The sequence below is a fragment of the Accipiter gentilis genome, chromosome 8 (genome assembly GCF_929443795.1).
Source record: "Accipiter gentilis chromosome 8, bAccGen1.1, whole genome shotgun sequence".
NCBI classification, from domain to species: domain Eukaryota; kingdom Metazoa; phylum Chordata; class Aves; order Accipitriformes; family Accipitridae; genus Astur; species Astur gentilis.
In genome coordinates this window covers 1,504,771-1,793,128 of record NC_064887.1, presented here as the reverse complement: position 1 = coordinate 1,793,128, position 288,358 = coordinate 1,504,771, and the positions used below count along the sequence as shown (strand labels likewise).

The window sequence follows — 288,358 nt, the reverse complement described above, 5'->3', positions numbered from 1 at the left end:
CATTGTCCTTGCTGTTGCTGGCTTTCCCAAAGAGGTGCATGTGTGCCACAGCTGAGATCATTGTGCAGGATTGCGGGAACTCAGTAAAATGGTGTGTTTATTAAAGACAAATTACCTATGCAGCTCACAAGTATAGGATGTATTTGACTTTGCACATATCAAATATATCACTGTTTCTGGAAAAATAAAGAATTGTTACTCTTCATCCATTTAGTCACGTAGAATCTGACCCAAAATTCCCCTTGTAAACCTTAAAGATTTCCTTGACCCACCCCTTCCAAACAATGCAATGGACTACCTGGGCCTGATCTGTGACTAATGATCCCACATCGATGGACTACGGAAAGCTCCACACTGTGGAATTAAGTGCCTCTTTCTGAGAACTGGCCGATGGCTTTGGTTGACGTGGGGTTGGGGGCTGCAATTTTGGCAAATTTATGCACTAATGGTGTAGCTGGGAGGACAAATGCATGTGTCAGCACGATCATTTGGGACTGGAAAATGAAAATGTGGGGAAATTTGGGAACAGGACCTGGGGCTTGTGCCTTGTGTGGGGGTTGGCCAAGGCTGTCCTAGGGAGGGTTGGGGGATGCCTTTGGTTCTGTGTTGGTGAGGTCGTTGCTTGTTGCCATTATAAGACCAGGGCCCTCTGGCACATGCGTGCTAATGGTGCTCAGGTCAGTGAGGCTCAAGCGTTCCAGTTATTGATTGCATTATTTTAATTTCAATTTTTTCTTTTACAAAGCAAAGGGCCTCAAGCAGCCTGTGGCAGGAGGGGGTCGCGCATGGTGGTCCCCACGCCTCACAAAGCCCTTCTGTAGGAGGTGACCTGCTCCCCCTGCTTGCTTTGTCTCTGGAGGAGGGTGGAGGTAAGCAGCTGCCCAGATCAGCGCTGCCTCTTCCCTGGCACTGCTCCTGTTCTCCTCTGCTCAAACCTGCAGTGAAGCCTGGAAGTAGAACGGTAGATGTGCACAGTGCACTATGCTTCCAAAATCCAGTGCATGGAGGTGTTGGCAGCTGAAGGCATCCATCCCCTAATTAGCGAAAGATTTAAATATTGTTGAAAAATCTTGAGGAAATCAATAGACACATTTAATGGCTTCCTGCTGAAAGATGGCTTGAGCTACAGCAACTGTTGACCAGCCTATAGCACTAATAAATGAATGAAAACTGGCACCCCATGCACCTTCTGCAGTTCTACTTGGAGATGCTGGTGGGACGTAACGGTTATTGGTCATGGGAACAAGATGTGTTTACTTGTGGCTTCCTACACATCCACTATTCTGAGCTCTCTGCGAGCATCTGGCTGTGGCGGGTGATGTGCTGCCTGCAGCAAAGCTTTGAGGAGTTTTATTTCCAGCTTCGGTGCAAGGCCAAGGCACAGGGTGCTGTGGCTGATGTGCAGGGTCTGCTTGAGCGTGCAGGACACAGCTCTCAGGGACACTGAGGAAAGTCTTTGCTCTGTGTTTTTTCACAGCAAACATCAGCCCGGGACATATAAACAAAAAGCTGCAGTCTCATTTGGGCCAGCACTGGTGAGACAGGGTAGAGGTGGGTGTCCTGGCTGAAAGGAGTGGGATGGAGCCGTGATGCTGCTTCTCCGGAGAAAACACACAGAAACATCTTAGTGTGTCTAGATTTGCAAACTTCTGTTTGCAGTAGGATGTCAAATCTGCAAAATCCAGTAACTACAGATTTCATCTGTCTTCTCTGAAATACCACTTTCCTGAATTCCAGATATTTGATTAGGTTTAATTTGATGTGATTCTTTTAATTATTCATTTGATTCTTTTGCAATTCAGACAATGATCATCAGAGAAGGAAAACAAATATTTTTTTAAGATTAATATGAACTTTTTAGGCAAAATGCGAATGAAGTCAGCCACAGTTCCTTTTTTAGCTCTTTTATTCCTCGCTCTGTGTTGTGACAGTGCTGTTCCTTCCGCTTAGCTAAGAATAGCCAAAAGTCTCCCAGGAGCAGGCTCAGACATGTGCTTCCTGGGGCTTCATAAGAAAAGACAACTTTGCAGGAGTGTGTGAAGGGGAAAACCACCTCCAGCAAGTTGTCTTTGTGTTGTCTTTACTGACCATGACTATTTTTCTTGTCTGCTACCCTTTCCACTGTACAAGATAGCTGTGGACTTTAGCTGCAGTTAGTGGATTAATTAAGGCTAAATCCAAAGATTTCTGTAGCTGATGCAGAGATCCATTGGTTATCAGTCTGGCTGATTTTTAATACAGGAGCTGATGTGAGCTGCTCCCAGAGGAGCTTTTCCTTGTGTTTCCTTCTCCTGTGCAGACTCCCTGGGAGCAGCGGAGCAGGTGGAGGCAGGTCCCTGTCCCCAGCTGAGATCCCCTTCCCCGTGGGGCTGGGTCAGGGGCTGGCTGCAGGCTCCAACACTCTATGAAGCAGTTGTTGTATTGAGGAATAGCGATAGATTCACAGCAAAGTCTGTAGCTGATGGCAGGGAAAGCAGTGACACAGAGGCACGCAGATGTTCCCATCTGTCTGTGCCAGACATGGAGGTCACATCCACACCTTGCCCTGGCCAAGAGCTGAGTCCCACTGACTCGTGACATCCCTGGTGAGGTGTCCTGACCAAGCAAAATGCCTCAGCCACCCCTGTGTACCCCACCTCCAGCAGTGTGTCGGCTTCTGACAGGAGCAGCTGAGGCACAACAGCATTTAGCTGACACGGACGGTGAGCGTGGGTGTGCGGAGAGAGGAGCTTCAGTCAGGGTCGTCTTGCTGCTGTACGTTTGCCACGACTCTGCTCAAAGCTGGTGGCAAGCCGATGGTGCTAACGTGGCAATATTTTTTTCTTAAGAGACAATACATACCTTTTATGCATACGGTAGTATATATAGCACACAATGATTTCTATCTTGCCCAATTTCTCTGAGCCCCTTTTCAGACAAGACTGTGTTCACCAGCTCTGTTGGGAAGCTGTCTCCCCACTATCAAGGTCCAGGTGATACCTCTGACTGGGAATTGCTGCGCTGCAGCTCGCAGAGGGGTTTTGAATTCAGTGAGTTGTTCAGTATTGCAATTACACAGGGCCAGATAACTCCAGACTGACTTGATCAGAAAACTGCTCTTATTTATTCTTTTATTTGTATTCAACCCTTAGCTATGCAAACAAATTTGCATTTGCTGCGATAGGATGAGGAGCGGGCTCCTTGTGAGCACTTCACCACAATCATGAGTGTTTCCACCCCACACTTTCAGATAGATTGGAAAAGCAGCAATTTCATTACAGGAAATTCAACTCATTCTTGACACAACTATTACATTGATTAGATGAAACAATTTTGCATAAGTGTGGTGGCAGCAAATGGCAACTTATGCAAGAGGGGTTAAAATAATCTAATAGTTTTTTTTTCCCACAACTCTATTTTGACTGATCTTACAAAGATGTCATCTTCATGGACAATAACCCGAGCTGCTAAGCACAGCGTGCTTACAGCCATACATGCACTTTATAGCAGATCACCAGCTATGGGATATCACCATTTGTAAATTAATTAACCCTGAGTGCACAGCCATTTGCAATGGGAAACAATATATAGCAGCAGCTGTAAAACTAGTTTTATGCCTTTGTGAGTATTTGTGAACCAAAGAGGAGAAAAGTCATTAATACTTATTTTCTGCCAGCTTCTAGAGCTTAGAATTATCTCATTAAGCGCTGAAGGAGAGATGAGCTCACAGTAAGAAACCTCAGCTCGAAACTTGTAAATGATTGCTGAAACCAAGGTGAATATTCTTAATGCTTTCTTAAGGTCTTAATATGCAGGACTTTGTTTCAAAAACATCTTTTCTCCTGAGTTGTTTTTATTATAACTTGTCCTGTCTCAGGTTTTTATTCTTTTTTAGAATATCAGGTTTTGTTTCAAGTTTTTAGATTTTAATAATTGGTTTTATACCTTTGGATATCTGTCTTCTGCTTCTGGCTACTGATGCCATCGATGCCTGCAGTCCTCCGCCTACCCGTCGTACATGCTGAGATGCATCAAAATGTACCACACATCCTGGTGTTTCTTTTGCCCTTGTGCTAAATCTAAATCATTTCATTTCATGTAGTTTTCATACCTTTGCTGGCAACAATTAAAGGGGGTTCGATGAAAAATGTCAGCAATGGTAGGAGCGTGGGAGCTGTAAATGCTGCAGCCCTTATTTGACCGTGATCTAATGGTACCTTCATCTTCTGGGCAAACAGACCTGTGCATAACGGAGATGCCACCAAGGAACACCTCTGCTTTTTGCAGATCACTGGTATCTTCTGGAGGTGAACATCACAAAAAGTTTGACGGCAAGCATTTGGCTGTATGTATCGGGGTCCCCGCAGTGGGGAGGGCAGAAGGCTGTAATCTGCAGAACCCAGCATCACCCTCTCTGGGCAGCTGTAGAAGGAATTGTGCTGCAGATTCAGCCGCTGAGCCCAGAGGTACCTTGTCATTAACCCTCAGGGGCAGCAGCAGAAGCTGTGATGACGCCAGTGGCTGTTGTCCCTAGTTCAGCTTCCTCAGAGTCGCTGTCAATATTTTGCATTGAAAATGCCTTTCTGCAGCCTGCTCTTTAACAGCTGAAGCTGTTGATGTTTGCTAGGGCATGCAATGCAGAATGTGCCAGAAGAGGTGCTTGGACTACGGCTTTCTTAGAAAAAAGCAAACAAAAGCAAGTTTAAAAACAGTTGCAAGTTTGAGATTTTGCTCAGTTATTTTTAAAGGTTCTTTCCTGAAACACCCCCTCAGCAGTGAATTCTTGTTAAATATTCACGGACCTCTCCAGCTGCCAGCCCTCTGTTCCCAGCTGCTGTGAGATCACTAGATGGAAAGAAGAAACATCGTTAGCTGCTGGTTATGTCCCCTTTTGCCGAGTGAGAGCCAGCACCCAGGAGACTTTCCAGGCTGTTTCCGGGAGGTGCCAGGAGAGACGCACCTGCCTGTCTTGCAGGAGGAATTGCAATCCTTTCCGTTCCCCAACTCAACCCAGCACAAATCCCCCAAGAATGTGATCTTCCGCGAAGAGCACAGGAGCTTTCTGCAGACACCCGCTCTCCCCCCGCTCCATAATGCATCGTTAAATCAGCAAGTACTTGACATAATTGGATCCCAGTACATAGCTGAAGTCTGTAGTGCCACTGCAGTACAAATAAACATCTTCACCACAGCTGTAAGCTGTGGGGCTTACAAGATAAAAATGCACTCATCTCCTATGAAAAAACATGGGAGAGCTTGTACATTGGCAGGTGATTTCTACTACAATGGTATCTGGAACCAGGCATCCTTTTTCACTGCTGATTTACTGCTTTTTTTCTTTAAAAAAAAAAAGAAAAATAAAACCAAAGCTGGCTGGTGTCGGTGTGACGGTGGTGCTGCTAGGAGGAAGGTTGGGACTCAGTATTGCTGAGTCGGCATTTGTCCGTTGTGGATGATGACTGGTAGCAGGTACTGGTCAATGTGGGATAAGTGCGGCTGCTGCATCCCCAGACCCTGGTGCCAGCAATTCATAGCAAGGAGCAACCTGTAGCAGTGAAGAGAGTAGCTGATCAGTCAAAGAGTGCGGAAGTAAAACATACAAATCGGGAAAGAAAGCCGCAATGTATTAATTAGCAGTTGGTCTAGAAAGCTGGTATTTCAGAAATGCTGTTTTCTCTTATTAATCTTGACACAGCTGTTTGAAGGTTATCTGGAAAGGGGATAAGTGATTTTCCTGAAAGCAGGTTTTGTGTTTCGTCATTTCTTTAAAGCATGTTATTGCAATTACCATTTACCTAATGAACTCTTCAAATTTAATTAGCATAATCGGTGCCAATTTTGTGAAGAAAGATCCATCCTGCTGTAATAAAAGTTTAGATGAAATTTGCCCGTACTCTGCAGAAGCCTGGGCAGGCAAACGGCTTCTGGGGATGCTCCCCAGCAGAACCAAGAGCTGGTTTTGTCATAGCTTTTCCCTTCACATTGCTGATGGTTTGCTGGGGCAGCAGCCAGGTCTGGGGGTGCTCAAGCCACCCCAGACACGCGGACCAGCCTAGCTATGTTGCTTCCATATGAGCAAAGCATCATATTATGTTGGCTTGGTCACTGGCACTGAAAATACGAATGAGAACAAGTTTGAAACATAAGTATCTATGTGGAGAGAGGCCTGTCCTTGAGACATCGTGATCAGACAAGAACACACATCTACCCCTGTTTGACAGTCATGGAGAGGGGATGTGATCTGGTCCTGCTCTGTGTTGGTCTATGTTGGAGTCAAGCGTGAAATGCAAATGCTCTTGCTTCTGTCTGTGTCCTGATCAGAGGAGATTTCCTCTTCAATTCAGCCACCTGGAGAATTTGCAATGATTCAAGTTTTGAACGCTTCCCTCCCCAAAAGTGGCACGTTATCTACTTATAAAAATATGTCATGGAGGTTCTGGCCAACATACAGATGGAGAAATTAAATGTATGACAAACATCCTTTACATCTGGCATATAGGATTGGATAAGTATTTCCAGCTGGATTTGAAATGAAAGATTTAAAAGCTGTCAGGTGAGGGGTTGCCTGGCAGGATCAGTCAGTGACAGCAGCAAAATCAGTTTTTCCAGTAGGAGATTGGGGTGCGGAGGCTGGCCCCCTTGCAGTCCTGCCCTGCCCCTCGTGGGTGCTCTGGGGCACCCAAAATGGATTTGCCAACGTTTTTTCCCCCAAAAGCATTGGGGTTTTTTTTCCCCAAAAGTATTCCAGAGTTTGAGGGAAGTTTTGCTAGAACAGATGCCTGACTGCAGCCACTCTGTGAGCAGTGAGGCTTCCTGTGATACTGCTTTAATGAGAAAAGCTGTTCTGCAGCCAAAACCTCACTTCAAAGCACCTGTATTTTGAATAGTTCTCTTAAATGAATTTGACTTTGTTAATTTTACTAATATAATACAACACAGAAGAGCATATGTTGCTGCAAAACAAGCTGCTTCCCAGAGGGCTGCCCGTAGGTGCTGCAGAGTGCCACGTGCTTTGGCATGTCTTACCCACATTGCAGAAGCCTTCCTTCTCCATTGAATAAATTCTTCTTGGTATTTGCTTAAACAGTCGTTGAGATGACACCCTTCTGCTAAAGAAGTCATTAATTTAGCAGAAAGCATTGAGAGCCTGGCTCTGGCATCCAGCGGGGAATGCAGGAGGAGTTGCAGAGCCAGGCCGGGAGGATGCTCATTTACACCCAGGCGCCAGTGCAGCAGTGTGTAGGAATAGTTATGCTCCTTAAATGTGGGTCAGGTCTGTCTGTCCTCTCTCTTCCCAACAAGACTGACATCTGTAGTCCCTTCTAAAGATGAATTATCATTGCTTGGGCTTTACTAGCTGTAGTTTTCATGTCTCCTGCTAATCGAGTAGTCAGCTCCTGAGCTGCTGAGCTGCTTTTCCTCTTCCCAGCCTCTTTGCATGAGTGGTTAAATTTGTGTGAAGCAAGACGGGAAAACGTGAGATTCAAGACATGGCAGCAACAAATGAAGAGGAGACTGTCTTTCTTCTGCCGTACAATGGTCTCTTCATTCCCTGAGTTCAACGTCTCCCTTTCAGGGGCTCCTCAACAAGAGATGTGCTGTGGGAAGAGGAGGCTTCCGCTGCAGCAAGCCAACCGCTTTTTATGTAGTAGTATCCCTTCCATCAGGAACCATACGTCAGGAGATGTAATGTCCTATGTGGATTGTTTTCACTATTATTGAATAAGGAGGCACAGTGTTATGTGGAATATCAGCCCAAATCTTGGGAGTCATTATATGTTCCTGTGCCCTTCATATAACCCAGGCAAACATGGTAAATACATCCTTCCAGTTCCTGGTGATGTTCCCAGCAGTGGTGGTCCAGAGTCCCTGGTTCCCTCCCCAGGCTTGGGATCTCCCTGGGGGTTGCAGAGTGGGTTTGTTTTGTTTGGTAGCATAAAAAGCCAAGTGTCAGAGTTGAACATGTGCGTAATCAGTATACCAGTGGGGGTGGCCAGGGTTTGATGTTTCGGTTAACCTCGTCAGGCCCTATTATAAAAAAATCTATATGTCTGTCTAAAAACTTCTTTCTCATTCCAGTGCCCTGATGAAACTCTTAAATTGTGTAATTACATTGCCGAGAAGTGGTTAACGTGTTAGGAGCTGTTGATGGCTCATGAGGCAGCAGTGCCCTAGGCTGGTGCTGGTGTGGGTGCTGTGGGAAGTGGTGGTGAGGGATGAGGCCCCCAACATGGACAGGGTCAGCTCTAAGATCTCACGGCTGGGCAGGAGTTTGTTAAACATCGTTAGTGCTGTCAGAGGGCTGTGCTGTGTCAGGTGTTTGGCAGACAGGCTGTGCCATGGCCACGGTGGTACCGGTCCTGGTTAATCCGGCATGAGGAGGGTGGTGGGTGTGCGGGTGACACCTTCATGGCTTTTCCAGGAATGCATTCGTATCTTCCCCTGGAAGCTATTTCAACATCAAACAGATACTTGCTCTAGAGAAATATAATTGGCCCTTGACCTGAGGTGCTTCAGCCATTGTTTTTTTTTTTAAGATTAGTCTTCTGTTGTCTCTTTGCATGCAATTAAAATAGGATAAGCCCCTTATGCTGTAGGTTATAAAATAGAGGCTTGTAGCTTCCAAAATTGTTAGTAAAACTTAATATTCCAGGAACGCGGAAGATCTGTGGATGAAAATCAATATTTTATATTCTTGCCTCAATATACATGTGTTGAGTGGTGGTGTTTGGGAGGGAATGAAGGGCAGCAGCCCGCTCCTGCCTTTCCCTCTGCTGTGTTCTCACCCCAGCAGCGGGGATCCCTCGGCAGCTTTTGGGGAGAGCCCTGCCTCCCCCGGGGCAGCAGAGCAGCAGAGCAGCAGATCACATCTGTTCATCTTTCCTTATGCAATCTGGAAATAACGGAGATAAGAACCATTTAAAAACAAAAAATGGTAACAAGTGTGGCCAGAGCTGAGCATCGAAAATGAGATTGTCTCTGTACAAAATTAAATTCCCGGTGGAAGCGATTAGCAATATTGCTAATAATTTACTGTGCTGTATTTCAATATAGCAGGTGGCTCCAGAAGTGCATTTCCTGAATAAATTAAGGCCCAAGGGCTAATTCTCCCATCCTTTGTAATGGTTTCACACCTATCTCTCCCCTGCAGTGGCCATCCCTGTCTTACTGCTGGGGAGAGCACAGACGCCAGCCCAGAAGTGCCAGGCTTCTGCGGGGACTTTGTCCCCTCTCTTTGGTGACTACAGCAGCATGTTCTTCTGGGCAGAAGAGCTCCTTCTCACAGATACGTGCAGTTTCCCCAAACTCTTCAGCATCCTGAGGTGCCACACACCTCCCGTGCTGTCTGGGAAGAGGGTGTCAGGAGGGAAAGCAGCCAGACATCACCTTAGAGTTGCAGATCTCCATCTACCTGGTCTCAGCCCCAGGAACTGCTGCTGTTTATCTTCACACAGTTTATATGTATGCGTAGAAATAAGCGTGGAGCACAGACTACCTAAAGCATTAAAAATAAAATTAATAAGATGCTTATCTTTACAAACAGACAATAGTTGCTGCTGTTTCTAGCTGGTACACTCACACCTTTACTCCCTTAGCATACTTGCTGGAGGTGACGGCCTTGCCCTTCCTTTTGAAGTATTTGCAGACTACAGACTGGGAGCTGCTTGATTCCAATGCACAGGGAATTGCGCAGCTGGACAATGAAAAGCAAAACAAGACCACAATACCATAGATGATATTTAAAAACTTTTTATTATGCTTCATGTCATAGATCTGAAGCACTGCTTGAGATCTATAAAAATGGCAATAAAAGAGGAGGGAAGAGCTGGACCATGTCTCTTGGCTCCCCAAGGATGGGGGTACTGGCACCCCATCTTTCTCATCCCTTTGACCACAGGGCTGGGAACTGGGTTTGCCTTCCCAGCAGCACATTTGTGTGCAGCTCCATAGCTGTCACTGACACCAGCTGCAGCTCACAGCTATCAGCCTTTTTCAGCCTAGAGATGCTGGAAACTGTAATCTCTGTATTTAAACACACAGTAAGAACATTTAAGGCTTTTTTCAGTATAGGTAGCATTTCATTCCACCTTTTTCACCTCCCTGTTTTGACTGATAATTATTTATTTTTGTTTATTAACATAAAAGGTAAAGGTAAGTTGCTTTTAGCCCAGCCCTTCATCTCAGGTCTCTCAGCAAAGCTGCCTGAGGTCGTGCCTGTGCTCAGGAGAATCGCACCTCCAGCCCCTGCCAGTGCCTCCAGTTTCTGTGGTAACCACACGTCTCCACCGTTTCTACTTCAATATGCTAAAAAAGTTATTAATAACAGCGGAATTTCTTTCATATGACTTTTCATTTGAACGATGCCAGGTTTAGAGTTAAATTGGCCAGGTATTTTGCTTGCCCTAAATTCAAGCTGATGTTAACGGCCGGCGAAGTTGCCAGTAATTAGGAGCAGTGCCGCTGGGACCTGCCGCGGCCGGGGGCAGTTCCCGGGCTCTGCCCACGTCTGCGGGGAGGCGATGGGAACCTTTGCTCACTGCTACTTGTAATTGTTCTGATTTCTGATATTTGTGCACCAGCAGATCGCAATGCCTGCAGGCTGGCCAGCGTGGGTTTGCTGCTCTTCATGGAAATATTTGTAGGTTTGGGGGCTCTACTGGATTTTTACAAATTGCTGTAGCTGATTGCAGAGCCTGGTGCTGGCTGTGCCGACCTTCAGGTTCTGCTCTCCACAGTCCGTTGTTTGAACTGGTGTTACAGAAAAGCAATAAAATTAGTTCATTCATCCTAATACCCCTTTATTGTGTTGGCTGGATATAGAAGAAAAGCTGAATCGTTCTTCTGTGATCTGATTTTTCTGTGATCTCGTTTTATTTCTGCTGTAAGTGGTTTATAATTGATAACGGACAGCTTTGCTTTTCCCTTCATGTGGGGCTGAAAGCTTTCATTACAGACTTTGGTATGCATTTCCTATTCAGCTCTTTTCTCTTCCACTTCTCCAATTTTAAGAAGAAAATTTGTCTCAGGAGTGAGGAACTCCTGCAGGCAGCAGGCCAGGTGAAAAGGGCCTCCATGGAAATACATCCACCATGCTTCAGTTTGGAGGTGGCTGCGCCGAGCGGCTCGGCTGAAGCATCCCAGCCAGCTCTGCATGCACGGCCACTCGCTCCATGAACGGTGCAGATATTTTATTAGTCTTTGAGGAACAAATACTGAAAAGCTTTGCTGCTCAAGCAAGATGATGTGTGTTGTTAGAGCAGGGTGTTTGGTGCACGGGCAGAGGAGGCTTGGCAGAAGGTAGATTGAGATGCCAGTGTGAGCATAACCATGAACTGATGTTATCCAACTGTGAAATATTTTAAATTAAGCTTATGAGGGGAAGGAGGTAGATATTTTTCTAGAGCAATAGTCCCTTTACGGTTCTTGAGAAACACTTATCTGCAGCAGTGACACCTTTCACATGCCGTGCGTGAGCTCTAAAGCCTTTGTGGATTTTCAGAGCGGGGACAGCACTGAGATTTCAGACCAGTGGAAGCAAACTTCATCAGGCACAGGCAGCCAGGGCCAACACTCCCTAGCCAGTGGCACGGCCAGCTGGTTCGTCTGCTGGGCTGCCAGCAGCCACCGTGCCTGGCCATGGATTTGCTTCTTTACTCTTGGCCTCAGGGATGCAAGACTGTTAAGAGATTGAACTGACCTTGAACGCGTCCTGTATGTCAGGCGGATTCAAGTTGGACTGTCTTGTCTACGGGATCCTCAGCTTCCAGCTAGAGCATCTGATTTCTGAGGTTATGCTGGTTTTGCCATCTGAGACCATGAGACAGCAGGAGGAGGTATTCAATGCATTTGTTTAGTTTAGGTCATCACTGAATTTAGAGAGATCTCAATATAATTTTTAGGAGTAAAGTAATTTTTCGGATGAATCTGTAATAGTTTATACTGCAGCCTCATATGTTCCAACTAATTTCAAGTGAAACTCACATAATTTGGTTTCTACTTAATGAAGTTATAAAATCCTATTGCAAATTAGTAAAAGAGCCATTTATTCTGTTTTGGAGCTTACTAGAAAAAAAGTCAAAGGGTTCAGCAGGGCAGACTTTAGGTTATAAAGCAGAACTCAAGGGGCATCAATGGGAAAGTAACAGAGGTACCAGGGAAGGGGGTCCGGTGGGCTGCAGGGACCGATCCTGTTCTTGACTGTTGTCTTTCCTGCAGCCCGGCCGTGGCCACTGGGGACCCGTGCTGCGGCCGCTGTACCCGCTCACCAGTTCCTTCTTCTGAAATGGAGAAAGTGGGATTTGGCCCACTGCTGACTCCAGGGGTGTACATGAGAAATGCTGAGGGCCTGGCTAGTCGGTGTGGGGTGTTTGGGTGGGTGCAGCGGGGGGGGCTGTGAAATTCAGCACAGGCAGTATTGGCGCAGGGGTGAAGAAGGGAGAAAAATGCGTTTCAGTTGTGTGTTGTGCTGGGAACCAGCAGCTCCAACAGCACTGGGACTTTGCTGTTGTGGCATAAAGTAAGGCAAACCCCACCCTGAGGTGTGTTTATAAATACAGATATAAACATTGTGCAATATACATACAAGAAAAATACAGAAATGCAGTGAGTCTGTGTGCCTTATGTGCCAAACCCAGGGAGCTCTGTGCCCTGGGGACTGCCCAGAGGGCATTCGTGTCTGAAAACTCGTGTGCATAAATAAATGGGTTGAGTGATGAATTATCGGCGATGCTGCATCTATATTCCCTAATATCAAAAGCTCCTTTAAAGCCCCAGCAGCAGAGCCACAGGTAGCTCTGTGGCACCGTGTGTTTCTTGTGCAGTTTGGGGGCCCTGACGGCCACAGGAACCTGGCATGTGTGGCTCTGGCGAACCCTCCCTTTGCACCGTTTCACCATGACTATTCACTATTTCTCTAATCACCGTTTCAGCACCTGGCAGCCAAAGGACTGGGGACGATTGCAGGTGAGCAGAGCCATGTGTGGGTGCTGCAGGGTGGCTGTCTGGGATGAGGACGGGAGAGTTGTCTTCCCTAGCAGGGAAAATCAATCTGCGAAGCCTTGGGAGCTTAACTGAAAAAGCTATTGAGCCTCTGTGTCACAGTGAGAAAACCAGTACAGAAATACAGAAAAATGCAGTGCAGGGGTTTACCTTTGCTGTCAGGTGCAAGGTCAGACCAGGTTTGGTATTTCCTCCAACTTGTTTCACGTACCCAGGCACCCCACATTGGGACGCTTCCTCACAGAGCTGCCCTTGCCAGCGGAGGTAGTTAGTTTTGAAGTGAACATAACTTATGACTTCTGTTGTCTTAGCTTTATAGCTTGAAAGGTCTACTTTAAAATGCAATAGCAGTATCCCTGGTTTTGGTTTTGGGTTTTGTTTTTTTGTTGTTTTTTTTTTTAGAAAAAGATTGTTAGCTCAAAGTTCATATACTCTACTTTTAAACAATCGTTTAAAATAAGCGGTAGACCTGACTGCTACACTTCAACCCTCCAATGCGGCAATGGCCTTTGTAAGGTGCCAGGTTTGCTCGGGAGAGAAAGCTGGGAGTATTTTCCACCTGAAATGATCCACCGGTTTCTTGGGATGACTTATATATTCAGATTAAGGGAGGGAGGCTGAAGTCTGTCTATATAAATGTCATCTAAAGCCTGCCTAATGGAATTAGCAGGAGTAAGTCAGTGGAACTCCACTGAAGTCAATTGAATTGCTCCCACTTAATTGGTGAATTTGTCATCAAATACTTAATTTGCTCTATAGAGGGATGGAAATATACTACATATTCTGTACGCTAAAAATAGTCTATGTGTTGGTCTTTCATCATTAATAAAACTCAAAAAAGGAATTGTGTGCAGCCTGAAAAACCTATAGTGAAGATAGTTAATAAGTATTAATTGGTGAAGAAGGTGCTCTGCCGCTCATGTTGTGCTGGATGCTCTGGTCCCGCTGTGGAGGAGCCTTGCGTATCCTCGGCTACCCGCCAGCATCTGTCAGAACCAAGAGCGGGTTTGGGGCCGTGTAGTCATAACCTGCCTGGTTTTGTTTGTCTCTCTGGCAGAGGGATGCTGTTGGGAGCCGCATGTGCATCCACTTGACTCTTTCCTCTGTTGCAACAGCTGGTGCCAATATGAATTTTCACGTGGGCATACAAAGCCGGTGCCAGAGCGTGGAGGACTGTGCCCACTCATGCTGAACGGCAGCTTTGGTTCTGATGGTGGCTGGGAGACCCACGTGCCATGAGATGCTGGTGCTGAGGGCTGTGCACAGGGCTGCTGCTGGCAGCCCCAGTCCCTGCGGGCAGAGCAGGGCAGGGGCGGGATGCCCACGGCTGCTCCTCTGCCAGCACTGGGCAGGGACAGAAATGACCCTGCTGTTATCTGTCCTCTAACAGCTATGCAGAGGCAGCGAGTTCGTGTCACACAGGGCTGCAAGCGTTCTGCCATGAGCGTGTGGGGCTGTATGTGATACTGGTTGTTATATATGATACGTGGCTATATACAACGCAGTGCCCTCTTGCCACGCTGCCTATGGGCCTTTCTGATTTTCTCTTTCCTTTCTTTCCCACTTACCTGGACAAATGTATCAAGGAAGACATGGATTATTTTGTTTTTGTGAGATTCCTGAACAGAGAAGCTGTTGCAGGGGCTCTGAAGAAGCAGCTGCGGAGGGGTCCCCATCGCCCCAGGCTGTGGTGGGGCTGCTGCTGCAGCTCGGTTTGTGTGGTACCAGTCCAGGGGAAACCAGGCATCAGCCCAGAGAACTGCTCATTCAGGTTTGTCCTTTATTGGTTTATGTCCTGCTTCCAGAACTCAATGAAGAGGCTCTTTGGCAAGACCGTGGGGCAGAGAAAATCAGGGCAAAAAATGGAGACATAATTAAAAATTAGGAGCTGGTCTTCAGAAAAGAAGATTAAGGTATTAGACTAAGGCAAAAGCCACAGTGACTACACGACAGCACTTAATTTTCTTCCCCGTGGCAGACTGAATGCCTGACTTCTGGCCATTTGATGATGTTTTTGAGATTGCTGTGTGGGTCAGTACAAAGCGTCTGCCTGCTTGCCCTTGTTCAGCCTGGTATTATCATCTCACAGTAATTACATTTTCACAAAATAAGACAGAATAAATACGTGCTTTTTTTGCAAGCATCAATATTTCCACGGGGTTAAATTGGCAGTTGCCTTATTTTGAAGCAAGAATGTCAATGTTTCTAAGCCTGACTTGTCAGCCTTCCCCTTGGCCAGATAATAACAGACTTATTGATCGTTACTCAGAAAAACGGAGTAAAGGAACTTTGTTTTTCTAGGCAAAGCTGGAATTTGACCTGGTGGGTTGTGAGAGGAAGACTGTGCTCCCTCTCTTAGCTAATACATGTTAGGCATTAAGATTTATTTAATCCTTTCAGGCCTCCACAGCAAGATGTTTATATTTTAATGTTCTGCCCTGTGCAAATCCAGCTGCTCTGTTTTACAGCAGGGTTCATGCTGAAACCTTTGTTTAAAATAAACCACAGTGCAGGCTGGACCATCATTTGGGCACGTGCAACCTGGCTGTTCTCGCTCTGCTGTGGCCCAGGTACAAAGGGCTTGCGGGCGTCTTTAGGACCCACTTAAGGCGAGTGGCTGCTTCAGCTCCATCGCTCCGGAGGTCGGTCAGGTCTGGGCTTGCAGGTCAGCCTGTCTTGGGATGGCGATCACAGCGTGTGTGAGGCTGATGTCTGATGGATGGGCTGAGTTGGCAGCCGATGGGCACGGTTCTTCTCTGGACTGGATGCTGAAGCTCTCAATCCAGGAGGCACTTGAGCTGCCTCTCACCTCCCAGACAAACAGCTTGACCGCTGAGTGGCTGACGGTGAGTCATCGGTCTTAGTAGTTCTCTGCCAGTAGTTTTAAAGTGGTTTGAATTCTATTTAATAAGAAACGATGACAGAAACTCAGAATTCTGGTTTCTGGAGTTATTTCCTGATGTACTTTGAGTGCCAGAGTGGGCTTTGCAGGGCAATACAGTAGGTCCACGTTTCACCCGAACAACTGCTGCACGCATTTGTTTAGTTTCTAGCTGCCAGCCATGGAAACTCAACTTGTTCCCTAGAAGAGGCTGATGTGACTCATGCACTGTGACAAGTGCAGAGGCACAGGAGCTGCATCTTTCCTGCCTTGCCACCTTTGCCCCCCCAGCCTCTGCAGGGGCTCTGCAGGCTGTGTAACTAAGGACAGCGCATGCAACCCCTTGGCAAGGCGTGAACCACAACAAAGTCTGATCTGCTTCCCACCAGCCCCAAAAGCTAGTGCTAAGGGTCACGAGGTCCGATGTGCACCAGGAAATGATACATTAAGTGCAAAGTTGTCACTCGCGCACTTTTTCACTTGTGCTGTAAAGATACCCAGGCTGTACAGTCAGGTATCAGTGACATTAGCAAGTGGAGCTGGATGGTACGAAGCTGCCCACTGCAGAGGTGCTCGGGGGAGAGCTGAGGAGCCCTCAAAGCTCTTGGTGACCCCAACACTTCAAGAAGTGCCAGCGCCGCCTTTGCTGCTTCTGCTCAGGAGGTCAAGAGCAGAAAGGGGGAAAGAAACTTATTCTCTTTTCTTTACGTCCCTGCTACTGACATAAAAACTATCACTTTGAGCTTTTCTGGGTGGTTGTGTGTAGGTAAGCATTTAAAGCAAGGAGATCAGATCCTCTGTTAAATGTAATCAAGTCCTCTGCTAATGGGTTATTTTCTAAGTTGTCTTAGAGGTTACTCACTACAAGCTGAATATAATGCGCAAAATATGGCTTTTTTAGGTTTAGTTTGTTTATGAAGTTGGGAGAGAGGGTATGCCTTGTGCTTGCTAGAAGATTCCTTGAAGAAGCGTATGACGGTGAAGCGTGTTGCCCAGCAGCATGCAGCACATTGGGTCATGCATTGTCCCCCACTCTGGGGTCCTTGCTCACCTGGGGCTTTTCTGAGCCACCTGTGGGAATGGAAACGGTGCACCTAGAAGAGAAACCTCTTCTAGATCCTAAGTGCTCAGCAAAATGTAGTGAAACTTCAAGATGAACATGAATAGCTTGCAAGGTGTTTTGAGGACCATGGTAAAGCTATGGCTTGGTTTAGGGAGGAGCTTAACAAATACTTTCCTTATGACATGTTCACAATATAAATCCATAGAAGGTTTTCCTGGAGCTAACCTAGTGTTTGAAAACTGCGATTCTGGCTATAAAGCCCCAGAGAACCCAGATGATGCCGGTGGAGGAGAGCTGACTGCCAAAATCTGGGTGACCAGTGACTTCCCTTGGCAGTAAGAAATAGAGAAAGGTGCTGCAGAGGGAGCAGGTTTCAGCAGGGAGCGAGGGCTGTGGACCTCACCAGAGAGATTGTTGCCCATTAAATGTTTCAGGTCTGTGGAAGAAAGGAATTAAGTCTTTTACTTCCTGTTTTTTTCAAGATATGTGATGTAATCAGACAGAAGCAATGGCTGTTGATATGACAGTGTTAGTGAACAAAGTTAGAAACTTCTCAATTTCAGGTTTAAATTGTCTGAGCACTTGAACATTACAGATTGCATGTGCTGGCTACAGCCTGACAGTCCACTGAACATTTTGATAACAGCATCCTCCAGCAGTTATAGCATCATAAATGAAAGAGATACCTACCCCCAAAATCCCACTTTCCTTTCATTGGGCGTGCGGCTGACCGTGCAGAACCATGCACCAAAGTGGTTGTGTGCACCAGGCAGAGAGCACTGGCTGCACCAAGAGTGCACCCGGGGGAGTTCAAAAAGACACCAATTTTAGGTGGTTTCTTATAGCAGAAATCTGTGAGTTAGTAACCAACAATATTAAAGGGCAATAACAATTTGTCTCCAACATCTGCCTTTTCTCACTTGCTGAAACCTCCGCTTTTCACCAAATTAGCTACAAAGATTTCCAGGTGGATTTTCAGACAATGTGAATTGCTGCAATTTCTCTGAAGTCCATGGAGGTTTGTGATCCTATGTCAACCAATAATTTGGCCCCTAGTCTTCAAAAAGGAGTCAAGGCTTATGTCCATGACATGGAAAAGTTATTAGTGAGTGAAAATTGCTTCCTTTACTTTTTCTACTTCTCCTTGTGACAGTAAATAACAGCACAGAAGAGCACTCATACAGCTATGAGAGCAGGAGCTGATAAAAGCAGAAAAAGAAATAGCCAAAAATACAACTGCAAAGAAGAAAACACCCGAGTGGATCAGTATTTTACCTCCCACTGCTAGGGCATGTGGCCCTGGGTGCCGGGGCTCTGGCAGGGGGCTGCAGTGGTGGGACCAAGCTGGAGGAAGAAACAAATAGGAGAAAATATAATTTCAGCTGGGAGACTCAGTCTCCTGAAGTACAGAGGAGAGATGTGAACTTGAAGCAAAGGCCAGCAGCAACGCAGGCTATCGATGTGACTGCTGAAGATGCTAATGGTGTAACAGCTGAAGTACTTGGACTCAGTTGGGTTTGGTATCTCACACCGTTCAGTTTAGGGTTAATTACATGTAGACTGCTCAGACTCTGCCCGCAAGCCTCTAAAGTGTTGCTTTTAATTTATCTAATTGGACTATTAGGATCTTCTGCTTGCCCAGGGGTAGTTTTTGGGACACTAAGAGCCAATCAGAAACAGTGCTGCAACAAGTGGATTCCCTTCTGCTGAAATTAGTTCATTGCTTTAGCCCCAAGACATGGATCAATTCCTGTGTTTGCAGGGGAAGAAGCCCTTGATGAGCAGACTTAAATCATGGGGGGGACTCTCAGGTGGCAATGACTGCTGATTGCTTTACAAGGCTGGCAGAGCGTGGCAGCCCACCTCCCCAGGCTTGTGGACCCAAACCTGGTCCCTAAGCCCATGAAATGAGTAACGTGCTCCCGAAGGTGCCGAGATATTTTATGGGGTGGATTTGGCTACAGGCGATGTGAATATATGGAACCAGTGCTGCCAGGTATTTTCATGTGTTGGAATTAAATAACACGATGTGCATGTACAAATGCAGGTGTCTAACTTCAGATTCATTGGGAGGGAGGTAAAAGAAAAAGGCGTAATGTTAATGAAAACACATCACAGAGTGGAGATGAGGCAGGAGGTTACAGGCAGGAAACCCCAAGATTTAGAGTTCTCTGACCTTTTCTGGGTCCAGATGCACAAGCATGTGTGTGTGTGCATGCATTTCCCCACCCAAGGGTTGTATGTGTCTGTGGAGGATTATATCCTGAAATTGTATATAACAGGCTGAGAGGCTGTACTGGGGCACTGGGGGCCAGAAGATCTCACCCTGAGTCATGCCAGGGTGAGAATCTCAGGTGTACTTCATAAACCCCAGTTAAACGCTGGAGCTCCCTGGTTTTGTTTATACAAGGCAGAGTCCAGTATCTCTGATTTCCCAGAGGAAAGGAAGAGCTGTGTCAGAGCGAGAGATAAGTAAAAATGACTAACAGCTTCTGGATTTTGTGTAATTGTGTGTTTGCTGGGTACAGGAAAATCACATAGGTGCCTTCAGGTTGCACGCAGCAGCCAGGCAGGAGCGAGCCCCTCCGCTGGGCTGACACCTTCAAGCTTTGCCAGCACCTTTGCTAAGAGTGGCTGAGAGTTTTCCAAAAGCAGAGCCAAGTGGCATAGACCAAAGCGTGGTCTGAAAATAAATAAATCCTTGGGTCTGACTTTGGTGCTGTTAACTGATGCACAGAACATCAGCCCCACTGGGAGGGAGTAGCTGGTATGAAGAGTTCAGCAAGGGCATGCACTGCCATCCTTCAAGGCTCCCTAAGCAAAGCGTAAGACAGGAAACAATCTCTTTTCTAGGTTTCAGTGTATATAGGCAGCACAGGTGATATAACAGTGAGTGATTAAAAAAGGAATGCTTCTACCTAGACCTTGTGATTTTCCTGGAAGCCAGTGAAAACCTCTCCAGGTAGGGCTGGTATAGTCAAAATGGATTTTCTTTTCAGGAATCTGCAGACAAACAGCAGCGGTGCACAGGGCTCCCCTTACACCAAACCTGCTGACCTTGCCAGGCTCCAGATTTGGCTTCGCTGGTTGAACTGTGAGTGCTGCTCTTCACAACTCTTTTTATTGAGGGGAAGCCGGAGCCAGTTCTCATTGAAGGAGAAGGAAAGGCTCTCTTTGACGTCAGTGAGAATTAAATCGAATCCCTGGAAAGGATCCAAGATGAAAGTGAGTGAATAATTCACAACCAATAATTTATGCAAAAAATGTAGTTTCTTTTCCTACTCGAGGCTTGTCTGTAAAATGGAAAAGATTACTTCAGCTGTGTTTGTTGTTTGAATTTGTTCAATTAAGCTGAGTGAGGCTTTGCATCTCAGGTTTATTTTATGGATTGATTGTATATAGTTTATATATCTGATACTTAATTTTCAGAAAACCTCGCCTGCTTTGGTTAGGGACGAATTAGCTGAACTGTGTCGCGATGCCGATTTTTGTGCTCTGATTGAATAAGCATAATACTTGCAGGGCTTGACCCAAATCTCTTCTTCATCTCTTGCTCTTGGATTAAGCCCCTGATCAAGAAGAGGCTTGAAGAAATACTTGTCGTAGATGCTTAAGACGTTCAAGAAAAGGAAGAGACAAGAAGCACTGGGAAATTTTAGTAAACATAGAACATTTTTTGCATCACTTCAGAGTTGTTTGAAGCATCTGAGGTTTCCTGAGAATGAGCCTTCTGTGACAGGTCCTGCCTTGCTGTAAAATGAGAAAGTGGGTCTGCCTGGTGCGCTGCGGGGGAGAGGGGCTGCAGAGGATGCCCAGCCCCACCTTGACTCAAACATCCTTTTGTAAAGGAAAACAAAACCCCAACAATAACCCCCATACATTTAAGTCAGCATTGCATCTATGCTACAGTCTTATCAAATTTGGGTAGGTAATAAGCAAAGGGTCTAATTCTGTTGAGACAGCTCAGTGTCCTCAAAGCGGGGCACACGACACCCCAAAGGAATGATGAGTTAGTTTAAGCAGGCCAAAAATAATTAGAGATGCGAGACTTGAAAAGACTTTAAAGAAATTATAACTATTCTTTAAATATTTTAATAAGTTATTTATTTTAAAAAAAAAAGATAAAACTTACTTGCAGTAAAAAAATATTTGCATATTTAGAGAGCAGCCTGGTTGCATAAGGGCAGGGGGGAGAAGGAGGCAGCTTCGATGGCTAGCAGTGACACCTCGCCCTGAGCAGGGGACACTTACTTGTTTAAACTGCCGGCAGCAGCTCACTCCATCCAGAGCGGGGAGACAGCAATTGCAGCCAGTTTTCATCTCCCTGTCCTGAAAGATCTCAGTTGCTGCCAGTTTTAAATGATGAATTTAAAAGGTTGTTCCTGGTATTGCATGTACCAGTACAGGTAACCTGTGTCCTTACTGCCTGACTCTGCTGAAGGCTGGCTGGAGGCGGCTGTTCCCGGTCTCGGGGTGCAGAGGATGGTGGAGCTGGGAGGCATCCCTCCTGCCTTTCCAAATGCAAAGTTCAGTACTTACAGCAAAATTACTTCTTTTTTTGGGGTTGTTTGTTTTTTTTTTCTTTAGCCCTGAAGTGCATGCTTTACCCAGTCCTTAAGGGCATCCCAATTCTTCCATCTTTGCATTGGATGCAGCCTGCCAATGTTCAGCCATCCACACGCTCTTCTTTCTGTGCCAGGGCCATAAATTACAATGCTGAGTTAAATGGAAACCAGGACCTGGGGTCTTTGGGGAGCTTCATTAGTGATCCCTCTGCAGCCAACCATCCCTCTGCTACAATGGTGCTTTTTTTGTCCTTGAAGTCCATGTCCACCCTCCCAGCCCTGCACTGATCCTGCGCTCCCCAGGTAAATACTGATGACTGTGGGGCTTGGTTACATGTCACGGTCTGTCCGTTCTCTGCTTTGGGCTTGTTGGGCTTTTCCAGGCACTTAAGGGACCTAGTGTTCATACACATTTATTTTTAGTGTGGAAGATGGTGTGATATCTCATGGTGGGGCCGTTTATGCTGAGAGTTAGAGATGGGGTAGCAATCACTGGCGTTTCAGGAGGGACTTCCAAATTCTGCTCCTGCGAATTGCCTACTTAGCTCTGACGCTTTAAAGCATTTTCTCTTTTCCTTTTGTCAGGGAAATAAATGTAATCACTAAGGTGCTGTTCTAAAATGTACTGTTCATTTTACGTAACCTATCACATTAATTAACATTCATCTGAGAAGGCATAGGTGTGGTGGGGAGAATAATAGAGTTCTTATAATCAGTCTTCTGGGAAAAAGATATCATAATTCCAGCATGTGAATACTGTTTTATCCATTGAAAAATATTCCCCTGTTCCCTCATCAAGAGCGGTGTGAAAAAGAGAAAGAAGAAGGATGGTCAGATTACAGTTGTTTCTAATTCAAATGTGAAGACTCTTCATGGCACTGAATACTTTGAATAGAAAGTGCCTGCAGCATTGGGCTTCACCAGACATAGGAACTTCTTATCTCTGAGGAATATATTCCTCTGGTTTAGCATAGCTGGTGTTTCAGTAATGTGGCAGATTTAAAAATTGTCCACTGACAACATCTGTGGGACTCTGACAACTGATTAACAGAAAAAGGATCATTTCATTAGGACATTCACATTTTTATGCCAAGCTATCAGTTTTGGTCTATCTAGAAATGAATAAGGTGTTGCTGTTTGGGGCGCTGCTGATATTAATTATATACCACTCAAAATTAGGCAGGAGTGAGAACGGATAGGAATAGACATCTGCACTGCACAAACCCACTTCAGTTGCACCCTATCCTGTGATGCTGGAACTTTTCCTGTAAATGCCATACGTCCTGGTTAAAGGCGGTTTGGGGAAGACGTCGTGCAACTGTGAGAGAATCAGAACTGCAGCTTGGGCTCCTGGGAGCCTCCCTGCAGCCTCCCAAGTCCCGGCTGACCGTTGTGCAAGGAATAACAGGAGATGAAGTAAAAAACTCCAGTGGAAGGAGGCAGAAGCCAAGTGCTTAAGCAGGAATAGGAGGAAAAAGCCTGGCAGGTGCTGGAGCGGTGCCTCTCCTTCGGCACGGAGCTAAGGGCAGGGGCAGGCAGCTGCTTCTGCCAGCCCCTCAGCAGCTACCGAGCTCAAGAGTTTTCTATTTGTTCCTGCAGGTGCACCAAACTGAGCGAGGGTACTAGGGGAATTTGAGAGGTATTGCGCTCCAATTGGGTATGAGACCCGAGGATCTGAAAGGAAAATGAACCTGTAGCAATCTCTGCCATCCCTGAGGGCTGATGGAGCCTCAGGTAGAACACATTGTGACAGCAACACCGGGGACAGACCCTGGGGGGATCCAGGAGAACAATCTTGACGGCAACTACCATGCGCCAGGCAACAGGAGCTATGGAGTTTTGGGAGGCACACAGTACTTTGGACATGACTTGGAATAAAAAATGTTAAAAAAGACAGGCAGAAAAGGATGGGGAGTTACATCAAAAAGAGCCACATGCTGTGAGAAGCCGGTCAAACCAGAGATATGCCCCAGGTTTGGAAGAAAACGCAAGAACTGTGATGGATTATGTCACATGAAATCAGAGGATAAATACCAAGCTGGAATGAAATGAGGACAGCACCAAGGGTTCAGGTCAATTACTCAGGGAAATGTGGGCATTAACTGCAAGGGATAATGGATTGTCTGCTGGGAAGTGCGTGGTCATTTATTAAGCCCAGTCCGGGTGCCAGTGTGAGAACCTGCGCAGGATGTGCTACAGTGCTCCATTGGCTGCAAGAGAAAAGCAAGGAGGGTCCGTGGGTGGTGAACTGGGATAACTCAATGCCAGTCAGGGTGACTTCTCTATATTAAAGAACGAGAGAGAGAAAATGAAATAACGAACACAGTCTGTAATAATCCCTGTAAAGAATATGCTTGGCAAGTTTGTAAGGTCTGGGGAAAGGAACTGGGGTGGAGCAGTGACAGAATAATAGGAAACGGTTTATTCATCAGTAATGTTTCTTGCACAAAGCAAACTTTATAAAGTGCTCTGTAGGTGGTTTCTCTCTCCATCTTGACCAAATAAATGTTGTCTATGGAGAGACATCACGCTGAAGAGGCTCCTTTTAACACAGCTCGTTTCACACGCTGTGAGGGACACGATGATGCCCCCCTTGCTGGCTGCAGGCTGCCTCTTGCAGAAGGATTCACCCCTCCTCTCCTATCGCACACGCGGGATGGGTGCTCAGGCACCAGCCAGCCTCTGTTCCCAAACCTGGTCTCTGACCATCACTGGCTATTGCATGAGATAAGGATCTCCCATGTATGTGCAGTCATGTGTACATAGGACCAGAAGTGATTGCTGCTGTGGAGGATTGACCATGGCTTCCTTTGTAAAGCTCCAGCAGCTTGAAGCGTACATGATTTCTCCATGGGCTGCAGTTGCTGGGAGCTTTTTTTCGATGCCTGAATTCATTCGTCACATTTACCAGTGCATCCATCTTTCATGCTTCCAGGAAAAAAGCATGATAGATTTGAAGCTGTAGAAGGTATTGAGCTCTACACAGATGATGGTTTGGCCTGGGAATCAGAACAGCTGAGCAGACAGAATCTTCTTTCCAATTTCAGGAGGAGCTGGAGCACAGGCATCCGCAGCTAACGAACCACAGCTCAGCAAAAGCCTGATTAAAGTTGCACCTACACTAACACCACACAGCGTGAGACCTTGGAGCAAGGAAAGCTGATTTCCCTCATTCTCGCTCACCTGTTCTCTGCACTCACAAGCATCGAGATGTGTGTGGCCAGCCGGGTTGGCCAAGATCATATGTGGGGACATATAGGACAGGGGTTCCAGGTATGGAGACCTCACCAAGGGTCTGCTTTTGCTCCTGGGTTGACGCTGGGCTGCCTGGAGACACTGGGCTGGTCTTTGGGTGGGTCTCCGGTACCCTTCAAGAGTTGTGCTCGTTTGTGCTTCATCCTGCTGCCATCCTACAGAAAGCAGATGGGCACAGGCATCTGGGGCACCGCTCGGATCTCAGGGTCAAGCACATTCGTCTGTGTACTAAGGACAGCTATTCAAGTGCTGGAAAGAGACCAGAAGCACAGGATAAATCAAAATATATCAATAATCTTGGCTAAGTCCCAACTAAAGGAGTTCAGGGCTGTGATGTGCACTGTGTCGGGCTGTGTGGGGACCGGGGAGCCCTGCGGCGGAAACTGGGTGCTCCAGCTGGCGCTGGAGAGGCAGCCAGGGAGCCCTGCCCAGAGGCCGGCATGTGCCATGGAAGATGCTGGTCCTTACTGCCACTGCGTTAGGACAACAACAGTGATGCTCACGTGTCTGCTCTCATTTCTCTCCTGCAGCTTCTGCCTCACCTGGACCCACAGGTGCCGGCTCCAGTCCCCGTCCGGTGTGCACAGGCAGCACGTGCGTTCGTCTGATGGCACGGCTGGGCTGTAAGCCTTGTCCCAGTGAGCAACGGTGGTAAAGATTGGGCACACTGAGCTCAATCCCAACTTTTAAATGTGTGATTTTTTTTGTTGCTCAGCACCCCCCCAGCTCAGTGCTCCTCACAGAGAGGGATGTGAGAGCTGGCCGTTGGGTGAAAAAAAGAGTAAGCAGTCCAGGAGAAAGCATAAGGGTTTTGGAGCAGAAGTCCGGGATTTCTGCAGCTTTCCATGGTTGTCCATGCTGCAGCTCTGGGCTTGTACAGGGCCTAGCACGAGTCAGTCCTGGGGATCCCTGGAGCTGGAACAGAAATAATGTGAAGAAGGACAATGTGGCTGCCGTTGTTATTTTTGCAATCTGTATTTTTGTCTGCAAATTCATGAGTGCTTTCAAACTAAAAAAAAGGAAACTTTCTTATCAAAGAGCGTTCCTTGGTAGTTTTTTAAATGATAATGTTTGCAGAAGGTTCAATATTTCACATAAGTTGAAGAAACTGCATCTTGTTCCAGAAATGCTATATAACATCCTGAGGAGAGAAGTAGGGAAAAATATTGCCTAGTAAGTGATAATATATCAAGGTTTCTCGCTCATTATCAGCATAAGAGACATAATATACATAAAATGTAGGTCATAGCATCTGATTTAACACCATATTTATCCTTGGTGTGAAAGACAGTTGTGTGCTACTGCAAAACAAGACATGTTCTGATAAGAAATTTCAATGGCAAAAAGCCTCCTTATCTTTCAGATAAGCAAATGTGCTTGCTTTCTCCATGGATGCCTTTTACAGCATGTCGTTTCTTCCCTCTTCTTAATGCCCTGCTCTTGCTGCTGTCGGGTGGGTAAGGCTAGGCAAAATTCCCCGTTTGCAGAGTTTGGCTGTTGAGGAATGGAGGGGCTGAAGGCACCAAGGAGCATCTCCAAAGGTGGGTGGGCAGGAGGGCATATCAGCATCGGTGATGGCAGAGCAGGCAGGAGGAGGAGACTACTGTGTTTTCCCTGCACTGGTGTGCGGGACAGGCAGAGGAGCAGCACCGGCCCCAAGCAGAGCAATCCCACCGGTGGGACCCAAATGGCCGCAGCTACAATGATTTCAATAACAGAGGGAGATGTAGGAGAAATCTGGTGACATTTAGGACTCCAGGTGCCATGCTGTGGGTTGCAATTTGGGAAAAAGAGCTGTTGATACAGTTCAATGTGGGATGCTATGATAAAGGAAACTTTACCTTCTAAAAATGTTCTCCCAAAAGATTTTCAGGCAGCTTGGTGACCTGGCCTGAGGGCCCTGCCCACAGCCACCGAGTTTATCTTTGAGCAATAGTAGATGTTTTAGTGATAGTGGCATAGAAATGTAGCTTAGGAACCGCTTTTGGAGATGAGGAGGAGACGATCATGCGCTGCCGTCTGCCGGAGGAGGTCAGCTCACCCTGCAAGCAGGGACAAAGTACACCCGCGTAACACTAACCAACGCTGCTGCTTGAGTTTTATTCATTTTTGGTCATTTTTTCCTTCCTCTATAGCAGAATAGTTTCTCCGATAGTCACCTGGCCCTGCAATCGCCGTCGCTGCCTCGTGGGCAGGCAGGAACCTGAAGGAGGCTGGGGGGTGTGGGAAGGCGATGGGGACACCAGGAGTGGGCACCCATGTGTGACTGAGGTGCAGACGGGTGTCAGTGCCACCACTCAGTCCCAGCCTCCGCTCGCTTCTCCCGTGGCTGAACATCTGTGTTTTGCGACCTTTTAGAGGCGGGTTCTATTTGCTGAAAAGCAGTGCAATCAGGAGCACAAGCCAAAAGGTGGAAATAATGTCCAGTTTGTTCCCTTGGCATTTCTTAGATGAACTGTATGTGATGTTCTGCATGATAATAAGAAAATTACAGGCAAGAGCTACCACCATTAAACATGTCCGAAATAATTAAGCAATAAAGAGTAGTGCAGGAGGGTGCAGGAGACACTGATAGATAATTAGAAAGTTACTGTAGGTAAAGGCTGACCAGAAATGATAAATGGGAAGGTGGGGGGGAGGGAAGGGAGGAGGAGGATGAAGGGGAAATGCTGTTAGCCTAGAAAAAACTAAATAATAAGATAGTGAAGCTCCTGCTTGCCCTCCTTTGCCAAGGCAGGACGGATAAGCAGCAGGGTGTCAGGAGTGCAGAGATGGATCATCGAGCAGCTGAAATTTGTCTAAATCATGATGATGAGTGAGCCACCGAAGTGCTGGGCTGAAGCCCGTAAAGAAGACAGTCCATGAGGTAGGAGGAGTCGCTACGATATGGATGAGGAATGATATTACGTGAGAAGCCAGGAATAGCCCAAAATACTGGTTTTAGCAGGCAGGGAGGAGTAGACTAGTGTATAACACCCACCCCAACCTCAATAACAAACAAAAAGAAACTTAAAAGCAAGGGGAGCACCATCAATGGGCTGATGATCTGAAGTCTGACACAAAACTGGGGGTTACCAGTGTCCCCCCACACAGCCCCGTGCTGCCAGCGGTGCCAAGGCCAGGCACGAAGCGGGGAAGTCGTATCCACAGCATCCCTCCCTCTGCATCCCAACTGGAGTGCTCGTGGCTGGGGCATGGCTCGAAACTGGGAAAGCACCGGTCATCTTTCATATTGTGCTACAGCATGTTGCTTTGAATGAATATGCAAAATTACATAATGTCAAGCATTCAAAATAAGCAAATGTGCATTTATTCTCAATGTGCAAGACGAGATAGTGAACCAAATCCCCTCCCTTTGAAAGAGCAGCTGTAATGGCAGGGGTTGAAAGAAATTTAAAAAATTAATGGTATTAAATAGAAAGCGGGGACCTGGATCAAGACATGATGTTATGGACAGAAATAGAGAAACCGCTGCAGAAGACTGTAGAGCTAAAAAATACCTTTACAGGGCTATGTATAGGTACAGAAACATGAGAATGAGGCAAGAGAGTGAAGGCCACGGTGTCACTGATCCCCTGGGGCTGAGTTCGGGGTGTTTCTGCAGTCTCTGCTGTGAGCAAGGCATTAGGAAAGGGGGGCCAGGGCGCTGGAGAGATTGTGGGTCATTTCAAATGGTTTGGCTGAACTTTTGATGTGTGGAAGTTTTTGAAGGTACGTTAGGACATCCAATAATAAAATGCCCAGGCAAGTGGGTGCAAGCCACCCACAGAGCCCTGGCCCCCGTGCCACCGCACTGCTGAAGCGAAGAAGCAAAGAAGAAAAAAAAAGAAAATTCCATTAAGTAGTCTAAAATCAGCTAAAATGGAGAAAGCTGCATAAGGCATAGTTATCTAGTTTTTTATTAGGCATAAGGAATATGTTACTCTGGAATTGCATAGCTTTCAGAGCGCCTTGCAGGATCTTTCTACCCCCACAAAATTGACTGTAATAGCAAGATTTCAAGATTTCCAGTGGAAGATGAGCTGGAAATAATGAAGATACCACTGGCAAGGCAGGGAAGACCTTACGCAGGATCTTTTCAAAACATGAACTGGGAAAATGTAGTGTCTTTCTGGGTAGCTCAAGGGAGAATAATTGACCCTGCTGCTACAGGACCCCCAAAAGAGAAGGGTCCTGCGCTGCTCCTGCAAAAGGTCTGGCAGCCCCTCCTCTGCCCACAGCTCGGTTTTCCCTGCCTATCCCAGAGTGTGGAATCCGAGCAGTGTTCCCCAGTGCCTTGGATGCAGTTGCTGCTAAAATACAAAATCTCACCCTTTAGTGCTCCCTTTTAGAGGTAATTTTTACTGAGATATTCTGATTCCCCCCCCCCCCCCCTTTTTTTGCACTAAATATATTTGCAAGGCTTTATTTTTGAAACTGTGGAAACCACATAACCTGAATTTTTTATAATATATATTTTTTTTCCCCTCTCCATCTGGAAAGGCCCTTGGAACTCATTTCATGGTCCACATTCCCTATTAGAGGGAATGAGGCTAGTTCCTTACTCAATTCAATAAAAGTTAAATTAAGCTGAAAAAAATTGGAGGAAAACAGCTTCTATATTTATACAAAAATTAGAGGTCAAAACACAAGGCTGAAGCTTTGACATTGTAAAACTGAGAATATATTTCTAATTTTATGAACAGTCCAGCAGGTTTCTGCAGGACTATTTCCTGTACGTAGCTTACACCTAAGAGCATCTCTATGAGCTTTGAGGGGGTCAAAGCTTCCAGCCCCAGCCAGCCCGTGCCGACAGCCCAGGGAAGCGCAGGCAGGGTCGGATGGCACTCTGTACTCGCAGATACAGGGAAGTTGGTGCATGTATGTCTGAAAATTTGCTATGCACATACAGGTTTTCAGTGTCCTCATTTTTCTCCCTCTTAAAGCTGCACCCAGGGCTGAGCCACGCACAGCTGGCAGCCTCACCGCCCTGGGCTGGGACCTCCATCCTTTCTTCTGCCCACCTCTGTGTGCTCTGGGACCTGAGGGGTGATGGATAATGGGTAAGACTGGAGAATATATCCCTGCATCCGTGTGGATGAACACTATCCGAAGCTGGCTCAGCACATCTTTGCAGCTGAGCAAACACATCTCGTACCGGCTTGAGTCTTCAGAAAGTCGAAACCTAGGATGGCCCGGCTGGATCACAGCGTTAGCAAGGGAAGCGCAATGGGAAGCAGTGTGACACTTCTGGAACTGCACGTAGGTGCTGCTGGTGTCACAAATAACCTCACTTCTCTGCAGCCGAAGGACAGCGGTGGTTTCCCATCTGGTGATGAATAGGCGGGCAGCCAGCCTTCGGTGCAGCCTCAGCCCTGCTGAGCACTTGGTGGTGGCATGCAGTCCCCGTGCACGTCCCCAGATGTGCTCACTGAGAAATCATAGCAATATTTTCAGCTGTGACAAGCCTGTCAGGTGCTGGGGATTGCCAAGCACACATGAAGCCTGAACGCGACCAAAAATGTATTTGTTTCATATTTGTATTGCATGTCCATCATGGATTCCTGCAGAATACACCATGTTCCTGCAGCCCCACTGAAGTAGGGATTTACAGGAGCTGGACTGGCATGAGAGAGGACCGCTCCATAGCAAGTCCTCAGTAAAGCACTGTTCACTGATGATTTCCATGTTTTTATAACGGACTGGCAGAAAAGTAAATAGATGTGCTAACATGAAAAATCAAGTTTCACTTTAATGAAATGTTTATTCACAGCAAGTCTAATATTAATGTTAAATTGATCTGTGGAATTTTTCCCCATCAAAAAATAATGTGATACAGTCTTTGCTTTTCTGCACTGAAAGCATCTCCCAATTAATTGGCAGATAATGCACTGTAAATCCAACACCGCCACTCAGAGAGTCCCGGGCCATTATTTTTTTTTAAGTGCACAACCACTCAATGAATAATTAATAATGATTTGTAGTGGTATTCAACTATTACTAGTGTATCAGTATTGTAGAGCAGGTAACATTTTTTTATTTATAGTTGGGAAACAATGAAAATCAAGAATGAATATATATAGAAAAGCTGGTTAGTGCACATACTGTGCTTGCATTAAACATCTGACCTAACAGCTACACAGCAAGATACAGCTGCCACCTTGAGCTTGATAGAAAGGAGCCCCAAACTTTGCCAGAGATCTAAACAAACTCTACACAACTTGGTCTAATCTAGAAGCAAACGCGCTGGCTTCTCTCTCCTCTCCTGTGAGTTCAGGGGCCGGCAGCCAGAGCAGCTCCACGTTGAGAGGATGGGTCAGCGCCTTGCAGAGCGTGGCAGCAATTAATGTGGGGTTTGGAAACAACTTCCTCTGCAGTTGAAGAAAAAGGAGCTCTTACCATGGCAACTAACGCAACGTACAGCACTGCATGTCCTCCACCCTGCAGCAGGTACCCACCAAGAGCCGCACTCCCTGTGTAGAATAGGTCCGTGCTTTGCTTCTTTGCACAAGGCAGAAACGTGCCTGGGTTTATAACATTAATATTGATTAAAGAATTTTATGACTAAGTGTGAGGAGGAAGCAAAACCCTGTTCAGCACTGCGAATAATTTCTAATGCTTATTTTTAGGCCAGCATGAGATAATTGATTTACACCGAGCTGTTAACATTGCGATGGAGCCAAGGGCCAGGTACTTAATCCTATTCCTGGCCCTTAATGGCTTTGGGTTGCAAAGCAGCCCTGGTGCACATTGTCACTGATGGGTCCCTGGATCACACTTCCTGGGGCTTTGTCCTTTCTTCATTATAGGAAGAAACAACAAGAGCTTGTATACTTTCCACTGCTCCTTTCTCAAGGCTTTCTGCTTCATCAGCATCCTTTTGAATTTGTAATGAATCCAGATAGGCTGTAAAGTAAAACTAGTAAATATAATTTAACATGAAAAACCTCTCCAAGACCTTCTTTATAAAGGTTTATTTGCTAATCCACGGCTTTTCTTTAAATGTTCACACACGAACAAAACCAGCTGAAATTAAAAAACCCTTCACATATTCAACTCTGAAAACGTGAAACATCCAGCCCCCAAATTAATTACCTTGGGAAGCTGTAAGAAACTGAAAATAGGGCTTAGACTGAAAGTGCCATAATATTAATAATAATGATAATAATAAAAATAAAGTCTAAGTGACTTAGAGCCTTCAAGGCAGCTAGTCCAGAACGCAAGGAGAAGCAAGCAGGAGGACATCCAAGGAGGGCTGGTCCCCACCGGTGGGGAGCTCGTGCCAGTGGGATATGGAGTCAGAGGCCCCTTTGCCAGAGCAGACCCCCATAACTAAGGGCAGGGATATGTTTTTATCCCTGCTTGTGTGTGCATCGTGTCCTTTCCACCACTGACCTTCCCATGCACCTCATCCATGGGCTGTTGAAGGAAATTATTGTTGCAATTAATTCTGTGGGGTTTGGAGCCAAGACCATGCACTTGGCCTCTCCGAGTACTGAGCGCCTTCCAAAATGGGAGGAAATGTGTGCAGCCGCATGCTTTTAATGGGACTTATAAAGGGAAAAGTAAGGAGTTCATGCCTTTCTCCTGTTATGATATTTATTATGAAGGATGTCTGTGATTTTTTCTGCTTGTTCTTTTCTCAGTTAAAGGAAAGACGTTTCTCCTGCAGGAGATCCCCTTCTGCAACGCAGGGAGACGAATGATTCAGTGGCGTGGAGGTTTTCCAGCCTAACTTTTCTCCCTCAGTTGTCAGGGAGGATGGTCTGAGCTGAATTTTAACAAACCTGCTTTCCTGCCAGCTCCTTCAGTATCAGTGGCAAAAAATAAATGGAGAGTCTGAAACAGCCTGAACACAAATCACACCCCGCTGTACATAGTTGTGTCTCGTGAAGAAGATGCTGTTGCTGTCGTGGACCTCCTGGTCTTCAGCTACTGATAGAGATCAGCTGCGGGTCAAACAAGAGTGGATGACTCCTGCTCTCAGTGTAAAAAAAGAGGTAAAAAAAGGCATCTTTTGCACTTTCATGCATTTGGAAACACCCCCCCCACACACCCCCCCCCCCCCATCCAAATGCACCCTGGATCCCTTCGCTTTGGGGCTTTTTTGTTCTTTGAGAACCTTGAAGGTCTGACTCTGCTCCAGGAAGGCAGTGGCTGTCATCCAGCAGCCTAAGAGGGAACCAAGTAAGATTTAAAGAAAAAAACTCCAAACAGAGGGGTTCAAATGTGATTAGATGTCAGCCCCCACAGTTTCCGGAGGCAGCAGCGTGGTAGGGAGCAAGTTTTGTAGGACATTGTCATCTCTCCAGCTGTGGGGTTTCTAAGGAATACGTTTGCTACACCTTGTGTCTGAGCTTACATCTCTCATTTTTCAGTAATGCCAAGGTGAAGAGCTGCTTTTCGAGGCACTACCCACATTTGCTGTGACTAAGTAGACTTGTCTCCGTAGGACACCCAGAGCTTTCTGAATCTCCAGCACAAGCATTCACCAGCTGGTAGACAGTCTCGGGGGAAACTGCACCAAGCTTGCTCATCAAAATAACAAATTAAGGCTCTGTTGGGGCCACTTAGTGCTTTTAAAACTTGCAGCCAAATTTAGGTAGAGGTGAAGAAAATATTCTTTTCCTTGCAGGGAACTTTTTTGCAATGATAATCACCTGAGGATGGTGACCACCGGAGTTGAGGGTCCCTGCCCACCTGTCCCATTCCCTCCCCTTTGCAGGGCTGGGTGACAGCTCTAAAGGCCCTTTCATTAGGAGACATAAAGGTTTGTTTGACTTAGCAGGGACTCACCCTATAAAAGAACTTTTCTGTGTCCCTGGGAATACTAAAGCCCCGTCCCTTCGGGGCAAGGGCCTGGGCAGCACTGGGTGCTGCTCAGAACGGATACCTTTGCAGAAGTCATCCATGCTTGGCTGAGTTTAGGAGTGATAAAGCTCCAGGACATCTTGTGGTGAAGGATTCCATCCAGAAATTATAAACTAGCTCCCTTGAGAGTTTCTATATAGACCTTAGTTATCAACTTCTATGTCCCCTCAGGCATCCCAGCTGCACAACATCTCCATAGCTACTTCTTTTCTTTTCCTGTGCTTTCCCTTTCCACTCCTGTGGCTTTTTCCTTCTCTCACCCTATCTCCATGCTAACACTGCTGCTGTTGGACCCCATCAAAGCACCAAACATCCGTCAAGCAGCATGTCCCAGTGGTTCAGGCTCTGCTAGGAGATGCTGATGGGTGCTATGTTTTCAGCCATGGTTTGTGCCTGGCTTCCTCTCTGCCGGTCCTTCCCATTCCCTCAGGGACCCTCCCTTGGCCAAGGGACCTCAGGCCATGGCGTCTCTGCCGGCCAAAGGCTGGGATCTTGTAGGATCCCAAGAGTTGGTGAAGGTGGCTGCGAGCAATGGGTGCACAGACCGAGGGTTTGAGCTTTGTGTGTCCATCCCACCCTGTCTGCCTGTCCATCCTGTCGTGTTTGTGTGTCCATCCCGCCACGCAGGGCTACAGCATCCTCCTGCCTGATGTTTCGCTGAGATTGTGATGAGCTGCTTGAAGCAGGGAAGAGCTGTTCCTCGAGCGGCGCTGGAGCAGTAGTAAAGCAAAGCCCAGCCAGCATCTAAACCCGCCGCGTTCCCATGGCTACTGCATTCTCCAGAGCAACTGGGACAGCCGCAACCCAGCGCATCCCAGCCTGCAGCACGGAGCAGCCCCCAGCACTGCTGCGGGACCAGGTTGTCCCCCACATCCCTCAGCCCAGCCATCCCACTGGGACACGGCACCACCAGCCCCCGGGACGTGCCTCCTCGGGCCCTTGGGAATGCATCCCCACGGGGTGCCTTGGTGTGAGCCCAAACAATGGGCACCCCGGCGTGGGACGCTGGTGCAGGTGCAGCCCCTGGCTTTGGGGCTGCAGAGACAGGCAAAACATTCCTTGAAAACCTCGTGGTTACATCCATAGGGCAAAAGTAATCCCGGAGGAGCGGGAATGTGTCACCATTAGCACAAAGGCAAAGCAGATACAGGGATGTGTTAAAGCTGTTAATAAATGGCTAAATGCAGTAAACTAAGAGAGCATTTCCCTTTGTTCTCTACTTTTGATGTTATGTTTAAATCAAGCATGAGCTCGACGTCTACTTGAGTTTACTTTTATAACTGTAATTAAGGGAGACTAGAGATCTCTGGAGTGTTGTCGTCTGCTTATTTTTGTATGCTGGCTTATGTTAAAATCTGTCATGCATTCCCGGTGGAGGGCAGGAGATACGGCGCCAGGCTTTCACAGCCCTTATTGAAACACTTTGTGTACCGCAATCATTTCCAGGCAGTTTTTCAAGCCGCTCTCACTTCTGGGTGGCTGGAGGAGTTTCCTTGTCACAGACACTTCTTGCAAACCCCACTCCCCAGCCCAGCCAGCAGCGGGGGCTGTCTCCGGTCCCCAAAAGCCGGTCTGCATGCCGAAATGGGGGTGTGACGGCTCACCATCGCTGGACCCTGCGCTGAGGGAGCTGCTGCCCAAAGGATGCTCTGCTGCTCAGCATCAAGGAGCTGCCATTAAGAGAGAATGTGGATGGGACTCCTCCTTGGGAAGGAAGAGATGCGCTTTCTGCCCAAGGTAAGCCAGATGCCAGTGCCGGGGTGTCTTTAAGGGCATGAAAGGTTTGGGGAGCCCTAGTTTTGCTGCAGCTCTTGCTGGGGCATGCGAGGGGATGGAGGTGCGATTGGTGGGCACCAGCCTTGGGGGAAGGGGCAAGGGAGCAGCTCCTCACCCTGGTTTGGTACTGTGGGTGCAGGAGCAGAGTGGTAGGGGCTGGTTCCTTTCTGTCCCCCTGAAATTGTCCCGAAGGGGCCAGCAAGTCATGAGAGGTGCTGGCAGGAGCTTGCTCTGCAAATGAGGTGCCGTGATACTCTGCTGATGGGACCAGCTGTTGTGTGTGGGATGTCAGAGGCAGAAACCGATGTAGGGCCTTTGCTGTGCAAGTTTTTGGGTCTGGGTTTGGGGGTTGTCTTGTTTTGTTGGGGCATTTCGATTTTCATGTGATCTGAGGCTGTTGGGAACTGCCTAGGAAGCCTGGAAATGGCATGTCAGTAACGCCGCACGCCGAGCTGCAGGGGTGGGGAGAGAGGCGTTGCATCCGCTCCCCCTGAAATCGGGCTTTGTTTTACTTTTTAATTAAAGACTTGGAGCTTGCAAAAGCATACATCTCCTCAGAGACCCTAACGCAAAGCCAGGAACAAACAGACTGAGGTCCCTGATATGTCTAAGCAGAGTATTTTCAAGATCTTCCTTGATCAGAAATATAAAAAGTTGGTATGAGCCCAGCTTGAGGAAAAAAAAAAAAAGATTACACATGGTGCTTCAGGAAACTTGCTGTCAGTAAGTGAGAGAAAAAGCCCCTGAGCTTCCTTGGTGGAGAGCGGAGCGTAACTCTGGTCATGTGTGCATGGAAGTGCCTTCAGGCTGTTTCACTGCGAAACAAGACTCTAGCGTTGCTTTCCTAGTACTCTGGGAGTACTTTGCATTTTTTAATTAGTTGTATGCTTTTGCTTTTAAGGAGTGCAACTCCTTACGCAGACCTCTGGGCTGTCCGTGGTCCAGGAGCTGTAAAACCTCCTGCGAGGTGCAGGGCTGGTCGCACCACCTGCATGGCTGTGCTCCGGGTCAGCTCTGTACCTGCTTCCATCGTTAGCTTTGCCATCCTGCAGCTTGCAAACAGTTCTTTTCAAATGTGAATAAACGAAGTTACTGAGAGCGCTGGTGCTTGCTTGGCTCTACTGCTGAAACCTTAGCACTCTCGTTTACTGCCTTCATGGCTGTGATTTTGCTGCTGGTTGTATGCTACTGACAACGTGGTTATTTTGCAACGTTAAATACAGTAAACATCAAATACCCTAAGTACGGTCTGATATAATCCAGTACAATTTTGTTGCTGTTATTCTACATTGGTTATATTTCTCATTTCATTTTTCACATTCTGATCTTAATGCTTTTGCCCTGCTACAGAATACACAGTTTACAATTTCAGGGTCTGCAGTGGCTTCATGTTATTTTTACAAACAGGCTACAGAGAGGTGATGCTGATGTGTAGTGGCGTTGTACAAACTAGGGATAACCCCACTTGAGTCCAGGCAATCCTGCACAGCTGGTGTGAGAGGAAACCAACACTGTAGGGCTTCAGCAAGGAGCAAAACATGTTTTGTTAATGGGTGGTGCTTTTCTTAGTCTGGCCTTCTAGGCTTAGGTTTCTGTCCTGGTGGCTGTGAGCACCAGCCCCTATAGTGATCCCCCTCTTCGAGGCAGTCTCATCTGCTCTCTTGACACCAATCTTTGCCTTTGCGGGAGCTTGACTTAGTAAAGCTTTTTCATTTTTTGTTTCAAGTCTGAGCATCAGAAGATGCATGGTTAATTCACTGCCATTGCAAAGATTATGGTAAACATGAAAAATACCCTTGCCGGGTCACCAAAAGCTGTTCTCTGGGAAAAGAAAGGGGAGGAGAAAAGGAGCCAGCCTGCTCCTGGGTGCTCCCTGGGGCTGTGGGGTTGGGAGTTTGTCTGCTCCAAAACCTGGTATGGGTTCTTCCCTCCAAGTATTTACGTAATGCAAAAGTAAACGTAAGTTGGAAATAGTTGACCGTTTGGTCCTTACACTGCCTGAGCTGGCAGGGCGAGTGCTGGCACAGGCACCGGCAGACCCAGGGACATCCCCAGGTCTCGCAGCCCTGCGCACGCACACACCACCCACGCCAGGTCCCCGACCGCTGGCATGCCCCGCTTTCCACCAACCACCTCCCGGTGAGCACTGCGCTCAGAGCCTGGCTGCTTTCTCTGGGTTTACCTTATGCTTTATTATAAAAATGAGGCCCTTAGTAATTTACTGAAGGACCAAAGTGGTATATTAGGTTTCACTTTCCAGATACTGGAAACAACATTATGAGGAAAAAGTAAGACTTAATACAGCAAAATACCTTGCTAGTTGCTCCCATCTGGCTCAGCCAAAGTTATCACAGTGTGTGTTATGAGAAGGTAATTGCCCCATTCCCATGGCACAGTCCTGCTGTGGCTGTTCTGGAGGCTCTTTCTCCCGCAGATGTGTGGGGATGCTGTTTTGATGTGATGAAAACGTAGGATTGGTCATGTCCTGTTCACAGGTTCTTTCTGGGAGGTATAGCCTAGTTCTAGCCAAAACCTCGCTGCTCACTCCGATGGCACCTAAGACCTCAAAAAGTCCTAGGATTGTAGATTGCACGCATACAAAAGCATTAATTGTGCATGATCTCTCTCTTCATGGGTTTGTTATCAAGTAAGTGGCAGATCCAGGAGGAATATATTTTGCTTGGGCATTTTTGTGAGTGTTTCTCCTTCCTAGTGCTTGTGCCGCCCCGAGTGCTGCCCATGCTGCCGTGGACAGCTGTGAGCATCTCCTTCAACTCCACAGTGTGTGCTCACAGCATGTCCACCACAGATCTCCAGAACGTCACTGAGAAGAACCCTTGCTCGGAGGGGCTCTTGTGGAGTCATCCTTTCACTGTGCAGCTCTGGGTGTCTCTTTTGGGCTGCATTCTCCTGCCATGAGATTTAATCCAGCCCAGCTGCCATCCCAGCCTGGCCGAAGCCATGCAGAGGAGCACTGGGTGAACAGCTGGGAGGGGAGAAGAGTTACCAGGGCTCTTCCAAAGATGCTCATGGATATGAAACTAGGTGACAAGTAAATATTCTGAGCTGCTAGAGTTACTGCTTTATGTATGTGCTGGTTGCGTTATTTTGCTCTATAAACAGCAGTAGGATTTTAGGTTGCCCCTTGTGTAAGAAAGTTCAGATTTACAACAGGGGAACCCCCTGGGCTGTCCTCATATAGGCAGGGAGGGAGACCACCTTGATCATTTGGAGAGGAAGAACAAGTGTTTTATGTCAAAAATTAAGGGGAAAAAAATTTAATTGGAAGACATCCTGGAACAGTTCTGGAGCTACAGATGATATTTCTCCTGCCAAGGCTGACCAGAAACACGATCACCAAAGCCAGTGTAATCAGGAGAGATTCTAGAGATACACTTTTCCAAACAGCCCCTTAATGCTTCCCCCACCTGAGGGGATGGCGTTGTATGTGGGGGTGTTCACAGGAGCACCCAAGAGCTGCCACCAGTCCCACCTCCGCCAAGAAGAGGATGGCGAAGGGACGCTCAGCATGATGCATTGCACTAACAGGATTTGTGGATTCTCACCCGCAGGTGACACAGGTTCTTACATCTGCTTCCAACAGCCCGTGGAGACTCTGCTAACATCCTCCAGGCAAGACACATGTCTGACTGCCCCAGCAGTTCCCCACCAGAGTCATGACCTCAGGGGTCCGAAATAGACGGAAAGGCTCATGTCAGTTGCCTGGCCGGGGGGTACAAGCTTGGACTTGTTTTGCCTCATGAAACGGAAAAGCTGTGTTTGGGAAAGCTGTAGAGGTGATGACTACCTGCAGTAGTCACCGCTGCACTGCAGTGGAGCTACCTGTCACGTCTAGGGTGGGAATGAAATTTTAGAAGCCCACCCTCACTGTTGGTGAAGGTTATACTCTACACAGTGCCCTAGCTGATGGAGTGGGAGGGCGGGAAAGCACAGGAGAAACTAAGGGGCAGGAAGGAGATGGAAAACTCAGTGCCATTCAACTAAAAACTGTTGGCAGTGAGCACAAAAATCTGTTGCAAGTGTAGGCAGCTTTACACCTGCGACCTCCTAGCAGAAGCTTGGTCTTCAGAAATCACCTGTGTGTTCTGATGGATGGGTGTACCTGGAGGCTGGTGTTTGGACATGCTGTGAGGCACCAGGACCTTCTCTGTGAACCTCCAGGACCTTCTCTGTGAACGCCGGGTCTCACGGATGGGCATCACAGGTGAGCACAGATCAACCCTCCTGAAAACACCGTTTTGCTCTCCTGAGGGGAGGTGTCACCCAAGGGGCCAGGCTTGAGCCTCCCTTCTTCCCAAGGCAGGATGAGGAGAGCTTTGCCAGAGCACTGGAGGATTCCATTCCTTACTTACAGAGGTTGCAGTGCTGCAGGATAGAACTATGTAAAAAGGACTGTAGAAATGTAAAAGGAGATGAAAAATGAGGTTTCATACTCTTTGTACTCCCCAGCCACATCCCCCCCGTTGGCTAGGATATGTGCATAGCGCGTCCCCATGATGGGTTGGGAACATGGAGCAGCTAATGCAAGAGATGATCTCTTTTCACATTCACTTGCTATTTTTTCCCGAAGAAAATAAATTTTTTAAGTTAAGTTTTTCACTGTGTCTGTTCTAGAGCATGGACAAGAAAGGTTAGTTATAAATAATGTAGACCTGCATCCCCTGTTGCGGGGAAGGAAAATACAGGGAGCCTCATAAAGAGAAACAGAGCAGCACCCTCGATGGATGGGGATGAGCCAAGGGAGATGGGGATCCCACCAGGCCACCAAAGCCCTTCTCCTGCCCATGGGGAGAGCTGCCTGTGGGCCGCCGGCCAGGTGGCAAGCAGCCATGTCTGCACAAGTCAACCCCGACCCTGACGGCAGCTCCGGGGGCTTGTTGGGTCAATGAAAAGTGCAGCAAAGAAGGTTGGATCTGAGCACAGAAACACTTAAGTGGGCTGCGCTCTGGAAACTGCTGGAAGATGAGTCCAAAGAGGATGGCATCATCTTGCACCCAGGTTTTTAATCAATTCAACCGATTTTTTGTGCATGGCAGACGGGTGACATAGCTACTGCCTAGCCAGTGCGATGCATCACCCCCATGTCCCCACCACGTGTAAGTGCTGTCTGTGTGGTCACTCTGCATCAACACACTGGGAAAGTTCTTCCCAGGGATGAACCATTGCCCCACTGTGCTCCCACCTCAGGACAGACTGGCGGCGCCGTACCCTCACTTTGGGGAGGTGGACAACTGACTGCTGAGCACTTGGTAATTCATCCTTGGGCACCCGAGTAGCGCAAGCCGCACAGGAGGCCTGGAGCTGTAGCCTTCCACCCCTGCCCGGGTTTCCTTGCTTTGTTTTGTCCTTTCGTCCCCCCGTGAAGAAGATCAGTCACTCCTCGGGCAAAGCGAGAGGGACGACGACTCACTGATGGGGAAAATGAGCTTTTGGTGACGGGCTGTGAGACGAGTTTGTATGGGAAAGGATGCAGGGGAGGAAGAACAGAGGTTGCATGGAGTACACGGTTCAAAAGGACCACGGCGAAACAGAGTAAGGTGGAAAATTAGGAAGCGTTGGTGCCTTGGCATGCCAGTCAGCGCCTGCCTCCTGCTTCAGGCACAAGCGCAGCCGCAGCCTGGAACGCTGCTCTCCATCGGGACCGGCGGGGAGCGGGGCTGCTGGCTCTCAGCACAGAGCGGCTGCTTGTTGGGAATGTCACCTGCCCTGGGGTGGGAAGCTGAAATGCAACGCATGTGTTTGAGATCCAGCACCTTTACTATTAAGGCTGGCCACTTTATTTTTGCAATGCTAAGGGTGTAATGGCTTTCTATGAAAAGCCATTTAATTTTGTTATGTAAAGGAAGTTGTAAGCATTAATAGAGCAAAATATGTCTTAGTCATTTTGTGTGGGAAATCAGAAGGCTTTTGCTTTGGCCAAATAGAGAAACAACAGCCCTAGACAGAAAAATAAGGGGAAAGTGATGTGCAATTGTATTAGTAGCTAAATATGCTTTATCTTACAGTTCAAGAGAGTTTATTTCTAATTTTTCAGTAGAAACTTCTGAGAAAGAAAGCACTCAAAAATGATTTTATTTTCTCTTAATAAGTCAAACATAGAAGTGACTCCATGTGTCCACTCCACTCCAGAAGTCCCCTCCATGCCTTTGCTCTCCTACATGGAAGAAAGCGATGGGAGCAAGACACAGCTAATGCGCAGAGCTGAGGCTGCTCGTCTCTCCCCGCTGCGGGGAGCCGGTCTGCGACACTGGTCTGGTACCAGAGCAGGGAAATCACAAATAGTTTATTGAGGGAAACTGTCGTTCTTTTAATTATATACTGAGTATTATGCTTCATGGCGTTCATGAAGTTACGCAGAAAATGAACATGGAATTCCTGAATAATCTGCCAAAACCAGCAACAGGCCATCAGGGGACATGTTGATCAGTGAGAAGATGGCAGTACCTCCTTGCTGCACATGTTTAATGCTTGTTCTCCGTGAAGGGAGCCGGTGCTGAAGGCCTGGCAAGGGCTCCTTGCGATACCCATGCTCTTCCATCTCACCCCCCATGGAGGTTCAGCCCTCTTCAGTCCTCCATTGCCCACACCACATCCCCCTTCTGTCAGAACACCACAGTTTGGCAAAGGTTTAGGTCCCAAGTAAAGCATCTTCCAGGAATTTTTGGATTGTGGGATGGTTGTGTTGGGCTTTTGGTTTCCATACAGATAAAAACAATTTCAATGTGTTGGTGGTGGCTTGGTTATTGTGACGATGCACAATGCTCTGCAACAAAAGACATGCATTGCACTCTGCTTACTTTTAAGTTAATAACTTTTTGATATCTCTGCCTGACATAGTATCTAGTACAGGGCATTCAACTTCCCTGAGTTGTCCTTCATGGTTATATCACAACATTATTATTCCTTTAAGACTAAAACGTGTTTGTCTCCTAACAGCTAATGATTTCTTCAGTGTGTGGTTTCTCATGCATGCTTGACTTTTCAGTCTTGTGTCATACAGCGATGGGAAAAATTGAACTATTTTTAAAGGTTTGTTTGGTTTTTTTTTTCTATTTAAGTGGCAAGGTTTTCAGTGAAAAGGTCTGTTTGGGAGAAAGATGCTCCCCTGCCTACTCTTCCTATGGCTTTGTCACAAGACACATGTTGTGAGCCGTGCTGCAGCAATCACAGCATCACTGGATGGCTGAGGGGGCAGGGACCTCTGTGAACGCTCCAGCCCAAGCCCCTGCTCAAAGCTGGGTCACATGCAGCAGGCTGCCCAGGACCTTGGAAACACAGAAAATCAGGTTATAAAAATAAACGCAGAAAATCAGGGAGTCCTGACACACTGCTGGGGCAGGGCTGACTGCAGCAAAGTTGCCCTCATCATCCTCTTCCCTATTGTGATCAGCGTAAAGGCTGTCTGCCGTTAAACTACCGTTCAGAAAGCAAAGGATGTGCGTTGTGCTGGGCTTGCTGCCTTTCAGCTGTTTCACACCGAATCTGTAATTCAGAGCAGCAACCTGAATCCCAAACAAGCGTGAACTCCTCATGGGCGCTGGGATTAAAGGAGGATGCGTGGTCTGCCAGTGAACATTAGTGGTCCCTGGGACAGACGGACACTCTGTACTTGTCTTCAAGTATTTCAGCACTTTGGGGCCAGCTTTATGATAAATATAACCTGTCACGAGGAAACTGTAGTTTAGGAGGAAGATTTGCTTTGTAGGGGCATGTTAAATCCACCGTGGGCGCGTGTGTACCCTGCGAGCCGGTGTGCTAAATTATGTATCTGGCAGCAAACTTTAATAGAAGTTTTGAATTCTTTTATTGCTTGGTTTTCTACTTGAAGAAAAATTCATCAAACGGGGACTGCTAGGAAAGCAGATCACAGTGCAACTTTTCAAAAAAATAGGTCTGCTTTAAAGACATCACTTGTTTCAAGTCTGCTCTTTACACAGGCCGTGGCTGGCAGTCTCCAGCTGAGAACTGTTTTTTCCGACCGTCGCCCACGGGACCCCTCCCTGCGAGGCAGCAGACCCTTCCCCTGCTTGGCCGTCCACAAAGGCCCCGGGTGACTCCTGTGCTCCGATGGCTCTGGCTCCCATCCCTCAGCGATTTCTCAGGAAGCAACGTGGTTTTGACAAAGAAGTGACCCCACGTTCCCCTGCTGTGTCTTCAGCCCTTTCCCTTTTCTCAAATTACAAACTTCTTTGTAATGAAGCAGAAGGGGTTAAGAGCATTAATGTCATCCCATCTAACTTTTGCAGCCCATAAGTTGAACTCAAGGACTTAGATGCCAAAAAACCTCTGTCTGGTTTGCAAAAAAGGAGATGGAAGAATCTGATAGGTGAATGATTTGCTCATCCCTTCATTTTCCTTTACCCCTTTACCTGCACTAAACTGGCTCAGTATACTATATTTAATAATTTACTAACCTAATACAAGTCATATATTGCTCTTTCAGAACAGTAAAATGATTACCTTATAGCTGGCATATATCCTTGCACATATGGTTCCTGAAGTTACCTAATTACAGTCACAAATCTGAATACCTCAATTTAACAGAGTGCCAGAAATCCTGCTGCTAAAAATGCAAAGACACCGAGGTGTTATTCACTTCCAAAGAGCCATTAAGATCGGCTGAGCTGCACCATTTTATACCACCGTGGCTGTGGCTGTGCATGGCTGTTTCACTATAGGAAGCTATACAGGTTGGGGAAAGCGTCCGCTTTTCTACTTCTGTGATTATTTTGACACAAAAGAGCATGGAGTATGGACAAATCTATCATTCCTTTTGAAAATTTTAATGTATGACTTTTATTTTAATACCTGGTCTTCTCCAGCTGCATCTTACAATTTTTTATTACCATGAGCTGTACTTTTTTTCCCATTTTCTCTAGCAGACCTATCAATTCTAAGCTGCTTTTTTCCTCTGCAAAGTCTTGGTTAATTGAAAATGTCAGTTATTCTATTTGATGATATTTTCTCCCCTATTCTAACCCTGGCTGTGATAGTGATTGTTGTGAGAAGAGACTTTATCCTAAATCTAGTCATAAGAACACAGTGCAAAAGTCTCAGCTGCCATAAATCAATAAGGGATTCAGGAGAGCTACTTCAGCGAACAAGGATTTAAACCCCGGTTCTCCCACATCTAATACTTTGTAGGAAAAGTACAGGTATTTTTCCAATTTCTCTTAGTTTCATATATTCTACATCTCTACCAGTGCTGCTCTTGGCTTCGTACAGAGATATTGAGACCCATGAAATTAAAGAAGTCTGATGGAACAGCACATGCGCTGCTTGCAGCAGCTGCATTAAAGCATCGGGTGCCTGGGATCCTCACTCCAAGGTATCGGAGGTGCGTGGAAGCGGCCAGGGAGAAGATTCAACTCTACTGAACGTAGCTGCCGAAGCCAGGCAGGATGCCCACACCACCCCGTCTGCTCTGCGGTCAGCAGGGAGGAACGGGGCCCCAGGGAGATGACAGACCCTTGGGTTTGGTCAGGATGTATTCCCTGGAGACGTTTGCTCTGCTCTTGTGGAGGGCAGTTTGTTAGATGTCTGGCTTCTGGATGGTTAAGGTTTGGGGAGATGAGTCCCTTCCCAGCTTCCTAAAAAATCTGAACACAAGTCAAAGATGAAAAAAAAAACTTTAGATGTTTCTTTTCACCTGCAAAGTTTAGGAAAATGAGTTGAACATAGGGAAGCACCAGCACAGTGGCAGCAGACCGTGGCAATGGGGAAAGCAACTGAAGAGCTGTCTGGGTCAATTACCCAGGCTGTTATGATTAAGAATTAAAATCTGATCCTCTTGGAAAGTCTGATGTGGGGGATTGCATGGAGAAACTGTTTGTAGAAAAAACAAAAGTGACAATTGTGGCTTACTTCCTTTAAGATCTGAAAACCCTAAAATTGCTGCTTCTACTGCTGCACTGAGAAGATGCAGGAGTTACCAGAAGTGCAAGACTCTCTCTACTATTCCACACTTTCAGGCAACGTTCAGCTTAATCTGTAGCAGAAAATTAAGGCAGAAGAAAATGTGCAATTGAATTTGAGCAAGGACCCGTGAACCACTCTTTGCTGGAAGAACAATGACCCTCTCGTCATCATCGAAAGAAAAGTCTACCTGCGGTTATCATTTTTATTCTCCGGCTACAGACATAACTCACTCTGCATCTTGTCCAAACCTCCTTCCTAATCATCATGAAAGAGGTTGACAAGGCACAAGATTATCCTCAAATATGCGCTTTTTCTTACACTTATCTGACTGTCCTTCAGCATCTGACTAGCAATGAATGGGTATAGAAAAGAAAAATGAATAAGGAGGGGAAACGAGCATGGGGAGAAAAGCTCTGCACTCAGACAGAAATTGTTATTCCACTTTGGTTGCGGAATGGGAATCCTTCAAGTCTCAGCACCTTTTGGTGCCAACTTGTGATATTTAATATTCTCTAACATGCTTTCTCAGCTGACATCCCTTTAATTAGCTGATACTCCTCTTTACTCTCTATAGCCACGAGTTTCCAAAAGTACTTCAGTGACTTAAACCCAGCCACTTCCCAGGAAATTTATGTGCTTATGGTGTCCAAAAGTGCCACCCGCTGCAGAATTGGGGTTTCCCTGTCTCTCAGTGGCAGGTGACTGCGGGGCCGGCCATGGGTGGGCTGTACAGCACGCTGCCAAGGAGGGAATCCGCAGCAAGTCCAGTGGTTTATGGCTTATAAAAATGACACTATTAAATGAAGTGAGACTTTGATTTTATGGGGTATGAAATGCTGCTTACATACTGCAGCCTTCAATGGAGATGATCATTAAGCAGTTATTTGCACAAGAAGCTTGGGTGAAAACTGGATATTTCCCCCGGCCTGGGGATACACTGCCGGCAGACAGCACCCGCTCTGCTGCTGGAAAAGCAGTTGAAAGCAAAGAGCTGCCTCTCCTCTGTGTCACTGGAGAGGAGAAGCATCTTCATGTCTGCCTGGGCAGACCCGCGCAGGCTTTGGAGATGCTCTATGACTGCGTTCAAGGTAGGGACATAATGTGTGTGCATATATTGAACATAGAATATTACAAACAACATATGCATTCATGGCGTGTCAGAAACCCACCCTGCATTGCCTGAACTGCTGTACCAGTGAGAGCTGATGCGGTGGGTCCTGCCCAGAGGCTGCCCGGTCAGAGGGACATGGGACAGCAAGGGACAGGCAGGACGGCGCAGGGACGGGTGGTCAGGCTGACGGCGGGGGGTCTCGGGGCGTGGGGAGAACAGACCTCCTCTGAAATAGCTCCTGGATAGCGCAGCAAGAAGGTATCAGGAGGGGCTTTGAGGGAAGAAAATAAAACGGCTTGGCCGCTGCCTGTGGCGGGGTCTTGCTGAGCATGAAGTGTTTCGTGAAAGAAATGGAAATTCTGGTCTGAGCTGTATCCAACAGGCCCAGGCGGTGATGCCGGGCTCGGCTCCGAGCAGGGACCGGGCTGTGTGCCGGGGAGAGGAGCCCGGCAGGGCTGACTGCGCAGCCATGTGCCTGTGAAGAAATATTGCGTTTATTATAAGCCAAGGAAAAAATTGTCGCCGTGCTCCTGTGGCACCACGCTGAGAGCCGGGAGGGCAGGAGGGGAGCTTGGGCTGCCCAGTGGGCACAGGCAGCTGCCCGTGGGGACCAGGATGGGGCAGCACGGGGGGACACAGGGCTTGTGGACCTTGCACGGAAACATCATTAAGTAAAATCTGAATATCCGATGTTGGCAAGAGATTTGATCCAAAGAGATACTTTATTTTATTATGAACATATTCCGTATCCAAGTGGCTGCTTTTCTTTTAACACACATTATAACTTATTCTAATGTAGCAGAGAAATACGGCTCCAGTTTGCAGTGCCTTTATTAAAGCAATCTCCATTCCTGCGGGGTTTCCCCTTGGCTCTGACCGAGGAGCAGGGTCGGGCTGGGCACGCTGAGCCCAAGGCTTTGCAGGGCAAAGGTTGGTTTGTCTCTCCATCAGTTTTTACTGGTTGTTTAGAAACTCGCAGTGGCACTTGAAATATCCGATTAAATTCCCAAAGTGACCAGGCCACCACACCAGTGCAAAAGCTTTATTTTAATGTATTGCCAAGAGAAGTACGAGGAGTAAAGAGTTAGGGGAACCTGTAGGTCATAAGGAAGAACAAAGTAACTGCTTTTGTGTTTTGCCTTCCTCTCTGTCACTGCAATCATGCTTGCCTCTTGCTTTTCATTTAACAGTCACTTACCGATTTCAGCGATTTCACTTGTTGAAAGGCAGAAAGAAGCAAAAGGCATAGCTTCTACTCGCTGCTACTGTGGTTGCCTCTGCCCCCGGCCCCCTGCACTGCACCGCAAGAGCCTGGGCAGGCAACCGGGGGCTCAGCCCCTCGGCTGCGGGCACGGCCGCATCCTGCATCTGGCCCGCCGCAGCTCCAGCTGCGTTCTCCTGAGCTCTGGGTGTTATTATAGTATTAATTCATATGTGGTAACCTGACAGTAACATGATTCACAGACCCAATAACTGTTTTTGATAACAATAATGCAATTGCTAAGCTGGAGTCCTTAACCAGTACAGCTCAGTGGGGAAACATTGACTTCAGATATGTTGTGCTGCTTCAGCTCCTAATAGTCAAAATACTTAATATTGATTTCTTCTTCTTTTTTTTTAAAAAAAATGAATCAGTCATGGCATACTGTTTCCTTGCAATTAATGTCTTTAATATGAAAACACAGCGTTGCGTTGTGCAGGTTTGACACTTAACCGAAGTAATTAGCATATACCATAATGAATCTCACAATTTTTCCCCACTGTAAGAAGTAAAATAACTGTAAATAAATTGTTAAAACCTGGCCATCTCACCAAGCTTTTAATGCTTTGTTCAGCATGTGACTAAATCAAGTTCTGCCCATCCTGCTGCTCATCCTACCTGGCAAGGAGGAGCTGCCGGTCCCCAGCCCCACGCCTGAGCTCCCTGCCCTCACCGCTGCCTGCGTGCACATCCCTGCGGTGGTTTGCTCTGTGCAGGTGAGGCAGTGCCAGCAGCGCCCGTGCCACCGGACAGCCCGAAACCCTTGATTTTTCCCGTCCTTGGGATCAGAGAAGAGGTTATTTCTTTGCAACAGCCTCCAAGGACAGGGCTGCTAGCTGGCATACCAGCAAAAGGCACTGCCAAAAGTCGCACCATGCCCTCGACGTGGGCACAGCCAGCGCGTGGGACACGTCCCCGGTGGCTGGGTCGCGGTGGCCCCGGGCACCGTCCCTCTGCAGCGGGAGTGGGGACACACCAAGCACCCGGCGTCTGCTGCCAAACGTGCCCGTCCCAGCCCCACAGCACAGACCCCCCACTCGCCCATAATCCCCCTCCCGGAGCAGGTGCCATCTGTGGTTCATTGCCCCGAAGATGTCATTTAATAGGATGAAAGCACTCAGCATAGTAACGATGGGTCTTTAGTTTGTTTAATCTGCCTTTTGAGAAAATTGGGGGGGGGGGGTGCATCCAATTTGAATACAGGTATTGACGAATTCACATCAAAGAGCCCTTAGTAGTAAATAGGTAGGAAAACTGCAAAAGCTGCGTAAAAACGCTTGCCACCTTCAAATGCCTGTAAAAGCACAAACACAGTTCCAGCACGGGGATGCTGCCAGAAGGAGCTGCAGCTCCCGGCGGCGGTGCGATGCTGGGGAGCTCTTCAAGCATCTGTCTGTGGGCAACAGCTTTAAAGTCCCCGTCCAGGACAGATGCTTTGCTCATGGTTCATCCTTAATGCTTGAGTTCATGCATTTTCGTTTTGAAGCAGTTTTTACAGCAGTTCGTGTTGCATTAAAATAGTATTTGTAACAGGCAGAAGGTTTTAGTGTCAGCAGAAACCCTGGTATATCAGTATTTGAGAAAGTGATACAACCGTGCTGAATTTTTGAGCAGGCGTTGGAACAGCTGGCAGCAGCGTGGGCACGACTGTGGGGAGCCCACCAGGGTGGAAGTTGTGCAATGCTGAAATACACGAAACTCCTGCTTGTAAGGAGATTCCTGTCCATGGGCAGGGGTCTCATATAGATAGCTCACAGGCACGCTGTTAAGGATTTTCCTACTTCTCACAGTAAGTCACTTCTTTAGCAACCACTGTAATTATAAAGATTTTGTTAAAATTTCACTTTCAGTAAGTTGGCTTGGGCTTTTTCTATTCAGATACTACCTGAATGCTTCCGTTTTATTTACTTAGTCATTAAATACCCTTGATTGCAATGTTACATAGGAATGTAAAGGCCACCGAGGCACCAGTGTTCGACCAGAGCTTTGCTGATGCTGGGGCTTGTGTCCCGTTTCTCCTCCCCATCCCCACCGCAGCCGGGGCTGCCGAGGAGCCCAGGGGCTCCAGCAGAGTGGCCAGGGATCATTCCCAAAATTCACTCAATTGCAGGCACCCGTGCCTTTCTGCCAGCTCTTCTCTTATAGTGATTGTTCGCTTTTGTCCTTATGCAACAGCACCATCTGAATGATGGATATTTAGACTGATTTAATACGTGGAAACAATTGGGCTGAAAAAGCTGCCTTTTCCTTGTCTGTTCTGCAACCGCAGTGAGAAAATGCTGCACGCGCTCTCCTGCACAGCGAAGGGGATCACGCAGGGTGGGCCGGGTTGCGGGTGCTGGGCGTCGCGCAGCCCACCCCGTCGCCTGCATTGGACGGGGACTGCAGCAGCCCCTGTGATGCGGCAGCGGGGCTCCAGGTTTTCGGGCAGTGTTTGCCTAGGAGCACGCAGCCATAAAGGAGAGCGGAGCTGCTCCTGGACCAGTGCTCATCCCTGGGTGCCTGAGCAAAAGAGCATCACGGAGGCATGTTGTTTTTTTCAAGTACGCGCGCCTGATTTGACTGCGTTTTCGATCACAAATGACCATCTCTCATTTTTAAGGTCCTGCGAGCCGAGCTGCCGTTGGGAGCCAGTGTCTGAGCGAGTGCCCCGGCCGGGCTGGGAGGCAAGTGGGTGCCAGCGCCGCGCTGTGGACCCCTCGGGGGGAGATCGGTGGGTGGGTGGGTGGGTGGATGCAGTGGTGCCCTGGCCCACTGGCGTGTCAGGCTCCCCTCCATCTAAGCCCAACACAAACGTCTGCCAACGGGGAGTAATCTCCGGCATGTTGGGAAAGTTAAGCACATAAGTACTGCCCTGAATTAGAGCTTACCACTGAAGTAGCCCTGCTGAGATCAGTAAAGATAATTTTGGTCTCCATGATTAAAGCTGAGAGCAGAATCTACCGTCAGGAAATCACATCTCCAACCATGTCCCATGGGAGGCAAAGCATCACTGCGATTGCTCTTGGATGCAGCACACTTCTTACTGGGGCCAGGAGCTGCCCGCAGCCACCCTGCCACGGTCGAAGGTGGACCCAGGCTCGCTGAACTTCTCATAGAGACGGTTCTGGAACAAATGAGATCCCCTGAGCAATTAACCACAAGGTAGTGAGGTAAGTAATCCTAAGGAGAAAAAAAATAATCAGTTTTCATTCTGAAGTTAGTTTGGGGTCTACGCGGAACAGTAAGTGCTGCAAAGGTGCAGCCTGAGCGCTGCTCTCCTCCGGCTGCATCTTCTGCTGGCTGGACATCCCCACCCGCCTCGTTTCCTTAAAGCTGGAATAGAAAGGGCAGCTGAAAAAAAGAGATCAAACAGCAATGAAAAACGCTCAGCTGAGTCCGTGAAACTCCTGGCAGTAATGGACTTCATCTCATGATGTGATTTCTCTCCCTGCCCTACTGCTGGTCACTGGGTTTAACGTCAGTCCCTGTCCTCCTGCCCCTGCAAGCTCAGCCCACATCCTGGTGGTTCTCGCTCTTCTCAACCCGTAACTTTAATGAAGACTGTAAAATTTCTGCGGCAATGCTGACATCAAGCTGGAGTCACCTCCCTGCTCCTACCTGCCGTCATCTAAGAGGGTTCCCATCCCAGATGATGAGGTGGGGCTGCCAGGACACATGGATGTGCTTGGGGCGGCAGATGGTGGGCGCGCAGAGGTGCCTGCGCTTTGCTTTCGAACCTGAGGACCATGGATGTTTCTCCAGCTCTTGCCCCCCGTGGTTACACTGCTACATGGTAATATCATCCTGCTTTTTTTTTCTTTTTTTTTTAAAAAGATGTTAAAAGATGTGGAAAGGCTTGAAAATCTGACCTGCAAATCAAGATGTTCAAAGCCAGAGTGTAAATAAACAGCTCTTGATGGTTGCTGCTATTGTTCTTGGGGATAATGGGAGAGAGGCAGCGCGGGCTGGGGAGGGAGGGCTCTGATTCATAATTTGTCAACCCACAATGTTTACAGTACTTAGGCTGGGAAAAATACCTGTTCGCAGAAACGATCCTCAATAGGCTTTGCTTTCTACTTACTGCCATTGCTTAGTAACAGCTCTATTTTTAAATGCTAAGAGGGTATTAGACCAAAAAAAATGGAAGTTTACCCTATCTCTGATCTAATGGGCATTAAACTCAATGGGGACATGGCCATTGGTCTCGGGGGAGCTGGCCCGAGCACGGGCAGGCTGCGGACCCGGTGAGCCCTGTGCCGTGGGCTGTCGGTGCCAAAAGCTGCCCCCACCAACCTTCAACTCTTCCAGTAGAGTTTTAAAAACCAAAATTAGTAATATCTGTGCACTCCTCAGTGTTGTCAGCTGATGGTGACCTCCCAGAGCGGGCAGGTAAAGCCTGTCGAAATGAGAGCTGGAACTTTCCTAGTGCAGCTACAGGTGGGCTGATGAGGAAGGAGAGCGTGGGCACAGATATTTGAGTTTGGAAAGCAGGATTAGGGGGCTTTTTGGTGGCACCTACCAGCTGCCCTCCTTCCCTGGGTGATCTGCCTCCAGCCCAGCATCACTTTGGAAAGAAATCTCTTAGAGCTTCTGCTAAAATATATTTCCAGGAGTATCCACAGCTCCTGAAATACCGTCATGAGCATCTGATTTGGGAAACCACTTTTGCAAGTCCTGTGGAGTTGGGAGCACAGGCTGTCCCTCCTGCTGCCCCATGGCAGTACTGGGATGGTCCTGGCCATGTCCTGCCCGCGTGATCTTCCCTTGTTAAAAATGTTGACATAAATGGGATGAGTTGTTTTGGACTCATCCCTGTCCTGAGCCACTGAAGGTCATGGCAAGTTAATTCACTTCACTGGGATTTGCAGTGGACAGCGTATTTCCCTCCATCCCGGTCTAATGATCAGCGTTTATTAGTTCTTTTCCTTTCTCGAGGATACAGCAGATAAACTCATTGAAATCCCTTGGGGATATAAATGTGCTTGGCCAAGGGAGAGCCCAGTGCCAATAAAGAGCTGGTCTTTCTGCTAACAGGTTGTGCCTAAAGACTCGTGCCACAAGCACTATTGTTGTGGGTTTAATATGTTTATATAAGGGGTATGGTATTAAATATGTGCAAAAAATCAATTGTTTTGTTGTTGATTAAATGTCAAAACAAGGCTCAGGGTTTTCGTAACAGCAAAGCCGTTTACTGTGTATACATTTGATTGCCATGAATATCATTCCTGCTGCAAAATGATTGTAATAAGAAAGTAATAAACCAGAACATAAATGGCTGCTTTATTTTTTGAGATATCCCAGTGACGCTGTTTTGGGAGCCCTGCCAGGCTGCAGCTGCCTTCTCCTGCCGGCTCCTCTCCTCCCTGCCTGTGGAGGGTCCCTGGAAGTGCAGTGCCCTGCTGGGAAGGCGAAACCTGTGCACGACAACTACTCAAAAACCATCTACAGATAGAAAAGTAGGGTGAGTTACCAAATACCCAGAATCCCAGAAATGGTTTAGAGCTTTTTTCATAGCTGTGAATAACAAGATGATGTTAGGAAAACATGTATTTTTTAAAAAAATAAAGATGAAAGGTATGTTATGAACAGAGTCCCAAGTGTGAAAATTGCAGTTTCCCGGGACATTTAAAGCCAGAGCAATCATAACAGCAAACCTTTATGGAGGAGTGAACTGGATCACTTGGTAGATGGTAGGTGGCTCATGTCTATGAAGAAATATTTGCTCTTGGACGTATTCTGCAACTCGTGGTGGTCTCACCATCGAGTCCTCCTTTGTGGCATTTCTTTCAGTGCAGCTTTTACGAGTCCTCCTGACACAGACGTGCACACGTGCTATTTTGCACACCAGCATATGCCTGTGCATTGCCAGGTACTCGCTTGGGAGTGGCACGAAACCCCCGGCATTCCCAAGCAAAGCGGCTCCACGCCGCATCCGCCAGGTGGTTGGCGCCGCATCCGCCGGGCGGTTGGCACCATCTCCCATCTTATTGCCATGTCAGTCCATACCTGGCGCAGGATTATTATTTATCACTAATTTTATCTTGCCTGTTGGGATCCGCAGCATTTTGGGGCTGGAAGCCCATCCGTGACGGGGGCAGCTGCTGCCGGGGGTCTCGGCACGGGCACCTGCTGGCAGCTCTCCCTCCTGAGCACCTCGCCTACATGGCATATATTTTAATTTTAGAAGTAGAAAGAATTCAAGTAGCTTAAAGGTCAGAAGGATATGAAACAGGGAATAAACACAGACTGTTTCTGTGAAAATATAATGGAGCACATGGTGAGTATTTGTTACTGCTGCAGTATCTGCAATGTATTTTTGACACACGCTTGCTGCAGAGTGCAGCCCACTGCAGCAAAGGAGGGAAGTCGAATTTTCTTCCCTCTGCGCTCGGCGGAAAGCGCCGTGTGTGTGCTTTGATGAGAGGTACAGCAAAAACGTAATAGCCAACAACTTTGCCGGCACTGACAGAAAACACTAGTGGGAAGCCTCTGCATCAAAGCAATTCCAATTTCCCCATGTTAGCAGCGGAGTTAGGAATGACCTTCATCTGCTCTTCATACAGGCGGCTCTGACAGGGAAAGTCATGCATGAATTGTGGCAAATTTAGATGAAATTATGGATTTGAGAGACAGCTGTAATTAGGTTTGAAGCAGACATTTAAATACTTTTTGCTGGATCGACCTAGAGAGCTCAGCCTTCTCCAGGGCGGAATTTAAACAGTAGCGAAGGCTTTTGTGCACTACCTGAACATCAGCTCTTGGGAGACAGGTACACGGTTCAGAGAAAAACAAAATGGAAGTGGGAGGATTAGTGATTCTTCTGACAACAGTCCTGACCCCTGTGGCCAGCACTGAACGTCCCAGCAGCCCCCGCGCGTTGCCTGCAGTATTAACGTATAAATATGTTCTGAAAGCAATCGCAACATCAGGAAATGAGTAAGTGTCTGGGCTCACCTGGGCACTGGTTCTGGCCTGACCTGCTTCAGCCTGAGCAGGGCTTTGCCCCAGCACCGCTGCAGCAGCCTCTGCAGCCCCTTCTGCTGTCGGGGGGGCACAGCCGTGGGTCCCCAAGCCCCCCTGAGCCCCACGGCAAGGCTGCGGTCAGCTCCTGCGGGGACAATCACAGAGCAGGAGCTGCAGGCTTGTCCCAGCTCCTCTCCTTCGTCCATCTTTCCGAGGAGACAACCCACGTGAAGTTTGTTGTTTTATTGTTAACACACAAACTGTGCCTCCTGTCCGGGGGAGGAACGGGACGGGACTCTCCTAACGAATATCAAGTTGGATGGAGGTTCAGCGGCTCACGGCGAAAATAACGCGGGAATGACCCAGGGCGCAGGGGAGCTGTTAACTCTGGCAGGGAGTGACTGTTGCTAAAGTGCTTCCAGATAATATAGATCAAATAATTTCACCATTAAGAAGTGAGTTGTTCCATTTTGAAAAAGGGTTTTAACTTTTGACGTTATAGTCTGCTGATGTAATACACTTAAGAAAAGTAAACTTTTTCCCTTACTTGATCCAATGTAGTTTCAATTTTTTGACCTACTACGGGCTGCAGAGATGCAAATATCCCACGTTATTCTAGTGAGTTCCCCAGCCTTGATCATCCCTTGCTCCTTCTCTCTGCTTGCAACCCATTTTTAACATCAACCCTCGCCCAAGTCTCATGTAACTGATGAGCTTCTCAAACCCTCAGCCTGCCTGTGGAGCTCACTGCAAGAGAAGGAAACTCACACCGTGTTGACACAGTTCTTGGAGTCCTCCTGTCACAAGAACTTTTGCAATACCTCACTGATAACAACAAAACCCAACCGCATACTGGAGATCAAGAGTGAGGGTGGTACCTGGCCGGTAGCCTGCTTTTCGGAGAGAGGAGCTGCAGTGGGCCAGGCAAACTTGGGATGGAGTCTGTTAGGAGGCTGCTTTTTGGGTTTCCATTAAGACTTTTTCTTCCTTTCAATTGTACTTTTTTGCACCTCTACACAATCTCCTAAATTCTGTGACAATCAGGAGGGTGCAAAGGACAGTTCAGCTGAAGTCTGTTCCTGTAACCTGCTCCTTCTTCTATCGCCTGTATCGCAGCTCCGCCTCTCTGCCTGCAGTTTTTTTGATGGACAGAGAGATCTCGGAGACTTTTTCTTCAAATGCCAGAAAATGGGCAGGCACCTGCTGCCTCCCAGCCGCACACATCTGCCCTCCCTTTCATGGGAAGCCAGGAGCGGCGGTGGCAGTGATGGTGACAGTGGCAGTGCAGCGATGCGCCGACTCTTGGCCCAGGCAGGGATGCTCCCATCCATCCCATCCCTTCCAGTTTTGCTTTTTCCCCCCAATACTCCCAAGAAGAAGATCCATTATGGATAGTTCATGTTGTTTCCAAAGTTAGTGACATTTTTTGCCAGACACTGCACTCACAGGTCCCTTACACGCCCAACCTGGAACTACCATTGCATCTCGCAGCACCCAACTGGACTTTTAGTTACTGACCGCTGTGGCCTACTTAGAAGGTGACCTAAAAATCAGCATCCATCTATACCACGACAGCCCATGACTCATCCGCTCTTCTCAATCTTAAAGTCTCCAGAAATGCAGATTGTCATTGTCTGGGAATATATAAAGTAGCACTTGAGAGGACTCAGTACAACCAGAAGGAAAAAAAAATATATTGGGACTTCTACAGGGAAAATTTACCGCCATTTATTAAATATAAGGAACCATGTCCTTAATCACTGATCCTTCTCTGTATATTACAGACTTTTTAAAAATTAGAAGAAAAAATAATTTTATTTCAGGGTTATCACTCTTAAGGATGTGCTCTGATTTACCACGCTGCCTTCCCAGCTAGTGTGGCTCCAACAGACACTAGTGCAAACCTGAAGAACCCCCTTCAGAAATGCATCCAGCTTTCCTACAAAATTTGCTGAAGGAATGTCATGATTTTAAAGGTTTCCTTAGCCAGGTCTACAAATGAATAGAAATCTGTATGGAAGGGGGTTATTTATACATGCATATCAGTGAAAATACATTTAGGTACACATGGTGAAGCCCAGGCTATGGACTTGTTCAACTTTAGTTTTGCATTAAGCAGCGTTTAGGGATCTGCCCAGAATCCACATTTTTTTCAAAAAGCAAGTATGGTGAGGAGGATGACTCCACACTACTGGGGAGAGAGATGTCTCTGTATTTTGTAGGTAAGGACTAGACTCTTCCAGGGTTTTTCTGGTTGCAAGTCCTTTTGCCCTGCAAAATCTTGGAGATGTTTACCAGGAACAAACAGGAAGGGAGAAGAACTCCCTGTTGTAACAACTCCCCGCCATATCCCATGCTACAGTGGATCTCCGGGGAGATGAAGTTCCATCACCTGCCTACCAGAACCTGTCCCTGTCCTACCCATCGCTCCTGTGCAGGCTTGCAGTTTGCCTTCCCTGGTGTGCATGGCACCTGGTGCGTACCTGCCTTCGGTTTTATGTGCAACTGGTTGTAACAGCAAAGACCTCTCTTCTTTGATGTGTTTCTACCAGAATAATATTTTATTTCACAGTCGTTCCCTGCTGGAGGCAGGTAACCCTGAGGGTGCCGCCGGCTGGTGCCGTGCCAGAAGCCGGGGAGGCTGCGGGTGCTTTCTGGCCGGCTGCAGTGGACGGGGAGATGCTAACATCGAAGACCCCTCGCCATTTCACCGCTGAAACCAAACTAGCGAATGCCCACTTCAAGCAGTACCAAAATGTTGGTGGAGCAAAACTTTTCTGGGCCGGATTTCAGTCCCCACTCTGGCGACGGTGAGAGCGGGAGAGTCCGGGAGCTGTCCGGGCTGGCCCGTCCCCAGCGCATCAGCGATGGCGAGAGGTGATCTGCACCGAGGGGTTAGCCATGTGGAACGGGGATGGAGAACTCACTGCCGGTATAAACCCTCCTGTGATCCTCTTCCAGCTCCTACTAAACGCTTTCCCTCGCTGATGCGGGGCAGGCGCTGGAAGAGCAAGGTGATGACCTTACACAGCACGGAGCAGGTGGGCCGTAAAGCCGCCCCATCACCGAGAAAATCGTGTGCCACCGTCACGGCCTGCCCCAGCGAGCCCAGCTCCGTGCGGGGCAGAGGCAGAGGCGGCCGGCAAACGGGACACGCCGAGGCCTGTGGCCGCTGCCGAGATTTCTGCAGCGTTCGGAGACAAAGAGCGGGACCGTGCAAGCGGAGCAGCACCGGCCCTCGCCGGCTGTGACAACCGCTCTGCGGAACGCCAGGAGAAGCGGTGGAAAACCCAACGGCCGGCGGGTCCTCAGCATCGCTCCCGGGTCGCGCAGGAACACGACGGCAGGTCAGCTAATGGGGAGCGGAGCCCCGACACCCCCCCCGCCCTTGTCCCTTTCTCTCTCCCCCTGGATGTGTCCCGGTGATGGAGGACGGCCTCCACCCACGGCCACGATGCCACCCCGCAAGGTCTTCCCCGTCGCCCCACGCTTTTCCAGCCTGCGGCCCGCCGCATCCCGGCCCCGCTCCCCCGGGGAACGCCGAACCCGTCGCTTTTCCCGCGCCGCTCCCCTCAGGCTGCGAGCCCCTCTCCCGCTGCTCCCCCGACCCCCGCAACTTATCAAAAGTCAAGAAAATGGCCTCCCGCCTCACGCAGGAGGAAGGCGAGCGATGGCTTTTTAGCCTCCCCCCCCCCCCGCTCCCCTCAGCCGGGCGCCCCGTCGGGGCTGCACCGCTCCGCCGCCCGCCCCCCTCCCCGCCTGGATCCCCTCAGCTCCGCTCCGCCCCTGCGCCGCCGCGGAGCGCAGCGCGGGCGCGCAGCGGGGACCCGCCCCACCACCACCGCCGCCACCACCACCACCGCCGCCGCCGCCGCCGCCGCCTCTCCCGCTCCCGCCGCCGCCTTCTTTGTGTCTGGGCGCCGCCCCGCGCACGGACGGAGGCGGGCCCTGCGCGGCGGGGCCGGCGGGCGGCGAGCCGCGGGCGCGGGCAGCCCTCGGCGTCGCCCCCCGCAGGCTCCGCGTTCGTTCCACCACCACCACCACCACCCCCCCCTCAATCCCCGGACCGCGGTTCGGCCGCGGATGGACGCGCGCTCCCGCCTGCACCGTGAGTACCGCCGGGGCCGCGGCCGGAGGGGTGGGTGTGAGGGGGTTGTGAGGGGTGGTGGGTGTGAGGGGGGAGTCTGTGTGTGTTTGTGAGGGTGGGGGCGTGTGTGTGTGTGGGGGGGGGGGGGGTGAGGGGGTTTTGTGTGTGTATGAGGGGGTTTGAGGCGGTTTTGTGTGTGTGTGTGTGAGAGGGTTTGAGGGGGTTTTGTGTGTGTGCGTGTGAGAGGGTTTGAGGGGGTTTTGTGTGTGGGGGCGTTGTGTGTGTGAGGGGGCGTGAGGGGATTTTGTGTGCGCGTGAGGGGGTTTTGTGCGCGTGAGGGGTTTTGGGGGGGTTTTGTGCGCGTGTGAGGGGGTTTGGGGGGGTTTTGTGCGCGTGTGAGGGGGTTTCGTGTGTGTGAGGTGGGGGGGTGCGCGCCCGCGGGGTGACAGCGGCTCCCCCGCGCAGGGCTGCCGCCGCCGCCGCCGCCTACGCCCCCGGTGCGGGCTGCTGCCGCGGGGTGTCCCCGGGATCGGGTCGGGTTACGGGTCCGCGGCCGCGGAGCCTCCGCCGAGGACAAAGGAGCGGCCGGGGGAGCGGCGGGGCAGCGCGGCCCGGCGGCGGGGCTCCCCTCGGTGCGCAGCCCTCGGGCACGGACCGCGCTGGCTGCCGCGTCCCCGTCCCTCCGCCCCGGCTCCCCGCAGGGCTCCCGCATCGAAACGCCGTTTCTGTGGTTATTTTCGCGGTCGTTCCCTTCAACCTGCCTGAAACGAGGCATCGGGCTTGGCGCGGCTCCTGGAAAATTCTGCGCCCTTTCCAGTTTCGGTACCTGCCTCCCGAAGGACCGGCGCCTCGGGGAGACGTGGCGAGATGCAGCAGTGCCGGGAAAACGCTGCCTTTCCAGAACCCCCCGGCTTCTCGCCGTCCCGTGTGGCTTAGGTGCTGTCATCCCTCTGCTAACGCAACCCGGCTTTTAAATCTTGGCCGCTTTGGAGAAGGCTAGCCCGTGCTGGAAGTCGGTTGCCCGGGGTTGGGGGAACCTCAGGGCAGTGGGGGTGATGAGCTCATACCCGCTCCCCCGGGGAATTCGGAAGAACCTCCCCGACGCCTGGGCAGAGAGCTGGGCCGCAGGCGTGGGGTCTCGGGGCCTGCGGCTGCCCCGGCCCCATCTCCAGCGGCGGCATCTCCGTCTCCCTGCCGAGGGCAGGGGGGGAACCGCGTGTGCTGGGGGGGGCCGAGGAAATGGCCGGGTTTGCTCGTTATTTCTGCGAGGCTGGGCTGGGGAAGGGTTGTGTCCGTGAGAAGGCGCTGTTGAAAGTTCCTCGGTTTTGGGGAAATAAAAACGGTCCGTATCCTGGATATTTTTGGTATGCCTATCCCTCCAATTAAGCCCCTTCGTTTTGCTTTGGTACATCTGTGGTTTTCAGCGAAAAACTCCATCCACATGCCATTCTTGGTTTTAACCTCAGGTGTTCAGACTAATTATAACCCTTAGGAACAGGTGAAATATAGAGCGTTTTTCCTCATCGTTACCTGACAAGAGAAGTGACTTAGTCTGGTGGGTTTTGCCATTACGCATCTGCTCGTTCAGAGACTCGGCAGAGGATGTATGCTTGCCATGGCAACCTCCACGTTGCATATTACAGCCACTTTTTTGGAAGTAGCAAGACTTGTTAAAGAAATAGGAACGGCTGGTTTCAGAAGCTACGTAATTATAAATAAATTGTGCATCTTGGAAAACATGACCTCTTTTCCGAGCATATTAATGTTGCTTCAGTTCATAGGTACGGGGATGGAAAGGGAATCAGCCTCCTGAGGAGATCGTGTATTTTTCTTTTCATGCAACTGCAGTGAAGGAAGGTTTCGTCATTTTTCAAACAGTATTAAATACTGTAATTTATTTCAAAACGGTATTAATTTCATGATCTTAGAATCAAATACCTTGATGTGCCGTGTCAGCTTGATGTCCATGTGAACTTTAACCTTTGCCAGTATTTGATGTGTAGAACTTTGTCTTTGATAAAACAGTGTTTTTAAATTTTTCTTTTAATTATCTCACACAGGAGGAGCTTTTTGGTGTGTTTCTGTTATACAAATAATATGAAATACTTAAAAAAAAGGTTTTACATTAAACCAATTTTTGCGGTTGCCGAAGTAACAGCAATCATCACTAATTGCCTGCTGTACACTGGATGCTTAACAAGTAGAGAGCAGCAGTTCGGAAGCAAACACTGCTCGCTGCGGAGAGCCTGGCTGGAGGCAGCCGCTCGGACACGGCGTGACCGGTGCTTGCTACGCTTGTGGGAGTCCATCGAAAGGAGGAGTGGTGCATGGGCGTGAGCAAATTCTTCACTCCTTGGTCCCACAGGAATTTAGAAACGCTTCTTAATCATTCATTACAAATTCGTTAAAGTCGTAGTTGCTTACAAAACAGGATTTTCAAAGGAAGGTTGTCCATTATCTCTGGAATGTTTCAAGACGGCAGCGTGCGCACGCGCTGTTAAAGCCACAAAACTTCAGATTAATGAGGAATTAATAGCCCCCCGAGGTATTCGCATCTGTACAAAGCTTCGGCTGTGTGCATTGGTCTTAAAGCAGAGATGCCAAGTGATGCAAAACACGGCAGAGCATCGAACTTCATCGTAGACCCAGAAAACAGGGATTAACCCACATCCGAACATGGCCAGCAGATGCTCCCGAGGGAGAGCAGCTGCAGCTGCGTGGTGGCAGCCCCACAGCCCGGCCGAGCCCCATGCCCACCGAGCTGCCCCCGGGCTCCGCACCAGCCCCTGCACCCAGCGCCGCGGTGCCGCCGGGTCCTCCAGCAAACACCAGGAGCTGCTGCCCAGGAGGGGCAGCCGTTCAGTGCCTGGGGTCAGGGAGAGGAGCGGGGGACCAATGTGCTGCAAAGGTTTCCCAGTGCTTCCAAAAGGGTGAATTTTAGCCTACCAGACATTCAGCTAATACAACCCCTACCCTGACCTGCTGGAGGGTGATGTGTGAGCGGTGACTCCAGCCCTGGAGCTGCGCAGAGGCCCCGGCTGCGGTCCTGGGCGGCCCCGCTTGGGCAGGGCTTGGACTGGTGACCTGAGAGTCAGACCTTCTGTAAGTGGGTGTAGGAGGAAATGCTTCCCTTGAAATAAGGGCGTGCGAATCCATTGGCCCCATCACAGGCGGTTTGAAAATCCGCTGGTCCACCAGACCAGTGTCTGAAAGCCCGCCCCGATTACCCTGTTAAGCGTGGTGTAGAAAACTGTCCCAGAAATAGTCAGCGCTACTTTGTAATCTAAATTAATGATCTCGGTAGATCTAGGCTGAGCACAGACCAAGCACCTGGATGTTGTATTAAGCCCTATTTAAAGATTTGTAAGAGCCACCATGTGTCTTTGGTTTTCATCTCAGCTCTCTCTAATTTTAGCGTGGTTTCTGTAGGCTTTAATTTGCCGGCACGGCAGATTGCATCAAATCCTAGGACAAGTCTTTCAGAACTGTTTGCTTTTTGTCAGATCTTTTTTTTTCCTGGGAATGCAGCAATTTGTGGATGGCAGAGAAATCCTACATGTTTTACCATGCATCTTCACTGGGCAGATACACGCTTTTTAGTGTGACCCGCTTAGAAGTTACAGAAAAGTCGAAGGTGGAGAGATGTAATGGTCAGGAGGAAGAACGCATGGAAGGAGCTGTGAATTGGGCTGGGTGCAACTTCGTGGAAGAGGTCTGACAGCCCAGAGGAGAGGCTGCCTCTGGCAGTTCTGTAGCTAAGTGCAAAATTAGGGAAGTAAAGGAGCATAAAACCCGTACAGCTCAAGAGGTGCTCTGGTGAGGTGGAGCAAGTAAGATGTTAATGGATCAAGTTACGGTGAATAAAGAAGGAAAGGAAGGCATAAGCTCAGGAAGGCTGCTCTTTTTTATTATAAGGAGGAGAACAGTCTTCATCCTTTAGTTCACTCGTATCCAGAGTGAGGGAATATATAGCTACAGGAGTTTAAGCTTATTGGAGGAAAATGCTTCCCCCTCCGTCCCCTGTCTCTCCCCAGATATTTTGCTGGGGGGAAAGGAAATGAAAATAAGAGCTGGTGGTGCAAAGAGAATCTGAGGAGAGCAAGTTTAACCTTTTATAAGTGTAGGCGACAGTGGGCAGAAAAAAATCTTGAGTCTGTCTCGATTGGGTGCAGGACAGCAATACGGTTTATTGAGATCCAGTAATCAAGATGTGTGAAATGGTGGGTGGGACTCCTGTGGGTCTGTGCTTGCTATGCAAGTTCCCCTGGATGGGAAACAAACACTTGGCTTTATGTCATGTAAATTGTCAGTCACTACTGTTTTTTCAATGATGCGCTTAAGATGTAAAGACATACTTGTGAAATCTTTGATGCTTAGTTTATCACTGAAGTTTGATGCTTGGAGGATATGACATGGACTATAAATAGAGCAATCAATAGAGCAATCTTCCAGGTATAAAATATGTACTTAAAGAGCATTTTGATAAACAGAAATCCATGTGAGATCAGAAGTTCATGTCGTGTGACATCACGAGCGGCGGAGCGGAGCAGAGTGCGCCCGCCTGCTCGCTGACGGTAGGAGTCGGCGGGCTGTGGGCACTGACCTCGAGTCACGTAGCTGATGCTCTGTTCCCCAGAGAGTGCTGCTCTGAAGTGGAGAATCGAGTGGAATTTAAAGCTTTGGTTGACTTGGATTGTTTTTCTGCTGCTGATTTTAAAATACCGCTTTGTTGTTGCCCCTTTTTTTTTTTTTTTTTTTTTTTTTATGTACTTTTAAAATTTTTACTGCAATTGACGTAGGGAAGATTGTGGAAGGAAGCTGAGGGCGTGCCAGGAGAAAGATGGCATGCCAGCAACTGCTCTGAGAGGAACCCACTGTCGTAATGGATTTACACCTTACTCGTCTCATGTCAGGAGTGACGTGAGAGGCCGTCATCAGCGCTGTCCTTCCTTTCTGCAACATGCATTATTTCATCGGTGGTAGGTGTTGGGTCTTGGCTGTGGTCGGAGGTGAACGAGCCCTGGTGGGAGCCGAGCCATGAGACCGAGGAAGCGCTGTAAGGAGATGAGAGGAGCTGTCAGCGGGGAGGCCCTGGTGCCTTTGGTGGCCAAGGAGCGGAGCTGTGGCTGGCAGGTCCTGCTGGCAGAGCGCGGGGTGGCAGGGCCAGGAGCTCCATCTCCAGCTCTTCCCAGGTCAAACCCCACCAATCCCTCCCACCGTCTGCTTCTCTTGCATCACTTTGTTCTTAAATATATTAAAAAAAACTCCATTCAAGCGCCGTATGTTCTGTTTTCGACACCACCTTCCCACCTTCTCTTCGCTGTTGCTGTTCTCAGTGTTTGACCATTGAAGAGTCTTTCAGGCAGAGACTTTTCAAGCCTGGTAGATGCTTTTTGAGATGTTCGTGGTCCTCATTACTCTGGACAAAAGGGCAGTTTGGAGCACCACCCTGACAAGGGGGAGACGTGGGGATGGTTCCGGAGCAATGCCTGGAGGCTGGGCAAGCTGGCAGTGAAATAGATGGGGCTGGGGAGGGGAATGCGTCACCCCAGCGGGAAGGGGCCTCTCAGTACCTGGTGGGCAGCTTCACTTCATAATTAGTGTAAAATCTGCTAAAGGTGTTGTTTGAGTGGTGTTGAAATCTCCTTGTACCTTGCGTTTAATTTTGCCTCAGGTATTTGATACCCTGATCAAACCGTATGGTGCATGTGTTAGGCGGTTCCACCTCTAGCCATACTGAAGCTTTTGCTGTTGTTACAATAAAAATTCTTAAATTTTAAAGCCTGAGTACTAAATTGGTAGCTTTCAGCAGTTCTCTAATTATGTGAGACATTTTTTGTACTTAACAAATGGTTCTTATTCTTGCCAGCACTTCAGCCCGGTGTTCTAGGACTGTGGGTGTCAGGGAACAGAACATATTTCTGTGTCTGTGAATATGATCCCACACGTTGTCTTAAGTGGGAAAATGTTCACAGCCCTTATATGGCGAGGGATTTTTTCCTAAATCCATCAGTGCTTTCTCCTGCAGTAATAACGCAGTTTTATCTTCCTGGTGCTTTGTAGGCTGGATATTGATTATGAACCAGAAATATGAAATGGCCTTTCTTTTTTCATGGCAAAAATATCCTGCAGTGTAACCTGCTCTGTCTTGCAAACCATTCAGAAATTGTTTCCAGAAATGGCTGATGGTTTTCAACAGCTGATCAGTGTATAGATGCCAGACTAACAGGTAAATAAATACCTGAGAGCAGCAAGGGTGCAAGGATTTTTTTTTTTTTTTCTGGCACTGTGCATCTCTTCTTCATCTTTGCTGTGAGTTTACGTGCTCCTCCTCGTGTTCAGCCATTTCAACAGCAGAGTTGCAGTCTCTTACAGCCAAGCGCTGTAGAAGAAGCTAAGATTTCTGCATGTCACGGCACAGTGACATATTGCACAGCGATGTGCCATGTTTTCCAGTTGTGTGCCAGAAGGTATCTTGCCATGTTATGCAGTGAGATTTGTGAAATACATGAGTTACCAGAGCACCTCATGATGTTCTGAATGAACATTGGTGAGAGGCTGGTTACGAACTCATGAACACGTGAAATAAAGGGCAAAGAGTTCTTCAGGGTGATGGAAGAGCAGAGTGACCCTCAAATGGATTTTACTGAGAAATACTCATTTTTGCATTAGGTATTTCTGCCCAGTGGCATAATACCCCCAAATCCTTTTAGTTTGTAACAGGAAGGCTTTGTAATGCTCATGGTTACATGCAGGAGGAGGAGTTCTGAGGCTTTGTCCATGATGGATGTCCATGGGAAGGCCAGAGGTTGAGTATGGACGTGCTGCAGCCGGAGCCCGATGGATGTTTTGGTGCGAGACCTGTGTGGTCACCCAATGCGGAAGGCAGTCACCTGATGTAAAGGGCACCCAGCTAGTGTGGACGGGAGAGGGGGAAGAGTAATGACATGAGCATGGATGGTGTTACCCGTGGGTAAGCAATGTCATCTCGTGAGCTTTCATGACTGCCCGTGTTTTGAGGGGCTATGCGTGTTGGTCCCCTCCTACAGGGGCACGTGGTAAGAAGGGAAGGAGATGCCTACTGGAGGAGCGGGGATCTGAAGGGATCCATGGGGATCTGCAGGGCTCTGTGGGAAGAGGCAGGTGCTGGGAAGCAGCTGGAGTTGCAGCCTGAACAGGAGGATCCAGGATCCTCTTGGACTCCCTGAGTTGATGGTCACATTCCGCATTTCCTTGGTGGTCCTTGGGTACCTTCTTCCTTTTTTCATCCGTGCTTTGTCCTGTGACGGATAAGAAAGTATTGCTTCTCAGCCTTGTCTTGTAGAATGACCTGCATCTCTGCACCCTTGTAGGATAGCACGGGGCGCCTGCGGTGACTTGTATTGTAGGACTGGAGGGTCTACTGGATCCCACCTCCTGCTCAGTGGGAAGGACGTCTTTATGCCTGTTGCACAGAACAGTGTTGTGCCTGCCTCTGGTGCCCGAGGGAGCCGTGTTGTGTCACCTGGGTGGGAGCACGTCATCCCCTCTGGGGTCTGAGCATAGCAGAGATGCTGCTGTTGATAAATCTGTTGACAAATCATAGATACATTTGTTGTCTCACGAATTAAGAAAATGTTGTAATCCTGTATATGAGCTGGAAGATTAATCATTATAGTACAGAAATTTAGTTATGACCAGTATTAATAACATTCTAAGGTTTAATAATTTTCTTGAAAGTTCTACAGCTGAGCAAAACCTATTTATTTACATGGGTGACTTTTAATTTTTTTAAGGTAGGGTTTAAGTATCAAAACAAATTGGATCAGAAATGCTGTGAAAGTCTCTATGATTTTTAGTATCTTCTTGGAGTGACAGTTAAGTAGAACCATCTCTTGCTTTTTGAAAGGAAGAAGCTGTGGGAGTTTTGAGACAAAATGTAACATTTTTTGAACAGTATTTTTTTACCAAACACTTAACAAAACAGTTTATGTGAGAAATGCTAGAACATACATATATTCTGTTTGTAGCCATATATTGATACGGTCTATATAACAACGTGGTTTGTAGTTTATTAATGTCACCTAGAAGAGAGGATTTGACTCAGAACTATCTTCAGGACAAAGGCAATCTTCATGGACTGTCACGGACTTGGACCCCGCTAGGGACTTCTGCCTGATGTGCCATTTTGGGGAACACCGGTCCTCATGAAATTTGAGAACAAACCTAAGTTAACATGTATTTATTTGTAGGAATTCTTCTTAGTGCCATAAAATTAAGTTTTTCTTTATTTGTTGTTCCATGATTGCAGATGCTGCAGTATTTTTCTAAGGTCTTTTTTCCTAGTAAAGCCACATTTCAGGATTCCTGCAGGAGTATCTGTGAAAGAGGCTATGCTAAATAATGAACACTGACATACTTGCCTCTGCTAGCATATCAGCTTTCAAATCTGTGCACAGAAACTCCTTTAAAGTAAGTCTTTCTTTGCACTTTCCAAGGCTAACCAGTGCCTGTGTCTTCATTCTGCCAACGAAAGGCACTCTTTTTAATGGGATGTCATTAACACTCTGCTGCTGAGTGATTATTTCCATTTATAATAGCAACGATATGTTAACTTCGACAAGTTAAAAATTAAGATCCTGGAACTGCCAGTCAGAGTGCAAGGGCTGCTGGCATTCTTTAATCATCACTGCTATTTTTGTGTGGACAGATTTAGCATAAATAGGTGTGATGCAAAGTGTCATACCATATTTAGTCCTTGTCCAAGACATCTTGGTTTTGGACTGGTGCTCTTTGTATAAAATTAATCAAGAAAGTCAATCTGTATCCATGGGGAGGGGTGGGGAAAACCAACCAACCAAAAACTAGTTGTATAATTTGCTTCCCTACCCAGTTTTTCTTTAATTTAGCTGACTTTGTGTGAAATACAACAAAGAAAATAGTTTCCAATACAGTTAAGCGATGACCCTGCTTGTGAGGTGTATGTTTTGTGCAGTAACTTAAAGGGCTGCTTAATTTGTGGCACATGGAGCTAAATGCGATTACATTGGTTGTTGTTGAGTTTGGCTCTGGTCCAGAGCTGTCTTTAGAAACATTGAGGTCTACATCCCTTATTCAGAATACAGTGTTTTAACAACATTCCCAAGGTTGCTTTATTCCCTTATACAGTGGTGTTTTTGTTTTGTTGCTGTTTTTTCCACCTTTCGATATTGCATATTGCGTCTTAGCAGAAAGACTCTTCTGTGGTTATCTTCGCTCTCCGCTCCGATGCCCCCACCAGCCCCTCTACCTGCTCAGGCACTACCTTACCCTGGGAAATGAAATTAGGACAAGAATAAGGAGGCAGGAGACTGATATTTCTCAGGACTTGCATCTCCTCTATGCAGCTCCTGCAATTGGGATATCATCTGTAAATTTGGTTAAAGCAGTAAAAAACTCATCAGTGTTGGCTGTCAGATTAGCCTGAGATTAGATAAATCTTAATTACTTCTGCTAGATTTGATTCTGAGTAGTCACACTAAACTCATTATAATAAGTTAGGGGGTCACCTAGGGAGAAACTGAGAGGTAGGATTAACGTACTGTGTTATCAGAAATTATTCTCTGATACCAGGTTTATTTGGAACTCTCGTTTTTGCACTGGAGGTGACGATGAGCTGCTCCCGATCCACGTTCTCCATGCCACCCAGGATTTGGTAGATGTCTATCACATTTCCCCCAACTCATCTCTTTTATAAAATGACCTACTTGGTGACTCTTCACAGAGAAGTCTATACCTTTGCCTGTCCTTTTCATCCTATTTTGAGCATCTTCCATATCTAGTGTGTCCTTCCTTTTTATTTCAATGAGGGGACCATTTTTTAATAGCTTTAGAATAGCTCTGGGAAACCTTAAGGCAAAAGAAATTGTGTCCTTTCTGAAATACTTTGCATTTTTCTAGTCCATTAGTCTGAATGCACTGACTTTGGCAGCCAGGGGTGAACAGCAGGAAGAAACAACCAGTATTAACAGAAATATAAGATTAACAGAATACGATGAGTTTGTTTCTTAATAAATGCTTACCTACAATGTAATACCCTTTAGGAGGAATGTTCACAGTTGACGAGAAAGAAAAAAGAGCGATCATTATCTTTCTAATGAACTGATAAGTCTGAATATGGCATCATCTACAGAAGCTACCTCTTAGCTTCTATCTATCCTCTTGATCTACTTTACAATAGATAACTTGGCTCCTCCTTTGTTTGGGGTTAAGGAAAAGCATAGTGTTGAGTACAAAACCCATTATTGGCCCTTGTCTCACATAATTTGTGTGTGCGTGTGTATAAACATATATGTGTGTGTGTATATATATATATATATAAGAAAATACAGATTTATGTGAATACATGCATAAACATTTGAATTCACACTGATCGTAGAGATTGCTCCATTCTCACAATAGCAGAGGACCTGGAAACTTTCAGTAAGTGAAATGCAAACCATTAAGGAGTTTTATGGCTTTTCAAAACCTTCAGCATGTGGGAGTGCCAGGGCTTCGTTTTTACCTCTTGTGGCTTCTCAGTTCTGTCTGAAGGATATGTAGTGGAATAATTTGTGCTGGAACAGGCTAAACTGGAAACGGGGTGAGCAGAGCATGTTTCAGGTGATGCGTGTGTTTAGGAAGTGTCATGATACTTGCACGTATTTGGTAGGAGGCAATGAGTGAAAGCAGGGACTCCATGAAGCAGCGTGAAAGCAAACGGCAAAATAAAGAAATCTTGGAGCGGAATTGTTTTCTCCTTAAAGTCTGAAGAGCATTGGTGTTCACTGTTACAGTATTGCAGAAAAAAGGGGCAAACTGCTTGTACATGGGCCGCCTTGGGGCTGCCTTCAGCAGCCAGTGCCCTCAGACTCCCCGTGAAAGGGGGAGGTCGCACCTAAATCCTGTGTGTCCTAATGACCTCGTTGAGTCATGTTTTCATAGCAGCTTTGTTGCCATTTCAGGATTTTTTTAATAAGCAGCTTGATTTTTCCCGTAAGCCCTTAGCACGCAGAGGCTGCTGTAGGGACCCGTACTGTTCCCACTGTTCCTGGAGGGCAGCAGCCGGGTGACAGCCGTGGGCAGCTCTTGCTCAGGCTCCCATCCCACATGCCGCTGCTGCAGCAGAAACCTGCGGCAGACCCCAGCTCAGGCAAGCTGCGTGTTGATCAATGGCATACTCCGACAGCGGTGCTTTTATTCCTCAGCTCTGCCATACTGGCCCATTCACCTTGAAATGGTGATCAGCACTGACCCCTGAAAGCTTTCCTAGAGATGAAAGGGAGATGACTGTCCCCCTCGGCTTGCCTTTGGGTACAGAGCACGGGGCTGGATGTTCAGGGCAGTGTCCACAGAGCTGCAGTGGCTGGTCCCCCAGGTAGGAACTCCGAGTCCGACTGGGATGCTCCGTTGCGCGGAAGTACCGACCTTGTGCCTTGGGGGTGAGCTTTGTGAAGACCGAAGGGCAAAGCTGTTCCCTGTGGAAGAGCTGCAAAGGTGGATTATGTCTTCGGAAAGCTGCTTAGGGGTAGGTTTTTTTCTTTTTCAAGTTTACCCAGAATTTCTGAAACATCTACATAAAGAAGTAGATCTTTTCAGGCACACAAGGATTTTTCCAGACCTGCTCTGTTCTTCTTCAGTCTCATGAAAAAGCTTGCACATCTGCCAGACTTTGGGTCCTGAACTGAATTTTTCCAGTTTATAATTGCTTCACTGATAAATATTTTCTTCTTTAGACTGTTATGACTAGAGGGGGAAAACCACAGTTCTCTGCCTAGGATAGTAATTTTTGACGGTCTTCCGTTTTGAAATGTTCTGACCCTTTTGGAAGAAGGGCACACTGTAGTTCAGTGGGGAGCTTTTTTTACACCCTCCTGAGAATCCAGGTGGATTTGACCAACATGCCAGCCTTTGGAAGAGCACACCCCATCCTGTAGTGGGGAATGCCCTCAGCTTTCAGAAGCCACATCACCCTGAGTGTCTGGGATGCTCAGCATGTAATTGCTCAGTGTCCCAGCGGGTAAAACAAACATTTTTGGGCAGGGGAGCAAGGACTGGCACAGGAGCTCCAAGAGGAGGCTCTGCAGCAGCTCTGTGATACTCTGTGTAGAAACACAGAGTCATATGGAGAGTCCTCCTGGCTTCTGAGGCTTTAACTAGTGTTCAGGAAGTAAAACTGTTCTTTGAACAAGGATGAGAAAACAAAGATAAAAATAGCTGTCCATAAAGTGTCATCCCCATGTACACTGATAGGGCTGTTATGTGGAAAATTTAGTGTGAGACTGTATAGTTAAAGGTGATGTCATGAAAATGCACAGCAAAACTGCCTTAGTGCCAAAGGAGCATTCATGCTGTCCTGCTGTAAAGCTTAACTTGCCATTCTGATCCTGTAACGCAGACTTTTCACATACAGAAATGTAGAATGTTAATATTATTTTTTCAGATAGAGCATCTGTTGCTATCTCCGAAAAACACATATTGCAGTTCTGTAATGCATTTAATTCTTCATATATTTCATTTTAGTCATGTAGCCCTTAGTTTTAAACTACCAGTTGAGCATTAATGGGCAAACCTTTTTTTCTACTTTTATTGTGATTTCATTTCAACCAACTGTGCTCCAAAACACAGAGAAAAATTGAAAACCTTCCCCTCCCCCCTTCCCCCCCGCCCTGTGACTTGGAAGACACCCTCTGCATTATTTCCTGACCATTGAGGACTACATATTTATAGCTAAGAGCAGAGATCAGCCAAAACCTTGCAGTGAAACCTGAGTGCAGGCACTGCATGCCACACCGCAGGTCTGTGGAGCACGTTGCACAAGTGAAGTAACAGGCTCTTGCCGAGCAATAGTAGAAGGGGCCAACTACAAAATCCTTTACCATTCCACATTCAAGACCATGGTGCAAAAGGCTTTTTGATATGAACTGCATACAAAAGAGAGGTGACCTGCCCATGGTTTTTCAGGAGGTAAAGCAGACTTCTGTTTGCTGCTGTGGTGAGGGTGTTGCAGTAACACACTGCATTTCACTGCTTGAACCAGAGAGGAACAGAAAGGGTACTTGGAAGCTGTATGGTGGAAAACACTATTAATATTAAGGCACTTTCTCTTGTTTTCAACTGTGAACTGTAATTTACTATGATTATTTGTTTCCTAATAAATTGTGTGTAGCTCATCTCAACATCAAAACGCATTAAGCTTTTTGCTCAGATGTCTGTTATGCAGGCTAATTTAATTCATCTTTGGAAAGGAGTTTATGACTAGATGCATGAGATTTGACTCCGAGATATCACGCAGTTTGTTCTTTCTATCCGGATCTAGCCAGAAGGTCAAATTCTGCTCCTTTCTATCCTCATAATTTAATTGAAGTCAAGAGAGCTCCATAGGTATAAATGAAAGTACACTCATTAAATACCAGTGCAGTATGGGAGGGTACTGAATTTCAAGAAAAGGTGGTAGCACATGAATGAAATGGCTGCTAGTCTATTGAGAAAGCCATCCGCTGATGTTTGTCTTACAAAAGCTTCCAACATTTCAGCTGGAGTGGCTACTGTTTAGCTAATGGAATTAAAATAGGGATTTCAAATTTAAATAGAAATGAAATACAGACTAGTGACTACTGACACCATTTAACTGCAGATATAACATTATTAATTAGTGAGTGAAAGAAGCTTATTAGCAAGCTACATCATGACATTGTTCTGGAGATGATTGTTCTGTTATTAAAATTACTTAGAAAGGAAAGATAGTCCACAGCTAAACGTAATTTAAGGTTGTTCTCTCACATTTTGTCTCTCTACTTTTCTGCTTTTTTGCTTATCTTTTCAAATTGTGGTGGGACAAATTCTGCTTTGGTATCTTATCACTGTAAGTTGTTGCCGGTGTTCAGCTCTGCGCAGTTGGCTGTGGCTACCGCTTTGCCCACCTTACCGTGTCAAACCCTCAATCCTCACGTCACCTCTCCTTTGCTAGCCAAACCAGAGCTTTTTCTGCATTTTTTTTTACTCCTTTGAGAAGATGTTCTTGTGTGCTTTGTGTGGATATGCAATCTTGCCCATTTAGCATCACAGAATCGTTCAGGTTGGAGAAGACCTTTTGGATCATCAAGTCCAACCATTAACCCAGCACTGCCAAGCCCACCACTAACCCATGTCCCTAAGCACCACATCCTACGGGTCTTTTAAATACCTCCAGGGATGGTGGCTCAGCCCCTTCCCTGGACAGTCTGCTCCAGTGCTTGACAACCCTTTCGGTGAGAAATTTTTTCCCAATATCCAATGTAAACCTCCCCTGGCGCAACTCAAGGCCATTTCCTCTCATCCTACCGCTTGTTACTTGGGAGAAGAGACCAACCCTCACCTCACTACAACCTCCTTCCGGCAGTTTTAGAGAGCGATAAGGTCTCCCCTCAGCCTCCTTTTCTCCAGACGTAACAACCCCAGTTCCCTCAGCCGCTCCTCGTGAGACTTGCTCTCTAGACCCTTCACCAGCTTCGTTGCCCTTCTCTGGACGGGCTCCAGCACCTCAATGTCTGTCTTGTGGTGAGGGGCCCAAAACTGAACACAGGACTCGAGGCGCAGCCTCACCAGTGCTGAGTACAGGGGGACGATCCCTGCCCTAGTCGTGCTGGCCACAAGACTTCTGATACAGGCCAGGATGCCGTTGGCCTTCTTAGCCACCTGGGCACACTGCCGGCTCATATTCATTATTTTACTCTTCATTTTATATATACTGTGTTACATTATGACTTTATGGTACGAGTGTGCAGGGACGAGCGAGCTGATGGGGTGCGCTGGCCTTTGGGGCTGCACCAGTTTAGAACCCTGCCTGAGAATTGCTGGTTTGGAAAATCATCATCGCTGTGGGTACCGCTGGGAGTAGAGCGGGAGCCCCACAAGGGTCCAGCAGACCCCAGGCAAGTATGTCGGTGTGAGATGAGGCGCTCAGCTCACGTACCGTGGTCAAAACCACCCCTGTTTTTGCCTGCGTTGCCCCTGCTCTGGCCCGGCAGCATTCAAGGACTCATTTTGGATGGTTTAACACCCACCCTACAAAAATATCCTGTGTCGGTATCTGTGTTGCGTTCTTCTCAGGGAAGAAAATAGAGCTGAAGGGTGCTGTGCTGCATCCTCACAGCTTCTCCTACACACACTAACGGCAGCCAAGCAGGGACAGAATGAGACAGTAACCTCGGTGGTTACGTGGTAAAATAATTTATAAACACCAATCCTTAAAAAAAAAATAGTAAAAAATGCCAAGAAAGAAATCCAGGTCTTTTACAATATCAGTAATGATTTTGTAATTGATTTCCTGAAGCAAAATTTTTAATTTTATGATATTTCATAAAATATCTTATGATATTTTATCAATATATATATGTCTTATATATTTGTGAGGTATTTGTCAACAAGATGAGCACAAGCCAGATTTATTCCTAGGAGTTCTAAGAGTCCTGTAACAATGTATATTTAATGAAGTGCAAGGGATATAAAGTAACTTCAGCCATGGTTTATACTACACAACATTAATGGCATTATATGAGGGGTCAGTTAAGTTGCTGAAATGTCATCTACAGACTCTGTATTGTAAGGGCATATTGTTGAATATATCTTATTTTTATATTTTGCACTGAACATTGCTGGAGTCATTGGGTCTAGGAACTACTGTGCCTCTCCTTTACCTTTCTCTTTCACTAGCGCAGATCCAATTATTTCTTTGGACTTACCACATAATTGCAGCTGTGTAACTTGTGGTGAAAGGGGGTGTATGGGAACCTGTAGTGAGCACAAAGCAATGTGCAGGCAGCCCATGAGTTGCATAGAATGAGGACCCCGCTCTGCTTTCCTTGATGGTAACGTAAAACAGGAGTCGCTCACTCAACGTGGCGCAGAAAGTGCAGTTGAATTCTCCGCTTTCACATGTATTAAGCTGTTGAGGATTCACGTCTTGGGAGCAGACCTCAGGGTCAAAGTCCCAGGATTAGCCAGAGGTTCAGCTCTGAGAAGCACCAGAAAAGGACCTGCAGGTCCAGATGTTTTATAGCCCATCCTTTAATAGCTTGAGCAAACTTGGTGTGTCACCTATGTTTTCAAGAGCGGAATGCAAATCTTGTCTGTTAGGCAGGCACATGAATGACCCAGCAATACAGGACAGACAGGCAATGGAATAAATACTGTGCCCCAAACCATTGTAAAGCTTTAAAAATCAAGAGCCATTTAAGGCATTGAGATGTGCTATATGAAGAATGTGTAGGTGACTTTCTAATCACTGATTCCCCTGTCAAGTTTTTATTAGCTGTGTGCAGTATGCTAATACAAGAGAAAGAATGTCTTCCATTTTGTTATTCTGTTTTTCTGGGCTTCTTGTTTTTATTTTTGCAAGTGCGTATGATGTGTCAGTTCTTGAAGGTTGTAAAAGAACTCCAAAATAGCTTAATTCTTTTTTGAAAACCATTGAGGAAAAGATAGGAAATTATGAGTCACTTCATGCTTTCAGAATCACGAACACAAACTGGATCCTGATCCAAAGGTTCCCTGAGATCATTAAAACTTACATTAACTTGCATGAGATATGAATCAGGCTGCCAAAACTTATGTGTTCAGCACAGCTTTATCAGAGGTTTTATTCTGCACAGAGCTAAATACAGTTTTTTAACAAGCCGATATTTGTACTTGAAATAGTGCATAGTGTAATGAAAGTATAAAAATACTGGTAAGAGATCATTCTGAGATGCCTTTCACTCTTTCAAAAAATATTCTGCACAATGTCATGCGCTGATAATATTTCATTTTATGCTGCAAAATTTTGTTTGGAAGCACCAGTTAGAACAGCTCAGTGTGATTAAATCAAGTGCCTATTACAGGAAAATTCAGTCTGGTTTGCAAGTTGCGTGTGGTGAAAGGGAAGGTTGTGTTTTCTTAAGCAGATATCAACTAGATTATATTGATCTTCAGCAAAAATGACAATAAAAGGGAAAAAAACCCCAAACAAAACCCCAAGTGCACTTGTTCTGGAGAGGCAAGGAAACCAGGGGCAGATGACTGAAGAGGCAGGCCAGCCCTGCTGCTGGGATGGAGCTCCCTGGCAAGCATCCCTTCGGGTGGGAAGAGTCTGCACCTGTGGTGCTTGCAAAGAGTTTCCACACCAGTCAAGTTACAGGTACTCACCCACTGTCTTTGTGTTAGGTTTGCATAGATCAGCTTGTTTGTTGCTGCTTACTGGTATAGAACAATTCTAAAAGCTTCGTCACTGGATTTTTTTGGTGGGGTCTTTAAATAGCAAGAGGAGTCATTTTATGCACCAAATACAGAGTTGTGTTATTTGCAAGCACTGACTAGTACTGATCAAAATAGAGTCACAGGCCAATTAAATGTAGATAGTAAAATGTCCTCAAGCACTGTCCCATAGCACATTGATGCTCAGTTTTGAGTGCTGCTTCAAAGACAAGTTTACTTGACTGCTGGCTGCTATTTAGCATGCAGGCTTGCTAGTTTTTGTTGGTGTATCCAGATTTTTATAGAAGAAAAAATACTGGCTGAGATCTTTAGGTACATTAAAATAAAGATGTTTTCAGCTATCATCTTAAACTACAAAGGGCTTTGTGGCAAGGTTAAACGTTTTTGTCAGAAGTGGCATTAATAGGGTCGATCCATAATATGTCTGTTCCATAATATATCCATTAATATGGGGTGGGCTGGAGGACACCATTTTGTCCCTGTTTTTTGTTGATGCTCTGTGAATGTCAGCTTAGCCTTTCCCATTCTCCCTGCAGAATATGGTTGGCAAAGGCGTGTTGGGGAGGTTGGGAGAAAAGCCAGAGGCAGGCCTCATCCGTATGGCAGATACACTGGGATCTAGCTAATAGTGCTGTAGGGCTGCGTTTGGTTTTACTGCAATGAGTCTGTAGCAGGTTGGCATCAGTAATAAGTGACTGGCACTGCTGTGCCAGGTAAAACTGCGAAAAAGTGCATTATAATTGCTTGTAACCTGAAGTACTTACTTTTGGTGAGTATCTTCCATGGTGTGTCTGACGAGGAATTTGTTTTCTTTCAGTAAATTCATTTTTTTATTGTTTTTTTTATTAGTATTGTGAGAGTGAAAAGCATTTTAACTGTATCTCTTGCTAAAAGATTAGCGGCAAAAGCCTCTGAAATGTATTGGTAAGGACCTTAGCTTTAATAAACTAGCTTCAGTGGTCTTGCTTTAGCTATGCTCAGTCTCACAGCCAGTGTCACAGTTCCTGTCTCTGAAACTCCAAGTCTATGTAACAAGTGGGGGTTTTGTGACTTTTGAAAGGAAAAATCTAAAATAAAATAAACTTTTAAAAAATTGAAAACAATTAACGTTTCCTAGCCAAACAAAAATAACATTAGTTATTGTTAGCACTGTATACTCTTAAGTAGATTCTTAGAATATGGCGCACAGTGAGCTATGGAATGAGGCGTAATAGTTTTGTAATACCCTGGAACAATGACATTGCCTTACCTACCTAAAGAGCAAAAGAGGTCCTTGCTAAATCTGCCATTATGAACAAATGTCTTAAAATGCATGTAAAAGTTAAAAGATCTTAATTTTAGACAGGTAGATGTTCATGTAAGTTAGTAATAATCTCATAATTTTAGTGTAGGGCATCCTTAGAAGCTGAAAATTAAAAGCAGCCATTTACATAGAAATACTTGGATTAGACACTGTCCATAAGAATCAGGAACCAGCTGTGATATCTGCCCTTGGTTTTGACTAGTCTTGGGCTATAAGACCATGCCTGGAAAACAGGCATCTACTCAACTGCATGCCTTAACATGCTGTGTCCTAGCAGTCGCCGCTCTTCCCTTTGAGTGACAAATGTTGGTCCTCTGTGTGAGATGGCAAATGTTTATGGCTTGGTGGCCATAAGACGGTCTGTATAAGGTGACCTGTCTCCTTCTTTTGATTTCCGTTTTAATACTAATTATAAGCCAGATTGTTCACTGATTATTTGAGCCAGGCACCTCTTCAGGCATAATAACAGCTCAGGCCCAACCAAGGTTCATGCTGCTCTAATTTGCAGCTTCATTTCACCTGGGACCGTGCCTAGATCAGTCCCAGTCAGGTTCCTGGAGCAGTGGAGACTTATGGATGAGATAATACGTGACTTCTGAAAATGATTAAATACCAGTGGCATCTCTAGGCCAAGAAAGCAAGCATTGTGACGTGATCATTCATCTTTACCATTTGCCAGTCTTTGACAGATTATTTTAGTGGTTTTAGAAGACTTTCCTTACTGGGAACAGCCGGCAGACCGTAAAGCCCAGGAATCCCATAGCCTGTCAAAGATCAGCACTCAGTGTGCAAGCTGCCAGTGCTATGGATCCAATACAAATATTTCAATTTTTATACTAGTGGAGTTTTTTGGGCTTTTCCTTCCTGTTTATTCTGTTTAATTGATGCAGCATTCCACAAAGAAAATGGTGGGAGAGACCATGGCAGAGAAGAAATACTGGTATTTTTCCTCTATGTTGTATATTCCGTCTCCCATGAAGCCATGTATCTAACGATCAAATTGCATCCTTTGAACTTAATGTAAAGTAGCACATTTTTGTTTTCATTGCAGTTTATGTCCCCTCTCACAGAGGTTATCAAGTCTTTGTGACTGCAGCTTGTGACTGCATATTTTACACAATATGATCACTATTCTACATTAGCACAAATTTGTTTGTGTTAGGGTAATTATGCATTTTTATTAATAAATACCTTATTGCCCCTGTGTATATATGATTTGTTTATAGACAGTCTTCTCTATATACTTTGCCTTATAGATAATAACCCTTGAAAAGCTTGAAGAGGAATTTTTCTTCCATTTGGACAAATACAGATTTTAAAATTAACATCATCAGTGGTGTCACCACTAATGCCTGTAAAGTTCTTTGAGGAGTCCTCTAACATGTTTACCCTCAGCTAGCTGGTTCATTTTACTGCGAGAATAAAAATTCATCTTTCTTCAGAAACACTGAGATCTTAAAAAATAACATCAGTTTAGACATGAATGGCATTTAAGAAAATAATGGACCTCACCTTGGTATTTCACTGTAGGTTATAGCAGCGTTAAAACGTAAGAAGGTAAACGTCACAGCCTGATTTCATCTGTATGGATTGTGAAGGTTTCCATGCAGTGTGTGCAGAGTGATCTGGAAAGACAGCGGCTTGCTTGGTTTGTTAATGCTTGTGGTGCTCCAGGTAGGCAGTGTCTGTTCTTGCTCCTCTTCAGAGAAAAGAAAGATAAGGCAAAGCTGGCATGTTCTGTCAGCTCTTGTGGAATACAGCCATGGAGTGACAGTTGTCATCTTGCCTACACTGTTGCACAGTCATATCCATTTCCCTGACCTTTTATCTCTACCTTCCTCAACAGGGAAGCGCTATGAGCCATGAGAAACCCAGCAGTTGTGGGAAACCCTTGAAGTTTTGCCAGTAAATTTTAATAGATGATAGTTAAATGTTTTCAGTATTTTTAAATGTTGTATTCATTTCTTGATTAGCAATTCAGACCTGCATTCCACTGTTCTTCATCCTGATACATGCTCGTTTATATAACTCGTCTCAGGCTGGCACTCCTGTCTGTCTTGTCTGAGTTGGTGGTGGAGAAGCGTTAAGACACGCTTTTCGAAAGCGTGCCTTAAGCTCTTGCATAAGTCAGAGCTTATTTGAAAAATGGGAGTGCAATGACTAAATATTTTAGAAATCTGAGCCCGTGTGCCTTCAGCAGTTGGTTTTTTGGTTTGGGGTTTGTTTGTTGTTGGTTTTTTTTGAATGTACATTGGCATTAGCAGGCACTTACCTATAAAATTCTGTTAGATTCTTTCCACCAGCTGGAGCCTCTCCAGTTTGGTCAGAACAACCTTTGTGTATGGTAAATAGAACATAGGTTTATTTGTGCTTGATAGCTGAATGAGAGTTTTATTAGTCCTTTTAAGTGGATGCTGCAAGGATCAGATTAAACCTAAGGCCAGTCATTTTACGTATTCTGAGACCTAAAATGATGCTTGTAGCTTCTACTGCAACTCGGCAATCAAGAGAGTGGGGGGAGGAGTGACCCAAAATTGACAGGACAATATTTAAGCACAGTTGAAATGCCAGCTTGTGGACTAATACAGTTCACTATTGGAATAAAGATACCTGTAGTGTTCTTCATAATGGACTTCTTATGAACTTAAACATTTGTTAATGTAAGCATTTAAACAACTTTAGAAGTAATCCTCAGCCATTGTAATTGTCCCTGAAAGGCTTTCTTGATTTTGATACTTTACAACATTACTTCCAGTTCCACAGTTTTTAAAAATATACTTCCAAGTTTTGGTAGAAGGAAACTTTCTTGTAGGAAAACTGAAATCACCACAAAAAGCATGTTATTAAGTCTTATGAGTTAAATGTTTTTAATTTAACTTGTTACATTTGTTAATCACAGGAGCGTGAATGAATTAAACTTCCTATTCACATATATAGGATTTATTTTAGCTGATGAATCTCTAAGAAAAAGGATGGAGATGTGTCAGCATCTCCTCTGGCTCTGTGAAAGGAAAATACATGTAGGTAAAAAGAATTATAGAAGGGAAGGCATCAATAACTGTGTCCTTCATCCTTCTGGACAAAAAGCATACTGAAAGGGAAACTCTTCTTCAGGGAAAAGACTGTGATAATAAGCCTGGGGGTGATACTGAAGCTTCTTTGAATATTCTTATTCACTTTCCTCTCAAGCTAAGTGGATGCGTCTTATCCTCCGTATAGTCACAATTAATGAAAAACCTATAGCCCTGTTCAGCACATCTGAGCATTTTTCACTGCTTTTAATTGACTTATCCAGCATCTAGTGTGACTTGATGGACTTGGATGGCTTTCCTTTAGTCCCGGTCCTTTGAACATTTCTTTTTCTGCTAACATTTCACATTTGAGGTTTAATCTCTTGCAGCTTTATTAGGAAGAAATTAGCTTCTACAAGAACTGAGCTGTGGAAAATGGGTTTTTGGATCTTATCCTAATTCAGAAGAACATTGCTGTTGTGGCTGGTGCTTTGGAGTGTGGGTCTCATTAATATACCCTGCACAGTCTGGTTCACGAGAGCAGCCTCTTCCTGCAGGAGATATATCAGCTCCAGGGAGTGCAGACAGAACAGGCTGATGGTTTTTCTCTTAATTTTATATTCTATTTTTATTCCAAATGTTCTAATACCCCAAACAAATACTGCTTCTTGCTGTTCCAGGATCGTAGTGCAACGCAGCGGTCCAGGCAGCAGCTGGAACTCCTCCTTTTGACTATCTCTGATATCTTTGACTACGTTAGTCCATTCCCTCATGTTGCTTGCACTGTACACAGCAGTTCTGCGTAGTCCACAGTCCTTTCTCACTGCTTCCCATCCTGGAGTCCTTTACTCTGCCAGGCCCAGCTGGATACTGGTATTTTTTTGCCCACTGATAGGACAGTGTTTGGCCATGTTGTAACATACATTGTTTCCTTGTTCCCTCTTGTCCAGCCAAGGGCTGTTGCCTGCTCTCTTAGTTGTTTTCAGCTCAGCTGTTTTTAATTTACTTGCACAGAAATGATTTCTTGTCTTAAGTCATTTGAGAAGGGGTAAAGTAACAAAAGTCCAAAACTGGCACCTGGATTTAAAACACAGTCCTTCTGTGATAGTTCTCCATTTACAATTAAGCTTCTTTTCTAAACTTTTCTCTTGTGAGTTTCAAGTCTGTTTAATTTACTATACTGATTTATAATGTTCTGATTTCTCTGTCAAAAGTTGTACAGTAGTAAATCCAATGCCCGTTGAATTACATTGCTTTACCACTGGTACTGTGATCCCCCATACCTGTAATCCCATCAGAAGAAATTTGTTCGGCTAGTTTGATGCTGCATTTTTTAATACACATGCACTGGCATTAATTTTATTAAGCTGCTGTAATTCTTTATAAATAATGTTGTGTATTGCTTATTCCATTACATTGTGCAGGATCAGTGTCAGTCTGACAGGCCTGTAACTATTCAGATTATCCCATTTTCTCTATTAATCATTTGGCACAGCAGCTGCCTGGTCCATTCTAATTCTCCCTGCCAAGGACATGCAATATGGTGCAAAAGAGGTTATTGTAATTATATCTGTGGCCAACTTATCTATAGTCTTAGAACACAAGTCAAAGACTCCAAATATATACAGACAAAATCTCTAAAAGACTTTGCTTTTAGAAAAGAAGGCCCAATGTAAAGTAGAAATGTGTAGAGAAGATTGGCCTGCTCCATCCTGGTGGTTCTTGCTGAAGTAAACCCTTAGACCTTCCTATAAATTCTCATTAAGGCAATGCTAGAATGGCCCACAGGCATCAATGTAGTCATTGCTCCAATAAGTGATGAGTTTATTTTAGTTCTAGATTTCTTCCTAAAATATTGGCAGTGAGCAGCCAGACAGCCATTTGGGTGGAGCACGTTTGAATCCTATTTGGAAAGCAAGCTAATTCCTGCAATAAATGGAAAAGTGTGCTTATCTAGTGTGTAATCACAGCCGCAACAGTTTTTTTCAGACGTGCTGGAAACCACCCCAGACTCAGGCTGTCTGCTCACCTGCCTCATGGCCATCACTCATAGCTGAGGCTTAGATGTTGCTGCAGAAGCCTGCTTTTCTTGGGATGATTTAACACACCAGAGATCACTTGCAGGATACACATACGAGTAGTAAAAGCGGACAATATCTCATGGTGACATATAAAAAAATATATTGTTATTTACAAATTTAGACAGGCAATGTCATTCTGTTTGCTTATTTACATGAAAGGTAATTCATCAAAACTCAGCAGTAAAGGAAAGGGTAATAGCTATTGAGCTACCATTTGATTCTTAATATTTTTGGTTGGTAGTTTATTTGTCAGCAAAATGTAATTTTTCTGACTATGAGCAGCTGTGTAATAAAATGGCTCTTTGGGTTGATTGCATACACTGACCATGTACTGTAGGGAAATTCATACTTTCTCAGCTGCTTATGGCTCTCTTTCTTATCTACAGAGCCGTTGCTAGATTTGCAAAATAAGAAAATCTATTTTAAGAAAGGAAGAGAAATCCCCACTGCTCTTTAGAGACTATGAAAATGTGTTCCAGCTAATGCTAGACTGTGCTGAGGTGTTCTTGATACACCAGGGCAAGTTTTTCTGCCTTTCTTCAGATGTGTGGTGAAACTCAGAAGGAAAATGATGTAAAGCTGACGCTCTGGGTTGGTCCACTGGAATAATTTAATTTTGGACTCCTCTCTTATACCAACCAGTCTTGTTTAAAAAATTCTTTCAGGCAGTTGGAGACTACCATAGCAAAGAACTGTGTTATTTGGGAATTAATCTGAAACAGGAGTTCAGCAAACTTGTCCTCCACCTCCTCTGAGCAGGGTGGCAGAAATCTCCCAGTCCTATGGCTGTGTGAGGGGCTCAGAAAATGCAGACGCATGGAGGTCCTTTGGTTTTCGGTGGTGGAGAATGCTTTGTAGTTGCCTTATAGCGATACATCAGTAGACAATTCCATTTTGCGTACAGACATTGCCGGGGCTGAATGCTGCTGTGATTGCTGCAGAGTGGCTTGTTTGGAGCAGCAGTGAGAAAGACTGGGGGTGACTGGGCTGTGCGGGCTGGTGGCTCATAACACATCGCCTCTCTGCTGCAGCCTCAGGATGGAAAGACTTGCAGTGCTGTGCCTCTGCTGTCAGTTCACCGAAGGCCATGGGTGTCACCACGGTTCAGGCTTGATAAATGGGATGTCTCCAAAATAGGGATGTTTCTCAGCAGACTTTTTGTGGCAGAATGAACCACTAAACTGACAAAAGCTGGTGGGGTAGGGGCTAGTGCAGGGAATGTGGCGGTGGAGAAATCACTCTGAATTCCAGAGCTGTCATCTGCTGATCATCACGGATGATGTCGTAGACGGACTAGAGATTAGAAGTTTATTAAACTGTGTGTTAGGGGGTTCTTCTCGTGGCTTATTTCTGTAGTGCTCTGTGAGTCTTGCAGTGCTGAGGGGAGCAAGAACACTGTTTAAGCTACAGAAAAGTTTGCTAATTAAAGACTATGATAGGAATGTCATCTCAGAGAAGCTCCAGGGAAAGGGAAATGTGTTCTCTTTACCTTTGCGTTTTGTAACTGCAGCTGAGAACAAGGGAAGGGAGGAAGAAACTCGATCTCAGACTGCACAGGAGAGAAAACCAGTCTCTTATTGCCATCATGTTTGGAAATTGCTGCCCATTGCTGACATTTCTGTAAGATAGAAGAAATTCCTAGAGGAAGCAAAGTAAGAGAGAAAAGAAAGATTGATTGATTGATTGATTCCCTTGCCCAAAGAGAAGCTAACCTCAGAATGCCCCGTAAGTTACGTAGCTCTGGAGCAAGGGCTGGGCCCTTGGTTTCCAGGTCCCCAGAGGAGATTTAAGTGGAATGATTAAGGATAAATATTTTGGTTGAATAAAATGTATATGGGAACTTTGTCTGGCTTATTTTAGTCTTTTTATCCTTTGTTTCAAGTTTTGCTATTCAGCTATGCTTAAATAAACATTAATCAAGCTGACAATATAAACTAAGTTTGAAGTGGAATTCTGATGTATCAAATCTAGGATACTCAGATGCTATTTTTATGCTTGGCATTGAGGTGTGAGGATGAACTGGTAAGTGGTTTAATCACTCTTGGATGTCCTTTGATAAAAGGCCCAACTGTAAAGTGTTGCAAGAGCAAAAAAAAAAAGTTGCCATATACATGTGACATCTTTCATCTAAAAGACCAAATTCCTAACTTCCTAGTGCTTCTAGAATTAAGATTTGTTTGCTATCTTTTATGATGTTGCATTAATAATTTTCAAATATTCAGAAAGTCTGCCATCCTTTGGATTCTGTTAATGAAGTCACTTGCCTTATTCATTGCTCAGTGATTTCAAAGTGATGTTGTTATGATAACAGCAAAAGAAAAGGCATTTACACACAACTCTGTGGCAGAAAGGAAACAAAAACGTTGCTCAAGGCCAGTGAGTTGTGTCTCAGTGAGGTAACTTACACATATGTTAGGTACCATCATTTTACTAGTGGTCTGTATCCACCTCCTCCTGGCTCTCAGCATGTGCTCACAAAGTGTGTGCTCAGCACTACTCTGCTATCTGCTGGGAGGAGCAGGGCAGGTGTTCTTCATACCTGTAGCTTCTGCATTTTGATTTCTCCTCAGAAGTGCTGGTTCCTCCTCAGGAACAGGTTAGACTCCTCTGGTTTTGTTTCTGGATCACAGTCTGTTTCTTTTTCTGCCAGACTGAGGGTAAGCCACAAACCTTGGGGGTCCTGCAGCAGTCCTTTCTGCAGTAGTATCTATACAGGTACTAAGTAGCACAACTTAACTGACAGTAAACAAGTCTATATTTAAGAATGTATCTTAGGAATGTCTTCACACTGCAGAGGGACAATGTGAAGTGGCACAAGGAAGGGGATGACTTGGAGCTGCCTTCGGTCGCGCTAGGACAGCACCCATGCCAGCTGCCCTGGATTGCTGGCAGCCCCGCACTGCCAGACAGATGCTGGCAGGCGCAGTCCTTCTCCATGGGGCCTGGAGAGCTCACTGGCGTGCATCAGCAGCTGAGGCGTGCAGGTCAGTGCTGCGTGCTGTGGAGGCTGCAGGCAATGCGCTCTCGAGTAAATGTGCTTGAGACGGGAAGCTATGAGAGGAGCTCTTTCGAAGAAGTCCTGGTTCTTCAGACTGACTGAGGACAGCCAGCCCCGAGCTGGTCACCCGTCCCTTTCTCCGTCTCTGTTTCATGCCCTGCCCTCTTCTTTCAGTACCAGGAACATCCTTTACAGATCCACTGAGCGTTTAATTATTGCTAGCAGCCGTGAATGTTAAATAACAGTAGAAGCTGTGTGCGTCTGGGAGAGTAAAGTAATTCTTTTTTTGGATCTGGCCCAAAAATTCTAGCTGGTGCTTTGTGATATACATAAGGAGAATGTCAGTAAGTTGAAGCAGAATCGCTTGTGACAGATACACATGCACATCCACAGCCTTAGCATGTTTAAAGTTATGGAGGGCTCTTAAACAGTCTTGAGCTGCTGCCTCTTAGTTGTCCTGTAATGGAAACAAAATGAGTCATGAATATTTAACATTGAGCCTGATGTTTTTTTGACTGAGTGTTGGAATTTTAAAAAAAAAAAAAAGGAAAAAAAAAAAAAGAGTTTTGGGTTTTTTATCGCCAGTTGGAGAATATTGGCTTATGCATTTGTAACAAAGAAAAAATATTTGCAGTTTGTCAGCTTTGTGATCTGTTGCTGGGATGGAAGGAGAAAGGAGAAACCAAAGATGAGCATGTCTGGCATGAACGTGCCATTATTCCATATGGGAGGAGTGACTGAATGAAGCCGATGAGCAGAAGCAGCGAGGCAGACATGCACAGCCTTAGGCAGTGACTAATGCTCAGTTGGTATTTTGCATCAGTGAGTAAAAATGGACTGTGCAGCATTGATATAATACTCAGGAATTTCCCTTAGAAATTCGGAGTATACCACAGTATGCTGAAAATCTCTCTACTGTACATCTTGGGGGTGACTTCTTGTTCAGCTGGTTGAATTGACCACACTGTACATCTCCCTCCTGTAAAAGCTCGCCTTAAGTAGCCAGCCTGGAGGAGAGGCAATAGGACTGACAGTGCCACTCAGAAGAGGAAAGCTGAGGACACGCTGCAACATTTCTAAGATCAAATCTCTACTGGTGGCTGTTGATCACGACATACATTTTTAATGTAATTTAAATAGCTGACAAGCAAATTGCATATTGAATTTGCCTTGTATTTCTCACACTAAAATATCCTTGTCTGCTGTAACAATTAGTTAGGTTGTCTTACCGTATGCAAGTAAGAAGACACTCAGTAGTTTGGAAGAAGACAGGAGAAAGCCACAGTAGTTTTCAGGAATACTTTGTGTAATACGTTGCAGTGCTACTACACTGCATCATGTATTTTGCCCTGAATATAATTGATACACTACAAAATATTTTGTAGAGTTCAACTGGTGACAGAATGGTGGACCTCAACACAAGTAGCCCAATTCCCAGCTGCTGTGAATTGGAGGAACTCTGCCTGAGTCAGAGGTCTAACCTGACTTCCACCAGCTAAAGTTTGACCTTTAATACAAAAGACTACTGCCTCATGTGGCAGCAAACTTTTCTTTCCCTGCATTTTGTAAAATATAGATCTCCATTTTGACGTGAGAGCTGTTATCTTCAGGTATGACCAGGGGCTAAAACCCACCAAATAAACCTAAAGGTTTTACAGCTAAAAAGGTTCATTCTGTTCTTTAAAAAGGGCTCAAATAGTTCACGTTACTGTGACTTGGAGTTATGTATAGAAGATGCACAGGAAAGAAATTCTAGAACTTAGGAAAAATAACATTTTTAATATGAAAATGAATATAAATTTATGGATGTCTTAATTCTTAAGCAACAAATATTGGACCTATTCAGTTACAAAAATTATTTTTGTTCTTTCCAATGTTTCTGTAATTACAATGTGAATGCCTTTATTTATATTCAAATATGTAAACATCTATAAAAATACATAATATACAAGTATATAAATATCAACACAGATTTATAAATATGTAAACATGCAAACCATACATAAATATATAAAATACACACAAAGAAGTTTAACTTTGTAAACATGCAGACATACATAAATATATAAAATATAAACAGAGACATTTAAATGGGTAAACATGCAAACATGAATATAAGTCTTTTGTTTATATTTTGTAGTGTGCTTTCTTTTCAAACACTTGCCTAGTTTCTAATGCTGTGATACATAATTTTTCTCTTTGATCCACTGGAAATGTGGGAGGCGATGATGGATGAGTGAGCACAGCTCTACCAATTTACTTGCCCTAAGAAGTGAACTCTTCTGTAGTGACTACAGACTGCAGATCAATTTGGGAGAGGAGGGCAGAGGAGTCCATCGCAGCAGTGTGGTCTGGATGTGACAAAGTCACGGCTGTGTATAGAGACCTGTTTCCACGAGAATTAGCTGTACAAAGCTAAATTCCCCCTCTCCCCCTGGTACATTTTATTTTATATCTCTCCTGAAGTATTCCATGTGGCATTCCTGGTTGCTGCGCTGAGACACCATGGGCTGGATTATGCATGTGATGTACAGTCGGTGGTGAGAAGGTTTGTCCTTCCAGAAGGCTTTAATTTTGTAGAGCAGGTGCTGTCGCCTGTATGGGAAACTTGCATGTGAGAAAGGTGTGCGTAGCCTCTCTCTTCACGGCTGGTTGTGTTTGCTCCGAGCACGGAGATGGGCCTGCCTTCAAGCGGTAGCGCTAGCTGCGTGAGGGGAAAGTACCGTTCATGCTGTATCGTCATGAGGCAAAAAGTCTCAACTTGGCCAATTATTCCTTATTGCCAGTTAACACAAACTCTGGCCACACAAACTTCTGGCCTCCATCTCCAGCCCCTGTGGTGGGGGACTCTGACTGGCGGGTTTTGGCGGGAAGGGGGCTGCGTCAGAGCCGGCTGGAACCGGTTCGGGCTGGCCCCTCACAGCCCAGCTGCGCCGCCGCCCCTGAGGAGGTGCTGAGTCCTCGCTGCCCGGGTAAAACGCCAGGCTCTAGAGCCGTAAGATCACGTCATCTTTCTTCTGCAAAGTAAGTTACTCACCTTTTACGTTGAAGAGAACAGCTTAAAGGGGTGGTCTGTAAGGGCTCAAATGCCAGACTTAAAGAGAAAAGAATGCAAATTCTAGTGTTTTTATCAACATTTTTAAAGCAATTGTGTTGTGGTGGAGCTGCCTCATGACTTTTTTCAGTTCACTTTTTGGGGTTCACTTTTTATGAGCCAGCTAGTCTGACTATCCAGAACTCCTCCCTGTAGCACAAGAAGAGCTCCCTGTGAAAGGAAAATGTATTACTTGGAATTTTATTGAAATCCAGGTCATTGTGAGGATTAATTTAGGCTTCAGTTTGCTCTCTGTAGGGAAGAGTCAGTTAGTCCTGGAGAGGTAATTAGGAGCTATCTTTGAGGGTCTTCACGGTCTTGCATGCCCTAGCTCCCTGGGCATCCCACTTTCTGCACTTAGTGGATTTGCCGGTAACCTTGGTCATTTGGAATTGCTCCAGCCCTCTGTGGGCAATGCATGAATAATTTCAGCTAAGGAAATCAGTCAGGGACCAAACCAGCCTGTTTCCAAATGCCACATATGCATACAAAATATGAAATAAATATGTATCGAGTTAATTAGTGGTACAATTCCAGTAGCAAGAGTGGAATTTGATCATGGGTGAACCCGGCAGTATGCTCACATCAGTATTTCCCTGATGTTTAGTGCGGCATGCTTAATGGTTGGACTCGATGATCTTGAAGGTCTTTTCCAACCTAAATGATTCTATGATTCTTTGTCAGCTAAAGGCAAAGGCTTAGGGGTGAAACCCCAGTTTTTATTCCCTTGAGCAGTTCTCTATAGCCAGACTGTGCCATGGCGTCAGCCAGCCGGGGAGTAGCGAGGCTGTGAGCAGTGCAGGCGATGATGCACACCTGTGTAGGAGCGGCACTGATGTGCAAAGAATGGCATGAGCGAGCGGGGAAGCCATCTGTGCGTGTCGTGAGTGGGGTGCGCTGGGGGGGTGCGCTGGGCAGCCGCAACGGGAGCCAACGTCTCGGGGAGCATCAGCTGCCCGCTGTCACGCGTCGCCTGCAGCAGAGCCAAACAATGATGCACATCTCCAGACGCTCAACCAGATGCTTTGGCCGTGAGATTGTGTTTCCTCTCCTAATCTGATTTAAGCTATTCAGGTGTGTTTGGCTTCAATAAATAACCTCGTTATATAAAAGGATTGCTATTTTGTCATTGTGCCAGAGATGAAAAGGGCCAGAAGATAATTATATAAATAAAAAAAAAAAAAAAAAAGAAAAGAGAAGTAAGGCCGTCTGTGTGATTAGGAAGCTAGGTAGCTTATTCTGGTAAAAAGTAACGTACTTCTGATAAAAATGAAAGTATGGACAGATTATTTTAGTCATTTCATAGCAAAAGTTTAATCAGACAGCTGTGTACTACAAATTAACTATGTTTTCTTGAGCTGTGATCATCTGACATGATCATATCAGCTACAAAGGAACTCACCCAAGCCTTCAGGGTGACCTCACTGGTGTTTGGAAGGTTGGAGGTGGGAAGCTGGTGGAATGCTCTATTGTAGAAGTCCTCCTCAGCAAGGCATGAATGCTGACGAGATGCAGTGCTGAAGCAGCAGTGTGGCAGTAGCTTTTACAATCCTTTTCCTCTTCTGGTCTGACCAAGTTTGTGATGGAAGTGTGCAGATATGTGCACATATACAATCCTATAAACATTGGCATCTCAGCAAATACATTCACAGTGTGCATATAAACATGAGGCTGCTCTGTTGCTGGACACCCGTGATGCTGCTGCTTTTACTCTTGAGTGAAGGCAGTAGGGGCAGGGGCATTTCTGGCGAAGAAAATATTGGAATCAAAATCTAATGGGCAAAACTGGAAGAATAAATCTGTCCTTGGTTTGCTTCCAGCACAGATACCCACAGGGCTTATTTGAATGTGTGAATATGACTGCCTGAACGTGTCTGCTTGTATGTCTGTAGTTTATTCTTCTAAATTGCTGTTATATTTTGAGGAGAGAAAGAGCATCTGGTGCATCAGAAGGACAGTGCTATATGGAGCTTTAGAGCTGTAGGCTGTGAGTTAAGTCCCGTGCTGTGGGAGTCTGCAGATTGTCCCTCCTTTGGTTGGGAACTCTTCAGTTGCAGACCTATGTTCGCATCTTGCTACCAGACAGGACTAATGGGCTGGCCCTGGAAAAAAAGCACAAATGAATTCCAGAGCTTGTCACTGGGAAGTCACAAGTGGGCTCAGGAATAGCTTCTTCAAAGGAAAGCACAGAATTGAAAAACAATTCATTGTTTTTCTGGACACTAGTATGTGAAATGTAGGGTTAAAATGGGAGTCAAGTGATTCATGCAGCTAAATGTGGTCACTGTATAACTCCCGTTCAGGCAAATTACCCTCATTTTTGAAATGCACAGGAAAGGCAGGTTTTATCAAATATATTTTTCTTAGACTTTTTCTCCCCATGCTTTTGAAAGCTAAGCTATAAGTTTTAGCTATATACACAAGTGGTTTCATAAGGTTTTGTTAGTACATTGGAGGGCTTGGTGGCAGAAACAATGGAGCACTGTTAAACTGAGAGTGATATATTGCCTGTGTCAGTATGAACATCTGTACAATGGGAAAAAATGTATGTGCTTTGGAAATGAAAGCTAATGAAATGAAATTACCAAGATGAAACATGAGTGATTCCAGCGAAAGCCACATCCATCTATGCAGTGATGAATGCCTCCCCGCAGATCCAAGAGGAAAACATGGCAGAGCAGCAGTATATTGCTCACTGCTGCTTAACTACAGGTTGAATGCTCACTGGAGAGCCACTGAGCTGCTGCCTTGGGAGCAATGCTTGAATAATGAAAGAAAGCGAGCTGGTCACAGCAGAGGTGCATGTTTCTTGCTTTCTAGCAAGAAAGGATGGAGAGTGGAAAAAAGAGGGAAAAGAAGTGACTGTCTAGTAATGACTCGAGGTCTGTATTTTCCCCTTTCCTTCACTTCAGTGAGATTTTGGTAAGTTACGGTTTTCTACAGACAATTCTACTCGGGAGGTTTTTCAATTAAGTTACTTAACATGGAATAAGCCCTTGAGAGTATCTTGCGGTGAAGACAAAGAAATGTAGCATGCTGATATGCCAATATAAAATAACTCAAATACTAAAATGATTTGGGATTCTTTTAACATTATATGTACTTATTCTTTTCTTTCTATTGACTCATACGTAAAATAAAAAAAAAGCCAACTGGATGTAGAATAAAAAGGCTAATTAGATCTCCTTTCCTCCATTCCTGCCCTTACCCAGTCGCGGGGGAATATAGGGTGCTGCAGGGGATCGCTGATCCAGTCAGGCAGAGATTTGCAAAGCAGTGAGCATGTTTAGTAGAGTTAATTCTTGGATTTCTAAGTTGAGCATGAAAGCTAAAATCATGGCTTACATATTCTTACTGCTGCTAAGATGGTAGTCTAAAACCTGAGAATTCCTTTGTGGCTCTTTCTTGTTAATACAGTAAATACAGTAGTAGGCAGAATTTCTGCTAGCGGGCTGCTAAGTGTTTATCTGCAGTTTCCTGGTATATTTATTTCCATGAGCTTCAGAGGAACTTACTTTATAGTCCCCAAACCATTTTGTCATCTGTTCCTTTCACTTTCTTACTTCTTGCTTTTAATTTTTTAATCTTTTTTCTTTTCCTTAACAAAAAAAAAAAAAAAAATTAAGCACAGGATTAAAAAAGTGTGCTTCTTTGCAATATGCACTCTTAACATACTTACATTTATACCTTGTTGCAGCAACTAGAATCTTAATTTATATTACTTTCAAATTTAAAAAAACATGAAAATAACTCCCCGAATGTGTTTTTAAATTTTTTTAATATTCTGAAATATACAGCTGAAGCTGAATACCAGCTAACAGCTGTGGTAAAAGCTTGAACTGCATCCTGTCTTAAGGTCTAGCTATATTTAATTCATTTTTCAAGTTACTTAAGTGATGTGGCATGAGTATTTGTGCGAATGGAGTTTGCTGGTCTGTATTACATGGCAGTTGGACTAGATGATCATTGTAGGCCCCTTCCAACTGAAATATTGTATTCTAACGTATTCTATTCTGTTCTATTACTGGCAAATAGTCCTATACTACTCAGCTATACAGGTGACACCATAGTTTATTGCATGTTACGGCTTTGATATTTACCATTGTCCCGGTACCTCTTCCATTTTTATCTTGTCTTTGGAACATGATAACTGATAGACTGGTTTGTCACCTCGTGGCTCGCATAATTACAGTCCCTTGAAACTCTGTCATTCTAAGCACCTCCTTCAGGTATCATGTCTAGTTTCTTCTAATTTGGAAATCTTTATTTATGGCCTTAAAACACAAATACAAACTGCTGATGTAGTTAATCACTGACTTAGGAAAAGGCTGATAGCTCACGTAGTTAAGAGTTTAGACTTCTGTTTTGTCAAACTAGAAGTTACCAACACATTTGCTCAAAACTTCTGAGAGTAAAACTAGAAGACTGTTTGAAGAAAATGTGTAAAATATAATGGGTGAAGTGAAAACTTAATGTTGTCCGTTGTGTCAGTGTCTTTTTAATCCAGAGTCTTTCAAACTCGTTTGGTCTCTGCCTTGTTTTCCTTGGTTTATTTAGAACTTTTGTTATATCCTTTGCTTTACTGCGTTATTGCAAAATGCAGCGCTTATGGTGTTGTTCTGGCCTGCAGACTTTTGTGGGAAGCACTTAGGGTACGCTGGGATTCTTTACTGTTGCCACATTGCTGGATGCTAAACCTGATTTCTTCAACAGAAAGTTTGAAAATCCAAGGCAGGCAGAGTGCCATCTTATTAAAGAGAGGAACATGAGATTTTTCAGGTTAACTTTGGAGTACTTGCCAATACTGTATAACATTTGTTTAGGTACCGTTTACTCTTTAAAATAACTGGTTGTTGTTTCTTTGTTTTTACGTCATCATCTTTTTACATCGTCGTTGTTTATACAAAAGAAGATTTCATTTCCACATTATCTTCTTTTCAGGATTTATCCCAACATAACTTTCCATGATTTCCTCTATTTCTAACATTTCTTGATGAATGTTATGACATCATGAAGGTGGCAAGATGGTTTTAAATGGCGTGTATATATATAGTCAATAATAATGAAGTGTGTTTTTCTGACTTCTGTGCTATTACGATTTGCAGCCACAACAATATTGCCTTTCATTCATGCTTCTTTCCTTTCTCATGCCTTTTTTGTACTCTTACTATCAGACATCTTAGGTATCATCTATCATCTGGAAAAATTGCTGATTAATTTTGCTCAATACATATTTCTCTTAAGTTTGCTAATTTTCCAAAGTAAGAGTCCTTCCTAGAGATTTGGGCTAGGTTTTTTTCCTTTTCATCTCTCCTCTCTCCCTTTAATGTGGAGTGAATTGTTAGTGGGTATAATCTCTTCCATCTCTTTTTTTTGCAGTAATATTCTCTTATATTAGACTTGTGCTTAACTGTTAATTTTTGGAGGAAGCTTTTTTCCTCTATTTCTGATTGCCCTCATGACATGCAATGTTCCACCTCACTTTTCCACTTGCTTGAGTCCTTTTCACTCTTTCTTCAATGTTTTACGTGAATGATTCCCAACTCTTTCAGAGCCAATTTTTGCTGCTACTGTCTTCATCTTTCTGCAAGTTGATGGGAAACAAAATAGAACAAAGCAAGATCCTGAGTCTACTCACTCATTTTCTGGCATAAAGATGCTTATGTGTGTTTGCAGACCTGGGCTGCAGTATTTTCTGCAGGAAGTTTATTTCTTCCTCCCATGAGCAAAGATGCTGGAATAGATACTGAGCTGCAGAGTTAGTTACAGTCTCCACAATGCGTTGCTCTAGGGACAACAGAAAAAAAGTTGCCTTCCCTGGCTCAAAGCAAATGATTTATTTCATGATGTAGCTTATCTCCCTACTCTCCAGGCACTTACCTATCCTTATTACTCTTGTGTTATTTTCATATGTATGGTGGACAGTTGTCCCATTGTATTTTTTAGCGTTCTTTTTTATCTTTCACCTGCACTTCAGCTTTGTTTCGTAAGACCTTCTGTCTTTTTTTTTTTTTTTTAATAGTCTTACACTTTTGAGAAGTATTTTCTCCTTTTTCCGCTTGGATTCAGTATTACCCTAATCAGCTGCTTTTGTCAGTAGGCATCTGTATGTACTCCTTGTTCATTAAAAAAGAAGAATCATTCCTGACTCAGCATATGAATGTCTGTTTTATATTCTTTTGTCCTGTCCATGCAGTGCCAGGAAGGAACCTCCTAGATATACCTTTATAACCTATTTAGACAAACCCTTTCAAATATATTTTTCTATCCTTGATATAGCACTAATCTCTGGATTTTTTTGTGCTTTTAGGGGTTTGGGTTTCTTTGTTGTTGTTTTTTTTTTTTTTTGGTTGTAATCTTTGAGGACCTAAGTCTTCAAATGTTTATTATTAGGTAGTATTAGCTAAAGGCCATTCCTTCTGTGAATGCCTCGCAGAGGATGATCGCAGCACTGGACTCTGGTGACATCATAGCATGTTTCTTGCTCTCTTTATGAGCAGACCTTAGTACTTGAACTAAATTGTATTGATTTCAGTAGAACTCACTTATATTGCTTAAACAAGGTAATGGATTGTAGCTAACCTCACTGTTAGGAAAATATGAGTAGTAAAATCACAACTGAAGAGCTGGGCAGGACATCAAATAAAGGCAAGTATGTCTGTGCCATTCCTTGAATGGGGCTGCTGCTGCTTGCGGTAGGGCATGTCTGTAGCCAAGCAAGAGCCTGTGGGATGCCAAGAACCTGGGGAAGGAACATGCAGGGAGAGGAGGAGTCTGTGTCTTCAAAAGCCAGAGTGTTTTACAACAAGCTCTCAGGTCTGCTTGTACAAACAGTACAACTAAATAATTTCCTACCATGACTTCTTACAGTCTTACCCTTTCCTGTCCTATTATTTTTCTGAAAAGGTTTGATGGCAGTGCATACTTCCTGTGACGTGTGGTAGTTAGTTTGCCAGTAAGCTGTTAATTGCAGGGAGAAGTAGAAACTGGGGTGGGTATACTGGCATTTAAGTCTCTCTCATTATAAACATATGATGTTTGTAGTAATACCATAAGATCATGCTTCCCTGGTATACATTCCTAAAACCTAATAATATGAAGAAGCCCCTTAAGGACTTCCTGAGCCAGGCATTATGTCTGTGTATTGCTCTTGGTTGGCTTTTCTCCCTCACATGTGTCTGAATGCTTTTTAAAATCCATTTATAACTTTGGCTTGTATACAATTCTGGTGCAAGGAGTTAAAGAAAAATTACTCATCTCTATTTCTTTTTTTATGTTGTCTTCATGCACAGGATAAAATTAGTGTTATCTTTGTGTAGTTTTTGAGCACTTGAAATTGGCTATCCTGAGAAATAGATCCTTGAATGAGATACTGAATTCTAGAAATTACATGACACTTTGTCTAATATTTATTATTGAAGATGTGACCGTCTTTAACGATTAAATTATTAGCCATATATTCAGCTTTCTTACAGTTTTCAAAGCAGTGCATCCAAATATTTTTTCTAGTTTGTGGTCCAAATGTAATTGAATTTCTTATGGGGATATGCACTGCATATTGCAGCAAGCGTCCTTTGACAGTAAATACTGTGCCAACGAACTATCTAACATGAGAATCCTTTTTCAAAATTCCTTTTAGGAGAGCCATCACAATAGAATTAGAATGTTATAGAGTACAATTTTATTTACACTTGCTAAAATTGTTTTCCTATGTGAAATTAAAGCTATTTTAAGTCTTGTCTATACAGTGCACATAAATATGCCTCTCACATTAGCAGAGATCCCTGATTTTCATCAGGGCTGAGGCCTGCTTGCAGGGTGTGGTACTCTTTGCTGCATTCTGACTATGGTGTACAGATGTTCTGAATTTGCTGGCAAATGCAGAGGTGTGATGCACCTCACTGAGTAGCCAGAGGGAGTCTCTGACATTATTTAAGTATGTAGGTGCACTTTTCCCAGTTTTTAGCAGCTTGGTAGTTACTGAATAGACACCAAGGGACATATTTTCAAACTGGGCTTTAACCTCTATCTATAAAAACCACATTTACTTATCTGAAAGACATTTTTACGTGCAAGCTGGGTAATTAAGAATTTAATCACCCTTTCTCAAGTGAAAATAATGTTTTCTGCACAGAAAAAGAAGCAAATTTAGAGGCTTCCTTCTAGAGAGTTATTTGCAAGATTGATATAGAGTCTGAAATGACTTGTTTGCCTTAAAAATAACTGGATGGTAAATCCCTTGAAAATACATTTTGCCAGGTATCCAAAGGAGAAGGGGCCAAGCCAGAGCAAGTCAATGAACTGCAGAAATGACCTTGTTTTATCCACTAGCATACAGATCTATCTCAAATTTGATAGGCATGTCCCAGTTAATCCATTTCTGTGGAAATGATGTGCTGGTTTTAAGCTTTCAAAATTATAATTGAATTATTTCAATTGCTGGAAATATCACTGATATAAAGTCCCTATTTTCTGATCTTTTTAATGAAAGACACTCACGGATTTGGGGTGAATGGGAGTGATTCCAGGACTTATACAATAGGCTTGTCTCTTTACTGGGGACTTGTGAGCAATTTAGTTTCTTGATAGCTCTTGGCAATATTAATCAGCTGGATGTACAGACGACTTGTGTTAACTCATTGTTCTTTGCTTCCAAGTAATGGCATGTGGGACTTTCAAAGATGTTGAAAGTTTTGCCTAAAAAGTGGCAGCGTTGTTTTGTTTCTAGGATTGGACATAGAACTTATACTGACCTGATACTTGTAAAAGTCTAAATAAAAGCAGCTTCATCTTAGTTATTTCAGAAATACGTCCAGTGGATAAAGCCAGACGTACTAAGCTATGAATGGGAGGGCTGCCATTTTCAATTACCCCTCACATTGCCTGCAGAGGTCCTGTGGCAAACTAAGAGAATGAGAGAAGCTTCATTTTAATCTAAGATATATTTCAACCCTGGGATATATAGTCTCCATTTTTTTGTGCTGTTGTCAGTTTCCCCTGTCCTTAAATGTGTCGCTACATTCACCCAACTGGTGGTCATCTGCTTAGCTGCTCTTAAAGACAGTGACTCCTGCATTTAAGAAAACCTTTATTCCTTTTCGTCACCACAATGCTAATATTGGAAGCCAGATGAAAAAAATGGAGCATGTGCTGCTAAGGGAGAAGTGTGCTCTGGAGGATTTTCCTATTGAAAAGAAAGGCTGCAAGAGTCAGTTGAGTTAGCTGTAAAGCTGATTTACAGTGTAGTGGGTGACAAAATATAGCCCAGAATTATGCATATATCATTCATGTTGCATTAATTTATTTTTTTTTCAAAACTGCCTTCTATGACTTCAGAAGGTGATGGATATTGCCAGGTGCTTTTATAATTCAGACTCTGTGAAAATTAATTCAGTATCATGCTCTGACATTTGAGACTACTTTGGTATTACAAATGCTTATGGTTACTTTAACTTTGTTGATGCTTGCGTATTAGTCAGTACAACAAGATGTATTATTATTTGCCTTAATTAAGAATGGTTTAAAATTTTGTGGCTTGCTACATTTCTGTTTTTTTGTTTGTTTGTTAAACACTTCTATTGCATGAGAAAATCTACTGAAAGCATGGCATAGGCAAGGTGTGTAACAGTTGGAAAATAAGTACTTTTTCTATCATTGCCACTCCAGTAAGATACACAGAGAGCACTACAGAAGGTGCCATCCTAGATTCCTTCTCATGGAACTTAAGCTCCTGCTAATAGTGAATGAGACTGGCTAGATAAACTGGCTTCCAGTCCTCTTTTTAAGGATGTATAGCACTTGCTTACTATTTGCTTAAAATAAACTTATGCTGGTATGATTCATATGAAATACATATATTTAGATTCCTTACCATAATTCAGATTTTCCAGTGCAAACCTAGTAGGGCCATAAATTAGTTTCAGGAAGATAATCTCAGGAACATCCAGTTTGAAGATTGTGGTAAAAATACCTGAGGTTTCTGACATGTACCTCCAGACAGGGCACTGGCTCTTGTGTGAGTTTTCATATGGGTTCTAGTTTTGCAAATTTTTGCAGACTTCTAAGTACCTTGAAGTAAGATACTGGTCAAAAGAGCCTGGAGAGCCAGAGCTTTCTCTGGTGCCATTAGCAAACTCCTGGGATTCAGTTATCTCTAGATCAGAGCCCTTACTTCAGTGGCACTGCACAGCTGGTCAAGGTGTGGCTCCAGATTAGCAAACGATTACCCAACTGTCTTTAGATTTATTGAGTCATACTTTGCGAGTGTATGTGTATGTATTTCATTCCGTCTTGCTCTGTGAACTTTTGATCCTGTTGACTGATTTCAGTCAAATTTGGCAGGGGTGAGTTCTCCAGTATACTTAAGTATTTGCACATTTGGGGACAAAAGGAAAAGAAGACTTTTAAGTGGCCTCGCAGGTGTCCCACTGAAGAGGAAGGTCATAAAGTGAACTTGTAGGAGTGAACCCCAAAGCAACGGACTTTGTAAATATCCCTACTGCAGAAGAAGCTTTGATTGGCCAGAAGGAAATTTAACAAAAAGCATGTATCCATAGGAAAGCAGGCTTTGCTACTACTAAGAATCATGGAATTACTTTTTTTCCAAGTCTGAATCCTGTGGAGAATGGGGCATGCACATTGACAGGAAACTTGGTTTCACTTGCTTGTTTTGAAGTTTGTCTTTTCTTTAATTAGAAGCTTCCATTTGAAATTTTAGATAATAATCACCATTTTAAGATTTTTTTATTTTTAATGTGACAAGGAAAGCTGTTAATCTGAAAAAGTGGAACTGGTTCTGCTGGACTGTGGTATTGATTGTTTTCAGAAAAATACCCTTCTGTGTGTGTGAATAATTAGTTTCCAAACTCATTGTGTAGAAATTGAAAGTAAACTTTCTGGTAATGGAAGATACCAGATTTTAAGGGATAAGCTAGGTACTCCTCCCCAGGCTAGAATCTTCTCTTCTCCCGGGTACTCTCTATAGATGCATCTGATTTTTCATATTTGAGGTTAAATGATATATTAAAAAAATATAATCACTTGTATACAGAATGATGTTTGGTAGTGCTTCATTCTGTATTTATTGTTTCCATGGTCATCTGAGATTGTAATGCTTTGCTACAGTTCTTCACATTTCCCCCAATTTTTTTGAATGTTCATATCAGAAATGAAGTGTGATATATCCATTTTGAGAATGGCCTTGCAGTAGTTTGTATTTGATTTTACTAGGAAACCCAAATTATCAGACTGTTTTTTGAAATCCATTATATTACATTATATACAGTTTTCTGTTTCCTTTTGGAATATATATATGCAATATATATACACAATACCTAAAATAGAACATTAATCTTATTGATGCTTATAGGAAGTAATGTTCCATTCTGTTCCTCTAATAGGATTGGTTGTCTTTGATACAAAGTTTCTTTCCTAATAATGAAAACTGGGTTTGAAACTTTCTAGAACCATATTCAACCTTGTAATTGTTGTAGTGCATTAGTAAGTATGAACCCTTGGTTCCAGAAGGCAATTGTCATAAAGTTGGTTTCCTAGTACAGGAGACAGGATGGAGAAAAAGAGATGGACACTGCTGATAGCAAATATATTCAAGAAGAAAGAATAGAAATGTTACAAACTGTATATGTGGAAGTCAGATCCCTACCTGAGTTAAGACAATGTGAGTCTAGTGAACTCCGGTATCTGGGGCATAAACGCATATCTGGACTCTTCTCTCGTTTGTACAGGATTTTTTTCACAGTTTTATTGATAATTAGAGATAATAACGCTACTGTATGGGTTGCCCGTCACTGTATACTTGTGAGTTCCCGGCAAGTCATTAGGGCTTAGCCACTGGAAGTTAGTCAGGAATCATAGAATCATAGAATATCTCAAGTTGGAAGGGACCCATAAGGATCATTGAGTCCAACTCGCAGGACTACCTAAAATACTTTTCCTCTATGCTGCTTGACAGTTATGTACAGGTTTATACTGAAAGATGGTGTTAGCTGAAGCAGGTTTATACTGAAAGAGGGGTTTAGCTGAAGCTTTTCTAGTCAGCCTATTCAAGTCGTGAGATCCAGCCGTGAATTCTGCCCCTGGGAGTGTCAAATCCATGGCACTGAGTGCTTAGTGCAAGTCTTTCCTTTTATTTCTTACTGTACTACTGTTTCGGGTGGGGTGTGTGTGGAAGAAATGATTTGCAAGTTGTGAGTAAGACATATCAAGAAGTGAGAAAAAAAGAGTTTCACAATTATTAGTAATCCAATTACGTAATAAGCACTTGGTTATGCAAGAATGAGACCCCGCCATATTTACAAGTCTGAAGCAATTTACGATGCTCTCAAGTGATACCCGTCTGTATTTCTCACTTTATCCATAAGAGATGTTTTTGCAGTATAAAACATTTTGTAAGTACATTGGAAATCTGTGCATTCTAACCAGTAATGTGAACACAGAGCTACTCCTATTACATCCTGTTAGGGAAGGGCACAGCATCATAGGAAAACAACTGCTGTCATGCTTACAGTCTGGCTCTCTTATTTTAGAGGCAGTAAATCAAGGTTAGACATTAGAAAGCGAACAATTTATTCTGGAGGAAAAATGTTTTTAAGTGGCTGAAGAATTTGGCCCTTTGGAACAGCTTTTCTAACAAAAGACGTGCTTTTTGTAAGAAGCTGATTATGATGTACTGTGTTTTCAGGTTGTACATACCTCCAGGTATTTTATGTTCTGGAGAAAAGATTTACTTATGATGCCATTGGAATGATTTTCTCCAAATAAGCATTTATGATATCCAGAGGATGGATTCTACCTAAATAAGAGTGTCTTTAAGTTCAGATCTATCCAAAGTTTTTAAGTGGAAATCAGTGAAGTACTCATGTGTTAGCTAGGTGCAGGCTGAACTGGGTAAAAGGGCTAAAAACTACATATTTGGAAGGCAATATTGATATGTCTTAGACCATGTTCAGACATATTTATAGCTGAGTATCTAGAAATCAGGCTTTTGTGTTTAAATATAGTTGCTACTTGCAGAAACAGGTTCTCAAGCATTTATCCCACTATACCACCTATAGTGGACAAATTTATTAGACTGTTTTCTTGGTTCTTGTGTTATCCTTTTCCTCATTAAAATTTAATGAAAAGTTAAATGCAAAAGAGAACTACTTTACTGTTATATTGAAACCGGTGTTTACTTGTCTGAGGCTGAATTTCTAATGCTGTGTCTGTTCCCCTCTGGTTTATAGACAGAACAGTATCACTATGCATAATTAAACAGGCTGAATAATTTCCAGGATATCCACACACTTTTAGTTGCTTACAAGTTGGCTGGATGAAGCATTTGATTGATTTTTTTTTTTTATTTTTTTTTTTCCCCAGGCTTGTTTCTGGCTAAATTTTTTTTGTTGTTCCTGATTTTTTTTTCTTCCTCTTTAAAGATTCAAGTTTTAATAACTATCAGAGCAGCTTCTGAGGACCAATGAAAAATCACTTACTGTTCTTAAACATTGTTACAGTAGTTTTGAACATTCTGGTGCTGCAGGTATCTGGTGCAGAACGTGGAAATTGGCAGTGAGTAATTCTGAAACAAAATTGTTCCTCCTTCCACGTTTATGAAAAAGAATTCATAACTGTGTAATGTACAGTTCTTTTGTATACCTTGTAGACTTTATTACACATTCACCTTGATTTTCAGAGTACTCCTGCTTCACAGAGAGCCCAGATCAAATTGATAATACCGTACAATTAAAGACTGGGTCACATTGTAGTCATAAAAATGGGTAAAATTAAGGCAACCTATTTTGGGCATTTCTTAACTTTGAAGTGCTTGATTTTCCAGCTTCTTTTGAAATAGTTTTTGTGGAGGACTTTATGGAAGTACAATTGCATGCTGCCATTTTGCCATGCACAATGGGAAAATAACGAAGGAGACTAGCCAAGAGCTATAAGGCTGGCTTTCAAAGGCTTTCAAATATTATTGTTACTGGACCTATAAATATTGTTTAAAAGCCTTATGAAAGCAGTTTTCCCCTGAGGGTGCTGTATAAAGCAACAGTGTTCTGTAGTAGAATGTAGACAGCCTTAATACAAGGCTTTTAAATATTGTTACTTTCCTCACTGCCTTTATTCTGAAAATACTGAATAAAAACATTTCTGACGTTTGGTTTTTTTCCCCCTCTGAGATATTTTCTTGTCCTGGATCATGTCTAACTGGGGATGTGGGTGACTGGTACTGGCTATCTGTGTGTCATGCAGCTGCCAAGTACTAAGATTAAATCATGCAAGACAATAAACTCACTATTTAGTGAGTAGCTTAGTTTGGGGAGATTTCTATATTTTGCTTTCAATTCCATCTGTATTTTCAGTGTTGAGAGTTGTTCAGACCGTGTTTGTGGCTGCTCGAGACACCTTCTTGTTCCCATATGCCTCTTTTTCCTCCAAAAGAGTGTGGGTACTCATCACAGGTACAACTAAGTACGCTGCATTTGTCTGGGGAAGTTGCATTCAAGCCACGGCCTACTTTAAGCATCCTACTTTGAGGAGACATTTGGTTGCCTGGAAACTACAGCTGGTCAAACTGTGGAATTTCAGTTCCAGAGGAAATTTTGGGTTTTCTTTTTTTTCTTTTAGGTTGGAACAAAGACTGCGGAGTTTCTTACAAAATCACCAAGAAGTTGTCAGTTGAGACATTTCATTGCAATATAATCCAGGTGCTTAACTTAGAGCCTGGTGGAGGATATAGAACATTTACACAAAGAGTTAGTTTGGTGTTCTGTTCTATGAAGGTTAAAATGGATCATCCTGAGCTTATCAAAACTCTTTTACACCTATTTGGAAAACAAAGCTTTTGCAGGAAGGTGCTTGTATGGCAAGCTTCATTTTGGCAAGTTACTATTCTCAATGGAAAAATTGTTCAGCTGCAAGATTTTTAGGGTGCTGTACCTGTTTATCTAAGTCCAACTTTTGGCTTTCTGTTCATGCTTAAGCCAGTCCCATTACTTTTAAATCTTTGCCCATTTTTTCTACTCAGGAGCATAGCATATTTCTCTTCTCTTTCTCTAATGTCTAAAATTTGATAAATACTCTGTCCTGTTAGTTGCCATGTAGAGAAGATGAGAACAAGTATCTCAGAGAGGGGAATGCATTACATGGTGATGCCTGCTGCTGCAGCCTGGGGAAGGCTTCTTTCCACCCTCTGTTCCTTGTGAATGCTCCAGGGTATCTGTGAAAGTTGCCAGTGCTGTGGTGTGGTAGGGAGGTCCCAAGCCTGTCACACTCACAGTGACACTAAGCAACATGGTGTGGCATTAAACAGACTTTCCAAGTTGGCTTAGGAAATCTTACTGTTCTGTTGGCACGTCTGCTGCCCATGAATGTGTCTCCCCTGCTTTTAAAGGCTGGTCACAAGCTGGCACAGAGGTGGTACTTCCAGTCTGGGGTTATGTATGCTGTAGTTACACACTGGCGTATTTGGTAGTAATTGGATCAAAATACCAGAAATCGTGCTCTGTTGAGCTCAAGATGGACCTGATGCAAGGGATTTTTTCTTTTATTTCTTGAGCTTCGTGATCTGCTCTTTTCATATCTGCTTACAAGATTGAGTGAAGGGGGTGTAGACTGATGTTTAGCACTTCTTTGACATTATGCTGGTACTAATATTAAATTGTGATGAAGACTATATACAGAGTTTCTGAAAACTAATTTCTGGAGAACTTTTCATAAGATGCAGGATGACTCCTTCCCTCCCCCCCCCCCCCCCGTCATGTTTGTTTCATCCTAAATTGTGTTATTGGCAAATTTGTGTATGGCAGGTTTTTTATTTTTATATTTCTGTTGCACCACTAAAAGAAAATCAATAAAACTAATCTTTCGGTCTCAAATGTCTGTTATAATAACTTCTCCCCATTCAGATCCATGGTAAGTGTCAAGATATCAGAACTGGCCTACTATAAAGATAAATTTGATTTTACGAGATTGTCGACCTTTCATAAAAAGGGTTCAATTTTGTTAGCTGATTGACAGCAGAAAGCTCCCACTTTGGAGATACAACTTAGCCCTTCTTTTTTTCATTTTTAAGTTACTTTCATTTTGCTTCATGCATTTTAAAGTTAACTGCTTGGGCTGGGCCTATGTTAAGAGTAGAACGTGTAAATTAAAAGGTACACAACTCTCAGCGCAAGCATTGCTGTAATGACTTCATTCAAAGCAGTCTTTTCAAAGCAGGTGCTGACCTACTTTCTTTAGATTGGGTCCTCTTCAACCATAGTTAATTAAAATTTATTCCCTTTCTTTTTTTTTTTTAAGGAACCCACTACACACAAAACTTGTGAATCAAAATGGCCACTACCTAGAAATCTGCAGCTACAGGAATAGCTACCAAGTAGATACTCTGTTTTTTCCTCAATAAATATTTATATTCTTGTCAGAGCTGTTTAGTTGATGCACATGCATACATTTGTGATCCTGAAAGGGTGCTCAGCAGCACTCACTAGGTTTTCATTCTAATGTCTAAACAAAAAGGAAAACATTCAAGAATCATTTGTATGAATTAACTGATAGTATAGTCACAGAGTCTGGAGAGTGCTAAATCTCAAGTACTTTTAAGACTTCCCCACTCATTTTAGAACAAATGTTGCTCTTAGTTATGTCAGATGAAATCTACTGAAATAAATGGCACTATTACAGATTTACACAAGTACAGCTGAGAGCAGGTTCCGTCTACTGCTGATTTTCATTTAATAGCTCAGATATCATGAGGCATGCTCTGATGAGAGAGAAATACCAGTGTCTTTAAGGTCGTAGGTGTACTGGATCAGCTTTGAAATGTCAGTGAAAACTCACCTTTAATTGAATTGTTTCCATCTTGAAATTGAAGGTTTTGTCTTGTTTGATAGGCTTTAAATCTACTTGAAAGGGTTATATTGCAATTAATTAAAATGCAAGCAAACAATGATCAGCAATCTAAATCTGTCAAAGGGTTTACTGTATTTTTGTCGTTATGGCATTTTGAAGTGCAGTAAAAGATTATTTGCAAAGCAGGCGTTCAAATGAAAGTGAATTAGGAAAGTACAAAATGAACAATAAGTAGTATGTAGCAGTATTGGAACAACCTTTCAAGAGTCTCTGTTGCTTCTTTCTAGTAAGAAACTTTTATCTTTAAAAACATTATCTACTGGTAGGGTTATATCAGTAGAAACTGGAGGCTTTCTTTGAGGTTTTTTAACTTTAACAGATTTTCTATGTTCCCTATTTTTACTACTTGTGAAATTTAGCTCAAATGAGTTGAGTTAATGTCTGTAGTCCATGTCTCTAAATTGCTTGGCAAAGGGATTGATTTGAGAAAGTCCAGTTTGATTTTATACTTGTGTAAAAACTTGATAAAGGAAAAGAACCAGTAACAGAAGTCAAAATATGTCAAGGGGAGTACAGTGGGAGTAGCACTTGGAACACTCTGAATTTCTATCTGTGCTTTGGCATGTGGGCAATGAATGAATGAAAATATCATAATGAAATGCAGCTCTGGAATCTCTGTTTTACAATGTCATTTTGGTCATTGGGAATATATAATTGTTTTTTGCCAACTTTTCTTCAAGATTCAAAACCTGATGATAATGAACTATTTGTTTATAAAACATTTTTTTTTTTAGCTTAGATTTATAAACATATATATATAAAAACATATATTAAAGCAATAGAGTCGATTCTCCTGTGGTGGAAACTAATGTGTAACCTTCAGTTAAGGAATTTTTGCTGTTTTACAGAAGGGAGGAAATTCATGTTATGACCAAGAGATTTAACTAAGGCTGTCTAATCCTTGCAGAACAAGGCATTTTCTGTAATATTTTAAGAGTAAAAAAGTTCTTAGACTGCCATGGTTGAATTTTTTTTCTTGGATAATGCTGAGGAAGCAGATTTTTGCAGTAAGCAGGATGGAATATAAAAATCTTCTTCTCTGAGAGAATGTCTGTTGCATTAATCAGGTTTTCCCTGATTCCTGCTTCCATGTTAGGAGGAATTCAGTGACAAAACTCTGGGTGAATTCAGCAAAAGTAGGATTTCACCCATAACACAAAGCTCACTTAAAATGTGATTAAATTTTTTTCATAACAGTGTTTTTTGTTTTTCTACCAGCTCTAGTGAATTCAGAAAAGTGAATGAATAGCCTTTTGCTTACTCCTGTTGCACTTCTCTTGATGTGGGAAGGGAATCTGGCCATGTTTAGCACTGACACAGGCTTTTGCTCTCAGGATGGGGCTGGGCTTTTGGAGTGGCATCAAGACGATAAGGATGTTTTCCATTATCCTGTGTCTGGTGCTTGATAGATCAATGCATTGTTCCACCTTGGGGTCACTGTGACCCTCATACTGGAGCAGTGCAGTGATGAATCAGGCTGTGAGCTGTCTTTTGTGGTTAGGCCAAGTGAATGTAAAAACCTTTCCACTCCTCTATGTTAGTGCCTGTACCTCCTTTGCATTGTTTTTCACAAGGAAAAAGTGATTAATGCAAAAAAGTTCAAAGCTGTTCAAAACAAATATTACAACCTATTTCATGACCACAGAGCCTGATTAAAATACTATACTTACATGTACTTTATCAAAATTATATCATTGTATCAGTACATCTGTCACATTGTTCTGGCTTGTAAGAGTTTTTGTATAAACTTATTCTCTGATGTATATAGTTCATTAGAAGTATATATTATAATTGAAAACAAAATCAAATTGCAACAATATATTCAATACTTAACTATATATCTGGGATTACTTTTAACAGTACAGAATATATTTTATTTGATGGTTTGAGATTAATTCACTTATAAGTTGGAGAAAAAGGGGAAAAATTGCATTATAGAGCCCAAACAGCTATAAAACAACTGTCCCTGAAGGGTGTTCTCTCTACTACAAAATCTTTCTTTTATTATAATGATGAGGAATTTGAACTGAAGATCAAGAGATTATTTTTTTTTATTTTTTTTCTTAGGAACTACCTCTTACTCAGCATTGGTAATGTTATTTAATTAGCATAAACTTTTTCTGTTTACTCCTACCATCACACTGTTTGCCTTTACTATTGTTAAATTACAGAGCTATCTCCTATCTAAGTTCCCACTGAAATCAATATAGTGATGTCAATTTAGGCTAGCTAAGAGCCTGGTTGTTTTTATTGCAGAGACACTGACTGAATGTAGACACTTACTGGAGTGAGTCTGGTGAAGGGCCACTGAGGTGATTAAGAGCCTGGAGCATCTTTCATATGAGGAGAAGCTGAGAGCACTGGAGCTGTTCAGCCTGGAGAGAGAAGGCTCAGAGGGTATCTAAATAAATATATAAATACCTGATGGGAGGGAATGAAGAAACTGGGGGACAGACCCTTCTCAGTGGTGCCCAAACACAGGACCGGAGGCAGTTAGCACAAACTGAAACACATGAAATTCCATCAGAACGTAAGAAAACAATTTTTTACTGTGAGGGTGGCTGAACACTGGACCAGGTTGCCCAGAGAGGTTGTGAAGTCTCATCGGTGGATATATCCAAACCTGACTGGACATGGTCCTGGGTAACCTCCTCCAGCTGTCCCTGCTTGATGCCCTGGCAGGGGGTTGGACCAGATCATTTTGAGAGGTCCCTTCCAACCTCAACTGTTCAGTGATTCTGACTTCTGTCAGCTTTTCCCCTCCTTTGGATTTGGCTATGAATGCAGGAATGACGTTTTTACTTTCCTAGGTTAAAAATACATAGGAAAGAAATCAGGAGGCATGAAACCGCTAAGGAATGAGGTAATATTCTGGCACAAACTGCCAATGGTAATTTAAATCTAAGGGCTTCTATGTGAGTTGATTTGAAAAACACTCTAAAGGTATTGACATGGCACTTTTGAGCCAGCCTTCTTGGTTCATCTTGTCTAGTTTTCATAGAGCTAGATGTACAGAAAACCAGAAGTATGTTCCTTTAAAAAAAAGTTGTTCTATATTATTTAAGTGTTAAGAGATTAGTCACAAATTTCAATTATATTTTTGATGTAGATTCATATAGATTTTCTGTCTCCATACTATTGATAATGCCTTTTAAATTGTGGCATTAATTGGCTAGGTGATTGTGAGGTGTTTTTTACAAAAGCAATTTTCTCTCCAAGGAGCATTGTCTGTGTCTCGCACAACATGCGTAGGGGAAAAATCACAGAACTGTATTGTAAGTTTGGTGTAGAGCAATGCTGAAAAGCTAAACGCTTGGTGCTTGTTGAATTTCCCAAAGCTAGAGCATTTCATACCGAATTTCAGTGATGTGTCTTACCATTGCTAGCAGACTGAATGATCACTATCGAAAGTCTTTAGTTAATGGTGCCAGTGATACTAAACCATATATTTGCTGGTTCATCCTCATGATGAAACACAGTAAAACCAGAAGACCTCATCTTCTGATATGTTGTGCTTAATTTCATGGCACCAGCCTGTAAGGTAGACCCTGGTTTAGGTTGCAACTCCTTTATTCTTGCTCTTATAGAGATGCAAGAAAATCTTGCTAGAACAAGAAAGATTTGTCATCACATCACATAATGTGTAGATACTTAAGATTATGAAAGCTGTCAATCAGGGCTACTTAAAAATGCTTATACATCTTTCTGGAAAGTGTTTTCAGTTCTGTGTCTTTAGATCAACATGCACAAAGTCCATCTCCTAAAGCATTAATAAGAGCATTTCTACCATATGAAAGTGAACTAATCAAAACCACTTTTACTATCTCACAGTTAGTAAGTAGTACTTGGATCCCTTCCTGATCAGGATCTCTCAGTCTGTTTTAAAGAGAGTAGAATTGTGTACACACTTTTGAAGAAATTCCTGAAGTCAAAATTTGAAGTTGGACAGCTAATTCTGAAATGAAGGTATTTTCTTAAGTTATTGGGAAAACGTCAGAATTTAATCTAAATTCTTTTTTTTTTCTGTGAAATATATTGATTTTTGATTCAATTAGTTCATTATTTGTCATTTAAAGTTCATAGTAACATCTGATGTCATCTGAGATTGTTTGACATGGTATATGGATGTCATAGATGCAGAAGTCAAAAGATTATCTTTATTTCATTTTTTTTTTATTTTTAAACTGATACTGACAAATTGATACATTTTGCCTTAGTTTTTTTTTTGGTCAACGTTTCTCCTGTTTGTGTTATAATGAAACATCTTGACAGTTTGAATCAGAAAATATTAGACACCTTGTGAGTAAATTGGAGGAGTAGCTATTTTCAGTAGTCTAGAAATGTTATCACAGTCTAACACATGGGTGTTAAAAACATCTGCTCCTCTAATTAGTTCACTGAGTATTTCATTTTTCTACATGACTTGAAATGATAAGACATGCCATACTGTGCACTGTTACAATTGAAACAATGTGAAATAATATGAAATGTACTAAATGCATTTTTAAACAAAGGCTTGATTCTGACATCGGTCTTGAAACTTTGTAATTTTCTTTTGAAACAGAAGTACTCAGTTTCAGTGACCTCAAACAATATCTTCAAAGCATTCAAACAAGAAGTTTTCAATAAATCTAATATTCTCTGTGGTGACTTTCATGAAACTTAATGGCACCTGAGATACTAATTAATGCTTAGTCTGATTTTTTTTTTGTGTGTGCGTGCACAGTATTGTATTTATGACAGTTGTCTGTATTTGGGAACACAGATACATGCACATCACTATTTTCTGTAAAATACAAAATGTTTAAAACACCATTGTTGGAATATTAATTTCAGATTAGATTATGGGAAGTTTTAGTTTCCCTTTTTCCTTAATAGTAAATGATCAATTGCTTTTAACCAGAAATGGAACCTGCCATGACAGGTAGCTTTGTCTTAGATTCTTCTTTTATTTTACTCATGAAAGACTCAGGTTTTATGTAATTTCTCACTTCTGTTTCTTTAAAGATGAGAGATCTTCTGCATCTCTTTACGTTGGAAATTCACATATAACATGTTTTAACTAGAAAAGTTCATAGAACTGTAGAATCACAGAATGGTTGAGGTTGGCAGGACCTCTTGAGATCATCTAGTCTAACACCCTGTTGAAGCAGCGTCACCTAGAGCGGGTTGCCCAGGACTGTGTCCAGTCAGGTTTGAATATCTCCACAGGTGGAGACTTCACAACCTCCTGGGGCAACCTGAGCCAGTGTTCAATTACAGTCACATTAAAAAAAATGCATTTTCTTATGTTCAGATGGCATTTCACGTGTAGTATGTCAGATGCTTCAGTCCCTTAATCATCTTGCTGGCCCTTCACTGGGCTCACTCCAGTAAGCCCATGTCTGTCTTGTACTGGGGAGCTTGGAACTGGGCACAGCACTCCAGACGTGGCCTCACCAGTGCTGAGGGGAAGAATCACCTCCTGTGACACATGAAAAAGTTGTGAACTACTAAATATACAAATAAGGATAGCAAACAAATTAAATATTACTAATTATGAGGGGAAAAATTTATTTAGAATGCTTGCATTTTAGTGTTTATTGTTACAAATTAACATGTAAATATACTTTTAAAATTATGTTTATGTACTTTTGAAAGTAAATGTTTACATGCAGAATTCCAACTTTGATTTCATTTGAGTGTTAAGAACTGAGATTTTGGTTGAGAGTCATCTTTGGTCATAGCAGAGTCTGACATTTCTATTTGGAAAGGGCAAATACTGTACACTTAGGTGGGGGAATTTGGCCAATTTAAATTTTTTATTGACTGATGGAGTGTTTCAGAACTGGAGGAAAGGAAGAGGTGAACAACTGTTTACTTCCTCCCTTATCTCTGTTTAATATCACAGTCTCATGAAGTAACATATAATGCCAGGCTGGCATGCTTTTCTGGAAATAAAGGCCAGGCCAGACCTTTTTACAGGTATATCAACATCACTTGTAAAGCACGCACTCTGCATTTGAATGGGCTACTTCTGTGCAAATGCAACAGCTTAAAAGATGGTAAAACTATGGGTTAAAATATGACTGCTGCCCATGTACGTAAAACAGGAAAAATATTTGGTACCCCTTTTCTTCATGAAAATGCAAGAGAGCCATAGTGCATTAGTTATGCCATACTGCAGATCTTTCAACAAGCTTTCAAATTTCAGATGTTTGTCTGTAAGCTGATGGTTCTTTTGAAGAAAAATGCTTTAAAAGAAAAAAAGTAACTCAAGAAAATTCAAGAAAAAACGTGTTCTAAACCAGTAGGAACTTCTTTCTCTGGCAGACTGACATCTATTATAATCATCTTCTAAACCCAGAAGACAGGTTCTTTGTCAGCTAAATAATATCTTTTTTTTCTGTCCTAGAAAGTGACAAATGAAATCCTTTTCTTATAATTCTGTCTGTTATAAATTGATGCTCACAAATCTCACAGTACTAGTTCAGCAACTTCCATCCTCATCTCTCTAGAAATTTTCAAACTTAACAAGCCTCTCTCTTTTTTGGTGCATGTTTATGTGTACATATTCTTGACTGAGCTTGCAACTAATCTGAACTAACAAACCCTAAATAAAAATTTAATAGCCCTGATTCACTACTGTGCTGCTCTAGTACCTACAGCAAGGAGCTTCAATCAGCTCTGTAGTGCTGGCATAGCACTGAAGGAGTGCTGTCAGGTTCCTCTGGCTCACAAGTACATTTCCTTCGACCTGGTGAATGAATGGGGAGAAACAGTGCTTAAAATACTGCGGGTAAGGAACTTATGTGAGATTTCATTTTCTGGGGTCTGTTCCCCACTCTTCACTTAAGTATTTTCATCCATTCTTACAGACTAGCCCTTTACGCAGAATAATTTCTGCACACTGTTTGTAAAACTGTTTTCATGTCACTTCTCCCCAAATCCCTTCCAATCTATTGTATTTACAGTAAATAGCCAATTACATTTGACTTGTCTGGTTGAAATAATTAAGGCAGTTCTTTTTAAATCTTCCAAACTTTGTTTAGAGCCAGAAAGTGGTCAGAGATGTAATGTGTTGTACATTTCTGCTAATGGAAATAAACATACCGGTATGCTACTGGGATATCTTGTTTTCTACCAGGCCCTTCATTTGTGCTTCGCCTATTTGTCTGTGCTACGAAATTAGATTGCAGAAGTTTTAGAATGGGACAGTACAATTTGACTGAGACCGCTGAGTGTTACTCAGAAGCACAGGGCACTCATAACAGTTATGCAAGCTTTAATAGAATACATGTTCTGTGCCTGAATTTTTGAACATCAGGATATAAAGTTAGGGAAGCAAGTAACCTGTCTCCATTTTTATCAGAAACTGGTGGCATAGCCGCAAACTTTCTCCTGGTATTTTTTATTAGTTTTTTTAGATAGCTTTATCTGCAGCAAACGAATTAGGAAAAAAACCACCCTTCTTTTTTTATGATAAATAAAGAAATAAGGCCAGGTGCATAAGCAGAAATGTCTGTTTTGTAGAATTTGGGAAAAGATTTCAGAGTACTAGAATTAACATACTTATACTTGCTCTTTCCTTAATACCAATGCCAATTTAAGGTACCCTAAGGAATTTAATTGGAATTGTTCCTGTGATACACAGAACATTTAGACCTAGATGTGGTCAGAGAGATAATAAAGGGAAGGACTTGCTGGATTTTATTGTTGATCTCTAGTTTCATCACAGTAGATAGCTTCAGCCTGAATACAGGACTAGTATGTGATTGGTTTCTGATTTGATAGGATTAAAACAGGAGAAATGTGTCAGAGATTACTTTGAACAAAAAGAGCAAGAATTTAATTAAAAATTTCTGTCCCATTTAAAATTTTATTTAAATTTAATTTAATAGCTTTCATCAAAATATCTCTCTACGGGTGTGAAGAAATGGTTTTGCTGAGAACAGAGCTGAATGTACATTTGAAGGCGTTATTATATTTAGGATAAATGGTATTTACTGAAGGCATTTCATGAAGTGTATGTCATTGAATATGTTGAAGAGGCACAGATCTCAGATTCACACTCCCTTACTAAATACTTAATGAAAAATTTTTGAACTCTAGGATATCAGCATTCTTACCAAACATATTTCCTATTTTCAGAAGATTTCTCAAATTTAAAAAGTTCTAAAGTAAAAGCAGTTCCAGCCTGATTTTGGCAGCTGTCAATAACCAACAGTTTGAATCTCAAAATGTTCTTAAAAAATGAACTGGCAGATGAGCAGGATGAAACTTGTGAGCATCTGAACCACAGAATAGGACCAATTTCATAACTAATAGGACTAAATTTCATAACTAGGAAGGAAATAAATGTAAAATATGCATACAGTTTTAATTTTTTTTGTTTTCTTTGTTTGTTTCAAAGCTTTAATTTGGAGAGTAAAGAGAGTAAGTACATAATATGTTGTAAATAAATATCTACAAATATGGTTTAAACCAACCAAACATTCAAAATGCCAAAGGTAGAAGTTGTCAGGTTTTTGACAACGAACAGGCAACAAGCTTGTTAAAATGCTGTTTCTATATGTTTAATATTCTACAAGACACCATAACCATGGTTGCTAATGTCTTTCTGTTCCATTTCCGAGGAGCATAATAATGCAGGTATTTTTTACATCTTTTGGAAAAAGTGGAATATGTTTTTACTCCAAGAAAACTTTTCCCATGCTGCTGCATTATGTAATGAAAGTGGACACCTGATGAAAAGGAGAGCTTAACATGACCTTCATCTAAATTCTTTTTCCCACTGTTAGATATTTTCAGTGTGTGAGCTGAACTTCTAAAAGAAAATCTATGAATAAACCAAATCATAGAGCCTTAGAGTTACTGAATTTGAGAAGCAGAGAGCCTGTGGTCCAACTTGTGCTCATAATGAGGCTATCTTTGAGCTAGATGAGCCTGCTCATCCCCTTCAGTGAGGTGAATTCATCTCTGGGCTGACTATTCCTCAAACTCTCTGGCCCCACCGTGCTAGTACTTGATCACATTCATTGTGGAGACTTTTTTTCCTTATATTTAGTAAGGATTTCCTGTGCTACTACTTGTGCCTGTTAGCTTGGCCTTTTCCTGTGCACCTCCGAGAAGAATCTAGGTCTTTCCTCTCTGCACTTCCCCAGTATGTAGATGAAGAGAGCAGTTAAATCACTCTGCGCCTTCTCTTCTTGGGGGTAAGCAAACCCATCTCTCTCAGCTTGTCCTTTATGTCATGCTCCAGACCCCTGACCACACTGTCTTTCTGGCTTGGGGGAGCACAAGAATGCTTTATATGATGACATTTTGCTGATAGAGAAGCCATTTCATACGCCATTTTTTCTTGCTGTATTTCCCTTTTAATTAAGGTAAAAGAAACAAAAAGTTAGTTTAAATAATAGTATTTTTGAACATTTGTTTTATTTATACCTTACATAGCCAGAAAAGGTCAAAAAAGATTCTACAAGGTTGAATCTGGTTTTGATGACTTTGTAACAGTTTCTATTGCTTCTTCTGAATTTCCTTATTCTGTTAGACTTTTCTATCAAGTTATTACCTATAAATGAGCATGTTGGGCAAAGGAGTAAGTAGGTATAAATAGCCTCTGAATGAATTTAGGCCAGTTATTAATAGCTATATGAAACTTAGAAAAAAATGAAGTTCTACAAGAACATTCCAGTAGGACTAGCCTGGAGCAAGAAACCATTTGACTGGAGATGGAATTAGAAGAGTTTAGGTAAGAGGTTAAATGACATAGTTGTAAGCTGTAGTAGGGTGTCATAAATCACCAGTAAAGTTCCTTCCCTCTGTCTCTCTGTTTTTATTCTTTAAGAACAGTAGCATAGACTGTTAGGATGTTGTTCATCTTTCTGATACCATCTGTTTTCCTTGGTGGGAGGGAGAAAGAGGATTCATTCCAAGCTGTTCCAAATGTTTTTTTCCTCATTCAGGCTGAAATTCAGATGTTCATGTTCAGTTTCTAATGTGGTTCAGTGGCACTTAGAGTACTGTACTCTGGGCAGTCCTGATCCATATGTCACTTGACCCAACAAAGCTGTAATCACCTCTTTATAGAGATAAAAAGGTCTGAGGCAGTCGCTCTGAAATCAAAGGATAGTGGTTCATTAGTGAAGCTGTCATTGCATTCATTTGTTGGATTTACAATTTACTCCTCGTGTCTTGACTAAATGCTTTCCCCTAAGCTTTTGTTCAGCTTTTGTTCCAGTTCTGTTCTACCTCTGTTCCTATGTGTCTTCTCTGTAATCATCTTGGCTACTTGTGATTTTTCATGCATTTCCAGATTATTTCATGTTTCACTCCAAATTCTCTTTATCGCTGCCCCCCCCCCCCCCCCCCCCCCCCCAATAATGGACAGTGTCCTGATCTTTTTCTTGCAGCCATCATCTTGGCCTTCCTCATTTTTAGATCAGGGTTTTTTTCAGCAGGCAGCTGACAGTTGGAGCACAGTGGTAATTCCCCCCCAGTTTGCAGTTATATGCCTTCAAATCGGTGAACCTCACCAAAAAGCTGAGGCTGAGAAACTGGCTCTGAAGCTTGAGCCTGAAAAGTGCTCCTCAGTACTTTTTCCTGGATTTTGCAATGTCTTCTGCAGAAGAGTTTTCTGCAAGTGCCTCTCTTGCATGACAACACTGTGTAAAACTGTCAAAACCAATATAGCTGCGAGTTGGAAATATTGTATATTGAAAGTCCTTGCAGCAGTTACAGTTAAATGCTGTTCTCTGTGTGCGTAGCCGCTCAGGCCATAGGCAGTAACAACTCTGTTGATGTTGTCTTATTCCCTCGTGTCTTCTGAAGTGATTTAAAGTTATCCTTGCTTACCAGTCAATAGATGGAATTAATAACTAGATTGTTATGAAAATGATTTTGTTTCTTTTAAATTAAGTCCTGATAGGATGGGGTTTGCCTTTTTAGGCCATGGAGGGATTGAATTTTTATTTTGCCATTATAGAACTCTAAGAAAGAAAGAATGCGTATAATTAGATTTTAACAGAATCATCTCCAAGTTAAAAGAGCTGACTACCTATAGTAAATTAGTAAGTGCATGATTTCTAATTTCTTTTCTGTATGTGCAGCATTGTTTGGTAATCACCCAGAACTACGGACTTTAATGTACATAATTCAGTGCATGTTTTTTTTGTTTTGAATTGTTTTTCAATGTGGACATCCACATCTACACCACAGCCCCTTCCATTGCCTTCTCTGGGTCTGACAAAGAGAATCCGTATAAAGACTGAAAAGTGACAAAGAATTTTTCAATGGTTAAATTACAAGTATGTTATAAATATTTCAATATAAATTAGCGTTAAAGTGTTTTGATGAGTAAGGCAATAGCAAGAGAAAAATGTCAAATGCAAAAGAATGCTTGAGTAGGTATTTTGGACCATGTTCTGCTGTGCTGCCCCTGTGCAGAAATTTATCAATACACGATTTTCATAATTATCAGTAGAAATGTTGCTGGAATAATTTAGATTTAACTAAACTGATGAAGCAATAAACTACCTAGGTAAATTTATAAAACCTTCAGGAAAATCCTTTATTCTTTTGCTTACACTGTAAGAATGACAAATAGGTGTTATCCAGTTTGGTTGTGGAAAAAGATATATCAAATACTAGATTGATGCAGTTCAGAAAAACTAGTTAAATCTTTATAAAATGCATCTGCTTGAGTCTTGTATTCTGAAGCAGATGAGTTTATATTATTGGCAGTTCCTGTAAGAACCAACTTGAGCATTTTAAAGTGGGATTAGAAGTATATTTAACATCTTTACAAATATCGGTATGAATATTATGGCATAGCTGTAATTCAGTCAGATCTGGGTATAACTTTTCAGTTTTATTTGGTATTAGCATAGTACCTACTTCAATGGTGGTTTTGCTTTGGCTTGTAGTTGTCCAAATTTTGGGTTGTAGTTGTCCAAAGTTTGATGCCCCATCCCTGGAAGTGTTCAAGGCCAGGTTGGATGGGGCTTTGAGCAACCTGGTCTAGTGGAAGGTGTCCCTGCCCATGGCAGGGGGGTTGGAACGAGATGATCTTTAAGGTCCCTTCCAACCCAAACCATTCTAGGATTCTATAAAATGCTTGTAGTACTTGATACCTGGTACAGAAAGCATGTCCATCAAAGTACCATAGGTTTGCTAAATCAGTCAAGGACAGGAAATGCCATATTTCATTTCTCTCTAGCTTACAACTACATGCCTCTAGGCCAAACTTGTACTCCTTTTCAGAGTTTTTGTCACCAGAGCAGATTGTACAATGGAAGTGGTATGTCTGTAAGTTGCTGTCAAAAGGCTATCACTGTTTATATACAGCTAAGACTTAATTTAGCAGGTGGGTGGATGCTAAAATATTGCTTCGTACTTTGTCCACATTTTTTTAAATCTTCTTTCAGGCTGTGGGAAATTACACTGGACATTTAGCATTCATTGTGCTTGCTCAGGGAAGGTATCTTAGCCCTTGAAGAATGTCTGCTAAACTAAATGAGCTGAGACAAGGAAAGACCTTATGTTTTGTAAGAGTGAACAGTTAGCAATTTAATTATGACCTCCAGAGAAAAGCATGCATAAGCAAGGGAAATACTTAAAAAAAAAAAAAAAGGGAAAGAAAATCATTGCTGCTGAATGGAAAGAATGTGACAAAGTGCTTGAATCTTCCAGAGCTGTTATATGCACACCTGCGATTTCTGATGATCTGATGAACACCTCCATTAAGAATCAAGCCCTTGTATTTCTTGAGTGGAACAGTTTGGTACAGTTCTGGTTGATGATGCTGGTTTACAATGAAAGTGGTAAAATTCTCTTCAGAAAGTCATTGCTAAGATTGCATAATTGGGCATTAAAGTTCTGATTATACTTTACAAACTCCGGGACTTTGTTAAAAACCTGACATTCCAATGTACTGAATTTCAGTGTTTGACAGCTCAGCTGTGAGAATTTTTTTAGAGAACATTTGTACCATAAGAACAGCATGTTAATTGACTAAAAAAAAACTGGGACAGATTAATCATGGGAGGGAATACGATACTTAAGAGAATGTAGTTCTAGAGCCCTCTGCTGATGAAAACCTTTAGAAATACAGTTCTTTTTAAATGGCCTTTTTTTGATTGGCCTGGGTTATTCATCCTGTCCATTTCAGACCTATAACATGGGCTGGAATAAATCCCAACGACTAAGGTGGCTTTCTTGTGGTGCTGACCAAGAAGGAGCCTAAAGGACTAGCTTGCTCCAGACCCTGAACTTCCACGTGGCCAAAGATGAAGTGAGGTGAATCCGCTTCTCAGTATTAGCAGGTGTGTCTCCAGGCATGTTATTAGCATGTGAATTCTGCAAGAATGTCAGTTCTCCTTCAGCAGTGGCTGTGATAGTAATGAAAATTGTGTTCTGCAAAAAATGATCAGAAAATGGCTGAGTGCTATTGATTTATGCATTGAAAGAGTAGAGAGAATAGACATGAGCTAGAAAGTTAACCAGCAGAGAATATATACTAGCAGCTTATACCTTCCCCACAAACATCAAAGCAGTGTTTTGCAGCCTGCCTTTCTGTTTTTTCATTTTTCAGCACTATTGATTGAACACCAGCCCCTTACAGCAGAACCTGCCTTATTGCCAGGATTATGTTAGTGGCTATATAGGAGGATGGAACAAACCGAGTAGAGATGTTTACTTTCGATGATGACCCTGAACATTTTTGTTATTATCCCTACTGCATAGTAAACCTGACTTTTTAGGTGTTCCAGTGTCCAAAATACTAGACTGGCCATTGTCTGCAGCATTTTGAGAGTGACTGATCTAAGCTGATAAGTCTCCCTGGACTTTGATATGGAGTTTACATCTACAAACTGTTGAATTGATTTTTATTTATTTATTTTTAAAAACAGGAGCTGGGTTTGTGTTAGGCAGTCAAAGGTCTTGTTTACTGTTCTTTGAGAACACTTGAAGCAAAAAGAGGCCTGGTAGGGCTTTTTTCAGTTTTATAAAGCCAAGGCCTTCCGGCACAATCATTTACTTGGAACAGAGAGGACCTGTCCTAAAGCTGCCCTTAAATCTGACATTTTCTTGTACAAGTGGCAGTTATTCTCAGCCTTTCCAACCAGGTACACCCAGAGCAAGGCGCAGCTAACAGACTGGGGCAGTTTGGCAGCTTTGCTCTGGGCCTGAAGCGGGCCGCACTGTGGGCTGGGCTGGTCATGCTGGTTCTGCAGTGTGTCAGTAACTGCAATATCTGCAGAGAAAGCCCCCCCAGCTTTCTGCAAAGGAAGAAGATGATTTCATTTCTGCCAGTGAGGCTGTTCTGAATTCATCTCAAGATGATGGGACAACTGACACTGGCAAAACATGTTTAAACCACGAATGGAGAAAACTGCAAGATGCGTTTAAGTGTAAAAAAACTGAGCTACTGAAGGAAAGTGAGAATATGCCACCCACAAATTTCCTTAGGGAAGTGAAATCAGATTTTAGGAAACCATTTACCAGTACTACATTATATGATGATGAAGTTAACAAAAACATCATTCTTGTGATCTCCAGTGGCTGTGTAGCCAACCATCATGTTGGAAGTCTCCCTCTTCAGGGGCTAGTGGTGTCCTTTCCAAGTGTTCAATATTCTTTGTATGTGTTTCATAAACTGTGATATTTACTCATGAAAAATCAGTAAAGAACTAGGCTCATTTGTCATGGCATAATTAACTTTTTCCAAGAGTGATATATCATTTTTGCATTGGTCCACATCTTTTCTTCTCTTATGAGATTTATTGTTATGCCTGCCTTTAGCATAGTTTCCCAAGGTTGTCCCCTGCCATAGAATTTGAACGTTGGAAGATTTTTAAGGAGAAGGCAGTATGGTTGGACAGCAAGAGAATACTCTGTGCAGATCTTTCCTGTGAATTCATTTAAAAGTTTCATAGTTCTGCAATTATATAATATAGTCTTTACTGAAATGAAATTAACTTTTTCTACTATAAATGTATTTTAAACTCTGAAGATGAAATATGCAATCCCTCTGAGTTCTGGAGGGTTTTAATCAAGGGTGTCTGTGTGCTTAATACTTCACAGCTCAAGGCTAGTGATGGCAATAGTTGGTGGTGAGGGGAAAGGGCAAAATTCAGATTTTATTACTTGATTCTGGCTATAAATATCTAAGAGAGAAACATGGCAGCTTCTATATACATTGAAATACAGAGGAGATATACTCGGGTATTCATGGGTAGTGAGGTATTTATAGAGATAAATGTCTCTTCAGATGTAAAATTATATTTTCATATTCAAGCAACCAATTTTCATGGATACTTGTGGGCATTATGTTTTAAGATTTCACTTGTGCTGACATTTTGGTGTACAGACACAGGCTTTTGCGTTTTGATCATCCAATTTACGAACATACATGCAAGCCTGTTACAGCACGCATACATAGCATTAATGGGTATGGTGAAACAGCCAGGAAGGAGGATAGAATAACAGAAGAAAGAGGAACTGATGGACAATAAAAGGTTTTATATTTTTCTTGGCAAAATTTAAGATCTTCTACAGAGAGAGGGGAGAGTAAGCAGCAGGGAAAATTTTTTAGTTGTGAGTGAACAATGGTAAGAACTAAGTTATGTGTTTGTGCAGATCAGTTGGAGAATTTGAATGTTTATGTAGGAACTCATGGAAGAGAGAGAATAGTTATGTAGTAAAGAAAGCCAGCCTGATTATTGGAAATAGTTTCCGTAGTCCATAACTTAAAAGCTAGATGCAGGGAGTTGAGGAGGTGAAGGAAGGAGGATGTGAGCCAGAAGAGAGGTCTGGAGATGAGACCTGTGGTTGGGATGTGAAAGGTAAAAGGGGACGTATGAAGGAGAGCGCATCAAGAACTGTATTAAGATCAGGAAGGAAGGAGAGGATGGGGCAGATGAGAAGTTATTGCTGGTGGACTATTGGATAACTAGAAAAGGCTAAAGAAGATAGATGACTACTGGGGAATAGGTTGTGCAAAATATAGGAAGATACCAGGGGATGTTGAGAGAAGAGAGAAGCTAAGCAACAGAGATCAGCGAGTAAGCAGTACTTCTGACACTTCAGTCACTTGGGAAGTGGAAGAGTTGAACTAGGTGATGGTGAGGTGAAGTCAAAAGACTGTGGAGAAGATGACAATCAGGCATCAAAAAAAGCTTTGGATGAACTATACCTGGCGATAGTGTGGAGGTTGATAGGAAAGTGTCTGTTACAGTGCTGTTCCAAGAGGAACTGCTTGATAAAAGGTCAAGACGATGTGGCTGGGAGCATTACAAACAGGAAGGGAGAAGCCCAGAGCCGCCTGCCAGTGCTGTAATGCAATACGGAGTGCGTGCTGAACTGGTCCCTGTAACAACCGTCAGGGACTGTTTAAGTGAAGGGATCTACATTACTGTGGCACTGCCAAATTCCTCAGTTGCTGTCTGGCTTGCATGGCCCAGTTTTCTTTGGTGTAAGCAAAGAAGCTGCAGATGAGAAGCGGAGTGGTGCACAAGCAGATTTCATTCTGGTGTGGAACTAGGACATAGTCTGTGTCCTGAAGCATAGATGCAGCCCTGCGGGTTGTGGGCTAGCCTGGACTTCACAAAAAATACAAGGAATAGTAAGTAGGAATATTCAGAGGAGTGGTGACCTTAAGGCATAGAAACTGTCTTAAGGTAGAGTTTGAGCGGTGGAGAAGGTTGGCAAAAAATCTCACATGGAATCAGAACTATATTTTTTTAAATGATTAAAAATATCTATTTTTCAGAAAGAAAAAGGTTTTTGAGAAAGTTTTGTGACTGGATGTGAACATTTACCATGGTGAGCAAGAAACATATATTTTCTAGGCTGTTTGTTGTATGTATTTCAAATGTAACCATGTTTTGGAAATAGAGATGTCTAAAATAGGTGTTATGACATGTTGAAAATGAACTTAATTTTCTATTTTGGACTTCAGTAATATCTGCTCCAATATGACTGTATCATACACATGGTGAGCAAGGTAGCAGTAATAGGAAGGAAGAGGAAGGTCCCTTGTCCCAGCAGATCTCTGCCTGGGTTTTCAGAAGATCTGCTTTCATTGTGAGTCATAGTTGTCACTTTTAATTAAAACTTTCTTTTCTAGCTGCAGTTTGTAGTTGCATGTTATTATCTCTGGAACTTTCATTCTGCAAACTCAGCAAAATGCATACCGTTTTCCTGTAGTAAGCTCCTGCTAAGCTGATTAATATGTCAGGAATAATGCAGACAAATTGTGATGTAAACCGCTGAAAAGTAATTGGGTATTCTGTATGATCCTGTTCCTCTGCGAGGAAGAAACCCAGACTTAATGAAAGTTATATAGCTCATATTTAAATATCAATTTGTTTAGTTGCTGTATTTAGCAGGTAAATTATGTTTTCTATACTTTTCCTTTGGATAGCAGTTCTAGCCATCATATGGGCAGCAAAATCCATTACACCATAAAGCAAGAAATAAAGCATATTTCATACTAAATTTCATACCAGATAATCTTTCAAACTGAAAGATTACTTCAAGTAAAAGCTAAAACACATCAAAGATCTAAGTTCAAATGTAAATTTCCCAGTTACCAGAAAGCACACTTTCCAAAGAAGGCTATTTTCTCGTCTTAGGTTATTAGGATTCTCTCCTACTTAAATGTCTGTAGGGCAGGCCATCAAACTGATTGTAATTTCTAGCAATTAAGAGCATGGTTATTAATTTTCAGCATATGCTACTAATATGCTACAAATTATTGAAATTCTATCAGTTCTTATATAAAAAGAAACTGAACAAAACTAGAGTTTTCCTTAAGGTTACACAAAAGCTGTCTTTAGGGCAGATAGGATACAGATTGTTTAAAAAAAACCCACCCCAACAATTTTTTTTATTGTCACTAAACTGTCTTTGTTCGTGGAGTCATCATCACCTATTATTAAGATCATCCAAAAAACCATTTACTCAGAAAATCTCACTTAGGAATTTCAAGGCAAGACCAATAGTAAACTTTAACTGAAATAAATGACTGTCTTATCAGAAAAGGTAAAGATTGGGTCCTTTATCACAGGAGGGGGTTAGAGGTCTGGTAATTCAAAACTGACTGATATTTTGTAGACATAATTCTGTCTTAAGTTTTACTTTACCCTTTTTGCAAATTTCCTAAATCTCATGATGGTCAAGTCATAAGTGACATCCCAGGTCTTGTGGCAAAGATAGAGAAACTTTCTGTTATTAATATTCTTGGGAGACAAAAGGTAAAGTTGAAATCTGATTATTCATGCTTGGTTATTTTATTTTAGGATTAGCAAAATTTAAATATGAACTTGAATGCAGAATATTATAATGAAAATATAATGAAAAGAATTCAATTATTATGCATTAAATGCCATTTCTGGATAAGATGTGCTGGTTATCATGGTATTTCTGTGCAAGAAAACAATTTAGATAATATTTCACACCCCTCTTTTTGATAAGACAAATTCCCCTTTGGAAGCATTCTAATAATTCTGCTGTTGCGACTTCACCTTTGGAACCATAGTTTCTTAATCTTTTCAGGAAGATTAATGAAAACTATTACAAATGGCTTATACAAACTGAATATCTAAATTGCTAAATTTGAGTTACCAATTAGAACATTGAAGCGATATGCCCGACTCCTTCGCCTGGTTCAAGTGTGACATTTCAGTAGAATATGGTTCTTGCCTCTAAACAGGATATGTAAACCTGTAACTTAAAAAAAAATATATAGTGACTTCTGATGGAGAAAATGAGGTTAAAAGAAAAGGTATCTGGTCAAACCAAGCAATGCCATTTCTCCTTTTTAAAGTATACTAATTGGAACCTTGAAAAAAATTTAGCCCTAACTGGAAGGCAATGAAGTTTTATGTGGTTTTTCTTAAACCGTATTCTCCCTGGCCAGCCATGATCAGAGTCAAAAGTCTGCAGAGTGGAGCCTTTCCCTGAAATTCCATAGCATGCTCCCTCAGAGCCTTGCTTACAACTGTTTTCTCCTGTAAGTCTTCTAATATTGCCCCTGTTGCCCTTCCCTTCCTGCATAGGAGTGTTATCACTGATTTATTAAAATAGAGAGACTGAATTGCCTTTTTTTCTTTTTCTTTCTTTTTTCTTTCCCTGTGTAGAAAGATGCTTTCAGTCCACAGTTGTATTTACTTTAGCAGAAATGTTGGAAAAAGAACAGAGTCGGCTACAGTCTCTCCTTTTGTTTCTCTTTAACTGCTCATAATAGCTAAGAGCAAAGATGGATTTGAAGTCTCATTCTATATTCAGAAGAGTGTATTCACACAAAACTAGGGGGTGTTTCTGAATGTGATGGGGAGGATGGCTGGCCAGACAGGCCTTGGCTGTGGATGATGTGACCACCCTGTTCACACATGTTCGCTGCTCTGTCCCCCGAACACTCGGTTGTCGGTATGTATGGATAAAAACACACGTGGCTGTGAAGTCAAATCCCATTTGCCAGACGTCTGTGTCATACACTGCTGTGCAGGTGTCATACAGACAGATACAGTCAGAAATGATTGCTCTTGTTTTAGAGGTACCCAGCTTTTTACCTCGTACTCTCACTGAAGGCAAGGTGGCAAAAGAATCCTTGCTTTGACTCTCGAAAATTCTCTCTTCTCCAGCCTTCAAGGCCGCTTCACGCACACTCATTTGTGTGTGAGCATCTTCCTTAGACGTACGTGGCTCTCCTTTGCTGGACCGTACAAGGAAAGTGCTGTGCCCTTCCATAAGGGAGGCTGAATAGGAGTGATATGTCCGCAGTACCTTGCTAGAGAAGTCCCCAACTTGAACTTCAGCAGCTGGGTAACAGGAGCAGTCGAGCCCCAGCGAGGCGTTCAGCAAGCAGAGGTGCTCTGAGCTGCAGCAACGGGGATGGCTCTTGCCGGCCATGTCCCGATGCCCCTCGCCTGCCCCTTTGCAGCCTACTTGGCAGTGGGACATGCGAGTGGGCTGTCTGTTTCCTGCTGCTGTGCACGCTTTATATTCATTCTAGTCCCTCCTTGTATCTCTACCAATTTAAGTTAATTTTTTCTAGACATGGATAAGCAAAGTTGTGTTATTTCTTTGCAATGAAGTATTGTAATGTCTTCCGCAAAGGCGTTAATACACCTTCCTGGTTGGATATCTTCGGGGAAAAAAACCCCAAATTTTATAGGTGACATACATTTTTAAGGAAGAGGGATGCTGATTTTCAGGCAAGAATAAGCAGATTACATTTAATCAGAACTTTTTGAATTGGAAAATTGTGAAAATACGAAAAATAGCAGTGACTACTGATGTAAGAGCTTACATAACCGTAATTCTCATGTCACAAGTATGGTATTATGGCCATAGACAAAAAGTCTTGACTAGAATAAAAACTACAAAATGGAGGTGTTATGAGTTTATACATCTGACTAAGCAAAGAAATAAATGAGTAAAAACTCACACAGAGTTTCAGACAGGACAGTGCTAAGATGATGCCCACAAAGATTGCATATAAATAGAAAGGTGAGCACCGTATTTAAACACTAATAACTGGGTGAAGAGGGCACAGCTTGTGTATGCAGATATAATCTTTATAAATTAAAAAAAAACCCTAAACTATTAATAGTGCTCTGTTTCTAATTGAAAAGTTGTACTAAAAATTAAGAAGAGTCCGAGAGCTTTGAAATTCCCTAATTATTTCAGTGACCCAGACTGAAAATGGACACAATGTAAATCATCTGAACAGCACACATAATTAATTCAAAGAGAAGAAAGAAAACAAAAGTGGATGTCTGGCCAGAGCTAGGAGAATATCAGTGAGGAAAAGGGTTTTGGCTGAAGGAAATTTGGGGGTTGTTTTGTGGTTGGTTTTTTTTTTTTTTTTTTAATTACAACCATATGCTCAGCTTTGTTCCATTTCGTATGCATAGTCTCTATTAGCAAATCTGTTTCAGCAGTGAAAATGTAAGCTGAAATTCTGGCCTGTTGGAATGAACTGGAAAACTCCCAATGGCTTCCTAAGGTCAGAGGAGGGAGTACCTTCTGTACCTTCAGCACTTGTAGAACCACAAACCATGCTAAATGCTTTAGAAAAAGCTTCTGTTTCATGGAACAAGTCTTTTATGGGATTTGAAGAGAAGTTGATGGTACTACCATCAACAGAATGTGGTTTAAAGGAGGGCATGGTATCAGGAAAAGAACTAGTAGCTGGAGAGTTTGGTCTCCAGCCTCTTCTTGTGATCAATCACCTGTGCCGTGCCAGTGTTCAGGCTACTGCTGTGGCCCGAGAGAGCTGGCACGCAGCAGGGGGAGTTGTCGGCGATGAGTGGCCTTGCCTGGGTCGCAGGGCCGGGTCGAGGATGTCTGCTTCGGAGACCCCAAGTGGGATGGGTGTTGGAGACCGGGCTGGCTGGGTCTCTCGAGAAACTGCTCTCTGCTTTCATCGCTTCTGGAGTGACGAAGGACCTCTGGGAGAGCTAGAAGGGGATGATGGAAACTGTGATTGCTTTAGTGATTGATATATTTGTGATTGCTAAGCTCGATAGTATAACTCACTGCAAACAGCCAACATATTAGCATATTAATGTTGTTGATTATGCTGATAATAAGAGAAAGAAAAAAGGAACAGAAAAATCATCACTTATCTGTGATGTATGACAAAGAAATCAGTGAAGCGAATTGTCTGCTGCTTTGAATATAATTAATATTTTCTGAACCCTCTGGCAAATGTTACCATTATTACTCATTTCAGCCTTGTAATGCTCTCATTCAGACTTCTAAGTTTTTTATTTTCAGGATTTCTCAGTAACTTTCTAGCACTACCAGATCACTTAAACTTTGCAATTTCTTGCAGTTTTCTGAATGAAATGCCAAGAGTATGAACGATTTTATGTTTGATACCTTGTCAGACAACACAGGCTGGTCCTACAGTACTACCTGTTGTTTTGAATTTTGACTCAGGCCATTGACTATGGCAGCGCATTGGGGATCTAAGACCTCCCTGAGATAAGAATACTTAAATGAAATGTTACATCAAAAACTTTTTGGTAGAAAAATTAAATCCATAATTAATCTATACTGAAAAACAGAAAATGAAAAGCTGATTTACACTACCCATTATACTGAAGCAAATTCTGGAGTTTTTTACAGTAGCATTTTAACTACCTCTTTTCTTCATATACCTACTTGACGCTTTAGAAGAACATGTCAGAAAACTATTGTTTGCTTCTGAGCATTAAAATTGCCTTCAATGATTTAAAATTATTTGGGTTTAGTGAAGACTCTCGAGGCTTTGAAGATCACGTATATATGGGGCAGCTGCTCTGTAATGCTAGGCATATTAACACACAGCAATCCTGTGGAACTTCTAACAGGAGAGCAGGCTTAAGGCTGTGTGAAGATAATCTGTCCTGGCTGTGTAGTGGAATAAAAATGTATAATGTCAGTGTCACCATTATTTCTCATCTGTTTTCACTCAGATTGTTCTTTCAGCAGAACGTGCTGGGAAAATTACACCTGGTACTTTTTTGTCAGGGCAAATCTCTATCTTCTACAGGCAACCATTTTTAAAAATTACGTTTGATTTGATTTTTGTAAAGTCTAGGCTATTTTTTAAATGAAGTGTTATATAGCCTTCTTTTAAAGAGTAAGTTGCACAGAATGCAGTAGTATCCATCATTTTACGAGCTGGTTTCCTTATGGAAACAGAATGTTTCTTGTCATGCTTGATATAAGCCAGTGAACCTGATATAAACCAAAGCTTCTATGAAACACAAAGATTTTAGTAGCCTTACCAGTGCTTCCTACCCTGTTTTTTTGGTGTTTGTTTTTTAGGGTTTTATTTTTAGCATGTGTATAAATATATGTATTTGAAGTTTTGCAGGTCCAAGATGATCAACAGAGTTGACTTCATAATTACAGTCAGATCTTTGAAATAGGCTATTTGGGAATTCTTATTTTAAATGCACTATCAACAAGAAATCAAGTGGATGCCAAAGGCAATTTGAAACTAGTTTCTGTGTTACAGCTCTTACAGATTTCTTGCCCAATAATTGCCACTTGCTACTTGTTCTTACTGTTTTTTAATACTGTTAATGGAAAAGTAAAGCACGTAGAAGATAATACTTTGCACATTTTAGGATAAAACTAAACTGATTAGATTGAAAATATTTTCAGAGAGATACAGCATTTTTTAGTTGTGTTTAAGCAAATTTTTAATTACTTTGTGGGAGGAAAAAAGGAAAATGGCTATATCTGATCATGTGTAGGCCCACTGAGGAGGAAAAAGCTTCTGAGATGAAAAAATAAATTCTTCTATCTTGTCTTTTGAAAAAAATTGCTGCCTATCCTATTCTTTCAAGATACTTAAGTTTTGAAGTTTGTTGAGCTATTTTGTTCCATCTTCAAATCGGAGTTTTGTGAGCCATACAGCAATTTTCTCTGCCTCCATCTTTTAAGTAGGTAAGGAAAATAACTCTCATGATTACTGAGAAACAGGGATTAGTGGTTTTACTGCATAAAAAGATCCATTAATTGAGAAGAGATTAGATTTCATTGTAATTAATTTCCGTAAAACTACTGTTTTTCTTAGATTAAGGATTTTCTTTATAAGAGAATAAACCACAGATAATGATAATGCGATGCTTGCATGAAGCTGATAAATAGCAGTTTATATTTATGCTTCTTTCATAGTTTCTTTAATCGCATTCAAGAAAGAATATATTTTTTTAAAAGCATTCAGAAAACAGGTCATAACATTTTTAAGCTTTTGTGGGGAAAAATGCGTTTGTGTTTCATTTTGTTTTTCTGAATTATTGAAAAATGGTACATTACAGTTTATGAATGCAGTTGTATAGAATTAGTTATTAGTTAAGACATTAATAAATTTCCTTAAGCAGAATCTCAAAAACACACAAAAAAAGGATGTATATTTCATCCTAGTTCTTTTGCTTTTAAAAAATCCACCTGTTCCCACTGCCTTTGCAGGACAGTCTTTATAGCCTTCCAAGTTGCTGAGCATTTCTGTGTGGTCTGATGAGTTTTGAGAATTTAGTGTTCTTACATGCAAGACTGAACAGAGAGCCTGAAATTTCTTAACTTTTGACAGTGATACAGATCTTTTAGGGTGTATAGTCTTAATGTATAGCATGTGACATATGGTAAGCAATAACCTCTAATACTCAGCTATGGAGAATTACATTCCATTTCTTTCACTGGGTTAAATAGGGAAAAATACTAAGCATTGGTGTTTCTAGGAGTAAGTAGGAAGACTTCCTATATCACTTACAAGGATTAAGGAATTTTATTAAGTGGCTATGTGTATGGTGACTCAACCTCCCAGAGTTGGGAGATTGGCTTTCTGTTGACTCTGTTTGACTTAAATTTTGTTCCCAAGGATCTCAAGTAGCAATCCTCTTATAGTAAGTAACCATCAGAACAGAAGAAAAGCTTTATGAAAATTATGAAGGAATAAAATGTAGGTAAGAAAAGTGTAATTACCAAAGCTGGAATTAGTCCAGAGTCGGAATTAATAATACTGAAATTAATAAAGGGTTTGATTACCATTAGTCCACAGGGCATGAAAGTTTACTCCTTTCAATTGTACCACAGGTCCTTTAATTCTGTACTGGTGCTTTCTGAAATGATTGCAAAGAACAATATAAATACCAGGGGATTTTTTTTGACAGGCTTTTCTGCATTTTTGGTTTTTTTCTTTTTAATTACAAAGGGTAAATAATGGAGCAGACTATGGACACATGCAAACCCACTTCTTACTAAAATACATTTAAGTTCATACTTTCCCATGGCCATTCTTCCAGCAAATATTCCATAAGCAGCAGTTTCTGTAGTGGTTACTTCATACTAATTTTTCTCACAAAATCTTAGCAATGCACCATAATTCAGGTTCAAGTACCCTTCTTATCCCAGTATTGATCTTCTCTTAAATACAGATTGTTCATCTCTCCAAATCACATTCTGATTTGGCTTTGCTTTTTTTTCCCTGAAGAGGACAGTTCCAATAGATAACCATTAATCCAACCAACCTAATTTATCATGACAATCGAGTCTTACCATAGCTTTTGAGGAAGGCAAAGTAATTAAATCACTTTTGTTTATCCTTTGCATTTTTTCTTTCTAATTTTTAAAACAATTTTCTATTGAATAAGAAATTACAGATATTTTTATGAACTGCAATAATAGAAACACTTTTGTTTACATAAGCAAAAGAAAAAACTTTAAAAAATGGTTTTGCTGTTGTAATTGCTATTTTTAGTACAGTTCTATTGCTTCACTATTTATGCACTTTCTAGCTGTTCTATTATACTGTTACTGTTCAGGGTTTCTATTAAAAATGAAACGTGGGGTTTGTTTTATGCGTATGACTACAGTAGAGGGGAATAATGCAAAGCTAAGTGCTTTGTAATGCCTATGGGAAGAATGTTTTTCTGAGTAGTTTTTGAAGTACATGTCACTGTTCAATTGTTCATTATCTTCAAATGGCTTGAAAAGCTACAAAAATTTGCTATTCCAAGAGCATTTATTTTTATTGTGTCAAGGTTTGAAATACACAGTTGCAAATCCTGCTTCCTATGCTTGAATACAAAGAAGCAGTGCAGCTCGATAGCTAATTTCATTTTTCTTGTGAAGTACGTATTCTGTGACCAATGCTTTTACAGTTTCCATCTGTTTCGATCTTGTACGCTCAAAGGAGCTATTTGGGAAGGTTTCTGGAACTAAAGCAGCGGTGCCGGTTGGTGTCAATGGTCGTGCTGCACCCCTTCTCGAGCCTGTGCTTGGGTTCTGGCAACAGTGGCAAGGCAGAGAGATGGGGAGGCCGTGGAGTGTTTGTGCTGCCTTCCCGGTGGCTGGTTCCTGTCCCTGGCTCATTTCCAGCAGGGACATCTGCCCCGCTACGTACGGGGTTGCTCCGGCAGGAGGGGAGCGACAGGGCAGGCTGCCTCAGCTGAGCCTCCCAGGCAGGGGAGAACACGGCTGGAGGCCGCCTGCCACCGTGTGCTTCACATCCTTTCCCCGTGGCCCCTGCTGCAGCCCTGCTGATGTTGACAGCTTTCCCTCTTGTCGTTGCTCTGCCTCTTCCTTGCCGCTTCCCAGGTGTGAAGGTTTGCTGAAGTCAGCAGCCACTGCAGCTGCAGACGATCCTAAAGTCAGGTGGAACATGGTGCAAGGTGACTAACTTTTTAGCCATGGCCAAAGCCGCGTTCAGCATCCAAATACAGATTTTCCGAGACCAGACAAGCTGATTGCATGTGAAGTGCTATGGTGGTGGGAGCAGATACAGTGAAAAAGATGTGGAAAGAGCAGATGACATGGCAATCGGAAAAAAACCCTGATCTGAGAGAGAACTGGGAGCACTTCTGGTGTGATGGGCCATTCTCCTACTGGACTTGCTTTGGAGCAGAACTTTGGGACTTTTCCTGCCTTCAATAAAAAGTGACAAATGCAAAATTTTTTGAAGTTGAGAAAATGGTAAAAGTCGTTCCCTCCCAACTGTGTTTGAAATTGACCAACAGATTTGAAGCTGAAAAGGCAGTAGCCTTATTTCCAGAGGAAAATTAGGGGCAATGTTAAAACAAACGTTTCTTTATCACAGGAAATTTTGAGTGCCAATCAAGAGCCCAGGTCCAGCCACAGTATTGTGTATGAAATCTGACAGGGTATCTAGTGTTCTTGGTGTCAGAAATTTAAATGAAGAACATTTAAACTCAAAGTTCACAGAGTAAATTTGAGTGGCGTATAGCATCCCTAAATTTTAGCTATGTGGCTGTTTGTGTTCTGCAGTAGACTATACTGTCGAACTGAAATAAAACGTTTAGATTTTGTGATTTATTAGCTTGTAAATGAATTGCTTCTTTTTTCATACCTCTAAGTGTTCTATTTTTACGTTTTCGAAAGTTTATGTACAATGTATTATGCAGATGTTTTCATTGCATCAGCTGACTGTAATTAAGATACAACTTTTATGTTATACCTACAAACTTGGCATCTGGTCAAGCTGAATTACAAAATTACTATACCCTTTTCTCTGTTTTAAGCTTTAGCCTTAAGCCAAAATCAGCCAACAGAAAGCCTGTCATTGGCACTGCCAAATGAATAACCAGCTGCACTCTGCTTTCACTGCTGTTTGTTTCATCATCTCAGTCGTCTTGAGAACACGAAAAACAGTATTTGTTCTGACAGTATTCGTGTGCTCATCTCATTGGGATTACTAGCGGCAGATTAGGTGCTAATAAAATTTAAACAAGGAAATAAAATGTTGGAGTATTTTATTTACCTCCAAAATATCAAGTATTACGTGACAAAAAAGTCACAGAGATCCGTGAATGGAGCATTATCTGACGAATTAAATTTTTTTTTGTCTTACATTTTGGATAAATAATGGCTTAAGCAATACAAATTATCTCCACTATTTTGCATGAATATGCAGTTGCTTTTTCACTGGCATCCTGTGAAAAAGGATCCTGATGAGCTTTATTTTGCTTTACTTGGACTAATTTTGTGCATTTTTTTCATAAATGTAACTCAAAACCCTGTAAGTCGTTTAGAAAATGGGAGTTGAAAGTTTAGCCTTTCTTGGCTTTGTGGTAGTATGTTTCAGAACAGCCTGATTTATCTATAGTCATGTTAAAATAACTTCTAAAAATGTCAATATCTATTGCAGCTTTAGAGACTGCTTGACACATATAAAATCTGCTTATTGAGCATTCTCTCATTTTAAGAGTAGTGACTTAAAGTATTGTTATTCCACTGGAAAATAGTAAGATACAATTGTGTAAACTGTTACTCATGTGAGTTAGAGGTGCTCATACAAACTGTATATGCAAGAAAGATCTGCAGAACTTGGCATCTAGATTAGAAGAAGTTAGAGAATAGACTGTGGTGAAATTCTCCTAAGCACTTATTTTACTGCAGAAAAACTAATGGCACTTCTGCCAAGTCCCTTGTCTGAGTTTTCAACAGACTAAGGTAATACAAGGGAGGCAGGAATGACAGGTAAACAAATTGTCTGGGTTTGGGTTACTTTTGTTCTAGTTTTGTAACAAATTAAGTTTACTTATCCCTTTCTTTATTCATATGATTGAAAAGACAACAAATATACTCCAGCAGTAACTGTGGAAAGCTAAGGAACTCTGTTGAGTTTGGAGAAATCGGGTATAATACAACGGGGCATTTGTCACGGAGAATCAGAACCAAATGACTCGGACTGATTCACTTTGGTGACTCACAGTCCAAACTGAACAAGGGACCAAAACATGGAGTACAAAGGTAATTTTGTACTTTGCCTGATGAACATGTTCATACGTGTAGGATTTATGCAGCTAAGTTTCATCATTAAAAAAAGCAACAGCTGTGGATGGTCTTGGCATGTTTTCTTCTGTTCCAGTGTAAGGGAACAAATGATGTATGGAGATTGCTTTCTGTGATTACACTGACAAATCTCACTTTTTCCTGTGTTGTAGAAAGGTAGAATAAGAAATGCAGAATGCAGACTACAGATATCCCTCAAGAAAAACTGTATTTAATGGACTACAATCTTGATAATAATTGTAAAGAAACAGTCCCCCAAATGTTGATAGTTTCAGAAAACTGTTTTTTCCCCTTTTCCTTCAGTATGCTGTTTGGAGATGACAACCAAAAGGAAAATTATCGGCCGCTTGGTGCCCTGCCGGTGTTTTCGTGGCGAAGAGGAAATCGTCTCAGTGTTAGATTACTCTCACTGTGGCCTACAGCAGGTGCCAAAGGAGGTTTTTAACTTTGAACGGACATTAGAGGAGCTTTACCTAGATGCCAATCAAATTGAAGAGCTACCTAAGGTAATCAGTGTTCTGCCTGTAATACAGATGTCAAAGTTGTGTTCTTAAATGTGTATTCAGCATGTGCTTCAACTCTGAAATAGGGCTTGCTCTTGACCGGGAGACCTGATTGCTGTAGGAAGAGTTGTGGCTTTTAACTTGAGAGATTCAATTACATTTTAACAAGGTTTTTTTCTGCCCTCTCTGAAGAGCCCAAACAGCTGAGCCACCATTCTTGCAGATGGTACTGCGTGGGGAGGAGTAGAGCCACCTCCTTCTCCTGGCTTCGTAGCACAAGAACAGGGGGCAGCCAATGAATTCTTACGTTGGGAAATTAACAATTGTTCAAAAGCAGTACTTCTTGCACAACAAGTAATTAATCTGGCATTTAACACCTTGACCACGAGTACGCTAGTATATGGGGTAGGTGATCTCACATTTGGATCTCTGTAGCGCTGCTTTTAAAAGCAAGGTCTTTGTCAGGATAAGCCGTTTATCCTTGTGGGAGAAATGCCAGTGCTATCTGACCAGTATTTTTTATAACTGCAGATGAGGTCCTGCAGTGAGATTACTTAAGTTGTCCTTCCAGTGTAAAACTTCTTTTATAGAATCTTTAAATCTTTTCTTCTGTTGATTAATGTTTACTATAAGGAATTAAAAGTTACTGTAACTTAAGTGTTCTGGAAACAAAAGAGGGTAAGGTAGTGGAAAAACTAATTAATAGTAGGTGCTAGGTACATAATGAAGCATGAAATAATGTAATCCATTCCTTAATTGAATTTTTCTCAATAATGAAAGATGCTTACAAGTCTTTAATTAAACATTGTTCCACTGTAATCCATTCTTCATCATCTCTCAACATATTTCTTACTTACACTGCATAGAGACTTTATATAAATTCTATTTACAAATGTAGGAAACGTACTTTTTCCATTACATGGAGTTCCTTTATTCAGATATAATGGTTCTTACTTACACTGCATAGAGACTTTATATACGTTCTATTTACAAATGTAGGAAACGTACTACTTCCATTACATGGAGTTCCTTTATTCGGATATGATGGTCCATTGCTTAAGATTGCTCGCTCCATCAAGAAATTCTTTACAGATGGTAAGACAGGGTAGCTACAATCTTTTAAGTGTCACAGAAAAATGATATGGAGAACTGCCTTATCTCTCCTGCTACAAGAAAGGACAGCAGAGAACCAGATATTTTTTCTGTCTCCATAAATATGAAATTTGTGGTGGAGGCCATTTTACTGCTAATGAATACCTTCAGGACTATTTCTCTTTTAATAATAATATATTGTTAACCTTGTATATTTTAATTATACTACTGAATAATCATACTGAATAATATATAAAGTCTCTAATTTAGCTAGGGATTTTTCGTGTGTTTGTTTTGGGTCTCTTGAAAGTATGCATCCCCATGGTATTCAAACTACATAGCAGTGCACAATGGAAGATAAATATATCAGGGCATAGAACAAGAGCAATATTCCATAATTCTACATGAAAAAACTGAGGGCCAAGGATAAGGGGTCCAAAATTATGAAATTGGAATGAAGGTGATAGTTGTTAGTGTCAGTCACGATGGAAATGTGCATGCTAATTAAACCTTTGCATTGTATTGTGGTATCATCTATTTTGTATTTGTTATTTGTGAAACAAAACAGCAGATAAATACAAACCTTGGAGAGATTGAAATGTACACGACTCTCTTTTGCACCTCTTTTTTCTTTGTTATAATATTTTGAAGCAAATACTATATATTGAAGAAATCCTTTTAATTGGTCTTATGTTTGAGTAAATGCATCATTTAACATAGTCTTGACCTTGTATAAGAGAAGATTAATGGCAGTGTTAATTTGCTTTCTTTATACCATTCATAATTTTGTCTTAAGTCTTTATTAATCATTACCATAAATTAAACAGTCCAGATAATTTCTTTATCAAATTTTCTGCTTCAGATATTTTTTTAACTTTTTTTCCACTATTGAATTAGTACTCTAGGAGAGAAAATGCCTTTTTTTTTTTTTTTTTTTTTTTTTCTTAAAATGGCACTCTATTACTTAACATTAATTTTTGACTTACAGGTTATGATCTACTATAGGCAGAACTTTCCTCTCTCTGTAAATGTGAATTCAAATAACGTCTTCCAGAGGAAATTTGTTTTGTCAATTTTCTGTTATTTACCAAATGTTATGTGTCTCTGAAATTACAGTATTCTTTTGAAATTTTCTATCATCAGAACTCTTGATCATGTTTAAAAATTTAATGAAAAAAGCACAGGTAAAAACTCTGTTAAGTCTTTATCTGCCTTAATTACTTTCATTGCTACACGATACTCTAGAAATCAATACATTATTTTGCATTAAACTGATGTGTTAAACTCATTCTGCCTGATTTGGTTTTGGGGTTATTTATTTATTTATTTTTACCTTACATTTTATGTATCATATTATGCTTTTTTTTTTCTGCTGTCTTCATTAGAAATGGATTTCTGGTTCCTAATTTCTAATATTTTTCTTTTAAGGATTTATAGGATTGTTATATAATTCTTACTCTCTATTTTCCCCTAAATCTAGCCAAGCTTTTTATTTTATTTGCCTTTGACTTCATTACCATGAGCTGCTGCTGCAAGTATGTCCCTATTTGTATGAGTGAAAGGAATCAATGACTAATATGAAAGAATATCTGTTTTGGTGAAGGTGGAGTCACTGGCAATCAGCATCCAGAAAAGCATGAATGAGATGAAAATTCTCCCCGGCAGCTTTCCCTTATAAATATAAAGTAAAATCTGGACTGATTTGTAATGGCCAAAGTTAGTTTACTTGTTAATGCCTTAGGAAAAATTTGTCTGTCTCTAACAACAAATCCTAGGAATAGCCACCTCTGTCTTTCTCTGTCTCACATGCTGGTAAAATAGATACCAGAATGCTAAATATGCCATTGAAGTCAGAAGCGACATCTCAATGTTTAGTTGCTTCACTGAGAACAAACAATACAACCAATATATAAATGGTGTTGGGGTAATCACTAATGTATAGTTCACACAGATGGGTAAGTGTTATAAATTAACTATATTTTTCTTTTGCATTGCATCTGTGTTCTAGTTTCCATTAAAGGCATCGAATCCTTTTTCTAAATCTACCAATAAGAAATCACGTTTCTGTTCTGCAAAGCTAGGAAGTGTTAATTTCTTTGTAATTCTGACATCAAATTCCCCCAATATGTTAGCCAATCTATTTGACAGTTATGCCTATGGAGAGTAAAGAGCAGAAATTCCATATTGTTCTCCAGTGGCCCTGGAAGCCAACAACCTCTATTGCTGTGTAGGCAAGAAGTCGAGATATGCAGAATAACAGCCCATTGTTATAACTCAAATCACAGCACTATTAGCACCACTTGGTTTCCAGTATGAAAGGAATAAAAGTAGTATACGGACATACAGTATGATGATTACAACAAAATCATGATGGCAAGGCCAATAAAGCACTAGAAATTGAGAAAGACACCTTCTGAAAATCCAGTGGGTAAAAAAAAAGTGGGCAATTTTGGGCCTACATATACCTGTATTCACATTTATTTCTGATACAACAGTACATCATGAAATAATTCCAGAGGGAGTCTTTTTTATTACGCTTCTTCATTCACCAGTTCAAAAGCCTTGTATCTGTTCAGATACTCTCAGAACTTTCAGTTCCAAGCCTTCCTTGGCTTGTAAAATAAGAATTCTGCAGGGGAATGTCTGGGAATTTAATTTTCCAGGTACGATAGCATGGTAGTTTGTATATGCACGAAAATTCTGCCCGTTCCCTATGCTGAACGTTACTATGATCTACAGCTGTTCTCACGCAGTAATGTGGCTAGAAATTTCAAGAGCAAAACCTAGAGTTTATTAATTACATGACTTTCCAGTCTTGTCCAAAACGATGTGCTTCCTTAAAAAACAGAAAAAGGAGGCGCTCTCAGATGCATTGCAAAGGAATTCCTCATTCTCTGGAGAGATATTTCCCTTTATTAACATTGTCTGCAAGGAGAACTGTGTAATCCAGTTTGGCTTCCAGGGTGTACAGTAATTGTTCCGGCTGTTCCTGTAAATTCGATTGGGAAGCGCAGGCCCCAGCATGGACGTGGTTCTCCTCGTTACTCCGGCGGGGCTGTGGCAGTGCATTGTGCTTCTCTGCCTACCGCCGGCGTTAGCTGGGGAGCTGTGGGGAGGAGGCTGTTGTACCGTCTTGAGAATTAACAAGTACGTTTCATGTAAGAGGAAATCTGAAAAAACTGTCAATGCAAAGGCATTTTGAAAAGTCACTTTCAGTAAAAAGGCCCTTTTGTATTTGGTGCCAATTGACAGTGATTGTGGTGTGGTGCTTCTCGTTCTGAGCGTTTTTTTATTCATGTGATTCCCTCTCGGTTTCGTGAGACTAGATTATGGAAGGAAAGGCAGGATTTTTCTAAAGGATTATGATAGAAAGTTACGGCAGAAAAATGCAGTTTCAAAATGATCTAAAAATTACTTGAAGTGAAGCACCAGGTTGGCATTTGCATGCCATTTGTGTGTTAATTTTCTCCTCTCTGGATACTTGGCTGAGTTTTTCGTCTAGGCAATCAAATCATTGTGCATTCTCAAATAGCCTGTGGATGACTCTGTAGACTTTATTCTGATAAAGAAGTCTGAAAGAAAGACTAAATGTGGTGTAAACATAGCACTAATATTTGCAGAACCCTTGTGAGATGCCTGCAAAGAGAAGTTTTTCTTCTCTGGAACCCACTGAATTTTCTGGTGCCGTTTGGTGAATTCGTACTTGCAGGAAGTCCTACAGGATTTGGTAACTTCTAGCTCTTGAAAAGAGTGATGTTTTTAGAGCCTGCAGCCAGAGAGTGGGTAATGTGAAGCAGATCTTTCCTGCAGCCCAGTGCGATGGGTAGCGCAGCAGTGGCTGGAACCGGGGGCTGGAGGGCAGCTGCAATGATGCCGTGCTGGGCGTGCGCAACAGGGTTTGTACCACCAAGGCAGGTAGCCGTGCGTGACGCTTCCCTGTTACTCTTCAGAGTCAATTTTCCACAGGACTCGCTGGGGAATGTGGAGCATGGCAATAAATGAGCCAAGCAATTACATTGCGTTCTCCACTTACACCTGCTAGCATGCTGGGCTTGAAGAAGCTATAAGCTCCACTATCTAAAAAATACACCTGTTTGTTCTTCATATACAGCACCTCTAACCTTGCAATGCAATGTACCTAAATGTGAAACCATTTTTCATGACTGCCTTCTCTTAGTATGGTTGTTTTATTAATTTTTTTACATGTGAAAGGTATTGTATGAGAGAGTGATATTTCCTGAAGGAAGCAGCCATGTTAAAAAGGTGCTTTCAGCATGACTTATTGATTACTTCAGGTTGAAAGGAGGATTTGGTTTTGCAGTAGAAATTCTGACAATTTATAACATTTGAATTAAAAATTAGATTTGAGTCCTGAATTTTGGTGGGGATTTAAACAATGTATCATTTTGATATGTCAAAGCATTTTGTTTCTTGAAGATAGCAAATTTCTTTCGCATGCATTCAAAATATTTTAAAATCTATCATGAAATTAAATTCTAAATTTAAATATTTTAATTTACCACAGGCCGCGAAAGAAATTCAATTGCTGTGACATATGAAATACCATGTACCTACAAAATGTTGATTGCAATGAGTATGCAGTTTTTGACAGAAAGCTCTTTTTGAACATTCCTGCTACCAATGAACTGGTTTGGTTATGCTTGTCAACTGTGTCTAAGCTGTGTTTATGATACTGAGCAGCCTTTAGGAATGTCTTCTCAAATAATGGCAAAATATTTTTTGATTATTGAATTCTTATGTAGCAAATGTAGTTTTGTTGTGTTTGTTGCTTCTGTGTATAAATAATGATCCCAAAGTGATCTTTTTCCTGAAACACTGTAAAGTATCTTTTTATGTTACAGCAACTGTTCAACTGTCAAGCTTTACGCAAACTGAGTATACCAGACAATGACCTTTCAAGTCTGCCAACCACTATTGCTAGCTTAGTTAATCTCAAAGAACTTGATATCAGTAAAAATGGTAAGAGATCAAAAGTATAAGTGTTTTAAAGAATTGTAATGAATGTGAACAATAATGACGTTTTAATTCCTAATGATTTACAAACTCATGTTCTAGAAAACCTGCTCTTTTTCTAGATTATGTACTATTTTCCTGTCTGGCACTTTTGAGAAGTCTAGGTAGATGCCTACCTCATTTGCTTTTCTCTAAAAAAAAAAAAAAAAGTTTGCTTTAGCATAGTATACTGTGATGACTTGTGACCAATAAGCATTGGAAATAGGAGTGGGAGACCATTTTTTTCAGTGAATTTGTGAAACATTACACTTTACAAAGTGACTTAGTACTTACTGGGCTCTTGTGTAGTGTATTTAAGTTTATAAGGCTGCAGGTAAACAACTACCAGGATTTATATAGCCAGTGTCTAATTTGCTGATGTGCATTTCCAAATTATGCATTTACAAACTTATGTGCCTAAAACCCTTTGCATGTCTCAACTTAAGTGTCTTTATTTTGATAATGAGGCTTAGGCACTCTTGAAACTTTTGAAAAATTTCTTATCAGTATAGGCCTAGAGACTCTCAGGATTACGTGTGTGTGCTCCCAAGGAGAGAGGGAGGCAAAGAAGAAAGAGAAGCAGTTTGGAAAGAAATGAAAGGCACAAATATCAGTACAAATGATGTCACTATTTAACTGCAGAAGATTATATAATCGATCATTAGCATAATAGTTTTAGTACAAGGCATATTATCTGTTCTGGTGTATTTATTTAGTGCTTAAGTGTCATCTTTTAGACTATAATACTAAAATGTATGTATTCTTCCTGTTATAGTTTAAGTCTGATCTGAAAATGCCAAATGAACTCATTTATGAACAAAAGAAGTTTAACCGTTTTTTATGTGTGTATAATAATTCTTTCAATATTTTTTAGGAATTCAAGATTTTCCAGAAAATATTAAATGTTGTAAGTGTTTAACAATTATTGAAGCCAGTGTCAATCCAGTCTCTAAGTGAGTATCAGCAGCTTGTGTTTGTATACTGCAAGTGAAGAAAATTTACACAAAACGAACCAAAATTTAAAGGCATTGTATCAAGTTCATTTGTGGGATTAATCTAAATTTGGTTTTAATTGTTTTAAATCCAGGATTGATCTGTGTACTATGTAACAAATGTGGTGTCTTTCCACATAGTAAAGAAAGTGTTGGCAAAGCACTCCATATGACGCAGCCCTTTAAACACAGGGGCTGGTGCTTTATGTATTTGGGAAGTAAGCCATGCTGCATCCTTACGTACCGTAATCTCTTGGTTGGGATTTCAGCAACCCTTATTCCTTCCAAAAACTTGCAATAATAGTAACAAAAAATCTGTGTTGTAATCCCGTGATTTATAAAATGGGGTGAAGGAGATGAATGGATGAAATTCTACTATTTCAGTTTAAAAAAAAAAAAGGTAGAAGGCAAGCAAGCAAGCACCTTTGGCTTAAAACCCTCAGCTAGGAAGGGAGAAAAGGCTGATGTAACTTGAATGTGCCAGGCATTTGCATTTCATGTGGTTATAGCAATGTGGAAAAGATGAGAATGGGCAAAAATGTTGTCTGTAACAAGTAAGTTCTTGAGAATTTGGGTAGAAAAAGAAGGTGAGAGAGAAAATCATCTTTCTCTTTCTAAATATATATTGTTATTATTTCCATAGCAACTTTGGTGTGAGAATTAAGCTTTTAACTGTTTTTTTTTAGGCTGCCAGATGGCTTCACACAACTTCTAAATTTGACCCAGCTCTATCTAAATGATGCCTTTTTGGAGTTTCTTCCAGCTAACTTTGGAAGGTAAGAATTAGTCATCAAAGCACATTGCTCTTTCATATGAACCCAGTTTAGGCTTTAAGGGACCATTTTAAAGCTGTATTCTTTTTAAAAACAAAGCAAAACTAAAAAACAAAGAGATTTTGGATTTTCAGCCCTATTTTGATGAATGATTGTTGTTAGAGAGACTGTTAGGTCAGCAGGAATTTTATGATGAAGTGATGCAGTTTGGTGGTTTAGGGAAAAGGTGAGAAGAAATAGAAATTGAAGAAGAGGCCTGTCATTGATCAAACGTGTTATTAAATTGTGGCAAGGGTAGAAAATAACAATGTGGTCTATGCCTATTGAAAAATGAACAGAAAGAAAATGTGAGTCAGAAGGGAAGAAAGAAATGACTGAGCGTGGTAGAGTAACCAAAGGAAAAAAGTGAAAGCCAGAACAAGAGAGAAGATTCAAAAGACAGCAGAGCAGAAAGGATGTAGAATGAGAATAAAAATAAATGCAGCAGAAACCGAGCCAAAAAGTTTTAGATAAAGACAAAGCAGAGGGGGGTGGAAATCAAAGTTAACACAATTTGCCATGGCCATTTAAGAGGGCAGTAGAAGTCAGTGGATCCTTACACTGTGCAGGTCTGGCAGAAATGTCAAGTTTATTCCACCTCTGTTACACTGGTGAGGGAATGGTCAGCCTTTCTGCCCTCGGATTGTCTACTTGGGCAAATAGGACAAAGGATTAACAGAGAAAATACGCGGTGGTGTTACAGAATTCACCTAGTATTAGTTTTCTCCTGGTCTGTCCAGCTACCCGTATGTGTGTTTTATTGTTCAACTGGGAACATCAACTCAGCACTCCAAAATTAATACTGAGGTGACGTAATTTGGGTTGGAAATGCCATTGGTATGCTCAGGCACTGAGAAATGGGAAGTGCTGCTTTATCAGCATTCACTTGATGGGCCTGTCACTGACCCAGAGCTGAGTCTGGGCTTTACGCTGGAATACCTTTAGAAAATCCTAGTTGAAGAAGGAGAAAGAAAAATTGTCATTGTTTGCATTTGATGAGTGTTTGGAATATCAAAGCAAATCCTAAGACAGCCTGCTTCTGCAGCTTGGAATCAGACATTATGTTCAAATATCAAGGAAAAACAAACATATGAAATATCCTGCGATTTATCAGATGTGTAGTGTTTATATTCATTATACTCTTCTAAAGCCTTGCTGGTACATTGTCTAATAATCTTTGTCGCTTAAGGACATGTCCAGTATTCTAAATCTTTTAACAGAAAGCACTAGCTTTTTTTAAAATTTGTTTTACAAATACATATTTTTTTCTGAATGAAATGACGCTTGTTCCTTTATCATTATTCTGCTCCTATATTATCTATTTGGTATCTTGCATTTACAAATCCTGGTCATGTTTCCGAAGCTGCCCACATTAGCATACAGACATTACTCTTTCTTTTTTACTAGCCATGTGTAGGTCTTTACCTTTATCTCCCTTATTGCTCTTCTCCAAATTTTAGTACTTTCTTTATATGTTCTGGTACAGTAATATTCAGTTAGTCTGTTATAGTCTCATTTAGCCATGTGAATAAGTCAGGAACAGAGTCTACCTGAGCATCATATAAATGTCTCTCCACATTTCTCATTTAAAGTTGTTCTTTTTAGTCCTAGTTAAGCACAACTGTAGGACTTGAAATATTTTCTGCTTTATTTGGTAGGAAAAAGATGAAAATCAGAGTTTTCTGGAAGAGCATAACATTGGGAAGCCTGGGATTACATGAAGTAGAAAACTGGTGTTGTGCTGGACAGAGAAAAATATTTAAAGCTTAGTTGTATTTTTTTAAACTTTTCTCACAGACACATGTTTACACTTGTGGCATTAAAGGACCTGAACTGTAGAGTAATATGAAAAGCAGTATTAATGAAATTGTTGAAATTTACCATAAAGTTCTTCAATAAACTTTCTTCACATTTAGAAACTATGTTATCAGCCTAAAAGCTTTAATAGTGTGACATCTCTGTTTAGAAATGATACAATTACAAATAAATCATGTAGAATTGTGGAGTTTCACATAGGCCTTGAGCAATCCTGGGCACAGTCAGCTCATGCATTGAATGTACCTCCAAAAAATAGTTCATCTGATACTCCAGATTATCTGCGAGTGGAGTTGTACAATTTGAGATGAAGAGAAGAGGACCTTGTTCATCCTTCTGATTTTGTATCCTCTTCCTTTTCCTCCCCACGTTGCTTATAATTTGGGATTAAAGAAAAGGTGGCATGAATCAAAATCCTTTCATATTTATCAAATTATCTTCCTAGGCAATATGGGTAATTAGACAATACTGCCCCAAATTCTGGAACTCTAATACGTTAGTTTCTTCATCTCTTATCTGATGTGTCCTTCTTCCTTCCCATTATTCTACTTCATTGAATTTATTGCTGTGGCTTAAATAATATTGCCAGTTAAAGTTTGCACAATGATATGGAATTGTGAAGTACTGTTGTGTATAGGTTCTAATTCATGCCAACACTTATGCACGTGTCCTAATTCTATTTAAAATACAGTAAATTAAATGGAGATCTGTTCTGTAGCATTTGTCTGCCTGTGTGGATTTGTAGAATTCAGTGCTCAAAAAAATGCAAAAGAAAGTTGTGAACTAAACAGCAGTTGCTTTTTATCCTTTAATAGATCTGGAAATGTTTGAGAGAAATTAACTCTTACTATGTTTGCCTTGTTTGAATAATTAATAAAAATACTTTAGAATTACTGTGAAAATGTGGTATATGTCAAAGTTTTTCGGAAGAGTTCAGATAAGGATGGATATGTCCTTATCTGAAACTATCTGTCCTTACGTGAAGCTATTTGGTTCTGAATACATTTTTTACCGTAGTCAGCCCCACAATAACTGGATGTCTTACTATTGTGCATTAAGCGGACTCTTTTTTTGTTGAAATAAGTATTTTCAAATCATTCTTATGGATTCCTGAACTAATTCATTGAATGAACTAATTATTTCCTATCATATTTCTAGACTTGTCAAATTGAGAATTTTGGAGTTAAGAGAAAACCACTTGAAAACTCTACCAAAGTAAGTGAATATTTACATAAGTCTCTTTCACCTGAAATTTCCAAAAGTGCAAACTGTTTTTATTGTTAGCAATGCAATGGTGTCACTTCTGTTACGAGTTTTTCTTTTCCATGGTTTAAAGAAATTCTACCAAAGGTTTTTAGCAAAAAGCAAACATATAATGGAAGATGGAGATTGGTACATTAGCTGGCTGTAACTCGATGTCCAAAATCTATAACATGACATTTTAAAATATGAGATATAAACAAAATTGGAAAACAACATATGAGATAACCCTGGTCAGTGATTATGTGACAGTATTTTCCTCATCAAGAAGTAATCTGATGTATTGAAAACCTACTCAATGTAACGTCAGTGGAACAATCTCCCCATATGATCTGTACAGAAGTTAAATGTATTTGGTGGTTTACAATACTGTTTAGAAACCTGTATCATCAGAATATTGAAGAAATGTCAATTTGGTAGTGTTTCTTGGTACTATTTACTAGAAAAGTAAGTTGCTATAACTTGTTGCTATAATTTGACCAACATTTAAATGATATTTTGAAAAAGAAAAAGTAAAAAAAAAAAACAAACCCAAAACCCCCAAAAATAAATCTGTACACTTCCCATGCTAAATATAGGAAGTTGCACTGCATAAAGCAAGAAATATTTTTTTGTGTTCAGACCAGCGTTGTGTAAATGTTTTCTGTAACAGGTATCCTAACTAATGAAAAAACATCCATGGATTTGGGGATTGTTAGAAACAGGGATTGTCCCCATTATAAGTGAGATTTATGGTGGTGGCAATAGAATGTATTTATTAAACATTGCTAATATTGAATTGCATATTATTTAGCTCATTTAAAAATGGCACCCTATTTAGCAAGCATGAATTTATCAAAATCTCCTCTACAGGCATTTTGCCTATAATGGGATATAGTGACATTTTCACCGCTTCCTGCGGGCTTTTATCCACAGCACGTTCCTTTTCTAAAGGAAAGCTGGTTTTTTTGTGTTAAAGGCAGTATTCTTTATAACTGTTGAAAACATTTTTTTGCATAATTTTTCTATTTCCTCTGTTCTGAGTTACATTTACTATTTTGGAAAATCAAAACAAAAAGCTTCAATCTGCTACCAAAGTGTTTATCTGCATTTAAAAATGAGACCTGTTCAGGACAGCAGATCTGCAGCCTTTGAGGCTTTTATCATCTGAAAGGCTATATACAAGCTGTAGTATATACATGTTACCTAGACTACCTCTTAAACATCAGTCTCTTTTAGAAGGGAATTGCGTAGTCTTTGCATTCAGAAAGTGCTTGTTGGAATAAATGGATGTGTCATCTCTGCAAGCAAAAAAAGTGCATAACGTAATGGATAGACAGGAGTTAACACATATTACAGAGAATTAATTTAGGGGATATACATCCTGCTTCCTTGTTAGGATGAATTTGACCTCTTTTATAAAAAGCCAATAACTACTAGGCTAAAGCAGCATCTCTTTGCATGCTGGAATGGGCCTGGGCAGATCAGGGCTGAGTGTAGGAGGTTGGAGGAGGAGAGTGGTGAGGCCGTGGGCGAATGCAGACACGGTAGTGGGGCAGGTAGGGCTCAAGCAGTATCGGTGTGTCGTTTAGGCTTTACAGGGAGACGGGAAAATGTTAAATACCAGACTCTTTTATTTTCTCAGCCAATAAGAGAAGGAAAATTGTGACAAGAAAACTGTGTCTACAATAAAACCATCTGCAGTTAGGAAAACAAATGCAGTAATGTACACCAGAATATATTTTACAATCTAGTTGCAAAAAAGGTGATGCAGGTCTTTCAGATATATAATTACAGGCTTTCTTTCTTATCCTACAATTTATTAGATATATCATGAATAAGATAACCTGATTATGTTGGTAGTTTGTCCGTTAGTTCTAATGTAAGAAAAGACATGAGAAGGAAGGCGAATAAATAATTTTAATATTGTAATTTGGCTTTTAAATAGATATGAAATGTACTGTAATACTGTTTTAAGTAACTTCTGCTCAGTACTATTACCATGTTAAGTGTCACTTAAAAGGTGTTACCAAAAAGCAGATCATATTCTTTCATTTGTTCTGTGCTGTAAAATATATGTATAAAGAATTTTTAAAGGAAACATTTAGCATTTTGGCATAAACAGGAATTAAATGTGCTTTGTGTTTACCATAGCTCTAATTTTGCTACATTTCATACTAAATCAACAGTCAAGACTGTTGTAAAATGTATCCATAGTAACTGAATGCAAAATGTTCTAAAATTATTTACAAAAATAACAGATTAAGTAAATACTAACTATGGTTGGCTGAAAGATAGCTCTCTAACCAGAGCCTAGATCTCCAAGGCGTCCCTCTTTAATACATCTTGCGTTAGAAAATGAGAGCTTCCCTTTGTTGAAGTTGTTGACATAAATTTTACGGCATCTAAAACATGTCCAAACATATCACTGTATTCCTAGACACTTTCCTGATAGAAAATTAGTGAAGCGTTGTTCATAAAATGTTTTGAAGATTATTCTGATTTCTTCTGACAAGCATACCAAACATTTAAAATAACACTATCTTGCTGTATCATACTGGGCTGGAGACATACATTGCTCTTCAAATGAAAATGTTGCAGGATGTTACTATTTTCTGTCAGCAGTACTTTCTCTTCATAAAATACTACTAGGCTTACAAACATTTCTGACATTCTGAAAATATTTGAAGGTTTAGTCCATAGATCTTCACAATACTGTTTTATAAAACCAGCAATTTGTTTTCTCTCTCATATGGTTTGATTAAAGATTATTATTGATACTGGTTTCCAGGATCTTTTGAGCATTTAGAAATATTTGGAAATGTCTGGCCAATACTGCAAATAATTTCTAATATTTTATTAAAGCTTTAATTTGTGCAACAAACCCAGAAAAACCTGGGGGGTTTTCTCTTGAATTTCTGTTAAATGTTTCAGAACATTTGTGAGATTCTGACCAAGTTTCTTACATGTGAACAATGTTACCACCTAGGTTGTGACAGGGCTGTCTTTTGGCTTGAAGAACCAACTAAGATAATTTTTATTATTCTGTTTGGATAAAAGTGTACTTGATCTCTACTCGCTGTAACAACATGTAATATTACTGTGTAATAGCTCGGGATGGTGTTTTATAGACCGTGGCTCCTGACAGCTCCGTAGCCTTCTGTTCTGTAATACTACCCTACTGAAATATGTATTTGAAGCCACAGGCAAGGCTTTCCAATTGCCAGTGATGTTTTCAGTCATTCTGCACCCAAACTGAAGCAATTAATATCAGTGGACAGATTTCTGTTTGCTTCAATGGGTTTTGAATGAGGCAGTTTGTGCTTCAGTGTTTAATTATTCTGTGTTTGAGTAATTTCTCAGAGTGGAGAGATGTAATTCCCAGTTTTCTATCCTGCTGAGTAAGGCTGTAGTTCAACCTGGATAGGAAGGTACAGGAAAAGAGGAGGCTGCCAAGGGAGGAACCACTTGGAGAACTGTGGTAGGAGCCTGACAAGTCCCACAGGTCCCACCAAGGGCCCGTCTTGCCCTCAGTCCTGTTTATGGCAGTGATCAACACTTACCTGGCAGGATCTGAGTAACTTGGTATCTGTAAACCACTTTTCATTAACGTCCTTTTCTGTGTGGTTTCTAAACAAACCAACCAGCGTGGACCCCAGCCCAGAGCCTGACTATTGGCAGCTCCTCCTCCTCCACTCACTTATTTAAAATTGGTGGTTTTGCCAATCTTTGGTCATTCATTTATCCATGTGAAGACCCTCTCTGATCACATAGCTGCTTAGGCTAAGAACTTTCAGTGAAGGACCTTTGCATGTATCTCTTGGAAACGAGGATAGACTTTATTGTCCAGCTGTTTTGCAGTCTTGACTCTTTCAGAAGAGTCCAGAAGTATTTTGAGTCATTCCTACTCATCACAAAAACTGTGTTGAACTTCCCCGGTGTGTCATATTTGTCTGCATATCCCCTTATTCTATTGTTTAAAAGAGTTTCTGTTAATTTGCCTGGTACAGTTGTCAAAGTCACTGGTCTTTTGTTTCCTAGGCTTATCCTGGAATGATTTGAAAATTGTTGTGACATTAATTACATACTTCCCAGCATCTAGTGCTGAAGCCCTGTGAGAGAGGTTTTTTGTGTCATACATACATGTTGTCTGAGCTCTTGACTGTGGGTAAGCTTTGCAGCATGGGAGCCTGCCCAAACTCTGAATACAAATCCAGAAAATTAATTTAGTTTTTCTGCTCTGACCTTTTTTTCTGAGCATTCCTTTTATATCTTTTCCATAGACTCTGGCAGGCTTCCTGCTCCTGAGGGGCCTGAAGAAAGATTTATTATTACTTTTTATGCCTTTTTTCAAATATTTCTGAAGATATTTTTGTCCTTTTATAGTTAACCATTGTGTTCTATTTCCTTATTTGGACATGTTTTCGTCTTTTTTAAAGGATATCTTTTAATTCTCCTATATTTTCTTCTTTGCCACATTGGCTTTGGATTTTCTCAAGTCCTTTTGGCAGGTGATTTTGTATTGCTTTAAGTGTCTTGATCTTCTTCCAGCAGCAATTTAGCTTGCTTAGCTGATGTGGAGGACTTCTCACTGTGATTATTTTCTCATACCTGTCCAGAGCCATCCTGAGAAAGGCTGGAGCTACTAAACTCAGAGGCCAGACATTACTCCTGAAGGTGTCCTCATGTGGCTCCTGATCTTTTCCCCCATGTGGGTCCAGTACTCGCTGGTTGATGCAGAGAGGGACAGACTGGCAGACTGTCTGCCGTAGCACATTGCAGTCCCAGGACTTTGTCCACATTGCGTCTTTAATGACAGTGAAGTCCGTGCTGGTCGGTGGCCTCGACGTGTGCCAAGCACGTGTAGGAGGCTGACTGCTGAGGAGCAGCGTGCAACTCCTACCGTGGCTTCACCAGGAAGGAAACAGCTGTGAGAGCACCAGTGACACGCGTAAGTGTGCGTATGTATAGTTGGCACAAGGCATACCTGCACCAAAAAGAAATTGTCCTGAGCGTAAAATCAGGAAGGTAGATGCACCCAGTGACCACCTCCACCTTTCCTTCTTCTTACTCAACAGTATGAGGTCTGCTTGTTTGTCAGAGTTGTTCAGCATTATCCATGTGGGTTGTTAGTATTATCTGTGTGGGTGTTGTCAGTGAATGTCAGTGCATGTGTCAGCATCTCTGGGTTCGGCGCTATAACAACCTCTGATTACAGTTGCACTTTTCATCTGTTGTGTCTAGTGAAACAGAAAACACCCCACTTAAATGTATTTTTTTCTTAAAAACTTTAAGTTAGTTGCACATTTCAGTTATGTATCAGAGCACATATATATTTACATACATACATAGGTGTATACACGCACATATGTATGTATACATACAAATGGTTAGTGAAGAGATGTAATAACACACCTGGTTTCTGGAGGTGCTGTGTCTATACCAGCTCACAGTACAAGGGTTAGCATGCATACCTCCATGTGCAATGATCCTTTACTGTCACCCACTCGTTTGGAGGTACCCATACCGATCAGGGCAGCGGTAGCTGTGTGGAAGTGCTTCTGCTGTTGCCCTGGTGCCGCGTGGGGATGCTGTGGTGGGTGCACCCCTCCTCCCCCAAAATGTCTCTGTCTAGCACATGGCTGCTCTCGGGAGCTAGCATTTCTGCCTGCACTGTTCTTGATCCTCAAGCTGTCACAGAACTAAAATTTAAGAACAGGAGGGAGGCTGCTATTGAGACCATAACTACTTACCAAATATATTTGGCCATTTTAAAATCATGATCGTGAAACAGGAGTTAATGAATTTTCTGATAAATGTTATGAAGTATATGAGTGTGTGTGCATGCGTATGTGTATGCACCTGGCTTTGTGAACTAGGTGTTCACATTGTCTCAGTATTCCCATTTCAGTCCAGATAAACAGCTTTCATACCACTGTTACCCTCTTTTCTGTTTCCCACTCTCTTAGTTGTAGCTTCAGCTTATATGGCTTTGTCTCACCTCTGGTACAAATTGGAGTGCTGTTTTCCCGTACAATTGCACAATGAGGCATTTTTACCTAGTGGTTAAATAATTATTAGGCTAGCAGTGTCTGTGTTGATGTTTTTGAAGCCATTTACCAAATACCTTTTGTGTTGGAGCTGCGAACTCCAAGGCCTATACTTCGTTATAAGGCTACCCTTTATGAATGGCTATAAATTTTGGACACTCCTGTAAGAATAGTCTGACAGTGACTTTCTAACTTGTATAATTAATCCAACCACTCTGATGCACAGGATATTTAATAATTTTCTTTGAGGAGTTATGTAAACAATATAAAGTATCACTATGTTTTCCCACTGTTTGGTAAGTAGATTTTACTGAACGTTCAAGAGTTCAGGCACTAAGCACTTCTGTTTGTGTTAACATATATTGGTATAGGAAGTAAACTTTTTCTAACCATTAGTTGTTTCTGGAAAGTTATTTCAAACTAGTTGAATGAAAGTTCACAGTGGATACAAATACAGAAGTCATGTTTGTGCTGCCTACACTGTAGGAAACAACTTTTACATTATGATGAGTCAAACGTAAATTGTGCAGCAGCAGCAGCTGTGTTCTGCAGTCAGCCTTTGGGTTTTATTGCTTCATTTCTGACTGCAGTTCGAGGCCTGGTGCTTTTTCTGGATGTTTAGTTGTAATAAATGTACTACTGGGCAGTAGATCATCCAAATACAGTCTGATATTCTCCCCAAATATGTGAAAAACAAAAGTTTGTGTTCAAATTGGATGTAAATCCAGAAAATTGAAAAGGATATATTGCTCTTGCCCTTCTACCAAAGGGCATCTGGTTAAATCCTACCATTGTTTTCCCAGTGTTTTTTTTTCCCTTGTAAGTGAAAAGGCAGTTATATTAGGCAGACTTCATGTTAGTACAGACTATATTTTCATTTCCATCTTGACTGTTTTCAGGGAATTTGAGTATAACTTGGTTTGTGTATTAGTAATAAAGACCCATCAAAGACTCATGCCGTTGCAATGGTGTTCAAAGGAACCAGGACATTCAGGCTGATGAAAGAATCCTCATAGGAGAGAAGAGGGAATCAGTAAAGCCAAAAATATCTCCCAGCATAATTACACCAGCATATTTAGGAACCAGAGATATATAGAGGCTATATATAACTATGCATTTTATGTGTGTGTGTATTTGTGTAGACAGACACAGATATATAATATGTATGTGTGTATATATATACACTTATATGTACATACACGTATATATGCTATAATCACATATGCGCTGTATCTGTAGTCAGTCATTTCATAGACTTGGGAACTGACCTAGCAAAAACAACCCAAAGGAGCAGTAGGTAGGAGGATAGCCTGAGTGCCAGTGCTAGAAGAGGGGATGGGGAATGTGAATCAGGGGTCAAGAAAGTGAGGGGGGGGCACGACGATCAAGGTCTAGATCGTATTGGCTGCTGAGGACTTAACACCCCGTGAGCGATGTGACTGCTGGTGTCAGAGGGCCTTCCTTGGCCTGCCCTAGGAAAAGTGCATTCTGACTTTCTGCTCTTGAAAAATAGCCTGGCCTAGACTAGCTAGTCCGCAATTCAACCCAGCCCCGGATCTGAATTGCCAATTTTCCTAATTTTACTGGCCAGGCATTCTAGGAACTGTGGCACGTATACAAGAGGTGGTTCCCCTCGCTAATATTAATCACTTGGCTTGTTTGCCTGCTTAGGATCTGTGGTTGTGTCAGGACAGTGCCCAGTTATTACAACAGTTGAAGTAAATCACCAATTCTTCAAACAAATCTAGTAGCTAAATTTACAACTTAGTTGGGAAAGGATTGTTCTGAGCAAATTTCAAATGTAACAACAAAAGCTTTTAGTTTATTTAACAGTTGCATTTAAGCCTGGTCTGGTTACTACTCCTTTGGAAGCTCATTAATTTTCATTGAATTTTACATTTTCTGAGATTAGGCTCTGTCATAAATATTCATTGCTCTTCATAGCAACAATTGTCAGTAGACCTGCCACTCCTAAACTGAATGTTTTGGGACATTAACATCCCGTTGAATTCCTGAGAGCAATCAAGAATATTTTATAGCTCAGGAAAGAATCTGGAAACTACACCCATGCTGTTGCTTGCACCAAGCAGCCAGGCAACCTGCCTATATTTTTTCAAAAATCTTTGAGTAAATTAAAGTACTCGGTATGATCTTTGCTTTTAGAGCTCTTTGGGCTGAGGAAAACACCTTTTCAGGGGTTTGTGGGATTTTATTCAGTAGAGATCTGTAAAACTGAAAAATTGTAGAGACTGCATTTGTAAATGGTGAGTCACTAGTGTCTGAGAAACTGTAGGTGCTGGTAATTGATGAGAAAATACTTGTATTTGTTGTACTTATCCTAATGACTCACTGTTTCCCAACTGAAGCTGTGGCTTCTCACCTCTTTTTCGGTGTTTTTGACAGTAGGTATTACAGCTATTGTTTTTTCTGCAATACCGTGCTATTAGGAAATAATGTACAATGGAGACATTACCAAAGGGGTGGGTCCCTAGCAGCTAATGTTAGGGAAAACCAGGATTTCTCTTGGTCTTCAGCTAGTGCTCAGAATTAATTTGCTTTGCGAAGAGTAAAAAAATTGTAGATCAAGTTTCCAAGAACAGCCTCTAAAATTGGAAGAACTATGTAATTCTGAAGATGAGACCAATTAAAAACTGGGTGAAATGTAATAGTGCAGTGCGCAAGGTCATGTACTCAGGGACTAATAGGAATTGATGTTCTAAATTAGGAGTTCTTCAGTAAGAAATCATATTGAAAAAAAACCCAGGAGTGTATTAGTAGGCTGTAAAATGTCTGAGTCATCGATCTAATAGAGCCATGACAATGCCAAATGTTCTTTGTCAAAGTATTTTCACTAGAGACAAAGAAGCGTTTGTGACATTGTATAAAAAAATAAGGGAGACCTCATTTGGAAATGCTCCAAATGAAATGAGGACGGGGCAGAGCTAAAGGAGGTCCTAATCTGATAGGAAAAAGAATGAATGCAGAGTGTGTTATATGGAAGGGCCCTAAAAATAATGTGATAGTTAATGTAAGAAAACAGAAGTTGGGGGGAGATACGTTAGTATTTGTCTCTACACACACAGTCAAGGAAGTAGACAGCTTGGAAGAGAACTGCTTCTTCTGCCTGGACAAGGGACGGAGTTGTGTGTGGTTAGCAGAGTAACAAATAATGGTAAGCTGGCCATGAGAGGTAGGAATGAGAAGTTTCCAAAGTATCAGAGTCATCAGTACCTTCTCCCTTCTCCTTTTAAGCTTAAAAAACATCACTCTGCATTTTGCTGAAAGGCAAAAGCAGCACTTTTGGCTTGGGGGCGGGTCTCCTCAGTGCAGACTAGTGGAGGTAGGAGGTGGGGGAAGCACCTGGGCTGGTCCCTGTCCCAGAGCTGCCAGAGGAACTGGCTGTGGGTGTCCTGACAGGCAGGACGCGCTGGGATGTGCATTCCCTCTGCCCTGGCTGGGCAGGCTGACCCCCTCCTGCCACAAAGTTTTAGTTTTCACCAGATAATTGTGAAAAGATTAAACTTAAATGGCACATGTCGCAGTCCTGATGGTTCGAACTTGTTGGTGTATTGCAACATCAAATCTGCTCTCCGCCTAAGGCGAATTTTGGTGGTTATTAGGTAAACTGGCTGAAATGAACCAGAAATGGTAAGCTTTTATCACAAATTATGTAACTACATTGTAAGATTCTTTGCATTGATGAGCACTTTGATACGCCATTGAAGATGTTTGCATGCATTGTTCTATTGTTCTTTGTTGTTTCAAATCAGTATATTTCTGAAAGATACTTATTGTCCAATTATCTCTGTCCCCTTGGTTTTTCAGTTGTTTTAGTGCAATCTTCCTGCATTGCCAAAATATTACATACCTGTAATTTTATTCCGCGTTTGAGTCAGGAATAAAAGGACTTTATGGATATGATGATGATGATAGGGTGGGTGGTTTCTTCCTTTTGTTAAAATTAGCCATTTTATATTGATGTGTTTTCAGTCTTAAAATATAAACCAATGTTTTTTTCTTCTTGATTGCGTGATTTTAGGCTTTGATTGTAATAAAATATAACTACGTGAAAATAGAGGCAATATGTTTTAGCCTCACAGCCTTATTTTCTCAGAATTGCTGCTAATGGTGTTTGCTGTCAAAATTCAGACTTTACTTGAAAAATCTTTGTTTAGACTTACCTATTGTAGGCAATATAATGTCAAGTCTGTAATCTTCTGTTTTGCTTTTTTTCTGCAAATGTCTGAAGTTGTAATGAATCTCTGGGTTTTAACTGCCACTATTTACTTGACAACAGTACTTCTGTGCATTCTAGTTCCACAAAAGAATGGTTTTCAAAAATTCTGTGAAAAATAAACCGTCCTATTTTGTCTAATATTTTACTATCAATGCTTGAGTATCTTCCTTGATAAAGGGCAATGGGTAAGTTTTCTTCCAATAATTCAAAGGCACAGAAGGTCAGTCACATCTAAAATTTTCCATGAAAAATATTTCAAAGAGAAATGGAAATGAGGGATACCATCTATTAAGTTTTTCCTTCTGCATAATGAAGGTGTGAAAACAATATTTTTGTGCATATATAATGAAAGTATCTGGTTTGTCTTCACAAATATATATTGTAACAAAAACTTGGGGGGGTGACATGGAGAATCCCATTTTTCACCCAGAAGAATTTACTCTTCTGAAATTTCATAAAATGGAATTTTTCTGTCCTTTAAATTTCAAGTGTACTTTTATTCTTTCTGTAAATATAATGTGAAAAATTGACATTTTTCTCTAACAGTCCTTTCCATTTCTTTCTTTCCCCCAAAATACAGAGGTAGCATCGTAGAAAGTAGAAGGTCTATAAAGTGGTGGTGGGGAGTATACAGGTCCTTTTCCCTCCGTCCACCCTGGGTTGGATGGTTGGTTATTTGTTTATGCATTTATTTATTTATTTTACAAACTGATTAAATCAGTTGGGTTGTTGTTTCTTTTCTTCCCTGGCCAATCACCTAGCAATACTATAACTCTTTCACACCTGAAAAATAAGCCAGAATATTAAATGCTGCACTGGGAATGCCAAAGTTTTAATTAATTCCGCTACCAAGCTACCATGTAGATCTGCACCAAATCAATGTGCCAATTATCCACAACTATAAAATGTGTAGCAAACAAATGAGACAGAAACAAGGCAAAGTGGTGGAAGTTGTCCTGTTCCTGTTGTAATGATCGTGAATACATATTTGTTGAAATTACTTGTAACTCATACATATGCTGGTTGTTTCTTAAAAGTGGTGAGACTGTGTATAAGGAAACTCAAAGGATTAAGGATTCTAAGCAGCCTCATAAAAACTGTATAAAAAGGACATAGTAATTTTTTTTAAAAACAACATAAAGTGGACTAGATTCTTCCTTGGCAGAATACATATAAAATAACAGTAGATGTTTTGCAGAGGTTAAGTTTGCAAATTGGAAGTATCCAAACCTGTAGAGAGTTACAACTCTTACACCCTTCTGTAGCTAAGAATTTATTGCAAATTAAGAAATTAAGCAGAATAATAACAGATTAATCACTTCTTGTATAGATACAGTGTGTATGTATTGAATGCCGACATTCTTCTTAAATAATCAATTTAGCATAAAAACTGGCATATATCACTTAGAAGCACCTTTGGTGATTTATCAACATATTTTTTGAAACGGTGTAGGGTAAAGTTATTTTGTCTTTGTTCCCCAATTCAATACCACTGCGCTTTGACTTTTTGAGATAAGCATAAACATTTCTCAGCTTTTGTAGTCTTGAAATACTGCAGATATGGTCTTGCTTGTTTCTTTAGCTTCATCTCAGCAGGAATGAGCCAGTGAAGATTCAGAAAGATATTCAGACATCGAAAACGTCACAATCCGTTACCTTTCTTCAGATGTCAGATGTCAAATTTGCTAAATAGAAGTGATTATTATTTCCATTTACCTGATAATGGAGTCATAAAAAGCATTCTTGTGACTTAAGAACATTAGTCCCATTGACTTCAATAACATTTATATTCCTAACATCCTTACCACTTCCAAAATCGCATTTTAGGAAGTAGATTTGCAAAAATCGCAGGTTGTCTTAAGTGTGTTGAAGTCAGTGGAACAGACAACTTATATCAGCGGAGAATCTGTCCAGCGGCATCTAAATATAGGTTTAAAAGCTTAGCTTTAGACTGCTATTTTTTGAAATGCTGTTCCACTTTCTTGCTAGTTTATTATAAAGTTGTAAACTGATTCCCACACTCTGAGTTTACAAATATTTTCATCATTCATGGTGACCTGTTTTCTTCAAATAGTAACGCTGGCTGAGTTTAATAAATCATATTCCAGAAGACTTACTACTTTGGCACTACATTATTAAAATATTGCCAATATTTTAGTAAGCTGCTACTACTATGTGTCTTCCCTTTAGGCTTTTTAAACTAAATATATTTGCTGCTCAGAGAAGATGCAGAAAAATGTATTGTATTGTTTTCTCATTGTAAGAATGCTTTTCCAACATACATAGTGGGTCAAACTTGTCTGAAGAATTGTCTTAATTATTCTTGTCTAAAGGCAGTAGTGGCATATTTTTTTTATTATTTTTTTTTTGGCCATATCTCCAGTAAGGGACACTCTGGGAGAAGATATAGACAGAACTCCTTGTATTGCAGTGAACATACACCAGTAGTGCTTCTGCCATCTAGGATAATCCTGATATTACTTAAACTGTAATTAGTGGTTCTTGTCTGGTGGTGTTCATGCTGTATAATTTTAATGTGTCAGATGAGCAAAGAGAAGACATAGCAGAAATCAGAGCCTTGAATGTAGGCTCATTTCGTACACAAAATTTTTTTGTATTTTTTTCTCTTATTTGCTTCTGTAAAGCTTCCATTTAACAGATGCAAAAGTGATTTCTTCTTTAAGAATAGTTTATATCTGATTACTAGGGCTAAATTTTAGATAAAGACTTCATAGCACAGAGTGGTAGGAGGGGACAACATTTATAACCATAGAGAATCACCCTAGCCAACCTTACACTTGTTTTGTTCTTAATTATACCAGAACCCTGAGCTCCTCCCAGAACAACCGGGAGCTAAACACACAAAGAGTTCACTCTGACTGTTATTAATGAGATCTAATTTGGTTACGCTTAGACTTTGTGCTCTGCTTTCTCAGGTATGGTTGTTTTACGGTATGCCAGGAAATTTCTCATTATACTCAGAACACCTTAAGTCAGTATCCTTTTAATTTTACGTGATTAAAAAACCCCCAAATCTACAGAGTAAAAATGCCTGCACACAATTCAAACTGCAAGAGGAATTAAATAGAGAGAAGATGACTGCTGGAATGCATTGAGAACAGCATGGGGTTTTTACCTGCCGTGACCATCGGAGACCTTTTCTTTTTCCCAGCTGGAATAGGAGACTACTAGAAGCACATGTTTCTCAGCTGCAGTACTGATGCAGCGTTGACCTGCAGGTAACACACACCTCCTCTGCGTGTCTGTATGCACTGCGCTGTATGTCACTCTCCTCTGTTATCTTTGAGCAATGGCTTAACCTGATGCCCTGGGACAGTGTGTTTCTGTCATTTAATAGGTTGTTGGATTAAGGATGGATGGTTCTGAGATAAGCACATGTAGAATGACATTCTTAGTTGTTGCCATCCTTGGCTGTATCAGAGTGTAGAAACTGTGCCTGCAGATGCTGTGGGCTGTGAACTTAAGCAGTGGCCATTTGCCCCTCCACGTGAGAGGGAAGGGATATCCTGTAACCTGTGTTCTTGCAGCGCATCGGCCATTCCCTAAAGGCCAGCAAGCAGACAGTGCCTAACCTGTGATCAGCTGTGGTGTGCAAAAGGTTACCTTGTGCTACTGTTTCCCTCAAGCCTTGAAAAAGTCACTGTACTGCAAGGCATTTTATTTATGCAAACGGGAAAATAATCACGCAAAACTTGATGACTTTCAACTGCTTATATTCTTACAGATATAAAAAGTGATTGGCGATTACTTTTGAAAAACTGCAGAATACATATGTCTGAATAAATTGCAATGGTCATCAGTTACAACAATTACATTTTCCTGTAGCTAGTCAGTGAGTTCTTTTATGAACTGTTAATCTTTGTATTTCTTATTGAAATACATTTGTGGATTATATTCACCAGTTATCTCCAGTATTTATGCCCTGTAGCCATCTTTTTAGCACATATGGCTTTTCCATGCTTCTCCCATTTCAGTGTCTCCAGTGGACGGGTTCTGTTAAAGCTCACAAGCTCATTGGATGGTGAACCAAACCTTGCCCATTGTTTGCCATACTTCCTAATGTAGTATCACCTCTCTGCCTACCTGTAACCAAATAAGTAGATTGCAGTATGGCCCTGCAGTTGCTCTAGTTTTTTGCTTTTAAAGCTATGTCTCTTAGAAGTCTTGCACTGGCCTCCTCTTTGGCACCCATTCCGCAGAGCGCAGCGTGTGTCGGATGGGGTTAATTTGCTTGTGATGTTCTCTTTAGCCCAGCTGTCAAACAGCCACTACAGCCAAACACGTTTTTAATAGTGCGGTAGAGCAACTGCCTTGGAGAGCCTGTCAGTAGAGATCTTCCAGATCTTTGAAACTATACTTCCACAGTTAAAACTACTGGAGATCACCTATGAAGAAATCGACCATTCTTCTGAGGGGGCATAACTGTAACTATATACAGATACTTCATGTGCGACAATAGGGCTTGTCCTTCTGCTTTTTCATTTCCTGAGGTGCTCCTTGCCATCTCTGACTACTTCCATCATTCTTCCTCAATTAATATGAAGATAGTTCTTGAGTCGTGATATTTTTCATCTCGAATTAATCCTTGTCTTTTTCTAGCACATCCCCATTTTATTTCTCTGGCTTTCCCTTTAGAAATAATCCTCGTTTTGATAACTGTTCATGCTGTCTTTAGGCCATATTTCAGTAGAAATAGGAATCAAAAGGACTACTAAGAAACCTGTGTTAAGAGTAAAATTCTTTTGCTCTTGGTTTTTGCGTTAGCTGATTCAGTTAACTTTTAGTCATCAGATATTCATTAACACCGTTTGAACTTGCTTCATCCCTGTTAATTATTCAGCATCTTAAGTTAGGTCTTCTTCCTGCTCTCTGGCAAAGCAAATGGAAAAATAGGGCCAAAACTGCATTTTCAGTCTTGCAGGCTAAAACTAGGTCTGTCTTTAATTTATATTCATTCATTCCATGCAAAACTAGTAAATAAGAGTATAAAGCACGTGCTGAATTCTTTAGAGATTTGAATCGTATATTGTATATCGTGATGAAACATAGGCTATTTTTAGTCAACTTTTAGTAGTGGGAAACTTAGAGCCTGCTTCTCATCGGTCTTCAAGCTGGTGGAGACCCAGATCCCAAGTAGTAGTCATTTTGTATTAAATTAATAATATATTCAAGTTGATCAGTAGTGCAGTGTTTACAAATCAGTTGCTTACTTTCCACTCTGTTATTACACTGTAAACAAAATATAAGTTGTCAAATACATTATTTACCAAATACTGAATCTTTTGAGCAAAACCAGTGAGGTGACCTTTGTGGCGGTGAATGATACAGTCGATCTTGCTCAGTTTCAGTGGTTTTGAATTTAGGTAACTGCAATGGGTCCTGGGTTCATAATTGTTAGACAGGTGTATTTGTCCCAGAACATGGAGCAATTATTATGTCACCTGTGTTATTGATATGTTGTGTTTCTTTGTCCAAATGCGGACATCTTACAGCAAAATCATTGATCTCACCAGAGTCACGTATAGTTTACTAGATGTGACTTTGGCTCCAAGGTTTAGTGTCTGTTAGGGTGTATTTACCCTGTGACTCTAATGTGCTGAAGCTCATACTTCCCTCAGGGAATATTAATACCGAAATTCCCTGACAGAATAGCTGTATGTTTGCTGTTACTTGTATTTTGAATGTTTTTAACTAGATATACTTTGAAATCTTGCAAGCATGAATTTCTCATGTTCAAGTAGTGCATTGAAATCAGCATTTTTAACACTGATACGAGGTTAAGAAACACACGTTACTTTCTGGAAAAGGGACAGAAGTTTAGTTGAGGTGATTTAATCCTGCAAGTGGGCACGTATTTTCTTGTATCTTCCGAATAGCATTCCTCCAGATTTTTCTGAGATAAACGTAATGAAATAGAAAATATCAAATGTTAAGTGGTAATTTTCAGTTTTCTGTATCAAAGGATCCTTCAAGTAGTGATTCGTAAACCAAATGTGACATTTCAGGGTCATGCTGTGAATGTATACGTTAGGGATTATATAGCTCCAACATTCAGGAAAATGGTCTTAAGATACTGCATAGAAGTACCAGATGTACCCTTTCCTTGTAGCCACACCACTGTCCAGGCCATTTTCCTGCTCAGAGTCCTATTCAGTAGACTATTCTGACAGAGCAGCTGCTGCTCCAAAATGCAGCGTGTTCCCCAAGTGTGGTGAGGAAGAACCCACAAACGGGGATGCACAAAGAATATCTAATTATGTGCCATGGGGCATATCATAAGAAATTTTGTGGCGGACTTTCATGTAATTAACCTTGTTTTTAACCATGCAAAACCAGTTATCAGGAAGCGGGTAGAGGAATCCAGAAAGTGGATGCAAAATAAAAAAAGAAAAAAAAGGAGTTGTTGGTTTTTTTTTTAAAAAAGGATAAATTTATTTGTAAAGTCTTGATCTTGCCAGAAGCTTTGCACTGGCTAATGAGATTTTCTCTGCATTCTGTTTATTTACATAATCAGTTAAGCAGAAGTGGATCTGAACTGAAATTTAGAATGCCCTTCCTCATCAATTTGAAGGCTGTGTTGGGAAAGAAATTTGTGTGTGAACAGAGGTCAAAACTGTGAAGATTTCACCTTTCTCTACAATCAGTTGAGCAAACCTTTCCAGTTGTAGAGCGGGAACTCTAAGAACTAAGGGAATAATTTTAGAGATCTGATCCATTTCCACCATAAACAAAACTGATGGGAATTTAGGATCCTGTGTGGAAGGCAATATTTTAAGTCAGTAGTGTGTTTTTAAAATCTTTACATTTTGCACACAAACATTTTTTTCCTGAAATCGCGTGTCCATATGTTTTTATTATGATTGAATCGTGAAAGAGCTTGGTTTCCAGTTTCTGTATATAAGACTTGTCTTTGCAGTGCTTTTTATTTTAGGCCCTTGATACAGAATTAGGTAAAGTCTCACAAGTCTTCAGTGCCATAGATGCATTGGTTGTATTTAGACACCTTCTGCACCAGCAGTTCCATCTTTTGGGCATTGAAATTGATTTTTCTCATCTTAGCATTTGAAGATGGAGAGTGCCCTTTCCCATCGCCTGAGGGTGTACAGTGGCTCGAACAGCCGAGGATGTGGAGTCAGCAGATTTTCGGGCACCAGAAATGGCAGCATCAGGAGCATCAGCACGAGTAGACTGTGTTGAGGTAGTTCTCCCAAACTATATTATGAAACCAAACAATTCTGGTATACAACGGCTGATGGTGGCTGCCTCTTAGTCCACAATGTTTAATCCAGATGAGTATGTTGGCTGGTTTTCCCATATGCTTAACCCAAGTAACGTTGTTGTGTACAGCCCTGCATTTTGCACAGCAGTATTTCTGATGGCCATGCAGCCAAGGCAACAGTATGCCTTGTGGATTGTCTGCTCCTAACTTCTCTCTGTGTTAATAACGAGACTATATAAAAGTAACTAAGCCGTATGCTTCCATGACTGACTGAGAGCTTCTGGAGTTATTTAGTCTTCAGAGACTTAATTGTTTTGGGCATCATCCCACGGTCTCTGCTATATTCTCTGATTTGTGGATTGAGACTGCAGATTGTAAAATCCTTAAGTTCTTCAATATAATTAAAAGCTGAAATGGATATTATTTTTGATAGTTAAAGATGAAACAGACATTAGTATACATGTTATGTACATTATTTTAGATACTCGTTATGTATTTCAGTCTGTGTGTAACAGTATTTTGTATCATCAAAATAAGTTTTTAAACATACTTGGTTATTTTGAAGCCTGGATAATATATAGATTCAATACTTTATGACAGATTAATTTATACTTTTGGTCCTTCACTTTACACCATACATGCTTTATATTCTAGAAATTATATAAATTATCTTGAGATTCATTGAAAAGTAAGACTGAATTTTCTTTGTAATTAAGTGATGTAAAAATAAATAGCTCTTTGTGATTGTATCATGTAATGCTTTAGTCCTCGTTAAGGTTTAACTACTCTGCAACAGGTAAACTATTAACGTGAAGTATTAATTTTACATGTAATTTCCAAACTGATTCATTAATGAATTTAAAGTTACATTGCAAGGTTTACAATACTAAATTTGGAAGAGACTCCTGAATGTGACATTTTAACAACTTTGAAATAAAGGTTACTGTGTAACAGAGGTGTGAGAAAATATTATTTGAAATGAATACAGCAGATAATCCATATTGCAACATCCAATGGCAACATATTTGCCCTTATTTGCTTTTTATTTCTTCAGAAGATAATGGTATTCGTTTATCATAAACTCAAATGAAAATATAATTCTGTATGTTCTTGCACAAGGAAATAGAGTATGTAACTGTCACAACTTTCTTAGTCCTCTCATTGTAGAAGTATGACATACAAGGAACATGCATTAATTGTGTAGCAGTATTATATTGCCTCTTCCATTGTATTTATCGTTGTGTAAATCTAGTTATTTCTCTGACATAATTGCTTTTCACTCATGAATTTTTACCTATTAGAGATACTTTTGTTATTTATGAATACAGTTCTTCATATGTGGGAACAATTCAGATGTGATTAGAAGTTTGTGATTGAAGGTTTGGATAAACCTTCATGTAACCATCTCCTGTCTGTCAGAAAGCTGACCAGGATTTTGATGAGAATACCATGATTTCATTAAAATAATTTATGGCAGTTGGCTCATTTGTTTTGCCAGAACTGTAAATGCAAGGCATTTTCCTGGTTATTTGAAGTATTTACAATGTGTAGATAAGTATCTTCTAAATAAGGCAGCAAAAATAAACATGCAAGAACATGAGAAAGTTGTATTAGGCAATATATGTGATTACCATGAATTATGATTAATACCACTGAATTGTATACTGTGAGTTATAATTTACGGAGTGTGAATGTTTTAAAACTACTGTGAGTAATGCTTAATTTTTCACCAAGTATTCAGCAATCTCTCTAAGCTACTCTCTATGCTGGTTTCATGCATTTGTAGTTTTTTGAGAGCCGTGTTGCATTAGTGTGTTTAAAAATAATTTTAAAAAAGGTTCACCTTATTCTGAACCTACCATGAGGTCCACTTCCATAGCCAAGAATCAGATTTTCTCCGTATAACTTCTGCAGTTACTTATGAATGGAAGAACAGTTCCAAATGCTACATGGATAAAGATTTATGTGAAAATTTTGGCTGCAAGTTTTATTAGCACATTAATTATATTACATTGCATCATTTAAGCAATGAATATTTAACTGAGCTTTACTCATAATTGCACCTTTCCTGTTCCACCTTTATAAAATGACCTCACATAAAAAATATAATGAATCTTTTTGTAAGAAAAATATAAGTAATTACGTGAAGGAGATAAAAATATCAGAAGCTAATGAAAAATCTCATATAATATTCCATTGGGTACATTTGGCAGTGCGCTTTATCTTTTGATATAGTACCAGCTAACTGAAATTAATCTGCCCCCATGTAAATGTTACAGTTTCTGAAAGTATGTCTCTGACTGTAGAAATCGCACAAAGTAATGTTTAAAAGTTTCCTTTTATGATGAATCTACAGTAATACAAACCAAACCTTTTAAAGTAAAAGTTTTGTTCAAAGGCAGATTACAGTATGAAATACACAAATTTTTACCAACTCAGTTGTAACTTAGATTATCTTTCATTTAATCTTTGAAGAGTTTCAGAGTTTCACATTTCAAAATATATAATTATGTGTATGTAAATAACAGAGAAATACTGTTGTTCAGTTTCCAATTCCAGTTAGCAGGTATTTTCAGTCTTGTGGCTGGGTTTTTTTGGAGCATTTTAACATGAGCATGGGGAGTCACAATCACTAGAAGCTTTTGTCAACTTTAATGCAGAATGATAAAGTCAGAAGTAATACTAACTTGTGAGAGAAAACTTTGTACGATCTGTTAAAAATGTATGTCATGTTTCCTGGTTTTTACTTGGGAAGCCATTGTACTATGTAATGCTTGTGAGTGTATACAGTTAATTTTACAACCGAAAAACTTGTAACATCTGCAAGTGGAAAGAACTATAAACTTGCGATGCTCACGTGCCGAAATGTGTTTCCTGTGGTGTAAAACCTTTGTGTGGTACTAAGGCATGAAACCTGCCCTCAGGATTTGTTAAGGGAACTTCGGTAGCATTTAAATGACTTCTTATAATGACTTCGTCATAGTGTGTGCACTACCTGACTGTTGAACGAGTGGATAGTCTTCAGAGGGGTCCGATTGATTTGTCTTAAGCAAAAATACTTTGATTTCCATGACAGCAACTGGTATATTGTGGATAAGTAAATGTAATCATTTTTTGGAAAACTCTTCAGTCCAGTCTTGCAAACATTTACTGGCAGGGAGTGCACACATTAGTGTAAAGAATTCTCCTAAAGTTAATGAGATTCAGTGTGGTAATAAGAGCGTCCATAGTCATCAAGTTTGCAATTACAGATGTAATTACTTACTCCATTGAGTTCAATTAATTTAAAAATTTGTATACGATATTTACAACTTGTATCTAAATGTCAGAATTCTAAACTAGATTAATAAATCAATTAAGACACAGTGGTGAAAGTTTTAGGAGGAGTAAGTTAGACAAAACATAAACATTTTTAGGGATGTATATGTTATTTAAACAGAAAGGGAGTTAAAAGAGCTGACGTGTGTTGTAACTTTGGTGATTAAACTTAGCTTTTGTCTCGATGTGTAAAATTTCACTCAGCTTTTGCAAGACATTTCCAAAGAGAAGTACAGTGCAGTCAGGGCACCAGAGGGGTTAAAAACATTTTTTCACTATTATTTTAATGGAGAGTGTAATATGAAATGGAATCATTTGGGGGAGAGTGTGAAACATTCACTTTGGCCAGGTGACTTCATTATATTTCTTCAGCATCCTCATCTGTTGTGCTGGTGGAATGCTTAGTGCTCCTTGAATGGCTCCCAACCTTCCAGATATTCTTGCAGACTAAGGACTTACTAGTAAAATATAAAATATTTTCACAATTCCTTCTGGTTTTATAGCAAGAATAATTCAAAGTAATGAATACTTAAGAACAAAAATGCAGTAAGCAGCAGGTTGGGAATTGGGAAGCATGAATCAAGATTTATATTACTAAAACAAGGGTGTGTAGAGTATATAGAAAGTCAGTTTCTGTTTAAGAATCTGTGTGCTCAATCTGGCATGATCACAGTTATATTGATATATATTGTTTCGGAACTGTGCCAGATTCAACTCCTCCATGCTCTAGGTTTAAACTACAACATCTTGTTTCTTACCTTGTTGTTACTTTTTTACTTAATTTTAATATAGGTGCTAACCCCTTCAGGGCTGTATGGGCAGCTAGCATTCATTTTAGCAAACAAGAAAAAGGACCTGTTGCTTTCTTGTCTGAAAGGTACCTGTAAACATTGATCAAATAGGTTGGAAAATATATTGGAAAAGAGTGGGACAGGAAAAAGAAAAATAGAAAGGAGCCATGTACAGCAGTGAACTTGAGCGAGTATGAAATAGGTGAACCTCTCAGAAAGCATTAATAAGCAAAGCTATCATGAATTAATCTGTGTTAGGGTGACTGTCAGCACAGAGAGATGAAATGGATTCTGAAAGTAAACTGTGACTGTTTCTAGGTGTTTCCAAAACACCAAATGATCAGCAGAAATAACATATTTGGTAGGTTTCAAAGACTTGTGTAGGAAACTGAGATTGTGCAAAACTGGACAAAAAAAAAAAAAGAACAGTAATGAACAGGTAGAAAGATGAACACTTAGAAGAACATTTTAGAAAGCCGTAAAAGTTAAAACAGACACACAGTAACCCAGAAGGCACTGAAGGAATCAATAATATAGGAATATGTCCTGCAGTGGTATTACCAGTAGTTTCACAGTACTGGTAGCATCAGTTTCAAAGGACTTCAGGACTTGGCATTGCACTTCCCCAAACTGCTGGGTAAATGCATTGGTATTTATTATATTATCTAACTTAAATTTTCTGCGTTTGAAAATACTGCAGATTGTTAGATGAAAGTTAACAACCTAAATATGAAAGACAGCAGGTTCTATCAAAAGGAATTACTCATTTGGTTCGATAGCGAACTTATTTGCCTAAGAGGCCTAGATATATTTTAACAACTTCACTCTACAAAACATTAATTTCTGTAACGTACAGAAGCACATCTGATGCCTGATCTTGATCTGTGACCCGAAGAGTCATTCCTTGAAGTTATGCTCAAAGTGAAGAATTACAGTAGGTCAGAAAGTGTCTGTTTAATTAAAGAAATCTAATGAAGTATGTAACTTCTTAAACTTGAGAGTGGAATATTTGTTTATCTAAATATTTTTTTATTTTACTAACATGTCTAGCAAAAACCACTTCACTCTACTGCTGAAGAATGGCATTTATATTTCTGTGAATTCTTTTTTCCTATTTTAGAAAATGAAAAGTAAAGTTTGCTTGTAATAAATATGTGGCAGTGTTCTCTATCTAGCCCCATCACAACCTCCTCCTTCCATAATTTAAACGTTAAAACAGGTCTGTGTTTTTCAGCCATAGCATCTCTGATAATCAGTTTTACTTCTGATACAAATTGCAGAGATAAAAATGGTTGATGTTTTAGATCACATCAGTTAAGACTATGCTAATTTTTTTTGTTAGGATCAATTCTGATTACCTTAGAAGACCTCTGAACTGACTGTTGCAGTTAATACTAAATTACTTAATTATTTTTATCTTCTTTTTTTACTACCACCACCAAAAGCCAGTATGGTGTTTAGAGCATATTGGTCTACCGGGGCTTAAAGAGAAATTCTGCACTGGAGGTAATATCCTCTTCCAATTCTGTTCAGGGAAACAAAGGCAGTAACTAATTAGATTTGAACTTGATCCAGAACAGGGCAGCCACATTGCCTTTTGGAAGGGGTCCTGGCTCAGGCTGCCTCCTGAATCTGCCCAGGAATTGCTTGGGGTAGAGCTGAGTAGTAGGAACCAACACTGTGTGAGGAACCATTTGGTGTTCGGACAGCAGGAGGGACGGCGGAGGGCCAGCACCCAGGGTCGCTCTCTGGCATGTTACACCCCTTGCATAGCGGTGGAGCTCAGGTCCCTGGAAGTCTTACTATCTAAAATGCCTTGTTTAGTGCCGAATTGTCGTTAAAAGGCCTTGAAGGATATAATCATAATAAATCAATTTTTTTCAAAATGAATGAAGTCTTTCTGGAATATTTTATAAAGCCATTTGGTTTAAATTTATTAACCTTTTAAAATATAAAGTAAGGGTATTGAGTGCACTATTTGAAATAATTTACTAAAACTTTAAAATGTCAACCATTATAAAAAAAAATTCAAGATCAATGTATTCAAACGAGGAAATCGTTCTTTTCTCCAATGTCATAGTAATTTTGAATACAACTTCCTCATCTTAGTTTCGTACAAGTATGAAATTCTAACATTTTGCAAAGGCCGGAAGTAGCAAAAAGTACACAGGTATCGTGTAGTAAATTAGCTTTAGAAAAATCTTATTTTTTCCGATATGAGCAAAGTTGTACACTACACAAGTGCAGATCATCCATTCCAGTTGAGGAAATCGCAGTCCTGCCATCCTTCTACCGTGCTCAGTCCTTCAGCTCCTGTTCACAAGTCGCTCAGCAATTTTCCTCTCATTTTGAAAAGATCTGTTGCTGCTTTGGGATTACTTCTTTGAGTCAGTGCTTCTGCTGTCGTATGTTCTGAGTATAGTTTTTAAAACTCTGTGTATTTTTAAGAAGTTTGCCTATATTAAAAATCGATAGATTTTAAATGCCTTTAACAGTCAGTCCACGTACGCTGTGATCTGTGCCTTTGTCGGTTTAAGCTATACCTGAGATAACCAGTTTTTCTCCCAGCACAAATTCAGAGATAAACCTGGGAGATTTATCCCATTGACTTCAGTAAATGAAGAATTTAATCATGTAATTTTTAGCAACTTCTCACTTTTCCTTTTATTTCACTGTTTCAGTCACCTAAGCCCGAGCAGTAAAAGTGCCTTTTTTGCTGTTATGTAGTGATCAGTCACAGACATAAATCCAGGTTATTCCACATTTAAAGCCCTTTACTGCATAAAGCACAGTTGATACTAACTTTTGGTTCACTTGCTTTCTCGTGATACATTCTTATTTGACTCTTTCTTTTATAATGCTGTGAAGAAGGATAAGCTGCTTTGGTTGATTCCGCTGTCATTTGCGCACGGTCTCTGCAACAGAGGCTCTGTGAAGCCTTTCTTGCGCTCAGAGGAGCTGCTACCCAAAAAGGGGCAAAGTATAACGCGTTGCTCCCATCCATACGCGGTGTCACGGATCGCACCGTCTCCCTGCTATGCTCCTGTGCCGTGAACCGCACAGAGAGAGGAATACTTGCCTAGGCGTGCTTTGCAGCAGGTCAAAGGCTTGAATCTCAGATTGGTCATTTAATTAAAAATCTCTCTTCTGTTGTTTATCTGCTTACAATGATAGAATTTCTATAAGCTACTGGCAGACAGCAAGTGTCACTAAACACCACCGCCCATCGGTGTGACAGTTTGTTTGTTTATTCCTGAAACGGAAGCCGTGTTTCAGGTCACCCGTATTACAACCCCGAGAGGAGGGGACCCCATCAGCTCAGTGCCTTCTGTTAAACCAACAGAAGGACTCAAAACAAGCCTCACCTAAGCTTCAGTGTGCTGACCCTTGTCACAAAAGTGCTTTTGCGTCGTGACTGTAGTTAGGTACAGTTTTAGGGAGGTAAGAACCGTATTTTGTACTTTTGCTATGAAGAGCCAAAACACTTGCTAGTGGCTTATAAAGAAGTTGATAACAAATTTATAAATCTGTATCAAAAATGCCACAATTTATATTACTTTCAATTGCTTATAAATATAATGTGGGTCGTCTTCCTTGAGCAACTGTGCAAAATTATATGAAGATATGTGTTTATTTTTATACTAAAATAATTGTTGCCAGCTTTTTAGTTCAAGAACTTTAGCTAATGTCTTAAGGATGGAGTATATTGTTCTCATTTGCATCAGCATCAAGCTGATGTAATTCTTTTTGCAATAACAGTATCATTTGAGCTTTATTTTTTATCTAAACAAAATTTGACTGACATCTTGCAAGTAAAAATTTCATTTTAGATATTTCCTAATCTGTTACAGGTCAATGCACAAACTGACTCAACTGGAGAGACTTGATCTGGGCAATAATGAATTCTCTGAACTGGTAAGCAACACACCATTTTTTAATGGAAAGCCTGTATGTTTTGGGTGCTCTGTGCATGTGGCATTAAACTTTTACTTAAAAGGCATTATTGTGTGGTGGCCACATGCTATGGTCACATTTCCTTGTAGAATAGAAGATTTATCATAGTTCATGAGGTAAATGTTGATAATGGAATACGCTTCATCTATATCAGGCTTCTGCAGTTCAGATCAAGGTCACAGGTGATTCTCACTCAGAGCTTGTTGCTGCTGCTGGAATACTGTGGGATGAATTGATGATCTCAATATAAACGCTTGTGTCAATTATGTATTAATTTCTGAATATCTATCATTATATCTTGCAAATATTAGAAATCGCTATTAGCAGAAGTAAATTTTGGACTCCAAAAGCAGTTTCTGTCCCTAACTCACCTCTAAGATGAGTATTAAATTCCCTGAGATTTTAATAGCTTTGGGGAATTTTCTCTAGCATCAGTATAGAAAATAATGAAGCTGCTGTTCCCTTCAGGTTTCTGCTACATCTGTAGGAATTGACACTTCTCAGAAACAGTATGAGGGTGCTTCAACTGGGTTTTTAAATGGACGTGTTTTTAAGTAGAGCTTGCTGACTTCATCCTGCAGGAACTCTAAATATGTTAAGAGAAGCAAAACTTAGAAAAACTGCTGCCTCATCCTTTTTGAGACCTGTCACTGCTAGGGCTATTTGGGAGGGCCTGTGCTTTTGTACTACAACAAATTAATACTGTGACACTCACTATTACACAGAGGGTGAAATAAATGTCTGCACATGCCTTATCCACCAATAGCCTGTCTAGTGACTGTTAAACCCTGTGAGCTGAACCATTTCCTCCAGAGTCATAGAATAACAGTCTGTACAAATAGTGCTGCTGAATCAGGGCTTACAATTTTATGAGGGCGATATTTCCTGTAACTTTCATTAAAATTAAGATAATTTCACTTTAAACAAATTTCAAAATGTTATCTAGTAGTAGAAAGCTGTAGCAAAAAGTCTACATCTAGTTTATAGATGGTGCACTACCTTGCACTACCTTCTACCATTACGGTTATAACCCTGTTAATGTTTACTAATTCATACTGCTATGTAGGAGAAAATAGATGGTTTTAACTCAGATTTTTAATTACAACTAGAAATCTTTTGCATAGGTAAATAGAATAAAATTTTTCAGAAATGGCATTGGGAATTTTGATCATAAGAAATACGTATATGCTTCCTGAATTCAGCGTGCCTTTCTGAGGGGTGCTTTGGTTTTGTAGTCTCTGTTTTAAATTACTTCAACATCATTCTATGTTTTCGCTGGCCCTGTACTGCTATTAGAACCAGTCTCCCCGAGCTGACTCATTTTTCGGGAAGCTGCTCCAAAAATGTATGAACTAGAATCAAATGCCAGGAGCAAATGGGCCAAGAGGCAAGGGAACAGCATGAATCTGCAGAAATGTCATAGGAGAAGTGGTACTAGTTTAAATCCAGATCACCTGGAAAAAAGGATCAAAAGGTTCTGATTTGGGTTTCAGTAGAAACTTTGTTCTTATTGGAGAAATATACTACCTAGAACTGTGGTGGGGTGGAAGAGTTTAATTTCTTTGACAGTCCATCCTTGGACGATTGAAGTCCCTCCCTTTGCACTGGAAGAGGCTGGGGTCTTCCTACAGACAAACTGGAGCAATAGGCATGGGGTTAAGAGTAAAGGTAATTGCGAAGATGGAGTAATTCTGTTAATTAATTTTCTGGAAACAAGATTATACCAATCATGAGATAGGTATGTGTTCCTAAAATAGAAATTGTCACTTCCTAAATAGCTGCCATATTCCAGTGACTGAATGTAATCAAGGAAGGGAATAGGTAATCTGTGTCACAGGTATCTAGGAAAAGTGGAGCAGTAAATCACAAGGTATGGGTCAAGGGTTTGAAATCTCCTAATCTTTGAAGTGATAAGAAATGGCACTGAACAACTGATAAACAGCAATTGTTAATACCACTTATCAAACCATCAGTGAGATCTCATCTGGATTATGGTATGCCATAATGCTATATCATAATCCATGGTATACCATAATCCGTGCTCAAGAAATTTCAAATCAAACTGTAATATGTACAACATAGGAATAGTCTGTTGCCTTTGAGAAGGGTGTCTGTCTAATGAGAGGTATTTAAAAGAAAATTAAAGTTGAGAGGGAAATAATGATTGTCTCTAATAACCTCAGTGAACGCTCTGGAGGAATAAAAAAACATTAATCGTAACAGGAACAAATAGTATAAAGTGATCATTCATTGATTTAGTCTGGAAATTAGAAGTGGTTTTAACCATTGAAGGAAACAGAATTTCAATAGAATTAGCCAAGGCAAAATAAATTATTTTTAAAACACTGACTAATCATTTCTCGGTAGAGATACGTTATGTGACAACATGGAAAACTGAGGGATTGAGCTCCCCAGACTAGCGGGTTCTTTCTTATCTGATGATGCATTGGGAGCTTCTCCCATAACATACCATGTGACCTGGACAACTGGAAAATTGTATGTCTTCTGGGAATTATAACGTTCCAAAGAACTTTAGACCACAGGAGATATAATTAGAGGTCTTTCAAGGTCCTGTGATGCTAGACAGGTGGATTTGTTTCTAGCTGTGTTGAAATAATTCCAGTGAAATAGTACTACAGGCTTTTAAAATGCTAGAATCTGATTTAGTCGGAGCCAAATGAAATATTTAATATCAGTTTTTAGCAGACTTTTGAAAACAAAAATCTCTACGACTTTACAGAGCTAAGGCAAACTGATGTTTTACCTGTGAAAATAGTGTTTCATGAAAAAGAAAAATACTGCTTAGGCAGAAACATGGGAATATTTGTGACCTGATAATTCTTGATTTTCACAGCTGTAATGAATAGGAAATGATTTGGGGAATTGCCTTTTTCAGTTTCTCTCACTAATATCCTATAGTGTTGAAAAGAATAGAACATCTTAGATTAAAGTTTAATATTGTAATTTTAAGGGTTTATCATTGCATACAGCTATTTTAACTACTGAATATGACAATTGCCGACATTAAATTGTACATAAATGCAGTATATCCAGGAAAATGTTCAGCAATATGACTCCGTTAAGCTATTTTTAAGGCTACAAATCATGCAAAAGGCAGTTTCGCATGTGCCACAAGATGAGATTTGGTCTTTCTTTTCAGTGCATTGTTTCTGAAGCTCCACAATTCTCACTTCAATCGTTTGCCTTATTCATAAATTGCATACTGCCAATAGACTGTTTAGAACAGGAACTTCTAATAAGTTCTTCTTTGTATTCATTTCTTTTCCAGGGGGTTCTTAAATTTTACAAGTTTTGACAAAGAGCAACAGTGGTTAAATTAAATTAAATGAACATACTATTTGTGTCATTAAGTATCTGAAAGTCTGATGGTGGGTTACAGAAAGAAAAAAAAGCAAGGTGAAGAGGGAATCTTTTTTTAAAGAAAATACTGATTTATATTTAACTAAAAAAAAAATACTGATTTATTTAATGGTCCTAATACTATCTTCTTTTCTTCAGCCTGAGGTTCTTGAACAAATACAAAATCTAAAGGAATTGTGGATGGACAATAATTCTTTGCAAATACTACCTGGGGTATGAACATTTATTTTACATAATCAAATTATTGTGTGATATAGTGAACTATTGACCTTGCAGTAAATAAATGCCTGTGCATTTTCTTGAATGGGTACATATTCCTAGTTCATATAGTCATTAATTATTATCAAGAAATAAAAGTCTTAGCGTAGCTATTCGTACGAAAAACTTTTGAATGTTGTGTTATTACATGATAGCATCTAAATGGTGATGTGCCTGTTTTATTTAAATGTTGCGTGGGTTTCATTGTGAGGGGAAGTTATTTCCTATTGCCTTCGCAATCAGCATCCATTAACTAGCGGTTTTATAAAAACCCACGTGTTTTAAAAAGGAAGACGAAATGTTAAGTAATCTAAATAAAATTAAAAATAACAGATGGTATGTACAGATTCAACTATATTAAAAGCAATTCTGAGGCAGTGGAATGAAGTTATGTTCCTCCAGAAAGCACTCCATTTAGAAATGGAACAAAAAATATTTTACAATCTAAACATTAGGGTCATGGTTATATATTAGTGCTGTTTTTGAGTTGTTGCTACCCCACAGTAGGACTTTGATTTTCAATTTTTATTGCCATAAATTATTTGAAATTAAATACTCTAAAATACCTACACTGATTGTGACTGGAGAAAGGGATCCCTGTCATTAGCATTTTATAACACAGGTGACAGATCATATGCTTCACATAATAATGCTCTTCATGGCTGCAGGGAAAATGTAGAACTATATCCAGCACAAACGTGCCTAGGTGATAGAAGTAGTTCTTCCTCTTTCAGTTTTGAACATTTGTTAATAAAAATTCAATCTTTTGCATTGAGCCATGACTGGTTTTTGTCATAAATACATTACATTAATCTTTTGTGTTAAGCAGGATGTTTGCAAAGAAAATGATCACTTTCAGTCACTGTCCGAATATCCACTTTGAGTGCTTTGTTAGTGAAAAGAAAAGCTGATATTGAAACCACCTCTTGATACTGAAACCAGCTGGAGATCAAGAACACCAATATTGCAGTATTGTTGCTGCAGTGTAACAGAGTAGAAGAAATGTCAGATATACTAGAGAGTGTGTGCACAAACATTTTAACTGTTATTCTGTTTCTTTTCTGTTCACAATGAAATTGGTTAATATATCCAGAGCTAAAATGTGTTCCAAACATGGTCCTGCTGAGCTATCTTAATCCCTGAAGAGGGTATTTAGAGTTGAAGATGTTCAGTAGGTCGTGGAACTAAATCTCAAGGAGCATAATTATTTTCAGTGAATAATCCATGTTTCCGGAATCTGATTCTAGTAGACCCTAGATGATGTTTTATGAAAGCCTTCTCCAAAACAAGAGGTTTAAAACAGTTAATATTAGCTTTAAATTTTTACTTGTAAAAATAGAAAGGAAATACTAACTGGTAATTGATTTTAAGATTTAGAGATTTGCCAGGTTTCCAATGTTAATAATTCAGTTTTTAAAAAAGTAGTCTGTGCTAGAAACAAAGATTATGTTTGACTATTAACATGGGTAGAATGGCAAATGTTGGCGTGAAAGGGAGATTTTCCCTTTATACAGCTCAGATATGATTAAAGATAACATGAAGCTGCCTCCTTAGAAGCAGAGAGCAGATCAGTGAAATAAGTCTTGTAAAAAGGATGCTGACATAACTGAATATAAGCCTGTATTACTATTGTTTGTCTTTAATTAAACTTAGAAACTGGCATGCAGTGTATATCTTTTCAAGTAACACTTTGTGACATGCTATTAAGTCTATAGGGAAGTTAAAACAGCTCGTGTACCTGGATGTGTCAAAAAACAGGATAGAAACTGTTGATTTGGACATATCGGGATGTGAAGGACTTGAAGATCTCCTGTTGTCATCCAATATGTTGCAGCAACTGCCAGACTCCATAGGTGAGAAAAACTCAGGATTTCTTGTAATCTTTTACAGTTGAGGATTTCTTTAATATCTTTTTTTTTTTTTAAATCATGGGACTTGACAATAGCTGGAATAAGAACTGCCATTAAATTCCGAAAGAGTTTGAAACATCTATGTCTGCACAGTCCATGAAGATAATTTTGTAAAGTCAGGAAAAAAATCCATGGTTAGAAGGTATTGATTATTCTGATTTGCTATTTTAAAGAAAATAAGCAAAGAAAGATATAATTGATCTGATCTAAATTTGAAAGTAAGTATAATAGTGATTATGTTAACAGTGTGAAACTCTTGAAGGAAATTGCTACTCTGAGTTACAGTAATGCAATTCCGTATGAGAGCATTAAACAAAGAAATAGTTCAAACTGTTCATTTTTGCTTTTGACTATATTGCATGCATAGAATTTCTGAATTATTTAGAATATATAGACATTCTGGAAGCTAAGTGATTGTAGGTTATGACTCTATACATCTGGATATTTTATTTCAGTCTTGATCCCTTACATTTTCTTTAGAAGCACTTGAGGTCTTTCCTCTCTTCTAGTGCTTCTAGCCGATGAGCCCACTATATCATCACCATCATCTTCTTCACTTTCCTCAATGTGTCCTTTTGAACATGGAACTGTTAAATTCCCCAGTTTCAAATCAGCTTAGTCAAGATTCCAAAATGTACTGCAAATCAATAATACTGTGCTACACGAATGTTACTAGATGTCTTTTACAACTATTTTCTATATTGGTCTTCTACATCTCACCATAAATTCTAGAATTTTTGCTTTATATGGTTTTTCGATATGCATATGCAGATTGATTTTTAGAGGGCATTTAGCTCCTGCACAAAAGGAATAAATGTTTACATTTTGAAGTATACATTCTTGCAATTAGGTATATTCAGCTGTCATTTCCAAATTCCTATTCCTGAATGATAATAGATTTGACAGAAGTAAAGCAAAAAGATTCATTTTAATACTGCATTTTCAAATGAGAGCTTGCTGAAATTCATTTTGGTGGAACTTTTTCCTCTTAAAAGAAAATTTTCTTGAAAACTAGATGTTTCTTGGAACATGTTGATTTTGGAAAAGTCTTCAACAAAAATGTTCTGCAATTGAAATGAGTAGTGTTTCTTTTAATTCTACTTTTCATTTGCTTCAGCTTTCATATTATGGCACATTGAATTTAACTTTTTTCTCTATATTGGTGATTAATCTGTATTATTCTTAACATTAATGACAAATGATCATTTAAAAAATGATATTTCAGTATATCCAGACTCCTTTCAGGGAAAAACAGATTTTGAAATGTCAATAACTTCCAGAAGGTGTAAATCTTTTTCAAGCTCTGTTTCTAGCACTATAATGCAATATTTTCCCCATTTTTTCTGTCTTTACTTTTTTATCGTCTTCTGCTGTTATGCACTGGTAAAGCAGAAGTTTCATTCCCTTTTTGGTAAATGTTACCCAGTTATGCATCTGCTTAGACTTAGATATATAATCATTCTTTTAATGATAAGTATTAACCGCATATACAAATGCATTCAGGATTGATTCTAGTTTTCGGTCTGATTCTGGTTTTCTTCTATACTTACATATTGTGAAGCTTTAGAAATGTAGCATTTACTTCAGATAATTTGCCTAATGTCCTGTTATGACCTAAGCACCTTTTAATCAAGGCAACAGGACTTGAATTTGATCGAAACTTTAATATATAAGTAGAAATACACAGATAGGATACTATTGGGGTTTTTTTTACATTTTTTTTCAAGACTGCAGAAATACACTTAATATTTCACTTGAAGTTCAGCTTAACATTTAATCAGTGCTTCATTTTGATGAAAAGTATTCTCAAAGGGACAAGAATGTGTCTGTGTACTGTCCTATATACAGATGTTTTCTAAAATCTAGATCAATGTTATTGAGTGTTAGAAATCATTGTTTGTTTAAGGATATGGGAGATTACAGAAAGTAAAAAAAGATTAATGTGAAATATTTTTCTATTACTTCTTCCTTACCTGTTTTGTAGGACTGTTGAAAAGGCTTACAACTTTAAAAGTAGATGACAATCAGCTTACAATTCTGCCAAATGCAATTGGAAAGTGAGTATAAGTGTCATGATTTTCAACATTAAGTAAAATGTGTTTTCCCTTCGGCTTGCAGAATGTAGGGGTTTTTTAAATAAAAAATAAGTCAAAGATGTACTGAATTATAAAACAATTTTGAAATGTGTGCCTAACACCCAGCTGATAACATTTAAATTTGGAGCAACACTATTATTTCTGTGGACTTATACTGGTATAAGTGATAAGATGGAATGTATCATATTTTCCAAGAAAAAGAACAAAGGTATTTTTCTCTATGAATCACTTGCAATTTAGATGATTAGAGCAGCAAAAGTAGAAGAAATAGAAGTATTTGGGGGAATACATCTGTTTCCATAGCAACAGCCAGTACTTGATGCTTAAAAGAAAATGGCCACAAACCTCATAAGTATGAAGATTTCTTAAAATATTGAAGTAACGTAAATGAAAAAGTCATGACAATTTCATAGGTGTATACATCAAAATGTGAAAATATCATGTAAGTGATCTTATTATGAAAAGCAGTAGTGATGCCCTTTAGCTATCATTTTGTCAGATACTACATGATCACTGGTGCAAAATTCTGTCTTGTACTGTTGTGTGTCTTGAACTTATTGCTAAATGAAACCTTCAATTTATTGTAAAATTGAAGGCAGATGCAAGCACGTCTCCAAGTATGGAAACAGGTGCTGCTTTATGTTGTTTCACACTGCACATATCCCCTTCTAGCAGAACATATCTTTAACATTGATATTTTTGTAGGATGCCTCTTCCTCTACGTATTTTACTTCTGAAATGCTATATAAACTCATATTTGGAAAAAATTTCAGAATATATGGTCCCCGGCTGCCTTCTACAGCTATAGCACTAGTGTTTCCATCATTCCTCTTGCCCCAGCAGTAGTATTCATGCAGAAGAAGCAGAGTTCAGCCTGAGTAATCATTGTCTTCCTGGTGGGACTGAACACATGCTTGTACCATTTATACCAATTCTGTGCTGTCAGCATGAAACGCTGGGAACGGGGCATCTGTGAGCAGAGTTGCGCTCACAGTTTGTGCCTTTGCTCTCAGTGCAAAAAACATTCTCTCTTCAGCAGATTGTAGCTCAACAAACTGTTTCATTAGAAGTAGTTTTCTTAAGCCAGGGCTGTTCTGAGGCTTCCAAAATTAAAGCCGAGAAGACTTCATTTAGACTTGTCCAGAAATCTGATAGTACAGCGAGGTCTCTAGAATAGAAGTAATCTCTAACTTGCACAGCCAGTGCTTTACTGCTCCCGCGCCCATTTTATAGTAATTTAGTTGTTGGTATGCCATTCAGGAAAAATTTGTGAACTATTACTACTGTAGCAACTGAAAGCTTAGGTTCGGCCTACCGTGCTGTACTTCTTGCAGTGTCTTTACAGTTATGGGATGTTCATGTAGAGTATTAAAAGTTGGTCATATGAATCACAAAAGGGCAGATCTTTGCTACACAAATAATTGTGTAGCAATAAATTCTGATAGGCAGTGAAAGCTTGTAAGGCTCAAAGCGGTACTGGACACTCTGCAAAAAGGTTGATATAATGTCCAGCATTATCTTTAACCATTTTGGAGGTCAGTTATTAAGACCTTTTAAAACCTTTATTATTTCTTGAATTTCTCAAATTGAAGGGAAAACCCTCTTCCTTTTTAACCTAATATCTGTTCGGTATTGTTTGTCCTGGAGCCTTAATTACATTTTTAAAGGTGCATACTGCTGTTCTAAACGGTGTATATGCAGAGCAGTAGGCTAATCACCTAATATTATCACATTATTTTTGAGTGATTGGTTGTGCTTTTTAAATGAACTACTTTCATTTAATGAGGACAGTGTCTCCCACATCAAAATGAACTTCCTTTCTCTGACTCATCCATTTGGATAGTTTCCTACTGGTCTTTTTCTCCTAAATCATAGTTGTAGTACCCACTGCAGAGTGTATTATTGTGACACAAAGATTAGCAGTGTGGAGGAGGGAACTCTCCCTCCAGGAACAAATTTCATGATGAGACACAGAGCACTTCAACACTGTCTGAGTCGATGTTGCTAATAGTGAACCACCACCCACATTTTTGGCAGTCTTGTTCAAAGGGCAAGCCTGTAAGTGGCATTTGGAGTTTGACCCTGCAAGATACTATGCACAGTAGACCCAGCTTAATAAAACATTCCACATAAAATCAGCGGATTCACATTGATTAAATACTTTACCAAACTGGACCCAAAGACTGGAGATTTTATCTGTAGGACCCAAGTGAATTCTCATGCTTCCCCTTTGTCGGTAGGAAGGTGTCATGAGGGAAGTCATGACCCCCTCATAGGTAATGGTGCAGTAGCTCAAAAGCCAGTGTAGAAGACTGTTAGATGGGTGTTTTCTATATGTGTCTAGTCTATACCATATCTGACAGTACCAGATGCTGCAAATGCAAGTGTAAACTCCTGTTCCTGGGTCTGCAAAATAGTGGGTGTAGCTAACTCTTAGGATTTGGGCTGCTTTGGCACTTATCTGGGTGGCTGTTGGGGGAGAAGGGCTGAAGTGGGTTGGAACTACTCTTTTATTCGTGGCAGTCTTCATTCTCCATGAATGTCTCTCTACTGATCTGTCTAAAAATATTCTTCATCTACCTTAGGACATGTACTGTGAACTGCCTTATTTCAATGGGTGCCAAACTGAACAGCAGGTGCATATCTGATTTTTGTCTGCCTTTCTTTAAACCTATCAAGTAGGATCTGAATTTAGCCCAAGAAGACAGTATGGTTAATGATATTTTAGCTAAATTAGCATTGTTGGAATTATAGCTGTTACTTTAACTTAATCCATGATGAATGAAATATCACCTTCTGAAGTGCGTATTTTTTTAACCGTGGTAGTTATAGAGATAAAATATAGTTTCACACTGACTTTGGTGTTTTTATTGTGACCTTCTTCATTTGTCTGCTGATGATGTCATCAGGAAGGAAAGAAGCTGAGAATGTCTGTGCCAGACAATACCTTTCAAATAAAATTCTCTTGTCTGATAAAGTCATTCTTCACTGTCAGGGAAACTTCCACAGTTACTGTTCAGAGTATCAGATTTTCTGATTGCTATTGGAAACGCTGTAGTTCTCAATTAGCTTATCTATTTTCAAGCTTTTCTGGTTGTGTTATCATCAGTAAAAGGAAGAATGTATGCATCTTGCAATTTAACAAGTTTTCCAGTTGGACTTCCCACTGTCAAGCACCTATTCTGTATGAAGTAGGTAAACATGATTGAATTTTGCCTTTACTGAAATTGTTTTGTATCTAGTTTGAAATCAGTTGTGGTGGATACAGAGCTTGTATTAAAGAAAAGCTATAACTGAAGCCTGGCAGAGCTTTTGGGTATATTCCATTAATCTCTTTCACTAATCACTGTATGACTCACTTTGGCTTTTCAGTCTACTGAAATACAGCAATTAGAGGAAAGTTCTGAGAATTCCATGTTAGGAATAGCTATTTCTGGTTTCATGTTTCATAAAATTTGAAGGCTGAACAACTGGTTTTTTAATTAATAAACTGGAATAAAGGTAAGTTAGATGTACAATGAAGGTCCAGTCCTGCAGCTGTGACTCATATAAATACTAAGGAGCAAGGTTTGTAGCAGAGGTAAACTTTTTATCAGATCTACCAAAACATTTGGGGAAAAAAAGGCCAGTCTTCTGGGCACCTAGTCCCTTTGTCAGTGGGAGATGACAAACGTGGAGGAAGAAATAATTGCTTGCCATTTAACCTTACTATTAATTAAAGCACTTGAGAGAAAAAGGTAGTACATGTGGAGCAGAAGCAGGGAACAATGGCATTTGTTACGGGTCACAAAACTTTTATTCTGTGAGCTGAATGAGTAGTGCAGTACAGCATTCGTTTTAAGAATTTTTATATCCAGCCTAATTTTATAAGAGGTTCAGTAGATATTTTACAGAATATTTTTCAATATGTGTGTGTATGTGCATGATGTATATGTAATATGTATATGTTTTTATATATCTCTCTATATAACATGTATTACACATATATATTCCTGTTGGTAAGCGTTACTTGCATTAGCAAAGGTCAAATTGTTGGTTCTTAATCACCAAAGTAAGATTGACGCTTGTCGCCTGATACTACCTGCTGTCCTCAGGGAAAAGCAAATACTCGCAGAAGTCCTGTGGGTTGTGTGACTGGCTAGGACAGGGTCCCGAAGAGCAGAAAAATGCCTCTGAACGCCATCTCATTCCAGACCAGCGGTGGGTGGGGAGGTTCAAGTGCCGACTGTCAGCGCTCTGCATTGGTCAGCTCTCCCGGTGTTTCCTTGGCTTTCATTCTGCGTAGGTGCCAGCTGCTGTCAGAGAAGGCGGTGGCTTTTATGATGTGGGCCCCTTTCATTTAGGACTCGGTACGAAATCTCCAACTCATTTCACAACCTCTTCATGGATAATACAATGCAGGGATGTACTGAATGCCAATTCCGTGCACTAGCAAGCTGTGCTTTCTCTATACGTACTGCTCTCTGGTACTGGGGACTGTGGCTGACCCAGCCTTCAGTTCAACAGGGGAGTCTCTGTCAGCTGTCTCTATTTCATCCTCTTTCCTGAAAACATGATTACGTAGAGGAAAGGTCAGGTCTCTTTCTTTTCACAGTTTGGCAGTACAACAGTCTAGGAAAAAAGATACAGGACAGAAATTGAGATTACTTCATTTTTTTAAAAGAGAGACCTTGAGTGTCAGAAGATTACTTACTCTGGTCTGCTTTGTTTCAGTCCTTGCCATGCAGATACCCTTTGAAGATCACTTTTTAGCAAGCTTTCTGGACATGTGAAAGATAAGCTGGGGCTGACTACAACAGGCTGAGATTACTTTGCTGAGTTTGGATCCAAGTTCATCTTTTTTTACTACTGATTAGAATTAGTATTAGAAATGATATCAAGTGCATCAGCTGGAACGTACCCTGGAGGCAATTTCTGCTTCCCCTACCTTTGCTCTGACCAGCGGTATTTCTTTACCTGTTGTCTGTCTTTATATGTTAAGATTATAAACTTTATGGTTTAATGCTTTAGCTTAGTATGAATTGCCCTGATCACTATCTGTTTGAACTACCTGGAATACTCCTCACTACAAAAAGTAAGAATGATAATGTGGGGAAACTGAGTGGTCTTTCTTAAACTGCCTTACTGGGTAAGATTGACAAACAGTGTCCCTAATAGTTCCTCATAGTTCCCTAATAGTTCATGTTGTTATAGACTTCTCCTAGGGAAATCTGCAATAAAGGTTCCCTCTTCAGGGCATGAAGTCTGTAGTAGTGTGATGCTTTAAAACTTCCAAAGGTTTTAGATTGTTGATTTTTGTTATCTAGTCCTTGTATAGCATCTAACAAGTGTATTTACAATTTCAGTTTGTCTTTATTAGAAGAATTTGACTGCAGCTGTAATGAGTTGGAGTCCTTACCTTCCACCATTGGCTACCTTCATAACCTGAGGACGTTGGCTGTGGATGAGAATTTCCTTCCTGAGCTGCCCAGAGAAGTGAGAAGCTGATTCTGTTTTTAAATGACAGATTGAGATGTTTTGTGGTAGGCCCAAGATTTCATCCCTACTCAGACAAAATATCTGTTAAAGCAATTGTTTCTGCGTGATGTGGAACACCAAACCTTTCTTACGTACTCCACAGTAAAATAATAAAACCAGTAAATTAGTAAATCCATGTAAAGGTGAGAGTATCACTCAGAACAGTAGTGCAGGTAAGGCACTTCCCTGATGTTACTGACAAAGGGAGAGCATTATTTTCTGACTAGATTCTGTGGGTTTTTTGCTTTCTGTCACTTACAGTAAAAACACAATTTGGCCACCTCCTGACATAAGTTAGTGATAATAAATTTTATCAAAGTAGGTATCCTAACATCTTTGGTTTTTTCATTCCTATAGATTGGAAGCTGTAAAAACGTAACAGTGATGTCTCTGCGCTCTAACAAGCTAGAATTTCTTCCTGATGAAATTGGTCAGATGCAGAAGCTGAGAGTGTTAAATCTGAGTGATAACAGGTATAGTTCACATAATTTTTCTAATGCATTATAAGAATTTATTTTTAAAAAATTTAAACTATTTAGTTATTTGTAAAAATACATTTATAAAAAATATATTTTAAAAGATAAAAATAATATTTAGAATTACTTTTTAAAAACTATTTAAACTATAAGGAAAAAAATCTTGATTTTTTTTTTATTATTATTATTTTTTTTTAATCTTTATGGTTTGATCTTAGTTCCACTGGCATCCAAAGAAAAACTTGAATGGGGCCAAGATCTGGGTCTCAGTGTGTTTTAATAGATTAAAACACATTTACTTCTTTTATCTCCTGCTGTTTCCATGTGGAAATGTGATATTTGGCTTTAGAATTGTATATAACTTCGTAATATTTAATGATTAAAAAATTGTGACAACTGATATATAGGAAATCATTAAATGCAAGCACACTAGCATGTTATCCTGCCTCCACTGAAATCAAAAGAAAATTTTCTATTATTTCCTTCAGCAGAGCAAAGGTTTTGTCAAAAAACCAGATTCTTCTGTTCTTATGCACATGGCTATTCCTCTGAGGAACTTAATGCTTAAAATGAGCCTTTCTTGATACATATTCCGTGCTGCCATAGGCATCAGAAAAGACTGAATTTTCCTTGAGGTTTACACGTGCCTATGTTCCAAGAATATGTTAATTTTCAGTATAACCACAGAAATACAGGTTACCTTGGTAGTGCAACATACGGTGTGTGAATACCATTTTGTTTCCAGTAATTATCATCCATACGCAGTAAAAATTAGGGGAAGGGCTTTCCACATCTGTGTCTGATATACTGTCAGCAGTTTCATTGTTGAAATTAAGGTTGAGCATAAAATATAAAATGAAGTAATGTAGAAATCTCTGCAATATATTTGTTTAAAATTATTTGCTTAATTCTGTTAGATGATTTTCCGCATTACAATTGTGTGTTATAAAATATATTATGTATGGACCAGACCATAAAGTTAAACTTAACTCTAGTTTCTGTTGAAACTGTCCAAGTCCCAGAATCAAATCTTGGGTCTCTTGATTTTGGGTTTCAGGTTCCAGTGCTTTCCCAGGTACAGGGAGTACTCTCCCATCAGTATGTCACCACAGCAGTGTACGTTTGTGCTTTTATCCGTACAGCTAGAGTCTGAAACTGTATTTCAGGCAACACTTTAAAATGACTCAAGCTGGCATTCTTGCCAACAAAGGCAGCCTAGCTTCCCTCCGCTACTCTGCATCCATATACCCTGTCCTGTCCTAGGGCGGTTTTGTTCAGGTGTATGGTGATCTTGAATGCATAAGTGATAGAGATGAAAGCAGCCTATCGGAAATACGGCGAATTATCAGTCGGACATTTTCAGTGGCTGTTCCCTCTTGTTGCTGCACAGCCAGCTGTAGTGGCATGCGGGAGGAGGCAGACAGTGGGCATAGGAGTGGGGAGCCAACAGGACAGCGCTGGTCTGGGGCCTCTTGGGAGTTCAGGGAGTTGCAGCTGCAGGGTGCCTTCCCTGGCACATAAACCCAGCCTGAGCTGGATCGCTCTGCCTCCTTTTCAAACCTGTAATTGTGCCATGAGTTTGCGCTGAGGAGGCAGAAAACTAGTGGGGGGGAGGGGGGGGATGGGTGGGGTTTGTTTTTCCCTTTTATTTGCCAAGTTACTTTTCAGCCAGGTCAGCTGCTGATTTCAGGCACATGACTTCATGTGTAATTACTGATTATGAGGGCTATTGCTGAGGTGAGAGCGGGAGGAGGTGGCTCACTGCTGGGAGGAGGCAGTGGAGGTCGTAAGAGCTCAGGCAAGGTTTCCTGACCAAGCTGAGCTGACAGCTGGATGCCACCAAAACAGCAGTTTGGCCCCACCTTCCTTTTTCCCCAGCGGCCCAGGTGTAAGAGAGGATTGGGATGTCCATTACGGAGGAAGGTAATTATGGGACCAGCATCCCCATGATGTGATGTTGCTTGGGGTGGAATGTGTCAGCCGGTGTCCTTCCTGCTCCCCCTTCAGTGCTGGCTGGTAACCCTGCATCTGCCCTTATGCTTGCTCGGGGCTCACTGGACAAGTCACTGAGCTGATTTATCTCACTGAAAATGGAAGAAGCTATCGTTCTTCTTGTTATGTTCATTTTATGACACTCCTCATGGTCCATTTGCTCACCATGGAGTCTGGCAAACACCAAAGCCAGCTAAAAGTAAACAGCGGCTGTGCACCAAAGCAGGTGTGAGGAGGGCAGGAGAACAGGACCTTTGCCTGTTGGGGTGGGAAGCTGTTCTCTCAAGTCAACCTGAAAAACTATGCAGTGGGTTGTGAGCATTGTAGAACTAGTGAGAGAGCACAGTCTAGACTAGGAGAGGTAGGAACCGACTCAGGCCGTAGACCTTCAACCCTTAGACCCTTGTCTCATGTACTTTTCTTGAGGAATTTGGGGAGTAAATTTTTCCTCCTTTGTTGATATCAGTTCTGCCTGAGGTTTAAATGTTGCCCTGCTGAGATGTCTTGATAATGCTTTTGTTACGGAACTTCCCACTTAATGAAACTAAAAAGTTTCAATGTTTTGGCACCAAAGAATTTGGACAAAGTTCAGATACCATCTTAATGTTGGATTTTTAAATTATTTTTTTTTACTTTTCTGTTTTCCCATTTTTGCATTCATACTAACATTAAGGCAATATCCATTCTTTCTTTGAATGAGTCCACATGTACATGCTAATAAGGAGCATACTTGGGCTCCACTTATTGCTAGGATCCTTTCCATGTTACCACGATAGTTTTGCCCTTCTACTCTTCCTGCTTCAGATATGACAGAGGAGGTAGAGCATACCAGCTCTTTTCCTGGATAGCCCTTCAAGCCATTGGAAGAAGAGACAGACACGCAAGCACAGCAGAAAGGCAATTCTAGAGCCAAGGGGTCAGTGCATGTGCTTCACCCTACGGTGATGGGCTCCTGGGTCCTGGGATGTGCATCAGCCTTTTCGCTCTCAGCATGGTATGAGACCTGCTGAGCCCTGGCCTCTGGGGGCTCTGCTGCCAAGGCAGACGCATTCACACCAGACACTGCTGATGCAGCCTTTTTGGCCTGAAAGCTCCAACCTTCGCACAAATCTGAGGAGCAGTTGTTCTTCCCTGTACTATATAACAAATGGGGATGGACTGTACATATGATCGCATATTCTTTCAGAATTTATCTGGTCGGTCTTCTGTGACTTTCTCCTCCTGACACCAGAGAGGATTTCACGTCCATTCTGGCAGCAGTCCAGTTGCTCATGCATCTTTGGACATTATTTTCCTTGCAGAGGGAACAGACTCTGTCACCGTGACTATCAGTCCATGCTGATCATCATGGATGTATAGTTTTACAAAGGAAACACAGTCTTCCACTGGGGATCTGTTCACTTGCAGGTTCATCCTGATACCTCAGGGTCGTCTCCTTCTACTTTGTCACATGCCAAATCCCACCTCCAGTGTCTACAACTGTAAATGGTGCACTTGTGTATCCATTAGCCTCTTACATCATTGCCTTTATCCCACTAACTTTCTCTGACAGTAGCCAGGCTACTCAAGTGTTTATTACGAGATGCCCTTTTGCCACCAAAAACGTTCATTCTGGACACGTTCCTCATGGCATGGGGAGTGCTCTCTGGCTCAAGGCATGTAGAGTACAGGGAACTTGCCTTGCCAGAGTCCATGGAAAACTTGCAGTCTGCTCTCTGAATGATCACGCACACATGGAGTGATTGACAACCGTGGTGTAGCATGCAAAGAGGAAAAGAGGAGCTCTCCCTCCCTTGCATTATCTGGAGCTTGTCTGGGTATGGAAGTCAGAAACTTTTTGGCACATTTGGTTTAAAAATCCTGATTGGATGTCTTTCAGGAGGGAGGCAAATGTGGCAGTGACCTCTCTGCCACTCAGGCTCATGGGAATCTCAAATTTTTGTGAGCTGACACATTTTGCTCAAAGGTGGGTCAGTGTTTGGAGTCCCTCTCTAGTGCATTTTTAATACTATGGTTTCGGCTACTACAGGCTTTCACTCGTGTTCCATGTCTTCTAAAGGCCCTCATCATTGTAAGGTGGACCTTGCTGATCTTAATTTACCAGAAGCTGGTTTAGTTGCAGGACTTTCTTCAAATACTCATTTTAGAATTCCATTTTAACCAGGGAATTAGACTCCAGCTTTTCTTTCCCAGGCCATGTACTCTAAGACTGTATCTATACTTCTCATCTCCATAGCTGGGAGTCCTCTCTCCTTTTATCTTTACAGGTCCAAACCTTTACCACTCTGTTACAGGCTCTTCATCCCTAGGAAATGCAGTATTTGGTTGTCTCTACACAATAAAAGGCAATGATGGGTTGAATCCTGACTTGCTATCAGATTGCTAAAGTAGAGTCTAATGAGGGTTAGTGTACAACTGACCAGAGCTTAGGTGGCTTCGCCCTCTGCAGGCAGGGAAGTTTCGACTCCAGATGCTTGCAATGCAGCTACCTGGAGATTCATCCTTGCCTTTGCCAGGCATAACACTGTCTCTAGTGCTTCAAGAACCAATGCAGCATTTGATAAAGTAGTTGTGCAATTACTACTTGCGTGAAAGGTATCAAGACCTCCACCACGTAATGAGTCATTGGGGGTAGCTGCTTGGATTCAGTCACTGTTAAGAGTACACATGGGATTCATTCAAAGAAAAAAAGATGTCTTACCAGTAACCGGTGTTCTTCACAATGTGTAGTCCACATATACATTTGTCTTCCATCTGCTTCTCCTCTCTCCTCAGAGTCCTTCCAGGTATGAGTCCTGTGATTGAGAGGTAGAATTGTTAGAATGTACATTTGGGCTACACTTCTCAAAGAGCATCGGTTACTGGTAAGTAACCTTTCTTTTAGTTTTAGATTGTTCTTAAAGAAGAGCTGTAAGATTCATCACCTTTCTGTATTTGCACTGCTTCTGCTTCTGTCCTGGGGTCAGAACTCAATTACTGCTCTGAATCTCACTCACAGAACTTAGACAAATAAAGGTCCTAAGATTACATGATCATTCAAAAAAAAGACTGTTCTCTGGTGTACCTTTTCCTTTTCTGGTTAGATATTTAATTATACAATATTGCTCATTGCCAAAGAGGTAATTACTTCTGGCCATGTATATCCATGAGTGGTTTTGTGAACAGTATCTATGGATGGGTTAATGTGAATCATGTTCTTTTAAACTTTCACACTCTGAAAACCCTATTATTATCAATTTGCTGAGAGTTACCTTAGAGAACTGGCACAAATAGCAACTATCTCAGGGCTTGACCGACTGGTAATGCTGCTTGTTGTGATTAACTTCCAACATGTTTTGACATGATTTTTTTATGTTTTGGTTGTTATTTGAAAATTCTTTCTGAATGTCACCAAATTATAATATATGCATCGACGAATCTAGAAGGTATTCCCTTAGGTGTTCAGTAAGCTCTTCGTATGTTATATTACTCAAACTAATAATCAGTGGAAACTCTTCCCATACTCTGAGCTTGCTTACTTAGGGCAGAACAAACCCAAAATTTAGTACCTGGTACAAATATGTAGTGGATTATTTTACAAAACTATGAGAAAAACAATTATTATCAAGAAAGAAAAGTTAAAATTATGTCTGTCAAGAGGCTTACAATAAAAGTGAAGACCACCTCTGCCCCATAAAACCCCTCAAATATTGATATTTGATATTCTTTATATTTAAACAGTATCAATGACATTTTCTTTGCTTTTCTTGTGTTTCATAAATAATATTCATTAGCTTACTCTTAAAGTATTTACCCCCTAAGAACTTAAAAGATTATGTGAAAGATGTAATCCAGGATTAATAATGGAAGGAATTATTCTAAAGTCCTCATTTCAGAATTGTGTAACACACTGACATGTAGCTTCTTTGAGGTTGTGAAGTCATGTGGTACAACGGTTTAATGTTTAGGGGTGTCGTTTCAAAAAGTGGGCTGGTTTTGGTTTTGTTTGTTTTTATTCACCTCAGGAACTTCAGGGGGAAATTTCTTCTCCTTTTTTTCTCATAAGAAAACATTTTCTGTGTGAAAATTAAACACTATAAAAAGAACATACGTATTTCATGCTTTTCCAAATGTCTGCTGTGGATAGTTGTTTTCCTGAAAAATCAGTTGGTGCTTCAGGGTTTACCTTAAAAGAAAGCTTTTTATTAATAACTTTTAAACTTTTACATTTACCAATAGCATACATGAATTTCCCTGTGATTTATCCTAATTAATACGAACACAGATAATCCCTATAGCACTAAGAGATTTCTTTAATTTGGCTATCGTGTTTTCAGGTCTTTTTACAAATCAGTTTAAGAGATTGCAAATTGAAGTTACTAGTCATTAAAAAATTGCACCGGAATGAAACCGTAGTTTGTTCAAGAAAGCATGCGCAGCGGGTGACTCCAAGTGTTAGAACCAGTGTAATTGTTCTGAAGACTCAGAGAGATTGCTTTCCCCCAGACTTCATGGGTCTGGGTGCCGCTCAGCCGATGCCTGAAGGAATGGGTGCAGGGTCTGTGGCTATATTTCTGTTAGTCCTATTCCCAGTTCTGGCTGCTGGCCTACAGTTGCTCTGAAACAGTCAAACGGCACGTTCCAGTGGAGAAATGGCCTCATGCAAAAGTTAGTTATTCAGGCTGAGTAAAATACCATCCGTAGTGAGAATAAGTCATTTTGGTACAGCACAGTTTGCCTTTGAATTGTAAGTTAATTTAATTTGGCTATCTCCTTAATTAATTATCTATGCACCAATTAAAGTTTCATGTAGTCCTGTGAATATATTTTCCCTTAGATTTATAAAAACAATTACATATGTAATTTTCTGAACTGTCTAGTGAGAAGGTTCATCATTTAAGTATAAAAGAAAAGCTGTCTGTTGAATAGCACAGCCATAAACTCTACATTTCTTTGTACTGATATCTGATTGCAGTCATGTATTAGATCAATGGGAACAGTGCAGATTAATCACTTTTTTTCAATTACTGATGAACAGTTTTCTCTTCAGAGGAGGGCAGATCCTTTACTGAGGATGATGTGAGTTAGTCCTTTGAAATCAGCAGAGTTATGCTGATTTATATCAAATAGATCTGGCCTATAGTATGTAGAAAGTAGTCAACCTACATGCTTGCATAACTAATATTTGAGATCCTTTGTAGCTCTAGTATACCCTTATTTTGACTGATGAAGCTAGAAAAACATTTATGTATTTAGCTTTCATGGTTAAACTAATATAGTGTAAGTGACAATTATCACGGGCCTTGTTTTTAAAGTGGGTTTAATGCAAAATCACTTGGTAATTCAGTTCATGAAAGTCAGTGTTTACATGTGCATTGTTAGTACAGGTGAAGGAGAAGTGTTCTTGCAGTACACAATTTAAAAAGCAGTCTTAAACTTGCAAGAACAAATTGCAATTAGAAAAAGAGGCTGAGGCTTATCTTGGTTGAAAATTTTCAAAAAAATTATTTTGGGTGTCTCCATTCTTTGATCTCTAATTTGAGATCTTTTCTTTTAAAGACTCCTTAAAATTAGACCTTTTCAGATGTTTAAAAACAGGTATCCAGGCTTATTGGCAAAGAAGAATTAAAAATAAAGAATTCTGAGTTTTGTTTGAATATGGAAATGGAAAACCAGCTTGGAGATCCCCTTGCCACACATCATTTCTGAAGCTTGCTTACCAGTTTTGCTTCTCCCTTTGATACACACCACAACTTGAGTGCATTGGAAACACCACCAGTAACCCTCTGCAGACAAAGGTTTCTGTATAGTTTTGAAACTTACGTTACAGGTAGTGAATCCTAAAGTGTAAAGAAATAAAGGTATCACTTGAAAAGCAGAAGTTCTTCTCTTTTTATACAGAAAAAAAGCTCTGAATAAGACATCTGGCTAAACACTAAGAATCTTCATGTTAACTATTCAAACTTAAACTTGTAACCTTAATTTATAAAGAATGTCATATACGGCACTGTTCCACACTTCGGTATTCATTTTATGAAAAGACAGGAATGAAAACTAAATTTTAGGTAGTTTAGGCACTCCTTACTTTCTTAGGACATTAATTTGAGGTTAAACACGCACACACATGTAAACCCGCTCTAATCTGTACAGGCATTTAATTAGAGATTATGTCATAGCACACTAGATATGTGTATACATTCATGTCAATTTATTTCACTTTATAGATAATTCATTTTAGTATAAGGTATTCTTAGTAAAATCTTTAAAATGCGTTACTTGCAGTAAGTACACACTGCTTTCTGAAATAGCGCGATTTTTAATGGTAATGACTTTGTGGCAAAAATACATCTAAAGTAATTCCATTATGGAAAATAGACTTTCAAAGTGCTGCATAGAGGCAATGGTACAAAAGCTTATGAGTTGCTTATCTCCCAGAAATACAGATAGATTTTTAATATGAAGAAGACTATAGGAGTATTGTTGGTTATTTGCTGTTAGAGGGGTGAAGGATTCTCCTGATGATGCCATGCAGGTGGGGTACCTGACAGTGGATTTGCCTGTCTTATCTGAGGTGTGAGCCAATGTATCCGTAGGAGCCTTTCTTTCCGCAGTATGGGATCGCCTGACTCTCTCAGAAAAGGGCTTTTCCTCTTTTCTTTTTGTTAAATCCCATTTAGCTTTTGTCTTTGTAGACAGTCCTTTGGTCGGTCCGTTTCTTCCTGCAGTCCTCCAGCTCCTCAACCTTCTGTAACACAAAGATGGGAGAATATCAGCATGTGGTTAGGACAGCCCTCTCGTGTTGGTACAGGCTGAAAAGTAAAAATACGTTCAGGATTAGTTAGTGGGAAAGACATGAATGAAGTTTCCACAAGTGTGTAGTCATCATTTCCCCGTTCCCACGTTCAGGTCACTTTTAGGAAATGTGTTTACATGTATAACTAAAATGCTAATTTTTTTACTGTTTCATTTAATTTTGTCATTTATGTTCACTATGAATATTTATATTATTTTAAGCTTTTTCCTAACATTTCTGCAAAAGTGAATTTTCAATAATCTTAGAGTATTTCTGTTCCAAAACTTAAATGTCCAATAAAAGGATTTTTGTTAGCTATACTGAAAACTGTTAGGTCTTTCCTATAATTCTCCCTGGGAATAAGATTTTCTCTGTTTTCCAAGTTACAAGCTGTAACTTTGGTTACTTTATAGCCAAGGCAAAATACCGGTATCTCCTTAGTACCTTTAGGGTATAATGTCAATAGTTTTAGATTCCAAATGTCACTCTTGATGTAGAATGCCCTTAATAAAATGTTATATTCTAGTAAAAAGTGAGAGAAAATAAAGATGCAAAGTTATAGCAATTTCAGTATGATCAAGATAAACATGCTACATACAGATCTTTAAAAGAAACTATTGTGAAAATGATTCCTGTTGTTCCAATATTATCATTTACAGACTGAAGAATTTACCATTCACTTTTACTAAACTTAAAGAACTTGCAGCTTTGTGGCTTTCTGACAACCAGGTAATGACTTTCAATACTCATATTTTCTTTAGTAACTAGGGGTCTTAGCAAGGACTGTAAATGAAACCTATAATTTAATACATGATTGTAGTAGAATTTTAGGAGTGTTTGCTCCCAGTCCAGGTTTATACTTTCATATCAAGGTATAGATTCTTCTGGCTGTCATTTATTAACTTGGAAAGATCACCTTTGCAGGAGTTATTACTTGCATCTGGCTAAGCTTCTATATCCTTACAAAAGTAGTAAATAAAGTCCCAAAGTATCGAGAGATTATTTTGTAAAGAGACTTTGTTATCAAACTGATTAGTTTGTCCCATCCTTTACTCCATCTATGCCTCTGTTCTTGACATCTTCCTTTTCCCTTTTCCTCTCCATGCTTCCATTCCTGCATATTTTAAACTCCATTAAAGTCAGTGGGAGTTTAAACATGCACAAGAACTCTTAGTCTTGTTTTGGAGAAAGCTGTCGTTTAAGTTCTTTTTAAATTTAAGTACGCCTTTCTTTGTTCCAAGGAGTTTGATTTCACTACTGTATGTTCTTTAGGATTTTATTTTAAAACAAATTATCTGACATGAACACTGAGAAATGTAACAGTTCAGCCAGCATCTCAGCACTAAAATAAGTCTCGATCCTTTCCAGGATTGGTGGATAGAGTAATTTTGCACTTCCATAATTTAAATGGAGAAAAACTCAATATGTACAAAGTTAGAAATGTTCCACATACCTAACATTTTTTAATAATCTCAGTAAATTCTCATTATCTCATCTTTCTCCCTTTGTAATAATGCCTATGGTCAGATATTACACCTCTTTAACTGAAGTTGATGAACATAATTCTTCAGGGGCCAATTATCGTGCTACTGTAAATTAATCCATCCTTTTATCCATATGAAAAAGCCACAGCTGTCTGTCTGCAGGAGATCCTGTGCATACGCCTGTGCTGAGCACTGCTGGTTGCGGAACTGCTCAGAGCAGAGCCTGTGCCTGTCCATGGGGTACGGCACGGCAGACAGGGCTGTTTCTTTGTCAAGATGTCAGATAAAATTCCTGCTGACTCCTGGCCAGTGCGTACCATTCAGCTGTGCCCTCAAATCATAGCGAAACCAAATGCAATGCAGTCAAAAGATTTACATTGGTACATGCTTATTGCACTGCTCCTTAAATGTACTTTTTAATTCTATAGTTAAGCAAAAAATATTAAAGCTGAAGGGAGGGGAGACTAAGTGGGAGGGATAATAGAAAATTATGAGTACATTTTAATGTGTTAAATTAGGATTCTCAATTTTTTCACTCTAATTTCTACTAAAAAAAAAATTGCCTGACTTCTCAGCCCAGCCACAGAACATACACTTCCTTTTAAATACACAATATTTTTTCAGCATTTTGATTTTTCTATGGTGTAGCATAGATTAATTTCTATTCTATGAACTATGACAGTCACTCCTACATGCTGCATTAGAGCAAAGCAATAATAAAAAATAATCAATTTAAGTAAACCACAACAATAACATCTGAATATTCAGAATGCCTCTGTGTAAATTCTCCAGTATCTTTCACCAGGTTTACCCTCAGATGAACTAATAACTGTCATGAACTTCCTCCTCGTCAGCTCTAGCTTAAAATAGATCATAGCCATAATGTGGGTGTTTTAACTATGTAGTTCCAGCTCTGTTCTGCTGATCCTTTAGCTTCCTCGCTGGTATGACTCTGAACATGCAGTCAGTATTTCTGATATTTAGTGTTCTTCTGTTGATCCCTGTAGGAATTACAGGAATTACAGAAGTAAGGAGTGGGAGATGAGGCATTTCCACCACATTAATACTTGGTTTAGTCCATAGAGAAGTTTACTTTCATACAGAACTTTAGTTAATCTTGTATTTTCTATTTATCGAATGCTAAAATCCCATCTCAGTTAACACGCATGCTCTGAGTTAACAGTTCTTTGTTTTGCCTTTCCTGTTCAGTCCAAGGCTCTCATTCCACTGCAAACTGAGGCTCACCCAGAAACAAAGCAGAGAGTACTGACTAACTACATGTTTCCCCAGCAACCCCGCAGTGATGAAGGTAAAATGCCCTCAGCAGTTCCTACAAAGGCAGGAACAGTGCTTGTTTACATAGTTGAGAAAGAAACAGAGGGAGGGAGAGAAAGGTGTTTCAGATGTGGCTGTGTGCGAGCATCTATTCTGACATGTAACGCCAGTAATGCACACATAACAGTCTGTATTTTGTCATACACGAAGGAATCCTGTTTACAAATCCATTATTATCAGGCCGTCAGATTTACACTTTTTAAACTTTAAGCACTTTTTTACTTTCAGAAGAATGGCTTTGTATAAACAATTTGAACCTGGAAATTGAGTGTGTGTGGGACAGAAATTCTAGGATATACCTTGCTGCCGTGTGCACAGGCTGTTGGCCAGAGCCAGCTCAACCTGCAGAGACACTGGACCCATCTGTGAGAGCTGGGGGGTGGGCCAGCTCCTAGACATGTGAGGTTCTGAGCTCTGAGCCTGACAGAATTGAGGGTTTGGCTCCTCACATAGCTACTTTAAGTTAGAGAGTTTTCATACTCCCACTCTGCTCCAGATCTGCCCTGAAACCCCATTGCTTCTCATCACTCTCACTTCAGTTTTAATATTAAACTCTGTTTGTAATGGTTTATCAGTTACTACTCTCATTGCCTGCCCCCCCAACAGCTTTAAAACAATAACCCAAGATTACAGGATCAACTAAGAACATGTCTTTTTCAATCATTTCCAATCTGCTGCTGGGTCCACTAATTCTTTCTTCTTGTGCATTGCTGTTTGCAATTTAACTGTAGATTTCCAGTCAGACAGTGATAGTTTTAACCCTACTTTATGGGAGGAGCAGAGACAGCAACGTATGACTGTTGCCTTTGAATTTGAAGAAAAAAAGGAAGAGGAGGAAAATGCAGGGAAAGTTAAGGTAAGTTCTATTTGATTTATTCTGGTATTCACGTGTTATGGACAGGGTCAAATTTACAGATCTGGAATTGAACTATTTTTGTGTTCTAAATACCCAGAAGGTACTCGTCACCATGTTTCGAGTAGAGCAGTTGAGGAAGAACAGCATATCTGTTCTCCCTGAAGTACACATTACCAATTTCTGCTTTTGCTATTGTTGTCTAGACAGCAAAACTTTGATTTCATGAGTCAGTTCAGGCCCATAGCCCTAATGTCAGGTTCCTACTGTGTTAGGTGTTCTGTCACAAAGACAAAATTAACACAAAATATTGGGAGACTTAGAATTAATGTCCAACCACCTAGTTCTTTAGAAATATTTAGAACACATAGGGGATTCCATATTCCTCTCAAAGTGGAAGTCAATGAGAGCTTTGCAGCTTCATGGAATTACATAGGAATGTGCAGTGGAGAGGCATCTCTCATCAATTTTATAACCTACCAAAAATGAAGATCAGAACATGAATATCCTCCCCCAGTTATGTGAAATTAATATAATTCCAGAGTTTTCAAGTAAGCCCTTAATCAGTTACATTGTTAGAAGGATATCGTCAGGACCATCTACGTTTATGTGCCACGGAAATTTCTATATCTTGAATAGTATAAAGGAATTGCGCCAGATCAAACACTTAAACACTGCAAATTTTTAACTGTGGTAGGATACCCAACGTAAAATGTATTGCCAGAGAGAAAAATCATGAAGATATTTAAATAATATTTTACTTTTAAAATTAACAATACTATTATTAATAGCTATTTAACATTCCATTTAGATGATCTTGGAAATTTTGGATTTTTCTTTTTCATATTTTTCCCAATTAGGAATTTTCACCTAACTCTTGTAACCAGAGATAAGGGACTCTTCTGCTGTAGTAAAACAGAAAATGAAGTAAAAATCAATCTTTGCCTCACAATAAATAGATAAAACTGAAATTTTACCCCAGACAAATTGCAGGCTTAGGGGTCATATATGGAAAACAGAGCATCAGGGAGACTTTTCTGTTGTTCCACCACATCTTAGCAGAATTTTAACTGTGGCTAATATGGCTGTCCAAATGTGCAAAACAATTGAAATATTAACAGAGAAATAGGTATCAATTTCTAAGATCATAGAAGAATTTAATAGTATTATAAGTTATTTGCAAGTATTAACTCTTGAAATGTAATATATTAATGATATCACTTAGCCATTTTGGTTTCAATATATTTCAGAACACTATGAATGACTGAAACAAATGTTTCCTTTGAGTAAACTATTCTTGTAGAAAAAAATAAACCCTTCGTCCACTGAATGCTGTTCCTGTACTTCAGTTCAAATGCTGCCATCTGCTGTATGGAAAACGGGGAGGCAAACGCAGCCAAGACACAGTACCACATTTTCAGGTTTCCTAGAAACAGCACTTAACAAAAAGAGCTGGCCTGTGCCCATGCTGTGAGCAGATGTCTCTGTATGGGGTGATCCCAGGCCCCGGCGCTCCGCACCAGAGCTGTTCAGGATGCAATGGATGCTCTGGTTGCAGTGCTTCTTACCTGGGCTGTTTGCTCATCCCTGGCAGCTGCTGCCAAAGCCGTGGTCTGTGGAGCAGAGTCTGCATTCCCAGAGGGGTGCATTGGTCAGCTGCAGTCTCAGCCCGGTTGCAGCAGAACGTGAGATGGGCAGCCTGCGGCCAGTCGTGCTGCCAGCGGACAAGTGGTTTGTACCACGTGGGTGATTCATATCCCACGGGGCTGCGCCTCTCCGTAACGTTTTGGCTTGGCCATCTGAAGGTCGAGACAGTCTTTACCCTTTGTATCACTGCTCTTTAGCTGTGGAAGAGTCCAACACTAAAATATATTTCCTGGAGTACTTTCTTACCTGTTCTCCCTCTCATCCGCAGAGAGTGGGTATAAACCAATACTGTAGTACATGAGCCTGTTTCTGCATGAGATTCCTCTATTCCCAATCCAGTGTTCCTCTCCTCCATAACGATCCTAACGTCTTCTCATCAGACCGAAACACTAAATTTTGCAGCTGATGCTATAGTTGTTGCTTATATGGAGAATTTTTAAATGAAAAGCTAAGCAGGGAGCTAGGAGCTGATCAGATACTTCCTCCAGTCTGTGTACCCTGAAGAGAGCATCTCTCCTCTCTTGTATCTTGCTGTGTGTACACAAGATACCCATAAATAGCTGTAGCTTGTAAAAACTGAAAGCAGAGAAATAATACTGTTCAAACCTGGGAAATCTTGCCAGGCTGTGAAAGGAAAAGATTTCCTACTGAAGGGGTGTGTGTGTTTTTTCCCTATCATGGAAAACGGCCTTTTTGCCCAAGCCGTGAAATAATTAGCTCAAATTCAATTACTATTCAGAAGATAGAAATTCTTATTTGCATCCTTCTGGTATGTCTGTGCTCTTTCCCAGTAATGCCAATTCACCTCTACATATGACTGACCATAAAAGTGCTGTAAAGAGTTATTTCACTGAGCTGTTCACCAGGCTGTGTCTAGAGGCATGTACGTGAAGTAAAAGCTAATTGCTGGAACCTTTTGAGAACTTAGTGTGTGTCACTCCATCCATGTGTTGCAGTAGATCTCAGAGAGGTTTTAACACGTATGTTTTTAGCAGTTTCACCAGACCTTTATAGGATGAATTTGAAGGTTAACTTAAATTATCAATAGGCAGTAACCACAAACATTGGTAGCATTTTATAAAAGCATACATCGTTTTCACTTTTTATCTTTCATAGTTAAAACTGAACTCTAAGCCAACTATATGTTAAAATAGATTTGGTAATTGAAATTGTTCAATAACTTCTTCCATCAAGAATTTTGAACTTCAAAAATTCTCTTTTCAGGGTCATGCTAGTTTTGATGTAGCCTTAAAGATACAAGAATTGTATCAACAGGGAGTACAGTTTTCCTCTGTAATGATAAATCTAAATCAGTGGTGAAAATACCTGCATTCTAGCGGGCATCACCTATCACAGCTGCCAGTATATTTACTGTTTAATATTAATGCTCACAGTGATATGAAACTCTTGCTGAAATCCCTGTCTATGACTTGTGTATCTCATGAAAGTCTTTCAGTTAATTTTTCCTTGACTAGTACTTACTGAGGATTTGCTGTGTGACTTGACTTTTAGCTGTTTGTCTGTAGACCTTACACCTAAATCATGGTCTGAATTTTGTGAAAAAGCAATTGCCTAATTAGGCCACATCTAAATACGATTTCTTTCAACCGTAAATCAACCAGAGCTTTAGTAATGCTTTACAGACTTAATTTATTTTTTTTCTGTTGAAATTCTTTATTAACATATGACATCATAGTCATACATTTTAACGTTTTATGTTAAAGTCATGTCAGAATCTATTATCTGTAATGCTTATTCTATTGTGGTTCAGAATTGTATGCTAATATTTCATATAGTTTTATTTTCCAAATCGATCACGCTTTTGATTCTAAAATATTCCTATCAACAGACCATATTCATTTGAATACAAAATTACATTTTTCCTACTCGTTAGGAATTTAAAATCCAACAGCTATAATAGTGAGCTATTAAAAGTAAGCTTCCTTTGCTTACCTCACATACCCAATGAGGTAAAAGCTGCTTTGTGGTAAATGCCTCCAAATACTTTTCACATGGTAAATGCGGAGTAATTTCAAATTTCACAGCCTCGTAATCGGGAACAGTTATCCTGACGTGCACAGCTTGCACTGGGAGCTGTAATTTACTCCGCTGAAGGATTTTATCGCATTTCCACCCCGAATTCGGGCCTAAAGAGAGTGGCAGGCTCAGCTAGCACCTTCTGCATTTCAGCTGAGTGCCTTTGGTGGCTCTTACGCGCAGCCAGCGGTGAGCTTGCTGCTCCGCAGGGCGCGCTTTCTGGTTCCCCTTGTGAATCCCAAGTTCGGCGCTTGAGCCACAACCATCTTTCACAGCTCGGACAATGGCGGTGGAATAGGGCAGGTGTGCAGCGTGAAGGATGGAGCGCGGAGGGCAGGAGACGCTCTGAGGAGGAGAGGGCCCTGTGCTGAGGGGGAAGCATCTGCCAGAGCCTGGGCTCAAGGGACAGACCTACAAGCTGCCCACGCTCTGCACCGCCCGAGCGGCCTTGCCGAGGTCGTGCTTGGGATGCACGCCAGTTTCCTCAGCATCTCTTCTCATGGTGTGGTGTGATGTTCGGCAGACAAAATGTGTAACACGGAGGGCGAGGTATAAGGAGAGGTCGGCATTGTTTATGTCGTCTTTCCTGCTTGGATCATTCCTGACGCGGTCATTTGCTGCACCGTCTCCTCAGAGCGATTTGCTGGTAGTGTGAGATGATGGGGGTGATGTCATCCATGAGCCTTCTCAGCCGCTCTTCCCCTTTCATGCAACCCTGAGATTTTGTAGAATTGTCTTCAAATTGGGATTGCTTTGGACTTGGGAAATAGAATGTTTCTCTACTTCTGAGTGATAAAAATTATAAACTTAAAAAGTGGATTTTTCTAGAAAATCTGTGGGTTGGTCTGTCAGCTAAAAGTACTGTTCAGTGTAACTTAGGGTGACTTTTCTGTAGTGGTTTGAGTCTGTTTTCCTGTATTTTCTGTGTAAGAACAGAGTAAGATAACTTGAGCGCATCTTCGTACATTATACATCTCAAAGAGCAAATAGGTCCCAGTAGATCAGATTCTGTGCTCAGCTGCCATAGATAATTCAGATTAATTCAGTACACTGAACATAGCTAAATTAATTCTGCATTTACACCAGTATTGTTCTGAAAAAGTGTGATTTAATATGTCAGTACTCTCAAGCAAAGTGTAGAATTAAAATACAATACTCTCACAGGGTAAAGGACAGGCTTATAGGGAACCATTCCCATCCATTATTTTATGTCACTGAAATTCCATTATAAGATGGCACAGTGTAACTGAGAGCAAATTTCGGTCCAAAAATCCATGAAGATAGCTGTATGTAACACATTACCTCAAATAGATTAATTAAAAATTTGAGGAATTTGCCCTTAGCCATAGTACTGTAATCATGGTTTTAGTTTGCATGCTGTTTTCATTTTGTATTTGTGCTTTAATTCTTTTTATGAATGTTCAGGTTGAAATAAATCTAAAACGTTATCCCACTCCATACCCTGAGGATTTAAAGAATATGGTAAAATCAGTTCAAAATCTGGTGGGCAAAACAAGCCATGGAGTACGGCCTGAGAACTCAACACCAACTGCGAACAGTGAACAAACTGTGAAAGAAAAGTATGAGCACAAGTGGCCCATGGCACCAAAGGAGATTTCAGTGGAGGTAATGTAAAAGGATCGTTGTTCCTCTCAAGAGTTCAAGATGGGGTTTTAACATAACTCCGTCAAATGATGTTCTGCATCTGCTGTGAACTTCATACCTAATAGTTTCTAGTTTCATTCCGTAAAGTTAATTTAGTTTTATATTGAGTTGCTGTTTTCCCCAATACTAATGAGTTTATCAGACTGAATTTTTGGTTTTAAGTCTACCTAAATCTGAATTTTGGTATTGATATATACAAGCACTCTCCTAAATTTTGATGATGTGAGAGACTTGCATATTAGCAGGTGAATGGACCTGATCGTGATTTACATCTCAGACTTAAGTAAGTGTATTTCTGCATCAAGTATGTTAATGACAAATCAGTTTGTTCTGTCTGACCCTACTATGCCATTAGATTCTGCTGCTTCTATTCACATGTCATGTAATAGATAGCCAATTAACCTTGTCAAAAGTTAATTAAGTCAGCAGGAGTGCTTCTTCAATTGCAGGGAACTTTAGATCAGGCACCCCCTGAATAGCGAGTTAGAGTGAGGTGCAGAATCTAGCCCTTAATATGTTTGCCAGAAGTGGATCAGTATGCATAGTAACAAAGTCTTCTATTCTAACATGAATACAGTCACTGAAAGGTGAATTCCTAAATACTGCAGTCTTGTGCAAAGCTGTTACAAATAGCTGAAGCTTGATCTCGGAGGGCATCTACTCATTAACATTCACACGAACAACTTACTTTGTGCAGGCACAACTTATAAATAAGGGAAATGTCTTACCCTGGCAATATGTACTGATAGTTTATAAGCTCGGACAGGTCAACAAGAATACCAGCATTCTTGAAAATCTTTATGAAGTCTTAATGTTCAAAAGAAATGAATGAGGAAAAGAAAATTATCACATTATCTTTTCACTCCTTTGTTATTTAAACATTATGATAAATTCATTGTCCTTGAAATATCCCTGTCTCTGGCTAGTCATGTATGATGAATTTTTCTTCCTCAGTCTTCCGTATCCTTAACACAGATTGGCTGTTCTTACATATTCAACAGTCACTGTATCTGCTCTGTCAGTACTGTGTGTTTTATTTACAGTTAAACGTTTTCATTTCTTAAAAAAAAAAAAAAACCCAAAGTTTTCTCTTAAGATGGCTTCAGAAGACTTCAAATCTAGTCACAGTTTCAATTAGTACTTCAAACTAAAATATTCACGTTAAATCAATCATTTTTTTATCTAAATCTGAAATCTTAAATTCCACCATTGTTTCTTTTTACTCATTAAATTCTTCCTTACTGTGTAGGTCTGGCCTTTGAACCAACTTAGGCCTTATTGACATGTTCTGCTGGTGTTGCTGAATACATACAATTTATTTTGTATCATCTAGTTTTTGAACTTGAATACACTTAATAGCTTTCTGCGGGTTTTAATTATCTATACTGTGAACACACACATACGTTATCTATCTGGAATTTGAATCAATGTTGTCTGACAAAGACATTAGGTGTTTGGTCTTGTGGCGGTGTCTGGTGATGCAGGCTTCAGAAATAGGTGGCTATACTGGTTTAGTTGCTGTTAAACTAAATGTTAAGTTGTTAAACTAAAATGTCAACATCCCAGTTAACTGAGCTACAGCAGAGAGTCCTGTGATTATGCAAAGCCCAGTGAAGCCTCCATTATGGAGGTGTAAGGAAAGAGTAAATGGCAGCAACACCATAAAATACTACAGTTGCTCTGAAATGCTTGTGTGACCACATACTGTGTTCTAACATAGAAAAAGTTGAAGAAAAATTTCATTCTTTGATAAAAATGCATTCACTTTTGCAACAGAAAAATAATCGCATCTAGTTTTTCTGTGAATGTACGTGAACGGTTAATTGCATGAGTATCCCAAAAAGCATTCTATAAAAATAGTTGACTTGCTGAAGACCCTGCGGTAATTCCTGAAGTGCAATTAAATAATGTGATTGCAGTTTCCTAGTTAATTTTCTACCACAAGCAACTGATGTGAGTGCACAACTATTTCCATCATATCAGTGAAGATACATTTTTCATCTTCCATTATTATAGTAGTGAAGATGGTGGAACTTTTTCAGATTTTAATTTCCCTAGTATTTAGTCTAGACTAGTAACACAACTATCTTGTCAACTAAAGAAAACAAAAAAAAGTGTTCTTGTCATTCATACAAATACTGACACTGGGAGGATTTTATGGCTGTAAAGCAGGTTGATGTATACATTTTCCTCTCTTTGGCTTCCTGCATGAAGATAAAGAAGAGGTATGGGAAACTGTAGAAAAAGTGTGAATGATTTTGTGAATAATATTGGTACGATTTCAGTTGTAAGAGATTAAATAAAACAGAATTAAGCTCCATTTTCTTTTCAGATAATTAGGATACATGATCTCAAGCCTCAAGTTAAAACACAGTTTGAAAATGGAGGTGTGTTCTGATATAGATTTAGACTGAAGACAGTTTCTAATAACAAAGTAATTTAATTTCAGGTGCAATGCTGACTTTTTCATCCTCAGAGGCCAGATAAGCTGGTTTCTTTTCTGGTCTCTTTTGGGTTTTCTTGCAATTAATTTACACATGTCTCTTCACAAAACTGTTTATAAATAATTAAAGGGAGCATCTAAAATGAGTAACAAGCTACATTTCAAATCCCCTGTATCATCCTCCACCTTCAGTTATAATAAGCAAACAATTCCTTAATTAATCATCAATTAAAATAAACCTCTTTGTTGTCCTAAGTGATTTGAAAGATGTGCATTTTGGACAGAAAGAAGTCTAGGATAACTGAGTGCATTGTGCAGCCTTTCCATGAGGAACAATGAGAAATACAACAAATCAGCAGTTAAGACTTCCATAGTTAATATTCTTGATAAGTATGGATTGACGAATAAACTGGAAATACTTCTGTATAAATCTCAGCTTTGGATTAAAAAAAAGTCTTTTCTAGTCCAACCTACAGCATTCCATTCTCTGTGTTAATTTCTAGCAGGTTTATTAATACTGTGTAAAAAGGAGAGCTTGTTATGCTTTGAGTGGTCTGATGCAGATGCAGGTGCTAGTGCTAACAGCTAGAAAAATACCATCTCAGCTGTATTGGATCTTCTGAGACTTTCATCTCATCTCTGTCAAAATAAAACCTCAATCCTTTTAACTTCTGGCTTTGTTACTGTGTGGGTTTGGGGGGGGGGGGGGGTTGGGGGTTGGGGCGGTAGAGAAGAGTGTTCTTTTTGTTTTGTGTTTTGTGCAAGTTTCAGAGACTGTCTTAAAAGATCATCTTGCCTTTCCAGGAAAACTTACACACTTTTATGTCCCCCAGGATGTCTGGCTTCAGTTGATTCAGTTGACGTGTCTGTTGTAGGAGCTCTTTTCCACTAATGAGATGCACAATGACAGTCTCCTGATTGGGAGAGGAATATATGCTAAAGATCTTTGGTTTGTGTCTGCTTCAAGCCCATACCTTGATAAGCTCTTTGCAACAGAATTACCTATATTTTACCAGGAGTCAGAAATATCTTCATTAAAGAATTTTTGGTTTCTCCATGGCACAGAAGATCTTTACTGAGGTACTGACCTTGGTACCTTCTTTTCAAAGGAGAAAGGAGGTAATGATTTACTCATCTGGAGGTCTGACTCACAAGATACCTTTCTTCAGATAGGATGTCAAATGTCTTAAAGTTCATTTTGAGTTACTTTGACTTCTGCCTGACCTTAGCTAAGTGTCTGGATTGGAGGGGCATTATTCAGGGCTGCCTCCAAGATAAAACCTACCTTCCATAAAATCTGCCCTGGACATGGCTTGACCCTTGGAGGCTACTTCTCCGTCTGTCCCCACCTGCATGAGGACTCAGGAGGTGCAGTATTACATGTCTGGACATGGCACTCTGTACAATCTCATATACACAGGGCATGTAAGCCTGGTTTATGTTTGATGGACCATGAAGGGACTTTTTTGCAAAAGGCCTGAGACTCTCTCTGTTGACAGCAACCTTGGTGAGGTGTATGCAATTGGGTGCGTATCCATCTAGATAGAGAGCAACAGAAGCTTGTTTCCTCCAGAGGTGGGAGAGCACAGAGAGTGCAATTCACTTATCAGGGTGTCGTAACTCAGAGCAGTACTGAGACTTCTGTCCTCGCGTGGAGGACCATGTACAGAGCTGGACAAGAGCCTCTCCATGGTTTATAACTGAGGATGATGTTAGAAGGTCTCTCAGCCTCTGCAGTACATGACACATGGCAGAAACAATCATTATGCCCTACCTGCAGATGACAACTTTTTTCCAGGATCTACTACGTCTTTCCAGGTGGAGTCCCAAAAACTACCTCTGCCCCACACTGTTCCTCATGTACTTATGTCTGCTTTTAAAGCTCTATCATATGTCTGAGATTACCTGCTGGAACTGAAAAGGTGAGAGCTCATTTCATTAGTGCTGGCTGCTGTATCACTTCTGCAGGTAGGAATTGTATTGGCTTTCCTTCATTCTCCCATTTTCAGATTCCATATCTGCATTCAGAAGTTTTCCTTCCACTGGTTCAGTTATATCTTGTATTAACATCCTGTTTCAGACAACGTTCAGATCTAACGGCTACTGAAACTGGCCTTTCTGGAAGCTGCCACTGCAGCCAGAAGAGTGAGAGAGATTTAGAAAGATCCTCCACCCTGCTTTCTTCTGGAATAATCCCATGTTTTGGGGTGACTCTTAGTGCATTCCTGGATTGGTGGCTGGATTTTGTTTAGAATAGTCTGCTAATTGCTAGCTTAGACAGCAAAATATTCAGAGCTGTGACTGCCTTTTACATGCTGAGCTTCAGATAGAATTTGTTTTGTGATTTTGTCTGGAGAATACTATTTAGTGGGACTTTGAAACTATCAACATACAGGGCTGAGACGTGGAAGTACTGCCATTTTCTGTGCAGAGACTGTAACATGGATAGGTGGCTCAGTGAGGCTTTGTTACAAAACCGCACCACTAACTGTGGTTCTCAGGAAAGAAGCCTATGCCTCAGGTAGTCTGGTTTGTGTCTAGGGATATTCTGATAGCTATCTGGTTGCATTTGTTCCTAGACTTTCTGTGATCTCCTTTTTTTTAATTAAAGTTTTAGTAAAGTCTGAACTGAGTAACATTTGCCTTAATCCCTTTATTTCTGTGCTTCTCCAGTTCTTTATAGCCAGTTTGTCATTCTTCAAGATTGAGCTAGCCTTCTCCAGCTTAGAAGTGCTGCCAACCCTCTACGTATACATAGTTGTTCCTCTGGAATAGATCTATCATTGATGGTCATGCATTCCTCTGCCTTGTGTGTGCTGTGTCTGCCCAGAGTCCCGGTCTGCTCTATTCAGAGGTTTGACATTCTTTGCAAGCAGGCTCTAGGAGTTAGGTTATTTCAAAATTCTCTCCCTCCAGATTATAATTTAATGTTCTTATGTTGTCAGCATGAATAATTGGTGATATTTTTTTCCCACTTATTTTAATGGGTTTTACCATGTATTTTCTCTTGGGAAACAGCTCACCATATTCTTCTGTCCTCTACCTATATCTTTCTCTGGTTAGTCCTGAGGAATAAGTTCTGACACAACACAACTGCATTTATCTCTTCCCTTTGTTCTTGCAATTGGTCCTATTAATAATACTTCTTTTTTTTTTTTCTATTGGTTACCTTTTTGTTCTTTGGCTTGTAAGAAAAAAGGACCTATTAAACAGAGTAGAATTAAATGGAATATAACTTTGGTTTTTTACAATATATTTCACTCTCATGGCATATTCACAAATGCCAGACTAGTTCTGTCAAAAGTGTATTGATTTTTGTTGGAATAGCTGGACTAGGGGCTAAAAAGAAAAAAAAGAATATAACATAGAAAACTTCATGTAACACGCACCTGACAAAAACCTGTGTTCATCATTCTGTCAGAAATGGAACTGCTGGTTCTTCCTATCTCACAGCAAGTAGTTTTATTTTAAGTGTATAAATTTTGGAAGTTTCATGGCACAATATTGGGATTCTAGGTTCAAGACAGAGAAAATAAAGAATTCCAAAAGAGTGACCTGTCTGATACAGACAACACTCAGAAATCAACTCTGGAAATCCCAGACAGGAAGGAGAAAGAGGAGCATACAAAAAGCTCAGAGGTACAAGAAGAAACTTAACATGCACCATGCTTCAAAGGTGGAGAATTTCACACTCTGCGAATGCTATGCACTTTTTGATTTCTCAAAAAATGGTTTTGCATAAGTTTGTTACACCGCACTAGAAGATGATTGTGCTGCACTGGAAAAATGCTGTTGCACTATTGTTAGCTTCAAGTTGTATGTACATCACTACTGCTATGTGAGAACTACCACACACGGCAAGGGATGTCTGCATGTGAAAGTAGTTTAAAGTCTTGAATATATTACACCATGTAAGAATCAGTATGTAGCTATATTTGCTTAAATGTTAGCGCCGAGGGGGTTTATTAAAGGCGCTGTGAAGATACCTGTTCTTTGCTGTTCTGGTATGGTACTACCTCCTGTAGAACACCAAATGCAGAAGGGTTATAATATCTGTTGTACAAATATATTCTTCAAGGATAAATCACATGGCAAATGCTTCTACAAATGTCCGTTTCCACTGTTAGGACAAAAAGTACTTAATGGAGAGTAAACCTCTGAAAATTTTGTCCTTACGAGTAAAAGCAAGTAAATTTAAAAAATATTGTAGCATTTTACATTTTAAGAATGTGGTTTTGGGTTTGGTACTCCCATTTTAAATAGTTTCTCTAAATATTACATCTCTTTCCTTTCTTGACTTCACTCTGCAAAATCACTGGAGTACCTTTAACAACAAAATGTCAGGGTACACAGATCCTCATAGTGTCTCCATTAGTGTAAGTTCCCTCCTCAATATATTTCTCCTAACCATTTCCTTCCTCATTTATACTACTGATTATTGATTTTCTCTTAATACCTCTCCAAAGCTTCCTCTTTTTTACTAAATACTCTCCTTCTCCAATTTCCATCCTCTTTACAAAATCACAGCTCATCCTCTCACTTCTGAGATGATGCGTGTTTCTGTACCCCTCCCCACAAGGATCTTAACTGGCCTTGGCACAACTTTCCAGTGTTGCCATGCCCATCTCCCCCAGTTCCCTTTCCATTACATTTCCCTGAGCCCATGCACCAACACCCACAAAGTGGCTTTCCCATATTGCTCATTCTTCCAGTTCCCTTAAGTCCCCTCCTGAGAGCAGGGTTACCAGTATCATTCCTCCAGTAAGTGTCATCCCCTACCCTATCTCTCCAAGACTCCTGTCTTCAGGTCAGCATCTTTCTCATTTCTGAATTTCTTCCAGGGATGTGAAATGCCATGGATTCCCTGTTTGTGGCTTCGTTCCCTTCTAACTATCCTATGAGCCTAATTTAAATGCCCTAATTTAAAATAGCTCTTTCTAAGACTACATCTCACTTTCTTTCTACTTTTTAACTCGTGTTATTTTCAGTATATGTCCTGTTGCCGGCTAGAACAGCAAAGCAGTTTTGCAGGGCAGTCTTTGAAGGTCAAGGTTTGCTGAACTCTCAATGAGAAGTTTATGAAATCTGAATCATTTTACTTTAGCAAAAAATTCTTTAGAGACAAAGTCATTATAATTAAATATAGCTATATGGACAGTGGAATCTGTCAAAGGACTAGTGCCATGAATAAATGAATGAGTAATACTTACTCCTGAAAGAAGAAGTAATTGTTTATTCTATATTTTTATTTATTTCTACTGGTAGCTTGCATTTTTGTGACCTTCATCAAAAATGTTTACATGGCCTTGATGTATCGTGCAAGTTCCATCTGTTTTGTCCACATTTTCAGAATGAACACATCAACATAATTTTTATAAGTATTTATCTAGGACTAATTAGAATTTTCAGCTGACAAATCAGCATGATTAGACACACTACCCGTATGGTAGGGTTTTGGTGTGTTGTCACATTCATGGAAAGAAGGCGGTGAAATGTTTGTTTGTTGCAGTTTGAAGTGGATTCTGTTTCCTATGTTTACTCTACATTATTATATTCCTCAGGATGCCTTTGGACATCCTGCCAGTGAGATGAGGATAGGGGAACTTCGTCCTTCCATGCCAGAGACTCCGTTGTACCCACCCAAACTTGTTCTTCTGGGTAAAGAGAAGAAAGGTACTAACTTGACTTACAACCTTTTAGATGAAAGCATATGTCATGTACACAGATAGACACGTTACTTAAGATGTTCTACACTTCAGTCTGATTTTGAAACATATTACATGCATATTTGTGCACATGTATATATATCCATAGTATCAATTTAAAAATGTATTTTTCTGGAGTTTAGATTTCAAATATCACGTCCTGAAAACATTTGCTGTGTTTTGTTTTCAGAATCGACAGATGAGTCTGAAGCAGATAAGATCCATTGTCTGAATAACAGCGTTTCCTCAGGCACTTACTCAGACTATTCCCCTTCCCAGGCTTCCTCAGGGTCCTCCAACGCGCATGTTAAAATGGGATCCTTGCAGACAACGGCTAAAGAAGCAGTGAATAACTCTTTGTGGGGGAACAGGTGTGATCGTCTTTCTTAACGTAGCTTCTGGTTGCTTTTTGTTTTATGTTGTCATATGCATTCAAAGTGATCATATGCTATCTGTTAAAGCATTCAATTAAAAAAATACAACATTTTTCCTCCAGTTTTGCAGAGGTGTACGTAGCTATTCAAAGCCCAGGCTGTGCAAAGTTGGCCACCCATTCATACTCTATAAATGTCTGTAATTCTACAGCTGGTTTTTCAGCTATGTGCTGTAACCATGCATTAAAAGCGCCTAGTAATTGAGCTGCAATAATTCTACTCTGCGTGGCCCTGAGCTGCAGCTGGCTGTAGTTTAGCATAGATAGCAGAGTGTTATGTCTCATATTATTGCTGTCCTGAGCCTCACTCTGCCCTGGACCTCCAAGAACAACACAGTTCTTTTGGAAGTTGTAATTCACGCTAGCCATCGGCAATCTGAAAACGCTCTCGCGCCATACCAGGAACACCTTGCCCTGTCTATTCCTGCCATAAGTCACCTAACGTAGTTCCATCCACAGGCTCTTCCCCATTAAAAAGAAGCTGGAGCCTGCTCACTGGAGATGCATAAAATCTTGGTGGTGAGAACATGCACAAACTGAATCTGGTAATTTTGTTTAAAAAAAACCACCAATGTAACTGTGAAGAAGCTTCCCTTGCACTCATAAAATATTATTTTTAAAGCAGGAAAATATGTTCAGCTGGATTTATATGAACATGACATTGAGCCACCCTGGACTTTTGACTGACTTCTCAGTTTCTCTGTGTACGTACTTATGGAATCTGTACTCCAGTGCAAAAAACTGCTGCAGCCATTCACGCCAAACCAGTGGCACAAAGTGGACATCTTGTAGTACAATCCCCAAGGCAGAGTATAGATGGGAGAATATTAAATTGCTTTATAATTGTGTCTTTCTGATGACTACTTTTGTGCTCTAATAGAGGGCATTTTATCTTGTTTCATTTTGGTTTGGTTTTGCAGGCTGGCACAGTCATTTCCACAGCCCCTTGAAACAAAGCCATTGCTGAGCCAACGGGAATCCGCGCCGGTGGGGAACCTGCCACAGCGCACCGACAGGCGCCCGCTGAGCGAAACGTTTGCCGACAGCTGGAATGACAGCTCACACTACGATAACACAGGGTTCGTTGCGGAGGAGAGCACGGTGGAGAATCCTAGTGCTAACCCCCTCCTGAGCACGAAATCTAGAAGCACATCTGCACATGGACGCAGGCCGTTGATTAGACAAGACAGGATAGTTGGCATTCCCCTGGAGCTGGAGCAGCCGACGCTCAGAAACACACACGAATCTGAAGTGCCTCCTCCCAATCCTTGGCAAAATTGGACCAGAACCCCTAGTCCTTTTGAAGACAGGACAGCTTTTCCTTCCAAACTGGAAAGCACCCCCACCACCAGCCCTTTGCCTGAGCGGAAAGATCATGTCAAAGAGTCTCCTGAAATGACTAGCACTTTCACCCCAGGAATAGCATGGGAATATCACGATTCAAATGCTAACAGAAGTCTCACAAATGTCTTTTCCCATATCCACTGTCGCCCGGATCCTTCCAAAAGCGTTATTTCGATCAGCAAGAGTACAGAGCGGCTTTCTCCGATGATGAGGGATTTAAAAACTAACAAATTTAAGAAGTCACAAAGTATCGATGAGATCGACATTGGTACATACAAAGTGTATAATATACCCTTAGAAAACTATGCATCTGGCAATGATACTGTAGGAACCCACGAGAGGGTGGACAAGCTCCTGGGCCCAGAGCACGGCATGCTGAGCATGTCCCGCAGCCAGTCAGTCCCCATGCTGGACGACGAGCTGCTGACCTACGGCAGCGTCAAGGTGCAGCCGCAGCAGAAGTCGTCCGTCACGAAGAAAGTCTACCAGTTCGACCAAAGCTTCAACCCACAGGGAGCAGTGGAGGTCACAGCGGAGAAGAGGCTACCGCCGCCTTTCCAGCTCAACCCCGAGTACATTCCCCAGCAGAGTAAAAACCTGCCCCAGGATCTGGTCAGCCCGAGGGCTTACCGCGGCTACCCCCCCGTGGAGCACATGTTCTCCTTCTCCCAGCCGTCGGTGAACGAGGAGGCGGTCGGTGCCCCCTTTGCGAGCCAGGGGTCTCGGCCGGGGTTCCTGAGGAGAGCAGATTCCTTGGCCAGTTCCACCGAGATGTCCATGTTCAGGAGAGTCAGTGAGCCCCACGAGCTGCCCCCGAGCGACAGGTATGGCAGGCCTCCGTACCGAGGAGCTGTGGAGCGCCAGAGCAGCATCTCGGTCTCTGAGTCTCAGTTCCTCAAGAGGAACGGCAGGTACGAAGACGAGCATCCTTCCTACCAAGAAGTGAAAGCCCAGACTGGAAGCTTTCCAGTTAAAAACCTTACACAAAGGAGGCCGTTGTCTGCAAGAAGCTACAGTACAGAGAGTTACGGCACATCCCAAACCAGGCCGGTTTCAGCGAGGCCTACAATGGCAGCTCTGCTGGAAAAGATACCGTCAGACTATAACTTGGGTAACTATGGCGACAAGCCTTCCGATAACAGTGATATAAAGACAAGGCCTACCCCTGTGAAGGGAAATGAGAGCTGTGCTAAAATGCCCGCTGACTGGAGACAACAGCTACTTAGACATATAGAAGCTAGAAGGTTAGACAGGGTATGTTTGGCATTTCTCTGCAATTAATGCCTTTAGTTGTGTGTTTCGGTATGTCAAACTATTTGCACGTACAGTGGTAACCACCAGAATTCCCAGTAATGAAATTCCTGCATTGGTGTCAGAGGAGCCGACCCGCAAAAGGGTCTGGGGGGGCTCAAAAGCAGCTGGAGTGAGGGGTGCCCGGGTAAATGAGAGTGATAAAGAGTCTCTGCACGAATAACGCACCACGGTGCACTTCACTAATGTAGTAACTGCTGCAGCACTGTCTGAAATAATAAAAACCATAAAAATCTCTCCTTATCAACAGATGTGAACGTGCTGCTGAAGTCCACCACTTCAGTAATGATTTGAGAGCATTAAAAGATGCTGGATACATCTTTGCAGTAAAAGGCAACAAAGAAAAACATCACAGATAAAATAATGTATTTTAGCTTTCATATCACTGTTAGTGGAGGGGATTTAAAGGTATCTTTTAACTCTGAAAAATATCACTGAATATACACTGCCACTGTTTTTAACAAGGAATACGATTATTACTCCTTTTAGCTGTAGGAAGTTACGCTTACTTGCCTTCTATACATAACAGTACAAGTACCATAGTGCATGATTTCAATCACGATCTTGACTAATGACCTACTTCATGAATCGAATTTACTTCATAATCTGAAGTGGCTGTGAAAAATTACTGTCATGAAATGCATCAGTTAGTTTCAAAATGTGTCCATATACCTATTTTATGCTAGATACTCGCGAGTTTGGTGTTAAAATATTCAATACCTTCCAGTTGCTCGGATGTGACGCATATTAAAATATCATTAAGGATCAAATGGGTAAACTCTAAAAACTGGCTTGAAGGCTGAAGCTTTTTCCTTACTTCAGCCATTTTCCTTGTGTTGTGTTAAACTGATTGGAAAGTACCTAATACCTAGGCAAAATAGTGCACCCCAAGTAGAGACGTTTCTGGTGGAAATAAACACTTCCCAGATGTTGCTTGTTTAAGAAATATCTTTACACTTAGTTTACAACGTACATTTGCTTAAGAAATACTTAAACTCATGGAAAGCTGACACTGGTGATTTTATCTACTTAAATTGAGTCCGTAGTAATCCCTGCAGGTGCCAGCGAGCTAGTTTCGAGTTGTTTGCAACTTACCGTAAGCAAAGCTCTAAAAAGCTGGGCTGTCCGGGGGAGATTTTGCTGATGAGAACGCCCGGGCACTGCAGTGCAGCAGCTGCGCCAGAAGACGCTGCCTGTGTGCCCACGGCCGGTGAGATGCCGGTCGGTGCAGGACCCGCGTACCTGCTGTGCTGGGCCCAGCCAAAGCTTGTCCCTTGTGGGCAGCTGCTAGCCAGGGAGCGGTCGCAAAGCTCCTAAGATGGTGCAGAGCCGCCTTCTGTAGGGTTTTTTCCTCTGCCTTTGGTGCTCTTTTATGCTAGGTACACATTTTCTGGCCCGTCGGTGGTTGCGCAGACATACCAAAATTTGGCCATATTTGCAAAATGAAGACTTGTACCATGTTATAGACTGCAATTTTCAAACTACAGATAACAACATATTTCATCTGCTGTCAGCGTTGAAGTCTTTTATGGTATCCATTTTATGTATAACTAGCAATGTATTTGCTTCCGTGTGACCCAGTGCATGCATCAAGAAGCTATTTATTTCTTGGTACTGTTTGTTTGCTTAAACTAAAACTTTGTGAAATTAACCATATATGTGTGAAACTTAATTCAATGAGCATGTGTGTTCATATCCTGTCACGTGGTTGTTTCCTCTACTCAGACCGCTGCTTACAAACACAACACAGTTAGCCTTGGCATGCTGCACTCTGGAGGTTTTTCAGCAATGCATGCCGGCAGAAGCATGACTTTAAACTTGCAGACTAAATCTAAATTTGAAAACCAAATGCTTCAAGAGCTACCTCTACCGAAAGTAAGTATGGGATAGCCAGCATATTACCAGCATTACAAAATAAATTAATAATACTCCTTGCTTTTTCCTGGTTTAGCTTTTGCCTATTATTCATGCTTATACGATACACAATCCAAAAAGCAAAGATGATAGAAATACAGTTTTCCTACTCAGTAATCTTGCTTTTTGGATTAAGTAGCTCACATGGCTGTCATTACTGCTTTCTGCTCTCGTGTTACAGACTGATGTGATCATTTTCTCAATGACTTAATCTGTGCGCAGAAATGGAGAATGTGTTTTGGTTTGTGACTGATCTTAGAAAAATTAATGTAGAAATGTTTGATATGCTTTTAAATAGGCTCCAAGAGACAGGGACTTTAATATTGGAACCTTAATTGGGTATGCTCTAATAGTTGATGAGTTTTGAGTACATGCCTACCACACCTAAACTAATTTTAAACTTTTGTTGGGTGATGCCTGTAGAAAGAAAATAATTTTCTCAGTTTTTACTGTTTATTTTACAGCTATTAGCGATATATTGTTGATAAGTACATACATACAAAATTATATAGAAACAAATGTTTGATGGGAAAAGCACATATGACAAGCCAGGGAGGGACATTGCTGAAGTATTTTCAGAGTATCAGAGAGGAGATGCTGAGACCTTACTCTGCGTCACGTATGGCCACACCGGAGTCACAGCAGCAGCCAGTTGCAGATACGTGAAAGCGGTCGCACTGGTGGGATTGTGTGTAATGACAGGGGGCTACTGCAGTGCTCGAAGTGATGAGCATCATTAAGCGTCTTACTGCATTAGCATCCGTAGCTGTTGGTACAAATTAGCAACATCTCTGTGAGTAATTAAAGGGTAACAGAGCACAGATCCAGGCGCTGAAATGCGATCATCTGCACTGTTAATTGCTGGGCTGGCCTCAGGCATGGTTTGGCCCAGGCCAGCTGGCACCCTCCTGGGCAATCCCTGGCCAGGGCTCCGGAGTCAGCACTGGCCAGAAATTCCCAAAGGAGGGTTCCAATGACCGATTTAAGAGTTTAGATCCAAGCCTGTTTAGAAGAATAAGATAATTTAATGGCAGCAACATGACCAGATTGTGCTGGTTGGCCGGAGGACAGGTCTTAGCACTGCTTAGCTTACAAATACAGGCATAGGCATCGTACACTGGATTTCCAAGCAAAGCTGTGAGAGGTTAACAGTGCGCGCGCGCACACACACACACACAGAGGTCGTTGTCAGGTTTCTCCTGCTGTAACTTACTTTCCATACACTGTTAACTTCATTTACACCCCCCATTCAGCTGTCCCTGGATTTAAACAAGTCCTAATGTTAGTGTGTGCTTCTCTGTTGTTCAGCTGATGACATCTAGGTCAAATCTTAAACGTAGATGTGTGTGTGTTTGGACACAGACAGCTTTCCAGTGTCGGTCATACTGTTTTTTTCTTTCAAAGAATTTGTTTGTCTACTTGGGTATGTACTAATTCTTGTCACAAGTCCTTGAAAGAAGTCCATTTGACATCAGCTCCAAATAATGGTACTATTTTTCTACACACCTTTAGGAATAAGGTATTATATATCACTTTAAGAATTTTAGGCTGTAGATAATATGGATACTAATACGTTGATGTCTGAGGAAATTCGTGAAACTGTTTAGAATGACATGTTTTGGGGTGTGGTCTTACGTGAATTATTCTGCTTTATATTTCACCAGCATTTCATTGCTACATACCCATATAAAATGTGATGCTGAACTGCATGAAGGGGGTGTATTCTCTTACGGTACTGTTTGGAAAGCAGTGAGAAATTATTGTTGAACAAATAATATGAATGTTTAGTATTGTTTGATTTTATTCCTTCACATGTTCTAAGAATTTGCATTTCTTAATGAATCCAGGCCACAGCAGCTTAATATTGACCTCTTCTTCCTCTTCTTTCTTGTGGCCTAGATTCAAGAGAGTAATGAGTGAGGTCTAATTGTCCAGTGGAAGATCAGGAAATCAAGTATAGCAATTACTTATTTTGAGAAAGTTTATTATATTGATTCTATTCCATGTATAAAATGTTTGAACTGTTGCTTTTCATTTTTTACCTAGACTTAATAGATACGTAGGTTGGTTGCAGTCTGTCCGAGCTCTGTAAATGAATGGTATTGCAAGTAGACAAATTCATTTTACTGCAGAAAATGAAAAGAAAAACCTGTTATCACGGAATTTTCCTGTTTATTGAGAAAGCACCCTCTATATTTTTTCTTTTTCCATTTTGAGTGTGAACTCACCTCTGCAGATTAGTCACTTGCTTATAAAAATGGCACACAGTGTTGTCTGCAGGGACAAAAGGAACACTTTTCAGAAGAATGCTTTCGATTTTTGGCAGCCAACTCACAGTTCTTTTAAAAGTTTATGTTTTGGTGCACTTCATTCTCAGAAGCGTGCAGTACTGCCTCCCTTTAGGAACAGTCAGCATATTCACACGTATCACATAGGAGGAAAAGCAGAAGTTCCCTTAGGAAGCTGCCTCGCTCATCCCCTCTGTCTCCGCACGGTGAGGCCACCTAGCATGTTTTATAAAGTCACCTCACAGGGAGGTGAGCAGATTCCCAGCACAGCCTTGGGCGCCTCGGTCTGTGGGTGGCTCTGGAAGGGGTGACTCACATCACAAAGATGGTGGCCTTTCTTTTTCATTGTTTTTTACTACTCCTCAGAGCAGAAAGTTTTGCAATTGTGCTTTTTCATTTTAGAAGCTGTTTACTGCCCTGGTCTCAGACGATGTACCCCCCCGATTGAATGAGGGTCACGTGGGGACATGCAGCAAACAGGGCAGAATGGCCGATTCCTGAGTTTACACAGGCACAAGGAGCCTCACCTGGGCCCCAGCTGGGCCCCAAATTCTGATCTGCAGACAAACAGGGCTCAGCATGTCCTGGGCTGGGGAGCCTCGGGCAGGGGCTAACCCCTGGCAGCCTTTTCAGGCAGGCTGCTCACAGTCCTGGACGCCCGTCCGGACACAAAGCTGCATCTGCATATGAGGGCCTTAGAGCCATATCATCGGGTTCGTGTACGTCCGTACGCCAGCGTACAGCTCTGGGCCCAAATTTGCCAATGTTCGAGAGTGGTGTGCTGTCTGAGAGAGCAGCAGCGCTGCTGCGTGAGGCACTGGGACCAGTGCCTGTTGAGCTGTGAGGGGTGACCTATGGAAAAAGGGCTGAGGTTGGTCTCATTTTTCCTTTTTTCATCTGTCTAAAGCAAGCTCCACAGGGAGGTCTTGTAGTTCCAACAGGGGAAGTGTTTTTCTGGTGGTTTTTAATATAAGGAAAATCACATCTTTCCTGATTTTTCCAGAAGACTTCTTGAACTATGAGAGCATTACAATGAAAGTTTTCTTTGATTTTAAATAATTAGGATTGAATTTTTTTACTTAACCTCTGAGGAGTACGATTTAAATTGCAATTTATTTCTATTTACTTTTAAAGGATTTTTAAGCTTGCATAAAAAAAAAGTTCTTAATTGACCAGTTACCAGCTTTAATATTTCAAAGCAACAGTTTCATTTATTCTTCAGTCATCTAAAGAAGTGTTTCATGATTTTTTTTAAATCTAAGCTGAAGAAAAAACTGCTTGAATGACAGAGCGGAAGAATGGACTTTTTTTTTTTTCTTTGCAGATTACCATTAATCAGAACTGAATAAGCACTACATAATGCTAAGTGCTGTCAGTGGTAGTACAATGTTGGCATTTTGGAAAGTCTGACACAAAAAGCCATACCCACGTTAGCAAAATTTCCAACTATGGTAAAGAAATACAGAAACAGATAACAGAAAATCAGGATGGGACAGAAAAAGTACACGTCCTCAAAAGTACTGAAAAAAGGAGTAAAATAACCAGGGGGAAAAGTGACAAAGAAGAAACAGGTATAGAAGGAGAGAAAAGTGAAAAATAATAACAAAAGTATCAAGCTCATTTAGGAAACTTTAAATGTGTGTTATGTCCATTCATATTCAGGAAAGCATTTAATTGCTGGTTAATATTGTACATATGATAGCCTGTTAACTTAGAACAAAACCAGCCACAACCGAGAGAGAGGTCTGCGAGAAGCACACCACACACAGTAATGCACAGAGCATAGCCTGAGGCAAGAGTAGTCACAAGGACAGTATTGCCACTAAGGAGTATTTTCTGAAGAAAATATAAGCATATAATTTATCTTGGTGGCAAATACTTAATGGAAAAGGTTTTGATGCTTGAATGACCAGTAAGAAAGTTTTAACTCAAATGATTAATGACAGACTGCATATTTAAATATGGAACTTTGCCAAAATTTGTTTCTCCGAAAAGAATGAGTTATGTTAAATTAATTTTCTCTTTTCTCTCATCATTCATTATTCTTATTATTTCTCTTCTATATCTTTCAAGATCTGCTGCTTGCAGAGAGTCCCACAGCAATGTGATTACACATTAATGAAATACCATAGAAATTTAAAAGGATTTCCATTTTAGCAATAGCGTGTTGCAGTTTAACTGGGTTGATTACTGAAATAAATATGAAGAGAGACTTTTCTGTCATGGTGTGACAGTGACTAAAGGCTGCCCTACCGTTTCTGCAACAGACCCCGTCGCAGCAGAGCAGCATTCTGGACAACGGGCAGGAGGAGATGTCTGTGAGCAGCCAGTGGAACCCCTACCCGCTGGGGCGGCGGGACGTGCCGCCGGACACCGTCACAAAGAAGGTAAGCAGCACGAGCAAAGCGGCTGACATAGCTGTGGTTGTCGTCTTTTCCCAGCGAATCACTGGAAGGAGGAGAACAGGTTAATGAGGACAGGTTTGGGAAACACATGTTTTTGTTTCAAAGCTTAAAGCAATAATCATTATGAACTAAGGATTGGTGTTTTCATGCCTGCTACCCGTTGTTTATTTATGCAGATGCTAGTAGTGACATCTATAGCGTGTGAATTGGGCACAGTGGGCTTGGCAGGTGTATTCCTGCATGTATCAGCCAGCCATCAGCTCCCTCTTATCCTGAAAAGTCTTCATTCAAATGTTTCATTTCAATTACATTCTTCAGTTCACCACAAAAAATAAATGTGTTGAGGTGGAGGCCAGCCCAGTGTCTGGACAGTCACAGACATTTTGGCAGAGACATCCTAGGCACGCTTCATTTGCTGATAAACTCGCTAGAAAGTGAGTACTAATTTCTAGTACCTTGTGGCGGTAGATATTAAATTCCAGTGCTTGGACCTGGCCTGTTTCTATGAAAACGCTGGCGGCTCTCGCCCGGCCCCAGCTTGGCTCTGCTCATCGACTGAGAAACTGCCACTTTTATATGCTCTAATCATAAAGCTGGAGAATAGAGGATCTTGATGGACTAAACTGTGTTTGCAATCAGCTTTAGAAGGTGGAGCCACACATTTAAGCAGTGATAATCATTGATTGTTATCTATATGGAGGTCAGTCCTGCTCGTTCCTGAAGTGAAGTCTTATGCATGAATACAACCGGTGTGAAAGTCATAATGTGCACACTAATAACTTCTGTAGCGTAATTAACTGTCAGCTCTGATGAGGCAAATATCTCCCTACTGGCTTCACGTCTTTTTATCCAAGACAGTTTCAGAAGCAGTAGCCCTTGCCTTGGTACAAAAGTAGCGACAAGAGATACACATGTAGAAGAGGATTGCTTGAAGATGGGAAATGAAAACCACTGCACCTAGAGCAGCCCAGAGACTCCTTCCCAGGCACAGGAGGGTGAGGAGGAGGGTGCCCTGACATTGTTTCATGGAGTTGGCTCTGACAGCCAAGTTATTCGAAGGCTTTCTTTATCCTCTGATATGCAAGAAACTAGGATAAGACATTTAAGAGGAGTCACTGCTTATCTTCACTGGCATATTGGGATAGAACCTGCGTTTATCCATTCACACAATCTAACACAGTCTATGTCTTGCATTTGTGCATCATCAGTGTTGCTGTAATAAGAAACTACAGATTCTGTTTTGTTCTGAATATTTCAGTATCTCGCTGCTTAGATGTGGTAAGTACAAACGTTGCATAACCGTGCTGAAATCTGCTCAACTCAGTGGAGCAATCCATTGTTACATCCGTTGTCAGCTACTTTAATTATACTGTAAATATTGGACACTGAGCTGAAAATAATTAACTTTTGTGGTGGATGCTAAATAAAGTAAAGAATACAAATGAAATTGGGGAAGCAGTCTGCATAATAGAGATTTCTTTCTGCTGAATAAATAATTCACATTTCCAAGAAAGGCAGCTTATCCACCTCCAGCAAGAGCCACAGCATGAATACACAAGAAGTAGTGATACGATCTCCTCAAAGTCTATTAACAGGACTGAGAAAAAGAATTCTGAAAGTTGTTTACCCACCATCCTCAGGAGGTGGTTTGCAATGTACTGTTACAACAACGCTAATCTCTTCTCCGTTGAAAGTGACCTCGAGTGTCTTGGTTTCCCAGCATCTGGGGATTAAAATACAGCAATTATTTGAAGTCTGACTCAGAAAATCTGCTATAGAATTGAAGTTCAACATAACAAACAATTAAACTATGTAAATATAAATTTTAGTGTATGTTTTGTTTTTCCACTAACATAGCAGTACTAGTGTGAATGGGCTCCTGCAGAGCAGAGCCTTTACATGGTAGAGCTGTACCTGGGAAATCACTGGAAGAAGGGTCAGGACTTGTTCTTCCAAGGGGAAGAGCATGTACTGTAGACGGATGGACTGTGTACTCAGGCTGATGTAGTACGTATATAGGCATGGTAATGTGTGTTCCTGAATTATCCACACATAGAGGGCTACTATACATGTAGTGATGGCTATTTACGTACGTTAGGTAGGGTGGGAATACTACACAGTAATCCCAACATAACTGGGGCGGGGGGGGTGGGAGTGGTGGTGAGTGGTTGTGTCCTTTTTGCTGTTCAGAATATAGATTAAATGCCAGTTTTATTTTAAGTATGATCATTTATGTGATCATCCCATAATTTATGGGCTATTTCTCTTATGGAAAAGTTGGATATTTTAATCTTCAAACTGAATAATCCACTGATTTATTAAAAAACTACGGTATTTATTCTTCCTGGAAGATTACTACTTCTACCATGTCAACAAGACAGAAGTCAGCTACATGCCTGATCAAAAAAGTTGTATTCTGAGTTCGCTGCTCCTCTGTAAAAAGGGAAGGGGTAGAAGTGTAGCGGGGGATCACCAAAAGGGAACTTGGAAATCACTCCTTATGGAAAAGAGAGGTTGAAGAGGGAGAGTGAAGACGGAAAATGAACAGACATCAAGCCAGCCAACCTGGGCGCACGGTGACAACCCTCTCAGGATGAGCTGCACAGGTTTGGGGATGCGTAGGACTGTGTTAGTTGGCCTCTTCTGCTGCAGGATTGTAGCAGCCCACAGGAAGGCTGAAGCCATGCAAACTCTTGGAGATCCCTGCGTGGGCTACGACGGTCTGGGTGGATGTGGAGGAGCATATGCTATGGAACTGGAGCGAGGCAGCTGCCTCGAAACTGGGACATACAAAAGTCTCCGAGTCACCGTTTCTCTCCCTTTCTGACTTGGGAGTATTTCTGTTAGCCACAAATGAGAGGCTGGAGGCTCTTTCTGTTTCATTTCCAGCATCTGCTGTTCAATACAGAGGTCTTTTAACCTGATAAATAGGATTTGAGGTTTTTCAGTGAAGAAGCACAATTTTTTCTGTATTTGAAATAGACATCTTCCTCTGAGGCAGACGATACACCCGCTGTGGACTGCTGTGGTGGATATGGGATTATTTCTGGGGCAAACAGCAGAATTTATGAGATTCTGCTTTTTGGGGATCCTCTTGTGTTGAGTATGACGCAACACGAAGTACAAAATCGTGCTGCACCCGGTCACCTGCTCACCTTGCACCTCCGCGGTGCAGGGTGACACGGATTCAGCAATCCGCTGCGGGCATCGTTTGTTGCCGCTAGCGAGTTAATGAATAGCTAAGAAATCTGTCTTGAGCATTTTCCTTCCCGTCTGATTTTGGTTGAATTGAAGATCTCTCTGACCTGTAAAGTGGGATGTTCGCAGCACAGACTGACTTCACCAGGCTATTCTTGGAGTAAGTTTGTCAATGTCTATTAAGCACTTTCATGTACACAGGTGAGCTGTGTTTTAAGAAGAGTTTGGGGATTGACGATTTGGGCACAAGGAGTAAGAGATTTCTCTCTCATTACTCACATTGAGACTATCCCTCCTGTACTAAATTGAAGAACCGTTAGACATGTATACTACCTAGTCCCTTTCTTCAAATGTTGTCAGCAAAAAAGTAAGACAGAGCAGATCAATTTTGCTTGGAGTCACTGCATGTCTTGCTGGGATCCTGTGTCAGTGACACGAGGAGCTCCAACTGCATCTGTATTAATGATGTGTTCTGCAGACAAATCTTGGAAATCCAATAAGATGTATTTTTGCTATGGCAACAAGCAATTAATTCCAATGCCCTGGCTGCTATAACTTCTGAGGCTGGATGATTGGCCAATGGGTAAGAAGTGTTTTGATCTTTCGCTGTGTTAAATTTAATCTTGTCTAAAATACAGTCTCACAATTGGTGACTCTTCCACCCAGGGTCATAAAGGTTCAGTAGTACTGGGGATTAGATCTTCATGACGAGACATGATTGTGTCTTTGGCTGGTGTAAACTTAATGTGAAACATCATTTAAGTAGGTCTGTTTTGTCCATAGAGACTTGCAGACATTGAGACATGCAATCTTAATGCTCTTTCACATTCAGGCTGTTCAAATAATAGTGCTGGTTGATGGGTGCATATAATCTGAAAATTCTCAGTAGCAACGGTGTAATATTTCATGGAGATAATAGTATTTGACCATACAACGGAGCATGAATTTTGCTCATTCCCTTATGGCTAAGTTGCATGTGATTATTTTGTAAGCACCAACATCTGAATCCTGTAAACATGAAAAGTATAAAATTGTCTCAACTCAATTTATATTTGAAGATTTGCATCAAATATTTATGAAATTCATGTGCCTAAAAAGAGAGTGTATATCAAAGAGTAAGCAAGCATGCAACTTTACCATGTCAAGAACACCATACAGAAAGCAAACCTCACCTGATAGATCACAGCTGCAAACGTGAAAGGCAATGGGAATGGAGGGGGTAGAAGCATGATAGCCGTCATCCATTTTTTTCTGAAAATATCAAAAGGCCAAGTCAATGTAAACGCAGTGTTTCACTTATATTTTTGAAATATTACAGCTTCAAATCAAAAGACATTATCATAGAAATTTGATAATTAGTTACATTTTGTAAAAGCCACATCTGTTCCTAGGACAAGGCGTAGGATTTAATTGATTATGCTTTCCATACACAGTGCAAAATAGTGGCCATTATCTATATTTGTGTTATAAATCTTATTCCAAACTATCCTCAGGAAAAAAAAAACATTCCAGTGTCTTCAGAGTGTGCTGTGATGAATAATCCGCCCTACTTCAATTTATTAAATGTTTTCAGTTCACAAAACATTCTGAGCAGAAGCATGTATCGTAACATGAGGAAAAAAAATATTTTCTGTTTATAAAACATACTGTACATGGCTATTTCCCTTAAACCTCCTAGGGTCACTAAATGCAATGGGCATATCCTTGCTGCTTTTAATCGTGTTTTTTCCGATTGTGGTCAAAAGGCAAACCTCTGATATGATTTAAGAGGTTTGCTTTTACTTGACTCTGTAAGTTGTAATAATTGCTTCTTTTCAGCTTCCTGAATTTCTGGCCTAACGGGTTACGTTACCCACAGGCAGGTAGCCATATCCAGACTCTAATGGGATCACAAAGCCTACAGCATCGGAGCCGCGAGCAGCAGTATGAAGGAAACATGAACAAAGTCACCATTCAGCAGTTTCAGCCACCGCTGCCTATTCAGATTCCCTCTTCGCAGAGCTCTCGAGCCCCTCAGACAGGGCGGTGTTTAATCCAAACCAAGGGTCAGAGAAGTACGGATGCCTACCAGGAGCAGGTGAGAAAGCATGTCTATAGAATAACACCTGGACAAAAACGTTCTGGTTTTTCTGCCCTGTATACAGCTGGAAAAGGGAGCCTAGGGCAATAACAGAGGGCAGCTGAGCCAGGCAGCACGGGGGAGGCATGGCTGAGCTGGAGGTGGGCGAGCAGCTCTGTCCTCTTCCCCAGCACCAGGGACTGACAGCGGTTTTTTTCTTGGACTGACCAAGCAACACAATCTGGCATTGAAGTTCCTGACCAGAGCTGACATCACTGGGTCATACCGAATTAATTTGCAAATTCCCCAGTAACCTGGTTCAGTGCTAACAGTGCAGCGTATTTGGCAAGACGCCGATCTTCTCAGGTTTGTATGGGCTGCTCCAGTTTAGCCCTACGAAAGGCCAGCTGTATCTCCAGTGCCTCCAGTCTAACGAAACGGGTGCTGATGAGTTTCTTCATTAAGTGGTCCTATCCCCATTATATTTGGCCTTAATGACTGCAATAACTGTTTGAGGCACCTGACTTGCAGAATAAGGTTCGGAATCATTAGTAAACCTTTCTCTCGTGTAAAGTGTTGGTCAATCCGCGCAAGCAGCTGCCTGTATTAAGTCCCGGAGTATTGCATTGAGATTCAGAAGCAATTGCTTGTGTGGCTGGAGTACATGCTCTGACTGGCTCCATGAGTAGTCATTAAGCTACACTGAGGTCATTTTTATTTTATATTCAATTACCCAATGCCATTTAGAGTCATCCTGACTAAAAGATAAGATTCAGCACTATTTCCTGGAGTGAGGCACTTGGAAAAGTCGTCGGTGCTCCGTGCAGGCTGATGCTGACAATGGTCTGAAGATCTCTGAGCTTCAGAGTACTTATTCCTTGGGTTTGTCCCAAGCACAGCACCCGGGGATGCTGCATGTGTGACACCTTCTGGCAACATAAAAGCGCACAAGATGAAGCTTCACTGACAGATTTATCCCAATGTTTAAGTGAAAAATTTGGCCAGTGTGAACTGCTCTTTCACAAGTCTAAAGGTGTTTTTTTTTTCTCCTTGAAAATAAAACTTTAAAATATATGCCGAAATACATACAGCACTGTGAATATTATGGTGTCATTGCGGCATGCTAAAATCATGAAAATACTTTCAGTTTATAACAGTATTCTACTGACTTTTACTGTATTGTGCAGTACAGCTTTTGAGAGGGTCGACTCGTCTCGTTAATGGTGAAATGGGATGTATGTGGAGAAGATGCCATTGTTTAGATAGGCTTTAATGTTGGCATTGACTTATCTTGCCCTTTCTTTTTAACCTAGTTTTGTGTGAGGATAGAGAAGAATCCTGGCCTTGGTTTTAGTATCAGTGGTGGAATAAGTGGACAAGGAAATCCATTCAAACCTTCTGATAAGGTAAGTTACAAATTTCTCTCTAAATGGTCCTTATTTTAGAGTGCCATATAGTGGAGACATAGATAGCATCAGTGAAATTTTGAAGCACTTCTGTTGTGATAATTGAAAGAATTTTTCCCTTTGGCTTGTTTTTGTTAGGGGAGTGTTGTTCGCTTTTTTTTTTTTTTCCTGGTTAATGAAGACGAGAGAATCAAAACAGAAATCACATGGGTGTCTGCCTTATATTCCGATATCTTATAAGATATTTTTAAGATTGTTTTCTGGAGAACTGTCTCTCTCACTCTTTTTCTTTTAAGAGTCAATATAGGCCCTGATTAAACTTTAACTAAAGTCATTAGAGGGAATACTAAACCAGTAACAGCATCACTAGGTAGCTGAAAAGCCAGGGTTTATAGCAGCTGTATCAAATAAAATCGGCTTGGCCTGCAAACTGGTCTGGAGAACATTGGTGCCTTACAAACACCATGGCAAGCAGTCTTCTGCTCCGTACTGCGAATTCAAAATGTCACCATTATGGTACATGATGGTCACGGAGACTCAGTGTTCATTCTGAGAATTACACTTTTAAGAGGTTGATAAATCTCTTTACAGTAAAAGGAAGCCTAGTCAAAATACAACAGCTGGCTATTATCAACAACACAGGGCTTTAGGATTAGGAAATGGACTCTTAGACCTGTGAATTTATCTGTTCTGTGCAGTACAACTGACTGGAGTTTGTTGAAAAACAAGTACTATGGCTAACTCTCTGTTAAACATATTCTTGTAGTTTACATTCTTTGATAATACTGGATTCAGTTTTAAGAGGCAGTCATAACTTCCATAAATATTGACAATGTTTGGCAAATGATGAAATTAAAACTGTCTTTTCATCTCTTCTCAAAAATTTGAGATCTGCATGCAAATTAAAAAAGTAATTTCCCCACCACTCTGAATTACAACAGAAAGCTAATTGGAAATGTAAAATACGCTTGGAAATACCGATCTAGCAATCTTAATTCCTTTCAATCTTCTCATTGATAATCCCTGTTTTGAACTTCAAGAATAGGTCCATTTAATGTACATAACTATCAGGCATTTTAACAACGATCCCTTAAATTTACTTATTTTTGGTGTCCTTTGAGATTGCACACTAGGATTGCAGTTTATAACGTCATGGTCTTTTTTCCCACAGTTTCATGTGTGATGTTAGAATTAAACTATACTTCCACTGTTTTATCACTTGCATGAAATTACTAAAGAAGAGTCGATACCCCACTATGAATGTGTCTGTACCAGTAATACACACAGTGCAATAACAGCTGTAGATAGACTTAATTTTACCAATAACAGAAATGCAAAATTGTGTGCTAAGGGAGCGATAGGGTGGTTAAATTGAAGGAATTAATAGTTAAAAGTTTTTTTATGTGGTGTTACTCTGAAGCAATGCTTCCCACACTGTTAAATCAGATTTATCATGTTTTAAATATTACAGAAGCGATTAAAAGGGTGATGCTGTCTCTCGTCATACGTACCAGACGTTTATGATGGTTTTAAGTCACGCATATGGTACTATTCTGTCTATAAGATGAAATTAGTGGGGATAGCAGTGAGCGTTCTTCTGCATAGTGGTATACCTCTGCCCTGCCACGCTGCTGGTACTGTGATGAAAGGACAGGAAAAGCAGTAAAATGCACAGGAGCGATCAGTCATTTCGAATGGCAGATTGTGTCACAAGTTAATGGCACATGGATGAAATACAAGCTGCCCATCGCTCTGCTCCCAAGGAGCTCAAGTTTTTGTAAGTTTGACAGAAATACTGGACAGTACCTTGCTCCAGAAGGCTATAAAATCCCTCAAGGGCGCACATGATTTGCATGATGATACCAAGCAGGAAATTTCTCTGGTGTCTCTGGGAGCGATGTGCATGGCTAAAATTTAGCCTGTGCTCAGTTCTAAAGTCTGCTTAAAGGTATTTACCCTTGGCAGCAGGGCAAGCACAGCAGAGAAAGTGAGACCGAGGGTACAGAAGTACAGGGCTGTGTGAGCGGTATGGGAAGTATTTCAAATGCGTTCATCATCTAGGAAGTCAGTCTTTGATTTGGGGTTTTATTAATATATTTTACTGAAATTCTGAATACAAATCTAAAAATATCCTTTATTACTTAATAATTTTTCCCCTTTCAAAGTCATTCACTCCTCAGACACTGGATTAAGTGACAGTCCTACAGACCTTTGTACTGAATATCTCAAGGGCTGAATATCAGGGCTGCTTTTTAGAAATTTTTTTAAGCTTTTTTTCTTCCTAGAGGAAGTAAACAAAGATTACTGTATAGATTATGGTACGCATTATTCTAATAAATTAATGCTTGCTCCATTTTAATTATCCTCCTGATAACCCTGTTACACTTGCCCTATTCATACTGGACATTACTTTGTGATGTGGAATCTTAGTTTCAAATGGCCCACAATTATGTTTCTATCAGGCAGGAGCTAGCTGAAGGGCACGGGGAGCTGCTACAAACCCATACTAGTGTTTGATTACAAACAGATTAAAAAAAGACTTTAGTGTTTAGGCTGTTGCCAGAGTATAGAAAGCCCCCAGCCACCAGTTAGGGAGACACCTGTATTTTGGGAACTAGTTCTTGGTGATAGCATCCTAACCTCTGTTACTTCTGACTTATAGGGTATCTTTGTTACTAGGGTTCAGCCTGACGGACCAGCATCCAGCCTGCTCCAGCCTGGCGATAAGATCCTCCAGGTATGGATGGATTTAACTGCTTTGTAACTGAACTGATTCTTTGCATCTTAGAAGTACAATGATACCGTGTTCAGGACAAGTTAACTGCTAGTTTTGTTGTTATGGTACTTTAATATCGTTCTATAACAAAGTGTTACTCGCAGTACTTTTGAAAGCTGGACTCAGAAGGAAGGAATAAAAAGCCGTTTGAAAACAAACTGAGGATGTGAAAAAGAGACACGGGGGTGTGCTGTCCACCAGCCCCTCTGCCGCAAGCGGGATGCTGAATTAAAGCCAGGGAGCACACTGAGCGCAGAGGGACCACAGCACAGCAAGGAGCCGGGCTGTCTTTCATTTGGCCTGGCAGTTTCTGCTCCCTCCCCAGGGATGCTGTTAAGGCACACGAATCCCAGCACCAGCCTTTTGGGAGGGAATGGCACTGCAGGAAAGGGTTAATGCGTACCACTTGTCACAGGAATGATCCGGGTGACACAATTCAAACTGAAAATAAAAATAATCCTTACATCATATTCAGCTTTTCCGCACTAACAGCACGAGAAGGTGCAGGGAGAAAGGAGCTTTACAGGCGGTTTCACAAGCATAAGTATATGACAAAGCAAGAGATGTTTATAACTGTCACCTTTGCAGCTGATGTGACACTGGTGTAAGGAGCTATCTATCTAGTCACATTTTTTGACAGAGTGGTAACTGGCAATATTTATGCCTCTCTTTTGCTGCCTCATCATTTTGGAATGCACTCGCATGAAAAACCAGCCACTACTGGATCCGCTACTGGATCATGGAAGCATCTGCATAATTTACAGAGAAATCTCTGCTTTTTGTTTTCTTTTTTGTTAATGCAACAAATGTTTTCTGTATTCCAGTGAACTTTTTACATAGAAAGACAAGCTGTTCCTGAACATACCTTTCAAAATTTCCTCATTCACAGAAAACAATGGCTGTCCCTGTAGAGAAGGGTTTTCTACCATATCCTGCAAGGTTGTTTCTCTTTTTTTTGTTAAGACTGGAAAACGTGTTACCACTGGCAGCAAATAGTATTACTTTTGAGAGAGTCATTCTCGTTGTCTGAAAGGCTTATAACAGTTTTTAACACCATTCACGCTGATCAGCGTGAAAGAGGTTAACTGTGGTTTAATCGGTTATATGAAGTCAGCAAACCAAGGATGTTTCAGATGTCTTCGGTAGCCTCCCTCGCTCCTCCGTTCCCCCCTGCCCCTCCTACCCGGCACGGGCACTGCAGCAGTTAGCAGTCTGAAGTCCACGATAGGCAACTCCAGTTTAATCGCTAGTATGTTTAGAAAACAGTGAAATAAAGAAAATAGCAAAGCTAAATGAAGTACAAAATTAGCTAGAGATCCTTAGAATAATCAAGGTGCTATACTGAAAGCTGAGCTTAGTAACAGAAACAAAAATAGTTAAGAATAGAATATGTTAAAAAGTAACAGCAAAATGAGGTGAGAAGGTTGCCTGCGGGGGCAAGCAGTGGGCACATGCTGTGGGAGTAGTGTTAATGGAGTTGTGCAAGGGCTGTATTGGTCTGGGCAGGGAGAGAGCTGCTGCGTGTGGGTACCTAGCATATCTTCATCAAAGACATTTGACCTGCATTTATTTTATAGCTATTGTTATTTCAAATGATTTCTCCTGATGGGCACAGGCCATCAGGAGCTGGAATTTCTCACGTTTCAGCATGTACAGGAGCATTTATGTATATTTATATAATCATTTTTAAGGTACTGCTGCATTTTTTGGGGGGGGAGCAAATTTCACTCTTCTGATTTATTCATCACTTACATTGATGAAGTTTGTTTGACTTTCTACTCTCAGTCATTCTCGTAGGGTTGTGGATCAGTCTCTGCGGAGTTTCTCATTTGTCACTGTCAGTACATCATTTCAAATTCTCTGGCAAGAACATTTTCCTTTTATTTGCAATTACTTCTACCCGTGCATAATACCTATTACCTGGTGTTGATTTATATTGTGGCAAGTAAAAGAGCAGTCATTAATCTCATGAAGGAATTAACAGAGAAAAAACATAACTGTGATGAAGGATATTTTACTTCTCAAATATAAGCAGTGCCTTTAGCTAAAAGTATCCAGCTCCCTAGGCAGTAAGAACTTGAAATTATTAATTCTCACCGGCATCACTTCACCTCCACCCCCATTTTCCACTGTTACCATCACCAGTTTGCATTTATGTCGAGAGGCGATCCCCTGCCAGAGACGAGGGCTTTGTCATACCAGTTACTGTGTAGGAGGAGGTTCCTCTTCACCCGTCATCTCTCCTCTTTGGCATCTGTAGCTATCTGCGCCGCTTGGCGTCTTCCACACGTGCGCTGGTTGTGACACCAGCTTCTGCGGGGACTCCGAGGGAGGAAGCATCTTCCTGTGCCTCCTCAGTCTTAGCCCACTCTGTCCTCACGCTGTCTGCCCCGTGATCTGCTTTTAGTATCATCTAAATCTTCGTGCTACAGACTCTCCCTCCTGTCACGTCTGTCTGACGCTTTTCCCCGCAGCGTTACTGTCTGTGTTGCCGTGACTGGAGCACCTCCATGGCTGTGCACCTTTTGTGCTCCCCTGCGGGGAATCCAGTTTACTCAAGATGGTGCACAGGAAGATGTTATCAGACCAAGGCTCCAAGGGGAAATTTTTTAAACATTTACATGGAAGAATTTGCGTCGCAGGATGTTTTCAGGAGAAGCAGTAAAGCTTCTGTCGTACATTTATGTATCTTCCCAAGCAGTTTTCGTAAAAGTGGGAGGGAAGATTTAAAAATTAAAAGGCTTGACATTCCCTGGTTGAACTTACCCAGCTCCCGGAGAAACTGTCATTCCTAAACACAGTTTTGCCCGATGACTGTTTTTGACAGAAAAGAGAGAGTGTGTGTGTGTGCGCGCGCGCACGTGCATGTCTTCTGCAGTGAACGAATTCTGGTCCTTACAAGTCCAGAAGCCCACGGCCCCACTGTGATCCTGCAGGGAGCAAAATTGTATCTTTCCTTTCTGTGTCATAAGCTCTTCAGTTATTTATTTGATAAGAATGATTTTTCTATTATAAAATTAGCAGCAGTTTTAGTAGATGTCTTCTAAGGAGGAACACAGTTGTACAGCGCTGCTAAGTCTGTCAGCAAGGAGAGAGCAGATCTGTCAGCCATGTTGTACAATTTTGCCACTGTATGTTTAAGGCTGCCCTTCAGTTCTAAGAAACCTTGTTTTGGTGGCTCCACGATTTAGCTAAAACCCATTCTTTCTGTCTAATAGTTAGAACTAAATGGTAACTCAATGTGTAAATATATAGGTGAATTTCATAGCATATTTTGCTGGGAATGTGAGACCACAGCAGGAATGAAAGAAGTAGATTCTGATTATCATTTATTTATATGTTAAATAACAAATCCCTCTGGGTGTGGCCTGCTTAGGTATTTTTGGATGTGTATCTCCTACAGCCCTCTTCCACTGAGAAACTTTTCTTGTAGAAAAGAGGTTTCTCTGCTAGCTAGAGCTGAACTTGCACAATGCTTTTCTGTACCCTTCACTGCGCAGCTTGAAAATGAGAAGGGGAGTGGGCAGAGCTGGCCTGCTCTCAGGTTTGTTTGCAGGTTCTTTTTTTTTTTTTTTTTTTCCTGAATGAGCAGTACAGATCCCAGTGAGCTCTGTGGTGAATAATCTGAAACTTCTTCAGTTTCCCTCTGAGTTGCATCTGAGTTCAAGCTGACCTCAGACTGAATGCCAAATGGCTGCCTAATTTTGGCACATAAGTGAATGACTTTTTGAAACTTTTCCTGCCTGAAATTTGCATTCCTGTTTCTTAGTGCAAATGTATTTCACTGTATTAAGCTAAACAGTACTACATGAATACAAGGGAGCTACTTTTCACTATTGCTTGCACGCAGCTTTTTCTGCATGAGCCTGTTAACATTCCTGTGCAGTTGTCAGCCCTGAAGCTCGCAGCAGCTGATACCTTTGAACAGAAGCCTTTAAGTGCCAAGAAAGCACCGGCGTGTTCATGGGCTCCCTGTTTCGGTAGAGAGGTGTGCGCAGCACTTCTTTGAGCTCTCATTCTGGGCTGGGCACCCTTTAATACAGCGAGAGAGCACGGGGCATCCTTTCTGCAAGCCCCTGGTCCGGGGGGAGGATCTTCTGCAAGGAGACAACCAGCAGCAGGCCCGGGTGAGCTGGGGCAGCCCGAGCACCCTGGGGGGGGCTCTGGCAGCCCCTTTGGGCTGCTTGTCCAATGCCTCAGCCATGATGAGTGCTGGTAAGGAGCGGCTCTTGAAGACTGTCTTCCATATTTAATGTGGCGTAGTATGGTTTTGTTGTAGCTGAGAAGATACCCACGTATAACAGTCTGGATATGTGCAAGAGATGTCTGGTAGTTCTTCTCTGGGGCTGTCATTTCACAGCAGCGGTACTTCATTAACCAAAGCGTGAAGGCTTCACTAACCTATTTTTAAATGTTAGTAAAAATATATATATACACACACGTATATGTATTTTGTTAAAAAGTGCAGTGTGTTTATAGAACTGCTGTGAGCTAGAGAGACCAGATTTTGCCATGGACAGCCCTACAGCCGGTCCCTCGATTACCTTCCCAGCCCCAGCAGCCTCTGTGACGACTGCCTAGCACCGGTCCCAGCTGTACACCCGCGCCTTCCCGGACGTGGTCAGGAATGGGCTCCACGGGTAAAGGACAGTGGAGGTTTCTGCCGGTGGCTTTGGGGAGGGAAGGGGGAGCTTTGAACCAGCCGAGCGTCTACCTGGCTGTGTGCGAGCCCTGGAGTAGGGCCGCGGGAGTCCGAGGACCGAGCTGGCACCTAGGGAGTAGTCCTGAGGGTTTCGTGGATGACTAGAGGGCAGGGCTCTGAGCGAGCGTTACCTTTGTTCAGTCCCTGGTCGCCCTCACGGGCTGGCTTCGTTCTGTGGAATGGTGGATCTTCTGCTTTGGCTTATTGATCACACTCAGGAGACTCTTAGAAATTATGTTTAAAATGTGACCATTTTTAATAGCGTTGTAACAGACAAGTTATAGAAAGATTTAATTAGCATGAAAGCAGAACAGTTTATTCAGTAATTTTTTCCCCTCTTTGTATCTGCAGTGTGTCTGCATCTGATCAGTCAGAGCCTCCTTTGTAGTCAGCCATGCATTCTGGCAGCATTAACTTCCTTTTGAGCTTCACAGCAGGTGAAACTCTTACATCCCAGAGTTAGTGTTTTGTCAGAAAATATGCAGAATATCATAGAGTCACAGAATAACTGAAGTTGGAAAGCAGACCCGGAGGTCATCTAGTCCAGCCCCTGCTTGAAGCGGGGGAGTGCAGTATCTGTCCAACGGAGGAAGAGAAATGTGTTCTCTCAGTGGTACAAACTCCTGTTTGTGGGAAATCATTATACGACTGCTATTTACTTTAGCCTTGGTTTTAATTTTCATATATCCCGTTGCTCCCCCAAAATGAAGACACTAAAGAGAATCTCATTTGGTTTCTCCTCTTCTTGTTTTTGTGTTACAGGCAAATGGACACAGTTTTGTACATATGGAACATGAGAAAGCTGTATTACTACTGAAGAGTTTCCAGAATACAGTAGACCTAGTTATTCAACGTGAGCTTACTGTCTAAATATTTTTTTATAAATAGTAAATATGTCTAGCCAGATCTAATGTTCAAACAGATTTATACATAGGAAACAAATTTTTGCCAATTGCTGGACCAATGGCAAACAGTAGTGCCAAATGTATAATACATGTTAGTACCAATCATCTTGAAAAAATATATTAACTATATAAATATATTGTTCATGTGGCTATGTATTAGTTTTAATTGTCAGCCTCTGGCTGTGCATTGGTGCGTTTTTTAATCAAGTTACTTCTTAAAGTCAATTTCATATGATTTCAAAACACAGAAGCACATACAAATTCTTTAGGAATTCTGCTGTCCATCAGAAACACTGCCTCAAAGTTGTATATGCCTTTATAAAGATAAAATATATTAACCTGTACTTCCCATGAAATATTTCTATCATGTCACATACAAAAATATAGAGAAAAAATATTTTCATAAACACCTCAAAGAAAGTATATATTAAATTAGATTTAATAATGTTCATTTATTTTCAATGCAAAGATATTATATGCCTTATGAAAATACCTGTACATATGCAGTGTGTATAGCTGGCTCCATATTAATTAGTAAAAATGTCACTATACAGGGTGAGATACTTAATAAATTATACTGTCAACTCTGGGACCTAGATATAAATAACCTACATGAAAATTGGTTAACTTCCTTTTGTTTGACATGTTTAGTTGATTCCATGTGAACACACTAAATGGATGAACAGTGAGTTTAGACAGGTATGGTCCGTAAATGGAAGAAACTTGTGATGGGTGGCAGTAAAACTTTTTTTGTTGCTGCTAATTATATTATTTAACTTTTTAACTTCAAATTATAGGCCCTTTACTTACATTCCCCATTCCCCCAGTCTTACATTGTTCTGTGTTTTTACTCTGGTCCAGGCTGTGCTAGCCCCTGCTCGCTATATTCACTGTCAGTGAGGCTTTAACCTTTATACAATCCTTTCTTTCAGTAACAGTCTCTTTAATGGGCGCAGATTTCGTCTGAGATGCGGTGCATCACAGGGGGGGAGCACTGAATAACACTGAGCGAGCCTGGGAAAAGCTTTCCCACTGAAGCGCGCAGTTTGAAAACCCGTCAGGTAAAAGTCCCAGGGCTGTTCCCAACAGAGAATACCGACAGCACAGAACTTTGCCAAACTGCTGTTGGTTCAGCAGTGCAGGTGTCTGTTGCGTTTATAACTGACAGCAAGATGGAAAAACATAAGAAAACCTCCCACCAGATGTTTTCAGGGGATCCAGTTTCCATTGACCTGAATGACACCAATGGCAAGGGACCGCAGGGAGAGCCGGAACCTGCTGCGGGAGGGCCAGGCTCACTCCCAGCTTTTCCAGTGGGATTAGCAACACCCTGAAAAACCCGAGTCAGACAGGAGGGTACCTATAGTGCAAGGGCATGGCCGGGAACATTTTACTTTTCTGCTTGCAAGAGTCTCTAGAAAGTCTTAAACCTTTCTTCTCTTCCCATCATGTGCACACTGGCCAAGGTAATTATACTTCAAATTAAACTAAACTTCAAAGACAATACTGCTGTTATGTATAATGCCATGTCTGCTATATGGACCTAGTATTCCTCCCACAGAGGTGTAAATACACTTTGTGGAGCTCTGCTGCAGTCCCGCGTACAGTAAGCAGAAGGCCTGAGCTACAACAGGTGCTGTCAGCATTCCTGTTAGCCAATGTGTCCCCAACATCGCCGAAACACACCAGCACCGGGTGTTCCTGCCCAGGCAGTTTGGTGTGCGAGGGGCTTACGCCGGGCTCAAGGCAAACTGGACAAAGGTGCGGAAGAGAAATCTCCGGGTACGAAGGGTATGAAATGCCTAGCAGTCACTTTGGCTTCGGGCGGTGGGAGGGGGTGGTATTGTGAAGACCACCTGCGCACATAGGAAAGAAGAGATAAAGTACCCCACACATAAAAATTAAACTACAAATTAGTCAGTAAATAGGTACAGGAGGAACTATCCCCTAATGTTCTTATGAAGCATCAGCTTTTTAGTTGTTTGGAATTTTTTATTATTTTTTTTTTTACCATATGGCAGCTGTTGAGAAGTCGAGTCCGGCCGGGCTGTGGCACAGAAGCCAGCGTGCTGGGTCAGTGCAGAGCTGCAGCCCTGGGCTCGGCTCCACTAAGGGGTTTCTTTAGCAATCACTTGGAAAGTGACACTTCTACATTTGCCTGGAAGTTCCCTATGCTCTGGTTGTTTGCATCATCTCCCCTGTTCTCCTCCATGAACAGGAACTATTAAGCTTATTAGTATAAATAGTAATGAAGCTTAAATTCCAAGCTGACTGAGCAGGTTCCCACACCACATGAATTTTACCTTATCCAAGCAAGCATTCCTACTGGGAGGGCCTCTGTACCGTCGGAGTGGCAACACACCACCAGGTACCACAGTGAGCCATAGCTGATGCTAATCGCAAAATTTACAATTTGAATAAATGATTTGATGATATTCAGAACATAAATTTAAATAATTGAGACTTTACAGTAAATTAAAATCCTCTTGATACCACAAGCTGAAAACGCTTGCTAAATTCATGAGATGTGGATTTGGATTGTTATTTGCTCAATTTTTTCAGCTTTCAGTTTTCTATCACATGGATGTAATTTCATCATGTGTCATCAAATCACACAGGTTCTGGCAGAGCCCATCTACATCTTGCCTCACATTCATGGCATTTCAGAGGCCAAAAGTTCCATTCTTAAGTCCTCACTGCCCTTTAAAAAAAGAAGTAAGGATTTATTCAGCATCATGTTCAGAAAATCCTAGACACCTATGTAGCTTTTAGATAATTATGTTGAATGGGAATTAGGTCCCTTAATAGACATTTATGCACCTAAATTCCTCTGTGGAGCTGCCTTTGTCTTTTCACGCAGAAAATCACTTTTCTGCCTGTGACCACACATGCACCCACGTGGCAAAGCAGCGCACACCAGCACATCTGTTGTTACACACCCTGTAGGCGTTTTGGGACAGCACAGCTCCCCAGCTCAGAAATCCTTCCTGGGACTCCGCTTCCAGCAGGAAAATGCAGTAAATGACTACGGCAGCTTTGAACCATGCTGTAATGCAGTCTGATGTCATTATACAGGACATGATGCACCCATCTGCCAAGCAAAATGACAAGACAGACTCCTGAGACATGTGGCAGCATTAAATAATACTTACTACGTACGTAGCGCTGAGAATGTGGTAGGGAGTTGCAGACATAGGCAAGATGACGAGGGCTCTGCCTTAGGACCAAGAGAAGAACTTAAAGGTAAAAATTGGTAAGCTAAAAAAAAAACCAAGTGAGCTTTAGTGCTTGTTAAGAGTGGATTTTGTGCTCGGTTGCTTTCCCGCGTGCTGACTTGATTAGATCTAAAGCACAGTGGCATCATCAGTCAAGGCTGTCTGCAGAACTATGTTTCAAACTTGCTGAGTGAGTGCCTTCATTAATGGATTATAATGAAAAGGCAAGGACAATAAAATCAAGTTAGTGCAGTGGAATGTCACATTTAAGTCCTTAACTTAGGCAAAACTCGCACCGACTCCAGGAAGGGGCTTGGGGGAGAGTTTGCACTCCCAACTGAAACAGACAGTAGTGAAGCTTTAACACTAACCCCCACTGCCCCCAAAATACCATGTATTTTCTTTTTGGCATATTTTTATTCAAATTGGCTGAAATGATGTTTAGCTAGCACTACTGTTATGAGCAATTAAAATTACTTTAATGGGACTACTTAGGATTTTTACTTGAGTCCTTCAAAATAACTTGCACCTTTTTGCCTTTCCTGGAAGGTCTCCTGTAACCTTACAGACCCAATCACGTGCAACCCGGTTTGCAGGTCAGGTACCAGGTTATGTATGTGCTTTCCACATAATTATGATTTATTTCTTTTTACTACTAAATAAGATTATATGGCAAGTGCTGGAGGCAGGTGACACTTCACCCTGAGGTGAATTCCACGCGTGGGTTCACTTTCATGTGCGTGAATGTATGTTGATCCAGGCAAGTGCAGTCTCAAAGCGCAGATGGTTTCCTTTCTTTAGGCCATTGAGCGCTCCCAGGTATGCCGTCTGTTCTCCCACACTGACTAGACAAGCCCTCAAACTCAGTATCTTTCTAAAGCTACTAATGGAAATTTTCGTACTGACGCAGGCTGTGTTACAAACACCAAGGGGAAGGCAGTCCAGCATGCGGCCAGTGGCTCTCCCCGCCATGTTGTTGCTGTAGTGCTGCAGTGCGCATTCCCACGGCAATAGCTCCATTAGCTGGGAACGCGCTGTTTGGCTTTTTTAGATTTTTCCATGCAATAAACACTTAACTAACGATCCTCAGGGAAGGGCTAGATTAAAAAGGAAGCCTGCGGCATTATTCCCTTATCCTCATTTTGTAACAAGTTTCAAGGAGCTCAGTGGTCGGTGCCAGAGCTCCCATTCCTGCGCTACCCCATACCCCATAACCCACTGCGGGGCCTCCTCCACCGAGCATGCAGTGTGCCGAAAACCCAGTGGCCAGGCTGGTTGGAACTCGTTTGCTTTTCTGCAGTCTTCTTACAAGGCAGCTCTTAAGGGGAGAAAAGACAGGGGGGGGGGAGGGGGGCAAGAAAAAAAAAAAAAAAAGAAAAAGGAAAAAAACCTGCTTCCAAAACGCTTTTCTTATTTTGAGAAATTAAGACCAGACCCCAGGAAGCCTGCAGCACTCTCTAGTCTTAATTTACCCATTTTCCCATTCACAGCTTGCAGTTTGTATCTGGGTGTTGATGAACTACGGCATTTAGAAGCCAGTTGTTCATAATAGCGAGCATTTAACATCTTCAAATCTGTTTTGATGTTGTTTTCCAAGATATTTTTTAACACGTCCATGTCTGCATCTATGTTTCACGGCACTACGCTAGCTCCTGAGGTGGGGACGGGGTGCGCCAGCCGGGGATGGCCATGCCCGGCCAGCGTCTCAGCACAGGTACCTGGGCAGGAGAAAGCCGAGTGTGTAAGTGACAGCTGAGAGCCAAGCCGAGGGGTAAGTGCCCAAGGCCGGTGCAGGGCATCCGCGGGACACTAACTGCCACAACTTCCAGGGGTTCACTGGGAACACTCGGCCTGAAAGGCTGCCGAGGCTTTTATAGGGTGGCCCTGTTTCTGAACAGGAAGGAAAAGACCTTGGAAACATTGCTGTAATAGCTGTATTTTTAGCTTATATCGGAACACCTGAAAAGTGAAATCCCTAATGTTATAGCCCACTACTAATCTTCACGAGCCAAAAATCCAACTAAAAATTACAGTATGAGATGTTCAGGAGATTGGTTTGCTGTTGCTAGTAAACACTTGGAATGTAAAGACATTCCTTGGTTAAACCTCTCTGGCTTGTAATATAGCATTTAATTACCTTATGCAATCAAAAACCTGCTTATTTATAGATATGTGTGTGTATATATGTATATATCTGATAGAGATATATGCAACAGTAAATGCAGACGCTAGAAAATGAAAACCCACGCATTTCGATCCGCTCACGTGCAGGATCTGGTCTCAAGAGAAGACCCAGGGGTCCACAGCAGGATGACCGGGTGCCAGGGGTGTTTATTGCCAGGGAACTAACCACTCACAGGAGGAAGGTTAGAGCCTGGGGTCTGTGCTGCCCAGCCTCTTCCGTGGAAGTGAAGCTCACGCACACCTGGGGCTCTGGGTTCCAGTGTAGTGCTGCCCCTCTCCCACCCAGCCAGGCGAGCCCTGTAAAAGAGAGACAGGATTTGACACAAGTACCCTTTACCCAAAATTCATAAACAGGCACAGGAAGTGATAAGCCTCAGGCATGGGCGGTGGAGTCACCACCTACCTTAGCAGTATTTTTAACTGGTGGGATTTTACATTTAGACTTTCCAAGAGAGAATAAAATTTTATGTGAAGTTTGAGCTCCCTACTCACAGGCTAGTAACTCCCCATCCTGCCTCAGCGCTCCTCCCCCACTCTTCTGCCTCCAAAAATTTAATTTTAAGCACACGCACAAAGATGTACCATTTCATTTTCAGGCAAGCCGATGTAAGGATTTATTTCGCTTGTCAGTGCGAGTGGAATACAATGTTAACGATACAACTTTCAGGCCAGTAGTTTGGATAGGATATGAATTAATTGGTGGTTTGGTTTTGTTTTGAACGCCTTCGGTTTGGGTATGCGTGCTGGCGGGCATCAAGCCATGTGTGCGGCACAGCAGTGGCACCCCGAGGCCAGGCACGGACGCCTGCGCTCTGCCCCGCAGAGGGCGTGCGCATCAGCCAACGTCCACTTTCACGGAAAAGCAAATTTCAAAAGACAGCATTTGTGAATTGTATGAGTTTAAATCATTTCTGTCTCAAAAAAAAAAAAAAAAAAAAGAAAAAAAAGAAAAAGCTTTTTGCCAATCCTCTTCCTGGACAATTCCAGCAAATATTCTGGAAGTGAATGACGTCATTGCATTGCATAAGAATTCCCACGGCCCTTGTGAGGCGTTTTCTGCAGCACCACCAACCCAGCCACAGCCCTGCAGCACAAGAGGCTTCATCTCTGTCAGTCGGGGGCCTTCTCTGTCTCTTTGCTGGCACGTGTGGCTTTGCCCCGAACCCCCCCGGGCAGAACCAACGCTCTCATCGGTTCAGTTTTCTACTTGTGAGTACTGTATCCAGTTCAGAACCAACAGCTTACTTACTTTATTAAAAATTTTACCATTTTATAAAAGACATGTTTAATTATGATGGAGATGGCTGTATTGTAATTAATATTTTGAGATAATTGTGATTTTGAGCTTAAATTATATACAGAAAAATGGTCATTTTTGTATGTGTTAAAAGATTGCTATATTACAAATGACTAACTGTACTTTTCAGTTTAATTACAGTATTCATGTAAATAAAGCTGAATGAAGAAATATTTACTACTTTACTAACATAGATTGTGAATGTACTTAATGTTTTTTGCAGTATACAGACTTACTGAACTTGAAAGCTGCTTCATTTTACGTGCAAAAAGGTACTTCAAAATTATATTTTAAATCTATTGATTCAGTGCAATCAATTCTATTGTTAGTTAATTTGCACATGCAGGTTGTATCCTTCCAGTTTTATTTCATGTATGACACTTATCCGTAAGGTGCATATTGTGTTTAGAATGCATTTTGCAGATGCTTCTGTACATAAAACAAATACAGGGACTAAAACAATGCTGTGCAGTGTATAGCAGAGCCATTTTTCGGCTTTGGTGTACCCAACTTTTTCAGTATTTAAAAAAGTGTTTTGAATAACATTAAAAAGTCTCTTTATTGTATAAATAATAAAAATGTCACCTTATTGTAATTCACTTTTGTCATCTTTTACTATTGGAAAGGATCTGAGGTTTCCAAAAATGCTGTTGTGGAAGCTACGGGAAGCGAGATGATTGTTCCCAACCCCTCCCTTGGGAACTGGTCCAGGTACCCAGTAAGGACACCTTTCTCACCAGTCATTTAAGTTACAGCTTCAGAAATGTTTGCTCCACCTACCAGCAAACCAAGCAGTGTTTGCAGGAAAGACTCACTGTAATTACCTGAATGTGTCAGAGAGACTTGAAAATTGAGCACCTCCCCTTGGTCAGCTGTAGCTACTGGTGAGGCATCAAATACAGAAATGGAGCAACTGCAAGCTCCCGAAGAAAAGCTTTGTTTGCTGCTTTTTGGATACAAATGGTGTATGAAAGATAGGAAGACAAAAGAGAGAGTCGGGGGGTGCAAGCAGCAGCAGTTCCATTGTCCAAGTAACTGCAGAACAGCTCTTGAGTTGTTTGAGCTCCACCAAGCCCTCGTTCTTTCTGCACAAAGACACCATCATGTATTTTTAAGAGGAAACGCCCGCCCCTTTCCCTCTCCTCCACCGCCTCCCTCTCTTTCTGGAGCTGGTTAATACCAGGCCTCGGGTGTCTGGTGTCTCCAGCTGTACTGGCCAGCTCTGGTCCTTTGCTAACTTGGGGTCACGGTCCGGTGCAGCCATGTGAGAGGTGCCTCAGCCATCCCTGCTCTTGCTGAAAGGTGCTCGCTAAATCTGAAGGCCCTGAGGAGGAGTTAAGTGTTATTTTTTGTTAATTCTAGACATATTCAAAACCTGGGATGTTTAATGTTGAACTGTATCAATTTTTGCTGTGTTACAGAAAGGACAGGTGGAGAAAGGAAAATGCTTTCATTACATGTATTTTTCCCGTATAAACACATACCATAGGGAGGCTACCCCTGCCCGATGTCAGCCCAGCAGCCTTCATAGAGCAGCTGAATGGAAGAGGGAGGCACGTTTCTGTTCCTAAAGCTTAGCAAGGACGTCTTTTACCTCAAAGCTTTTTCTTTACTGCAAAGAAGTCGGCAGTTTGCCATTAGAAGCAGTAGTCTTACATAGGGAGAGCATTAAATTTTGTTTGTTGGCAACAGAGGACAGGGCAGTACTGGGAAGAAAGAGATGGCACTGCTCACGTGCCAGAAGCAACACACCTACCTTGGTCCCGCGTTGCGCCTGGCCGCAGGTTCCGCCCTGCTCAGGGCACTGCTGCAGGCCCTGCGCCTACCCAACCCACAGCACCTAGGCGGTACGTACAGCAACGCAGCTGCTGCGCCTTGGTCAGCAGCACTCACCAAGAAAAGCAGCATGCAACACCCTGCCAGCAGGAATCCATCCTGTGTCTGCTTCCGCTCCCTTTTCCAAGTTGCAGGCCTGGAGCAGTTTTAACAGAGCAGCAACAGGTCCGCAGTCACAGGGTGCACACCATCTCGCAGCCCCTCCTTCTCCACTATCGACATCCACGGTGCATTACTAGTATTAACAAAGGTATCACTTTCAGGACACGGAAGTGTGTTTAAATAAAAAATGAGAAGTATCTAAACGTTACCGGCTAGAAAACTTAACTGTAGCCTATGCTTAAAAAATCCCAAACCATACATCCAACAGGGAGCATTTATTGTTTCAGTGCAGCTACCACCATCAACCACATGTTGCTTACTTTTACGCGAAATGCGCACAGAGCCTGTTGTACATCAGGTACTGAACCCTTATTGCCACCACGCAGTTTAAGGGTTCAAGCATTTTACCACATACAGACCAGCAGCTGGTTTTTTGAGGCAGCAGTGAAGAGAGACTAAATACCTTATAGGAGGTTGTAAAACAGGCATACAAAAATCAAGGTGTTTACTTCTGCCTTTTGCTCAAATACTTTGATGTTGACAATTCTTTTAAAAATTAGCTTAACTGTAGAAAAACCCTTGTCACTATTACTGAAGGCAGCTTTCAGTGGCAACCTCTATTACAAAAAGTGTAAACATATATTGTGGTATTTTAAAATGCATTCTTGAAACATGCAGCCTCAAGGGGGAAATACTTCATAGGCGAGTTCTTCCTTAGCATGCGAACTCTAAACAGTGTCATAAATGCTTTGTGGCACAGGCCAGGTTAACAAAGAGTTGACGAAGAAGGAGGAAGGTAGTACAACCCTACAGCATTTGGTCAGATAGGATAATACTTTGATTCCTGACTCCGCCAAGGACACAGACTGTTGTATCAAGTAGGAATTCGGCTTCTCAGATACTCCAGCACTGCGGCTGTTCCTTTGGCCAAAATGGCGGCTCGGGGAGTGCGGAATGGATTTCCTTCTAACAGCAGTGTCCTAGAAAACCAGAGTGATTTTGAGTTACTTGTAGAAAGACTTTTCCTTGTACCAATACATTCATACACTGCCTATAGATTTTTTTAATCTTTTGAAATTCATAAGTAATTCCTCTTCTGTTCTACTAAAAGAATTTTAATTTCTGCTTCCCTAGTTCGCACTAACTTATCTTCTTTAGAGACATCTGAATTTTAATTTATGCTAATAAATCAGTGGTGGTATATTACTGTAGACACACAATACACACACCCCCTACTTCTTCAGCAAGCCTCTGCCAGAAGAAAGAGTGAGAAAAAGAACTTCTGAAATGCAGAAATGGTACAGTAAAAGGGGAAAACTGTGTTAAATTGTAACCCTCCACTTTCTAGCTTAGCTGCTAGCCCGCGTTCTTTGGTACGCACACATCTCTGTGAAGGTTTTTGCTTGTGGGGGTGGTGTTTTGTTTTGCGTTTTTCAAGTCCCTCCAGCAAGTGTCCTTAAAGGAGAAAACACAGGGACCAGTGACTACTTGTCTTGGACAAGACAGACCACTTACGCATAACTGTCTTCCTTGAGGCACATGAAGTAAGGGTATTCACAGTCACGTCTCTTTACACGTTGTTTAGAGAATGTTACCCTGTCTCTTTTACAGCAACCTGAGTTCCACACGCAGGTAAGGAGCTAAACGTATTATAAGGAGCTAAACATATTAGTTGGCAGGCAGTGCGGTGGCTCACCTACCTGGCTAACCGGGCTTGGCTATAGGTGCACTGGCAGTGTGTCTGTACCTACAGACAAGGTGACTGACTTGGGCTCTAACATTAGATTTACACAAAGCAACACACCCTTTCCCTTTTTTAAAAAAATCATGAAACAACTCCCCCAGTTCACTGCAATATTGAGAAAATATGGAAGAAACCGCATTGGCTTACAAATGGTAAGGGAGACCCTTTTTGTGCATTGAGACCTACAAAGAAACATACTGCCCATTAGTACTGACAAAACATGCCCTGAAGAGATCAGTCAGAACACATTTTATAAAACAGGTCATCACTTCAAACACATACCTCAGAGTTTCACAGTTTCCAAGTTCTGGTGGCACCTGGAGGAGGTCATTGTTCTGGAGGTCCAGTGTTCCAAGCTTGTCCATCTTCTTTAGCTGCATAGGGTCTATGGACCCAACCTGATTGTTACTGAGCAGGATAGTCTCCAGTGCCAGGATGCGATAAAGGACGCTGGGAAATGCTTTAAATCTTCAAGAAAAAGGAGGCAAACCAGTAACAGTCAGAAACAGGGCATTCAAAAAATAGCAGCCTTTAAAATCAGACAGCATTTTAGCTGTATTTAAGTTAAGCGTTTAAACATGCTGCTCTGAAAGGAGAAAGCATCCATTATTTTGCCTTGCACACAGTGAAAAAAAAGGTCAACAGAACGTTCACAGCAACAGCTCAGCACCTCTAACAGAACCGCAGGCCAACTATGCTCATTTGACAAGACCAGCATGTCTCACAGAACGTGACTCACCAGTGTAAAGAAGGGAGAACAACGGCCAGTTGTTCTCCTGTGTACTTAAGAAACGCCCCACCGAGCAGAGGAAGGGCGCTTTCAGCCCAACCTTGTTCCTGCGGTGAGCAACAGCAGCAGCAGCAGACGCTCTTCAGGGACACCGCTCGGCTGCTTCCTGCTGACCATTCTCCTCATATTTTTCCATCCCTCGGAACTGCTGTGTTAGGGATGCTGGAGGGTAGTCCTGTTTGTTGGTATCTATCTATTTTTTGATATACTGTTCACAAGATTGTTTTATCCCTTTTTTAACCAGTTGCTACGGTCTCTCTCCAAAACTTTTGTGGCAGAAAGTTCCAAAAATACACTACCCTTTGCGTAAGGAGGTACATTCACTTCATCAGTTTTAACCTCACAGCTAGTTCATCAAGTGCCTCCTCATTCTTACATCACAGGAAAATCATACTGAATTTGCCCCCATTCTTTTTATTATTGTATTAAAAAAAACCAAATCTAAATAGTTGCTTACCTATTAAAAGAAAGATTTATTATTTGCAGTCTTGTCAGTGCCTCCATTTCCTCAGGTAAAGACGTCAAAACATTATTTCTGTATATCAAATGAAGACAAACAATAATCACTAACTTCTACAAAGTTTTTAGTTAAGAATCCACAGAGACAGAATATGCGTATTTATCGGTGCCAACATGCTGTCTTAAACCAATTAATTGCTTCATAAACGGGTCAAGACCATGCTCAAGTACAGATGTCTGCTAATGCTCGCCAGGTTTGCGTTCTCATTTCTGCCAGCAGATTTAAAGTCTGTCCTCTAAAGATTCCCAAGTATTTCAAAGCATCTAACAACTCCACAAACCTGCCTGGCAATTCAGCTCCTTGGGTTTTGCAGGAAAGCTTATGAAACTCCCCCAATCTTGGTGCCAAAGTGAAACAGTAGGCTAACTCTAAACCTCTTCAGAATTCATTTAGCCTGCCATCCAAGTGCTGTAACAACCTCCTTTAAGACTACCGTTACCCTAGTGCTTCCCACAAAAGGAAGCCATTCAGAAGCTTTTTAAATACAAGGAAGACAGATACAAGGAAGACAGGTGTTTGTAAGGACAAACAAGGTATGTCCCGAGTGTGACACAGAACCATTACAGGACGATACAGACCACTCACTAGAAGATGCCCAGACTTAGACCTCAATTCTTAATCACCAAGATATGCAACCTCATTGCCTCATCAATCTCCTATTATCATCCATTTCTGCAGTCGTCAGCCTAACTCCTCCATCAGCAGCATGTATGTCACTGCACCACCGACTGGCTGAGGTTGGCAGGGACCTCTGGAGCTCACCCAGCCCAGCCCCCTGGAGCAGGGGGCCCAGGACCGTGTCCGGATGGGTTCTGAGCTATCTCCAAGGATGGAGACTCCACCACCTCCCTAGTGGTACTCAGTCACCCTCACAGTGAGAACGTGTCTCCTGATGTCCAGAGGGACCCTCCTGCGTGTCAGTGTGTGCCCGTGGCCTCTGGTCCTGGCACTGGGCACCGCTGGAAGAGCCTGGCTCCGTCCTCTCGGCACCCTCCCCGCAGGTGTTTATCCACATGGATGAGATCCCCCTGAGCCTGCTCTGCTCCAGGCTGAGCAGTCCCAGCTCTCCCAGCCTCTCCTCGTGGGAGAGATGCTCCCGTCCCTTCAGCATCTTGGTGGCCCCTCGCTGGACTCTCTCCAGGCACAGGCAGGTTCCTTTAAATCAAGCCAAAGTAAAAGCCTGGCTCTGCAACTGTGCTTTGCTACTTTTGATTTTGTGAAACACCAAAGATAACAAATGCCAGTAAGCTAATCCTGATATCTAAACAAATGCAATGAGCATTTTTCAGGAGTTAGAGAAAGTAAAATGACAGTAACTACTGCAAATAAAATACCTACAGACAGCTTCAGTTTCAGGCAGCACAAGATTCATACCTCCACTGTACTACTCCCCAGCTATCCTCCAGGACTTTTTGGTCTGGGCTTCTTTTGTGGGGTGGTGGTGAGCTGTTTTTAAAAAGCAACTTAACATCCCTAAGAACCTTTTCATAACTGAGGCAAGACCTTTCATCACAGCGAGTCTCACTTGTTGTTTGTATTTTTCCTTAACCAATGCCTAGATCTAGGCCACTTGCTATTTCGGATCTGCTGGTCATTCAGCTGTCATGGAGGCATTTTGGGAAATGAAAAATTATTTCAGTACTGCTATTGCACTGTAACAGATGGCTGGTTTAAAAAGGCATGAAAATAAGTTAGCGAGAAAGGAAGTCCAACGCACGTCACAAACCTGATATCCAAATGTGTCAATTTATGGAGCATACAAAGTTCCAAGGAAATAGATGAGATTTTATTGAAGCCAAGGTTGACATCACAAACCGAGTCTTTCAGCTCCACAATCCTGAAACCCAATATGAATATACTTCTATTATGTAAGCTCATGTTTGCATTCTGTTTTCTAAGTTATTAAAAAAACTTGCTTTACTCTATAAATGAGGGACATGCTATGTTTCGTGACATTTCAGAAGCCATTTTGTGGAGCAAAGATAACAGAACCCTCACCTGTGAAAGCTGCCTGTCTTGGAGTCTTACACTTGATGTAAAGACAAAGCTCAGAATCACTTATCTAAAGTTATGAGGAGAGTAAATTTTACTAGAAAAGCCTATGCACTTAAATGCGATTAAGAGGTATTTCAGAAATCATAGCACAGATGACCATCACTGCCATCTCCTGCCCTGTAAATGTTTTAACAAAAAGGCTCTACCCACCCTCTTTAGCAGTCAAAAACCAGAAAGAGATTGTTATTTTTATTTCCATCTTTCGTTTCTGTTCCACTGTTCTGCTATTACAAATTGGAGGAAACACAGCATTTGCTGCTTCTTGTAGAAGGGAAATATTTTACACCAAAGCATCTTAATATAATAAACAGCTCAAAAAGTTAGCTGTTGAATCCCTAGAACAGAATCTCTGTTTTAGCCCTAAAAACACAAGGTAATTGAATGAGAAAATACTCATCTCTCCTACCTGGATTGCCACTGAATTCTCTGGCACCTAGCACCTGCCACCTACACCTATCCCCAGTGAATGCAACAGCCTCTAATACAGTGCAAAAGCATGGGAGGCACAGCATTATCACACTAAACTGATTTTCTAAAAACTGTACTGAAAATAGGGTTTTTTTTCTTATGAGAAAGAGATCGCACCTCTTCAAGTTCTATGTGCTAAAGGTTAAATGTTCAGCACACTTGGGTCCAAGAATGGAAATAAGTTACCCCCACAAATGTGGTGGTATTCTTAAAATCAGCTTTCATGATTTTCTTGGGCTATCAGAGATGCAGTAACCCTCCTCCTTAAACAAAAAGACTTTTAATTCCCATTAGTGTCAAGAGAAAGCTTTTCCTTGACTGTGGATGATGTAACAAGTACAATAGTATCAAATTATATGTGATGGGACACAAAACCTATCAAGAAAAGAGGCATAGAAAATGTTCAGGCTTCCTTTAAAAAAAAACAACAGTTATGCTACCTGAAGAAACTGAATTGAAATGGAACCTCAGCTATAGTACAAAGTTGTCACCCAATAAAGTGGGGAATCCACACAAATTATCTTCCTTTGGGAAAAAGACTGCTTTGTATAGAAAACAATCCTACACTGTAGTTAAGTACAGCACTTCATTATTGTGAGAAGCCACATCAGTCTCCCCTCATTCATTTCAACAACGCTTAGCAAAGCAAAATGAAAAACAATGTGTAATGAAAGCACCACTGAGTATAGCCAAGCTTCTTTTTACTGCCATCTCCATGTTCATCAATGGACCCACTGCATCCTACTCATACTAGAAACGCAAGTTTCAGCATCTCAGTTACGCTTTCATTTGTGTGTCTGTATACAAACACATAGATAGCATTGATTAGGAAAAACACAAGATACTGAGAAACAAAAGTAGAAAAGGAAGTAACAAATAGAGAATGACCTTTACAAAAGTACCTTGGAGGAATTTCATTCAGCTGATTTTTGCTGAAGTTGACAGTGGTGACAGGATTGCTTCTGACTGCATTGAACATTTCATCAGGAATCACAGCTGCCTGTTTCTCACTAAACAATGAAAAGCACTTAGCTGAGTAACACGAACAAGTTAATCATCGCCTATTTATTAACAAGAGATTTTCATCTTCTTTTAGAAAAAGATGAGTAGTAGAATAGATATATAAATATCGACATTTTAAAGTCCTTGAAGGGCTGTTAATCAGAAAGCTACCAATCACTGCACCATGTTACATGGCATCTGGGCAATAATATCATTTCACACTGACACCCTGATCTGTTATTGTGCTTAAGAAAAATGGCTAAGAGCTGAGTTGTGTCTCTACCCCAACAAAGTGTGAATGCTGCATATGGGGCCAGAAAGTGTAGCAAGATTGGCATTAAACGGATTTCCCCCTCTCAGCTCAGCAAATATCCCCAGCAGAGTGACGTGTAACTCCGGTAACTCCCCAGTTTGGAGCTCCTGAGCATTTGTGGTGACCAAAGCCATCCCAGCCCTTTCGCCACAGTGAGGTCCTCTCCACATTCCAACTCTCAGCAGGACTGTGCATTTCACCTGGCAGCTCTCCACAAATAGGGTTTTCTTCCCCTTTCCCAACCTAACAAGTTACATTATTGGTTGCATTTCAGAAATCACTGAAGAGATATTCACCTACCACAAGATGTTCTGAGGCTTAATGAAAATTGTTAAAGAAGTTTAAAAGGTACTAAAAGCAGCTGAAAGTGTTAAGCGTTTCAGTGAGCCAAAAGGAATGTTACTGCGGAATATTTGATAATACAAAGAAATAATTAATCCACCCTGCAATTCAAATCTGCCTATTCCTGAGCATACAAATTGAAGTGAAAAACACACAAATGCAGCAGGATTTGCAGACAGTTTGGTATGTATCATGAAGGGAAAAAAAAGGCAAAAAATATGAAAGCGTTCTTACAATTTTAGAAATAGGTAGTATTTCAAAACACATACCTATATTCCAACAATTTTAGCGAAGTTATGGCATGCATGTTAATCCTTGACTCACTTGGAAGAGTCATGGCTGTCACAGGAGGCTCTTCATTTGGTCTGGTTACGTCATCTAGAGATAACAAATGTATAGTCACACAAACTACAGGCTGCAGTCAGATGTGGTGTTCTGAATGGCCTCGATGGAGAGGTTTAGTGTCCCTAGTCAGCAGCCATCACCTTTTTAATTATTCCTGTATTCTGGCTCAATTGCATATAATCAGACTCAGATTATTTCAAGAATTTTCTAGTAAATTTCTTCTGTAATCAGGTTTTCCTGTTGTGGTTTTTTTTAGGCTGGGTGGAGGGAAGAGAAGTTGACTTGGATTTTGAAAAAAATAGGTCAGGAAGCAATAGAGGTATTACACTAGCAGCAGCTAGCTGTTACGTTAGGCAGTAGCCTCCAAGGGGTAGGGAGCTAGAAACAATGATGAATGGGGAATCCAGGCTACAAGTGATGATCCAGATCACCTATATTCAGAACAGCAAATATGACCACAATTTTAGTTAAAACATTAATATTTATAAACCTTCATCATAACCTCCTCTGTAGAGTTCCATTTAATTACTATCTACAATCCACATGAATTGGCTTTGCAAGGCTACTTTGAACATTTATGAAATGCAGATTAAAAGCATCGTTCTGCACATCTGAGGTGTGGCATCACACCCTAGGTATTCACACATGCCTAAGTAGGGTAAAGCTTAGCTACAGGTCCAAACATATGATAAATTCAACTTCCACTAAAAGAAATTGAACAAAACTCTATGGAAATTCAAAAGCAGCCATGAATGAAAGTCTACTAACAACTGTGCCTAACCACAACTAGTTATCCTTTCATTCAGAAAGGTCAAAAATAGTCAAAAACAAGCTTAAAAAAAACCACAAAACCCGACTTTTTCCAGTTTAAACCTCTACAGAAATAGGACTACTACTGGGTTAGCTCCAACCTGGATGCCATTAGCAGGTAGAGTAAAATCATAAGCATTGCTGTACATGCAAGACATCAGCTGATTTTATTATCCACAATTATATTATCTATTATAGTTTACTAGATAAGTTTCTGAGTATGCACTCTAGCATCCAATTATCAAGTTAATAACACGTCAGATTTGCATGGAACCTCACATTTTGAAGCAATTGTATAGGCTGCAGTAACCTAATTAATACTGCCATCCTCTGGCAAACCGAGAGAAAACCTACTTAACAAAAAGGAAAATTCACACATACCATTGTCAATAAAAGTTGCTTGCATGTATTATCAAGGCCCCTTCTAAATTAAGAGGTTAAGCATTTTTTGCTATTTAAGTGCAGCATAATAATTTCCATACTATATTTAACATGGCCAGTGAACTTGTTCATTTTGACTACCTCATGTTTTAAAACTTAAGAAAGATTTCTATAGATAGTAAACTGAAGTCCTGTCTGGAGAGGGTTTCACCTTCTCAGCACAAGTTACTTAAAAGACTCTGACAGCCTGTTTCCTATATAATAAAAAAATACACTGTCATCTCAATTATTTTGTTTAGAAGACACAGGGGGGGGAAATAAAAACCAAAAACATCCCCCCCCCCCAAATGCTCAAGTATCTCAGTGAATTAGAAGCCCAGGTATCAATCTGGAAAGTGACTTGAGCGCGCAAAAGCAACTAGCAATTTTTTGTCCGCTTTTTTAATACTGTCAGTTCATTTTTGAAGTACCATATCTGTTAAAAAAATACAGAATCATCTAGATGCTTTTAAATCCACAGGGGCAGAGCTCTGATTCCAAGAGAGGATTCTGCAAAAAACATACAGCATTTGGGCAGAGAAGTAATCCCCTTGAAATATTTCACCTAATTTTCTGCTTTATGAATTTTTAATTATTTGTATAGGGAAGGTTGGGATCAAGACTATTAGAGAGCAGAAAGATGAATTCTAACAGGCCACAATTAGAATGATGTTTAAAATAATCAGTTACTTTCTCCCCCAAAACTTTTTATATTCTTAGTCAGCTATGAGGCAGACTTCATGGTATCACCAAGACTTCAAGGCAGACTTTTTCATGTATGTACTTTCTGGGAATCACAGGACCCTACTGCCCATGTTATTATGTGAATGAATAATACAGGCTACCTTTGGAAAGTATCACCTACTCTTGGTCACAGTATAGTGAGCAAGCCAGCAGACATATGGCAAGCTTAAAAAGAAGAACCCCTTATGTAAACTTCCCATGATGTTCAGAGGAAAAATAAAAAAGCTACTGGAATTCCTCATGCAAAATGCATAAAGGGCCCAGGGGAAAAATACTTAAGATTCTTTTTCTAAATGATAATCCTCAGTAAGGAATGTTTGTCATTCAGTATTCTCCAATATAATAAGAAAAAGAAACAGCACCAAAATATAAAAGCAAACTGCTGAGTAAAGAAAACTCTGTTATTGCAGGATAACTGGAGGAACCTGGATTTAAACAGCTACCCTCTGTAGGTTCTAACTTATTTTAAATTTCCTTGAAAGATGCTCTTTAAAATGCAATGCAATAGAGCAACATACCTTGGATTTTGCTTCTTAGATATTTCAGAAGTTCCTGGGTGCCCTTATTTAAAAAAAAAAAAAAAAAAAAGAGTCAATAAGCATTTACCAGCCAGCGTTTATATAGCTGTTCTGACAATGAAGAATGACAATTCCAGCCACAGGTGGAGGCCATAGCACTGCTGACTATAAATACACCTAATGCTTCCCATAGAAAAACCTTCTTTGCAGCATCTTACGAACTTGCTTATTTACAATTTTATTTATTCCAGCTCAAAATTTCCAATCTCGTATCACTACCTCAGGCTCCACATTTTTAGCTTTTTATCTAAAGTAGTTAGCCAGTTCCAAGAGCAAGGAAAAAAATTCAATTGAACTTAATCTTCTCCTTAAAAAGGTCTAGCCCAATTATGATTTGGAGAAGCATTTAAAATTTGTCAAGGAAGCTGACTGTTCAGTGTTCTGGTATTTTTTTATGTCTAAAATTATAAACTCTGGGAAAAACACTCCAGTTTACATAATTTGCATGGATTTTTAACAGCTCAGTCCTCCAAAGATTTGACTTTCAATCCTCTCATAGCAACTTCTACTGGTCAAACACACTTACTATCTGCATAATCTATGAGTAATTAAGCATAATCTTGTCTAGCCCATTTGTTTAGGATAAAGCTAGGTTTTCCTCAAGATTTTACATACTTCTCCTTGATGCTTTAAAACCAGGGACTGAACTAGAGCACTGAATATGAATTAACTTTTCTCATTCTAGCTGACATCTATGTTACACACAATAAGAGACTGGCTGATCTGAATGCAGAGGGGACAAAGAAAATGTGGAAGTGGAAAAGAAAGGTACTGTCACAAGGAATCTGGCGAGATGACAGAAACAGAAGACAAAAGACTGCAAGAGAGAGGCTGGAGGAGACTGGGACTGACTGCAGGCACAGCTAGGCGTGGCATGTGCTGAGCTGAGTGAGACAAAAGAAGCCAATATAGAAGAAGCTGGAAACTTTTAAGGAAAAGGTGAAGGTCAAACAGAAAGCTGAGTAACAGTGATGTGGCTTGCATACAGAGGAAAGCACACAGTAAGACAAAGCTCAACAACCAGGTGACAGTATGTTATGCAAAAAAGCAGAGACTAGGATTTAACAGAAATTGACTAGACATTCATCAAGAATGGGTTCAGGACTAGGACGAGAGGCCAGAGAAACAGGAAAACATGAGGTGGCACAGGGATGAACAAGAGAAGAATCTGTGCCTGCTAGACTATATTTACCCCCCAGTCCCTGCCAATCCTTAATCTCAATATTCACCTGCTTCTAAGAATTGCCTGGGGAACCCTACAAGCTTTATCAATTACTCCTCTACATCAAGTGTAAAAACATCTAGATAGGCATATAAAATTCCAGTTATATGAATTTACAGTGTTGGTAATGGATCAAGACAGTGTAAGTATAAAATACCATAATGGAATCCTTGTACCTGTCATTTGCTACAAATCTGAAATATACACAAGAAATTACACACATCTATGCTCTTCCATTTGAAAGACAGCAAATCCTCAGAAGCTAGGGAATACCAGAACTAAAGTAACCAGGCAACTGTAACTCAGACTCCTTTGCATGTACATTTTAAGCCGACTTTGAACTCTGGAATAACATATGACTTCCATCCACTGAACCCCTGCTCATTAATTTAGTGCATACAACACTCACTTAATCAGATATACAATGTTTTCCCTCTTCTGACAGGTATTACAAAATTTCATTTCAACAGAGAGTCTTCAGTGTTACTTATTTTTAGAGAATGCCAGTGCTCTGTAAGCATTTATTTCATAACATTGGCAAAACCACAGAAAGAAGTAACGTACAACCAACAAGAAGAGGGGCCTGCCAGGGAAAAAAATATAGGGAATTCTATTGCAGCAGTAGTGCCCATGCGCCAGCCTCCCTGTTGCCCTGTGTACTTGTTTTCTCATGCACAACTCACACCTTCGCTTTGCTGGTTACCTACAAAGAGAATGTAGATGTGAGGTGTAGGTTATCCTTAAGAAAACGTACTACATCTGACTGCCACTGCTCAAAATGCATGTCATCAAATACGCTCCAGAAATCGAATCTTAGATCCTTAATTCAGGCAAGCAGGAAATGAAAAACAGAAATCCATGCTCATCTAGGAAAAGCCTCACGTAAAGTACTCGCCTACCACTGCAATGTGCTGTGATTGCAACAGGATTAGGCAGCAGACAGCTGCCTTACCCTTTTTTTCCCAGACATCCATTGCTTCGTTTGCAGTATAGATTACAACTTCTGTAGCAAATCAGAAACAGGTCCTATAAAGCAACAATGTCCTTTATTCCACAGTCCTCATGGTCTTATGCACTGCATCAGACTCCAGTGGAAGGAGTACCCAAATCACAACACACACAAACAAATTTGGATAACGTATGTATGCAATATAACCAAACTTTATATACTGTTTATAGTGCTTACTTGCAGAAGGTCTCTTCGAATGGTTCTTAAAGGATTTCCCTCTAATGCCAGGAATTTCAACTGAGGAAGGTTCCCCAATGTATAAGGCAATCTGCAAAGGGAAACAATTCATTTCAAAGCAGCTTCAAAACAATTTCTAAAGAAGATGCAATGATTTGTCAGATAGCCCAGTATTCTGAAGCTCAAGTTAAAATAAAAAGATACAGAACATACCACATTTAAGAAAGGCACAGTTTGATCATAGCAGTTACACAATATAGAAAGGGTTCCTTCATTTTATGATTGAGTCCTTTTTTAATTACATTTTACAAAGTGAAATACATCAGCTATAGAATTAGTTGTCATTAGATGTCATTAGCTATGCCTCATCACAGACATAATGCAGTTTTTAATATTACCTACTGATATCATTGTTGGCGAGGTCAAGTCGCTCCAACTTCTGAAGCAGAGTAATTTCATCAGGAACTGATTTTATCTTGTTGTCTCTAAGTTCCAATACAGAAAGGGAATTCAGATGCTTCAGATTCTCTGCATTTAGTATTTCAATCTGATTTTCACCAGCGTGTAATTCCTACGGAAACAAAGATCACCCACAGTTATGTTACTCTAGTAAAATTACTTTATAACTTACTAATCTCCTAAACCATGACATCTGCAAAAACATACGATGATGTGGAGAAAACACAGATCTCAATTCCCTTTCATCTGCATAAGAAATATCAAAGCCTCCAAAGATCCAGAGACATGAGTCTGAACTTAGCTTTTTTGAAACCATCACAGAACCCTTAGCTTTGGGTTCCATTTCCAAGCTAGGAATAAATTTGCTCCACTTCTGTCAAAAACTTGTCCACGACTTCTTTACTCAAAAAGTTTCTTAAATTCCAAGTTATAGGAAGTTGAGAGGGTATCTCTCCATCTCCCTATTAGCAATGTTTCATTTACAATGGAAAAAATGAATGGTTCTTTAGACCAGGAAGAGTGCGCACATGCTGCTGGACGCACTGAGACACTGAACTTCACACACGAACACAAATGTTCTTAGAAAATGCAGAAATAGCTTGGGATTGATTGAACTGCTGAGTTCAGAGTTATGCAGAACTGAAGTATCTGCATTCTTTGATGGATTTGGTCACTGGAAACAACACAGCGATACAGGCGTTCACTTGGCCCAATCACTTTTCTATTAGCTGATCAACAAATTTTCAATTTTAAATTTATCATGAATTAAGGCCACAAAATATCTGGAAGATCCAATTATGTTAAAAGGAAAAAAAAGTATACTTTCTCTGCAGTTACAAAGAAAAAAATAATGAACTAAGTAAATTTATCCAGAAAATGATCCTAGAGATAAAAAATAACTGTTGCAGACAATACCAGATCCAGTTTTTCAGTCATTCCTCTTCTAGATATTTATTTTCCACATTTGAAGAGTACTTCTGCAAATTTGTCTTCCAAATGACCTTAGGATTGACCAATGTGGACAGTAAGAGTAATTGCAAATGGGGATGTAATAAATAGAGTTCTAACCACGGAATTATCAACTTTTGATCATAGCACCCCACAAAAATTTGTGTTTAAAGTAACAGTCATTATTTTAAAAGTTTACAGCAAATACATTTACAGTATACCAACCATTTCAAACCTTACCTTCAGTAATTTGCATGAGGGAAATTCTGGTAAAGAACGTAATTTATTTTTTCTCAGATAAAGTTGTTCTAAAGACGCCATAGTCGCTAATTTAGATGGTACAGATTCCAGGTAGTTTTTAGTACAATCCAGTTGTCTTAAGCCTACAGAAGTAAGTGTGCAGTGACAAACAGAAAAATAAGAGAAAATAAAAAGTTATCTACAGAAGCATAAATATCCTGCTTTTTAAAATAAACATAACAATATTTTGCCAAACAGAATTTTGGAAGAAATCAAATCAGTTGGCATCAACATCTCTGAAAAGAAGGCATCTGCTTTTCATTTATTCTTCACAGAACATTCTGGAATGCTTTCAATGACACTGCCAGATACTAGCTCTTGTCAAGAAAGAGTTGAATATTGCAGACCATCTCAGAAAGACCTGCAAGTAATTTCCATAGCATTTATAAAAGCTCTGGTCTGTCACCTGTTCCTGTAGATCTGCCACAGCTATTAAAATACCCATCTCACATCAACCAGTAGTCTGCTTGATATTTAACAATCAAATGTTAGAAGTCAACTTTATCACTCTCTAATTTATGGTATTTTCCTCCCCAATAATGTCAACTATCTCTCATTTATGCTTTATTTTCCACTCAAAATATGCAATAAAGAAAAAAAAATTGTCAAATTGCTTATTGCAGCCTTAAGGCTATTAACTTCTAAGGAGAACAATACTAATCCTTACATTTTTCTGATCATTCCATGCCCCATTTATCAAGAAATACGAACCGTAAGAGGACACAAGTTCGATATACACTAGCTGTAGCTGACTTTTTTAAATAATTCTGAACTAATATTCGTGAGAATACATCAACTCTTCAAGAATATTTTTTAAAATCCTAAATAATATGCACCATATTTCTGAACATAACTACAGAACTGGCTGTATGGCATTAAATAATCTGAGGGAACAAATTTACTTTTCATCGCACTGATATCTGCAGGCAGGTCCTTGAGTTGATTACAAGCCAAATTGAGTCGCACTAAGTTAATGAGCAAAGCAAAACTTGCTGGAATGTCTGTGAGATGGTTGTTGGACAGATCCTGAAGATTTAAAAAAAAAAGAGAGAGAGAGAGAGGAACAGAGTGGTTAGAAATAGAGATGTTTAAAATATCCCACGAGTACTGCTACTGCAAAGTTAATTACTGGCAGAACACTAAAATTAAATGGCTGACATCTTCAGGATCTCCCTGGTAGAAATGTGAATAGATGAAACAAGTCTCCCATAACTGACAGATCACAAGGGATTTGATTTTTCTTAAAATATTTGGCAAACCAAGAGCAAAACTTGGTTTCAAACCAAAACAAGGAAACCCACCATGTACTAACTGACAACCTACGTAAGTCATTAGAATATTCACAAAGTTCTGCCATCTAAGCTATTTTTAATTAGCAGTAGCAAAACATGGATAAATCAGCCTTTCTGCACAACTAAGTATTTTTCAAAAAGTTTAATTTACCAATTCTTCTAAGTTGACAAGCTGTCCGAATCCATCCGGCAAGCGACTCAGCTCATTGTGATGAAGAAGGAGGCTCTTCAAATGTGACAACTGCATCAACTCTTCTGGGACACTTTTCAGTTTGTTGTGGCTAGTATTAAACATGTAATACAAAGGGAAAAAACAATCACTAAGTAGTTTTAAGAACGTTAACTGCATACAGAACACTTTTGTTACACATGATGCTATCCAAACCAGAGCTACAACGCTTGTATCAGCTGGATTATCTTAGCCACGCATGGCTTGTTGAAACACAAGCTCTTCAGACCCTAGAGCATGTACGAAGCACATCCAGCATCAAATACACTGAATATTCTGTGTTGGCACAGACTAACTACTAATTACATCTGCAGCGAGACAGGCTTCTGCAAAACATTCCCACGCCACAGCACGCACATATGCTTGCTGCGTCACCTTTAAGAAAAATCTGTCTCCTGCAACAGTCTCAGCCCTCTACAATGGATTAGCTTCCTGGGAGAAATTAACTGTTTGTTTGTTTATTTCTTCAAATAAGCTTCATCATATGAATATTGAATCCTCATCTGAATTTACAATATTCCAGCTGGATCTTAATTTTTTTTGGCTCATGTAGTTCACACACACAGTAGCAGCGTACTCTCTTTCTTTCTGTGCACAAATTTACAAAATTACTCCAGCAAACAGAAGATTATGAACTTTCCAGCATGAATGAGATCTATACAACTATTTTCAATGCATATTATTCAGGACAAAAAGTATTTTTATACTCAAAACTGCCAGACTGAAGCAAATGAATGTAGACATTACTTTCATGTGATTATTCAAAATATCACTGTTTTCACCTTCCAAGTGAGACTTGTGTCTTTGAGTATCGGTGAAAATAATTTTAACAAACCTAAGATCATCAGTTTTGATCCAAAACTTAATGATTCTCAATACATTAATATTATCTAGCTAAAAATCTGAAATAAATTTTCTGAAAGAAAATTTGATATACTGCCATCTCTTATTCACACCATGAAAGTCACTGTAATATTTCTCATGTTCCAGTTTTGTAACCTGTACTTACCTGACATCAAGTTTCTGAAGATTTTCTAATTCTCCTAAAGCAGAAGGAAGCGATGTCAGTTGATTATCATGCACCTGGAAAATAAAGTTTTTAGAATACAGTTACTAATTTGTACCTTGTGGGTTTTCTTTCCCTACCCCAGAAACAAATCAAGCTAACCTAATACACAGAATTTTGTACACAAGTACAGCTATGTACATGCCTCAAAGCAATTACCAACCACAGCACTGCAACTGCCAGTCTGCAAAATTCTACTTAATTGATTGTAAACACTACAAGATTAGATACAAAGCGGGGGAGAGGGTGGAGTGCAGGAAAGGTGGTTGCATCCAGTAATAGCTCTTCCTTCATAAATAAGTAATAGATCTTTCTACAGAACAGCACCCACTACCAGCATATAAACTGATATATTACCAGATCTGTAACGATCTTTTGTTTATCCTGAGAATACACCAGTGCCACTTCTACACATCCACCACTGCAGGGAAATGGAAAACAAAGATCTAAGACCATGTTTTCCCACCGCCTACAGGGAGAGTGCAATTCAACCGTAATGGGATCAGCGTACTTACATCCAGGACAGTGAGCGCAGGCAGAAGTTTGACATCCTCTGAAAGACACTGCAGTTTGTTTGAGGCGAGTATCAGCTTGGTCAGGTCTGTTTGCTCCCACCAGCGATCCGCAGCACCAAAAGAGAGATTTTGATGAGCTTCCTCCGGAGTATCCAAATTTATCCGCCACACATGTTGAGGCACTACATACACAAACATACAGACGTCAACTACATTCTTCAGATATTGACTCTCAAAGCTCCACTGTCGTAATGCTTTTCAGACATACAGACACCCATACAGTCAACTGCATTTCTAGAGACATTTCTCCAGAGCTGACAATAACAAGCTGATGGAAATCTGCCAGCAACAGCCAAAAGTAAGTCGATCTGCCAACAGATGGCAGGAAACATGCATTGTTCTTGCTCCCTCTGTATTTTTCCTGTCCTACCCGGATGGCACGGCCAAGCATAAACCCAAGGCACAGGAGGAACAGCAGCCCCGCGGAATCGGTCGGTCAGCAACCGCCGGCAAACACGGCGCCCGTTCCCTCGGCTGAAGAGCCGTGGGTCTTCCCGGAGAGCCGAGGCCTGGGCACAAGGGCAGCCGCCCTACCCCGGCCCTCCGCGGCAGCACGCCCGCCTCCCGCGAGCCTGCAAACCCGGCTTAGCGCGACCGAGGTGCGGGGAAGAAGGGGCGTCACCGCCAGACACAGGGGACGGCGAGGAAGCACCGCGTCCCCGCCGGCACTGAGCTCACCCTCGCTGAGGCTCCGGCCCGACAGGTTTAACTGCCCGCTCTTCCGAGCCGCCCGGATCAGCCCCTGCGGCACGGCGGGGCCCGGCTCCGCCGCCGGCCCCCTGAAGCCAGCCCGGGGGTCCCCCGCCCGCCCTCTCCGCGCCGCCATCCCTCGCCGCGGCCGGGCCGGCGCCGCCCCGCCGCCCGCCGAGCAGGCGGAGCCTGGCGGGGCCCCTCAGGCGGGCCCCGGGCGTTGGCAGGCGGCCCGCGGAGCGCTCGGCGGGCTACCGCCTTCCCCCGGCCGCCATTTCCCGCCCGGAGGTGCGGGGTGGGAGCCACGACGGCGAAATGGTGGCCCGAAACGGGAGCGGGTGCGGCCGGCAAAGCCTCCCTCCATCCCGGCAAGGGCTCACCCCGGGCCCAAAAGGGGGACCGTTGGCATCTTCCCCGGGGGGGTTCGGCTGCTCCTAAGAGCCAGAGCATCACCTTTGTGCGAGACAAAAACGGACGTTTCCACGGCAGTCCCGGCTGGCAGCTGGACTGCGTACAATTTTCATCGTCTAGGTCTGGTTGCAGTTTTGGCTCTAACGCCCTCCGGCAAACAGGAGGACAAAGGAGAAGTCCTGTCCCCCTCAACAGCAGCGCTTCCCTGAAGAGCAGCCTGAACATCGGGTGCAAACCCACACAGCCCAGGAACAGAGCAAGACTAGAAACCGTGGCTGATGACACAACTGAGAGCGTCAGATTCTTGCTAATTATTAGAAAGGAGACTCGGCCACAAATGAGCTGCAGCTGGGCACACCATGTGGTGCAGATCTTGCATCTCTACCAGCAGTTCCTGGTGAGAAGTAAATTACAAAAAAGGTGTGTTTTCACCCTTAGTCACTCAAGTTTGTAGCTGTAGCACTTCTCAAATGCTGGGTTTGTGTTTCCAGTGCTACCCTGTTTGAAGAAAAAGCTTTGACTGGTAGTTCCACTGAACTTTAATTAGTTAAGAACCAAATCCCACATTAGGTAAGCAAGAACATGATTCAAGAAACCATCATACTTAAGGCATTAGCTCTTGACTAAGGATTTTGGCCTCATTAGTTTTTTACCACTGTTTAATTCCCCCGTTTTCTGTCTCCTCTCTCTGTGGGAGCCACCAGGCAGCACTCTGCAAGAACATGCTAGGCGTTTCAACTCAGCATTGGAGTGCTAGAAATCCCAGAATTTTGTATATCGTCTTCAAGTTCAGTTTATATTTGCTCTTATAAGTGGTAGATCTATTTGGAAGGGCAGGAGTTAAGCAAGCTGAAGCTGGTTCATAACAGGATCAGAAACCATGACAAGGGATAGGAAGGGCTAAACTTCCTGGAATGATTCATATTCATTATTTAAAAATAGTTTTCATGGACTTTGGAAGTAATATTGCTTTATTCATGATCTGATGCCAAGAGCAACAGAGCAGAAAACGTAGAGAGCACTCAAAGTACATTCATCTCAGTGAGCCCAGGCAACAAAACACCCACTCCACTCATCTCTACATAAATACAATTAACTCACGTACCAATTAACCTAGCCTGTTTAAAACGCAGCAGTGTTACGCTTACAGCTGTGAAGGACCAAGCAGCATTACCAAGCCCATCTGGAACGCCTCGGGCAGGGCACTTATAGCAACGCGCTGAGCCCAGCCAAGGTTGAGGCCTCTGAGACCCATCCGCTCCTCTTAAGACCGACCAGAAGTACTCCGGAACCCCAGCCACCACCTGGATGTGCTACCGGCTCGAAGAACAGCTCAGGCTCAGTCCTCCCCGCCAACCTTCGCGTCCCTCAGACCCCTCAGCGCCTGAGGCGAGAAGCGGGCAGCCGCCACCTCACGCCTTTCCCGCCCACAGCCAACGGCCGCCCCCCCACCCCGCTCTGCGCATGCGAGGCTCTTCCCGCGCGCGGAGGCGGAGCGTTGTTTCTCCCCACCCCCACCCACCCCCGCCAGAGTGGGGTGGGTTGGGTTGGGTTGGGTTGGGTTGGGGGGGGGTGGTGCCAGCCTGCGCACGCGCCGTCCCCGCGCGTTCCCGGCGGAGGCCGGGGGCGCGCGCATGCGCAGGCGCTTAGGCCGCCGGCCGTGAGGCTGCGTGGGGGCCCGCGCGCCCCGCGCGCCTGCGCGGAGGGAGGGCGGCAGCGGGGGATTGTGGGATACTGCGGCCCAGGCAGGCTGGTGAGGCGGGCGGCGGTTTGTGCGCGGCGGCGGCTGGGCCAGGCCGGGCCGGGCCGGAGACGGCAGGAGGGGCCGTGAGGAGCTGCAGCGAGGAGCTGGTCGGGCCTAACGCGCTCTTCCTCTCCCCGATGTGTTTGTAGCAGCGGAGCGGGCGGCAGCGCAATGGCTTCAAGCAGCGGCACCGACGTGATCCAGGTCACCAACGTCTCCCCCAGCGCCAGCTCCGAGCAGATGCGGACGCTCTTCGGCTTCCTCGGAAAGATCGAGGAGCTGCGCCTCTTCCCCCCCGAGTGAGTGGCGGCCCTCTCCCCTCCTCTCCCCCGCCAGCAGCGGGCCCCTTCCTCCGCCTCGCCGCGGCCCGGCCGCCGCCTCCGCCCTCCCCTCCCCTCCTCCCCCCCCCCCCAGCGCAGGCCCGCCTCCATGGCGGCCGCCGGCAGCGAGACTCGGGTTGCCCAGGCCCCCGGCTCGGCGCCGAGTCGCCCAGGAGCTCTCCCGATTGCGAGGCGGCGAGATTTCACACACACACACCCCCGCCATCCCCGCCACCCGCGGCCGGCAGCGTGTGGGTGTGCTGGGGAGGGGCGGGGGGGAAAAATCTCAGTGCGTGGGGTGGGAGCGAGCCGCTCTCGTACGCCCCTGCTCGGGGAGAGCGGCTGGGCACCAGTAAGAGCTTATTTTCTTCCTACAATTGTACTTATTCACGTAATTATGCACCTGCGTGTGTGCTGGCGGGGAGGGGCGAATCTCGGCGTGTGGGGCCGGAGTGAGCCGCTCTCGTACGCCCCTGCTCGGGGAGAGCAACTGAGCCCCCGTAAGAGCTTATGTTCTTCCTACAATTGTAGTTTTTCACGTAGTTATGCACCTGCGTGGGGGAAGAAGCAGTGATTTACAGCATGCGGTCGCACGCGGGATTCCCCCTGCCGGATGCACATTTTTCCCTCCGAGCTGTTTGTTGCAGGGCTGTCTCGCTAACCTTTGCTGCCTTGGTTAACCTGTGGAACTGTAGGCAGTTTATGGACAGCTGGCCGCAGAACTAAAATTTTGATATAAATGTGCATTCCTTGCAAAGAACTCTGTGCAAAGCGGGCAGGTAATGACTAACATGCAAATAATACGCACTTTTTACATTAGGTGTTAACGTTGATTTTGGTCGTGTCAGTTTCATTTGTCTTGCAGAACCCAATGTCATTATATGTGGATCTTTCGCATGTGTATTACATAAGTGAAAAGGTTTCTTTTTGGCACGATGAAGGAGGGTTGTTCGATTGGAGAAAAATCAAACAAGAATACAGTCAAATTATAGTTCAAATTATTCTTAATACCCAAGGCTATTTGGATTTTTTTTATTTTGGGGGGGGGGGGGGGGGGGAAAGGCTATCACAAAGCATTCTTTTTGTCATCACTGAGTCTTCAATCCCTGCCAGCACAAAACCAGGAAAATTCACCCGTCCTGTTAGCTGGTTATATATGCAAATTCAGCAACAGCATTTCTGGTGTTCTTGCAGTTTCTTACTTTGGGTTGGATTTTGGCAATTTCATGTTGGAAATTGAAGCATAGAGGGAAATGCAGTGTTTATGTAACTGAAATTGAGGGACAGTTCCAGGCAGGAGAGCTGCATTGTTAATAGCTGGGACAACTATACTTAAATGGCAGAATCATTAATGCTTGGCAGCCAGCAAAGTAACTCACCTTTAAATAGATGCAGTTATTTGATGTCCTGCTCTGTATTTTAATATTTTGTTTAATTTCTAAGGAAGGTTAATATAGGTGAATTCTGTTTATTAAACTTTGCCATTTTAGATACATATTAACTAATCTGTTAAAAGATTACTTTTATGGTATCAGAGTGAAGTGCTCTATAAAAAAATCTCCAAAGCCCAGCCCAGCAACTCTCCTTTTACCATACCCCAGACTGTCTATATATATGTTCTTGATTTGGCTCCTTTGCACAAATGTGCAGTGAAATACTGACCCCACAGGACCCTCCTCAGTACAAGCATTGGATCTGTCTTGGGCTTGTGCACTGAAGAGAAGTCTGTGATGGATATGTCGTTGAGCTGGGCTATGGGAAGAGAAGAGGGAGGTCTGCGTTGTGCCCTTGTGTCTGTAGTGTTTGATAGTAGTAGATACAAGTCTTTAGGGCAAACTTACTGGTTTGTGTCCTGGCGTAAGTTTGTTTCTGCAAAAAGGCCAGGCTCCTGCATTTGACAACTGACTTCTGCCTCCTTTGTTCTGGCACTGGTGTTCTTGTCACATAGGAAAATACCGAGTTGACTGCCTTTACAGTTGCGTCGGTGAAGGCTATGCGCCAAGGGAGAAAAGGCAACAAGATGCAAATAATTCCAGTAACCCAGGTGGCAGATACCTTGAATTGCAGGACCAAAAATTACTTAAAATTTGGCCTGAATTTCTTTTGTATTTCAAAGCCCTTAATGAAAGAGGAGGATAATACTGCTTCATCTTGTAGGGATATTGTGAAGATTTCTTAGTATTTACAAAAAAGCTATAACTGTAGAAAAGCCACTGAAGAAATCAATACGAAACAGGAAATGTAGTGTCACTAAATAGGCCGTGCGCAGAAAATGTACCAAATATTGAATAGCTGTTGAAGTGAACATCGTCATAGATCTTCAATCTAGAATGTATATCTTGGTGGAAAACCAGCATTTTTGAAAACTGCATATAAAGGTTGGGCGGTTGATACTAGACCAGGCACTTTTTTCAGACTGGGGTTAATTTTTAACCTTACTATTTGAAGTAGGTTCTGTGTCATTTCCTTTGTGTTGCTGTCCATGCAGAGATGCCAAGGGCTCTGACACCTCTGGACCCACTGCAGGTCTCTGCTGGGTTACTCGGGGACCTGATCTCAGAATGCTTTAGTCTCTGATTTCATTTCACACCGAAGAGGAGTATATTTTCTAATAGTGGCAGGTTCTTTCATCTGTTTCTTCTAAAGTCTTTTCTGTTCTTTCTTCTTTATACTTCAGGTCTTGACTTTTCCCTGCCCATGGTATTCATCTATTTTTGGCGGGGTACAGGATATAAATTGCAATCTGTAAATTCTCTCCATAATCGGAATCTCTTTATGTCCCCAATTATACTGGGGTTCTTTGTTGCATATAGTATTTCTGACTAACCAGTCCCATTTCCATTGCTCTACCCCTTATTTGTTTCATCTTTCTCTCAGTCACTCTGATTCTGCTGTCCCCTGTAGAAGTTCCTTGTTCTCCTGGGCTTCCAGATCAGATCTAACTTCCTCAGCTTCTCTACATTTCTGTTTCTTTCCCCTCATCCATCTCCTTATCCCAGTTTATTCAATGAGCTATTACACATTTTATATATATCTCAGCTTCATATTACATCTTTAATCCGCAACCAGCTCTGTGACTTCCTCCATTTTTCTTCCCCAAACCCTTTCTTCCCTCCTCCTTCTGCTTTTCCCCAACTCCATTGCCTGGTCTTCTCTGTATTGTATTCCGTATAGCTTCATCCTCCATGGTAGGCAAAACTGAAAAGTGGAGGGAATGGAGAGTGCTTTTTGCGGGGGGGAGGGGGGGCTTTTTTAAGGTGTTTGTATACATACACACGTGTGTGTGTATATATATAAATATAAAAGCTGATTTCAGCATATTCTGTTCAGCATATGAAAACTGCCTTTCCATCAAAACTTAAGTTTCTGCTCTGAAACTTGGACATAAGAGGTCTTATGCCACTGGTGTTTGATAGAGAAACCAATGTTTTCTCTGGTCTTGCTCTTTAGATATGAATGATCCAGTCAAATTTTTATGGACAGAGAATTTTACCAAGAAAAAAGCACATCTGATGGAAAATACAGTCTATAGAGTTAAAGCTTCATAAGATTAGGAGCATAATTCATAATTTTATACGTTGGATGGCATAGTAGTTGGTAAGATCTTTTGCCTTGTCTAATAACTGCTGATGGAAGTTATACACGGACTCTGTCAGAATACTGGCAATACTTGCAATTGCTACTGGTAGTTGTTCTGCTAAGAAAAGGATGACAACTTTTGTTTCTAAGTGAATCACATGGGTTGGTTCTTTTTTTGGTTTTTTGGGTATTTGTGGGGGTTTTTTAAACTCTGTTTTTTCCCACCCAATAATGTTGAAGAACATCTCTTGCATGGACAGTCTATTCACTCCAGCCTCATTCTAGCCTGATTTTACATCAGTAATAATGCAAGTAATAATGTTTGTGTAAGTGGCAGAAATATCCCTTTAAAAAAATCAGGTTTAATACTTAAGATGCTGGTTGCAATATGAGGGAACTTTGGTGGAATGAGTAGTTAGAGGTTATGATATGAAGGTTGGATTTCCCTGTTTATCTGCTGTATTTCAGTATCTACTGTACTTCAGAATGGGTACATTGTTCAGACACCAACCACAGTAAAACGTTGTGTGTCTCGGTATTCACTGGCATGATGTCTGAGAGAGAATTACTAAATTTTTCGATCCCTGGTGAATTAGAATAATGATGGCCTTTTTTTGGTAACAGTTGAGAACGTTCTGTTCTTGACGAATTTTGCTCAGCCACAGCTTGGATTTCAGAGTGACTGGAAATACATTTTTAAAAATTAAATACACTGATTTGTATTAAATATCAGGCTGAATAAGCATAGCCTTACGTATTTTCAGTTGTTTTTGTAGATTCAGCTAGCTGTACAGCTTAGTATGTAGTGATACTCATGTATATAAACAGTATCTGCTCTGTTTCATGTTTCCATGTTATCAGACATTTTAAGAATATTTGAAAATACTGTACTGCATTGATGTAATAATTTGTTTAATTTTTTTAGAACTTAGATTAGTATACCATTCAGGTATGCCATAACTCCTTGATTTACTTATCTTTAAATTTTTACTACTGTGATTGTGTAAAACACTGTCTGCTAGTGCTTCTTTGTTTTTTTTATGGTTTTATGCAAATTAGATTAAAAAGGCAACATTTTGGCAAGCTATTGTGTATTTGTAGATACAAAAGAGCTAATAGTTTCAATTTTTCATTTTCTGTGCCATTTATTGCTACAATGTTACTTTACAATTTAATAAATCTGCAAGATGTTGGGTGAAGTGGATGTTCCTAATTGTAATATTTCAGAAGCTGCAATACGCTGGCTTCGATCTAGTTTTTAACATCAGGTTAAATTTAAAGTAAATTTAAAGTGTGATCTGATAGACGTTTAGGGCAGTTGTTGAGTTTGCATAACTTGCATGCTGGGCTGAGCCTATCTCAGCGGTGGTGAAGGTTAGATAGTTTTTGGCATTTGTACTTACAAAAATAGATCTTGGACGTCTGTCTCATTGACGTCGAAGTAATTCTCCTTTCTCCTGAATTCTGACAATTCTCCTTGCGCTTTCAGTGCTTAAAGACTTGATCAACGTTCTTCAACCCAGATAAAATTGTTTTGGCAGTGGGATGTGTTTTGAAGAGCTAGTCTTATAACTGTTTCTGGAAATCTAGTTAGTAAAGGTAGATCTTTGTCATGAAGAATTAGTGAATATTTTTCAGAGCTACCTCTTTAGGCTAATTTGCACCTCGTACTGGAGGGCAGACCCAAACAGCACACTTACCCTGGCCTTGTTTTAGAAACTAGGGGTTTAGGACCTGCCCTGCGACTTCTGGAGGCAGCTTTTAACTCTGCTGCTGCATAGTTGTGTCTGTGTAACAATTTTTCTTGCCATCTTTTAGCTTATATGTCTGATTAAAGCAAAATCTTCACCATTTTCAGGATATATGGGCTTTTGAAACCCATTCTGGACCTGTACTGGGTTGATTCTGCTTCTGCTTTTGGGGGGTTTGGTTTTGTTTTGTTTCAGGGGAGGGGAGGGGGGCACAGTTGTATGGCCTACAATTCTTTCCTGTTGTAGGAAGTAGATATTTCTCATTTTTTCAAGTGACTCAAAACTTTGGCGTTCTCTTGGATTTTTCCATGTCTGGGATTTTTTATGCAGCTCTGCTGACAGACACTCAGGAGTAGGTACATACCTATCTTGTAAAGAGGTCTGTGTTTACTGATTTAGTAGTCTTGCTTACCCGAGCTTCTTGAATTTCTTTGTGTTTAGTTCTGTTACTGCTGAATGATAGACACGTGTTTAGGAGTGTACATCCCTTCAGAATGAACTTGGGAGTTTCTGTATGCGTAAGAAGAAGCACGATGATGTTTGGTCTGGAAGCTTTTATGAAATTGTGTTGATAAGTAAAATCATAGTGGTCTTTTGATTGTTACCCTCTTCATTTCATAATTTATCTTAATAAGTAATTTGGGGCCTAAAGCAGAGGGTGTAAAACTACTGGTTTTGTTAACTTAGGCGGTATATGTAGTGGGTAACTTTTTATCTCTCTTGAGCAAAGTTTTTCTTTGTCTCCTTCCGTTCTCACAGACAGGTCATGAAAACTAATTTCCATTTAGGTGACTGCTCATAGATATATTGTGCATAGTAGAATTAATGTCCAGTTACAAATGAGGCAATAAAACTGTTTCTGCAATTTTACAGTGAATTGGCTTCATTCAGTGTAATTTCATATCTGTGGTCATGCAAAATGATGTTTGATACAAAAGCTGAAATCATGTTCTTGCTTAGAGAAGTACACCGTAGTCCCCTATGACTTCCTGGTTTGGTGAAAGTGGGGAGACAATAGAAGTTTCATACTGTCAGACTTGCTTCCATCCAAGTAATTTATTTATTTCTTTTTCAGTGATTCTCCTTTGCCTGTTTCATCGCGTGTCTGTTTTGTAAAGTTCCATGATCCTGACTCGGCAGTTGTGGCCCAGCATCTGACAAACACTGTATTCGTTGACAGAGCGTTGATAGTCGTACCATATGCAGAAGGTTTGTGAATTGTTTAATGGCCTATGAAGCCACTGTATGGTGGCATTTTATTCCAGTATAGCTCACAAAAATGAGGATTAGTAAAACGTCAAACGTGTAAGATATTAACATTTTGAAACCCTTGGTATATTGCCATTGGCCTATGGTTTAAATAATTTCTCTTATCTAGTGACACTGAATGAAAGTGGAAAGTTTACCTCTTACTGGTTTTGTGTCTTTAAGTTTAGAATATTAACATTTTAGGCAGAATTATTTGCAAATTTTGCTCTTTATCAGTCTCAATGAGACATTTTCCCAAACAGACTTATGCAAACAGTTCAACATTTTATGGAAATTTTGCCTTAAGAACTGTTTGCCACTTTCACATAGGCATAAATCTCTTCATGAGAATGGTTTCTCCCTCCCTGAGAGTGCATGGGAGAGTAGATTAACATTTCTTTGAGATATGCTGCCACTGCATTTAGTTGGGAACTTCCCTGAAAAGGCACTCGCTCTCATTGTGAAGTCCAGTATACCAAGGGTTTGAATAATTATGGTTTAATTTGAAAGTGAGATCTTCCAAGAGGTGCCAAATGGGCACTGGTACTAGTTTTTTATTCCAAGTTTTCTTGTTCATCCTTGATATATTTTATAGAATTTCACTAAATAATAAACTCTTCTCTCTGTTATTTGTGTGTGTGATTTTTGTAGTGGAGAAGGCAAATGCAAAGCCCTTCCAGATGACTGAAAAACAGTGGGTCCTCTGCAGCTACAGGGGATTCTAGACATTAACTAAAGGCCAGCAAGCACTCAAGTCCCCAAGTGTTTTCCTGGTGTAACCACTTGTTAACTACATTCTCTCTTCTTCTTTTTATTTTTACATTTTAGGGTGTTACAGTAATTTGAAAGGCAATGAGCAGGGTTTTTGGAACTTACCTTAAAAACAAAGTGCTGAGAAGACACCTCTTCTTACAGAAGTCTTATTAAACTCTTCTAGACTTGCTTTAGAAGTAATTGATTTCCATTGTACTGTTTCTTGATTTACTTCTGAAATAATGGATTTTCCCAGATCGCTTGAATTATATAAAATCTCTGCAGATTAATTCATACTACAGTAATAAATTTGGTACATGGCCTGGGTTCAGACCTATAATCAAGATATTGTAATGCTGTAGGCTGTCTTTTGAGGCCTGGGGTGCTGTCTTATCTTTGTATTCCTTAAACTTGAAAGATGTGAAAACTTAATTTCTGGAATGTAGGAATCTGCAGCATGACCTTTGTTTGAGACATGCTGCTTTTTTGAGAGTACAGAACACATTCTGAAATTGCCATTGAGTTACTGCTTCTGCTTTCGCTAGTTTAGGTGTAATAGCATAGTTGAAAGGCATCTTGTCCTCGTCTTTGTATTAAAGTATGATATAGCAACAGTCCATCTGACTTAGTACTGAAATGTTCTCCAAGGCCCATGGTGAAGAATGTTAGTGTTTAACTTTTCCAGTAAGGATAAAAACATTTTTTCTCTTTGTCAGTCTGACTTTGTCCATTGTGCTTGATGGTGGATAAATCTGGCACATAGAGAAATCTGCCCAGTAGTTTTGGTTCAGATTGTGTAAAGAAAATAAAATTAATAAAGTAGAATATTTTAATGGGCCTGTGTAAATCGAGGAGTTCCTCATGGGCTGTTTCTTGTGGTGTTCTAGCAGTTCAGAATGTTGATCTTTTTGGCATGATGATGTAGCATATCACAAGAGATATGTTCAGCCAATAAAGTTATGCCCCCAGTTGTGTAATCATATGCTTTTGTCCCTGTACTGGAGTATAGTTTTCCCTGCAAATGCATACTGCCAGGGTCCCAATTCAACAAGCTATTTAAGCACGATACAGCAAGATTCTTAAAACCATAGTGAAATTGCTCATGTGCTTAAAGCCAGGCATATGCTTAACTACTGTGCTGAACTGGGCCCTTTTATCTTTTATTTTCTGTTGTGATGATTCTGTATTAATATTGCCTGTCACTAAAGTAAATGTTTATTATCTGTTTAGTGCAATAATTATCCCCTATATCACAAGCGCACTCCAGTTTTAGCATACACAGACATTTTGGTGTTGGCTGTTGCTTTGTGTTATAGAACTAAACACAAAGTCTACGGTAAGGTTTAGTATTTGTAATTTTCACTGTGATATTCCTAGATTTGGAAGGAACTCTAAGATTAAAGATGGCTGGGGGGGGTATTTAGGTTCTTTGGTTAATGTTTGTTTCTTTTGTCTGTTTCTTTTTCTTTCATTTCTACACATTCATGCAGTATTTCATGGTTCTAACAAAGCAGCAGTAAAAAAAACTCTTGAAGCATGAAAATTAACTGGTGAGGGGCCTCATTGCTTTTTTTAAAATTGTAGTTTATTTATTTCTAAATACTTTTTTAAAAAACAATTAGAGGATCAGATGCATGACTTTTTTTAATGGATGCAGATCTTCTATGAGGTGTCTCAAGATAAGTCTGAGGATTTGTATTTAGATGCCAGAAATGTTGTAGTTGCACTAATTTGAAATGTTTAGATATAATTTATAAATATCCTCTGAGACATAATTTTGCATGCAAAATTACCCCATAATCTCTCTGTAGGTATGTTAATATATTTATGCATTAATGCCCTTTATCTAAATGACCTTTTTCCCCCCTCTCCCTCCATAACTTTTGGTATCTAAATTGATGACAGCTCAATGACACAAGCAAGATAACAGTGCTGTGTATTATACATTTGTTTATATTATCGGCACTTCTCAGTATAGGTGGAAGGAACCATTACCTTTATTTAACAGTGGTTTTTCTTTTTTGTTGTTGTGTTTTACAGTTCTTTTCCCTGGTTCAGCCTGAACTATATACCAGGCCCTGCTGAAAATACCACCCAACAGTTTTCTTCTGCAGCTTATCCAGTTTCTCTTAAGTGCCCTGTACATATTGTATGTTTTATGATGAGATGCAGTTTCTTAATATGTATTACAGAAACACTACTGGTATTTGCAAATATATAGTAAAATTGTTTTATTGAACTCTCATTTTGGGGGCTTGGGCACATTAACAAATTAATCCATCTGTATAGGGCTTTTGCTGTTGGATAGAATAAAAATACCTACCTAATTACTTGTTTCGTAGTAGGACCCTTACAATTATATGGGCAGAGCAGGCAGTAAAATAAGACACTTGTCTTAGTTGGCTGCAAGATTTTGGGCCAGAAGTTTCTTCTGAAATGGCAGTATGTAGCAGCATTCTTGGTACAATAAGCATGGCACATATTGGAACAAATGCATTTTACTGCACAGGTAAGGAATGTGCCACGATATACTGTATGTATGCACCCATCCACCCACAGACACACATACACAGCGTGTATTTGAAGATCTGCAGAGACTTTCATTTTCATTTGACAAGTCAGCAAAAGCCCTACGCTTGATTCAACAAAAAAATATTTCCATACCTTCTCTTAAGTTTTACAAAATTTATATGGTAGGTGTAAAAGAAAACATAGTGAACTGTACCATATTATTAACCCCTAAATCAAACTTTTTTTGTCTTGTGTATCTTGATTTTTCTGTGTGCTTTATAGTGAAGCAGCCGACACGAGTCGTTGTTCATAAAACAGCTTTTGAAAGTTGAGAGCACACCCCTGGAGAACCGACTGTGCTTGCTTACGTTTGGTTCATGACTTAAAAATCGAGTACAGGTGATGAAATCTTGGCAGTGTTAACAAAAAAGTAGTGTGTATTGTGCTATTTTTTTGCTCTAGAAACTTAACCATTTGTAGAGAAAAAGGAACAGTCAAATTTTCACACATTGAAGTTTCATTCTGACAAAAAAAATTAATGATAAATATTAATAGACATCAAGCTTTGTATTTTAGCCAACATAAGTACTTTCAACAAACTCAGGTGGTGTATCAGGGAGACATTTTCTGGGTGTATTTGTGTATTTTCTGCCTTTGGAACGGAATGCATTCTAATGCGAGGCTATTTCTCTGCAGGAGTTATTCCTGATGAGACTAAGGCTTTGTCTCTCTTGGCACCAGCTAATGCTGTGGCAGGTCTGCTGCCTGGAGGTGGACTCCTGCCCACTCCCAACCCACTTTCTCAGGTAGGCTTTCCAGTTAGACTGAAGTCAGGGGAAACAATTAGATGTACGTTGTTAGATCCTAACTTACTTTCTGTTGTTTTTTTCAGGATATATAGACTGATGTGCTAATGCTGATTCCTAGAATGTTTTAGTTTATATACCTCGGTGGATTGTTACAGCTATCTGATATGAATTGTGGCAAAGCAGTGATAAGTTGCTAGATGGGATGCTTTTCTTTCCCTAATATGATGCTTCTGGTATCTCAGGGGCCCTGTGTTTGTATCTCTCTCATCCCTCTTTTATCCATTGTACACTTAGACAGATTTGACAAGCGGTAGAGATCTCGTAGATTTTAAATTTGTGAAGTTCAAAGAGTTGGTATGCTGTGGAGATACCTTCTGTTTAATACTCCAACTGAGGGGGAAAAATTGTACCCTGTATTTGCTCATTTTCTAAATGCACAAGAATTCATGTGGAAGATGTACAGTAAGAATAATTGTGGAAAAAGTTTCAGTCAAAAGCACATACCTTATTAGAGAACAGAGAATCAAATTACAAGAGGCAAATTAATAAGAATAAAGCTTCATTAATTCTGCAGTTCTCAAACCTACTTCTTCAGCCTGTGCTTAGCTCTTCTTTGGCTAACTTCTGTTATGATTTTTGATAGCATGAAAGATATACTTGCCATTGAGTTGTTCAGAAGGTCTCTTTAACTGTATGTAGAGGGAAAAGTCTAAAGTTTAACTTTAGGAAAGGGATGGAAGAAACAAATACAATCTTAAAGATTCCTTTCACCAAAAACTGTATGTATATAAATTCCTGAAAATGGTTGAACCACCTTGGTTTTAGTTCTGTCATTCTGAATCCCAGCCTACTTCTGATCCACTTAAATGGCAGAATTTATTTCACATCCATTTTATGGAAAATTGTGGTGGATGGTCTTTTTTTTTTTTTTTAAACACATCTTGAAAGCTTGCTTTGTAGCTCCTTTTGACTGTTACTGGGAGTTGGGCATCTAACTCAGAAAAAGCAAAGTAGAGCTGTAGTTTATGTTCACAAAATCAGTGCATGGGAATGTGGCTTTTGCTTTTGAGATTGCAGGGAGAAGCCTATACAGTTTCAAGAGATCAGCTAACCAAAAAACTCACTGTCAAAAAGTGGAAAGTTCTGCTCCCTTGCTGTTGACTACATGCTCTTGCTGCTGCTTTTCTGCTGACTCTGGAGCTCATTAGATCCTATAGTGAGGATGATGGGTTAGCTTGATGCAGACAGCACAAAAATATGTTCTCTGATGGCTCAGTGGGTTGAATTGGTTGACAAATGAGTCTCAAGTTCCAGGGCAATCAGAAAGGAGGCAATGAGAAGGAAGGGAGGGAGAGCAAGACCTCATAGCAACAGCATAGTGTTTGATGAACGTAAGATCATGCGGTTTTTAGCACAGTGCGTGTTGTGTTTTCAGTATATGTTTTGATCATCTCACTTTAAGTGGCAAAAAAATTAGGTTCTTTCATGAGGCTTCTAGATTAATTTAAGGAATTCACCTATGCCATCATCCTACTTAATCTTCCAGTAGCTTTTCAACCTATTTGCCAGTTTTAACCAAATTTGAGAAATTTGCAGAGATGTAATAATATTATGTTGTCTTTTAACATAAAAAAATGTTAATTTCAATCCTAAATTGATTTAGATATGCAGTAGTTGGCTCAGAAGCTTATAATGAATTTTAACACTGGAAAATAATTTCATTTTAAACTATTTGTTGAACGTAGTGGAATGCTTTACTCTTTCACTTCTTCCCCCTGCCCTGCCCCACTGGGATGCAGAGGAAACAGATTTTCATTTTAGAATAATAACGATAGGAAAAAAAATATTTCATATACTAAGCTTTGGAATACCTGAATAAGGAAAACTGAAATACTCTCACTGACGTTAGTATAATGTTTCCTGTAGCTAGAAGCCTAAGTAAAACCCAGTTCAAGTTTCAAGTTTATGTCTAATGCTTGGCAATCTTGATCTAACAGCTTTTTATCAATTGAATATGGCTTTGTCTAATTGCTGTCTTTATTACAGATTGGTGCTGTTCCTTTAGCTGCTTTAGGAGCTCCTGCTCTTGATCCTGCCCTAGCTGCTCTTGGGCTTCCTGGAGCTAACTTAAACTCTCAGGTATGTCACACATTGTAAAATTTTCTTTATTGTCCCTAGCACATATGTAGTGTGACTAGCATATGTGATGCTCTTAGTGTTCACCAGTATATTAAACAACAACCTGAAGATCTGGAAATACTACACCTAGGTTTGAAGAAGTATTATGACATACTACTTTTAATTAAAGGCTTGGCTCAATGTAGTCTGCACAGGCTGCTGGTTCTTTAAACTTCTTAGGATGCCATCTTTGTTTCTTGGCATAGCAGGTTTATATATGAACACTTTTCTTTTGCTATCCTCTTTTCTATTTTAACAGTAATTTTCATTTATATCAGTTTAACAGCCACTGTCTGAAAAACGCAGTGATTGATTTTTCTGAGCACCCGTTTGGAATAAATAGTATCTGTAGGAGTATCATATTAAATGCTGAAAGGACCTAAAAAATAATTTGGGACTAGTAAGGAAATATTTCAAATATGTGTCATTATCAAGCTATGAACCTGCCTTTTACTTACAGTAAAAAAAAAATTGTTTGACTTTTTAATTTTGTAGGTGTAGAAAATACTTAGGAGACTTTGTTAGACTGTAGTCTCTTTAAAAGTATATAAAAAAAGACTTTAAGTACTAAGTAATAGTGAGTAGAGTATTGAGTTAATATTTAAGATACAAGAACCAAGTACTGTACAGAAAACATGTTTTACAGGTACAAGAAGTAGTAATAATTTAATGCATTGCTAAGAAATATAAGAAGTAGTAATAATGCATTGCTAAGAAATCTATCGTTAAGCATTCTCTTCGTGCGTGCCATGTGTAGTAACAAGCAAATACTGGTGATAATGAGATAACAAACAAAAAAAACCAAGCTTTCTAAATGCATATTAGAAAAACATAAATTTGATATGATCAAGGATTGTTTCCGTTGTGCATTAAGGCAGCTGATTGTAACAAACTGTTTGGGTTCAGCACATGGCTGCCTCTGTATAAAGAAAATTAGTGGGGACCAAACATTTAGTTGTTAATACACCAGTGGTACAGGAAGTGACCAATTGTAGTAATATCTGGATTTTCCTAAGAGCTGCAAAATCTATATTTTTTGTGGAATTTTTAGAGTAAATAAGCTTTTGCTTCTTGTTCATAAATTGACATTGAGGACTTCCCATGGATAGGCAACTTAGTTATCTAATGAGATCTCTATTCTCTTGAAGTAACAGAGAAATAACCTGTAAATACCAGAAGTGTATTTTTATTTTGAAGTTCTTTGATTCTGTCCGGGAAAGGGCCTATGTTTGGCTGCTGTGGAAAAAAAAGTATGTAAGTACCACTGAAAAGTGATGCTCATACCCTCACCACCATCCACAAGTTTTAAAACAGAACAATATGCCTTTTTGTCTGTAACTTGTTTGGGCTGTGTTTTGTTTTGTTTTTTTTTCATCTGTAGAGACTTTTTGGTTTAGCCACTGCTGAGTGTACATTCGAGGAAGATAACCTTCTTAAGCATACACATCTTCCAATGTGGCTTTAATTTATTATTTTTTTTCTCTCACAGTCTCTTGCAGCAGATCAACTACTAAAACTTATGAGCACAGTGGATCCAAAGTAAGTATCAGTGTTTACAAATATTTCTATTGCAGTACACTTGATCTCCAGAATATCTGTTGTGATTCAGTAGTATCCAATCTTTGTCCTGCTGGGTCTAATTAAGGTTGGAGAAAACTAGTGTCTTGGGGATCTTGTGCAGACTGTATTTGCTATGGGAGAGAGAAAAGGGGGAGGAAATGAAGATTATTCAGCCTCGCATCTATGGAATAACAACAGTTAATCTCTGGGATTTCATTTTGCTAGATACAGAAATTCAGTTTTTCTTGTATCATTTTTGTTGCTTCTGTGTCTGTAATGTAAAGGTGCAGCTGGCACCTTACATCCTGCAAGGTTGAAATAAAAGGGCTATGGTTGAGAAGGAGCTGAGACCAGCAACTGTTGCAACAGATGATAATAAAAGAGTCTTATGTATATTACAGCTGTCAGAAGATAACAAAAGACAGCATGTCTTATAACTTGGTAGAAAAAGGGAGCAAATAACAGTAAGCACAAGTGTGTCCTAGTTTTTATTTCAGTATTCAGAAAAAGGATAACTTTGTTCAAAATAGTGTGGCATGGAGACAGCAAGTAGGGCACAACTGTAGCACTTAATGTTTTAGTGTGCCGTTAAGCTGTTGATAATGTTGCAACAGGATGAAGAAAGCTTATGCCATGGAAAAAAAGCTATTAGACAATTAGTAGATGAAAAGTGTACTAAATGCAAAGAAACCGCATCTGCCTCAGAAGGCCCTTGTACTGCAAATTGCAGGAAGCTTTGGAGAGCATTCTTTGAACTCTCAGCTTCGGGAAGGCATATCAGTGTGTGCTTGCCCTACTGCTGTATTAGCTAAATAGAGTTCTTCTAACCCTGTTTGGTTGTTCAGTGTTTTTAAATTGTCGGAGCCATCTCATCTATGCTGGGGATAAAGCTATATATGTGATCTATCTTCATTTTTAATACTGTTCTGGCATATTACTCTCTATTTTAAATTGACATTTCTGTAAGCAGGGAATGCATAACTGATTGAACAAAATAGTTACCCAAGATAATGGATTAGATAAACATCAGTCAGGTATATTGGTGTATATATATACACCTGGTTGGCTTCAAAGCCACCCTGTAGAACACATCTTCTGAACTTTAAATTTCATCACTGATGGTAGACTTCTCAGTATGGCTTATAAAAGTAGAAACTGACCTACTGTGTTTCCTGTGGAGTTGTTCTTTCAGGCAATGAGAATTGAATTTGTGTTGTACAAAAATGTTCTGAAAAGTGTCATTAGAAACATATCTGTGCAAGCCAATACAAACTTTCCTGCTATTTACAGTTTACTGGAATTCTAAGAGCCATACGAACTAGTATCTTGTGCCACTGTTTTCAGGCACAGATATCACGTCTTAGAATTACTACTCTGTTATCTGAATGGTGACAAAACGCAGGCGGATTCCGATTCACTTAGATCAGTCACTTTGAATAGGCTGCAAACTGACAGTGGAGGCATGTATTTCTTGGATTCATCAATACTGAATTTCTAAAATTGTTTTTTATTTACCAGGTTGAACCATGTAGCTGCAGGTCTTGTTTCACCAAGTCTGAAATCAGATACCTCCAGTAAAGAAATAGAAGAAGCTATGAAAAGAGTACGAGAAGCACAGTCATTAATTTCTGCTGCTATAGAGCCAGGTAATTTTAAATCACAGAATACCTCATTCAATTCAAGATGGAGTTTTCACCTAGTATATGATAAAAGCTATTGGTCTGCAAAATATTGGCTTAATACTTTCATGTTCTATAGTGACTTAATTTATAGTTGACAGGTTTTTAATTGTCCTACAGTGTGAATGCTGTATGTGTCCTGCAGAATGATGCAGGAAATTAATCATCTGGTTTTCCCAAAATTCACTTGATTTGAAAACTGAAGCTCACACTGCCATCTCTGAGATTTCAGTGGAAACAGCAAGTGGTTTAACCACTTGATATCCTAGTGATGTTTGTTCTTGGGGATGATTTCCTTTCTTTCAGTTCCTAATCTGTGGAAGTTTGCAGATTTTTTTATTTTTTTTTTTATAGTTTATTTCAATAGATTTTATGTTAGAACAAGATGCAACAGTTCATCCACAAATGTCAGATCATGGTCATTCTTTGTGTCATCTTTTGAGGAAAAAGATAGATAAGCCTTAATTTCAAATGTCAAAGTATTCCTTAGGCTTTCTTTATCTTACTTATATCTATAACGTGAAGCTCAACTTCCTTTTCTTTATAAAATCTTTTTGAATGCTAAAATAACAATGGGTTTTTTAACTCTGCTTTTCCTTTTTAACTCCAGACAAAAAAGATGAAAAACGAAGGCATTCAAGATCAAGGTCACGCTCAAGGAGGAGAAGGACACCTTCTTCATCTAGACACAGGTAGTTAGCTTATTTGCCTTAAAAAAAAAAAAAAACCACATAGCTGAAACAATTCCTTCAAAAATACTTCTTGGAAGTGGCACTTCACTCATAGAGGCTGAGGAGAGGGAAGAATGCAAATGGTCTGAAGAAAGATGAGGCTGTGATTTGGCTAGACTGTAGTGTGAGATGGAGCTCTACCTCTGGTTTTGTAGAAAGGGTGGGAGAGAGGTGATAGGAAAAAATACTTCAAAAATACTTTAAACTACTGCAGAAAGAAGTTCAAGACACCTAGTCCTAGCAGTGTTTGGACTCTGATTTTATTTAACGATAAACTGTTTCTTGTATCAGATAAGAAACTCCTTAGCACAGAGCCTTGGTTTTTACACAGCCCTCACTACTGTGAAAACCTAGGCCATTGTAGGCTGTCCATTTTACAGTAGTCCCTTAAACCTCTGTTCTTTCTTCAGTCTCTTTCCAGTGTGCTCATGTAGTAATTACAATTTGTCTTAAAACCAAATAGTAGGAGGCTTCTCTGGGCATCATTATTTACGTACATAATTGCTTACCTGTTAGACTGTTTCTAGTATGTGCAGCAAATGCAGCTTAGTGGAAGTGTCTGGGACAAAAGTTTTTCCAGTGTTTTCTAAGTTATGATTTACTTGGAGATCAATTCTGTTCAGGTATCCTGACTAGAGAACTTAATATTGTCCTACCCAAACAGAAGGATGTATGGCTCATTTGTGCTCTTGCCTTGTCAACTCAAAGTAGACAGTGCATGGCAGTGGTCTGTGCAAAGCCATTTTAACTGTGGGCTTCCCACTTGTACTTTGTTATTTGCATATTCAGTAATTGGCTTGTATTTGGTTTAGTGTTCTAAAAATTTCGTCACATTTCAACGTGACTTATCAGTTTTCCTCTACAATAGGACTGATATTTTCTCACAAGGAGAGCAATAAGAGAGCTGATTGAAGCATCATTGCTCTTTGACATTTAGCATTTGTGCACGTCTTTTTTCCATTTCCTTGGCAGACTCCATGAGAGTACTCTGCTGTCTTCTATATCTCTGTTTTCTATATCATTGTGCATTACAATACCGTTAGCACTGCTCAGATGGATTCTGAATAGTATATCAAAATTTCATACATTTAACTCCCATGTACAATGTGTTACTGGTAGACGGTCAAGGAGCAGATCAAGGAGAAGGTCCCATTCAAAATCAAGAAGCAGGAGGCGATCTAAAAGTCCAAGGCGAAGAAGATCTCATTCCAGAGAGAGAAGCAGAAGGTCTAGGAGCACATCCAAAACCAGGTAATTGTTTCAGTAAATCTGTTCTGTTTGCCAGAAGTGAAATTATTAAATGTTGATGCTTGTCCTGGTTTAGGTTGGGATAGAGCTAATTGCCTTCCTGGTAGCTGGTATAGTATTATGTTTTGGGTTCAGTACAGAAGAATGTTGATAACACACTGATGTTTTCAGTTGTTGCTAAGTGATGTTTAGATGAAGTCAAGGATTTTTTCAGCTTCTCCTGCCCAGCCAGCAAGAAGGCTGGAGGGGCACAAGAAGTTGGGAGGGGACACAGCCAGGGCAGCTGACCCAAACTGGCCAAACGGGTATTCCATACTGTGTGACGTCATGGCCAGTATATAAACTGGGGGGATCGGGGCTAGGTGGGATTCCCACTCGGAGACTAACTGGGCATAGGTCAGCAAGTGGTGAGCAATTGCATTGTGCATCACGTGTATATTCTGATCCTTTTATTACTATTATTGCCATTTTATTATTGTTATCATTATTAGTTTCTTCTGTCCTATTAAACTGTTCTTATCTCAACCCACGAGTTTTACTTTTTTTCTTTTTTTTTTTTTTTTAATTCCCTCCCCCCATCCCGCTGGGTGGAGGGGAGTGAGTGAGCAGCTGCATGGTGCTTCGTTGCTGGCTGGCGTTAAGCCACAACAGTGCTTAATTTAAAAAAAAAAAAAGAAGAAAGAAAAACAAAACCCACAAAAAACCAAAGGCAAAATTAACTAGTAGCTCTTTTTAAAGTCACAGTCTCTGGTAACATCTTGTAGAATTATATTACACTTGCCCTATACATGTGCACCGTTAGTTACATAAAAACATGTAACATGCTTTTCCTAAGAGTCCACAGATGCAGCAGGCATTAGCTACATTACTCAGTAGCTGTCTTTGGAAAGCAGGAAATGTGGGCATCTGGACTTGCAGATTTTGTGCTGTTTGTACACAGAAGCTATAAAAGAGCTGTTCTTTTATTTTGCTGTAGATAATGTAATCTTTGTTTTCATTAATATAATGTGACTGGCCCCAGAAATACTAAACAGTGTATGCTATCCAGTGTAGTTATCATGTCTTTGTTCATTTTTCCTACAGCAGAAGTAGTGAATGCTGCTTGTATAGTTTGAAAATGACTTAAACTTAAAATCTGTATTTTACTAAAAGGGATAAAAAGAAGGAAGAGAAAGAAAAGAAACGTTCTAAAACTCCCCCCAAAAGCTACAGCACAACTAGACGATCAAGAAGCACAAGCAGGTACAGTAACATGAAAGTTTTCCTTGGTCTCCATTTCCAGCATGCTTTATCCACTCTAATAGAAAGAACATTCTTGTATGTAATAGGATGATGATTCTGTTGTGGATATGTTGGGTATATGCACAAACGCATGTGTATACTCTCTCTACCTATGTCTATAAGATGCATTATTTTTTTTCTCCTGATACAGTAAGTTTCTGGAGGTATTGTTTGGGCTTAGAATAGTTTCTGCTTGCTCTGTATCAAAGAGTATGATGCTTTGAGGTCACTGTTAAACTCTTTCCTGATTTATGGAATAAATATATGCAAAATGTGCACCATTCTTTTTTTAAAAACTTCCAAAATTAACTTGCAATATTAACAAGAACAAACTGTTTTGTTTCTATTTGCAAAAAGAGTCAGTATCCCTGTTAGAGTCTAAGCTAGCAATTTGTTCATGAAGGTGGAGATAGAACAGGAAACAACTTACTCTGCTGATCAGCAACTGCAGGGCCTTTGCAGTACTGCTAATAGTAAATAACCATTTTGAGTTATACATATTTACCACCTTTTGAACAGTCCTTGTTTTGGAGCCAGAGATGTATTTGTAGATTTAGAGGGGTGGGGGGTGGGGGACCAAACCAAAAGAAACCCCAATAAACTTTGATCTCTCTTTCCTGCAGAGAAAGACGACGTAGAAGAAGCAGGAGTGGAACACGGTCACCTAAAAAACCCAGGTCTCCTAAAAGGAAAATGTCCCGGTCCCCATCTCCAAGAAGGTCAGTAAGCCTCTTGGCTAAAAAAATAATAATAATAATAATAATAATAATACAAAAATATAGGTGCCTGGGTGGAAAATTCCCAAGATGTGAACTACAGCAAAGATCACAGTGGGGTTGTTTTGAAGATGGTGTGTGTTAGGCTTCTTCCTTATACCCAGCCCATAGGTTGACTTCTTGAGAGAGAAAGGATCTCTGCTGCCTGCTACCACTTTTATCATAATTTAATTGGCTTCAAGCATAGAGCTTCTCTGTTAGTGCACAAGAACTCCAAACATTGAGGTATTCCAGGGGTGAGGAGTAGGAGATACCCAGAGTTCCCAGCTCATTTGGCTCTGTACAATGGGAGTCAACTGACTTTTGGGTGGGCCTGGGCATTTTGTGATCCTGTCTCCCTAAATGGGGAACTTGAGGTGCTCCTTCATAAAACACTATCACGTTGCTATTCTTAACACAGTATTTATTAGACTTCGCTTTGTGGTGTTTGTGTTTGATCCAGAGCTAAGAAATTGGGATGTTTGGTTATTTTCTGAAAGGGAATGGTGTATTGTAGTTGCACACCACTATTTCTGCCTTTAGATTTGTAATGAACTATGGGTAACAGTCTGGATATGGTCTGTCTTCTAGTTATGGAATGGTGTGTTAGGGGTTTTCATTCTTATACGTACTTTATCGTTGTAGGCATAAAAAGGAAAAAAAGAAGGATAAAGACAAGGAGAGAAGTAGAGATGAGAGGGAGCGGTCAACAAGCAAGAAAAAAAAAAGCAAAGACAAAGAGAAGGATCGAGACCGAAAATCCGAGAGTGATAAAGATGTGAAAGTATGTTTAAAAACCTGTTTAACTTCACTGCCTGTACTGTAGTGTTAAACCAACAGGGGCTTTGAAAGCAAGTTTTACTTTTTTTTTTTTTTATCTCGGCAAAGCAGGTCACAAGGGATTATGATGAAGAAGAACAAGGATATGACAGCGAGAAGGAGAAAAAGGAAGAAAAGAAAATGGCAGATTCTTCCTCCCCTAAAGTAAAGGAGTCTGCTGCCGATAAAGGAAGTGGAGATTCAGCAAGGGAATCAAAAGTAAATGGGGATGATCATCATGAAGAGGACATGGATATGAGTGACTGAATTTTGCCTTTGCAGTGAACACAGCTGCAGACGTGCATCAGTGTCATTCCTGTGTGATTCTTTTATGCTGTACTTGTTAATCCTAAATCTAGATGTATACAGCTCTAAGCTATACATGGTTTGTAAATCTCCTGATACTAACTCACATCAAAAGCTTTATAGAAAGGTAACCATTCTTGTTACGGCCGAAAGGGATTGCGTAGCCAAGCAATTTTTACTAACTTGGTGATGCTTCAAGCAAAAGTAAAAAGCTGCATGCATCTACAGCAGGCATGGACTGTTTGTTGTATGATCTCCTTTAGTAAATCAGCTCACTTATGATAGTGTTTCTAGAATTTGATTCATTGCAGTAATAGAGCAGTATAGGGAATGCACTGACTGCATGTTGATTGTGGCAGAAACATCCTAAATGTTCTAAAGTCCTACAACATATGGTGGATCTACTTAAGGGTCTTAAGTGTGACTACACAAAAAAAAATTGACAGTACATCTGAAAAAAAGCATTCTGATATAGATAGTTTTCTGGTTTTGTTTTTTTTTAAGCCACATGGCTGGGGTTGTTTTGTTTTGTTTTGTTTTTCCTGGTGGATTTTGTTTGGCTTTGACAAAGTTAAAATGCACTAACCTTTTTGAGGGCTTTTTTAAATCTGTCAGTTCAAATCCATCTCAGGCAAGGTGCAATGGTTCTTAGCTTTTCTTTTTGAGCCTTGGGAAGTGAAAATCTCTGCTTGATCAGTGCCCAGTGATTAAAGGTTGATTTGTGCAGTTTTCATAATCCAGGTTGTTTTATTTGTTAGAGCTAAACACATTGCAAAAAGGTAGTGCATTTTAAAATTGACCTTCGTATGCTTTTAAAAGCAAGTCTACTTGATAATGTACTTTTTACTTGATCTCAAGTTGTATAAACTAATAAATTTGTGTTTACTGTCACTGCAGTAGTAATCTTATGCACACAGTGATTCCATGCTATATGCAAAGTAGTTAGGCAAGCTGTTTTCTTAGTTACCGAAGTTCAAGAGCTTTTACTTTTGTGCAGATAAAAAGACAAAAGTAGGCTACAGTCTGTGCCATGTTGATGTACAGTTTCTGAAATTGTTTTACAAAACTTTGATAATAAAACCCTTAAACTTATACTCACTTTCCTATAAAACTCTGCTGGTATTTATTTACACCACTGAATGTATGAAAATTGACCTCATTCATTTAGAGTATACATCTTTCTTCATCTATCTGTTTTAAAAAGACCATAACAACTCTTATCTCTTCAAAACCTGTAAGTAAGTGAAGTGAGAAAGCTGCTAAGCCTGCCATTTTAGCTCTAGTTAAGTATGTTACACTAAAGAATGAATTATTTTACTTTTTGGGGGAATGAAGGGAATGGGCTTAAATGGGAATCTAGAGGTGTTATGGGACAAGTACTTTTAAAAAGAAATATGTATTTGTAAAAATTTTTTGTATTTTCATTGAAATATGAACATTCATCTCTTCAGGATGGTAATGGAAGACGAGCAGAAACCAGAAGGAGCGAGTGCTTTGTGCATATAAAGTAGGCTGTTAATGTCAACTTAAAACTTACTGTTCTAAATCAGTAAGTTTTGGAATGAAACTGTAAGTGATGCTTGAATTTCTTGAATCTGATGAGTCAAACCACCTTCTTTTTACACTGTCCTTTTGTCCCAGGCAAGGTGGAACTTGCCATTTAGATATGCAGTGTCATTTTTAGAATTTGTAGAAATGTAAATTTTTACCAACTGTTTTGAGTATTTTGTCAATACAGAGAGGTATATGTCATACAAGCAGTTCTAGGCTTTTATTTCTAGTGGAGAGGGAGTGATTGTTCTTGTAATAAAATAAAAATAGACACAGACAAGGTGCATGATGTCTTCATAGATGTGCCTTTTTTGTTGTCATCAGGATATTTATGTGAAGCGCAAGAACATAAAGTGGTTTATAGTAATAAAGTAAACCTCCTTGATCCTTAGACCTTGTTGTTGTGAAAGTCATTCACATGCTCTAACGAAGGACCAAGTCAGGGTGTTGACTTCAAGATGGTAGGTCAGGGGCTACATGTAATTAAATGACTTGTTTCTGGTTTATTTTACTAACAAACTAAGTCTGTGCTGTGCATTAACTGTGTACCTCCGGCTGCCCAAGCCCAAATACAAACTGGAGAAACGGGGTGGGTTTAGACCGCATTTGCTAATTATGCACAGAAGCTTAGGTGTCTCTGGTTTATTGCCTTTCAGGCTAAGAGTACATGTTGGCTGAGCCTGGAGAGCCGTGCTGTGAGCTTGAGGGAAGAGCGCGTAACCCCTCGCAGTGTTCCCCTCCAGCAGCGTTAGATGAGGCACTGCCCTCCTCCTCCGCTGCCTGAACCTGCAGCAGAGCCGCCTCTCTCAGGTACACGTATGCCACATCACACAGAGCACTGAGCCAGAAGAACGACTACTTTTAGTAATTTGAAGTTGGTTTGTGAATTATGGTAGTGCAGAGGCTCACCTGCCTCCAGAGGTGAGGCTTTCCAAGTCATGTAACACCTCTCTGCATTACTGAAGGAGTTTAAGCCTGATGTAGTACCAGCTGCTCCTTGTCTCTAGCACTCTTACAGGTGGATTTAACCGACAGTGGTGCTCACAGCGAGTTTTCCACTTGGAACTGTACGGCGAACGAGGCAGCACCCATTAGTGCTTGATGGCTGGGTCACAGACAAAAGAAACACTGAAGCACAGTAACTGAGTAACTTGCTAATTGTCAGCTGAAGGGTGAGGCAAAGGGGTTCCTTGCTTTTCTCCCAGTGTCTGTTGGCAGGCTGCAACCAAAGATGGGCCGCTATTTTTAGACCAAACCTGAAGGTGTTGGAAAATGCCAGCTAGGAACCACGTATGACTACTACTCTTTATGGGTTGCAGTTGTTAAAGCCCATGCTATATTAAATGTTTGAGTAGCTATTGCTTCTACTACCAGAGTTCTTAAAACC

General features: G+C 41.2%; 3 protein-coding genes across 17 annotated transcripts; 2 read left to right on the top strand and 1 right to left on the bottom strand.

Annotated features, from left to right (window-relative positions):
- The first annotated feature begins 58,605 nt into the window (after nucleotides 1-58,605).
- Nucleotides 58,606-242,674, top strand: LRRC7 (leucine rich repeat containing 7). Of its 11 annotated transcripts, none has more exons than XM_049808180.1 (26): nucleotides 58,606-58,732; nucleotides 133,941-134,143; nucleotides 140,095-140,212; nucleotides 141,120-141,198; nucleotides 141,924-142,013; nucleotides 145,023-145,079; nucleotides 170,591-170,654; nucleotides 174,213-174,287; nucleotides 176,041-176,185; nucleotides 178,227-178,299; nucleotides 183,684-183,813; nucleotides 184,213-184,328; nucleotides 193,755-193,824; nucleotides 195,789-195,888; nucleotides 196,646-196,770; nucleotides 201,877-202,077; nucleotides 210,121-210,232; nucleotides 210,455-210,635; nucleotides 211,618-213,295; nucleotides 215,078-215,227; nucleotides 219,822-219,941; nucleotides 225,016-225,234; nucleotides 226,530-226,622; nucleotides 229,285-229,359; nucleotides 234,863-234,953; nucleotides 241,392-242,674. In XM_049808180.1, exons 1-26 carry the CDS (start codon nucleotides 58,708-58,710, stop codon nucleotides 241,691-241,693), a joined length of 4,692 nt encoding a protein of 1,563 aa, XP_049664137.1. In that variant the 5' UTR covers nucleotides 58,606-58,707; the 3' UTR covers nucleotides 241,694-242,674. The 11 variants fall into 11 exon arrangements, 10 of the variants coding, with proteins under 10 accessions (XP_049664137.1, XP_049664147.1, XP_049664139.1 ...); XM_049808190.1 differs by lacking the exon at nucleotides 241,392-242,674 and adding an exon at nucleotides 208,076-208,198 and having other exon boundaries at nucleotides 234,863-235,007; XM_049808182.1 differs by lacking the exon at nucleotides 201,877-202,077.
- Nucleotides 236,066-261,933, bottom strand: LRRC40 (leucine rich repeat containing 40). Its single transcript, XM_049808192.1, has 19 exons — nucleotides 261,726-261,933; nucleotides 260,988-261,169; nucleotides 260,416-260,489; nucleotides 259,329-259,458; nucleotides 258,788-258,911; nucleotides 257,826-257,968; nucleotides 256,577-256,749; nucleotides 256,179-256,269; nucleotides 253,711-253,756; nucleotides 251,143-251,251; nucleotides 250,119-250,226; nucleotides 248,420-248,530; nucleotides 246,631-246,708; nucleotides 245,666-245,851; nucleotides 243,595-244,619; nucleotides 242,882-243,313; nucleotides 240,468-240,701; nucleotides 237,826-238,096; nucleotides 236,066-237,706 (listed from the first exon to the last, which is right to left on the bottom strand). The coding sequence occupies exons 1-15, from the start codon at nucleotides 261,871-261,873 to the stop codon at nucleotides 244,514-244,516; spliced, it is 1,809 nt and encodes a 602-aa protein (XP_049664149.1). The 5' UTR covers nucleotides 261,874-261,933; the 3' UTR covers nucleotides 236,066-237,706; nucleotides 237,826-238,096; nucleotides 240,468-240,701; nucleotides 242,882-243,313; nucleotides 243,595-244,513.
- Nucleotides 261,934-263,803: 1,870 nt separating this feature from the next.
- Nucleotides 263,804-286,514, top strand: SRSF11 (serine and arginine rich splicing factor 11). 5 transcript variants are annotated; one of them, XM_049808196.1, is made up of 13 exons: nucleotides 263,804-263,901; nucleotides 264,042-264,191; nucleotides 270,618-270,751; nucleotides 274,751-274,860; nucleotides 276,910-277,002; nucleotides 278,531-278,580; nucleotides 280,120-280,247; nucleotides 280,891-280,972; nucleotides 282,131-282,262; nucleotides 283,412-283,501; nucleotides 284,164-284,259; nucleotides 284,941-285,079; nucleotides 285,184-286,514. In XM_049808196.1, exons 2-13 carry the CDS (start codon nucleotides 264,064-264,066, stop codon nucleotides 285,379-285,381), a joined length of 1,380 nt encoding a protein of 459 aa, XP_049664153.1. In that variant the 5' UTR covers nucleotides 263,804-263,901; nucleotides 264,042-264,063; the 3' UTR covers nucleotides 285,382-286,514. The 5 variants fall into 5 exon arrangements, with proteins under 5 accessions (XP_049664153.1, XP_049664155.1, XP_049664152.1 ...); XM_049808198.1 differs by lacking the exon at nucleotides 263,804-263,901 and having other exon boundaries at nucleotides 263,908-264,191; nucleotides 285,187-286,514; XM_049808195.1 differs by lacking the exon at nucleotides 263,804-263,901 and having other exon boundaries at nucleotides 263,908-264,191.
- Nucleotides 286,515-288,358: the final 1,844 nt, after the last annotated feature.

What these genes read in the sequence shown, in the direction of transcription:
- LRRC7 (XM_049808180.1), top strand. Translation starts at nt 58,708, where the DNA reads ATGGACGCGCGCTCCCGCCTGCACC. An exon ending in CACTTGAAAACTCTACCAAA is followed by an intron (nt 145,080 to 170,590) that starts GTAAGTGAATAT and finishes AATCTGTTACAG; the next exon opens with GTCAATGCACAAACTGACTC. An exon ending in AAGCTAGAAGGTTAGACAGG is followed by an intron (nt 213,296 to 215,077) that starts GTATGTTTGGCA and finishes TCCTCTACTCAG; the next exon opens with ACCGCTGCTTACAAACACAA.
- SRSF11 (XM_049808196.1), top strand. Translation starts at nt 264,064, where the DNA reads ATGGCTTCAAGCAGCGGCACCGACGTGATCCAGGTCACCAACGTCTCC. An exon ending in ATGAGCACAGTGGATCCAAA is followed by an intron (nt 278,581 to 280,119) that starts GTAAGTATCAGT and finishes TTTATTTACCAG; the next exon opens with GTTGAACCATGTAGCTGCAG. An exon ending in AGGAGCACATCCAAAACCAG is followed by an intron (nt 282,263 to 283,411) that starts GTAATTGTTTCA and finishes TTTTACTAAAAG; the next exon opens with GGATAAAAAGAAGGAAGAGA.
- LRRC40 (XM_049808192.1), bottom strand. Translation starts at nt 261,873, where the DNA reads ATGGCGGCGCGGAGAGGGCGGGCGGGGGACCCCCGGGCTGGCTTCAGG. An exon ending in CCTCATGCAAATTACTGAAG is followed by an intron (nt 256,750 to 257,825) that starts GTAAGGTTTGAA and finishes TTGTTTCCGTAG; the next exon opens with GAATTACACGCTGGTGAAAA. An exon ending in ATAAATCTTTCTTTTAATAG is followed by an intron (nt 245,852 to 246,630) that starts GTAAGCAACTAT and finishes TTTTTCTTGAAG; the next exon opens with ATTTAAAGCATTTCCCAGCG.